This window comes from Saccopteryx bilineata, chromosome 6, assembly GCF_036850765.1.
Source record: "Saccopteryx bilineata isolate mSacBil1 chromosome 6, mSacBil1_pri_phased_curated, whole genome shotgun sequence".
Taxonomy (NCBI): Eukaryota; Metazoa; Chordata; class Mammalia; order Chiroptera; family Emballonuridae; genus Saccopteryx; species Saccopteryx bilineata.
Genome location: NC_089495.1, coordinates 210,803,191 through 211,058,897, shown reverse-complemented (window position 1 = coordinate 211,058,897; position 255,707 = coordinate 210,803,191). Strand labels below are relative to the sequence as shown.

Here is a 255,707-nt window from a genome sequence, read left to right as displayed (position 1 = left end):
AGGTCTGAAACCAATATCATGACCCCCTTTCACCAAGGCGGCTTCCCAAGGCCTCTGAGCTGAGGAGGGTGGGGCAACCACATGTCCCAGAAGAGCCTGGGGGCGGTCCAGTAGCTACATGTGTCTCAGGTCTGGAGGTGCATCCTGATTTGGTACAGACTGCAGCTCTGAGATTGCTGCTGAGGGCCTAGTTCACGCCAACCAGGTTCACTGTCCCATGGTCACTCTGAGGGTTATAGTCACAGGACACTTGGGGACTGTGAGCTGAAAAGTCTCCCTCCTGTGCTCAAGAATGTTGAGAGGGCGGTGGACCAGAAAAAAAAATCCCATTCTGCACATGAACACATAATTTCCCAAATCATTTCAGGGGTTCTGGACTCCAGAAAGCCCCCACAAACTCAGCTCTGTGAAAAGAGACTGTACCTGGGTTCCCAGCTCGGATCCCCGGCCACCCGCAGACCTGAGACCCCGGGGATCACTCTGACCATCCTCCCCCTCTCCCCGGGGCAGCACACAGGCTGGGGGGACTGGGCAACTGCCACAACTTCGGGGAGCAGCACAGTGTGGAAGGCCCTCCAGGGAGGGTACGAGGCTGTCAGCGGCTCTGAAACAACGGGAAATGTTCTGGAGGAGATGGTCCCAGTGTAAGGGCCACAACTCACTCCTTCCTGCTTCCAATCAAAAAAAGAGTAAATTAAAGAGTAAATCAAGGCCCTGGCCAGTTGGCTCAGTGGTAGAGCGTCGGCCCACTGTGTGGAAGTCCCGGCTTCGATTCCTGGACACACAGAAGTACCCATCTGCTTCTCCATCCCTCCCCCTCTCCTTCCTCTCTGTCTCTATCTTCTCCTCCCGCAGCCAGGGCTCCACTGGAGCAAAGTTGGCCTGGGCACTGAAGATGGTTCCATGGCCTCCGTCTCCGGCACTAGAATGGCTCCCGCCAAAACAGAGTGACGCCCAGGATGGGCAGAGCATCGCCCCCTGGTGGGCATGCCAGGTGAATCCCAGTTGGGCACATGCGGGAGTCTGCCTCCCGCTTCTCACTTCAGAAAAATACAAACAAACAAAAGGAGTAAATCAGGAGTCCAGAAAGGGAATCTCGGACAAGCATGGCCACCCTCAGGAAACCCCTGGGTGACTCCAGCGACAGTAAATACTCATCAAGCACTAATGGGAGGGGCCTGTGGGGGCAAGCTGTTCCCCAGCTCTCAGGGTCCTCCTGCTCACTAGGCCACTCTGACAGCTGGCCTGACCTGCCCAGTGGCTGCCACCATTCTTGCCTTACAGTGGACGTGGAAACATCTGGAAAGAGAATAACTTGGCTTGTGGCTGGTCCACCCTCTTCCCATCAATGGAAATGGAATTCTGTGTACCTGGAAGCCAAACCAAGGAGAAGCATGTCTTCTGGGCCTGGATGCCAAACACCCCCCTACCTCCAAGTGGGGCCTCCAGTTGGGGGGATCTCCCTCTTTGTCCTGGCTCCTACCACATGGCCAAGTGGGACACCAGGTGCCTTGGGCCACATGGAGGACATGCTGGTCTGCTTTCTGCTTCTTCTCATTCTGGAAAAAAGGGCCCAGTCTGTAATTAGCTCAAGGTGAAGGGAGACAAATTGTCTCCCTATAGCCACTTCTTCACCTCTTAAGTCGATGTTACTTACAAACCAGAAGCCATTGATTGCTTTTCTCTTAGGGGCTCAGCCTGGAAGGAGGGGACCAGTGAGAGGAGTGTGCTGGGTCTGGATTCACGTGGAGCTGATGTTGGGGAGGGCTAGGCTGACTGTCTCTCGTTCACGCTCCATGCACGTCTGGGCACCTCACACCTCCAGTGGCTCCTGACAGTTATGGCTGCCACTTGTGGGCTGCCCCTGGCCAAGGTGACCTATCATCAGGGTTCAAGAGCCACTTCCCAGATTCTTCCATCCCTGCCCACACCAGGGTCTCAGCCTGGTGACCTCGGCCCCACCCCACAACTGCTCTCTATGTAACTTACCACCTGTGGAACAGGGGTCACCGACTGGCACGCCTGGACTGCGGTACCTGCCTCAGAAACTGTCCGCAGCCTGCCCCAGGTGGGGCAAGCAGACCATGGACCCGGCTGCCGAGGTGAACAGACTCACGCTGAAAAGGTTCAAGACCCCCACCCCCACCCACCAGCAGCAGGGCCCCAAATGAGCAACCTGTCTCTCAGGAACCAGAACCCCAAATCAGGACAAGAGTCCCTCCTCAGGAGGCCCTGGGCACTGACACTCTGCAATCAGGTTTTTGGGGGCTGGGTGGGTAGGAGGGTACCAGGCAGCCCAGCCTAGCTGATGGAAGCAAGGAGCGGCCTTGTCAGGGACACTGTGCCAGGGAGGGCAGATGGTGGGGAGGCTAGGTCAGGAGGGGCACCGTGGCCTCTTGGTCCACTAGTGTCAGCCCTGGGGGCTCCAGCTGATAAACCTCCCCGAGGACTCCTCTTGCGGAGTGGGTGCTGTGCTGTATCACTCGCCTTGGCCCATCCACACCTGACCCACCAATGATGCCTCAACACCTGCTCCCAGGAGCCGTCTGAACACCAGCCCACCTGGGGGCTTTTGGCAGACACCCACATTCCTAGCTCCACTTGCACATCCACAGGCTCCCTCACTCGGAACCTGCCATACCCCACTCACGTCCCCTGGTGTATGGTGGACCCTAGACAATCCAAGTGGGAGCCAGACAGTGCAACACTTCGCGTGGAGGCCCAGAGAGGCACACACTGCAGGTGCGTGGACGCAGCCAATCTTCCCAACTCACACAGCCTGTTCCCTGGGCCCAGGACCCACCCCCTACTCTAGCCTGACCATGAGGGCACCCCACTCCGTTCCGTAGGCAGGAGGGGTCAGAGGAGCTCTGGGGAATCTGCCTCCAGCTCATGGAGATTTCAGGGTCTCTAAACAGAGCCACCTGCCCTGGGGCACTGTTGGAGCATCTGGGAGGCAATGACATCTACCTGGCCAACTCCTCCAAGACTGGGGCAACCCTGCACCTCCACTCCCTGCCCCCAGCTCCCCAGAAAATTCTCATGCCTGCCAGATGACCTCACCTCAGCTTGCAGAGGGGACACTTCAGAATCAGTTTCACTCACAACCAAGCATGAGTGCTGATATGAATGTGTACAGCCCAGGCCACTGGTTCCCTATCCCCAGTGGGGCTTCAGCAAAGGGGACCCACAGCAGTCCTTCTGTAAACCTCCCACATAGGTTCTGCACACCTTGCTTATGATGCCTCCATCCCTGGTCCCCACAGCCAGCAGTTGGAGCCCTCCACGCACACCAAATATCCCCAGGTATCCTGAACCCTGTCTGCCTTAGACAGGCGTTGGAAATGAGACCCAGAATCTCTAAAACTTTTCCTTTGTTCACATGTTAGATGAGAGCTGCAGGTTGGCCTGCAGGGCCAGATTCCCAGGGAGGTCAAAGTGCGCTGGCAGTGATGTTGGGTGTGACTAGAATCCCCAAACCTAAGTCATCCTGAGGAAGCTAGAGCTCCACCTGCCACAATAGTGTGAAACAGTAAGGTGCTCCTGTATGGCCAAAAACAGAATCTGTTACCTCATATAACTGGGAAGTGCAAGGGTAGATAGCCTTCAGGTATGGCTGGATCCAGGAGCTCTGAAAAGGTCATGAGAGAGCTCTCTCTTTCTCCCCCTCTCACTTCCACTTTTCTCTCCATTTCTCAGCCCTGTCTTCCTGGAGGCTCTTTCTCTCCTACTTCAGGCTTTTTCCTTGTGGCCAGGAGAGATGGCCCAGGACAACACCCATCCTATCCCCCTCCCCCTTAACAACCTCCGCAAGAAGACCTCTTCCCCTGACGCGGCAAGAAAACACTGGTTTGCACACGCCAGGTCATGTGGGCAGGGCGGAGTGCAGTGCCTTGGATCATCCAGGGCCATGCCTCTCGGGAAGATGTGGGTTCTCTGTGTGGCAGCAGGAAGAGGCCTGAGATGGAAGAGTCCACACCCCACGCCACTCCCCAGGAAGGTGAGCAGGACTGCACCCACGACAATGACGATGACTCGGAGCACCCAGGGACAGAGGTGGCGTCCTCACAACACACACGGCTCTCGCTCACAGTCAGAGTGGACTTTTATTAGGAAATCACCCTGCAAACACGCTGAGAAGTGCTGTGCTGTGGGTTCCACGCATTTCCTGAGCAAGGAGAGTCACAGTATCAGAGCTGCGGGGAGCGGGGGCCGGAGGTGCGTGGCTGCTCAGCACCGTGGCGGCCAGCACCCCCTCCCAGCGACATGACTCAGCCATCACGACCGCACAGACGCGACACGACACACAGCTGCGCTACACGTAAATCAACAATGAATACAGAGTCCACCTGCTGCTGTCCGGGCCTGAAACAAAAGGAACCGAAAGGGGTAAAGAAAACCAAGTCTGTCTTTCCACCGGACCACGGGAAGAACATCCCCAAATTATCAAAATTCCTCAGTTACAAAATACTTTTTAAAAAATTCCATTATTAAAAGAATAAATAACAAAATATATAAAAAATAACTTGGTTTCATCAAAATTATAACTAGAAGTTATAACAAGACTTTTTTTGTGTGTGTGTGGCCTATTTCATAATCAAATAGTTCATTTTGCTTTGATTTCATTTATTTCTCTCTCATGTGTCCTGGTGTGTGGGATCTAGTTGAAATAGTATAAAATTAATAAATAAAAATGTCAAATAAATAGCAAAGGTTAACATAAAAAGAGATTGCGAATATAAATACTTACATCTTGACAAAATTAAATAATTTACAGAATAATTAAACTAACTACTTTTTTATTTCTTCCAGAAAGGGCAGTTCAATTTCTCTACTTTTAAATACTACCTTGGAATTGCAGTCACAATCAATTTGGACTCTATTTACAGGTAGGAATGTCGTGTTTTTAACACATTTCATTAAAATTTACCTTTTTTTCTTGCATCTTGACTACATCTAAAAAGAAATGAAACCTCGGTGGTCTCCAATCAGGCTGTCTGCACCTTGGCCCAGGCCAGCCGAGACCCAGATAGCGTGGCAGTGACAGCAGGGCCTGCGGCCTGGGCGACGTGGGGTCGGAGGCCTCACCCTGAGCCCCACCTTGAGCCAGAGCTGGTCTGGAGGCCACCGGGCGTGAGACGTTCTCATGGGTGTCCCACACGAGGTCCCTTGAGCTGACGGTGGCCTAAACCTGACTTCCCCCCTGGAGCAGGGCCGTGTTCCATTGTTAACACAAAACTGAATGAACTGAAAACAAACACACACTTGCCACACTGGCCTGGCCACAGCCAGGCAGACGCACCCGGCTGGCACTCCAGGCCACACGCTGCCTCCCCACTCCTCAGACACAGGGACACTGTGGCTGCAGACTCCAAACTTCCCTGAGAACCACTGGAGACTTCGAGCTGCTTTTCCGATTATTTTCAGAAAGCAAAAATAAATCAATTTGTAATACTTCACGCTCTGCCCCTGCTCGGGGAGGTGGGGGCCCTGGCCTGACGAGCGCTCCGAGGGAGACCGGTGTCCAGGCACCCTTTAGACATGCCTGCCAAGGCCACCAGGCTGCCACCTAGAAGTCACTGCGACTCAGGAATCCCCACAGGAGGGCGGGGTGAGGGAGTGGACGATGGAGCCACGCTGGGCCCAGGCTGGCCGCAGGTGAGGCCTACACCTGGATGCCCCTCACGGCCTGCTTGATGCTCTCCAGGAGGCCCTTGTTCTCAGGGTTCTGGTAGCACTCCTGGTTGGAGTACATGTCGGTGAGGGTGCTCACGTAGGCATCAAAATTCTGCTCACATATTGGCTCCTAGAGGACAGAACCAGTCTAGCAAACCCTGTCCATGCAGCGGGTCCCCAGAAACTATGGACATCAATGGAGAAACCTCGAGCTTATATCCCCAAACGACTTAGACAAGGCCACACCCACCCAACACTGACTGCTCCACCTTCGGGCTCAATCAACCATGGGGGTTGTGCTGTGGGTTCACGAGCAACTCAGGGGGGCTGGAGCACCCCCAGGGCAGAGGGGTATCCTCCTCGCCTGCCCCATGTCCCGGGGCAGCTGAGTGCCCTCAGGACCGTGTACTGCTCACCATGTGTGGAAGGCGAATGTTGGCGAGACTTTGGATGAGGGCCTGGCTCAGGCCTGACAGTTCCAGGAACAGGGCCTCGTTCTGCTCTTCAATGAGCTTGTTTTCCTGCTCGATGGTCTTCAGGCTCTTCTCCATGGACGAGATCTGCACCAACAGAGACAGACAGAGACAGTGTCCCTCACGTCCGCCTGTGACACCTCTCTGTCTCTCTGGGAGACAGTGAAGAGGCAGGGACCCTGCGCCCTTGGTGGGGGTCCTGCCATAGTGAGGGCTGGAGGCACCTTGGTCCCTGTATGGAGGAGGGGACAGGGGCTGCGTGGGCGTGGCTTTCTGTCCTGTGTCTTCCTCTTGGGGCGGGAGGAGCGCAGAGCCCAGCCCTACATTCCGACTCCTCCTCTGTTCTGGGAATTCTGTGCCCAGGGGGGCGTCTGGCTGCCTTTGGGTACCCCTGCAGCACTGCCCAGTGGAGAAGCCAATGACTACTCCAGGCACTCTGACAAGGCCTGGGGTTTCCAGCACAGATACCTCCTCTCTGGACCCAGATGGTTCCCAGTCAGAAGCCCAGCAGCCTCTCCCAGGGAGGGTTCCAGGGCTCACGGTGGAGTCCCTGAGGACAAGGGTGACTGGGCCCATGGCAAACGCAGTGCTGTCAGCCACCAGGTGAGTCTCAGCATGACCCCAAGGAAGGCGGGAGCCTGCCCTGGGGCCGGCCTGGAGAGGTGCTTGGAGGGCGGCCCCAGCCTGACTGCATATTGAAGAGCGTGGGCAAGAGGCAAGTTTATGAGTCAGTGACACGCTGAGCTCCCAGAAGGCTGTGACCAGGTAGAGTGCTTTCCTCCAACCTGGTGGCTATGAGACCAGTGGCCCTGGAGCATCATGCTTTGTACCTGGTGACAAGCCCCTGGCTTTAAAGGTGTGAGTATGAGTTGGGGGTCAGCCTTCTCTTTGCCTGAGCTCTCTGCCAAACACATGGCCAAAACTCCCGTGCAGGGAAAGGAGAGTCCTTCCTAAAGGGTGCTGCTGAATACCGTCTTTAAAAAGGCAGGTGTTGGCAGCTGCCCACATGGTACTGATGCTGGAGGGCCCATGGTCTCTGAGAGGGGAAGGGAGAAACAGACACAGCACAGTGATGTGTCTTGGCACCCAGAGCCGGTCTGATGCCCCTGCTCTGCTTGCACTCCCCGTGAACCCGGGGAAGTCACTGCTTGCACAGTGAAGTCCCTTCCTGATCTCCATGGCTGATGCTGTCTCTACACAGGCCTCTGAGTGACAGCAGGTCAGCAAACACCATTGCAGAGGGGAAGGCGCAGCATTAGATGTGGCACACGGCAGCCTCAGGACAGGTGCCCCATGTTCCTATCTGTCCTCTCTGCCCTCAGGTCCTACAGGGCCTGGTAGCCTCATCCTTTTGTCCCTTCAGCCACAAGCAAATGACCATGTGTGACCCCATCTTCTGTACCCCAGCTCTGCTCCAGCCACCACTCAACAGCCAAAGGCAAGCCTTTGTCTTCTTTTCAAAATAAGACCTTCCCTGATGTTTTTCCGATTATAAGCATTTATTTGGGAGAAATCAGAGATGTGACACACACACTTAGTCTTTTGTAATTCTATTGCTCAGTAACAGCAGCCCTTTCTGGGCCACACTTGTGCTAATTGCTGTCTTGTAGAAATGCCCTTCACCTTATCACAACCACTTGGAGTCGACTGCTATTGTTACCCACTCCACCTATGAGGACAGAAGGTCACCAGGTCACTCAGCCTGTGCGTGGCCATGCCGGGGGTTGAAACCAGCTCTGTCCAGGCTCTCAGAACTCTGACTGTGCCACCAGGATGGGACCCAGCTACCAGCACCAGCCTGACGCTGGTTGAATTGCCAACACTGACCAGCAGGGTGCGTCACAGACGTCCCTGAGCACTGTGCTCATCAGCTCAGCCGACAGCAACCTCGAGTGCCCAGCTCTTCCCCCTCACAGAAGAGGAGGCCAAGGACCAAGGACAGACAGACCTTGATGGGTGGGGGGCTGGGGGCAGCTGGGCAGGGCACCCACCTGAGACTGCAGCTGCACCATGGCGGCCTCCATCTCTGAGTTGGATGCGTTCAGGTCTCGAATCTCCTGATTCAGCTGCTTAATCTCCTCGTCATTCTCCAGCACTGCCCCAGAGAGAGACCTCGATCGCGGCTTGGCCTCAAGCCCAGGCCGGCAAGTGGGGCTGCGGCGGAGGCCTGCTCCCTAGATGGAACTGGGGACCCCTTTCCAAGCAGATGTGCCCGGAGTGCTTTCTGAGCTTCCCACATGTCGTGCTGGGAAAATCAGTCTGGGAGACCACCCATCCTGTGTCTGTGGCTTGCCTCCTGGCCTGGGTCATGGCTGGGAAAGTCAAATCTCTTTGGCAGGTACCAATGCCAAGGTCAACATGGACGTGTTTTCAGATGATGCTGAATTTCCTCAGCTCCCTCTCCACTGAGCCTGAGTTCTCAGCTCCACAAACCCCAAGCACACAGCTTCCCCGCTGCCTCAGGCTTCTCTGATGCCGGCACTCACCAACACCCAGGTCAGAGCATGAGGGCTGGGAGCCCAGACATGGGCCAGCAGAGGTCAGAGCCAAGGTCAGAGACCCACTGGCTAGGGTTAAGGGGTCTGTCACTACCATAATGGGCTCTGCCTCCCTAACGCCCTCCCCACAGGTAACGCCCGCTCACCCAGGTGGCAAGGGTCCCGTGCAGACCCTGCAGGAGGGGCGTCCTTACCGTCACTTGTCTTAAACTTCATGCCGAGAACCTCATCCCCTGAGAGTTTTCCCTTCTTTCCAGCAAAGGTCGCTCGGGGACAGCCGGACAGGCTGCAAGCGGAGGTCATGCGTCACAGTGAGAGCCAGTCCCCCCTGCTGGCCACCCAGCAGGCTCATGTCCTTCTGCCCCTCACCCCAGGGTCAGCCCCCCAGATCCCTCGCTCCTTGTCCACAACCCCCGCCACTGCCCTGAGGACATTTCCCCAGTCGTCTGGAGCAGGCGGCTCACCTCCTCAGGGGCAGACCCCCTGCACTCTTCGCAGCTGCAGCCACCCTGAGCTGACTACCCCTTGCCACACTGGGCATTGCACTCGTTTGTTTGTTTGCAATGTGTCTCCCTGTCCACCTGCCCACATCAACTCCAGGAGGGCATCTGTCTCCGAGCCCATAGCTGGTCAACTCCAGGCTAATGAATGAACTAATTAACCTCACAGGTGGAGAAACAAGGGCAAAAACAATAAGGTGACCAATCATCCTCCTTTAGAGAGGGCAGTCCGCCCTTTGTAAATTCCGTCCTCCCTCAAAAAGTGTCCTCCTTTTTGATATTGGAAGACTAATCTGTAAATGTCTGTATTCGATCGATGCAGAGTTAATCCATTGTGTGTGATGTAACATATTTGTATCTAAATGAGTACTTTTTTCTTAAAATTATTATTAAAAATTAATAGGCATGTAAGCATAATTACAATATAAAATATTACAAATGGTTTTATTATGTATTTATCATATAGTGTATTATTGTTGCAATGAATAAAATGTTTCTTTTTTTTACAATATTGTTTTCTTCTATTTATTTTTGTCCTCCTTTTCATGGTAAAAAAGTTGGTCACCTTAAAGACAAGGAAGAAGACAGTTTCCAACGTGACCAGGGACATGCACCACTGGACACCAAGAGAAAGAAGGTTGGTTTGCCAGCCCAGGGGCAGGTATTGGGGGGGCAGATGGGCACTCGGGACACTGTCCAAGCAGGGAGGGTCTTGTCACCAAGATCCTTGCTAAACAGGCAGAGGCCTGGTCCCAAACCTCGAAGAATAGGCCCCGTGGGAAGGGCAGGCCATGGGGTATGGCAAACAAAACTTTTCATGAGAAGCTAGCAGCCTGTTACCAGAGAGACTCCATTCAGATGTGGCGGGGAGGCTGATGACAATAGACACAAAGGTGACACAGTCACAAGCACTGTCACCTGGTACCAACAGACTTCCTCCACCCTCCCCAGTCAGCTACCAGCTGGGCCTCTGTCTTCCTGAAATAAAGTGCAGGTCGCCCTTCCGCCCCCACCGGGCCCCCGGGGAGGCTGCACAGAGACCCACAGACAGGGCAGTGTGTGGACAGTTACCTCCGGTGTGTGAGAAAGCTCCCGTTGGCGTGACCAGAGCCATCACAGCCCGGAGTGGGGCAGGTGGGCCCCTCGTTCTTCAGCGACTTCCAGGAGAATGAGGAGCCATTGAGGGAACCTTCCTTCTGCCTGCGGGCAGCCAACGGGCAGCCTGATGCACTTCTGTGAGAGGCGTATTTGCCGCTGATATGACCAAGCCCCACGCAACCTGGAACTGGGCACCTGGGCACAAAGATGTCAGAGGTGAGCAAGGGATGCTGGCAGAAAAGCCCAGAGTCCCTTCTAAGCCAGGCCCTGCAACCCACCGAGGAATCCTGTACAAATAACCACTGTTGCAACCCCAGGGAGGCGGCGGCAGTGGGAATCATGTGCCCTCCCCATCCTCGGCTTCCTGAGCCTTGCAGGACTGGAGGGTCCCCAGCAGACCCCAGCATGATGCCCTGGGCCCTGCTGTGGCTCTTAGAGACCTCTGGGTCCACTCCAAGACCTTGCTGCCAGCATCACCTCTGTCGATTCTAAAATGAGATGTCAGCTGAGGCCACCCTGAGATGTGCTGGGAGGTTACACCAAGCACATCTTGGGCGTGGGTGGGCTAAGGAGTCACAGGAGGTCAGATGTGCACCCTGAGCCATGCCACACTGCAACATCCCAGAATGAGGCTGGTTATGGCACAAGGCCCGTGAGTGTCCCAGCTTTGCCACATCTGAAATGTGTGTTCTGGAAGGACAAATGCAAGGCCACAGAGCTCATGTGGGAAAGGTATGACTCAGACATCCCTCAGTGACTCAGCCGGAGGCCGTCCATTTGCTCAGGCTGTTGAAAAACCAGGGGTGAAGGGTCCCTATGGAAATCACAAACACCCCAGGGTCAGTTGAAACAACTTGAGAAGGGTTCAGAGTGACCATCCACATGCTACAGTCAGAATCCGTGCGGTCATACAGAACAGGACAGAGCAGAGAGCTCTGGGTGCCCCTCCTTGTGGCTTTCGGGAGGGACCTGGATCGGAGCTCAATGCTGTGCCTTCCGAACACCGACGGTTCAGGACTTTGGAACCAACATGTGATGGAGGACAAGATCCTCCACCCAGAGGTTCACAGTCTTCTCCCTCCAACAGATGAGACTCATTTCACTTGATGCTTGTCACTCACTGTCTTTGTGCTACAGACCCGCCAACACACACGACCCAAGAGGGTACACTGCCCCAGTTTATAGAGAGGTTCCCAGAGTTCAGAAAAGTCAAAGGCCAGGGCCATCCCAGGGGCTCCTGCTGCAGCAGTGGGGTTGAGGGAGGGGCCACACTACCCAGTGACAAGGCCATCCAGGTTCATGGCCACCAAACCCTGGGCTCAATCAGACACAGCCCCTGCAGACACTCTCCTAGCCTTATTTACCACCCCCCCCACACACACACACACACTGGCTCTTATTTGTTTTTTAGTCATCCCACCCACAGGGGCCTCAGATGTGTGAGGAGAACACTGAGCCAGTATAAGGTCATCTCAGCCCATAGTCTGGAGCAGACACTACCAGGGGCCCTGCAGGGAGCATGGGGAGGTTCCATTTTATACCCACCCCCCAAACCTGGAAACCTCCCAGCTGGGCAGATCTCAGGAAACACCTAGGCCAGGCGGTCTGAGATGCCCATGAGGCCCCAACATGACAAGGTCAAAAGGGCAAAAAGAGAGGCCTCTCTTTGCATGCAACACACACGGTCGCACCTGAAGTTTTCCTTCCCACTTTTATTTGTTTGTTTGTTTGTTTGTTTTAGTGAGAGGATGGGAGGCAGAGAGACAGACTGCCACATATGTCCTGACCAGGATCCACCTGGCAAGCCCACTAGAGGGAGATGCTTTGCCCATCGAGGGCATTGTCTGTTGCTCAGCAACCTAGCTCTTCTTAGCACCTGAGGCTGAGGTCATGGAGCCATCCTCAGTGCCCTGGGCCACGGCTGCTGAAGGGGAAGAGAGAGAGACAGAGAGAGAGAGAGAGAGAGAGAGAGAGAGAAGCAAAAGGGAGAAGAGTGGAGAAGCAGATGAGTGTTTCTCCTGTGGGTCCTGACCAGGAATTGAACCCAGGACTCTACACACCGGCCGATGCTCTACCACTGAGCCAACCCACCAGGGCCTTCCTTCCCACTTTCTCTGCAGCTCCCCAGTCTGGAGGGACTGCTGTGTTTCCCTGGAGCTGCATTCGCAATGAGTGTTTTCTTTCCACCACCACCCCCTCCCAGCCCAAATCTTCAGGACCCTCAGGTGACCTCATGGTAACACATGTGCAGGGTGACAACTTGGGGCTTTTCTGCGCCAGGGTAAGCCTGCGCTGGGGTACAGTAGTGATACCTCTTTCCTCAGATGCCACCGTAGCCAAGGAGAGTAGGGCATTCAGCTCCTGGCCCCCAGGCTGGAACCTGCATAGTCTTTTATGGTCAGTATTTAGTCGTAAACAAAGGGATTTACTGCAAAGTGCAGTCACGACTTAATCTCGAACACTGCAGACACAGGGTATCGTAAAGGGAATCTTTCTTCCCCAGCCCGGCCAGAAGAAGCACGGCGCATGCGTGCTGAAGAAGTCCCGTCGAGCGGTGAGACCTGGTGCGCTGTTAGTATCTGCTGCGGTGGGCACTTACCAAGGACGCTACTCAGTTATGAAGACGTTATGGTTTACAGCTGGGAGGAGGCCTGTAAAGGAGGCGCCACGTGGGTGGCCCCCTTCTTGTCATGGAGCTACTAGCGTTGATTTAAATCGTTTGCAATGACAGCACAAGGCACCCACAGCGGCCAACCAGCAGGACCCAGGCATTCCGTTTGCATGGTCACAGGCAAACTCCGGGATTCTCAGAGGATCAAGACTCCTAGCCATCCTAGCAGTTAGTAGGCAGCATTCAGAAACCAACAACGTGTTTTGCATTTCTGATTTAGCATTCATTACATTGTTACCATAAAATTTAAATAAAGAAAAAAGCCAGAGCCAAACAGCTCTCGGAAGCCCCCATCCCTTTGAGGAGCCTGACGCTGATCATTAGGCCCTTCCCCTGTGGCCAAGCAGATGTCTGGGCACAGTTGGGCCAGCTTGCTGCCCTCTGCAGGGGTGAGTACTGTCTATTCTTGGCCAGCAGGCAACACAGTCAGGGCAGACCTGCTCCCACCTCGGTTGACTTGACCAACTGACCAGCTAACAGGTGCCGCCCAGACCAAGCCAGTCCTGGGCCATGAGGGAGCCACCTGCCAGGTGAACCCATTCCTGCTTTGCCATGTCAGCTCTCAGAGTCCTGGACAATGCCGTGGTTCGTTACCCAGTTTGTACCTGTGGCCTTTCTCCCACCTGCTACTGGGCATTCAAGGGGGCAAGTTCTGTTCTGGAAGGAGTATCTGGCAAGGGTACAGGCCCCCACTGTGTGAGGCACACACAGGCTCCCCGTGACACAACAGGTACCCCCAGGGAGAAGGCTGGTAGAGGGTTTCAGGGACATGGATCACGTGAGGCACAGGAGGCCCTCTCTCTCTCCCCACAGCCGTGTTGAGGCCCCAGTTCAGAGTGAACCTCCAGGGCTCCCACACCAGCTCCCCGTGCAGGTGTGAGAGCATTCGGGTTCCCACACTCACAGCTGAAGGATTCGTCATCTTTCTACCCACAGCCTTCTCCTCGACTCCTGCACCTGACCTTTCCCACCAGACAGAAGTTGTGCAGAGAGCAGTGCCCACAAGCATTCTGTGGGGCTGCTCTACACCCTGGCTCAGCACCCCAGTGCCCAGGTACATGGGTAGCAGGGCACTTTAACTCTCAGCCCATGAAACACGCCGGACCTGAGAGGCACAGACGGGTCGGGGCCTGAGTGCCTTTGATACCACGCCGTGCCTTCACAGCACCCACGTGCACGGGGCCAGAACATCTGCAAAAACAGACGTTGTCATTGACTGGCCTTGCTAATGGGAAGGGAATTGAAAAGGACCTTCTTAATTCTAAGACAGAAAAGTCCCAGTTTGGCGCAAGGACCTGACTTACTTCATCAGCTCGGGGTCTTCCTTGTCATCCTTCGTGGGCGTCACCTTGGCTCCACTCTTCTTGGCACGAGGGCAGCCGGACAGGCTGGTTTTAAAAGGGGAGAAGTACAGCTGTGGCCCCAGAGCAGTAGCTTCCCACCCCGTTGGCCTCACCCTCCCTCCTCAGGCCTGAGGTCCGCAGCCCTGGAAGATCCCACCACAGGACGTGTCATGCATGCTCTGGGGGCAGAGGGCAGCCCAACCTGACTGCTGGCAATATTAATGTCCTATCTGAAGCTTTACCCTTCATCTGAGGAAGAGACTCTGCCCCACTGGCACCCCGGGGCAGGCAGGCTCACCTCCGGTGCGAAGCATAGTTCCCCGTTATGTGGCCAGAGCCGTCGCAGCCAGGTGTGGGGCACCTGCAAGGACAGGGGAGTTGGGACCAGAGCCAGTGAAGATGTGTGGCCACAGAAGGACACCCAGTGGCGTAGTGAACATAACTGGTGCCCAGGGCACGGCACTTTATTGGCACTCCTCCCCCCTAACTGCGCTTCTACTATGCTTTTTTTTTTTTTTTTTTTTTCTGAAGCTGGAAACGGGGAGAGACAGTCAGACAGACTCCCGCATGCGCCAGACCGGGATCCACCCGGCACGCCCACCAGGGGCAAAGCTCTGCCCACCAGGGGGCGATGCTCTGCCCCTCCGGGGCGTCGCTCTGCCTCGACCAGAGCCACTCTAGCGCCTGGGGCAGAGACCAGAGCCACTCTAGCGCCTGGGGCAGAGGCCAAGGAGCCATCCCCAGCACCCAGGCCATCTTTGCTCCAATGGAGCCTTGGCTGCGGGAGGGGAAGAGAGAGACAGAGAGGAAGGAGGGGGGGGTGGAGAAGCAAATGGGTGCTTCTCCTGTGTGCCCTGGCTGGGAATCAAACCCGGGTCCCCCGCACGCCAGGCCGACACTCTACCAGTGAGGCCAGGGCCTCTACTATGCTGTTCTTGTTTGTCCTGAAGACCATTTGGTGCCCCTCCTCGAGTGGCGCCCGGGGCGTGATAGACCCCCTTGCCCCCCTCGCTATGCCACTGAGGACACCCTGCGCACTCAGTCTTGGTGTGGACCCAACTGGCCACCAAGGTCTCACAGCTGTGGTGCCTGTCCTGACCGGCCTCCTGCCATGACCTCCAGCCTTCAGGACTTTGTCACTTAGTCCCCCAAGAGGGCACAAGAAGGCCATAAGGAGAGTACTTCCCTGCTGCAAGGACTCTGGGCCCCTCGCCTGACCTTCTGCAGAGTTTGGGCTGCCACAGAAGGTTCTAGAACATATGAGCCCTCACTTTACACCAGTGGTCAGGAAGACAAACCTAACACCTAAGACTGTTTTTCTTTGAGGGCTTTACTCAGGAAGGGTTGCACCGTGTGCGCCCGTGAACACGCATTCCCAAGCACCCTGATGCACCATCCACAGCACCAGTCACCTGGGGGTGCGTTCTCACTTAGCGAGGGTGGCAGGTGCCAGCACGGGGTGAAGAGGAGAAACAACACACAAAGCCCAGCTTTGCACACACAAAACGTTTGATGAACGTGCCACACAGAAGGTAGGAATTTCACTTTAATATATGAGCACGGGCTTAAACTATTTTTCCTTGAATGTGCCCTGGGGGAAAAGAGTGTGTTGTCCTTGCTGCTTTCCGAGTGGGGGCTCCGCCTGGCTCTGCAGGTGTGTCCCCGGGAAGCCCCTCCAGAGCCAGCCAGCCACCTCGTGCCTTATTCCTCAAGAGAGTACGGGCCCAACCATGGGGACCTGGCAGGACCGTGGTGCTTGCACCTGGAGAGCCCATCACTTGCCGCTGTTCCTGGTCTCACCCTCACACTCAGGGAACCCAAGAGGGTCATGGAGCTTTGCGTCTGCTGAGACAGGACACAGGCCTTTGCCTCCCAATCAGCAGAGGTGCCCAGGTCACTGCACTGTGTCCAAAGCCTTTTCTCTGTGTCCTCCTCCCCCAGCACACACAGCATCTGGTGTTGGGGCACAGGACAGGAAGCCGGTGCAGCCAGAGGGTTTCCTGCAGCCTCTGGGCCACCCTTCTGAACCCAGCAGGCCAGCACTGCCAGTCTCCATCAGAGAGACCTCAAGCTAGTACACAACATGGGGGCTCACAGCCCAGGGGCCTCCTCTGGCCTCTCCCTGCCCAGCTCCTTCTCCAGCCCCTGAGACCTTCTGTGGTCCCTCTTCACCACGGACCCGGGCAACACATCCAGTGCCTCTCTGCTGTGGCAGCTGACCGCCCCTCTGTCAAAATACCCTCTGGCTGGTGTTGGGGGTAAATCAAACTCCCCTGAGTTTCTGATGGGTCCTGCCCTAGTCCCATGTGGTCACAGTTCAAGCCACACACACGTCTGGGACAAGAAGGCTTTTGCATTTTAACAGAAGCCACGCAGGCCGGCCTCATGCTTCCCATCAAACCCCCAGCTGCTGCAACACCCCTGCTCTGACACTGTCTCCACATTGCCCAAGGTCCCAGGTGCCTCTGCTTGGAGGTACATTGGGGTGCCTCTCACATGGCTCTTTGAGCTGAGGCCACGGCCCCATGATTCCCTGCTGCCCCTTCCTCAGCTGAGGGAGGCCTGCCAAGTGCTGCCCTAAGGTAAGGGCAGAGTGGAGTGAGTAGGACGCTTCTCCTCCCAGGCTGCAGCTGCTCAGGTGGCTGCCTGGGGCTCTGCTTCTCCTGAGCCCCAGGGAACCGAGTAACAGGACCCAGAGGCTCAGCATGGTGGCTGGTGTCTTAGGCCTTGGTGGCCGTAGAACAGCTCTGAATGGTGGGTGACGGCCTGTGAGGTGCGGACCCCGATGGGGCCTCAGTCTGGGGCGAGGGCAGCGACTCCCTGGGAACACACTGGCTGGTCCCTGCCAGGCCCCACAGGAGGAACCAGCATCACCAGGGGTCCCTGAGGCACACCTGCTCCAGGCGGTGGGACTGTCCCGCAGGCCTTGCTGAGACCCAGTTTAACAACTATGCCAGAGCCATGTCCAAGAGAGGATGGCATCCATGTGGCTAGAGAAGCAGGTATCTGCGTTAAGTGCCTGCAGGATCCACCACGCTTAGGGCCCTGAAGGTCCACAGGGTCAGCTGCAGAAGCCCCCCCACCATTTGCTTCTGAGGGGGTTGACTGGGCAGGAGGAAGAGTCCTGTGTCTAAGGGACACCCTACAGCTTGGCAATGCACGGGGTCTTCCCTCGGAGCCCCATCCCTGTCCCCACCCTGTGCGGAGCTCCTGTCACATCCTTGCACCCCAGCTTCCCACACAGAGAGGGATGAGTAGCTGTGCTCAGCCCCTGACCACACAGAGAGGGATGAGTAGCTGTGCTCAGTCCCTGACCACACAGAGTGGATGAATAGCTGTGCTCAGCCCCTGACCACACAGAGTGGATGAGTAGCTGTGCTCAGTCCCTGACCACACAGAGTGGATGAGTAGCTGTGCTCAGCCCCTGACCACACAGAGAGGGATGAGTAGCTGTGCTCAGTCCCTGACCACACAGAGAGGGATGAGTAGCTGTGCTCAGCCCCTGACCACACAGAGAGGGATGAGTAGCTGTGCTCAGCCCCTGACCACACAGAGTGGATGAGTAGCTGTGTTCAGTCCCTGACCACACAGAGTGGGGTGAGTAGCTGTGCTCAGCCCCTGACCACACAGAGTGGGATGAGTAGGTGTTTTCAGTCCCCTGACCACACAGAGAGGATGAGTAGCTGTGCTCAGTCCCTGACCACACAGAGAGGATGAATAGCTGTGCTCAGCCCCTGACCACACAGAGAGAATGAGTAGCTGTGCTCAGTCCCTGACCACACAGAGAGGATGAGTAGCTGTGTTCAGTCCCTGACCACACAGAGAGGGATGAGTAGCTGTGCTCAGTCCCTGACCACACAGAGAGGATGAATAGCTGTGCTCAGTCCCTGACCACACAGAGAGGATGAATAGCTGTGCTCAGTCCCTGACCACACAGAGTGGATGAGTAGCTGTGCTCAGTCCCTGACCACACAGAGTGGATGAGTAGCTGTGCTCAGTCCCTGACCACACAGAGAGGGATGAGTAGCTGTGCTCAGTCCCTGACCACACAGAGAGGATGAGTAGCTGTGCTCAGTCCCTGACCACACAGAGTGGATGAGTAGCTGTGCTCAGCCCCTGACCACACAGAGAGAGATGAGTAGCTGTGCTCAGCCCCTGACCACACAGAGAGGGATGAGTAGCTGTGCTCAGTCCCTGACCACACAGAGTGGATGAGTAGCTGTGCTCAGTCCCTGACCACACAGAGAGGGATGAGTAGCTGTGCTCAGTCCCTGACCACACAGAGTGGATGAGTAGCTGTGCTCAGTCCCTGACCACACAGAGTGGATGAGTAGCTGTGCTCAGCCCCTGACCACACAGAGAGGGATGAGTAGCTGTGCTCAGCCCCTGACCACACAGAGAGGGATGAGTAGCTGTGCTCAGCCCCTGACCACACAGAGAGGGATGAGTAGCTGTGCTCAGCCCCTGACCACACAGAGTGGATGAGTAGCTGTGCTCAGCCCCTGACCACACAGAGTGGATGAGTAGCTGTGTTCAGTCCCTGACCACACAGAGTGGGGTGAGTAGCTGTGCTCAGCCCCTGACCACACAGAGTGGGATGAGTAGGTGTTTTCAGTCCCCTGACCACACAGAGAGGATGAGTAGCTGTGCTCAGTCCCTGACCACACAGAGAGGATGAATAGCTGTGCTCAGCCCCTGACCACACAGAGAGGATGAATAGCTGTGCTCAGTCCCTGACCACACAGAGAGGGATGAGTAGCTGTGCTCAGTCCCTGACCACACAGAGAGGATGAATAGCTGTGCTCAGTCCCTGACCACACAGAGAGGATGAATAGCTGTGCTCAGTCCCTGACCACACAGAGTGGATGAGTAGCTGTGCTCAGTCCCTGACCACACAGAGTGGATGAGTAGCTGTGCTCAGTCCCTGACCACACAGAGAGGGATGAGTAGCTGTGCTCAGTCCCTGACCACACAGAGTGGATGAGTAGCTGTGCTCAGCCCCTGACCACACAGAGAGAGATGAGTAGCTGTGCTCAGCCCCTGACCACACAGAGAGGATGAGTAGCTGTGCTCAGTCCCTGACCACACAGAGAGGATGAATAGCTGTGCTCAGTCCCTGACCACACAGAGTGGATGAGTAGCTGTGCTCAGTCCCTGACCACACAGAGAGGATGAATAGCTGTGCTCAGCCCCTGACCACACAGAGAGGATGAGTAGCTGTGCTCAGTCCCTGACCACACAGAGAGGATGAATAGCTGTGCTCAGTCCCTGACCACACAGAGTGGATGAGTAGCTGTGCTCAGCCCCTGACCACACAGAGAGAGATGAGTAGCTGTGCTCAGCCCCTGACCACACAGAGAGGATGAGTAGCTGTGCTCAGTCCCTGACCACACAGAGAGGATGAATAGCTGTGCTCAGTCCCTGACCACACAGAGAGGATGAGTAGCTGTGCTCAGTCCCTGACCACACAGAGAGGATGAATAGCTGTGCTCAGTCCCTGACCACACAGAGAGGATGAATAGCTGTGCTCAGTCCCTGACCACACAGAGTGGATGAGTAGCTGTGCTCAGTCCCTGACCACACAGAGTGGATGAGTAGCTGTGCTCAGTCCCTGACCACACAGAGAGGGATGAGTAGCTGTGCTCAGTCCCTGACCACACAGAGAGGATGAGTAGCTGTGCTCAGCCCCTGACCACACAGAGTGGGATGAGTAGGTGTTTTCAGTCCCCTGACCACACAGAGAGGATGAGGAGCTGTGCTCAGTCCCTGACCACACAGAGAGGATGAGTAGCTGTGCTCAGCCCCTGACCACACAGAGAGGGATGAGTAGCTGTGCTCAGTCCCTGACCACACAGAGAGGATGAGTAGCTGTGCTCAGTCCCTGACCACACAGAGAGGGATGAGTAGCTGTGCTCAGTCCCTGACCACACAGAGAGGATGAGTAGCTGTGCTCAGTCCCTGACCACACAGAGTGGATGAGTAGCTGTGCTCAGTCCCTGACCACACAGAGAGGATGAGTAGCTGTGCTCAGCCCCTGACCACACAGAGAGGGATGAGTAGCTGTGCTCAGTCCCTGACCACACAGAGAGGGATGAGTAGCTGTGCTCAGTCCCTGACCACACAGAGAGGATGAATAGCTGTGCTCAGTCCTTGACCACACAGAGAGAATGAGTAGCTGTGCTCAGTCCCTGACCACACAGAGTGGGATGAGTAGCTGTGCTCAGTCCCTGACCACACAGAGAGGATGAATAGCTGTGCTCAGTCCTTGACCACACAGAGAGGGATGAGTAGCTGTGCTCAGTCCCTGACCACACAGAGTGGGATGAGTAGCTGTGCTCAGTCCCTGACCACACAGAGAGGATGAGTAGCTGTGCTCAGTCCCTGACCACACAGAGTGGGATGAGTAGCTGTGCTCAGCCCCTGACCACACAGAGAGGATGAGTAGCTGTGCTCAGCCCCTGACCACACAGAGAGGGATGAGTAGCTGTGCTCAGTCCCTGACCACACAGAGTGGATGAGTAGCTGTGCTCAGCCCCTGACCACACTGGGCACATGAGAGGGAAGAGCAAATGCCTTCGGGATTTAATTAAAACACAGAATTAAAATATATCGTATGAGATTGTCACTGCACCCAAGTGTTGATAGGGAAGCCACAAAAAAAGCCTTGTTTGCAAGGTGGTGGCCTAGGTGTGTGTCCCCTGGGGACGGCCACCATCACCCACCCCTGCCACAAGGCTGGTCAGGAACAGCCCGTGTCAGACGCCCACTGGACGGGAGGGGGGGGGGAGGAGGAGACAGGAGAACTTCGAGCACCAGGAAAGTGCGTCCCGGCCCACCTCACCCAAAGCCCAGGCTGTGGCCCGAGTGATGTAAGTCGTGGGCTCCCTGGGAAGACCCTGAGGAGGCGGGAGAGCTTCGGAAGGAGTTGGGGTCCCTCAGCCACCTCCCCAGGTCTGCCTGAGGCTGGTGAGTAACTTGCTTTCACATAAGGAAGAATTTCTGCTGCCCTTTCTAAATATGCTTTGGGTTAGAGTTCCTCATAGGCTTTTAGTCTCAGAAGGACGGTAACCCTCCAGGACAGCCATGTTTCTGACACTTTCCATCCTGTAGCCCTGAGCACACACCATCAGTCTACAGCTCCAAAGTCAGTCAGGCCCTCAGACTGGAAATCCAAGAACACTAGCCACCAGTAGAAAGGACAGTGGTGTTAGAAAATAAAAAAGGAGAAAGGAGCATGGGAGCGATGGAATGAGAAGAGGGGTGGGGAAGGGGGGGATGTTGAGGAAGAGGGTCCCAGCTGGACTGAGGTGTCCGCTGGACTTCTGGGGCTGGACAGCACGAATGACTCAGGATGAGCTGAGCCTCAGGAGACTCTTGTCACAGCTGTAACTCCCAGAAGGACGATCGGGATCGGGTGGGGGACTCGCTCGGCCCTAGTTGTAACAAGGGGGTGCTGGGACAGATGTGCCCTCCCCAGAGCACTCCGGGTGACCTGGAGCTTTCTGCCCTGTTTCTAACTCAGCGTGGGTCCATGGGACCCTGCAGCAGCAACAGCCCCTCATCTCAGAGGTGCCAGGGCCCTGCTCCTGTCTGGCCTCAGAATGGAATGAGCCAGGGGAACGTCTCTGGGTTCAGGGATGGAGAAGCACCTCTGAAGGGGCCAGAGTGGGACTTCCTTCCCCAGCCTTGCACAGCCTGAAAGCCCAGGACCAGTATGTCACAACTCAGCTGGAGGCATGAAAACCAAGGGCAAGGTAACCCCCAACTCCAGCCCCAAAAGCCCACTGATACCTGGAAACCTCTGGCTGCATGCACCCCCTTGAGCAGGGCTGTCAAGCAGCTGCTGGCGCCCACAGGGCCTGCCCTGCTGTGCATGGGGGGCAGGGAGGAGCAGACACAGAAGGGAGAGGGGCGAGGCAGAGAGAAGGGACAAGCAAGGAGGAGAGACACATTTGGGGCACCAGGCGCCAAGACACAGCAGCGGGAGGATAGCAGAGAATGGAGGGCAAAGCGTTTTCTCTTTGAGAGAAAGCAGCATCTACTTGATTTACATCGAGCTGCCCAGCCTGGTGCTCCTGAGCCACAGTGAGACCGGCAAGGCCAGGCCAGTTCTGGGCTGCTCCCAACCCCACTGAGGGAGACAGCGGACCCCCACGGGGTCCCCAGAAGAGGGAGAGAATGGGCCAGGCCACCAGGATCTCGAGGCGGGTCCTGCTGCCCTCTGCCCATGGAGGGGCTGGCAGAGGCAAGGGCAGACAGAAGCCTACAGCAGCCCTGGCCGGTGGGGACAGACAGACAGATAGACGGACAGAAAGCAACACTCAGAGCAGGGAGGCACAAGCAGAATCGGCCCCTCCATGGTCCTGCCTCGCGGCCCCACTCTGTAGGTGGGGCCGGCCCGGGATTGGAGCCCTGGAGAAGGCCAATTCAGGCTGGAGCCTCATGGAAGGGGACAGCAAAGCCAGGAAGCCACCCAAGACATGGGTGCCAGGAGGCAGACATACTTGAGGTCAGCAGAATGGGCAGCCATGAGGTTTCTGAGGCTCTTGTCAGCAAGAGGGCAACCAGAGAGGCTGAAAGAGAAGAGAGGGGAGTAAGCCAAAGAGGGGAGCAGAGCAGGAGAGGAGGAAGACCCACCACGCAGCACCCCGGCCAGGCCGGCCCAAGCGGGGGACAAACCTGCGGTGGGAGGCATAGTTCCCGGTGATGTGGCCACTGCCGTCACAGCCGGGGGTGGGACAGCTGGACAAAGGAAAAAGAGCGTCAGAACAGAGAAAAAGGCCCACCTGCCAAGCCTGCCCCAGCTGACTGGCACAGGGACAGTGGTGGCACCTGCTCCTTTGTCACCCATGGGCCAAGGGGCAACTCCTCCCCCTTGGTCCTCAGAGCACAGCCTCAGCCTCAGACGGCAACTCTCCCACACAGTGTAACTCAAGACGGAAAAAGGAACCACAGCAAAGCTCAGCTTGAAGTTAGGATGCCTCTGAAGCGCAGGGGTTGCACATGCCCATGACACAAGGGAGCTTCTCCCCTAAATGCATGGCCTTCCCTGAGGACAAGGTCCCCAACCAGAGCCCAGATCTGGCCGTCCTGGGGAGCCAGTGACAGAGAAGAAGATCAGAACAAGAATAGGAACCTGGAACTCACACTGAGCACAGGTGAGGCTGGGTCACCCGTGGTGCAGGTGCCAGGTACGGCCTCGCACGGCCCTCTAAGTGAGGTGGCTCTCAGTAGGGGTTGACCAGAGGCCTGTGGAATGGCAGCTGACTATGCATGGCTCCCACCCACCAGCAGCACCCTGCTCGCCAATGACGTCTGGTTAGCCCTCTGAGGACCGGAGCTGGAAGGGCTCGCCAGGCTTCCAGAGCTGAGGGCACAGACCCTGAGACAGACGCACATCGGGCCTGGTGCTATGACCAGGGTGTGGCTGCAGCCAGCTCCCCTCAGACCTCAGCTCGCTGTGTGGGTGGAAACAGGGCTCTTCCTCGTTCTCAGTCAACATCAGAGGACCGTGTGGGAGCCCTGCACAGGGCAGAGGTGACAGGGAACCTGTGTCCTGCTGCCTGGTCGAGTGGGTTCTAGTGAGGGATATCTGGCCTCTGCCCACTGAGGGCAGCGGACGGCCCAGACGGGGTGGACCCAGTGCCCCAGGCCCAGCCCAGGCCCAGCCCAGGCCACGTGCCTTCCCAGGCGGTGGCAGCTGTCCCAGGAGTCTTGGTGGCCAAGGTGGGGACTTACGTGAGCAGCTCCTTCTTTATGTCCTTGGAGAGAAACTTCAGCTTAAAGTTGGTCAGGGTGACTTCCCCAGGGTACTTCCGCTCCTCAAAATTCTCTTCCGACACTTCCTGGTCATCTGCTTCAGAAGAAGCAAAAGAATGGGCAGCTGGCTCTGGCTGCAAAAGACCAGCAGGGAGAGGTTTTAACGGCTGTGGGGCCGGCGCCCGGCCCAGGGCGAGGGAGGGACCCTTCAGAGCAGTGTCCACCGAGGTGTTTTCTGGAGTCTCCTGTCTTCTGGATAAGTCAGGAAGGTGTCCCCCAAGACAAAGAGGAGAGCACCCCGAGGGCTGGAGCACTCCCCGACCTCAGCCAGAGCTGCCCAAGATCAGGGACCTCCTGACCCTCCACCTTCTCGGCATGTGGTCCGCCTCCACCTAATGTCCACCTAATGGCCGCATCCACCGGGCCTGCCTCCTAAACAGGAGAGTGGACGCAGAAGGTGGGTCCTTTGGAGGAAGGCGGTACTCCGTGCGCAGTGGGCCCTGCAAGTGTCTGTCACAGCCCTGTGAGGCGGAGACGGCATGGACGAATAACACACCAGAATCCTACAACTGACCGCCATGACCCTGAGACCATCTGCCCTGTGTGCCCCACCCAGCACCATGCCTGGCCACAGCTGAACTTGAATGCTGGGCTGGAGGTGTTCAATCGCCACCCAAGGGCAGGTTGCTGTGGACACAGGGTGAACAAGGACAGTCCTGCCATCCAGGTGGGGGAGGCTGTCTACAAGAGCCAGGAAGGGCAATGCCCTGCAGGTTGGTCCGTCCCAGGCGGTCACAGTGGCTCACAGCTGGGACCCAGCGCTGGCACTTGCTCTGTGTCCCAGGCTTGTGCTCAGCCTCTTGGAGCTGAGGTGCCACTTTGCAACTGAAGCTAAGGGCAGCCCCTACCAGGACTTCTGGGGATCGAAGGAGGAAGCACACAACCCAGCGTCAGGCCAGCTGGAGATCCGGCCACTATGATTGACTTGTTCACCTGAGCAAGCTGCTAGATGCTGCTCTTAGGGTGGACGGGCTCCCGAAGCACAGACCAGGTGTGCACCCCAGAGCCCTGGGACGTGGGACAATCAGCAGGGGCCCCTGCCACAGGCTGGGAGGGGGGAGGCGAGGCTGCAGCAGGGGCAGTAGCCTCTCCCGGGACGGGGCAGAGGTGGAAGAGGGGTCTGGGCCAGAAGTCCAGGGCCATGGTATGAGGACCGAGAAGACCTGCAGGGTTCAGGAGGAGTTGCGAGGGATGACCCTGCTCAAGAAAGTGCTGCAGGAGAGTGAGGGTCTGGGTGAGATTTAAGGCCCCGCCTGGGGGCTGGATGGTTGCCTGTGGGGCACAGCGTGGGGACAGGCTCTCATGGGTGGGAACCTCAGGAAGGCTGAGACCTGGGTCACCCCACAGATGATGGTGACAGTCCTGAGAGGGCACAAGGGTGCTCAGGAAGAAGGGGGGCAAAGCAGCCCAGGGAGGCGGGCCAGCCTGAGCTGCAGGCTGAGGAAAGGGGCAGTGAAGGGGGCCCCAGGGAGTGAGCTCTCTGTGGGAGGGGTGCAGCTCAGTCCTGGGGGCAAGACAGAAACAAGGGTGACAGCAGACAGAGGCTCTGACTACACTGGCAGCAGACACACAGGAGGGCCCCACCAGCAGCAGATGGAGAGGTCAGCACAGCCCCCCCGGGGGGGGGGGTCGTGCCTCAGGGCAGCCACCCTCTCTCAGGGCTCCGACTCCGAGCTGCCCCCCTTCTGAGGCTAACACCAAGTCACCGCATGTGACTGAGCCACGTGACTTCAGCCTGGGGCCCCGTCTACTCCTCTGTAAAGTTGGGGTGCGTGTGACGCGTGTAGAGAGAGCCTGGCTCAGCAGTGGAACAGACCGCAGAGGTGATAGGTTATCAGAGGGGAGTCCTCCCTGCCGCCTCCTCCTCTCCAGGGACCCACCCTGTCCTCCTGGTGTGCGTGGGGGGGGGGGGCGGCAGGAAGGGAGGGCGGAGGGCGGAGGACCTGCAGACCTGCCCATGCTGCAGAGCCCGCAGGAGCCTGTGACACCCTCACAGTCAGGACGCACAGCTTTTTTGGAAAAGCCCTCAACCAGCCCTCGTCTCAAGTGGGTGGAGTGACTGCACAGACTGTCCAGACCACAGCCCCAGCACAGACGCTCGGCCTCTGCTCTCTACAGGGTGGTGCTGGTCTTAGGACTCGGCTCCTGTCCACCATGGGGGCTGCCACGGCCAGCAGTTTTTTCTACCTCTTTCCAAGGACTCAGGAGGCCTCGAGCATCCTGGGGACATAGAAGGGGCTGCAGCCAGGGCTTGGGGTGTCCCATAAAACCAAGGAAATCAGAGCTTTTCCCAAGTCACCCCCAGTGGGGTCTGAAAGAAGCCCTCTCCCCCCCAGACTCTCAGAGGTCCCACTCCTGCTGACTGCTGTGTGTCACGAGGTGAGGTGACCACCTCTCTCAGATGGGAGAAGGACACAGCACCTCCCCGTGGCGAAACCCCTCCAGGTAGGCTGCTGAGCCCCCGCTGCCCGGAGGCTGTAGGACCCTGTAAGATCCCGTGTACAAAGGGAGAGGACCCTGAGACCCTGCCCGGAGAAGCAGCCCCCCAGCCACACACCCACCTCCTCGGGCTCCTCCTCTCGCTGGCGGCTGGGCTTGGTGTAGTCCAGAGGCCGGTCCCACTCGTCCTGGCGGGCGGCCTGGCTGGACTGGGGTGAGGTCATGGAGCCACTGGGGGCACTAGTGCTGCCCGGACGCTGAGAGGCATCGGGAGACTTCACCCCGGGGCTGCCGCCACCGCCGCCGGAAACAGCGCCCTCCCGCTTGCGGTGCTTGTGCATGCTCAGGTCCAGGGTCCCGTTTTCATCCACCTCAATGTCCACCGCCTGCAACGCAAGGGCGCCATCTGCATCCACAACGCACCGTTCCATGTGGGCCCAAGGCCATAATGGCCCTGAGCGTGTCCCTCGGAAGGGAGCCGAGAGAAACAAAACAGGGGGACCTCCAAGAAGCGGGTCCCGAAACCCCCATGGGGGAGACGCTGCCTCCTCCTCCCAGTGTCCCCGACCACAGGCTGGAACCTGAGGGCATGAGCACAGTCAGACAGAACACACACACAACCCTGAGACCCGGGAAGACTCGAGGGAACACGCATGTGCATGACCCTCAGACTCAGGGAGGCGTACTCCCTCTCGGCACAGCACGTGGAGCTCTCAGCAGGCTCCTGTCTGAGCTCTCTGGTCATCAGCAGCTGTGGCTATGGAGAGAAAAGCTGAGAGTGGTCATCCCCAGATGGACACTGGGCTGTGCTGAGAGCATCTCACTCGGAGGCCTGTGGCCCTGACTATGCATTCTGGTCTCAGGACGGCTCCCACAGGGGACACACCAACCTTGCCGGGCATGTCCTGCGGCTTCGTGCTGAGGTTCTCGGGCATCTCCCAGCAGCGCGTGGAGAGGTTCAGGATGGCGGTGGCAGCCATGTGTGCAGCCTCAGCGTCGTGCGCGTAGTCGAAGCCTGCAGAGAGGGACGAAGGGCAGGCGCTGTGCCTGGTGGAAGGGCCTTGGGGACGGGTTTGGCTGCAAAAGGGAGCGACACAGGCTGACACACACGCAGACAGCAGGTGGCACACTCGACAGGTGACAGGGGGACTTGGGCAGGGGACGTGGGCTCGAGGGGTCATCAGGCTGCTAACTCCACTCGCCCTCCTGCTTGGAATTGAAGAGGCTATTTCTGGCCTGACCAAAATATGTGCAGAAAGAGCAAAACCCTCCAGAGATATCCCAGCATCCATGACATTTCAAACAAAAACAAGTTGTCCATCGGTAAACAGTTATTAAAGACTAAAGAATTCTGTCAATAGGATGACTGTTTGAAATATCACCCAAGTAGGACAATTGTGTCAAAAATCTCAAAAGGCTGATTTTGGTGTCCTCACAACAGTCCTTGCTTTAAGTAACATTATTGTTCAAATAAATACAAGGCATAGAATGTTGACTCTCAAGTATGAGAGTCCTAAGGAATTCCAACATTCCCAACACACTTCCAGTATACGGAGAGCTTCCCTGTGGAGGTTCTGGTGTTGTTGGGTGCCCAGGTGTGAGGGCAGGAAGCCCTCAGCCTGACACAGGGGAGAGGTGTGGTGTTCAGACTTTAGCCGGCAATTGTATCAATTGGTATTTTTACTGTTAACATGTAGAACTCATCACTGCTGCATTTGGAGGCCCAATTCCACTAGAGGTTGCCAGTTTCCATCTCAGGTGCAGTGTGTGTGTGGGGGGGTGCTTCTCAATTTCATATGCATGTTCAGGGTTAATGGGCTGGCAACCCACAAATTAGTGTAATGAGTGACAAAAAACGACAGGAAAGATTGTTCCCAAAGGTTCATTCTCATTAGTACAAGTACCTAGAAAAATCTGTGCTAGTACCACACGTAACACATTGCACTCAGCAAGATGGTCCCCACGCAGGAAGGGAACTGGCTCCTGGCAGGGTACCAGGCTCAACACAGGGGTGGTCTGACCCCCCCCCCGACACACAACTCACACAGACACACAGACACACACAACACACACACAGACACTGGCCCGCTGTGTCGGAATAAACAAGCTGGGAGCAGATGGCCAGGAGGGGGATTTTCGCAGGGTGAACCACATCAGCGAAGTGATTGCTAAGCCTGTGGACACGCAGACCACAAAGGATCTGGTTCTGTTTACAGGTAGCGAGGGGACACATCCAGTTTGATAATGAACGAGGAGGGGGACACTGGGCAGCTCGGCCCTGGTCCCGTCCCCTTGGCCCCTGGGGCAGGCGCCCCTCATGCCCCTGGCCAGTGTCCCTCTCCCCTGCCCCTCACTCCACACCTCCCAAGAGCAGTTCTCCCCAACTTACATTTAAAGGCTTTAGGTGAGGTTTCGCTGGTCTGAATCTTTGGGGCAAGCATGCGTTTGCCAAAAACCTGAGCATCAAAACTTGCGTAGTCGAAGGTGACCTTGGAGAACTTCTCCAGCTCCTTGGCCAGGTTGGCCCTGGGTGTCGCAGGGGCCACACTGGGCCGGTAGCTTCCGTACGGAGGGACCTCAAGCTGCTTCACGAAGCACATGGGTCTGGGGGGCAGGACAGATGCGGAACCACGAGGACGGTTCCCAAGGACCCCGTGTTGTCGCCCCATTGCCTCACCCACAGCTCAGGGACCCTCAGAGCCCAGTGTGGACCGCGGGGGCCTCTCCCCCACATCCCACCACTACGGGTGCCTGGGGCCTGGTCTGTATGAGGAAGAACAGCATGTCCCCTCGCAGACAGCATTAGGCAGAGCAGGGAGGGCCTGAGACTCCCCCAGAACCTAGGAGAGCAGGTTTCCAACAGCTCAGCGACAGTTTGTGCACCGTGGTTGGAAGCCCGGTAGCAGCCACGCCAAGGCCGAACTCTAGTGGGGAGATGGCGTGCAGCTCCCTGGGAGGAGGGATCTGGGTCATGTTTCCAAGAACCAGACTCAAGGCTGGCCTGACTCAGCTCTTCAGTGTGCAGTTGAGATGCCCCTGAGGAGGGGCTTTGGCAGGGTTAGGGACAGGCATGAGAAGGCCACCGCAGGGACTTTGTTCATTGTCACTGAAGCTCTTGAAGGAGTTCAGGTATTTCAATGCACGAGAGATGGCATGACCCCCGCCAAAACAGCACAGGAGCCTGGGAAGGAAGACTACCAGGGAGGTGGTCCGTGCTGGGTGTGGAAGACTACCAGGGAGGTGGTCTGTGCTGGGTGTGCAGGGGCCTCTGCTCCCATCAGCTCAGAGAGAGGGAAGAGGAGGGAGACCTGGGAGAACCCCTCCCCGCCTCTGCGGCAGACTGCGGCCTGTCCTGTGAGCCTCGAAGCTGCTCCAGTTCCGCCCGGGAGGCCCTGTGGCTGCTCCGGTTATCGGCACGCGCGCCCACCCACACGCAGGGGCACGGGCCGCCCGGAGACAGCCCCTCCAGTGCTGCGGTCCCTGCACCCACCTGAGGGTCCGATCCGAACTGGAGCCAGTCTTGGAAGGATCTGCCGTCTGCGGCTGCTGCTTCTCGTGAGATTTGGCTAATTTTTCTGCAGCAGCGATGGGGCACCCAGACAAACTAGAGAAGGGCAGGGGGGACAGCTGAGCCCTCTCTCCTGGGCCCTGCCGGTCAAGCCGGGGACACAGGCAGGCGCCCGCAGAGCCCAGGGAAGCCGCCCCACCTCCAGAGCTGGGTTTTCGCTCCTGCTTTGTGCGCAGCCCACAAAGCCCTGAGCCCCGAGGGGTGATGCAGGCCCAGCTCACTCCACCACCACCCGCACCGTGCCCAGCTCAGTGAGTACCTTCTGTGTGTGTTACGGTTGCTGTTCACGTGGCCCTGGCCTGTGCAGCCAGGGGTGGGGCACTTGAGCACGTTCTCGTGCATGGCCAGGACTGTAAGAGACGGGGTGGGACCGTGAGCCCAGTCAGGAGGGTGCAGGAGCCCCCCACCTGAAGGCTCCAGCTTTGTAGGACGGGCACATAGCAGCTGGGAGCAGTGCTGTAGGGCAAGTCCAGCCCCCAAAACAGCCTGGTCATAGCCCATTTCCCCCTCCCCCACGGTGGGCCCTGCCTCCCTGGGGCAGAAACGAGCTCAGCTTTGCAACCTCTGGCTGTTCTGTGACTCACTCTTGTCAGCCTCCTGCTCACAGTCACTGCCTCCAGCCTGGACTCAGGACTGGCTTCCTCCTGAACCCTCAGAGAACAGATGCAGCCCCTCCAGAGCGGGCTGCCCAGTCTCCCCTCGGCTGTGCCTGTACCTGCGGCCATCTTCCAGGGGCCCTGACCCGAGCTACTGTCTCAAGGTGGATAACTGGGCATGTCCTTGTAGGGCTCAAGTCTGGGCATCTGGATGGTGCCAATTCAAGAGATAGGGCCCCAAGTGACTATCCCTCCATGTGAACACTATGAAGGTATATAGAGATACTTACTCTCTGGAGGGATCCTATCTTTGTGGGGGCACCCGGACAGGCTGCGGTGGTGAGGGTACAGCCCTGTCACGTGGCCAGTGCCGTCACAGCCTGGTGTCGGACACTTGATTTCACGTTTCTCTGCTCTTGAGGAATCTGAACAGACACAGGACACCAGTCAGAAGGTGACCAGGGAGCAGCTGTGTGGTGGGTGGCAACCAGCAAGGGGGCAAAACAGCTGGTCCTTCTGTCTCGTTGTCCAGAGAGGAGAGTGACCAAACTACCGAAGAGCCCAAGAGGGACCAGGGCTGGACAGTGGGGCAACACCAGAGAACCGGGCCAGCCCCAAAGACGCCCCACTGCCCCAACGGCAGGATATGCAGTGACTGGACCAGCAACCCCAGTGGCAGCCGGAGCCGTCTCCTCTCCCCACGGGCTTCAGAGGGGAACACACTCACAGAGCCCCTCACACCCTGAGGTCCGGTCTCTACACAGAGAGGTGAAGGCAATGTGACAAGGTCCCTGTCAGGATATATCCTTTGGATATGACAAAACGAGTGAGTGCAGGGGCCCAAAAGGGACACGTGTCAGGACACTAATGGTCTCCACAGCGATTCCTTGACAGAGGCGTCCCCTGTGGGAGAAGTCAGCAGCACAGAGCCTCACGCACAGGAAGGGCTCACAAATCCCTGCCAACACCTGCTTCCTGAGCTGGCCTCTCTCCAGGGTGGCCCCGTGCCTGCACCTCAGCATCAGCCACATGGCCTCTGTGGCACTGCCTGGGGCTCCCAGCTCAGCCACCTGCCTCTGTCCCCTGGGTCCATGCCCTCAACTTCATCCCAGAAAGCAGGACACTGCATCTCGGTCTCCTAATGTCCATCCCACAGGTATGAATCCCTGACCATCTGGGCCCAGGGCTGTCCCTTATGAGTGTCCCCAGAAAATATGGCCGCATCTCCGCAAACTAGGAGGTCCCTGAGCTAGAGTGCACTCATGTCCCTCCACAACCCAGAGGGATCCCCAGGCCATGGGTGAGCCGCTGATGCTGGGTCACTGTCCCTCCCACCGCCTCCTCCCGGCTGGAGCCTCAGCTGGTGTCTCTGTGAACAGTGCAAGCAGCTCCTCAGATTCGGTGACCACACTCTGTGGCCATACGTGTATCTGTCTCTCGTCTGCGCCTGCTCCCCACCCCCAGCCTGGAAGGGCCTCAGGTCGTGTCACTGCTGGGCCGGCACCTGCACACCCGGGCACCTCTGAGTGAAGGATGGGTGGGCGGGCTGGGTGCCAGCCCTACCTTTGCTGCAGTAGGTCTTCCGCGTGGCATCCAGCAGCCTGGCTGCCTTCACCGGCTCGCCCGGGCCCTGCTCTGTGGGCTCGCCCACCGCTCGCACCTGCTCGGCCTTCAGGGCGATGGCCTGCTCCAGGAGGCCCAGGTTGCCCCGGGTCATCATGTCGTACATCTCCGACTCGTCCGTGACCGCGGACTTCTGGGAGTGTGAGTCCTCGTCCTTGCTGTCATCAGAGCGCACCTCCACGATGACGGAGTACTCAGGCTTGGGGCTGGGGAGCTCGGGGGCCTTCGGGGGGGGGAACGAGGGGAGCGCCTTCCTGGCAGGTCACGTCGGGAGTGGACCCCTCCTCCTCCTCGTCCTCCTCCTCCTCGTCTTCCTCTTCCTCGTCCTCAACGTCCTCCTCCTCCTCCTCCTCCTCCTCCTCCTCCTCCTCCTCCTCTTCCTCCTCCTCCTCTTCCTCCTCCTGACCCAGGGAGACTTTCTGCTGCCTGGACTCCTCGCTGGTCATACTCTCCAGGGCCTGGGGACACAGCTCCTGAGAGCGCTCGCTGGTCACCTCGATGACTTCCTCTGCGTCCTCTGGCTGGATGAAGACGTCCTTCTCTCCTTCGTCGCTGGTGGCCCCTTCTTCAGCTTCGTCCTGAGCCAGGGGCACGACTCCAGGGCCGGCCTGGGCTTCTTGGCCTGAGCCCTCCCTGACCAGCGTCTCTTCGGCAACCTGGCCCAAGTTTAGGAGAGAGGTGGCAATGATTTCCTGGTAGCTGCTGTAGCCGCCCTTGCAGGAGCCCGTGGGGCTGCTGATGGGCTTGGGTCCAAAATGAGGCTTGATGGGGCTCCGTCCTGCGAGAGCAGAAAAGCCCCATGGGAGTCACATGGGTCAGGGTGGGTGTTCAGGCCTCTGGTCCCCACCACCGGCTGCACCTGGGGGACACGCAGCCCCGGCATGGGCACTCGGAGAGGTCATCTGCAATGCCTCTGCCTGGATCTGGAGATCACGGTGAACGTGTTTGGGGGGTGGAGGGGGTAACTGCTGCTGTATTTTTAAAGCCATTGTGGCATTGCTCAAATCATTTTACAAAATGGAGCTCAAAGAGTACAACAGATTTTTAAAAACTGCTCAAAATCAAAAAGCAGTAAAGAAATGTATACTTTTTAAAGGACCAAATGTAAACATTTTAACCACCATGACCAAGATGCAGGGTGTTCACCATGCACCGGCCTGTGGGGTCGTCCACAAGGGCTCGGGAGCCCAGGAGCTAGCCCTGCGGTCACCGCTCCAGGAGGTCAAGCTGGGACTGAGGCCCGACCAAACCCCCTCCTTCGTGAGGAAGCAGGTGAGGTGATGCTCTCTACCTAGAGCCCAGGAGGCCACACACACTTCAGGTGCAAACAGCCCAGAGGGAGGCAAGTGTGGGACACACCAGAATAAATAAAAATCCACCTCGGACCCTGCAAGGTCAGAAGACACCAGAAGCTCGAGTGTGTTGGGGGGTTTGGACCGCGGGGCATTTATACCAGCATTTGCCAAGCGCGGGGTGCCCCACAGGGAAGACGGTTCAAGCAGGGGCCCCCCAACCCCCACAGTCTTGCCAGACTTGAAGCAGACAGACCCCCGCCTCAGCTTAAGCAGTTCTTCCCAAGGGCCAGACTCCAGCTATGTTCCTGTGTCCATCCGTTTCTCACGCGCAGACACACACCCGTCACACACACAGTGCCTGCACAGACGCACCCACAGCCCCTCTCTAGGAAGCCCCCGCCAACGTCAGGACAGGACGTCACTTGTTCTCAGGAAGGGCTTTCTTGGCAGGGGCCCTGCACTGCACGCGGCTGCGGCTCTCTGGGGACACACTGAGTGCCCTGTGTTCGGGGCAGAAGGAACAACAAAGCACCTTCAGCTGGCTCAGGGCAATGAGTCTCCTCCTGTCCTGACATCTCGGCCTCGTCCTCCTCCAGAGTTCCTTCCGATTCATCCGAAACAGAGGCATCCTTCACCTCGGGATCCTCGCTGCCGTCACTGTCCACGCCGTAGCCCTCGTCCAGAGCCAGCTTCAGGGGGTGTGACTTCCGCTTGGACACCAGGTGCTGGGCCTCGGCACCCTCCAGCTTCCTCTTCTTGGCCAGAGGGCAGCTCTGCAGACTGGAGGGAGGGGACCCGGCCATGGCCACCAGTCAGTACCTCCTGGCCCTCCCACCCTCCCACCGTCTCACCCTCCTACCCATCACCCTGTCTCTCTTGTTTCAAAATCAAAAAGCAGTAAAGAAATTTATACTTTTTAAAGGACTAAATGTAAATGTTTTAACCACCATGACCAAGATGCCAGGTGTTCACCATGCGCCAACCTGTGGGGTCATCCACGAGGGCTCGGGAGTCCAGCAGCCAGCCCTGCGGTCTGCCACTCCAGGGGGTCAAGCTGGGGCTGAGGCCCGACCAAACCCCTTCCCTAGAGCCCAGGAGGCCCGTCTCTCATGGACCTCTCATCACCATCTCTCCACTAGAAGCCACAGCTAGGTTGGTTCAGATTTTACATGAATTGTCCTGACTGTGCTTCAAGGTCCAGCTTCTCTCAAAAGACCCCCAAGTGTGAGGCCTGGCGCCCAGCTGCTCTAATCCATGCCCACCAGGCAGATCCTTGGGAACACTCAGGCCCACACCTGTCCACCTGCTGACCCTTCACACACATACCCACCCTCTGAACCTGGGACGGCGGTGGGGACCTGTGAGGTCAAGCAGACCCTCAGGGCCCACTCTGAGCTCTCCTGCACACTCATGCAGCTCACAGCAGGCAACGGGGAGACCCAGCACGCACACCATGGCCACACTCAGCCTCGGCTGCGAAGGCCCTTCAGTAACAAGCGGAGGGGAGGACACTGCCGCTCAGCAGCCGTGGGCAGATACGGAAGGCTCTAGATGCACAACAGCCCAGAGCAGGAGATGCATTTCAACAACCCAGGTGCCGTGGGGAGGGCCCACAGGTCTCCTTACCTTCGGTGCCTGGAGTACTTGCCGCGGATGTGGCCTGAGCCCGTGCATCCCGGGGTGGGGCAGCTGGGAAGACAAGCAGAGCAGTCACTGGGGAGGGGGGCCCCACCCAGACCCTCAGCCTGGGGAGCAGAAGGCTGTTTCCAAACCATTCATCTCAGAGCGGCTGCTTGCAGTTGGCTAAATATTAATGAAATAACTCCCCCCACTTAAATAAATGAACGCTTCATTACAATTTTATGAGTGTGCTTAATTAGGGATCTGTATGTATGAGATAAGACCCAGTGTGGGCATCTCTGGGAAGGCTTCTTTTTTCCACAGATGAGTCTTTCCCATGGCAGACAACGGCCCCAGCAGTGGGGATCAGGGCCCTCTGAGGGCCAGTGCCTGAGGCTGACCAAAGAGCAAAGCACAGATACGGGATTCTCCATGGCCACACCACTGATGTCCTGCAGCAGCCCCAGGCCATGGTCCCTGCAGCCTCGCCAGGTGTGTCCCTGCCGGACACAGTGAGCCAGCGCCAGGCAGGAAGGACCATGCAAACAGCGGATGTGGCCCAAGACACAGGCCCTGAGCTGGAGGTGCAGGATCTGGCATGGTGAAGCCAGCAGGACCAATGGCCCAGGAGCTGCTGTGAGACCTTGCTGGGGTGATGTTGGACTTCTCGCAGCCTCCCTCAGGCTGGTGAGTGATCGTGGATACAGGTGAGATCTCCCCCCAGAATCAAACCCTGGGAAGCTCTGGAAACTTCTGATCATGGACACAGACCACACCACCCAACCCACCTCACCAGAAGCAGAGTCCTTAGGGGGAATGTGGGGTGTGGGGCAGTGTCCTGCAGGCTGTTGAACATGTCCACGGACCAAGAACTGCAAAGGGCTGTTATCAGCCCATTTTATGGAGCAGCAAACTGACACCCAGCAAGATGGATATCCTGTGGGGGTCATCTAAAGGAGACCTTGAGCTCCTCCTGGGAGGGGTCACCCCAAAGTGGGAAGGCTTTGCTTTTAACAGGAGCAACATTTCAGGGTCCCTTAGATGAGACTTTCCCAAAGCCTGTGAAGGAATGTGTGGGCCCAGTGATACCACACACCACAGGCTCCTGGGACCCAGAAAGGGGCACCACCCTTGACCTTTGTCTGAAACCCCCAATGATTTCTAACCCAATTGGTCACAGGCCTGAGTACAGAAAGTCGTGGGCCCACCTACTGACCTGTGAGGGAGAAACAGAACAGTGTGTGGGGGCGAAGCCCCAGCCCTGAGCTCATCCATGGCTTTCGGGGCACAGTGTCTGATGGGGATACTGCCTGCAGCCCTCCACACTGGGGCCCCATGGCTGATACCAGCGCTGATTCTCATTGTTTTAAAAAGAAGACAGGCCTGACCTGATTGGTGGTGGCACAGTGGATAAAGCATTGACCCAGAGTGCTGGGATCGCCAGTTTGAAGCCCCAAGGTCGCTGGCTTGAGCAAGGGGACCCTGGCTTGGCCCTGGTCCAGGTACATGTGAGCAGCAATCAATGCACAAGAACAGTGAGAGCAACTACGAGTTGATGCTTCTCACCCTCTCTCCCTCCCTTTCCTGCCTCTCTCTTTCTCTCTCTCAAAAAAAAAAAAAAAAAAAAAGACAGGAGAGAGGCAGAAGGTGGCGGGCAGGGAAGACATACTGCTTTTTATGTGGATTTCCTTTGCTGACACAGAGCAGTGGCCGCTGTCCCCTGGCCTGTCTGTTCCAGTCTATGGCCCACACTTGTCTCATTCTCTTAAAAACCAGCTTTGAGACTCCACAAAAGCTCCTTGTTTGAGGGGATTTAAAGCTGAGGTTCCAATTAGTCGACTAACCACTGAGCTATTCAGGCCATCAGGTGACAGCTGCTGGCGAAGCCTGAGGGGCACTGACCGCCCCCAACACCACCAGCTCCAGGACACACTCTGCCCACCGACCCACAAGAGGCCCACCCTCCAGCCTGGCCTGGGTGCTGTGAGGTGATGGCCACTCGGGGAGAGGGACAAGAACCGGGCCCCTGCTCCCTGCAACCGCCATGGGAACCCTCAGGGAGGTGGTTGAGGTGGGCAGGCTCGCGGAGAGCCCGGCACGGCCAGCACCGAGCAGGTCCTGGTGACCGCTCCTGGGGGTATGGACATCAACCGTGTGCTGTGCAGCAGATGGGCCCAGACTAAAACCCAGGAGAGTGTCTGTCACCTTGTCACCATGGGACTTGCATGTTCAGCTCCGGAGGCAGGAGGAGCCGAGAGGCCCACATGTCCCAGCCTCTCTGCGCTCACCTCGTCCAAACCCCGTGCCGCTGCCCAGACAAGGGGCTCTGCTTGAGCTGGAGAAGGGACAGCTGGGGTGGGGGTGGCACAGAGCCCAAGTCCCTCACCCACAGAGTGAGCCCCGCACCCGATCCACGTGAGCTGTTTGCCCGCACTCGCTCCCCTTGCAGACGGTGGCAGTGGGTTTCCCTGTGGTCACACCCTGTGCCGGCCCCACGGGCGGGGGGGGGGGCACCAGGATGGGTCTCGTCGGCTGGCACGGGGAAGATGTCCTGGCATGTTCATCTGCCCTTCCTGTGGCATAAATGTCCCCACCGTGGACGACGAGCACAGAGCTGAGCCACGTCTGGCATGCAGCGCACGTGGCAGGCGGGAATGCTCCGGTCAAGGTCACGTGGGACATGTGGCTCCCTGGCAGAGTCTGTCTGTTTTGCTACAAGTTCGAGTCTCAGACACGTGAGCAGCTGCCAGATGTCACTGACGGTTCCCCGTTTCTCCCCAGAAACAAGGGGGAGGGTCTCACTGGTACCACGTCCACAGGCTAACCCGTAGACTAAAGGTGAACAGAATCCAATGCTCACATGCCCTCTCACTTATACTGACCAGGTCCTCTCAGAATATTTTAAAGCAAAGATATTTTGAGTCATTTTTGCTATGTTTCAAAGTTACAAGAGAATATCCAGCCCGTAACTCATCTATTGCCAAAATTAATTGCCATTATCAAAGCTGGAGCTTCCTGGAGTATTGTCCCCAGCATGTCCCCAGGTGAATGTCACATGGCCCAAGCAAGGAAGTGGCACCTCCTCCGGGAAGCCTCTTCACCTGGGATCAGGCCCTTGGAGAGTCACGTGGCATCTTCCATGGAGCCCGATCTCTCTGCCGCCCACTCTCACCCTCCCACCCTGAGACCCAGAACTGGGCTTTGAGCTGTAAAGCATGTGACTCAGCTCTTCCGGATGGATCCACTTGAACCCTGTCATCCTCAATTTCTCATCTTCGCAAATGGGACAACACCAGCAGGCAGAGCTTCTGGGAGGACCCCTGACATCTAGACCATACAGTGCGGCCACCGCAGAGCCTGCCATGCCTGGGCTCTGAACCTGTGGCCTCCCTTCCATACCCTTTCCCTTCCAGCTCTAATTTTTATAGCCCCAGAGCAAGAGGGACTCTGGACACTTTGGGATCCTCCCATTCTCACAATTGGCAAAAGCCAATCATTCAACAACCATGTGGAGGGAATAAAACAGTCCTTGCCCCTGGCTTGCTCTCAGATTAGTGAGAAGCTTTACCCCTAAGAATTAAGAAGCAGCTGAGACCCTGGGACCCTGGGATTCTGGGCAGAGCTGCTCTGGAGAGTAACATCAACCCTGGAATCGGTATGTGCTCCATCTCCATCCGGAGTCAGGAAGCTCACACAGACTTCCATTGAGATGTGGTGTCACTCTGGTCCCTCGGCATGGACATCTCATGTATGGCACACTTGTCACCTGTCTCAGGGCTGGGTATCATGGTAACCCATGGGCGGAGCCCCTCCACACATCCAAGGATGGGCCTCTAGCAGTTTGTCATAGGGAATTTGTGAAAATTAAATGGGGCTTTCAATGCCCACATGGCACACTGAGGACCCCAGCAAGTGTCACCATCCCTCCTCTCGCGTTCTGAGCCAGAATACATTGGCACTGCCCCTCCTCAGAACAAAGGGGCCTGGGGGCCAGTTTTCTTTGCTGGTTACTAGACACCATTCATTTAAGTTTTGTCTGAGAAGATGGCCTAGGGGCTGGCACCAGAGACCCTGGGAAGAGCCCCGGCCCCCTGAGTCCTCAGTCTACAGGTAATGTGGGGTGGTGCTGGGCAGCCCGGTGCATAGGCATTGGGGTGGTTTTACCACCGGCCATCCCCCACCCCAAAGGCTTTGGCCACACTCAGGACAAAAGCTAGCAGGCGAGGGGGGCAGAGGTAGGCCTGGCCCCTCCTACTCTGACAACACATCCCCGCTGTGGGCTGTCCTCCTGCCTCCTCAGGACAGTCATCTCCTGTGAGACGTGGCCTGGTACCTGCAAAGTCACAGAGCTCAGCCACGCAGGATCGCCATCACACAGAATCAACCTCTGCACTTCTGAGTCCGTGGAAGATGCAGGAACGGGAACAGCCTGTCCTATCTCCGGCCAAATGGGGTCCCAGACCACCTAACACAAAGGCCTTTGTGACAGTCCGCTAAGTACTTTGTTGCTGGCTCAGGACTGTGGAGACAGCGGGTGCTGGAGATGACCAGGTGTGCCCCTGTCTGTGCCCCTGCCATGGGGCTGGCGGCATGGGGGGGCCAGGGAAGAGGCAGGGTGACAACAGCTGCCACGTGGCAAGGAGACACGTGGCTAGGGAAGGGTGCCCGGGTGCAGGTGGTCAAGGCCGCGTGCGCAGCGTGGGACATTTAGGAAGTACAGGGTCACAGGCAGGACAATGATCAGTGGCATGGGAAGGCTTACCTGAGATCAGCAGCTGCAGGCTCTGGGGTAGCTGGGGAGAGAGAGAGAAACAAGTAAACACATGGCGTCAGCGTCAAAGAGGCACCTGGAGGAGAGAGTGAGGCCGTCCCACGCACCCCGAACCCTCTGCTCCCAACCGTCCTGCGTGCCGTGGACATGGAGCAAGCTGCCTCTTCCCACCCTGTGATGGGCTGGTGGCTTCTCAGATGGACAGGTGCCCCCCCACACACACACAGGCTCTTGGGCCGTCAGGGCCAGGATGGTATCTCTTTCTCTAATTGCATAGAGAAGTTGGTTTCTGGCAGGAAACCTGACCCAGCAGATAAAGCCGATGAGAAGGGGGCAGACTGGCTGAGTGCTGGGGCTCAACGATGGGACAAACTACATGGGGGCCCCCTGGGGGGCGGGTACACCTGAGAAGTCCAGTGCTCCTCTCACCTGGGTGCCCTGTGGTGTCAGGGCAGTGAGGCTGGCCGAGGGGACAGGGCTGGGTCCTTGCAGAGCCTCTCCCTCCTCACCCCACGGCCAGATGGACGCAGCAGCCTCCCTCCCTATCCACACTAGCGCCCAGACTGACTCCTTCGTGGGCGGAGGCTGATGACGGAAGGCTGGCAGCCTGTCACTTTCAAGCAGAATGGTCCCTGACACTTTGGCCTTCCCTGCCCAGTGGAGCTGTGTCTGCCTCCTCGTCTCGCCCAGCAAAGTCTGTGTGGGCCTCGGGCTCCACTGCGGCCCCTCGGGCCCCCTGAAGCTGCCAGGTGCCTCAAAGGCAAGCACAGCACAGGAGCACAGGGAGGAACAGCATTGCTGTGGGGTGCTGTTCTCCCAGGAACACCGTTGGGGAAAGTGATGCCTCCAGCTTTGGCACCTGGGTCGTGGGCAGAGCCTAGCATGGACACCAGGACGGGGGGGGGGGGGACGGCACTCACCTCTCAGGGCCTTGGACCTCGTGCGAGCTCGCTTATCCTCATTCTCTAAGCTCATCTGCAAATAGAAACAACCGTCATGTTAACGGAAGGTGGGGCTGCTGGGGCCTCCTGTTGCTTCCCAGCTCCAGCTTTGCAGGTGAAGGTTCCTCTGTGACACAGGATGACAAGGAATGCTCGCAGGGCAGGGAAGGCCTGGGACCAGCAGCAGCAGCAGCACCTTCTCCTGCCCCTGTCCCCCCCCACAGTCCCAGGTTCACACTTGGTGGGGGTGAGGCCTGCCCCACCCACGGCTCACCTGGCCCAGGTGCTCAGGCACCAGGCTAGGTTGCCCCCCACCGTGCCCCAGAGCCCAGCTAACGGCAAGGTTGTCCTGTTAGAAACAGGTAGCTGGGATTCAAGAGGACCCCCAGGAAGCACCCAGACATGGGGCAGCTTTGATCTCCATCGTGCACAGCTCCAGGAACAGTCCAAAGAGAGATGGCCTCAGCTCAGGGACCTCCCCCACAGGAAGCAAGATGCCCCTGCATGTGTTCCTAGAGGCACGGGGCCACCAAGACACCACCACCCAGGGACCAGAGTGCAGGTCACACCCGGCACTGTAAATGTCCAAACAGAGAGATGACGTCAGAGTAATGGTGTGGTAGGAAGCGATACTGTAAATGTCCAAACAGCCGCATGAACAATGTAGAAAGAAACAGCTAAAATTAATTTTAATTCTAAACTTACTTAGCCCAATCTATCCAAATCATTACCATTTCAACAATAATCCATATAAAAATTATGGAAGGGATTTTGTTCTGTGAAAACTGAGAAAGCTTGTGTATCTCCTGGGCTCGTGGCACATCTGAGTCTCACCAGCCACATGCCGAGGGCCCATGGCCACTGTGCTGGATGGGATGGTTCTAGAGGCAGGAGGCCGTATCAGTGGGAGTCAGGCGATGGCAGGAACGCAGGCCAACGGTCATCTCAACCAGACCTGCCAGCCACCCTTCCAGGTGTCACTGCTCCTAGGGAAGGATGAGAGACCTCCAAAGGGGATGAGGCACAGTCTAGACCCCACCAGAGCCCATTAGTGACCCCACCCACCTGCAGTCCCTGCCCCTGACCCACTTCTGTGGGAGACACTACCCATACTGTCCTTCAACGGGGTCGAGGAAGATCCCCCAGGAGCTATGGGTCATCACACAGGACCCTTGACCTATGGCACCCATAACACATCTGGGCAATCAGGTGACAATGAGGTAGGGGGTAGGTGGAAGCCCCCAATGTGCTCCATGTCTCCAAGGGAGCGAGGCTTCTGCCTGGTGCCCCACACCCCAGGGCTCACCACCTTCCCCTGCGGTCAGGAAGACAAGGAAGCAGTCCCACCTGTCTCAGGCCACTGCTGAGGCCACCGGAGGGGCAACCAAACAGTGGGGAAGAAATGGCAGGAGAGAGGGACCCAGGAGGAAGCCAGGGCACCAGGAGCTTGGTGTCTAGGGTAGCACCCAGGAAGAAAGAAGAAGGAATCCCCCCAATTACTCAGAGGAAGTTTGCAGAGCGAACCTCCCAGGGTAGCACTAATAAACAATGGCTTATGTGATTTGTTACAGAGGAAAAACCAAAACCAGGGGTGATTTATGCAGCTGGCGGGTCCAGGCCGAGGAGACATGACGTTCTGAGCTGTGCCCATTATAGCCGTCCAGCAGCAAGAGACGATTGCTACAATTTCTATTTTGGAAGCAAGGTTCCCTGTGGACCGATGGCTCTCATTGAAAGTGAAGAGAGGAGCAGGTGTCAAAGGGGCTTCATTACAGCTAAGAGCCTTCAAACGCGGTGCGGGGGCCCCAGCGCCCGCCTGCCTCCCGTGCGGGGCACACAATGATGCTGATGCCGCCGATTGTCGGGTGCCTGCTTGTAGCTAAAATGAAATCTACGGCTCTTTTTTTTTTTTTTGTCAGGTTTCCCAAGGAAATTGGCAAGCATTCTGCGAAGTTAAAGCATGCCTTGGCAATCTGGATTTCCTGCAGATAAATTAATCAAAGAGCAGAGAACAGAGAGGGGGGCAGGGGTGGGCTGTGGGTGCTGCCTGCACACTGCGAGCCCTTTGCTGAGTTAACAGCCATGCCATTTGCCGCGCGCCTTCTATTTGCAATTTATCTGCTTCCGATGGTCAGGGAGGCAGAAGTTCTCTTTGGGGCATGTGGCTTTGACTTTAAAAGGAAAAAAAAAGTGAATTATGGGAGGAAAGACGAGTTCCCTCTTTAATGTTAGATTGAATGTATAAGAGCTGAAACTTCGGGACATCAACAACTGGGCTGAGTTCTGAGCTGTTTGAAACCAGTGGTCCTGGCTGCCTCGGAAGCCCCTGGGCAGAGCTGTTATACAACCAGCTCTCTGTGGTTTTTCCTCCCAGAGAATGCCACGCACTTCAGAGGTGGGTTCTCTGTGTCTTTGTGCTCCCTGTTCCGTATGGAGCCCGCAGCACCCGCCCCCACAGAGACAAGGAGACACAACCTCATTTTTCAATCACTTATTGTTGAAAGCCCTTCACTGCTCCAAGCACAACCCCATCAAGTTCCTGCTTCTGTGTAGCGGACAAACCACTGGCTGGTCCTTGCCTGGAGGGTGATAGGCCCATCACAGCCGAGCCACCTCAGCCCCATGCTCCCACGGGCAAGAGGCCCTCGGACGCCACGTGTTTCGTGGCACCAGTGCTTTCCGACGCGCTCTGCGCGCTGAGGAATATTTCACTAGTTCTGTCTTCAGCAGGAAGCCAGGGAGCAGGATAATGACAAACACAGTCGCACCGTGTTGCCACGTCTACAGATCAGAGAGGGTGGCCTCCCGGTCCTCGTTCATCTTGTTTGACTGACGTCACCAATGTCGCTCTCGCTGGGGGCTGCTCCTGCTTCACGCCACTCAGCACTCGTCAGTAACATCAAGAGGAATCATGTCCGCTCTTTTTAAAACAGACGGTTCCCACAATGACAAGCTATGAAGACCAGCCCCTTTTCAGACATGGCTACATGTCACTGTTGCTCTAAGTTGGACGTTCACAAACTCAGGAATCAAACAAGCCCACATGGCCAGCAGCCTCCAAACCTGAGGATTTGTCTGGACTCTGGGGACACAGTGGTGAGAAATGCACTCAGACCCAGCTGTACAGGCCCTGGACCCTGAGACCACGAGGCACCTTCACCCCCTGGGCTGCAGGAGGACAGGTTAGTGTTTCACTGTATTCAGACTTCATTCCAACAGCTGGCAAAGTTGGAGAATTAGAATGGATTTAGGACAACTTTTTAAATCCATGAGATTATATGGATTATGGTATCCCTGGGGCAGACCTAGAGGAAAAGGGGGGGCACTTATTGACTCCCAGGAGACCCCAGGCAGCTCGGCCTAAAGGAAGGGATGATAGGTTAAGAAGGGCAAATGGGCATAACAGGTGTGACCGGTAACTGACCAACACCTGCCCTATTGGCTCCAAAGCTCCTGTCCAGTGTCCCCTTTCTCGAGGAGAAGGCAGTGGTCTGGCTCAGTCTGTTCCCTCACTGTGCTTGTCTGAGGGCCGCACCTACACGCACTGGCTGCTAGGAAGCCCCTGCAGCAGAGGGTGCGGTGGCTAGCCTGGCCCCACCCTGTGCAGGAGCTCTGCTTCAGGGAGAAAGGGCAGCATTGGAGTGTCTTCCTTGCTCCTTTCCCATGGAACCCTTTGGATCCTCCCCCCAGCTGCACAGCCTCCCTGCCTCCATTCTTCTGAGCATACACCTGTGTGGGGCCAGCCCCAGACAGCCTCTGCTTCAAAGACCTGTGATTCCTACGACCTCCAGACCCTCCGGGCACATGGTTTTTTATCCTCTGATTTCTGAGGCTAACTCCCTTGCCCACAGCCCCTGACGGCCATCACAGCATCCCTGGTTCTCTGCAGTGACAGCTCTGTCCCCCTTTGGGGCATCCCACTGCATGTCTGACATTCTCCTGACATTCCACCCATTGTTCAACCTCCTGGCAGCTAAAGAGGCCAGCCTCCATTCTGAGTTGCAGAAAGGACACCATGGAGCATTACTTAGCACGTGTCTTGGGGGTTACTGACACCTCTAAGTGTGGATTATGGCAGTTTCCAACCCCAAATTAAAAATTATAGCTACCTAATGACACCCTAATACAGCTGCCACGTCTGAATCCCCGTGTTTAAAACTCCACCATAAGTGTAACAAGCACCAGCCCAGAGACAGAAATTGGGCCTCATGAAGTGAGATGGAATCTCCTTCCCTCATCAGGAGCCCAGTCAGGGTGGCTGAACATCACAGTCAGCTTTCTTGACTGCACAGTTCTAGTCGTCCACTGAGAAGTGTGTGACTTGGGGCTCCAGTGTTTCTTGTTCAAGGTCAAGAAGAAATGAAGGACCTACAGTCAACACCCATCCTTTTCTCCTAAAGTTAAAGCACACACACCACCAACCACCACACAGCACTTGCCCCACAAACAACCTTCTGATCTTTTCTAAGAGCAACTTCCAAACCCATCTGTGAGCTGTCCACATGCCTGGTGCTGAACTCAGAGGCAGGCTGTGAACACCTCCCACACAGGACTGCTCTGCCCTGCTGCCCCCAGGCCCTGAGCTCCTCACCTCATCACCTCCTGTCTGAGGCCAGTCCTGACATTGCTCTGTGACTCTCTGCTGTCCCAAGGCCAGTGCATCTGGGCTCCAGGCCCCTTAGCCAGAAACTACTCCCGGCACCGGCTCCCAGAGCTGAAAATCGACTCTTTCCCATGCACATCCTTTGATCAGAACAGTGATTCCAGCCCTACTTGCCCAAACTAGAGGGGAGAGTCTCTTATGAGGTGGCCGATGGTGCCGGAGGACCTGAACGTGACCCACAGACTCGACACCAGAGCCACAGAGACAGCCCCCTTCCGACCCATCCCACACACGGCTTCAACAACACAGGTGTACACCACCCAGAACCCATGGCCTCAGATCAAGCAGGCAGACCTCCACTCAGGGTGCTCTGCAGATGCTGTGTCTTGTACAAGTTGAAGGTTTGTGGCAACCCTGCATCGAGCAAGTCTATTGGTGCCATTTTTCTTACCACATTGGCTCAGTTTGTGTCTATGAGGCACATTCTGGTAATTCTCACATATTTCAAACTTTTTTCATTATTATCATATTTGTTATGGTGACCTGTGATCAGTGATCTTTGAGGCAACTATTGTATTTGTTTTGGGGCGCCAAAAACCACACCCACACAAGATGGTGAACTTAATAAATTTTGTGTGCATTCTGACTAAAAAGACATGTGTGTGACTCACTTTATTGCAATATTTGCTTTACTTTGGAGGCCTGGACCTGCAATATCTTTGTAATTCTTTGCTCACGTGAGCTCTGTGTAGATGCTCAGGGCTGGGATGGGGTGAGGCAAGAGAGACATTCACCCAGTGGCAAATTTAGGGGAGGGGAGCAAAAACTCAAGTGATAAGATTAAAAATAGTTTAATGCAATATTATATAACACCAAAATTAATGCAGAAAATACACTGTGACCAAATTTCCAAAAATTTAAATAAAGGCAGGACTGGTGTTGTTGACTTTCCCTCGTGCCTCAGGCTCCAGCTGGCTCAGCAGAGCACCAATAATCCCACCAGAACCCCAGCACGGATGAGATGTTATAACAGACCCATCACAATGCACATTCCAGTCACCAGATTCAAAAGGAAAATGCTGGGCTTTGGGAGTAAAATGCAAGCACCTTTGCATGAGGTTATCACCTAAAACTGTGTAGCTCTGCCTGTCCACACCCTGGGCCATCCCGTCATGGTGGCTGTGCTTTGGGTCACAGCTTGGATGCTTGACAGAGAGCATCTCCATGTCAAGAAAAAGAGGTCAGGCCTGTCCTGCGGTGGTGCAATGAATAAGGCATCAACCTGGAAATGCTGCGGTCGCCGGTTCGAAACCCTGGGCTTGCCTGGTCAAGGCACATATGGGAGTTGATGCTTCCAGCCCCTCCCCCCTTCTCTCTCTCTGTCTCTCTCTCCTCTCTCTCTCTCTCTCTCTTTCTGTCTTTCTCTCTCCCTCTCTCTCTCTCCTCTCTAAAAACGAATAAATAAATTTTAAAAAGAAAAAGAAGAAGAGGTCAGAATCTGAGCTCTAGGAAGGGAGGCCACCAAGACTGTTGTCACCTGCACTTCCATCTCTGAGGGTCACCCCACCCTGGGGACTCGACTTCACCCAGAGCATATCACAGGAAGTTCCAGAATTAGAGGCCAGGCTCAGCTGTCAGCACATGTGACATCCTGGGTTTTGGAGCAGTCCTGGGGAAGGGAGGCCTGAGCCACTCCCCTCCATGAGGTTTAAACCAGCAGGGTCCATCTGCCTCTAGGTAGGAAGACCGAAATAAGCAAGCTGAACACAGCTCACAAGTTCCTAGGGATTCTCAGGCTGCCCAGGTCACAGTAGAATGACAACAGTGACTGACTGAATCTTGCTAAAAAGCACAGTGCGATGGATGACCATCACATTGTGGGTCTGCTCCGGTCAGTCACTTCTCTTCCTTTAATTTAATGTGACCAGATCACCAATGACCCTAGCCCCCACTTGTCTTCTGCCAAATCAGGACTGATGATGACTAGACCAAAAGTCGCCTGTGTGCTCTGTGCCACGAGTGAGAAGGACCTTCGCCCAGACACAGGGCCAGGAAGGGTGGCCCTCCAAGCACCTCACCTTGCCAGGTCCGTCCAGGAGGCTCGAAGTTCTGCAATTGCTGGCCTTGTCTCCGTGTGTCCACCTCTGACTCAGTAGCTCCCCCCGGAACTCATTTTCTGAGGGTGAGAAGAAGGGAGCAATGAATGCCAACTGCGTCCAAGGACAGAAGCCAAGAACCATGGTCATGTTTGCACAACCATCTACAGTCCCCCGTCTCTGGAATCCACCGAAAGACACACAAGGGACAAGAGAAGGAGCTCTTTTAGGGACATCACTCTCTGATTGGGACACCCCTGCACCTCATCAGGGTTATGGGACATGCTGTGAGTTTCTAGCCGGGGCTGGTGGGAGTCACTGAGGGGGACACCCTGCTTCCCTCTGCCCTGGTTCCCAGCATCTCTGCTTTGCAGACAAGGCCTCCAGTTAACAGTTAATTCTTCACAGAAATTCAGGCGTCTCAGCAGAGGCTGAGGCATCAGCTGGACATGACAAAGAAATGCATTGTGTACCTATTCCCTGCACGGCACTCCCTGTTTCCATGGCAACCAGCTTTCCATAACGGCAGCATTTCAAAGGAAGGTCATTAGTAACCAACAATAAAAACAGGAAATGAAAATTCCTGCGTTCTGCTCTCTGCTTCTCCTTTAAGGGAGTTTGGATTCTGCAGAAGGCAGGTCAGGCCCACTCTGTCAAGCCCATCATCCTTTCCTTGCTTGATGAGCACCCCAAATGTGGTCTTTCCAGAATTCCACCGCTCCTGCCCCAGGCACCCCTGTGGCCCCTGGCCACAGCATCCTCTGGTCTGGAAATGCCTCTAAAGACCTCCTGTGACCTCCAGGAGCACAGAGAAAAGCAGACTGATTGTCAAGGAGATGCCTATTGCAAGGTATACAAAGGAATGGTCTGGTACCTACTGTGTGCCCCCCTCACTGAGCCATGTGTCACCTGCAGGGGACCAAAGAGGTGTGAGCTGCGTGACTCTCTGGCTCCCGGGTCCTCACCTGTCACCAGCATGTTCAAAATGGGGCCGGGCCCACCCACGGTATTCAGATTTCCAAACCCATCACAGGCATGTGGGGGGCAGCATCTGGGAGCCACATGGGCCTTGAATTCACAGGTGGAGGCTGCCAAGGGGAAGCAGACAGACTCACACACAGGAGGGATAAAGGACACTCAGGGTGCATCCACCAGCCACGGGGTGTGTCTCACCCGGAGGACAGAGGGGAGGGCTCACTGTCCACACACACCTGTGGGAGAGGAGATGCACAGACACCCGCACAGGCTGATTTGTGAGGCTCTGATAGAGTTCTTGTCACGGTGACATGCATGAGTCTGTAAGGTGACAGTCAGAGGGGACAACAGAAGAGCTGAAGATCTGTGGTCTCAGCAGGGGGTCCTAGACCTGCCCCACCACTATGAGACCTGCTTAGTTTCCTCCTGCTTCCCAGAGCAGCCCAGCAGGAGTGACCCAAGCAAGTCTCCATGGAGGGACTTCTGGTTTTCTGTTTGACAGGAGATGACCAGCTCCCGTGTTTCCTCTCTCACCTGCCTGGTCGTGAAGCCCCGAGGAGTTCTCCCTGGCCCCTGGCCCTGTGTCCCCACACCTGCTCAGGCAAAGCACGGGGCCTGAGAGCACCCACTCCAACACCGTCACCCATAAACACCACCGGTCTCCCTGGGCGTGGGAGCAGGCAGCACCTCAGTGACCTGCGGCTCACGCCCCCAGGAGGCAGCGTCACACAGGGCACACACCCTGAGGCCAGATCCTCCTTCACAAACAGCTCTATCCTAATGTGAGTCCTTCCTCTTCCTGGGAACTTGGGTGACAGACTATGGTCGCTGCTGGAAGAGAGAGCTTCTTCTGCACTCTGCACTCTGCCTGTGGCCGTCCACACCACAGACCTGTCTGATGCACAGAGGCACTCCACGAAGCCCCCACACAGCCATCTCAGAGTCCCCAGGCTGGAGAACGGCTCTGCTGGGGTCCCATCGGGATGCCTCGTGCAGAGGCACCTGCTCTGGACACACTGGGTGGAGGGCCAGAGCTGCTCCCACAGCTGACCGCCTGTCCTCTTGTTCATCCACAGAGGGGGAGAAAAGGGACATTTGTGGGGAATGGGCCCTCTTGGGTCTGGCGCACACGAGTGCATGAGAACGTCACCATCTCATTGTCACGAGGGATCTGAAGTGAGGGGCAGGCTCCCCTCAAGACAAGCCCTTCCTGTGGGTTCTTAGGTGTCTGATGAGCTCAGGGGGATCCTTGTGCACAGAATCCAGTGGCAAACAGGCTACTTGGGGAGCAGGTGGCAAGGAGGAAGTGCTGGCCATGACCACTCTCTGGGACCTGGCCCCACGTGCCCTGTCTGTCCACACTGCCCAGTGTCTGTCCCCACAGAGGTCTCAAAACTCACTCCTACGAGACTCTGGCAGACAGACAAGCTCAGAGAAGCAACCAGGGCCTGTTAGCAGACGTGCGCATGTCCGTGGGAGGGGGAGACTTCCTGTCACATCCCAGTCAGTCCCTCTCTTGACTCCCACCTTCCCCAGCTCAGCAGACCCGCAACTCACCCCACCAGGCCTGAGACTCAAAAGTTCCCAAGAAACAGCAGCACTAATCCCTGGACCCCGAGCATGCAGGAACCTCACGGGAGGCCCCTCCGCCCAGCCCTCCGCTGTCACCCCTCTGTTCCCAACATCAGGGCTCAGCCAACCTCTCCACGTGGGCTGGATACCCACTCCTTCCCGTACCCCCTAATTAAAGGGTCCCAAGGTCAGCCACCATACCTCACATTCCTCTCACTTCCTGGGCTTTTCAACTCTTCAACAAGCTCAAAACATCACGTTTCAAATCTCCGTCCATGTGGACTCCACACTCAGCGACCTCCATCTCATCCTCATCACAACCACATCTCTTAAGTGACCAAAACTGGCTGACTCTACTCCTCATTCCACACCACATTGGCCTCCACCTACAGCTCTTTCCCAAAGCAGGGGAGGGTCACCAGTAACATCCACCTCATATCCCCTCATGGACCCCCTGAACCCTCTGCTGTGTGTGGGCTCCTCCTGCCTGCTAGCCATCCCATTAACTCCTCTTCTGACCTGGTCTTTGCTCAGAACACCTGCTCTTTGCAGGACTGAGCTGTCCTATCTCCCTCGTCCTCGAGCAGAGACAACGGGATTGTCTAGGGCCCAACTCCTGACACGGTTATCTTCTGAATCTCACCAGAATCTGGCCACTCTGTCTCTCCAGCTGCTTTCACAAACATTGACAAACTGATTCTAAAAGTTGAATGGCAATTAAATCAACATAGAATATCCGAACAATGAGGCTGGACCCTCTCACATCATACACAAAAATTGATTTACCCTGGATCACAGATCTTAATGTAAGAGCTGAAAATTTTAGAAAACATCAGAGCAAATCTCCCTGACTCTAATTCAGGCAATGGTTTCTTAGATATGAGGCTAAAAGCTCAGGTAATAAAAAAAGAATGGATAGATTGGACTGCATCAAAGTTTAAAACCTTTGTACATCAAACGCCATCAATAAGGTGAAAGAACAACCCATGCACTGGGGAAAATATTTACAAGTCGTATATCTGATAAGGGATTGGCACTCAGAATACATACAGAATGCTGATCACCCCATAATTAGATAACCAAATTTTAATATGGGCAAAGGATTTGAATAGACACTTATCCAGAGGCAACATATAAATGCCAATATACACAAGAAAAGAGGGTTAAGGTCTAGCCTTAGGGAAATGAAAATTAAAACCACACACTAAAGGGCTATAGTTTAAAGAACAACAACAAACAGACAATAACAAGTGTTGGAGAGAACATGGAGAAACTGGAACACCGGTACACTGCTGAGGGGGCTGGAAAATGGCACAGCTACTTTGGAAAACAGTCTGGCAGCTCCTCAAACTATCCAACACAGCGTCACCACCCCTACGTATGAGACCCCAGAAAAACAAAAACATATGTCCTCACAAAGCCTTGGACACAACTGTTTTTCGCATCTTTATTCATACCAATCAAGAAGTGGAAATGAGCCCTGGCCGGTTGGCTCAGTGGTAGAGCGTCGGCCTGGCGTGTAGAAGTCCCGGGTTCGATTCCCGGCCAGGGCACACAGGAGAAGCGCCCATTTGCTTCTCCACCCCTCCCCCTCTCCTTCCTCTCTGTCTCTCTCTTCCCCTCCCACAGCCGAGGCTCCATTGGAACAAAGATGGCCCGGGCGCTGGAGATGGCTCCTTGGCCTCTGCCCCAGGCGCTAGAGTGGCTCTGGTCACGGCAGGGCGATGCCCCGGAGGGGCAGGGCATCGCCCCCTGGTGGGCAGAGCATTGCCCCCTGGTGGGCATGCCAGGTGGATCCCGGTCGGGCGCATGCGGGAGTCTGTCTGACTGTCTCTCCCGGTTTCTAGCTTCAGAAAAGTGCAAAAAAAAAAAGAAGTGAAAATGACCCAACAGCAGCTGAACAGATAGGACAAAATACCTCTGAATCATATTTGGCAATAAACAGGAATGCAGAGCTCCTACGTGGAACAGTGTGTGGATGTGATGGTGGATGGCACTGGGTTTCTCTCTGGAGTCACAGAGAGGCTACAAAGCCACTGTGGTGACTGGTGTACCACCCTGCAAGTGTGCTGAGACCCTGGTGTGAATGCTTCCAGTGGGGACGCATCAGAAGGACACAGAAGCCAGCCAGCTCTGGTCAGCTTCCACTGGTCAGCAGGGACATCGACATAATGATTATAACTCACTAGATAAAATAAATCATGTCTACACAGATATCAACAAACAAATGAATACACTGGTAGTTTAATAAGGACTGAGGTGTTTGCTTCTCCCCAAATACTTACTAACTGCAGTTCGGACGGTCCCTGCACCAGGGGCCGTGGGACAGCCTTGTCTAACTAACCCAGTGACCAAAGCAGGGGTGTCAGGACCAGAGAAGAGCCTCACCCCTGACTGTCCCCAAATAACCCATGTGCAGTCATGGGGGACAGCTGACAAATCCAAACTGAAGTTCTACAGAAAACTGGCCGGCACTCTTTAGAAGTGGGAATGGCCTGACTGGCAAGGACCAGCAAGATGCAGTGACAAGATGCACTGCAGCCCTGAGCCCGCCCCTGAGACAGACCATGCAGGTGAGGGTGGTTCTGGAGGTCACACCTGAGCAGGTAGGTATTCTGGGTGACAGGCAGGGACTCAAACCAACATTCTCTCAAGTGGTTCAGGAAAAGCAATTCTGTCCTGTATTTTAAATGTTTCTGTAAATTTGAGGTTGTTTCAAAAAGTATGTCTTTTTTTTTTTTTTCCCTGTATTTTTCTGAAGCCGGAAACGGGGAGAGACAGTCAGACAGACTCCCGCATGCTCCCGACCGGGATCCACCCGGCACGCCCACCAGGGGGCGACGTTCTGCCCCTCCGGGGTGTCACTCTGCTGCGACCAGAGCCACTCTAGCGCCTGGGGCAGAGGCCAAGGAGCCATCCCCAGCGCCTGGGCCATCTTTGCTCCAGTGGAGCTTCGGCTGCAGAAGGGGAAGAGAGAGACAGAGAGGAAGGAGAGGGGGAGGGTTGGAGAAGCAAATGGGCGCTTCTCCTGTGTGCCCTGGCCAGGAATCGAACCCGGGACTTCTGCACACCAGGCCGACACTCTACCACTGAGCCAACCGACCAGGGCAAGTATGTCTTTTTTAACAAGAGAGAAACAGAGGCAGACAGGAAGAGAGAGAGATGAGAAGCATCAACTCATAGTTGCAGCATCTTAGTTGTTCATTGATTGCTTCTCGAACATGCCTTGATGGGGGGATGGGCAGGGGGGTGTCTCCAGCCGAGCCAGTGACCAACCCCTTGCTCAAGCCAGCGACCCCGCGCTCAAGCTGGATGAGCCCATGCTTAAGCTGCCAACCTCAGGGTTTCAAATGATGCTCTATCCACTGTGTCACCCCCAGTCAGGCTCAAAAAGTATTTTTTAAAATAGTGGGGCATTGGAGTGTGATTTCGGTGATGGGTGGTCGGTGGAGGTCTCTAAGGAGAGGCTGAAGTAGGGACTTCAGGTTAAGGTCTCTACCTTCCCAGGCCCAGGATGGCTAAAAAGTGGGCAAGGCTGGTTCCAACCAGCCTCTCCTGGCGGATTCCCCAGGGACAGCCGGATCTGCCCCAGGCTCCTGGGTGGTGCTGGCCTTGAGGGAGTCTAATGGCCCAGGAGATGAACGAGCAAGTGGCAGGGAAGTGAGGGCCCTGCAGACCCCACACTGGCCCCCTCGTTGGCCCCTTAAGCTTTTCCTGCAGCCCAGCTGCAGCCACCCAGACCAGGCGCCCACGTGACCTCCGGGTCCCCCTCCGCAGCACACCTGGAAACCCCAGCTGCAGCGGGGGTTCTGATCCTGGTTGGGGGTCTCTGTCAGGGCTGTGTGGGCATCCCACCCAGGGGCCAGCTTTTGGCAGGAACCACAAACAGGGCTGAGGGGCAAATGAGGTAAGTTTTGCTCTTTTTCTTTGCTTTTTTTTCTTAAGCTGGGATTCAGTGAGAATGGAATGAAGACTTGCTGAGTGGAGCAAAGACAGACCTGCTTTTGCTGAGTTTAGGTGAAAATGAGAGAGGGGGTGGGGAGAGCTGGTGGTTCTACCACTTTGCACATTTCTCTCATTATTTTGCTTCTAAATCGGCCTCGCTGGTACTTTCCCTATTCAATAAAAGCCAAATGCAAGACATGTCCCTTAATCTCTGCAACAGCAGCTCTCTGCTGAGAAAATAATACAGATGTAACTTCCAGCCTCATACACTCTCTTTCCCATTTATATGCAAATAATGACCTTTCACCCAGGCTGTCTCAAAGAAGTGTTTCCTTAAAAATGTAAATAGCATGTTGCAGGCAGTTACCGCGGCTGAGTCTTTCTTATATTATTATTATTATTTCTTTTAACCTTACCAAGGCTGTAAAAACAACAGTGAAAGTGTCGGCAGTAATAAGGACTTTCCAAACCAAATCACAGGCCGGCTCTCCAGGCGGGCCGTCTCCCAGCCTGCCAGCAGGAGAGGGCGGGTCCCAGCATGCTGGGGGGGGGGGGGGTGCAGTCAGCCCTAGACTGGTGAGCCTCCGGGAGGGGCACCGTGGTGTGGAGCTGCCCCTGTCTCAGAGCCACGCGGGCCAGGCCCCAGACTCAGCCCCGAAAGCGGCTGCAGCAGCTCCGTGCAGGTGCCCTGGAACACACATCCCAAGTGCAGTTTCACACCAGTGACCAGTCTGACCCAAATCCCCACCTCCACTGGGGCAGAGGGCACCCAGGGCGCTCTCAGACACCAGCACACATGCTGGCCCCACAAGAGGAGCCAGGGCAGGCGACCCTCCCAGCCTATAGCACAGGCTGGAAGAACAGGAGGCTAGGAGAACCGGGGAGCCCAAAGAAGAGGCACAGGGCTGTAGCCTGCGCAGAAGGCATCGTGGTAGGGGGTTCCCTCCAGGTCCCCGACCCACCCCGCTCACCATGGTAGGCGACAGGCCAGGCAGCAGCTAAGAAGACATCTACTCTTCCCCTGCACATGCCACAGCTCCCAGGGTCCCTGCAGCCGCCACCACCCCCCATCCTCCGTGTCTGTGGCTGTGTCTCTCAAGGCCCAGAGCCTGGGCCACCCCATGTGGTCAGGAAACAAGGATGGTGGCTCAGCCTGGCTGTTCAGAGCAGGTACATCAGAGCTCTCTGTCTGTCCTGGGGCACAGGTGGGGGTGCACAGAGGAGAAAAGGCAATGGGAGGGACTAGTATGGCACAGGTCTCGCCCAAAAGTGGGGAGCCAAGAGGAACCTCCTCACAGGTCTCTGGTCCCAGAGGACACCTTGGCCTCTGGGACCTGGCGTCCAGCTCAGGGACGCCACGCCTTCTCCCTGGAAACCATGCTTGGTTTAGGCTCCTGGAGGTAGCCGACTAGAATGGGCTCTCTCCCACATAAACAGGGTAAGACAAAGCTGCTAAAAGCTCAGGGCCCATGGTCACGTCCAATTCAGAAAGGACTCTCCAGGCCGATACCACCTTCCCGGTCCATGGGGCCGTGTAGCACTCCGGGGCCACAGTTCTCCACCCCATGTCCTGTTTTGGGGGAGAAAGGCCAGCTCTAGGGCCTGACGTCAGGCAGCTGCTTCCTGCTGACTTGAATCGTAGCCAAGCTCCAGGGCTCAGAGTGGCCCTGTGTGGTGAGGGTACCAGTCAGCCTCTTAGCAATGCCCAGCAATACTCTGCTGCCTTTTAGGGTGGCCTCTGGGCAGTAAGGGGGACTCACCAGGAGGGGGTGTGGCAGCAGGGCCCCACCAGGGCCCAATATCACACCCCCTGCCTGGGAGCACTCCCCATCTGGGGTCCTTCCGAGGCTAGAGGTGCAGCAGCAGGTTCTTCATGAACTAGAAGCCAGAGCTGCAGCTGGACAGCAAAGCCAGGGCCACCAGCCTGCGAGGGGCCTCCCTGAACCCGCCCTCCTCTCCATTCCCGAAGCTCGGAGGAAGCACGGCCCTGACCTCCGGTCTCTCTCGCTTCCCTGGTGGCTCAGTGGCATGTCCAGGAGAAGCAGCAGAGCTCGCATGAGAGAAGGTGGGAGAGCACAGCCTCACAACTCTTGCACATTGTGCAGATTGCTGGTGTGTGTGTGTGTTGGGGGAGGGGAGCCCTCAGAGCTAAACTGCTCTAGGGACCTCAGGAAGCCACCACACTACAGTAGAAATAAAATGAGGTCAGACAAAAATCTAAGTACTTTAAAGCCAGATGATAAGAAGGAGGAGCCAGAGGCAGCCACGCAGTCTGGGTGGCACAGTTACGTGGGCACAGTCTCAGCTCAACCACCATAGAGCCAACCTCAAGGGGGAGCAGAGAGCGGACCGGAAATTCAGAACTGAAACTTCTCAACAGGGCGTGTAAGTAGTTTTCCTTCTCACCTCAATTTCCTTCTGATCTCCAAACCAAACTTGAGATACGCCCAGCCCAGCATGGAACCTCAGGGGTGTTCACAGGGAGGGACAGTACCTGCATCCGGGCCCCTGCCAGGTGGGCCAGGCCTGGAGCTGCAGGTGACTCCCAGAGGGAGCGGGGACACAGGCAAAGTGGATGCAGTGTGAACGAAGCTGCCAAGACCGGTGGTTCAGGAGGAGACACCTGAGTGGTCCCGAGGGACCCAGGGTGGCACCCTGAGTGGTCCCGAGGGACCCAGGGTGGCACCCTGAGTGGCCCCCGAGGGACCCAGGGTGGCACGGGGGGGGGGGCTTGAAGAGAAGAGTTCAGCAGGAGGTGAGGCTCCGATGGGAGGCAATTCAAGGATATTCACTTTGGGGTCAGAGAATAAGGTGGGAGGTGGGCTGGAGACAGACTTAGGGCATCTCCTGGGAGGGCCATGGGGGGCCGACTGCAGCCTGAGACAACATCCTGGGCCAGCCAGGGACTGGGCAGTCAGGCTGGGTGGGCCCTGAAGGAAACCACTTCCAATCCAGGTTGCACCTCTCACCTGGAAAGCTAATTGGCCTCCCAGCCTCAATCCTGAAGTAGAAAACACAGCCCTGTGGCGTCAACCTGCAGCCCGTGCACAGGGCCTGAGTGGGTGAGCAGAGCCCCAGGCACAGTGGTGACAGGACAGTGTGACGCAGCGTGTCTGCTCTGTGGGTGGTGGCCCAGCCTCAGTGAAAACAACACCGTAAGTCCTTCCAGTTTCCCGGCCCTGCTTTCGCCCACACCCATGGTGGCCAGGGTAGAGTTTGGAGAAATTGTACATTTCATGTATAAACTGGTGACCAACAAACGAGCTAATTGTTCTGTTAAGTCTGGTAACTGAATAGGCAGCTTTGAGCCACCGAGCCCAGCGTCCCCAGGACAGTGATTGCCCAGGACACCCAGGACTGGGAGGGCCCTCATTCCAAGTATGTGACTCATGTCACAGGCAAAGCCCCATGGAGAACAGGCAGCACCTTCCATCAGAACCACCTGGGCTGCCCTCAGAGGACAACAGCTGACGCTGGCTACTCTCAGAATTCAGCAAACACTGTAGGTGTAAAGACTGACGGACCATGACAAGTCAACTCAGCAAGACACCCAGGGAGCCTGGAAAGGACCTCGGGGACCCTCAGAGCCATGGGTCTGGCTCTTGGCGACCCAGGACCTTACAACCAAGGCATTGGCTGCTGTGGGTTTGAGGTCAGGGAGTCCAAGGGTTTTTCTTGGACCCTATAAAGCAGGCACCTGGGCATAACCGTGTCCAAGCTCCTGCCCCAGGAGAGAGCACTTGGGAGGTTGGCTCTGGGTCCAGTGAGAGGCCTGCAGCGGGGAGCAGCCCCTAGCTCTGAGCTCTGGGGACACATCCCTCAGGCTCCTCCTCTAATATGTAGTTTTTAGGCAACAAAAATGAGGGGGAGAAAAGGAGGACCCAGATGGCTTCTGCCAGAGCCCTCAGACTGATGTCCAACACGATCAAGGTGTGAAGCCAGGCGTGAGAGTGGGTGGGAGCCCGGCGGGTTGATCTGTCAGCAGCTCCGGCCATATGGCACGCCTGCGTTCCCAACACCCTGATCATTGCGTGTGCACATTCTCACCTTGCCCGCCCCCCTGAGCGACACAGAATGCCGGTCCTTCAAGGGTCTGTTGCACACACAGCCTCCAATCTGGCCCACAGCACCACACACAGCAGACCTTCCCTGAGCTACCCTGGGGGACTGAACCCTGCACTTGCTGGACACGCCTGAAGGTGGGGCTGCAGACACAGAGCCTGGGAGCCAGGGCGGGTGGAGGGAGCAGGACGCCGTGTCCGGAGGCCCAGTCACCTGCCTCTGCGCTGGGCCACCCGTCCACTGTCCTGGGCTATCACTCCCCTCCGACTACTGCACCAATCCTGACAGAGGCAGACATAGTCTCAGCCGTCCTCTGAGTTACTTTCATTCCTCTGACTGAAATCACATTGCCTTTTTTAGAACAGATTTAAAAATGGAAAAGGAATGATGTGACAGGTGAAGCCCCTCTTGGCACCAAAAAAGCACGTGTGCTCCTGAGAGCAGGAACACACGAGGGTGGGACGGGCTTGAAGGCGCGCCCGGGCGGCCCCAGCGATGATGCTGAGGGTGAAGAGGGGGCCGACTGTGAGCTGTGCTGCCCCCATTGAGCGTGAATCTGCTCTCTGACGCACGCTCCATGGAGTCGGAGAGCCAAAGCAGCTGAGTCACGTGAGACACATCTCTCTCCCGTTCTGTTTTGAGTTGTTTAAAGCAACATTTGGAGAAACTCAGCGTCCATGAAAGACAGAAAGTACTCTCAGAGGTCCTCCGGACATCCCCCCAGAGACCCCAGGGCACTCTGGGCTGGGCTGCTCAGGAGGGTCCCAGGAGAACAGGCTGTGGGCCCTCGGAAGCAGGGAGCCTGGGGCAGCTGCTCTCATCCCATCTGGGAAACAGCGTTTTTCGGGCTGATTAACCCCTAATGATGCCAGCTCCCAAAGACCATTTTTCTGTAAACTCTCGCTACAGAATTCCCGTTAAAATTACATCTGTAGACACTCAACTCCTGGTTTATTCATGAGTGAGTTCACAAGGAAAGCGCACAGGCGGGGATCGGGGGAGCTGGAATGGGGGGAGGTCTCCCAGGCTCTGGGCTCTCAGCTCCGTTCACCTGCCCAGCTCCCTGGGAGATGAAAGCCGAGGACAGCAGGACCTGGGCTGGGCCCTCCAGGGCCCGGCAGGCACAGCATCCGTCTTCCCAGCAAACCTTAGTGACTGACGTGCGTCTGACCAGCTGCCCAGGGCCCTGCCTGTCTGTAGATCAGGTGACCAGCAGCACCCCACCCTCAGCAGTCCCTGCCTCCCTGTCACTCATTACTCTGAGCTGGCCTGTGCTGACTGAGGCGTGCCCCTGGCGGGGTTGAGGCACAGGACACACGCAGCCCATCAGGACAGTGGCGGGAGGCCAGGGCGGGGGGCAGGGGGTGTGCTCTAGCCCTCCAGCACATGGTCACTCTTCAAACACTTTGTCCTGCTATTCCCCATGGTGCAGCCATCGTCCAGGTGTGGGCATCATCTGGGGGGAGGGCAGCTTGGTTCTGTGCTGCCTGCACATGCGAGGGTCCCAACCAGTCCCACCCCCTCCCACCCCATGCCCGCAGGGTCACCATGGCCTCATAGGCACACTGGGTGACTCCAGGCCAGGAGAGGGCAGTAGGAGAGAGGAGGGGCCCAGGCTCCGGGCAGCAGCAGGGAGAGCGCCCAAAACAGCCCAGCCAGCTCCAGACAGAACCAACCAGAACCAGCCCGCTTTGGGTCAGGGCGGAGGGTGCCAGCGAGTACACTCTTGCCGGCCTTTTCCTGACGTCTCTGAGCACCAACAGGGTTTTCCAGTGAAAGCTGCTGTGACACCCAGGACAGAGTAGCTTTCAGCCCCAAAGACTCTGCCCAGCACGTGGGGTCACCTGTGACCAGGTTCTCCACCCTCTGGCACCAGGAGCAACCGGGAAATGGGTGACTCTGCCTTTGCCAGAATCTTCCAAGAAGGCATATTGGCTCCAAGTACTTGGAGCTTCCTTTAGACCTGAGCAATCCTGAGGGTCCCATGGGCCCTCTGAGTCAGAAGCTGCCCCCCTGACCTGCATGAGCTCCAAGGCCTATATCTGGGCCTCAAGGTCCAAGGGGGTTGGAGCCCAGAAGTTTCCAGAATGGAAAGGCCTCCATCTCCCACTCTCTTTGGCCCCTGGGAGGTCTGGCACTGCCCAGGGGTCAGGGAAATGCAGGAGAGGCTCTGTCTCCAGCTCCAGGGCGCTGAGGGTTCATGCAGGTGCCTCCTTCTCTTTGCAAACAAGCAGCTCCCAAGCCCTGACAGGCCTCCTCTGCACAGTGAACTCTGGGAAGCTGGGCAAGGACCTGCCTGGAGTGACACCCTCTGCTGCTGGCACCACCGACTCCAATCCCTGCTCTACCACTCTTTGTTTACATTAACTGAAGGGAGCATATGGAAGAAGGTGATAATCACTACTGAGCACCAATGGGATGGGAGCCCTGGTGGCAAGGACATCCCTCCCCTCCTAGGGCCAGAGCAGGCACACCCTGTCACACCTCATAGAGGGCTCACCTCCCTGGGTTTGCCCAACACCCGCCTGCCTTTTGTTCACTCAGACACTGGCCTCAGAGACCTTCACAGGTTTCTATGACATTTTTAAAACCACCAAGGCAAAATTTCCCGTCTCCCTCTCCCAAAAGGATAATGATAATAATTGATGTCATTATTGCCATTATAGGGACAATCTGATGGCCAGAGACTGAGCCCACATTTTGCTACTAGAAGCCCCCTTGCAGATGCATTCTCTCAGGAATGAAACAAACTTGACTGGCCAGTGATGTGCACTGATGACATGGACACTGAGACAAGAACAGCCCATCGTGACAGGGAGAGGAGGCGGGCTCCCATGTGAGGACCCCCACAGGAGTTACGGACTCGTCTATTTTCCTGGTTCACAGAAGAAAGTGAATCCAGTGGGCAGAACAAAGTCCACAGCCCAGACACATCATCCCTACAGGCAAGGGCATGACATTGCTCAAAGCTCATAGCAGCTGCTTGGCCAGCCTGATTTTTCATTTTAAATACACAAATCCAGTTGTGCTGATAGATAAACAATGGCTCTCGAGACCTCATCCCATCACAAGAAGGGAACCAAGAGGAACAGCTATTCAGTCCTGCACGTCTACCCCACAGACACACGAACCTAACATCATTCCCTAACTTTAGAAATACGGGACACGCAAACGACAAAATGCTCACATGACCATCTCCACTCCGCGTCTTGGGTGGGGGGCCACACACAAGGTACTGACTCTGAGTTCCCGCTCCAGAGAGGTCTCCTGCTTAAGGAACCTGTGTTTTCCCCAGTTACAGCCTCCGGGTCCCACAGCTGCAGGTATATCTCTGTTCCTCTTCCAGAAAGGCACATAAAGTTTCTCGTCTTGATACAAGGTCCCCCAAATGTCTTCTCTGGCAGACGCACAAACGTGTTCACTAGACTCAGAGAGGCCAAGTGCGTGAGCAAGCCAGGGAGGGACCAAGAGAGAGGAGGAAAACAGCCAGAGGCAGACCCAGGAGAAGAAAGCCTCAGTCCAACAGAGCAGCTCTAAAGAGCCATCCCCAGACCAGCTTTTCCTGCAAAGAAAGCATCTTAGCAATTAACTGCTCACACGCCCGCTCCCTGTCCCCGTCCGAGGAGAGAAGGCAACCTCTCGGTATCTGCCTTTGTCAGCGAAAGAACGTAACATTGACTTACCTTTCCCCACAGCTATTGTCTGTCCGCTTTCAAAATGACATCACGGAAAGCAATCATGAAATTTACATGGGGGGGTGCAGGTTGGACGGGGAGGAGGGGCCGGCAGCTGCCTCCTCCACGTCACATGTGGGGAAGCCTGTGTGCGGGTTTCAATTAAATATCTTCTCCCCTCAGTGTGCGAACTCCTAAGCCAGCTCAAGGCGACGTCTCATTTACTTAATGACGGCTCTCATTAGCCGTGGTGGCACGGGCTGGCAGAGAGGCTCCTTTGTAAATACGCTACCCATGAACCCTTGGGGCTCCAATATATCTGTTTACTCTCCGAGGTGAAATAAATTTACAGTATAGCATCAGCAAGATGGATCTGCTGACCTGGGGACTGAGAGGTGCCCGGCCGGCTGAGCCACTGGCTCCTACTCTGAGCACCCACAAACACAAGTTGTCTGCACTTGCCCACACTGATTTATAATTAATATACAGCATGACTGGGGTTTTTTTTTTAAATGCAAAACACACAAAAGGGCAGAGAGTAGCACAACCAGCATGCTCACTCCCCTCTGCTTTCTCCACCAGTGGTTCAGTCCAATAATTCCTAATAGCAGCAACCGGAATGACAGATGCCCTGGGTTAGCACGGCTGCAGAGAAAGTACTTTACAATATTTATTGGTGGTTAGGAATATGACCTACCATCATAAAGAACGGATGGCAGAATTTATCACTCAGATGAACCAGGAGGACTACATAGGGGCTTATCTGCATATTCAAGTATCAGTGACTTAAGTGGATATGTGCATATATTTTTAAAGTGCACAAATAGCACCCATGACCACAGATCAAAAAGTAAACTTGTACACACAGAAAATTGCTCACAAAAGGGTACTTTTCTTTTGTCACACATTTTTTTTCTGTTCTAAGTTTTAAAATAATAAAACTCCCTCGAAGAGAGTGTGGGTACCTCCTGAAGCCCCGAACTAGTAAGTTTATCCCAGCCAGAGGGACGCACACCACTCAAGTTCTCTGCTCTAGCTTTCTGAGTCTTTTTTAAAGTGCCTGCAAGGAGCTGTCCAATGAAAATCCAGAGGAGGAAAAGCCGTAGCACACACAATAGAGGTGCCCACCCACTCTTCAGACAACCCAACTGTCTGCTTCATCTGTCACTTTGTGATGTTTTTTCCACATTCTGGCACTGATGTAGGAATTTCCTCAGAGAACCCAGGAGCCAAAGTATTCTTTCTTACTTCTCAAATTCCCTTTTCTTATTCAGAAATTAGGCAAACAGTTGTCCATGGTCATAACCAGGCTGTTAGCAACTGTCCTGTGAATTTCAGACCCCTTCAGAGGACGAACGGTCCAGACCAACATGAGAGCCAAGTGAGCCCACAGCTCCAGAGCTCTGTGCAGAGATTTCAAGGCAGCAAACAGCATTTCTTGGTAAGGCATTCAGGAACACATCGACCCCAACTTAATTAGTGCTGAAGGGCTCAGGCCACCAAAAGCATGAATGAGACAGAACTAAGACATTTAGCAGTCTCTAAGAAACCATGTATTGAAAATCATTTAAAATTCTTCCATAAGCAAGTATGTTTAACACACCATGTTCTGGTTATAGGTAAGCCAATGAGTTTCATCCTAAACACAGATATGCTCAGCTCTTAGACAAACACATTATTATCAGCAAATACATAGTGTACTGAGGGCAATCTTTCAGATTGAGCAAAAGGAAATAAATGCAAGCTTTCGCTGGTCAAACTGAGGATAAAATATTAATTACCCAAATGAGAGCAGTTGGAGGCTCCTACAGTGACTGCCCACCATTGTTTTCCTTCTTTCGGGAGCTCATGCCATTAGCATAGAAGGACACAGTCCGTTGAGAGCCCTCCTGAAAAGCCATTTTCTGTTTCCTCTGGACATGCTGTGAGTGCTAGGATATTTTACATCTAAACCTTTGGCATTCAGAAATTCTATTAAACTCTTATCGGCAGGCTGCAGGCTCGGGCAGCCCTGCGCGCCATTGTTCACCGTGGAGATAGACTCAAAGGGAGGGCCGGTGCTGAATCAGCCATTCCCCAACAATGCCCACTGTCTCATGAAAGCACTTAATTCAGATAAGTAACAGTCAAACTTGGGAAACAACAACACACAGAGGTCACAGCAGGGAGGGAGCAATCCGTGCAAGAGTCCTGGTGCCGCGTCCTTATTTTTCCAGGTAACAGGAATTACGTCTGCACACACTTAAGTCTCAGCATGTGACACGTCCCCACTGGACCCCTCCTGAGCCGTGCAACCCTGTGTCAGCGACCCCGAGTGTGCTCGTGGCCTGTTCCAAGGCCCAGGAAAGAGGCCCTGGGAGCTGCTTCAGAAGATGGGTTCTGATGAGGACAGGTCAGAAATCTTGAGCTGACGCGTCAAGGGAATAAGGGAAGAATTACGGGAAAGAAATGGGCAAGGGACTTTGTGGGCAAGTTTCTAAGGTTTGGCGTCTCCCCTCTGCCCGAGCGGCCCCGTGGCCACCGCGCCCGCGGTCTGATCAGCACTTCGGACAGCGCCGCCGCCGGCCTTTGTTCGCCGCCGCCACCGCGGTTCAGCCCAAAGGCTGCCGGCCCGGCGTGGACAGGACAACAGCCGAGGACAACAGCCAGGTGCAACCGGGGACTTTCTAGCTCAGGTGAAAACCGGTCAGGATATTTTAAATCATAAGATATTTTCTTTTTCCTAACTAAGTATGGAGTAGATTGTTTCTTTAGGCTTTACAGGGAAGTCACATGTGACTGTTAACTTTGGGAACCCCAACCCATTATCGACAGGGAAACGTCTCTCTGGCTGGAGTGTCCCCGAATTCCACACGGGGAGCTTTCTTCTGGGTGAAGCCCTTGCTGGGGAAACAGACTTGGTCATTTAGCTGGACAGATCGTTTCAAAGACAGTGTAACTCCTTGTGCAAGTGCACACAGACATCCCAAGTGTCTGTTCATTTGCTTCATAAAAACTCTTTCAAGTAATTTTGGTCTAAACTTTCTGCATCTGTAATTGGCACCACCTTCTCCGGTGACCAGCTGGGGGTGAGGGTTTTCTTGTTTTTGTTTTTTTTTTCCCCCTGAAAGCTTCCCTGCAGATGGGCGCCCGCCTTAAAGCTGCAGACGACAATTAGGGCCGTTGTGTGCAGAGCCGAGGTGGTCAGCATTAATATTGTATATGAACAGCTGAGGGTGAGGGGGGGTGCGGCCCCAGGCAGGCGCTGGCAGATGGAGCAAACAAAACCCACAGCCACTCTTACCAACACCCGGGGCCGACTTTGTGTGCCTCTCTCACACGCAGACTCTCGCTCTCGGCCACATTGTGAGACTGTTTCACGCTGAGACATCAAACACATCAACCCTCTGACACGGTGTGAACACACATACACACACAAACACACGTTGGGGGGGACTCGTGGGGCCTGCATACTAACTCTTGCTCCAAAACTGTGTTCCTGGGACACACAGAGGAAGTCTGCAAGCAACAGGAACACAGGCAGCAGGCCTTAGCCGCAGCCCCTTGTCCAGGTGAATATCATGTCACACACACAGAGACACAGGGGCACACACACACCATCTCTCAGAGCCTGGCAGCCCTGTGGGCACCCATGCCCCCCCTGGCTGCCCTCCCCACCTCCAACCTTCTACAGGGAGCCCGAGGAGGATGGCCTTGACAGTCCTGTGAACTCCTGATCAGCTGGAGGGGTGGTGACAGGCTGGCTTCCAAGGACCTGGCCTCTTTCAGGAAGGAGCCTGTGTCTGTCACATCCTCTGCTGCCCAGTAAAGAGCACTGAACACTGACAGGGACACACAGCTAATTAGCCCCTTTGGCGTCTTGGCAGAAACAAGTAAACAGGCCCAGAAAGGGGTGTGCGGGGCTGGGGAGAGGTACGCACCCAGGAAGGTTCCGCAGAGCATCATCCTGGATAGGCGGGTACACCTCCACTCCGAAGACTGGACACAGGATCACTTCATGCTGGAAAAAGTTACTGCACAAACTTCTGTATCCCAGGGCCCCCGGGGAGCCCCCTTCTCATCCAGCCAATCAGAACAGGGAGCAGACAATCACAAATTAATGCCTTGCCAATGAGGCTCCCTTCCCCACACAATGGGCCCTGGCCAGACAATGAGCCCCGCCTGCAGGTGGAGAAGAGAAGACAGCCCCTAACACGAAGGGACTCACTAGGGAGCTGCGAGGGGCCTTCTGAGGATGCTTTCCCCTCCCCCTCCTGCCCCTCCTTCCCAGGCTCCTCCTCCCCCTCTCTCTCCCTCTACCCTGTCCCCTTCCCTCTCTCCCTACTTCACCCCAGACAAAGTCAGGCCAGAAACTTGGTGGCAGACCAGTGGGAGGGGGTGGGGTAGTATCAGTTTGGGGAGTCCTGGCTGGCCCCCAACACAATCAGTGGCTACCTAGGAGGCAAGACCCTGGGGCCCCTGAACTCCAGGCTGAACTGTGGTGGTGCTGTGGATAAAGTGTCGACCTGGAATGCTGAGGTCACAGGCTCAAGACCTCGAGCTTGCCCTGTCAAGGTACATATAAGAATCAATTATGACGACTTGATGCTTCCCGCTCCCTCCCCCCCTTTCTCTCTCCTCTAAAGTCAATAGATAAATTTGTGTGTGTGTGTGTGTGTGTGAGAGAGAGAGAGACAGACAGACAGACAGACAGACAGACACAGAGAGAGACAGAGAGAGACAGACAGAGGGGAAATAGATGAGAAGCATCAATTCTTCATTGTGGCACCTTAGTTGTTCACCGATTGCTTTTTCATATGTGCCTTGACCGGAGAGGGGGGTACAGCAGACGGAGTGACCCCCTTGCTCAAGCCAGCAACCTTGGACTCAAGTTGGTGAGCCTTGCTCAAACCAGATGAGCCTGTGCTCAAGCTGGCAACCTCAGGGTTTTGAACCTGGATCCTCTGCATCCCAGTCCGACGCTCTATCCACTGCACCACCACCTGGTCAGGCCAATAGATAAATTCTTTTAAAAAGGAGGGAGCCTTGGTGGGAGGGGTGGGGAAAGGTAACTGGAGGACCAGGAACTCACCTCTCAGGGAGGGAGGAACACGGGTTTGGACTCCAGCAACTCAGTCCAGACCAGGTGGGGGCAGTAGGGGTGGGTATGACCTTTCTGGAACAAGTCCTCCTGCCTCAGCCCCTGTTCTTAACCCTTCCCTGCCCACAGAGGCTTTTGTTGTTTTGTTGTTTTGTTGTTGTTTTGTTTTTTGTATTTTTCTGAAGCTGGAAACAGGGAGAGACAGTCAGACAGACTCCCGCATGCGCCCGACCGGGATCCACCCGGCATGCCCACCAGGGGCGGTGCTCTGCCCACCAGGGGGCGATGCTCTGCGCGACCAGAGCCACTCTAGCGCCTGGGGCAGAGGCCAAGGAGCCATCCCCAGCGCCCGGGCCATCTTTGCTCCAATGGAGCCTTGGCTGCGGGAGGGGAAGAGAGAGACAGAGAGGAAGGGGGGGTGGAGAAGCAAATGGGCGCTTCTCCTGTGTGCCCTGGCCGGGAATCAAACCCGGGTCCCCCGCACGCCAGGCTGATGCTCTACCGCTGAGCCAACCGGCCAGGGCCCACAGAGGCTTTTTGACTCAAAGCTTGGCTATCCCCAGACCTGGCTTCAAGCCTGGTTCTTGCTCACCCTGAGACAACTCAGGTTTCACATCCTGGGGAGGTCTTCATCCCGTGCTCAATTTTGGGTACACCACTGCTTATGTGTAGGTGTCAGCCCTGACAGGTGGGGGATACAGGCTGCTGAGGGTCTAGATGTGGGGTGGGGGCAAAACAGGGGCTATGGAAGCCACATGGGACTCCAGGGTTGGACCTGAGCCATTGGTTGGGTGGGGTCAGTGCCAGTCACTGAGGGGATAGGGAGCAGGTGTGTGGGATTCAACAGTTCTGTTGTCCCCAGCATGAGGGTTCTAGGCTGAGGCTCAGAGCCAGCTCAGGCTGGAAAGAAAAGGCGAGTCCTCTGATTAGGGGACAATGTCAGGCAAATAAGTTTGTAAAATCTGTATTTTCTGGGTTTGCTCACTTTTATTGTTAAAAATGGCGCTGCCCATGTCAGTGGCCATCGCCCAGGTGATATGGCTAATTACCTTCATGCTTGAGAAGGGACTTGGTTATACTAATGTGTGCTGGTGGAGGGGTTATCCCACTGAAAAGTTTTATAAAGAGGAGCTAGGAGGCCATTTTGGGAGGAGACCGCATTGTTGCAGGAGAAGCAGGCAAGATGGAGGTGTGCAGATGGGGAAAAGGAGGTGGCTGAGACTAGTGGGGCCTTTGATTCTAGGAAAAACCAGAGAGACTCTCCTGGTTGTGGAACCAGAGAATGTGTAAATGGGTTTTGGTGCCTGTGTGTTTGTTTTCTACTTGTTGGCCGGTACGAGTCTAGAATAAAGGTAATGACCCACCAGTTTTTGTCTCCATTGTATCATTACGATCTATCCAAATCAAATGTGAACCTGCACGGGCCAGGCGGCTGTGATGGTGGCCGCAACTACTGGACTTATAGACAGCATGGGCAGAAAGGAGCAGGGCAGGGGCAGAAGCAGGGAGGGGCACAGTGGGAGGTCCCCTCTGGTCTGTCACTGTCCCTTGTCTGCAGTGACATGTGTCCTTACAGAGAACTGGCCTTGGGAAAGCTATGCCATCTTGTGACTCAGCTTTTCACCTTCACAGTGAGGCAACAGGGCAAGCTTCCCTGCGGGTCCAGACCAGGCCAGGGGTGGCTTCTGCTGAGTCATTACTGATGGTCCCTATCACACACATCCTAGGCCACCCAACCTCAGAGCCCCCAAGAGCACCCCCCACCTTCACAGAGCCCAGCTGCCTACAGTCAGTAGTTCAGTTCCCTCCACCTCATCCGACTCCTTAATCTTGAGGAATGTGTTCTTTGGATGGAGTTTAATTAACATTATTTAAAGTAACAATGGGGGAATCTATGAATGTGAGTGCTGTTTCCTTTAATAAAACCAAATGGCTTCCTAATCCATCACATGACAGAACCGCTTGGACAAGTTCACGGTCAGGTGAGACAAAGTCAACTATCCTCTGAGGGGCTGCAGAGGGGGGTCCTCAGGCTTCCTTAGCCCCCCCTCAGTGTGCTCAGGGACCAGCAAGACAAGCTCAAGTCTCAGCGCAACACTGAGTCAGAATCTAGGTATTCAAAAGACACTCCAGGTGGCCTACAGCCCAGGTGGCCTAAGCGTGTGTGCACACATGTTTGGTATGTGCAAGTGAACATGTGTGTGTGTTGTAGGTGCGCTGTGCATATGTGTGGTGTGTATGCACATATGTGGGAGGACAGAGGGCTCAGCACCCTCCCAGCTCCAGGGTCTGTTTAAATGGCTTTGGAATTCTGCTCCCAGAACAGATGGCCTCGGAGATAAAACCACCTGGAGCCTGGACAGAGTGAGGCCAAGGGCGGTTGCCATGGCAGGCCACGCTGGTGGCGCCTGTTTATTAGTGGCCATGAGAATGTCACCCACAAATGTCAAGGTGGCTTGTGAGGAGGGGAGCCCTCCACCTGAGCCCCAGGAGGGAAGCAACCTTGCCTGAACACCGGCCCCCAGCAGCAACAACAGAGGTTGGCGGAGCCAGTGGGCACCAGCGACTGCAGGCTGGGGTCTGAGGACAACAGCCTGGGCATGTCAGGAGAAACACTCTCTCCCAAGACTCAGTCTTGAGTTGCCAGAGCTGGAGCTCAGGACAGCTGACCCTGAGTGTTCCAGCTGCACCCAGTATTGGAGACCAAGAGTCAGCCCAGGGCCAACCCCAGACTGAGTGATGGAGGGAGAGAAGGACAGACCCAACAGCCCCAGTTTCAGACACAGGGCCCTGGGGTGAGGGTGGCAGTGTCAGGGTCTTCTGACCCCAGCTGGCACCACATGTCCCAAAAGGGGAACAGGGTGGGCCGAGCCCTAGTGGAGTTAGTAGTTGGGGGGGCAGATCTGGGTGTAGCTCACCCAACAAGCACACAAAGCCCCTGAGGTAGCCAGGCAGGACGGCCCAACTGGTCACTTGACCCAGGGGTCTAGCCCCTAAGGAGGAAAAAGGGGAGGCCCACAGGGTCAACAGTATTGTTCCTGACTTGCAAATGTGGCTCAGAGCGCCAAAGGCCCACAGATGCCAGGACAGAACTGGGACTGGAGTCTAGGACCATGTGGTACCAAAGCCCAGATCTGAGACTCTGGCACATCCAAGAGGCCTTGACAGTGCTTCCTCAAAGGGGGCCTGTTGGAAAAAGGCCCTTGGCACAGGGAGTCAAGTCCTCTAGGTAAGGAAGGGTCCCACTCTAGGTCTGGTCAGCCTAGATCACCCACTTGTCAGCTGGCCAGTGGGCCTGAACCAGGCCAGCCCTAGCAGCTCTGCCCAGTACCCCAAGGTCACACCTTCCCCTGGATACCAGGCCAGCCCTCATAGGTTAGAGCAGCTTGGAACCTTCCAAACCCTGTGCAATCCTTCCATCCCCAACACATACACACACATACACATACACATACACATACACATGCACACACATATACATACACACTCACACACACTCATACTCATACATACACATACACACACACTCTCATACACACATGCACATACATATACATATATACACATGCATACACATGCACATACACACATACACATACACACACATATACATACACACTCACACACTCATACTCATGCATACACACATACACATACACACATACACATTCACACACATGCACACATGCACACACATGCAATACACATACATACACACATACATACACACTCGCACACAGTCATACTCATACATACACATACATACACTCACACACATACACATACACACATGCACATACATATACACACACATACACCTACACACACATACACCTATACACACATACACATACACACATATACATACACACTCACACACACTCATACTCATACATACACATACACACACTCACACACATACACATACACACATGCACATACATATACATACACATATATATACACACTCACACAAGAGCCCTAACCTCTCCATGCCCCAACTCTGCCATCCATGAGTGCATGGAAGGATAGATGGATAGATGGATGGATGGATGGATGATGGATGGATGGATGGATGGATGGATGATGGATGGATGGATGGATGGATGGATAGATGGATGATGGATGGATGGATGGATGATGGATGGATGGATGGATGATGGATGGATGGATGGATGGATAGATGGATGGATGATGATGGATGGATGATAGATGGGTGGATGGATGATGGATGGATGGATGGATGGATGATGGATGGATGGATGATGGATGGATGGATGGATGGATGGATGATGGATGGATGGATAGATGGATGATGGATGGATGGATGGATGATGGATGGGTGGATGGATGATGGATGGATGGATGGATGGATGGATGATGATGGATGGATGATGGATGGGTGGATGGATGATGGATGGATGGATGGATGGATAGATGGATGATGGATGGATGGATGGATGGATGGATAATGGATGGATGGATGATGGATGGATGGATGGATGGATGATGGATGGATGGATGGATGGATAGATGGATGATGGATGGATGGATGGATGGATGATGGATGGATGGATGATGGATGGATGGATGGATGGATGGATAGATGGATGGATGATGGATGGATGGATGGATGATGGATGGATGGATGGATAATGGATGGATGGATGGATAATGGATGGATAGATGGATGGATGGATGGATGGATAGATGGATGATGGATGGATGGATGGATGGATGGATGGATAGATGGATGATGGATGGATGGATGGATGGATGATGGATGGATGGATAATGGATGGATGGATGGATGGATGGATGGATAGATGGATAGATGGATGATGGATGGATGGATGGATGGATGGATAGATGGATGATGGATGGATGGATGGATGGATGATGAATGGATAGATGGATGGATGGATGGGTACATGAGTGGGTAGATGAGTGAATGGATGGGGATGGATGCATTAGTTTGTTGGCTCAGATCAGTACATAGACAAGGATCTGGCATGGACACTGGATGCAGGTCACTGGTGAGCACCAGTGTAACAATTCACAACATGCCTACAGCTCAGAACCCTGTGTGCCCCTGCCTACCTGATCCAACCACACACACACACACACACACACACGCACACACACACACACAGTGAGCCCTGGACATATCCAGGCAAGATAACCCTGTGCCCAACCAGAGTTCTGAAACACGACATGACCCCAGCCCCACACAGTGAGCACTTAGGGTCTGGAAGGAAAGAGCAACAGGCAGACCAACGGCCTCCTCAGTGGCCCCACGGCCAGAGCCCACCATCCTCCCCTGGCATGGGCCTGAGGCCGCAGCTCTGAGGAGGCAGCAAGAGAATGAGATCCATTTCCCAGTGGCCATTGTCCCACCACCTGTGCTCCTGCACCCCACCCCCAACCCTTCAGCTGCACCAGGCAGGGGCACCTGTATGCAAATCCTACAGAGAGCACAGGGGAGGGAGAGCGAGCAGACTAGACACAGGCAGGGTGCTGGAGAGGAGAGCAGGGGCACAGTGTGGCCACAGGCCCCACCCTAGAAGGGACAGTCAGGATTGTAGGAGGAGGGGCTGCAAGCCCCACTCTGAGCTGGGAGCCTCAGGGCTGAGGGACGGGACATTTGGGATGTGCGCTTGCTGTGGACCTGAGCCCGGCGTGAACTTGAAGCTGCTGGCCCACCCATTCACTCAGCTGCAAAGTCTCCTTGGAAACACAACAATGGCCCATCTGAGTTCACGTGAAACAATAATGAAGACCACAATAGTGGCAGGAGGAAGAGCGGTGACGGTCACGGAGCCCCTGGCAGGCGCCATCTTAGAGTCACCACAGCGAGTCGTCCCCTTCAGGTAAGACTGATTTCACCTGTTTCATGGACCGGGACCATGGTGGGGCCAAGGCACGGGCCCTGCATCCTTCATAAGCCAAGATGGACTTCCTGGAAGCTCAAAAACCACAGAAGTGACCCTCAGTGTCACACAAAGCACAGGCAGAGCATGGGACAGACATCATGTGCACATTGCAGACTGCAGGCGTGGGTGGTGGGCGGCCAGACAGACACATAGAGTCTTGAGACCACACAAAGCCCTGGGGTCAGGTTGGAGGTAGCAGAGACTCAGCTGGATGTCCAGGGTACACAGGAGGACCCCACACACCCTGTCCTGAACCTATACTGCTTATCTTTGGTCTGACTCTGAGGGGGACCCAGACACAGGGGGCAGTCCTGACACTTGTATCTAAATCCAAAAAGACTCCAGACAGTGTTAGGCTGCAGTGGACAAGGCGGCCTGCACACTCCCAAAATTTCCCTTTGTGCAACTGAGCACTCATCACTGGTGTTTGCAAAGTGGATTCTCCGGTGCCATATGGAAGGCGAACGTAATGGAAGAGAGCAGCTGACCCAGCTTCACCTCGTTAGGACCTGGGCGGGAAGCTCCTGGCAGCCAACAGCACCCCGTGGCAGACGGCCTGGGCTAGGGCCCGGCAGCCAAGCTCAGCCCACACCTCAGGCAGGGGAGGAGCTGCCATGTACTCTTCTTGGCTGTACTCCAAAGTCAGCTCTGGACTTATCCTCAGCCCAGTCCCTGTCACCTGGGGTACCACATGGCTTGTCAGGGGTTCCTGCACATTACTGTCTCCAAGTGACAGCAGGCCACAGAGCTGCACAGAATAGCTGTTTGTGTGAGTGCTGCATGTGCGTGTGTACACATCTATGGTTACATGTCTGTGGGTGCCCCTTGTACAGTGCAGATGCAATTATGTGTGCACCTACGTGCATGCCTGTATGTGTGTGGGTTTGTGTCCACATCTACGTGTGCATGCCTATGTGTGCACACCTTGTACACATGTCCATGCACATCTGTGTACGCACGTCTATGTGTACTTAGCTGCGTATGCGTGCATTGCACATCCGTGTTTGCATATGTGTGCATCTATGTGTACATCGACATTGGTATATGTACATAAGTGTCCGTGAATATACATGCACATCTGTGTACACACACCATCCCTGTCTCCATGAAGGGGGCTAGGCTGTGGTAAGCACCAGAGCCCACAAGAGAGCACGTGGACCAGCCCACCAGCCGCCGTCTGGTGGCCAGGCACCTGGACTGAGCCAATGTCTGACCTCCCCACACCCCATTTGTGTCTGCATCCCTCTCAACCCAGGGCCATCACATCCCCTTGCTCAGATTATGAGGCCTTCCTCCAGGTGGGCTGTGTGCAGCCCCCCAGCCCACAGCCTCTGGGGTGTCCCTCTCAACCCAGGGCCATCACATCCCCTTACTCAGACTATGAGGCCTTCCTCCAGGTGGGCTGGGTGCAGCCCCCCAGCCCACAGCCTCTGGGGTGTCCCTCTCAACCCAGGGCCATCGCATCCCCTTGCTCAGACTACGAGGCCTTCCTCCAGGTGGGCTGTGTGCAGCCCCCCAGCCCACAGCCTCTGGGGTGTCCCTCTCAACCCAGGGCCATCGCATCCCCTTGCTCAGACTACGAGGCCTTCCTCCAGGTGGGCTGTGTGCAGCCCCCCAGTCCACAGCCTCTGGGGTGTCCCTCTCAACCCAGGGCCATCACATCCCCTTACTCAGACTATGAGGCCTTCCTCCAGGTGGGCTGGGTGCAGCCCCCCAGCCCACAGCCTCTGGGTGTCCCTCTCCCACAGGCCCTTGGACGTGCTGGCCACAGCAGGGACACTCTCCATTGCCCCTCGCTGAGAGAATAGGCTGCATCTGAAGGTCTCAGCTCACAAGTCCCTCCGGAGCCCTGGCTGGACCCCTCAGCTGCCATCGAGACCCCTGCTCTGCATCTCCCCTGGGGTGTGGTCCCTCTCCCCCTGGACAGTGAGGCAGACTCCTGGGGGCCCAGCATGGCCTGGTATGAGTACCTGCCAGCGCCTGCTGGGTCTCCCCTCAAACCTGAACTGGGTCCACAGGCCACAACCACAGCTCGCTGCAGCCGTTTGCTTCCTGAGCACAATGAGCTGAAGTATCTTCATCTCTCTGCTCTTTGGTGGTTTTCACATTTATCCCGCAATGTAGGGCCGTTATGTTGGCAACAGCCTCATCAGGAAGTGAGAACCTGTAATGGGAACAGCGAGCAGCAGGAGAGAACATTCTGGCCATTAGGTAAGGTCCTGCCTGCTCTCTCTGGTCTCTTCCTGGGCTTGCACAGACGTCCCCGTGGAGCTGGGCTGGGGGACAGGAAGCAGCCCTTCTCTGCCCAGGGACGCCTACCCTGGGACCAGCACACAGGGTCAGAAAGGGGCTCTAGGTAAAGCGAACTGTGTCCTGCATGAAGTCACCATGGATTTGAGATGATGCCCTTTGGGTGGGGGCATTGAACATGCCTCCCATTTTGCACTCACAGTGACAGACGTCCATCATCCCCAGCAGCTCTGGGGTGGCCCCACCATTCCTAATGCAATCTTTTTTCTTTTTTTTTTTTGTATTTTTCTGAAGCTGGAAACGGGGAGAGACAATCAGACAGACTCCCACATGCACCCGACCGGGATCCACCCGGCACGCCCACCAGGGGGCAATGCTCTGCCCCTCCAGGGCATCGCTCTGTTGTGACCAGAGCCACTCTAGCACCTGGGGCAGAGGCCAAGGAGCCATCCCCAGCGCCTGGGCCATCTTTGCTCCAGTGGAGCCTTGGCTGTGGGAGGGGAAGAGAGAGACAGAGAGGAAGGAGGGGGGGAGTGGGGGAGAAGTAGATGAGCGCTTCTCCTGTGTGCCCTGGCCGGGAATCGAACCTGGGACTTCAGCACGCCAGGCCGATGCTCTACCACTGAGCCAACTGGCCAGGGCCCCTAATGCAATCTTACTGGGTTGTGAGGTCCCCAAGTCTAGAGCCCACTGCCTTACACCCCACAGAGTCCCTTCCTTAGAGGACCCTTCTGGGTGTACCAACTTGCTCAGTGGCAGCTGTGGGGACACAGGGCATAGACACTTGCATGTGTTTGGGCCAGTAGTGATAGGGCCCAGCAGGGACTGCAGCCAGGTTGGGTGTGGACAGTCACAGCACAAGGGGCTGGACACAGGTGCCAGTTTCCCAAGTGGAGGCAGGCTGGTTCCCTCATGTCCTGCCCTTGAGGCACAAACACCCCAACGCCATCCCAGAGCATTTCAGCTGTCCACCTGGCTTCGCTCCTGTTAGGGTGTGGGAGAGGTCTTCACCGAGTCAGGAGAGCCCCTTCCTTGGCTGGAGAACAGGCGAGCCCCCGTCCTCCTACCCATAACCAGCACCTCTCTTCACACACCTGGCAGCAGCTACCACCCCATCCTCTGCTCCCCATTGGGCCCCCTCCTCTAGGATAAAGGCCCAGGTCTTCAACTGCCCCTGCCCCACTTGAGCTCAGCTCCAGTGGGGTTTGCACCTGCCCAGTTCCTGGGCTTTGCCCACCAGCTCCATCTGGGATTCCTCCCACTAAACCCTTTCTGGGAAGCTTCCAGAGAAGGTCAGGGCATCCTTGGAGTTCCCTCAGCCCTGGCCCCCTCCTCCTGGCAGCCCTTCTTACGGCTGTAATTTCACTAGTCATGTGCCACCACCCCACCAATTCTCCAGCATCCAGCCACTCGGAGACAGGACGATGGCAGGAGCAGCAGCAGCATGGGCCTGTCTCACCCGCACTCGCTCAGGGCTGGCTCAGAGTTTCAGAGCAGAGTGGGTGAGAAGAGAGGACATGGGTAGGACTGCTGATGTCCAACACATCTGAGGGAGGCTGTGCGGGTGAGGTCTCCAGAGGGGGCTGGGAGAACAGGCCTTCTTTGAGAGCTGGGGGTGGGGGGCAGGGCCGGAAGGCTTGGTGGGGATGCGGGTCCCACACAAAGAGCTCTGTCTGCAAAGTTAGGCCCTGCACCTGCCCTACCCCTCCATCCTCTCACCCAGAGGAGGGGCCTGAGCCTCCCCCCCAGGGAGGGCACAGCACACAGGGTCACCTCCTCTATGTGGCCCTGGAGCTGGCTCAGACAGCCTTTGCCATGTGCAGGGCCACAGGGCCTGACACCCACTCACCCTGGTGTGCCGAGGCCAGAGCCCCAAACAGAGGCTGGGGGGGGGCGGGTAGAGGCAGGCACAGTCCCTCCCCAGAAAACCACTTCAGAGGGCCTCACTCCCTCAGACCACAGAAGTAGGAGCAGCTGTCACAAGCAGGAATGGCACACACACAGCTCACCCAGGGCCCTCAAGTCCCTGAGGGCAGGGACTTGATTCTCCTCCTCCTTCCAGGAAGGAAGGTCATTGGGGAAGCCCACCAGGGACTGGGAAGGGGGAGAGGAAACAAGGGAAAGAAAGGGGAAGGGAGGGAGAGCAAGGGAGGTGGTCGGAGAAAACTTGCAACCAGCACTTGGCTCAGGGGCTGAGCTTCTCACCAGCGTCTTGCCCTCACCTCCTCCACAAGCAAACCTAGGCCCAGGTGCCTCCCCTCCCCTCCCGGGCCCTGGAGAGAAGGTGAGAGGCCTGAGCTGGATCTCCAGGCGTCTGCAGCAGCTGCCAGCCGGGCTGGGGGACAAGGGGGGGTGGGCAGGTGGGGGGCACGCGAGCATTCAGCCTGCAGCAGCCTGGCAGCTAATTCTCCCTAATTGCTTTAAAGTTGTACTAATTGAACTGATTGAAAACAGAGTCTGGGGAGGGGTGAGATGAAGGAAGGGGAGCACGCTGTCCTGGAAGTCACAGCCCATCCCCCAGCCCAAGCTGAAGTCCTTAAGTGGCCCAGGGTCTCAGCCAGAGTGGCTGTCTCCTGACCCCAGGCCTAGCAGCAGCTCCCTGCCAGATGTGTAGTTGGGGCTGGTTGGGGCCAGACTCAAACTCAGCGTGCGTCCAACCAAGGGGAGAACACAAGCAGGGTCTGATGATCCACCTTGCCAGGCCCGGGGCTCAGCACAAGGGGTCGTGGGGCCACCAGCTTCCCGCAGCCCTCTGTGCAGTTATGACAGGTCTGTTCCCCACTTTGACCAGGAGACCCAAAGAGCCGCCCTGGACCAGACCCTCTGCAGGACCCCAAGAGAAGGCCAGCCAACATTCGGGAAGGGGAGTGAGTGGGTATAAAAGAGCCTTCACCATCTCAAGATACAAATGTGAGCATGAGTTTTTGTTTCTCCAGAAGCAAGCCTGCAAACCCTCACCAGGTCTGCGATTTCCTTCCGAAGCAGCTTCCTCCCCCAGGTAGAGAGAAGTCCCACCAGGTGCTGCTCCAGCGGTGGCCAGACGTGTCACTGAGGGACACAGGTCCTGCACAACCCCGTTGACTGGCCTGGATCTGCAGTCTCTCTGCTGTCCCCATCCCCACAGGCCGCAGTGGGGACAGGGACCACAACTCTGATCAGCTTAAGCGTGGCACAGATCCAAAGCCCGGAACTGTCCTCATTACCACCACCCCCCCGTGCCCCTGTGACCCCCACACATCTCCAGGTCCTGTGTTGAACCTGTCCTTTCCTTTGAGGGAGCAGCCCAGGTGGCTTTTCTTATCAGCAGCTTCCATCTGGACACTTCCTGCCCTAACCATGTGTGACCTAAAATTGAAGGGGGTGGTGGAACGGAAAAGGTCTTTCCTTTTCCTCCCTAGAGGCTGCCGTGCAAACATCTCCTCCTGGCTTGGCCTTGCAGCCTGGCTGGACTCCTAGCATGGAAGGGGTGCCCTCAGAAGGATGCTTGGGGAGGCTCTGCCCACAGAAAGTGCTCGGCCAATTTCTCTATCCTGAGGGGTCCTGGAGATGACCACAGAAATGCCACCCTAAAGATGACTGGCACCCTCAGAGGGTTCAGAGACCCAGCTCAGGGCTGCTGGCGGGAAGTTGATTCCACTGAGAGTGCTTTCCACCTCAAGCTCCCCTTTGCTCCAGCTACACATGGGCCCCCTCTGGGGCCAGCCTGCTGAGGGCACCTGGGGAAGAGGGGTGGGGTTACAGCAGGGCTTGGGTGGCAGGAACAGAGGGCTGACCTGCCAGGAGGCGGGTGGACCCGGAGGGCAGCTGCAGGAGGAGTTGGGAAATGGGAAGAGAGGTAGCAAGATAATGAGCTGATTGGCAAATGAGTAAACAGTAATCTCTTGATGGGAAAATGTTTATGGTGCAATTAGCAGCTGTGCCATAAATGAAGTTTCCCTGTGTCTGACACACTTGTTGAGCCAGAGGAAACAGCCCTCCCGACTGGGCCGGGCTCCCGCACCGTTATCTCCACGCCCGGCCCTGTCCTGAACCAGCCCCAGACGGAGAGGAGCCAACCCCTCCCTGGGCCACCGCATGTCTGCTGCCCCGATTCTGCACAAGTATGTGTCTCTGCCGGAGCTTCAGAGCTTGGGGTTCCCGGTGTGACCTGCTGAGCACAAACCTAGCTGGAGGTCAGCAGCCGAGCACCTGGCCCTCCTCCCCTCCCAGGTGCCTTTGCCCTGGGCTCTTTCCCTCCCTTTCCACTCTTCCTCCTATGAATGCTACCTGGGACCCTCACAGTCGTCCTCTGCCCGACCCCATGACTGCCGGCTCACCCCCTCCACCACAGGGAGGGCTGGGGGGGCCTCCGGAAGAGGGGCCTCCTTGTCCCAGCCTTTCGATTCTTTCCTTCAGGTATGAGAATGTGCAGACACAGAGGCAATGGCAAACACTGTGCTTCACCATCGTCCCCAACAGGAGCACCTCTGAAACTGCTGTGTGTCACCTCTGGGCGTGTTTTTAGTGTCGCCAGCTACATACACGTCCAAGGACACACATTCTCTGCAAGTTACGTGAATGTAAACTATGTGATCACACAGAATGAAACCCTTTGCAACATGCCTTCATCACTCAGCACTATTTCTTTTTTAACGAGAGACAGAGACAGTGAGAGAGACAGACAGGAAGGGAGAGATGAGAAGCATCACTTCTTTGTCTTGGCACCTTCGTTGTTCATTGATTGCTTTCTCATATGTGCCTTGCTTGGGGGGCTTCAGCTGAGCCAGTGAACACTTGCTCAAGCCAGCGACCATGAGGTCATGTCTATGATCACACAGTCAAGGCAGTGACCCTGCACTCAAGCTGGTAAGCCCGCGCTCAAGCCGGCAACCTTGGGGTTTCAAACCTGGGTCCTCTGTGTCTCAGGCCAACGCTCTATCCACTGTGCCACCACCTGGTCAGGCACTCAGCACTGACCTTTGCTCCTCGCCCTGACCCTGCCACACTTGCTGCCAACAGCATGGGCCCCCTGGCTGCCTCATAGCACTTTGCTGTTGCCCTCTTTAAACATGTCTTGAGTGCTTTTTAGAATTTCTTTTTATCATAGAAGAGCTGGGGTGACATTGCCTCCTGAAAAAAATGGAAAGAAAAGTATAGTTTGGTGTCCCGAGTGTCTTCCCACGGCCGTGTTCATGGGAACCCTGTGCCACACCAGGTTTTTGAGCATGCATGAGTGCGTGTGTGTGTGTGTGTGTGTGTGTGTCTGTCCTACCAGGTGGGTGGGGCGTGGAGAGTGAGGAGGAGCTGGTGAGAAACCTGGGAGCAGCAGAGGGAGGCTGGCAGAGGCCTTGGGTGTCCCTCTTGGTGACAAACCGCTGATGTGTTTGAAGTCACCGGGCAGCCCCTGCTCAGCCCAGCCACCCCTACTCCTGGGTCCTCACAGCCTCCATGGTGTCCCCTGTGTTCCATGGGCCTAACCTAGCTGCCATTTCACACCAGCCCCTCCACACACCCCAACAGCCTAGAGCTGCTCTTGCTCACCTTTCTGGGCCCCGGACACCTATCCTGGGCATGTCTGCCCATCACTCTGGGCTCTGTGAGTCAGGACTGCTCCTGCTTATAAGTGAAGGCTGTGGTTGCCAGTCCCTAGGGCTGCCTGCCTCCCCTCGGCATGGTGCAGATGGGGCCAAGGGGCACAGTCCTGCGTGTGGGGACAGCTGCTGCCTCCACACCAGCTTGTCTCGCCCAGCACAGGGTTGTAGGAAGGACCACCAAGCCCCGCAACCACCAGGATGATGGCAAAAAGATAAGCTGGCCCTTTAATTTCTTCCCAGGCAAAGCCTCCAGACTATGAAAACATTTTAATTTAAATTCCGATTCCACATTCATTCACAGAGCAGCTCTGAGCAGGGGGTTCATTAAATGCTTTAATAGATTTTATGGGACTTGTCACATCCGGAAAGGAGATGGAGAAAATGCATTTTCTCTGCTTCCAGAATTTCAACAACAGCTCAGAAATAAATTTGCTGTGAAAATGCAGAGGAATCCAGTTTTGGACAGACAGGGGGACATGAAACTCACTCCAGGTGAACAGCACTGGTGACTGCCACACACACACCAGGGCCACTGCCACAGAGGAAGCCAAAGGACCAGCAAGAACAGGGGACATTGCTGAAACCTGGGTCTCAGGTGGTCAGGTGCCAGCAGGACAGCCAGACGCTGTGCCTGGGGCTTGTGGGCATGGTGGGCAGGGCTGCCTTCTGCGTCCACAGCCCCCTTGTTTGGGGCCGGGGAAGCAACTTGGACTTTGACCTGGCTTCTTGCCCTTTCCTTGCAGGACCCTGGCCCCTTGGACACAGCAGCAGCTGGGGCAGCTCAGCCACATTAGGAACTAAGACTGGCATCTGCCAGCTCAGGAAGATTCACCCAGACGTCCTGGTGTCAAAGCTGACAGTTCCGGAGACTCTCATCCAGGCAAGCCAGGGTGGTGGGCCACAGTCAGACAGGCAACGGGTTAGCCCACCCCACACAGGGGCTTACTGTGTCGCCCTCCACCCCCCTGTACACCTGCCCAGGCCCCCAGGAATTCCCCAAATTCAACTGTCCCCAGCAGAACCATTCTCTGACCTTGGACGCCCCTCCCCAGCCAGGGGCTCTGGGGCCTGTGGGGCAGGGTCTCCTGTGGTCCTGACCCACTCACCAGGTGAACACCCCACAGCGTTCCTCTCCTTCTACCTTCTTGGACTATGCCACAGCCCGAGGAGGTCACCTGCTCAGCACCCACTGCTTCCCAAGGCCATCCTCAGCGGGCCTAGAGTCCATGTCCCCCCACCTCCTAGTGTGGTCATCAGCAGCTCCTGCAGGACAACAGCCAAGTCCCTCTTGCTGGGTGGTCTCCCTGGGGCCCAGACACGGGCTCCCCAGACACTGGTACTGTCCAGGCGCACCCCTAGGGACCCCACCCACTGAGCCTTGAATTTCTGACAGAGTAAGTGTTAGGGAACCATCAAAGGCGGGCAGCAAAAACAATTGTTTTAAGAATTGGCTTTTTTTTTCAAAAGGGACTAAATAGTCATCTTAGGAGAAATCATTATTTGGGACTTTGTTACACCGATTTATGACAATGTTTTTTTGTTGAATTTTATGTTAGGGAGGGTCATAACCTTTGGCAAGGGCTCAACACGTGTGCTGAGTGAATGAAGGTGGTGCAGCATGGTACCCTCGCTCGTGGGCCCCCTGTTGGGAGGAGGCTGGGGACCCATGCACACCAGTGGCCACCTCCCTGCTACCTTCCAATCCTACAATCCGGCTCCGTGCAGCTCCACATTGTCCAGACCAGCTCACGGTCACTAACCTCATACCTCATGTCCCACACAGTTCTTCTCCCCCCCCACCAGTTCCTAACTCACTGTGCTTTGCCATCCTGTGCTGATGTATCCAGCACCCAGCCTGTCCTTCTGTCCCCTTCTCCATCCTGCCCAGAGCCAGAGGTGACCTGCAGGTACACCTGTGGGCTGCCTGCCCCCCTGGCTGCTGGTTGGGATTGGCCTTGGGGGGGAGCCCCACAGGAGGTGGAAGTATTTATCCCCCAGCCCCTGTTGGGCAGTGTCCTCCGGGTTCTCTCAGGTTGAGATTGGACCCCTCAGACATCCCAGTTTGAGGGTGACATCCATCTCCCACCTGGATCCTAACGGACACATATCCCTGACTTGGATCTTATACCAAAATAAATCCTAAGTGGTCAAAGAGACCATTAAAAAATAACCACAAAGTACTAGAGGACAGAATGAGGACAATATTATGAGCTCACAAAACCCAAATCATAAAAATTAATTACATCACATAATAAAAATTCTACGTGGGAAAATTGCTTTAAACAAAGACAAACAAGGATAAATATTTGCAAATATTTAGGGATAAAGCCTTCCTATGTAAAGAGTCTGTACAAACAACTATGACAAAGTCCAGCAACCCAATAATAAAAAGAAAATGGGTCAAGAATATAAACAGTTTATAGAACAAAGGGAAAATACGACTTTTAAACAAAAAGTTGTTCCACCTGACTCATGGTGGGAGACGTTTAGTTTTAAGATGCAGTGTCTCTTTTAAACCTTAGATTATCAGTCTGACCAGGTGGTAGCGCAGTGGATAGAGCATCGGACTGGGATGCAGAGAACCCAGGTTCAAAATCCCGAGGTTGCCGGCTTGAGCACAGGCTCATCTGGTTTGAGCAAGGCTCAACAGCTTGAACCCAAGGTCACTGGCTTGAGCAAGGGGTAACCCCCCGGTCAGGGCACATACGAGAAAGCAATCAATGAACAACTAAGGTACCTCACCGAAAAATTGATGCTTCTCATCTCTCTCTCTTCCTGTCGGTCTGTCCCTCTCTCTGTCTGTCACACACACACACACACACACACACACACACACACACTAACAAACAAACCTTAGATTGTCAAAATGCAAGGTTTTCTAACACAGACATTTTGGGAGGGTGTAGGGACATGACTCTCCACCCACGTGGGGGTGAGTATGGGGTGAGCTCTAAGGGGCAACTGTAACAGCACACTCAGGGACATCACTAACACTTCTGTCCATGCAAAAAGGTTGGAGACAACCTGTCTGTCCATCTACAGGAGCGTGAGCTCAATGGGGAGATGGCCAACCCTGTGCACAACCCGCGGGAAGGCCCCCAGGAGGCAAATGGTGGACAATAGCAGAAGAGCAGGGACAGACCTTTCCTTTGCAGTGGGTCCCTTCCTTTTATTTTGACTCTGCTCTGCTCTCCTATTCCTCAAGCCCTCACAAAAGAAAAACAAAGTATGTTAAAATATTTAAGTGTGCATGTTTGAATTCCAGCTTCCGTGGTCAGTCCCAGGGGCTCCAACCTTGGGCATGGGGAGGGAACCCCCAGGAATTTCTGCATTGCTGGGGGTCACAGGTTGGAGTGACAGGTTGCCACTTCCTTCCATGTCAGCCCCTCCCACAGGGGGCATCTGCCAGCACCCCACAGAGAGACCCCCAAGAAGCCCTACAGCTGTCCCAGTGCAAACGTGAGGAGACGCTGCCACCCTCTGGTGGACGAGGGAAGAGACAGAGTCTGGGGGACCCTGATAAAACCCGGTGGTCGCTCCATGGCCGTGTTTCACATGATCTGAGGCTCCCTGCGAGTGTCCGCAGGACATACACTCGTACTGAATGTGTCACATGCCTACCGTGCTTCACTCAGGAGCAGAGAGACCAACCCCGGAGTCGCTCCCCCTCAACCCTGCTTGCACAGCCAGAGGTCTGAGGGTGAACGGGACCCCCAGACGGCATAGGAGCAAGTGCTCAGGCCCCTTCCAATGTGGCTGCGGACCAAGACCCCAGGGAAAACGTGTCCTGACACCCCCTCTGGCCCCCGGGATCCCACCAGGACAGAGACACATGAGGAGGGTCCCCACAGGATGAGAGAGGAGCCAGAGCAGGCCCTGCTGGAGAGGATGAGCCCCCAGCAGGGCACCCCCTCCTGGCACACAGGTCCTCACTGCCCAGAGCTCTGGCCTGGCCAGACACCAGATGGCCTAGCCGTCCACTCTGAGAGCTACCCCTGCCCATAGGGTCTACATTGCAGAGGGCCCTCCCTGCACCCTCACTGTGAGTCTACACTGCGGGCATCCATCCTGGGTACATCCACCCTGTCATCGTCTACAAACACAAGTGTGTACAGGTGCACACCTGGACCAGGAGCCCCAAAGCTACGCCCCCTGCTGCGTGTGGACTGAATGATGGTATCAACCGTCCAGGACAAACATGCTAATCCTTCCACACCTGGCACGTCTCCACCCTCAAAAGACCCCTGGATCCGCTCCTCTGCTCTTCCAGGATGTGGGCTTTGAGCACCACACTGCCCCTGCCCAGCTGTGCAGGAAGACGACCTGAGGCCTCCCCAGGGGCCCAGGTCAGTTTGAGGCCCTTGAGACCCTGAAGCCCCTCCCCACAGATCCCTCCCTCACGTTAACCGGCGACTGAGATCCAGCCCAGGTCTCGCGACCCCAGTCTCACCACCTTTCCACCCTAAGGGTGCTGGCATCCATAATTACCATCCAGCCACCCGCACGATCAGGCTGTCCCCATGTCCCCGGCCAGTGCCCTCTCACACCAGGCTGTCCCCATGTCCCCGGCCAGTGCCCTCTCACACCAGGCTGTCCCCATGTCCCCAGCCAGTGCCCTCTCACACCAGGCTGTCCCCATGTCCCCGGCCAGTGCCCTCTCACACCAGGCTGTCCCCGGCCAGTGCCCTCTCACACCAGGCTGTCCCCATGTCCCCTGCCAGTGCCCTCTCACACCAGGCTGGGGTTCCTCTGGCTCCAGTCCTCACTGGCCACCTGCTGCAGCCTCAATGTCTGTCCACCTCCCATCCAGCAGCTGCACAAACGTGTCCATCATTCCTCTGCGCCACCAGCACCCCACGCTCTGCACACAGACAGAGTCCCAGTGTCCCCGGGTTCCCTCCCAGTGTGGTCCTCACGCCTCCCTGAAACAATCACAGTTGCCTCCCATGTGTCTCCCCATCTCCAAACCCAGCTCGCCCCAGAAGAACAGTTCAGGGGCCACCTCTGTGGGAAGCCCACCCCGACCCCCGTCCGAGTCAGCCTGTCGCATACAAACCTCCAGCGTGTTGAACATCAAACCCGAACAGACCTCCTAGGGGGCAGGTAAACCACTAAGCCTAGGATTCCACTACTGGGGTCCCCTGGGGGTGTGTCTAGGTTTTCAGGAAAGGTGCTTGAGGAACCTGGGCTGGGGTCACAGACCAGGCCCCCACCAGTCACCCACTGTGACAACTGTCCTGGCCCCTCTGCAGCAGTGCTCAGAACTGGCTGCTGGGGGTTAGGATTGGGCTGCATTGTGCAGACTGGCCCAGATAGGAGGGTGGAGGGGACCCTGCTATCTACCCCAGCCCTGGGGAAATGGCTGCCCTTCCTGTGCTTGGACAGAGGTAATCCAAGAGGGCCTCCTGGAAGAGTGGAGTGGGGCTTCGAGGTGCTGACCCTCTGCAGCAATCCCACTCCTCAGGTCTGTGGCTGGCCTCCTGGTATCCCACAGCTCCTGCTGATCTTGATATCTCTTAGGGGCCTCCCAAACTGACTGGACTATGTCAGCCCTTCCCAAGATGGCCTCGCCCTGCTTGGCACCTGACCTCTTCACACATGGTATCAACTTTGCATTAGCACAAAGGAGCTCACGGTGCAGGTGATGTCCCAAGCTGCCAGCTCACCTCTCTGTCCCCAATTGATGTCACAGCTTGATAGCAGATAGAGGCCAAAATGGGGGGAGGGAGGAGATAGTACCCAATCTAAATCCAAAACTCAGTCCTTCCCCTGGCACCAGAAAAATGGTGGCGATGGGGCCCCAGGACTGTTCCCAAGGCTCTGCAGGACCTGCCAGTAAGCCAGGACAACAAGGTCAGCATGAGGCTTACCTGCCCTGCACCACAAAGATGCACATTTTGGACCTTGATGGGGACTGATGTCCCAGGCAAGGCAGTGTGAGCCCTGACCAGGACACACACCTCACCTCCATGAGCACCAGCCCCAAGTTGCCCTGTGGCTTCCACATACACCCAGCTCAGGAAAAGACACCACACCCTCATCTGCATTGGAGGCCTGTGTTGCTATGGCAACCCAAAGACTTTGAAACCTGCTGAAAGCTCCTTCCACCTGCGTCCACAGCCCCTCCCTCCATTCCTAGGTCCTCTGCTGAGCGTAGGGCAGAGGGATAGGATGGTCCCAGAACCCAGCCCGGGGCTCCACGGAAGCTCAGGAAGAGAAGGAGAGATGGTTTCTCACAGGACACATGACAAAAGGGGTCAGGACAAGTGGTTTCCGCACCCAAGTCATCACACTTCTCCTCTCACTCAGTCCCTCAGACGGGGCACCCAAGCACCAGAAGCAGAGCCCACCCCACCCCAGCCTCCGCCCCCTCTCCTGACATCTGCCAGCTGGTAGCAAAAGCACCCATCCCGTGAGCCCTGGACAGACACCCCAGCCCACCAGGTCCCAGTCTGGCCCCCAGCTCTGAGCCTGGGCCTGGAGCAGTGAATAGCACCACTGTGTGTCACACGGGCCAGCGGGGGTGCACTGAGCCACGGGGTGAAGCCAGCTCCAGTGCTGCTCCCCAGTAGGAGGCCCAGGGTACAGCAGGGTTCAAGGCTGGGTGCCACTTCCTTTGGCACAGTCACTGGCTCACACAGATGCACACCCGTCCTATGCAGAGGATGAGGCCTGCGCAGGCTCTGAGGTCAGGAGGCCACCTCCCTGGGCCCCTCCATCGAGATCTGCCTCCGCCTTGGGCACATGCACCCGGGACCTCTTCTGGCTTCAGGTCCTACAGACTCCAGGCTGCCAGGGTTCTGCCACAGAGACCACAGTGGAGGTGTGGGCAGTGCCCCTGGTGAAGGCAGACACAAGGGGGGTGAAGGGGGACCCCAGGCTCATGGTTTGCTTCATAGGAAGGGGGGCTGGATTGGGAAACCCTCCAGGAAGCTCTGGTATTTCTGGCACCGGCTACCCCCTAACTCCAGACAAAGTTTGGGGTGGTACTCAGTGTCCTGCCAGGCTGGGACAAAGAACAGGCAGGACACAACAGTCCCACTGTGGGCAGAGCCTGCTGTGAAGGACCCTCACCACAGGCCTGGTGCTCAGAGCAGGATGGGGCACCAGTTGAACATGCTGGCCAGTGGGCAAACAGCGTTCTGGGTCCTTCCGAAGATTCACAGGGGATGGGGACCCCTCCCCCCCTTCCCCCTTCCCCAGGAGGCCCAGAACCAGAGTGGTCGCTCCTGCCTCAGCCCCGGGACAGCAGCTGAGTGACAGGAGTTCTGGCACCCAGTGTGTGGTCACCCGTTCACTCCGCAGCCCAGCATCTGGGAAACAAGCCCCTGTGGGAGTGATACAACAGGGAGTGAGTGAAGACGCTTTGGGGGCACAGGGTCCTTGGGGCTTCAGGGGACGGGGCAGCTAGAGCCCCTGGCCGATGCCTGCAGCCCTCAGGCCTCCTTGGGCCAGCAGGGCCCTCGCCTTCCATGCCAGCTGCTGGGCCTGCAGGAGGGGAGGTTGGTGCCCTGGACATAGCCTCACACCAGATGACTTCAGCATGCTCAGGTAACTGGCAGGCTTCTGTCCTGACCCAGGACACAGGGACACAGAGTCTGCAACTCTAGTGAGGAAAAGTGGGGTGACAGCCCCGAAACCTTGCGGGTGGTGAGCAGCCACGTCCCCCTGGACTGGAGACACAGACTCACGAGTTCATGCTGAGGGATGGCCCAGAAATGGTGCCGGCACATCAGGAGCTGCAGCGTGCCCGGGAAAGGCACAGGCAGGAGCAGCCCAGCTGCCCGAAAAGGGACTAAGGAACTCAGGGTGCCTCCCATCCACAAAAGTGTGGAAACAGGAAGGATGGAGGGGTGGTGTCCAGCACAGAGCGGCATGCGGCCTCGCCACCTGCACAGAGTCCTCTGAGAGTGGCTGGTGACCGGGCAGCTCAGGACAGGACCAGGAGCTGGGGGACAGCATGCGGCCTCCCTGCCTGCAGCCTCGCACTGCTGCGTGATTTTTACACACGTATGTGTTCCTCTTTTAGAAGTCGAGTCGTCTGTGAGCAACAAGTTCTGCTTCCACATAAAAACATACAGACCCCCCCAAACTCCCTCATCCAGCCAGGGACCAACACGGACCCCTCAGACACAGGGGCGGAGTCCACCACAGAAGACCCCATGCAGACAGACGCTGGTGCGTGCCCACTCACACGCACAAGGTCAGCACAGGATCCACAGAGCCACCCACGTGCACAGAGACCCACAGAAACACAGACAGCTCTGTGCAGCCGCAGAGCTGGGCACTCACAGAGGACCCTCCTGTGTGCCCTCCTCACATGCAGAGGCCCCAGCACCGCCCACTGGAGAGTCTGGTCAGGTGACAGCACCAGGCAACCCTGGGAATGACTGCAGGCGCCGCCTTAGCTCCACCCCCTTCCTCCCAGAGCAGGGCCTGGCTCCTCCCTCCTCCAGCCCTTGGTGGCACCACGGCTGAAGACCTTGCCGGAAAGCAGCTCAGGCTGTTGGCCTGGCCGTCCAGAAGCTCCCCAGGTGCTCAAGAGTACAGTAGAACCTTGACAGGTGCCTCCTGGCGGGCTCTGCCCCTCCCTCCTATGCCCCTGCCACTCACTGCCTGATGTAGCCACCAGCACGTCTCCACCAAGGCCAACCAGCTGCTGGCCACATGTCATGGGACAGGTCAGTGGCCGCGCCAGGGTGTGCAGGGACTTGCAGGGCACCGTCCAGGGCGCCTGGACTCAAAGGAGGCAGGGTTTTGCCCAGGAGGTGTGTTTGTGAAGAGACTGGCTTGATTCTGCCTAGATTATGCATCCTAGTGGCTGGGGCAGGTGCCGGGGTGGGCAGAGCCAAGTCCTCCCTTCCCGGAAGGGTGGTCGGCAGCTGCCCTGTGCAGGAGGGCACCCAGGAGGAAGCCACAGGGCAACCCACCGGGCTCCTTCTGGCCACTGGACAGGGGTGGATGGAGAGGAACCATGAGCCCTTAACTCTGGCAAAGTGGCCACAACCTCTGCCAGAGAGCTTGAGGAAGCTGCTGTTCTAAGCCAGCAGCCAGATCCCAACATTCCTGGTTGTTTCTTCCTCAGAATCCAGCCCATGGAGGCCCCTGCCCAGACCCCCAACTCCGAGGCTCCTCCCACTGGCTCAGAGCACAAGTCGGTCCTACCTCATGATGCAGGCCACCCAGCAGCGGGCCCTGCATAGCAGAGGACCCTCCTTCCCAGCCCCAAAGGGCTCCGGCCTCTCTTGGGACCAGGGCACTGCACAGAATGTCACCCTCCATGTGCTCCTGCCTGGCTTGTGCTCCACGGTTGGCACCGTGGGGATCATCTCTGAGACCCTGACGAGAGCCAGGGTGAAGATGTTGCCCGACCGACGTGTTTGTCCTGAACCTGGCAATTGCCGATGACCTCTTTGGCGTCACCCGGCACCTGCTACAGGACTGGCCCCTCGGGGAGCTGCTGGCCACCAACGACCACAGTGCCTATTGCTGTGAACAGCCTTCCCCGGGGTCGCAGGCAGGTCAGCTTCCTTGCACCTCAGACCCCACGTTTCCGGCCACATCCAGCCGAGGCCCTCCAGCACCAGGAAGATGGCGACTCACGGAAGGCTCAGACGATGGTCAGCATTTCCAACACCGAAGTATTTGGTAATTAAGGGATGTACTGTTCCCAGACGATCTAGTGCACACTGAATGGGCTCCAGTGTGGACAACTTTCATCCTGGGGACACCAGAACCTGGTGCCTTGCTCTGTTGTGAGACTCACTTCACTGTGGCCAGGGGCCCGGCGCCTGCACGGCCTTCGAGGGGTGCCTGTGGGCCAGGAATCAGAGCAGCGTTGGGGCGTCCTGGCTCAGAACCGAGGCTCCAGGCTGGACTCCCTCACGGAGCTGTGGGCGGCAGACGCAGCTCCTCCGCATGTGGACCCTCCGCAGGGCAGGGCTGCGGGTCTCCGTCAGGTGCAGGTCCCGGGGGCCAGCCAGGGCGGGCCCAGCGCAGCCACCTTCTCTCAGCCCCGCCCACACACAGGCTGTGGACGCTTTAACCCACCGCCGACACCCACATCGCTGCCTGCTCCCTCACGTGCCGCAATCACAGCTCTGAGGTCATTGCCACATCCTGTGTCCTCCCAGCTCCTCAAGGAGAGTTTCTGAGACATCACACCCCACCTGGGCGATAGCAGGCATGAGGTGTGAAGGACAGAGCAGGTGGGAGGCCGCAACGAGCCAGGGAGGAGCAGGGACGCAGGGGCGGGCTCCACGCGAAGCCCCACTCTGCACTCTGGCCCTAGCAGAAACGTCCCCAGCAGGGCAGACGCCACCACGCCTCCTCAGATGACCCCAGACCTTTCATCCCTTGGTGACTCCTGACCCCATCCACCGCTTCACAAGCGGAGTGACAAGTCTTCCCCTGGAAACACCGTGACGGGGACCAAGCCAGATCAGCCACAGCCGAGCGTCCACAGACCCCCACCCCAGCCCCACTGCCAAGAGGAGGGAGGGTTCCCGTGCAGGGTGCATGAGAGCCCAAGGACCAGGGAGCCATGGGCCAGCCGAGGTGCAGGGGAGAGGGAAACCCCTCCAGGATCCTGCCCAAGGGAGGCGCTGGTCTGGGACTGTTCCCCCAGGGACTGTGTTGTCTCCCACCCTCCACGTGACCTCTCACGATGGGTAGAGGCACGAACAGGAAATGTCCCCATGCTCTGGGCTCCTGGTCCCAGGGAGAAGTGGACCCTCCCCTTCTGGTCCCCAAATACCACTGCTATTGCGCAGACCCTGGACCCCTGGTGGGGCGTCCTGAAGGTCACAGAAGCCCTGGGGGACCCACAGCTTCGCTGAGGTCTGACCGGACACTTACCCTTTCCCACGTCTGGACATTCCCCACAGCCTGGGTCTTCCTCCACAATCCTATAAGGAAAGTTCAGCCATCTTTTTGCTCAGGTGAGAAATCAAGGCTCCGAAAAGCAGCAACACCTGGCCAAGCCCAGCAGCCGGTGCTCACAGCACAGGAAGGGAGGGGTCCTGGGGCAGGGCAAATGTGGGAGGGAAAGGGGGCAACAGGGGTGGGGTGGGGTCGGGGTGGGACCTGGGGAAGCAGAGACGGAGAGGGAGTGGAGGCCGAGACAGAGACAGGGCTCAGCCTTGAAGAGCTGGGGGGCAATGGCCTGCTTCCAAGGTCCCCCTGGCCACTGCCTGCCCCTCACCCTTGCCTGGCCCCAGTGCAACCTGCCCACTCCTGGCTGGTCAGTGCAGAAGGCAGCTGGGGGGTCACCTGTGCGGTTGGAAGGTCAGCCTCCAGAAGCCACCAACGCCAGGACCACACCACATCCTGAGTGCCCTCCGTGGTAATGGCTGCTGTGTGGCCCATTCCTCCCAAACTTGCCCTGGATGCTAAATTTTTGTTTTGACAGCAAAGTGCCCGACACTAAAACCTGTATAAAGCCTTGTCTTAGCCGGTCTGCCTTTGACCAAGCACCTCAGTCCAAGGTCGCCCAGGCCATCCCCTTGGAAACCCCTCTTGCTTGGGTCACCTGCCCTGAGGGTTAACCGGGGCAGAACACAGCCCACACAGAACCAAGAGGCAACCGCACCTCAGGTCCACCACAGGAGGCCCTCTGTTCATCTTTCACCCAAACTCCCTGTGGACCTGCTCAAGGAAGGAGGGTGGGTAAGGTGTCGGGGTCGCTGACACTAAGGTGAAGGTGAAGAAAGCCACACCCATGTGGGAGGAGCACAGGGAGCCTCTGCCGCTGCCTGAGAGAGAGAGGTGTTCGCGGAATACAAGAACCGGGTGGTGAGTGAACACAGCATGGTGTACAGAGGTGCGCTGGAGAACTGAGCACCGGGAAACTTGTATAATTTTAACAGTGTCACCCAAAAAAATTCAACAAAAGAGAGAAACGGTAACAGCCCCCCAACAAATGAGTGAGTCGCACCCCTTTACCAAAGCTGGAGCCCGGAAGGAGAGGGGACTCTCCACTAAGGACAGAGCCCTGGCCAGGGCGGAGCACAGAGCAGGTGGGAAGCCCACCCGTGCTAATTCCAGAGAAGTCACCCCTGACTGCCCCACCCAGCAGAAGTCAGAAACACCTGCTGTGAGGAGAGTGGCCTGGTCCACAGGCAGGAGTTTATTTCGAGTCTCTTTCCTGAGCCCTAGAGGCAGGTTCAGGCTGGTTGCATGCAGGGGAAATTGCACGTGTCACGTGCATAACTACATGGAGATACATATGGCACAAGCACAGATTCACAAATCTCAGTCTTGGCAAGAAAGCGCACAGCCACAGGGAGGTTTGAGTCCTCAGAGCTCCCCGGGATCAACTCCACAGGGCTGGCTCCCAAAGCTGAAGCCAGCCAGAGTTGGCATTTTCTGTTCTTCCCGGGAGCCTTAGGTCACCCGGCTGAGGGCTGCAGCTCAGCTCACAGGTGGAGGCCGAATGGAGTCTTCTCCACGTGGCAGGAAGATTATTTGCAGTCACCACGTGACAGCTTCCATCTGCAGACTTGGGGGTGGGGAGGCACAGTTCTACGGTGACCACAGCAGGGAGACACCCCCACCAGTACCCCACAACTCAGACAGTCCTGACAGCTTCATTCGCACGGGCCCTGCCAAGCCCCTCACGCCAGCTCCAAAGGTGAAATGTCCTCTGTTCTGTCACTGCATGTTCAGGCCTCTCCCCACAGACACCTGGAGGCTTGGGAATGAAGCCTCAGTCAATCACTGCAGGTGTCGAGCAACACCTGTCCCAACTGTCCCGTCTCAAGGCCACCAAGGCCCAGACAGGACACAGGGTTCTGCCAGCAGCACAGTTGCTGACCTCGAATGTCAAGGAAAGGAGAGACTGAAGGAGACAGCCCCACAAGAGCACAGGGACCCCCAAGATCCAGGGTAGCTTCACGAAGGACATGACAGAGCAGCCTGTGGGGGTCCTGCCGCCCCCGCCCCAAGCCAGCTCTGCACATGCGCACGGATGCCTGCGCTGCTGGAGGGAAAGGCTCCCCAAGGGGCATCTGAAGGGAAGCAGGGTGGGAACAACGAGGGGCACCTGTGTGAGGCTCAGGCAAGTCCCTGTCAGCAGCTCCCAGCTCAGGGTGAGCCCACTGTCCCAAGGAGACACAAGGGGTTCCATGCACACAGCACAGAGGACACAGGGCTGTACACACTGCTGTTCCACCTCCCGTGTGTGCCCGCCCAGAGCACGCCGGGTGCAGCAGAGGAGAGGCCACAGAGCCCCATGAGTCGTGGGTACTTGGGCATAAGCCCTGGCCAGGCGCACTCACTGGTGAGTTCCTGCCCACCCTGCCCCTTCACCCTGCACCTGAAGGACAGGGTTAGTATAACCAGGGCCACAGCAGCCCTAATGCTCTGACCTGCCCATGGCATCACCAGGCCACGGGGAAGCCCCAGGGGCTGGTGAAGTACAGGACCCCGGGCGGCCGTCAGCCTAGAGAGCGGTGACCTGGGTGAGCTCCGTGTTCGGGGTCGATGGGCTCTGTGGGCTGACGGGCACCATGGGCAGGTCCACGCCTAGTCATGCAGGCCGCGGAACCGTCTCAGAGGTCTTGCAGGCGAGGGCCACATCCTTGGCGATGCTGCGCACGCGGTCGGACACGGGCCCCTCCCGGCGCAGGGCGGACGCACAGCAGAACTTGCGGAAGCAGGCCTTGAAGTTCTCGTCCAGGAAGGCATAGAGGACGGGGTTGAGGCAGCTGTTGACGTAGCCGAGGGCTGTGCAGAAACGCAGGATGGCCACGGCCGTCTCGCTGCCCGGCTGCACCCCCAGCCCTTGGACCAGTACGAAGACCTGGACAGGTGTCCAGCAGCCCACGAACACAGCCACCACCACCAGCACCAGCCGCGTGATTCGCCGCAGGTTCCGGTCCTTCTCCCGGGAGCCCGAAAGCAGGCGGACGCCGCGCAGCCGCCGGATCATGAGGCTGTAGCAGACGGAGATGATGAGCACGGGGATGATGAAGGAGAAGAGGAAGATGCAGACGGCAAACAGTGGGCCCCAGTAGTCCTGCGGGGTGGGGATCTCCACCAGACACTCGATCTCTGCGGGGAGAGAAACAGGGTCAGGGAGGACTGGGGAGCATGGCCCCGGGGAGGAAGAGCCGCCCAACTGACCTCCATCCTCGACCTGCGCTGAGCCCATGATGGCCACAGGGATGCCAACGACAGATGCCAGGGCCCAAATGGCCACATTGACCGCCTGGGCCTTGCTGGACGTCCGGACATCGAGGGCGCGGATGGGGTGGCAGATGGCCACGTAGCGGTCCACGCTCATGGCGGTCAGTGTGAAGGTGCTGGTAAACATGTTGTAGTAGTCGATGGCAATGACTATCTTGCACAGGGCATTCCCGAACGGCCAGAAGCCCAGGAGGACATCTGTGCCCTGGAAGGGCAGTGTCAGCAGCACCAGGGTGTCTGCCAGGGCCAGGTTAAAGATGTAAATGTTGGTCGCTGTCTTCATCTTGGTGTGTCTGCAGGGAGCACAAGGAGGGGACAAGGACAGCTTCATTTGGCCACTGGCTGAACCTGGGAGCAAAGCCATCACAAGGGGCACTCACCCTGAGACCCTTCTTAAGACGCGGGCCCCTGCCCTGGCTGCGTAGCTCAGCTGGCTGGTGCGTTATCCCGATATGCGCCATGGCGGTCAGTGTGGCGGTGGGGGGTTCAGTCCCCACCCAGGGCACACATGAGTCAACCAAGGAATGCATAAGTAAGTAGAACAACAAATCCATGTTTCTCTCTCTCTTTCTAAAAATCAAGAAATATTTTTTAAAATAAAATTTAAATTTAAAAAACAACATGCAGGCTCCTGGGCACTGAGCCCAGGGGCAAACATTTTAACAAGCTTCAAGCATGTCCAGCCCACATAAAAGGGTTCCACACCTAACAACAGGTTTGCTTTGGAAAAGCTGGTGTGAGGAGTAAGAGCACACAGCTGACTCCACATGGAGTGAAGGGGTGGGAACCGTGAGAAAAAGTGCTTGGCCTCCTCCCTTCAAGTCTCCCCCAGCACCCTTCATGGACAAAAATGCTGTCCCTGGGTTCAGGTTGCAGGTCCCTAACTGTACATCAGAGGCCTCCCAGGCCACACTGTTGTCTCGCCATCGAAACAGGACATGGTGGCAGTGATGAGAATGGTGCTACTGAGGTCTGACTGTATCCAAACACCTGGCACAGGGCTGGAGAACTGTGAGTGCTCCAGAAATATTTGTTGAATGAAGTAATAGTTGTGCCTAACCAGACAGTGGCACAGTGGATAGAGTGTTGGCCTGGGACACAGAGGACCCAGGTTCGAAACCCTGAGGTCACCAGCTTGACCGCAGGGTTGCTGGCTTGAGTGTGGGATCATAAATGTGACCCCATGGTCACTGGCTTGAGCCCAAAGGTCACTGGCTTGAAACCTAAGGTTTCTGGCTTGAGCAAGGGGTCATTCACTCTTCTGTAGCCCCCTGGTCAAGGCACATATGAGAAAGCAATCAATGAACAACTAAGGTGCTGCATGGAAAAACTGATGCTTCTCATCTCTCTCCCTTCTGTCTGTCCCTCTCTCTATCTCTCTCTCCATCTCTGTGTCTCTCACTAAAAAAAAAAAAAGTAATAGTTGTGACAGTGGGGCTGGAGGTAGAGCCGTGACAGTGATGGTGGCAGACACCTGTGCCCAGCTCTTCACATGGATTTCATCATATTTGTTTCCAAAAAATGCTATTTTGATCCCCACTCTCTGTAGGATGGTTCACAGAACCAGTAAACAAAGAGGGTCAAGGGAACCAGAAGACTAGCCACAAACAGGAGAGAAAATGTGCCAAAGGCGCACATGACACAGGACTGTCATCTATAACACAAAGAACTAATACTCAGAAATAAGAAAGCAAACAAATGGTTCGAGAATGGGCTAAATAGTGTCAGCCCGGCGTGTGAAAGTCCCGGGTTCACTTCCCAGCCAGGACACACAGGAAAAGCGCCCATCTGCTTCTCCACCCTTCCCCCTCTCTTTTCTCTCTATCTCTCTCTTCCCTTCCTGCAGCCAAGGCTCCATGGGAGCAAAGTTGGCCCAGGCACTGAGGACGGCTGCATGGCCTCAGCCTCAGGGGCTACAACAGACATGGCCAACATACGGCCCGTGGGCCGGATCTGGCCTGTGTAATGAGTTTATGCGACCCGCGATTAAATTTTTCATATTCTCCACTACTTTAAAATCTCAGCTACTCAGAAGTGGAAGCGTCTTTGATTATTGGAAATTGAGATATTTAAGAGATAGTGATACATGGAAAAGAATTCCACGAGGTGTGAAGGACAGAGCAGGTGGGAGGCCGCAAAGAGCCAGGGAGGAGCAGGGACGCAGGGGCGGGCTCCACGCGAAGCCCCACTCTGCACTCTGGCCCTAGCAGAAATGTCCCCAGAAGGGCAGGCGCCACCACGCCTCCTCAGATGACCCCAGACCTTTCATCCCTTGGTGACTCCTGACCCCATCCACCGCTTCACAAGCGGAGTGACAAGTCTTCCCCTGGAAACACCGTGACGGGGACCAAGCCAGATCAGCCACAGCCGAGCGTCCACAGACCCCCACCCCAGCCCCAGTTATGTAGGGTTAATTTCCAATAACTGGTAGAATGGATTTGCAATACTTCTTTATTTTTTTAAAAAAATTCCATTAATAAAGATTTACAACTTTTGTACTCATCTGTACTCAATATGAACTGTTTGACGTTTAGTGGCGATGTGAAACCCACATTCTTTTAGGTGGAGTTTGCCAGTGCACACCCAAGGTCAAACAAGTCATTATTTTTGTGGTCAAGTGTGCTGAATCAAGTGGCACTGTAGCACAGACAAGAGCTGCAGTTGATAACTGAAAACGTGTCCAGGCTGTTTGTAAAATGAAATAATTGTTTTATTTGCGATATAACCCCTTCAAGCTCATTCTACTAATTAAATATTGTTTCAATTGATTGCAATACAGTTTGGGTATTTATACGGTATGTAATTATATCTTTATTTAAATAATATTGTATATTAAAAATTTTTTCACTCACTTAAATTTATTCATAAAGAAATTACATAATAAAATTTTGTTTACTTAAACGAATCATTTTTGTATTTAACATTTTTTAATTTTAATATTGCATCTGGCCTGACCAGGCGGTGGCGCAGTGGATAGAGCGTCGGACTGGGATGCGGAAGGACCCAGGTTCGAGACCCCGAGGTCGCCAGCTTGAGCGTGGGCTCATCTGGTTTGAGCAAAAAGCCCACCAGCTTGAACCCAAGGTCGCTGGCTCCAGCAAAGGGTTACTCGGTCTGCTGAAGGCCCACGGTCAAGGCACATATGAGAGGGCAGTCAATGAACAACTAAGGTGTTGCAACGCGCAATGAAAAACTAATGATTGATGCTTCTCATCTCTCTTCGTCCCTGTCTATCCCTCTCTCTGACTCACTCTCTGTCTCTGTAATAAATAAATAAATTTAAAAAAAAAATTTTATAAAAAAAAAATATATATATTGCATCTGGCCCGTGAAAAAAGTTTTCTAATCTGGCCCGGGGGCAAAAACTATTGGCCACGCCTGGGCTAGAATAGCTCCCATTATAACGGAGTAACGCCCCAGATGGGCAGAGCATCGTCCCCTGGTGGGCATGCCAGGTAGATCCCGGTCAGTCGCATGCGGGAGTCTGTCTCTCTGCCTCCCCACTTCTCACTTCAGAAAAAAAAGGGGGGGGCTAAATACCTTAATAGAACCTCACCAAAGACCATATACACAGATGGCAAACAAGCAAAGGAAAAAAGATTCTACATCCTATGTCAGCAGGGAAGTGCAAATTAAAACAAAAAAATGAGACACCACTGCACACCAATCAGAACAGCCAAAATCCAGGGCACTGACAACACCAAGTGCTGACAAGGATGTGGAGCAGCAGGGACTCTTGGTCAATGCTGGTGGAAATGCAGACGGGGCGGCCACTTTGGAAGACAGTCGGTGCTTTCTTTTTTTTTTTTTTTTTCCCGAAGCTGGAAACGGGGAGAGACAGACAGACTCCCACATGCGCCCGACCGGGATCCACCCGGCATGCCCACCAGGGGCGACGCTCTGCCCCTCCGGGGCGTCGCTCTGTTGCGACCAGAGCCACTCCAGCGCCTGGGGCAGAGGCCAAGGAGCCATCCCCAGCGCCTGGGCCATCTTTGCTCCAATGGAGCCTTGGCTGCGGGAGGGGAAGAGAGAGACAGAGAAGAAGGATAGGGGGAGGGGTGGAGAAGCAGATGGGCGCTTCTCCTGTGTGCCCTGGCTGGGAATCGAACCTGGGACCTTTGCACACCAGGCCGAAGCTCTACCACTGAGCCAACCGGCCACGGCCCAGTCGGTGCTTTCTTACAAAATTAAACAGGCTCCTACGGTCCAGCAATGGTGCTCCCTGGTACTTACCCAAAGGATTTGAAAACTATGTCTGCATGGAGACCTGTACATGGATATTTATAGTAGTTTTTTTCAGAATTGACAAAGTTTGAAGCAATTAAGACATCCTTCAGTGAGTGGATGGCTAAATCAGCTGTGGTCCATCCAGACAGTGGAATGTTATTCAGCACTAAAACAAAATGAGCTGTCAAGCCACGAAAGGACATGGAGGAACTCAGATGCACTGTGCTTAGTGAAAGTCCATGCAGGAAGTCTACACACGGTATAATTCCAACCCTGATGTTCTGGAAAGGGCAATGCTGCAGAGACAATGACCAGAGCTGCGGGGTCGGGGCCGAAGAGGAGGGATGAGCAGGCAGAGCACAGAGGACTTTTAAGGCCGTGAGACCACTCTGTGTGACCACTCTGTGTGACACTGTGATGGTGGACACCTGACACTATATATTTGTACAGACCCACAGAGCTACAGCACCAAGTGTCCCTAGTGTAAAAGTGCAGACTCCAGGTGGTGATGATGTGTCAAAATGAATTCATTAATTGTAAAAATTGTGCTATTCTGGTGGAGATGTTGGTAATGGGGAAGACTGTATGTATGCAGGTGTGGGGTGGGGGTGCAGGAAATCTTCCTCTCAATTTTGCTATAAACCTGAAACTGCTCTAGAAAAGTAAATTTTGGCCCTGGCTGGTTGGCTCAGTGGTAGAGCGTCGGCCTGGCGTGCAGAAGTCCCGGGTTCGATTCCCAGCCAGGGCACACAGGAGAAGCGCCTATCTGCTTCTCCACCCCTCGCCCTCTCCTTCCTCTCTGTCTCTCTCTTCTCCTCCCGCAGCCAAGGCTCCATTGGAGCAAAGTTGGCCCGGGCGCTGGGGATGGCTCTGTGGCCTCTGCCTCAGGCGCTAGAGTGGCTCTGGTCACGACAGAGCGACGCCCCCCCAATGGGCAGAGCATCACCCCCTGGTGGGCGTGCCGGGTGGATCCCGGTCGGGCACATGCGGGAGTCTGTCTGAATGCCTCCCCATTTCCAGCTTCAGAAAGATACAAAAAAAAAAATAGAAAAGTAAATTTTAAAAAGAGAGGTTTGGCCTGACCAGGCGGTGGCACAGTGGATAGAGCGTTGGACTGGGATGAGGAGGACCCAGGTTCGAGACCCCGAGGTCGCCAGCTTGAGTGTGGGTTCCTCTGGCTTGAGCAAAAAGCTCACCAGCTTGGACCCAAGGTCGCTGGCTCAAGCAAGGGGTGACTCGGTCTGCTGTAGCCCCACGGTCAAGGCACATATGAGAAAGCAATCAATGAACAACTAAGGTGTCGCAACGAAAAACTGATGATTGATGCTTCTCATCTCTCTCTGTTCCTGTCTGTCTGGCCCTATCCCTCTCTCTGACTCTCTCTCTCTGTCCCTGTAAAAAAAAGAGAGAGAGAGGTTTGGAACTGGGTCAGCACTGGGGAGAGGGCAGCTGCGCGTCGCACTCCCATCTGAGCATGCACAACAGGCACACCAACATAGCACCACACACACATACATGTGTGTATACTCGCACACATACACACCCAGTTACATGTGCACACAAGTATGCACATCTGGGCACATGCACAGTCACACACTTCTGTGTACTAGTGCATTTGTGTGCTCACTCACATACATGTGCGCATTTGCATGTATATGTACATGCTCTGACATGCGTGTGCATGCTGGTGTGCACAACTGTGCATTACATTTATGTACACATTTGTGTACACCTGTTATGTGTACATATAGATGTATGCCATGCACTTCACATTCATATATACATGCATTCACACACATATGCCTATGTTCACATGTACACACACTCACACATACATGTGTGCACATGCATGCATGTTCTTGTGCATGCTCCTGCCCTGTCCCCTCACATTGTTCCTATGCTGTCCCCACACTATCCCTCACACTATCCCTATAACATATAGGGACCCTGCAGCCTGGCCACCCCTCCAGACCTCACAAGCTTTCTCATTCTGAGCACCCACTGATGCTGGAACCAGCCCAATGCCAGCCGTGAACAGGAGCCCTGGAATAGACTGACAAGAGCTGCCTTTCAGGGTCACTATAGGACCCATGAGACCCTCATGCAGTGGCTTGGCTGGGATCCTGGCTTGCAGCTCAGAGCGGGAGTGTCATCTGTCAAGAGTCAGGGTGACGCTCCATCTGGTTCAGAGCAGAGCTGGTCGGTCCCTCCCTTCCTTCTCCCCCTGGTCCGGTGCCCCTACCCTGAGGAACTGAGTATCCAGGGCATCAGGACTGACCCCTTTCTATGGCAGGACAACCAGCCATCTGCCAGGCCCACCCAGAACAGCCCTTGCCTCAGTTTCCCCTCTGCAGCTGTGTGGGACTCACCAGTCAGAACTTCAGCAGAGCCCAGCTTACCTGAGGATGACATACATGACGAGACAGTTCCCCAGCAGCCCACCAATGCACACAGCCAGGTAGAGCCCCACGATGGTGACCTTGAGCCCGAGTGGCAGGAAGGCACCGTGGCTGACGTTGAGTAGCAGGTCAGGAGGCAGCAAGCTGTGGTTGGGGCTCACAAGGTTGTCCTGCAGGTCACCGCTGTAGATCACCCAGGGCGGGGTGGGAAACAGGCACTCCATACTGCTGCCCTGTGTGCAGAGCCACTCAGCACCTGGGAGGACATGGGGACACGTGACCACAGCACCTGACACCCACCCAGCCACGGCCTCCAGCACAGTGTGCATGGCCCAGCAGGCATGTGGACCCCCCACGGGCAGCCACAGTCCCAGGGGCACATGCACATACACTGGAACACAGACATACAAGTGTGCACACACAGGGACACATGAAGATATGCAGACATGAAGCACACTAGGGGACTGTCTCATCTGGCTTACAGACTCCCACATGGGATATATGGATATAGTGACAAACCAGACATGTGTCCACCCACCGGGACTCATGCACATGCCACTGTCCGTGTGCTCACAGGCACAGGGACACATGTGTGTGCATGTGCACACACACACACAGACGCCCAAACCTGCCTTCATGCACACACAGGCACAAAAGGGACTGAGACATGCCTAAAAATACCTGGGGTACAGGACACAGGACAGCCAAGCACGGCTTCCTCCTGCCCCTCCCCGAGAGCTGCAGGCTGTAGCAGGTCACCCCCACACCCTTATACCCAACACCCAGGGGCTCAGGTCTTACCTCGGCAACTCCCTGGGAGCTGGAGCCGTGGAGACCCTAACCCTCAGGCAGAGAGCAAAGCAGGAAGGAAGCCACGCCCTGCGTCAGCACTGGGTCTGGATGGGGCTGCAGCAGCCACGCAGTGGCAGCTGCTCCTTCTCAGTAGAAGCCAGACCAGACGCAGCAGCCTGGCGCACGGAGCTGGGGGAGGGGAGGAGGCTGCAGCTCCGGAGGGGGCGGGGCCCTGCAGGCTGCAGGAGGGGCGGCAGGGAAGGGGGGTCACCAGGCCCCACACTGAGTGGGACAGATACAAGGACCAGGGCTTGCATTTAGAGACGAATGAGAGAGACAGCCTTAGATACACAAAGCTCAAACAGGGACAGGCTTGGACAAAGACACAGGAACACAGACGTACACAGGAACTCAGACATATGGACAGACACACACAAGAACACATGGGGACTCAGGGACAAACACATGGGAACAGACACAAAGACTCAGGGACAGACATACAATGACACATGGGGACTCAGGGAGAGGCACACATACAAGGACAGAGACTCATACAAAGGTCTGGGACACAGACATGGGCTACGTCTCACATGCAGAGATGGCCTTGGACAGACTCAGACCAGCCTTGTTTGGCACTCCATGCCCAGAACAGCGCCTCTCAGCCAGGCTCCCAAGGGAGCTGAACCACAGCAGGCTGGCAGGTGGATGGACACATGTCAGTGACCCTGCCTGGTTAGCCTTGAGTGGATCAGGGTCTTGGTTTCAATTCCTGGATTCTATTGTGTGCCCTGTGTACCTACTGTGTGCCCCACATTCCTACTGGGCTCCAAGCCAGTCACAAACATGTCCTCATCCGTCCACATTACACCTGGCCATTGCTATCAGCAGCTCCATTCTGCAGACGAGAGCAGTAAGCCTCAGAGCCGTGAAGCTACCTGTCAAAGTAGCAGAGCCATGGTTTGAACTCAGGCCCATATCAGGAGGTCTGTGCCAGGTGGGAGGTGGGTCCAGAGTAATATCTGAGCATCATTCCCTCACGGCCTGGGCCCTCAGCAACCACACAACTGAACAACACCCAGGAAGAGGTTCCCTTCTAGCATGGGGTCACATGCCTACGCAGCGGACCCCCCAGCTGAGTCATCCGCCCCACCCACTCATGGGGTCCTTCTTCCTGCATAGGTTCTGCCCACACATCCCAGGCCCCGCTCTAAGCATCTGTCTCCAAGGATGGGGACTTGGTTGCTAGGTGACTGGCTTAGTGTCGCTAGGATACCTGGCGAACCAGGAGAGGACAGAGCAGGCAGATGCCCCAGGACTCAGCATCCCAAGCTGTCCCCGAGGACTTATCTCTGCATCTTCATGGCAGCCGACTCAGGGACACGTGTGTGGATATGGGGCAGGTCCACAGAGACACTCAGGACACACAGGGATACATAGGCTCACATGCCTGCAAACACCAAGATGCCCAAACAGGCACATGGGAAAACACAGACATGGGCACATGCTCAAGAATGTGCAGACACTAGCAAGGATGCACAAACACATGGACCAAACATGTGCGAAGCCACACCAAAGTGCACGTGAGGCACACGGGCAGACACAAAAAAACAGAGCAAGGCCCTTAGACACCTGGAGTACACACACTGAACCACCCTCTCCAGGCGAAGCTTAAAGCGTGATCCCACTGACCACAGGAGCCCAGGAGGCTTACCTCCTGCAGCCGCCACTGGCTAGATTCTCCAAGGTCTGACGGCCCACTCCAGTCCCTCCTGCATCCAGGGAATCTTTGTACAGAGGCCTGAGGGGGTGAAGGGTAGAAGATGGACAGGTCCTTCTGTGGTGCCTGGGGGTGGGCTGCAGGCTCAGGAATCCAGGGGCAGAAACTCATAGTTTATCCTCTCACCAGGTGGCCAGGGTAAGCTTCCAAAATCAATGAGAACAGTCAATAGACGCTTGCAGAGAGGCCTGAACCTCAGCTGAGACCCCACCCCAAAGCCAGAACAGTCCCCCACTCAGGGGCTCCAGTCCTGAACTCCCAAAAAGACACATCGTGGGCTCCAGCGCCCACACAGCCTGCAGGACATAGCCATGAGTGATGAGGAGAGTGACTAGGCTCTGTGGGAGCCACCAAAATGTGAACAACTATGAACTAACACACTAGTTTGGGCCCAACAAAAACTGTGGCATGAATATACAACTTAATACATTCCAGAATAGACTGAGGAGCACACAAACAAATTATAGAATAAACCGAGACATAAATTGGTTATAAAAATAGTATGAAATTGCCCTGGCCAGATAGCTCGGTTGGTAGAGCATTGTCCCGAAGAATGGAGGTTGCCGGTTCGATCCCTGGTCAGGGCACATACAGGAACAGATGTTTCTGTCTCTTTCCTGCTCTCCCCCTTCTCTTCACTAAAATCAATAAAAAGACATTAAAAAAAAAGAATAAAATTAAAAAAAATAGTATGAAATTAACAAATACACAAATAGATTACAGAAATCCAGGACCCCAGAGGCTCAGGGTCCAGCAAAGCCGGGGTCTGATCTTGCCAGACGCCTGAAGCTCCATTTCTGGCCTGGAAGAAATGAGGTCTTGCCCCTGTCTGGGAAGACCAGCGGCTGTAGGGGGTGGGCCACGCAGAGGGAAAGGGCTTCACCACAAAGGTCTCATTGCTGCGCCCCTGCCCTTAAAACTAGCCTCCAAAGACCCACCCAGCGAGGAAGCTGGGCACCCAGGCTCCGGAACAGTGTGTTAGGGATTCCCAGAAAGGAGAGAAAGCGCACCGGGGCTGCAAAAGCAGGCAGTCGCCGCCCCCACGGTCTTCGACCCGCTGGGGCAACTGCGACTATCTCACCCCAGGATGGCGACGCTTTCCGCGCACCTGGGTCCGGGTTCTACCCGCGGCCCACGCTGAGTGGGGGAGGGGCGGGGCTCCAAGTTGCGGGGCAACTGCGTCTCTAGGCGCCGGAGAGAACAAGCTTTGTTGGAGGCTCAGACCCGAGGAGACAAAAAGTACGGGGTGGGGGGCGGGGGGTGGAGGGGTGGGGGGCGGGACCTGGCTCAGGGTCTGGACCTGGGGTTCTGTGGGCTGGACCCCGGCAAGAGCGGGGCCCTGCAAGGCTGAGTCCGGACCCTCCCCCCACCGTGGGCACCCCCCCTTCTATCTCCTTTCCGGGCCCTGCTCTCCCTTGCTCCCTCGGACGCAGCAGGGGACAGACTAGGATGATGGGGTCGAACCTGAAGCAAGACAGCTATCCATGTGTCTCTGACCCTCCTCTGGGGTTCCAGTGGGATGGGGGTTTCCTGACTAACCGGGGACCACGGACATGAGGAACTGGAGCACAGTGAGGGTCCCAGCGTTGTAGGAAAGGGTCCACCAAGGCCTCTGAGAGCGGTCTCGCCTGGACTCCACCCCTAGGGAGGGCCTAAGGTCCACTCAGGAGTCTCAGCATATTTTCAGTGGGCAGGAAGGGAATTCCTGAAACTCGAGAGGATCAGAAATTCTAGCTGATCGCAGGACTGAGTAGGGAGGCTGCAGGGAGACTAGAGGGGCCAAGCCAGACCAGAGGGGTGGGCGGGGGCCGACGGACACCATTCGGGCGCCCACCACGGGATGCCCTCTTCCCTTGGCAAGGCCGAGGATGCAACCGCCGGCGGCAAAGGAAGCCGGGCGCAGAGACCCGCGGGAGCGAGTCGGGAAGGGCGCGCAGGGCTCGGGGTCCCGTGAGAGGAGCGACAAGGAGACGCCCGCGAGAGAGCCCCCCAAGCCAGGCTGGGCCCTAACGCTAGAGAGGCTCAAGTCCATGCGCCCCGAGCAGCGTCACCACCACCTGCTCTTCGGTGACTTGCTTGAGGACGTGGGCGCAGGCGCTTCCATCTTCCCGCGCGAGTCAGTCGAGCTGGGGTACAGTATCCCCGACCCGCGGACATGGACGCAGTCACTCCAGCCGCCCGCGGCGCGCCAGGACGGGCTGTTGGGCGCCCTGAAGGCAGCCGAGGCCCGCGGACGAATCCGCGCCTTGCGGATGCGCTACACCCACATGCGGGTGAGACGAGGGTGCCAGAGGCACCGGGCGGGCAGGCGGGAAAGTGGGGCGCAGGCCGGCAGGGCAGACCGGCCCGGACTGCTGAGGAAGGGCGGGGGGGGGGGTGAGGACTGGCTTGGGGTTCCCTGCGGAGCCGCGACGGCGGACAGGGGCGGGGGTGGGGCTGGGGCTGGGGGAACGACACGCCCGGTGCTCTGCGGGAGAGGGCGAGGCGGAGCGGACTTCGAGTAATCTCAGAAACACCGCACGCCCCACCCTGACCCGCAGGCGGAGGAGATCTTGCTTCTCATCCGGCGGCAGAAGTCCGCGCGTGCCGCCGTCCGGCTGGAGCTGTTCCTGCCGTCGCAGCTGAAGCCCACGCGGATCCCGGACCCGCTGGACCGCCAAGAGGTCCCTGAAAGCCCGGGTAGGGGCATGTGGGGAGGAGCGCTCTCCTCCCGGCAACCTGGCCTCAGCTCCTCTCCCCCTCACCCCCACAGCGGAGGCGCGTGGAGACCATCCTGGAGGAGAAAGTCAATGGCAGCAATTTCCTGCATTGATGGCGACCCCATAGTGCACGACCACGCCCCACTCTCCCACATAAAATTCTCATTCTGCAAGCACCTGCTGGTCTTGACGCTCTCCTCTCTAAGTCTCCCTAAGAGGGAAGGGGGGTATGGATGCAGCCTCTTGCATATCGGACATCACAGACATGGGGCTCCTGCAACCAAGCAGGAAGATGCAAATAGGCAGGTGTCAGAGTAACTGGACAGGGATACCCTTAATACCCAGATCCGAGGCTGCCACCAACAAGCAGCTCCTGCCCTGTGAGTCCATGAGGACCAGGAGAAGGGGCAAGAAGAGCCTCACATTCCCAGAAGTAAGGAAGAAAGTGCAGCCCAAGTGGGACCCCAGATTTCAGGTCCTCCCATCAGAGAGGATCAGAGAAGAAAGGGACACCCTGGGCAGGGGAAGTGACTGCACAAGCCAAAGCTGGCCTTCGGAGAGTCAGCCATGCTACGAGGTCCTCCAGAAAACTCAATGGTTGGGGAAGGGGAGACACTGGCCGGGAGGCCCCTGCTGCCCTGGTTCTCTTTTCCATCCTGAACAGCCTCCTCTTGCCCCCTCTTCATCTCCCTTACCCCTCCCCCCACACACACACACACATACACATGAGGACACAAGGAAGGAAACTGCCCCTGTCCCATTTGGACAAACCCATGTCCTGAAAACCTCTGGATTTTGAAGAGCATCCAAGTTTCTGGACAGACCTTCAAGAATACTCTTGCTCTTTGCAGAGCCTGGGACTTCCTTCAGTCACCCCTCCCAGCCCCAACCAGCAGGCAGCAGGCAGCAGGGGCTGCAGAAACTCAGACAGGTCCCACCCCTGCCAGTGGCTTCTGCTACGTAGGCTGAGGCAGAGAACAATCCTGGAAGGGTGCATTCTTGACCTGCTGACATCAGAGCTGGGGTCTGGCAAGGAATTCTGCTCTGTGACAGTCCATGTGCCTCACTGACCCAGCTCAGGATGGGGACAGCCGCAGGGCTACCTGGACCTTATTCTGCCCTCAGCAAGCCCTTCTCTAGCTGCAATGACCTTTCGCCCTCTCTGGGCTATGGCTGCCTTTGGCCCTGAGCATACCCAGAACTGTGTGTGGAGCTATCTGGCAGCTCCAGGAAGGTGGGATGAGCCCTGTTTGTGCTGGTGGGAGGGAGGCATTCAGGCAGGGAGGGAGGGAGAGAGAGAGAGAGAGAGAGAGAGAGAGAGAGAAGGTGCCTTGGATCAGGGACAGAGACAGAGATGCAGAGGCAGTCTCTGTCGAATGGTGGCCACTCGCATCCTGACACGCACGAGATGACAGCCAGCCCTGGCCCGGCTGGCCAAGCTCCCTGCAGTCTGCACACCAGCCTTCTGTCTCTTGGGGATGTACTGAGTGCCTAGGATGATTTCATCTGTTTAGTAAAAGCATATTTCATCACTTCTCTGAGGTCTCAGAGGTCTCCCTCAGCACCAAGCCCCCTACACAGGGATTACTCCATAAGGAGGGGTCACTCTGCATTAGGCAGACACCTGAGGACAGAGGAACAGGACAGATGCAGACAGCCCGGAAAAGGCCAGCAAAAAGGTTGCCTAACAGATGTACACCAGGTGTTATGTTGGCACTCATGGTGCGCTTTGATCCCCTGGCAGGGAGGAGACCCTAGGTCTGCAGAGGAGGCCAAGGAAAATGCCTGAGGTAACGTGGCAGGGCCTGGAGGTGGCTGTTGCTATGAGCTAGAGAAGCATGTGAGTCAAGACTCAATGTATTAGTGGCTGTGCAAGATCAGGTTGGTTCCCAGAGTTGCAAGCTCATGCTCTGGACAGGTCTGGGGTTCAAATCCCACCTCCACAATGACCTGCAGCATTGCCTTGAGTCGGTTTCCACCCAGCCCACATGGGTTCCTCCAGTGGAATATGGAGACACTCCACAGAAACTAGCCCTAGAGAAGGTGTAGGAAACTTAGAAGGGCCAAGGCAAAGGGAATGGAGAACAGGTCCAAGAGGACAATGGATGTGGGGGAGTGGCCAGGGTGGGGCAGAAGTGTGCAGACCCCCACCCACAGCCACCTGCCCCACACATTCCTTAGGAGGTGGGTGGAGATACCACACCAAGGAATTGGCCTAGCTATGCAACCTTGACCAGGTACTGGCTTTGTCTTTGTAGGGCTTATCTTTGAAGACTTATCTCAGCTAAAGAAAAAGCAGCTGCCTCCTGTCTGGACAGGCTTCCAGCCTCTGCTCTGTCCTGGCCAGCCTGTCAACATGGCAGCCAGGTCCCCCAGGCCCATAGCATCAAGGGGTACCCCAGGCTCCAGGGACCAGTCACCTCTCTTCCTTGCCCTGCACCTTCCTCCAGCAAGGCCTCTGCCCTCCCAGGCCCTGTCCCCGCGGCCCCCTAGGCTCCCTCCTAGGCTCTCCCTGCTCTCTTCACCTCTCACCAGTTTGTAGTCTGTTTCTTGTCTGCTCCAGGGCTGGTCTGTCTTGCACACTGCTATGTCCCACTGCCTGGCACACAGGAGACATCCAGATATTTGCTGAATGAAGAGAGCCTGTAAAATCTCCACTTCCCTTCATATCTTGCAGAGTTCTGGAAACATGCACTCACTTAGGCCGGCTTGTGCAATTGGAAGTCGTTTTGTGAGCAGGACCTGGCACGAGGAGCTAGCGGACCAGGCTGAGTGCCTGCACGGGGTTGGTGGGGTGGAGGGGACCAGCAGCTATACCTGGTCTGAGATTAGGAGAATACAGACACCCTGTAGGCCCTTTCCAGAGCACCATCAGGGGACCTCTGGTGATTCCAGATGCAAGAACACATACATAGCCCCAGCATCTACCGCACCGCAGTCCAGGACCCCTGTCTCCTCCTTGGTAAGCCCCTTACAGCACAGAGACAGCTCAGGGCTAACTCCACTTTACAGGTGAGGGCACACCCAATCTGGGAGAGGCGGGACAGCGCAATCAAGGGGGAGTCTTTTCCAGCGGCCTCTTCTCATTCAAGCGGGGCAAGGAGCCTGTGGGGACGCCGGAGTCTCTAGGGCTCTTGTGCCCCACATTGGACCAGCGTCACATGGCCACCCCCATGAATGGCAAAGCCGGAATGGCCCGGCTGAGCTGAGTCGGGGGTACGGCCACACCCCCAGCTACTACAGAGCTAGCTCAGGTCGCCCTGGGGCTAGAGGCTCCAGTAGCACCTCACCTCCACAGACTAGTCTACGCGACGGTGGGGACCGAGGCGCCGGGCTGCACCGGGCGGGGCGGTGGGGAAGGGGCGGGTGGGGCGCAGAGACTGCCAAGCGCGGGGCGGGGCGGGGCGGGGCGCGCCGGGCGCCTCCCAGAGCAAGGAAGTCCCTGCCCCGCGCTTTGGGGAAGTGCAGCCCAGGCGCCTGCGCACACCACCCTGCGCCCCGTCCGCGTCGCTCCGGCCGGACCTCGGCGCGCGGGCCCCGAGGCGCTGCGGCGCGGGCAGCTCGAGAACGCGGCCGGTGAGTGCGTGCGCGGCGCTGAGGACCGTGGCCCTGCCCCTCCCGGCCCGGGTGCCGCACGGAGCGGTATCCTGGAAGCAGGCTCCGGGATCCACACCCCAAGGACTGCCGCCGCGGGGTCCACGTGGACCCTGGGCCGCTGCGGGACTGGAGCCCGCCCCCACTTCGCGTGGGGGAGGGGGCGCTGCAATCGGTTCCCGTTTTCTGCAACTCAGCCTAGGGAAGTGATTGCTTAAAGGGGGGGGCCGGAAGAACCCAGGTTTCCGCGTCTCCCGCCCCCCTCAGCCTGGTGGGGAGGGGCCGAAGCAGGACACCCTGTCCGCCCCCGCTCCGTTGAATCTGGCAGCCTCTCAGCTCTGCAAGTCGCAGGGGAGGCGCCGCGCCCCCCGCCCCAGCCGATCGGGCCCTGGCGCCGGCCTCTCTCCTGAACGCCACGGCAGAACCTCCGGCAGTCTGACTTGAGTCCCTGCTGCTGCAGTGCACGCCCCTTCGGCAGCCAGGGTGGGGCCCAGACCCAACCTGGCCCCTTCTGCCCCCACCTCGCCTTTGGGTCGCTGGTGAGTGGGGCGCCATGGCAAGTTCAATGAGGTAGGGATGGGAGCGTCAGAGACTGGAGGCAGGGGTCCCTGCAGAAGGAGGCAGGCTCCAGGGCAGATGCTAACAAAAGAAAGAAGGAGAGAGAAGTGAGTCTCTCCGCCTCGAAGGTGGGCTGGGGGTAAGGGTCACCAGGATTAGGAAAATTGGCTTGCCTTGGAGGAGCTAGTCTGGGGCTACCCCACCAGCCTAGTGTGAGGGAGCAAAGAGGAAAGGTACTGAGTAGAATCAGGAGGGAATGGAGCCCCTCTGTCAACCGCCCCCTCCCAAAGGTTATGGCATTTTTGTCTGGGATTGTCACATTTTCTCATTCTTTTTTTGGACTGGGCGGGCTTGGGGACGTTCTTTTTCCTTCTGTGGAGCAGAGCAGCAGCTGCTCCCAAGGGAGCCTCTGTCCCCAGAGGCTAGACTTGCTGCCTGTCCAGCTTCTTTAGTCCCAGCCTGGGGTGGGGGGGCGGGAGGCAGGGGTGCAAAGCTTGGAGGGGATCAGGAAGGGGGAGGCGTCCTCCGAATGCTGGGGTGAGAGGCAGGAACCCCAGTTCAAACCCTATACCCATCCAGGAGAGAGAGCAGGTCTCCTGGGGCACAGGTGTTGCCAGCCAGCCTGAAAAGCCAGGGAGTCAGGTTCAGGGGTAGGTGACCAGGTCCAGGGACTGCAACCTGAACAGCAGTGAGTGGTCCTCCTTCTGCCACAAACTTGGACCCTAGCAGCCATACCCTCAGACGGGTCCCTTTCAATTCAGAGCTGAGTTGGAGATGGCAGTCCAGGGGTCAGGGGGTGGGGGGTAATAGTCTTCAGGGGGTAGGGGAACAGGACTGGGTCCCTGCCCCCACTCACAGTGGGTGGGGGTGCAGAGGAGGAAGAGCGGTTCTGCCTGGGGAAGTCACAGCAGTCTGGGGTACAGCTGCTAGACCTCAGAGGTTGCCACACCCCTTCCTTTCCCTAGAAACTTGACCCCTGAAGGAAAGGCTGTGAGGCTGCTGCTTCCCCATCGGCTTGCTAGGAGACTGTGGGACCAAGTTTGAGGGGCTACCCCACTGATCTCAAGTGGGTAAGGGGCTAATGCCCCAGGGGACCCTGCACCGTGCCTTCAGATTTGGGTCAGGGTGGGGGCTTCTGTGTGCCCAATCCCTGGAGGCACGGTGCCCTTAGTGTGCACAGAGCACAGCTCACCCAGGGTCCTGGCCCAGGACCTGGCTAGAGCCTGGGAACTATAAGGGGGCTGTCCCGGGGACATCCACCCTCCCCTCCTGACTACAGAGATATGAACCAAAAAGAATTACAAGGCCCCAGCTAAGCGATGAGAAAGTAATGTGCAACCAAGTTGTGAGCTTCCTTCCTGCTAAGACAGATGGGGGGGGGGGGTTCAGGAAGGTCTGCATGGCAGATGTGCAGGGGGTCCCCAGACCCTGTGAGGCCGTCACCTGGGCTGAAGTGGGCACAGCCAGTGGCAGTGGTGGGGAGGAGTTCAAAAGTGCCTCCAGGGAGCTGATTGGCTGTCCGTTGTAGCCCCTTGGATTCTGGGATCTGTGGTTGGCCTTGGGGGGAGGGAACACGCACAGAGATGCCCAGCCAGCACCCAGTCAGCGTCCCCATGCGTCCCCATGCGCCTCCAGCAGAGACGCTGAGAAGTTCCCACCCTTTGCCTCCCCTGGGCACCCTGCAGCTCCCACCCTGGAGCACGACTCCCCCACCCACTGCCGCCCGCTTCCCCCAACTGGTGTGGTATGTCCGCCCTGTGGTGAGGCAGCGGTTTCCGCAGCCTCGTGGGGGCAGGGGGAAGGCAGGCCAGGAGACCTGGGCGGTAAGTGGTCAGCTGGGAGTAGGGGCAACCGTGGACCGAAGGCCGAGGGGTAGTGGGTCCCCGGGAGGCTCGTGGCCCTCCTTGTCTGCAGCACCAGTTCCCACACGCTCAGGAAGTCCTGATTCCTTTCCCACTCAAACCCTCCATGCTTCAGGCGTAATTTGCTGCCCCTGACTGAAGTCCCAGTGAACAGATCCAAATGTTCGGGGCCCACAGGCAGATCTGGATTCCTGGTAGGAAGCAACCCTCCCCACTTCCCCCGCAGAAAACCCAGGATGGAGGGAGCTGGGGTGGGGGTTCTGAATGTCTGACCACCACCCCTATGCTCCAACCTGATAGCCCCAGACTCTTGGGGCCCCAGCCCCCTTGGGAGGGGCCAGGAGCCGGAAACCAAGAAAGAGGAACCTAGGCTTCCGGCTTCCCAGGGACTAAGCAGATGGGGTTGTCTCGGAGCCTCCTGTGGATTTCCTATCGGGGACCCTCCTCACGACCATGCCCCTTTGCTGCTGTAGGCTGGGGTTGGGGTGCAGGCCTGGGAGCAAGCCCTGCAGGGGCTCCGGGAAGGAGGGAGGCACTCTCAACTCCTCCTTCTTGGGGGGGATATACAGGGGCTGGGGTCTCAGGTCTTCTGAGAACCTCGACCTCTCTTCTCAGACCCCCAGGTTGTGGTGAGGGTCCCTAGCTGACACCACGGAACGCGGGCGACCACCTCCACCCACCCATGCCCACCGCGCATGAGGCAGAGACGCAGGTGTGCCACCTCCACCCCTGCCTCTGGACTAGGGGCAACAAAGAATTGAGGGGCCCTCCAGCACCTGGGAGGCCAGAAGGGTACCACCCTTGGGACCAGGGCCACCAGCAGGCAGCCCGTGGGGAGAAGTGGGTGGGCCCAGGTTCAGGCTGGTGGCTGAGGCAGCCCCCCATCTTCCCCCAGCACACAGGGCCCGAGGAGGCAGACCAGCCCCCCTCCATGTCCAGTCATGCGGCCCCCCCGGCTGCCCCCAGCCGCAACCCCTGCTGCTTGTGCTGGTGTTGCTGTTGCAGCTGTTCCTGGTATGTGGGGAGGGGAGGGGTGGGCTGATCAGACCTGGGCCCGGGCTCCTGCTCCCTGACCCTTGGGTGGCTTCTGAGGTGTCACCCACAGGCAGGATGCCCCTGCCACCCACAGCACTTGTCCTGGACGTCAACAGTGTTCGGGCTCTGGTGGCTGGTGGCCAACACCTAGGCCCGTATGTGCGTGATGTGTGTGCCTCTCCATCCCTTTACTCAGCACGTGCTTACTGACACGGTTGACAGCCAGCCCCTGCTGGCCCTGTGGACCCTATAACCAGCAAGATGGAGGGGTGCTGAGCCAAGACCTGGCCCCAGGACAATGGGAGCAAGCCTCCACAGCAGCGTGCTGGAGCGGGCATGGGTCCTCCAGGTCCCAGTGTTTTCTAGGCACCTGGGGAAGCTGAGTTTTTGTGCCTTTCAGGGGCCTGGTCCTACTCAGGCTTCCAGCCTTTAACTATTGAGGGGACAGCGCTGTGGGGAACCAAAAGTGACCAGATGACCTGTGAGCAGCCAAGGCCTGAGCCCAAACCTGAGATAGGAGGTGGCCTGGGGGAGAACGTTAAGAGTTTGGCTTTGGAGGGCTAGAGAGGGGGTGGGGTCAGGCAGGAGGCACTAGGTGCTGAGTTGTTTGTGGACACTTTGGTGTGAGGGGTATTAGCCATCTCAGTTGCCCTGAAGAGATGTTTACTTGCAGGTATGGGGTGGTAGCTAGCCCTGACATGGTGCCACGAGCCAGAGGAGGGAAGACGGGCCCCTCAAAAGAGTCAGCCTCCTCAGCCAGGGGCTTCCCCATGCCATCAGTGGGGCCTCTAGGAGAAATGGGGGCGAGGTCAGGCAGGGGGTGCACCAGGAGCCCCTGAAGGCACCCAAGGTGAGAAGACAGTCGAGATCCTGGATCAGACGCGGCTGGTGGCTTGGGCCCTGGGGCTGGGACGAGAGAAGGAGCAGATCTCGGGGTGCTACCCAAAGTAGGTTCACACGTTCAGACACGGGCCTGTGTCTGCCATCAGGAGTGAAGGGCGGCGGCAAGCATGGCGGGCCTCAGGGGAGAGCAAGCTCCAGCCGCTGCCCAGCTGCGAAGCCTGGTGAGTCGGGGGCTGTGTGTCTGGGCTGGGGTCTGGGGAGAGCAGCGCGTGTCTGACCTGGTGGCTGGTGTCCCAGCAGCACACCGAGCCCCGAGGAGGTGCAGAGCTGGGCGCAGTCCTTCGACAAGCTGATGCACAGCCCCGCAGGCCGCAGTGCGTTCCGGGCGTTCCTGCGCACGGAGTACAGCGAGGAGAACATGCTCTTCTGGCTGGCTTGTGAGGAGCTCAAGGCAGAGGCCAACCAGCACGTGGTGGACGAGAAGGCGCGGCTCATCTACGAGGACTATGTGTCCATCCTGTCCCCCAAGGAGGTGAGCCTGGACTCCCGCGTGCGGGAAGGCATCAACAAGAGGATGCAGGAGCCGTCGGCGCACACGTTCGACGACGCCCAGCTGCAGATCTACACGCTCATGCACCGGGACTCCTACCCCCGCTTCCTCGGCTCCCCCGCCTACCGCGCTCTGCTGCTCCAGGGCGGCTCCCAGGCCTCCCACGAGGCCTAGGCAGCCCTGCCGTGGGCAGAGACTCCAGTCATCCATCCTGTGTGTGGAAGCTGGTGTAGGGCTCACCAGACCCAGGCCATGGGGACCAGCCCAGGCAGGAGCTCCAGTTGCAGGGCAGACTAGGAGCCTTCCCCACCCCGGGGACCCAGTGCCCCGAGGTCCTGCTGACAGGCCGGTGAGCTGCTGGCGAAGGGCTCCTGCCTGCTGAGAGGACCCTCCGGGGGCATCTTAGACACACAGCCTCTCCAGACCCCTTCCCAGGCAGCTGGGGGACTCAGGAAATGCCTTCAGAGAATAGGACCTCTGTACTGTCTCATTTGGTGACTTGGTGAGACCCTCCAGCTCGAGCTGTCTGCACCCCAGAATCAGACCCAGAACCTTCACCAAGCTCAAAGCGACAGGACCCAGTTTCTCCCTTATTCATTAACTTTCAGCCTGGAAACATGTCCTCGCTGTGTTTTATCAGAAAAAGAGAGGTTTTCGTATTTATCTCCATTTCTCCTTTCCCCAAAATAGGATGCCTATTACTGAAGATATTTTTAAAGCAAGTCTCTCTTTCCACATCTCAGACCAAGGCAGAGGAGCAGCCAGGCTCTGAGGGGACCTGTCCCATGAGCTCTGCCCTACCCTCTCCCCTCAACGGGGGGCCTTGCACAGGTGAGGGTGCCATGAGGTGTGGCCACCACAGCACCTCACCAAGCTGGTGATGCAGCCAGAAGTGCTACTCAGGCCTTGGGTGGGCACGTTACTAGAGTGCATCTAAGGTCACCCTTGGAGGCTGGCCTACTGGGGCAGGACACATGGGGGTGACCCCCCCCAAGGGTACCTGGGAGCCAGGCACTGTTACCTCCACTGTCTCAGGCAGGTGCTGGCCACCCCGATCCCTGAGTTTCCAGGATGCAAAGCAATTCGACCTGGGAACTGGTCTAGAGTCCAGCCCCACCCTTATGCCTCTAAGAGCAAACCCTTGGAAGCCAGGCTTAGCCCTGAGCCTGAGCAGTGGTGCCTAGGGAGGGAGACCCCTCCCACCCAACTCCTCCAGTGCTACTCCACCAGGGTCACACCCAAGTATCACCTGACCCCAGGAAGGAGGGTTGTCCCCAGGAGTAGTGGGAGGACCAGTTCACAGCCCAAGCCTGTGTGCTGTGGCCCACCAGGACCAAAAGCCCAGGACAGCATGGTGGCAAAAAAGAAACATTTAATTTGGGGAGGGGGAGAAAGGTGCGTTGCAGATAGGGAGGCAGGGCGTGCGGCCTTCTGGGGGTGGCCAGGGCACAGGGCAGGTCTCCAGAGAAGCTGTGTCTGTCGACGTGCGAGAGGGGTGATGGCCAGTACTGGCCACACTGCAGGCCTGTCTGCACAAGGGCTCAGCAGAACTGCAAGGGAGGGGAGGACAAGCATCCAGCCACTCGGCATTGCTGACCCCGCCGGGCAGGAGGCGGGGGGGGGGGGGGGGGGGGTCTCCACTACCCAATCCAGAGCTCTCAGAAGGCTGGCTGGGCGGGACTGCCAATTAATACCATGGAGACCCCCACTCCCAGAGAAGGGGGCAGGGGCCCTAGGCTCACCACCTACCTTCCAGCGGTTCCCACACTCGTTGCAGACAACAAATGTGGTCATGGGCTCATCTGAGCTGCGGGTCTGCACCTGTGGGAGGGCCATGGTGAGGGGACCCCCAGCCCCGGGGACTCAACTGGAGCAGGGGTCCCAGGCAGCAGATCTTCCCCGGAGTCTCAACCGGAGAAGCCACCCATGCTGGCTCCAGCTCTGGGGCCCCTGTGGGTGACCTGTGCTGAGGATGCCCCAGAGATCCCAACCATCCAGAGACCCAGACCTTCTCCTCTTACCAAGGCCCTGACATTTCCTGGGGTCCACAAAAGCGCCACCTCCATGGGTCTGGATGTAGCCCTGTAGCCACTGCCAGACAGCCCAGCACAACCCCTCCCACCAGTAGCAACAGTCCTCAGGGCCCCTCCATGCTGGGTTGGGCCAGGTCCAACTTCAGTGCCCACAGCAAGTGCCCCCCTCAGGCCCCAAGACACTGCTTTCTAGGGACCAGGGGTCCTGGGCAAAGAGGGAGGTCCCACGGGTGACTGTCACTCCCTGCCTCAGGCCCCACCCCTCGCACTCACACCACGTTTCCAGGCTTGAGTGTGGACCCCCCCCCCCCCCGTCAGTTCTGAGGACGCTGGGGCCCAGAGAGGGTGGCAGCCGCACACCTGCGTGTAGGTGCAGTTCTTCTTCCTGCACTTGCCGCAGGTGAACAGGTCTGTCTGCGTGCCGCCCGTGCGGGCCATCTGGTGCTCGCGGATGGCCTCCTTGGTCATGGCCTTGCGGATCTCCTTCAGCTCGTCACTGGCCATCTCCTGGAGGAAGGGGCGCTTAGCCTCCTTGCCGCAGCTCCGCAGGGCAGCCCCGCCCCTCCCGAAGCGAGGGGATGGGGGGTCACCTCCGACGTCATCACCGCGATCTGCTGCGGCGTGATGGTGCCGCACAGCACGTTCCGCCGCAGGTCGGGGTTCTTGGCGTCCTTGAGGTTGGAGATGCGGCTCCTCACGCGGTTCTTGTACTTCATGTCCGTGTTCCCCACGTCCCGGAAGATGCGTGCAGGCATTTAAGGACCCATCGGAGGCCGAGGTCGCAGCCCTCCACCCACACTACCGAGCCAGGGAGGGCCTCCCCTTGGGGTCTGCTGGGTGGCGGTGGGGCTGGGAGAAGGAACCCAGCACCTCGGGGTCAGTCTGTCCACCCAGGCCTGGCAGTGAGCTGGGGGCTGCGGGGCAGTCCACCCTGGCCCCAGGCCTAGCTGAGTCCCAGCTGCAGGCTTGAGGTCCTGGGAACCCAGGCCCACCCTACCACCCAACAGCCTGGCAGTCACCAGGGCAGCGGCCACCAGGGGGAGCTGGTCCTGGTGGGCGTGTCTCCCTCTGCAACCCTAACCCTCAGGCCCTGCACAAAGGATATATTCCTCAATCTGGGCCGACAGGCGCTCGCAGTCTGCACTGATGGCCATGGGGTCGTCTGTAAGAGAGTGGTGGGTGGAGCCGCCCTCCTGGCTCCACCCACCACTCTCAGCCCGCCCAGCACGGGGGGGGGGGCGGGGGGGACGCACAGTGGGCTAGGGACTGGGCCATCCCCTGAGCACTCACCGTCCATCTGCAGGGCAGCAGTCAGCATCTCACGGCATTTGTTCCGCACAGCGTCACAGGTGACTGGCACCGGAGGAAACGTGGTCATCCTTGGGGTCGACAGCATCCTGGGCAGCTCCGGCCTCTTGCAGCTGGAGAGACAGACCCACTCAAGTCCTGTGCACTCAGGAGACACCAGTCCCCAAAAAGCCAACATCACAACCAATCTCCCCTAAGTCCCATCTGCTCCACCCTGAGAACAGCCTGCAACCCGCCTATCTGCGGTCCAAGCCAGCATGCCCCTAGGGTCAGCCCACCTAGCCAAAGGCAGTAAGGCCAGCTGGGTGCGGCACCCCACCTTCCGTTGGGGGCACAGTAGGGATAGCATCACCGTCAGGGAGACCCAGATAATGGGGTCACACCAACCAACACCAGCTGTCAGGTCAGGGAGAGGTGGGTGGTGCTGGGAGTCGTTCAAGACCAGGTCTGCCCACCAGTATCGGTGCCCCGCCCTGGGCTGCCTGCCATCCTGGCTACATCCACCAGCCCTGTCCTCATGTCCCTGTGTCTCATGCCCCATGATGGAGGGAAGAGACCAGCAGTGAGAAACGCCAGTTCAAGGGTGTGCAACTCAAGCTGGTCACTGAGAACCAGACCAAGGACAGGCCTGGAGCAAGGGCAGGAACAGGGGCTCCCACGGCCCCCAGGGCTGCAGCAGCTCTCTGCAGCCCAGACAGCCCTGCTCCTCAGACGGTGAAGGCCCGAAGACCGTGTCCAGAGAGCTCTGGAAGGGAGGTCTACCCAAGAGGACAACCAGGACCGTGTTCATGTGGCCTCAGCCTGCACAGGGTGCAGAAACCAGCACCTTCATGCTGAGCAGCCAGGTCCCAGGTGGCGGATGTGTGCACCTGCCTTCCAGGTGTGCTACCTGGGATCCTTGGCCTCGGAGCCCTCCTTTGAGGATGTGGGCAGAGGCGCGCTCCTCCTCCGCTCCCTGGCTTTGGCGTCTGAAGCATCTGCAGGTGTCCAGAAAGGGAAACAGCACCAGGCCAGAGAGGGGAGCAGATCACCACCAAGGCACAGCCTCAACCAGCTCCCCACCCCTAACTGGCCCCCCAGCCAGGTCCCAGTGCTGAGCCTTCCTGCCTCAACCGGCGGAGGCCCTCTCCTGCCCAGCAGACTCAGGAGGACAAGCCCCCACACCCCCTTCCTACAGATGCCGCCTACTCAAGCAGGCTACCTGTGGGCCTTTATGGGGTCCTCCCTGCTGGCCATCCTGCCAAAGGGTACTGCCTTCCACCCAGAGTGACCCCTGAACACACACACACACACACACACACACTACCCCTCAGAGTGACCCCTGCACACACACACACACACACACACTACCCCTCAGAGTGACCGCTGAACACACACACACACACACTACCCCTCAGAGTGACCCCTGCACACACACACACACACACACTACCCTCAGAGTGACCGCTGCACACACACACACACACTACCCCTCAGAGTGACCCCTGAACACACACACACACACACACTGCCCCTCAGTGACGGTTTCTACATGTGAAGCATTTGAACTTGAACAAAGGCCAGTCATTGCAGGCAGGCAGGACATGACCATTCCCCAACTGGACCACAGATATTACAATGAGCCGCCGTCCACTGAGCATGCCCCCCACAAGGCTCCTGTGACCCCAGCCTGCACTGGGGACCTTCCCACCAGATGAGAAGCATCCAACCCACCACAATAGACACCCTTTGTCCAACACATGGCCCTGTGGGCAGGCAGGACTTGAGGGAGCCCCCAGGTATAAGCTTCTGCAACCCCCAACCGCCCTGCCGTCCCCTGAAAAAGGCTTCCCCTTTCCCTCCAAGTGGGAATGCCCCCCTCTCCCTCCTCCTCCCTGCCCCTTCTCCCTGATCCCTTTCTCCTGTGTGGTTTCCTGGGCCCTGCACCCACCCACGCTCAACTCTTCCCTCTCCCAGCTCTACAGAACCCCTGCCCCTCTCAGCCCTGAGCCCAGCTTCCAGGACTAGTCTGTCATCCCCCCATTCCCAGGTGGCCATGACTCAGGGACAGCACGGCCAGCACCAGCGAGGTGCCCTTTGCCCCAGAGCTCAGCCTGTGCTGCCTGACGCGCACCCAGCAGCTTCTTCCAGGACTTGATGAGCGACTTGGCCAGCGCAATGACCTCCTCGTCGGAGCTCTGCTTCCGTAGGGCGTTGACAGACATGCCAACCCGGGTGGACTGCAAGGCAAGTGTCTGGGCTGGGGCCACCAGTCAGACCCTCCTCAGACCCTTGGACGCTCCCATGGGGCAAGGGCTAGGGGTCAGCAAGAGAAGGGAGGACCTCTTCCTGAGGGCGACTGCCCCATTTGGGACCTGGGGGCTTCTGTGCCCAGGTCCAGGTGGAACACCCCTGCATGCCCCTCCCCATCTCAAAACCACAGAAAAAGGCAAACAGTCTCCTCAGGGAAGTTAGTTGTGCTAACCAAGGGCAGGGCACGGGCCCAGGAGCTGTCCCGGGCAGGGAACGCACGGGGCCCTACCTGGAGCAGGTGCAGAGTGACCGGCATGGCCTTCAGCTCCCGCAGCAGGTCCATGGCTCCCTCCTAGGAGAAGGGGGGACCTCCATGAACAACCTTGAGATCTCATGGACAAGCCCACCTCCAACCCTCGAGCATGGGGACTACAAGGCAGTGACAGTTTGGAGATCCACCTGGAGTCAGATGCCCAGGGAGAACACTCAACCTCAGCACTGTGGGTCACGTGATTTCTCACGGGCACTGGCCACTGACCAAACCAGGATGGATGACGGGAAACACCCTGGAGGGCCGCAGCCAGGTGAAGGGTTAGCCTCAGGGGTGCACACTCCCCTGTGTGGTACCATGTCCATTGCCCAGGGAGATTGGGCAGCCTCCTCCCAAAGTGGCCCACCCACCATCTGAGAGGGGCTGACCCAGGACCAGGGGGTGTCCCTTGCTGAAGCCAAACCCTCGGGGTGCCTTCACCAAACTCACACCCAGCATTAGCAAATCCCACAGCCCACCCCCACACTCCCTAGCAGTATCTCCAGGACTCACTTATTACCCCGTGCCTGGACTACTGCACAGACTCCTGGTCCCCTTTCTCTGCCTCACTCCCCCGCCACCTCACATCTGTTTCCTCAAAGCCCGCACACAGTGAGGCACAGTTCCTCAGTGTCCCCGAAGTGTGCCAAGCTGCTGGCCCAGAACCTTCACACCTGCTGCTCCGCAGCCAGGGGCATGTCCCTCCCAGGATGTCCACAGATTTGTGGCCTCCCTCCCTCCCTCTCTCCAGAGTCTCGTTCGAAGGACACCTTCTCAGCAACCACACCTCATGCAGCACCCCCTTCTCCTTGCTTTTCTTCCCTCTACAGATGCCGCACTTTTTAATGCACTAATGTTTTCATCTGTGTGTCTCTCCCACGACACAAAGAGGCAGAAATGACCCCACTCAGCCACCCCAAGCTGTAAGATCCTCAGATGTCCTGCAACCCAGGTTGTGGGAGGGCTTGTCCTGCCCTCCTCCACCAATCTGCGTGGCATCTTTGCTCGGGCTACAGTCCTAGGGTGGCCTCCTCAGAGGGGACAGATGGTCACCAGAGCCAAGGGCACAATGCCATTCACTGATGAGCCTCCTGGAGACAGAATCTCAGGCTTCGCAGTGCCAGCTTTCTGGAGCTCCAGATCAGAGAGTAAACAGAATTCCTGGCTTCCCGGCATGGCCCCCAACTTCCCTAAGGGGCCTCACAGGCAGCAGAATCACCCGCAGCCTCTGCTAGCTCTCCCTCCCCACTACACATCGCCCCTACCACAGCCACCTCCCCCATTCAAAAGTTTGCCAGCAACAGCTGCTCTCCTCCTCACTCTCCCCGGGGGCTCCAGCAGGGCTTCCACCTGCATACCCCTCCCCCCCATTCTGCCTGGCCCCACCTGTCCCTCCATTGGATTCCAGGACCCATCTCTATTCCCATCTGGGGGATGTTTATTATTTATCTCCTTCACAGGGGAGGGAAAAGAAGCTTCTTTCTCTGATCGTCTCTGGAAGAGGCTCCAGGCTGTTCCCACACCCCTGCTCAGTGCTGCTCACTGCCTCCCAGGAGACTGAACACAATGGGGGGGGGGGGTGCTCCTTGCTGGTGAACAAATAAGTGGTAGCCAGCACCTCTGCCAAACCTGGGTCAAAAGGGACCCAGACTCAACCCTGCCCAACCAAACCAACCAACCCAAACCACGGGGATAGGCACATAGCTCTCGGGGGGGACTGCAGGGATGGCAAGCCTGGGGCCCCCACTCTGCCTGACCCCGACACCTCAGTTCCGAGAGGAGGGAGTGGGTGGGTGTTTACGAGACTCTCGGGAAGCCGGCCTGGGCCCCTCTCCTCCCACCGAGGATGCTTCTGCGTGAGGGCGCGCAGGCTGCCAAGGCCCGCAAGCTTAAAGGCCGAGGGGGGCAACCGGAACCCCATCTCCAGGCCCCTCTCCGAGACCGTGGCGCAGTCTCCCGCAGAGGCTCAGAGCCGCGGGAGGACAACAGGCCCAGGCACCCGCAGCCCAAGCGGCCGGACCTCCCGGGGCCCTTTCCCGAGGGGTCTCTATTGTTCGCCCACTCCCCAGGTGCTGCTGGCCGAGTCCTGGCTAAAGAAGGGAAAGCGTTTATTAGGGACACCTCGTTCTTGCGGGGCAGAGAAGGAAAGGCCCGTGGCCGGCGCAGGGGCGGGGACGGTGAGGGCCGCAGGCCCAGGCCCTGCAGGGATTCCAGGGGGAAGCGGCCGGGCACACACTCCAACCTCGTGCAGGCCGAGCATGGGGCCGGGGCCGGGGCGCTGCGAGGATGTCCGGGCCGGGGCGTCGCGGGCCCGGAGGGCGGGGGGCGGGCGCCCGCGCCGGCCGGCTGGGCCCCCGGGTCCGGTGTTAGGGACAGGGGAGGGGCGGGGCCAGGCCTGCGGTCGGGGGTCTGAGTCCAGAGCGGTGGCTGCGGGGTGATGGGCTGGCCCGGGACAGGGGTCTCGGCCACCGGCGGGGTTTCGTCCTGCCCCTCGGTGGTCTCCCCAGCCCTGACGGGGTTCAGCGGGCTCGGCGGGGCGGGGGTCCCGGGGACCTGGCGGCCCGCGCCCCTCACCGCGCTCTTCTTGGTCACCATCTTGTCCAGCCTCCGGGCGATGCGCGCAATCTCCTCCTCCTTGCCCATCATTGCCTCAGGGGCAGCGCCCCCAGCGCCCGCCGCGCCAGCCTCAGCCTCCCGGCTCGGACGCCTGCCCGGCGGTCGCCGCCTCCCGCACCCACCGCAGCCGACGCAGCCCTACCGCGGGAGGGAGACCCCTCGTTCAAACCCTCGGCCCCCGCGCCCCCCGCGCTGCACCCTGGTACAAGTAGTTCCCTTGTCCGCCCTCCTCGCGCAAACTCTACCTATTCTGGACCACAACTCCCAGGAGGCACGCGGTTGCGCACAGTTTCTTGGGAATTGTAGTCCTGACGCGAGCCGTCCCCAGAGGTCTACAGAGCCGACGGACTATCAGTCCCACAAGCCCCCGCGCGGCCCGGTTAGCCGGCGGAGGGCGCTGCGGAGTCGCGTGGGACTAGCGTCCCTGCTGCGGCATGGACCCCGAGGCGTCCCTCCCGATCCTCCGCCCTGGAGCGGCCGTGAGGCTCACTACGCGAGGCCGGCAAAGGGGCCTTAGAGTCTATGCCGTCTCTTCACCCCTGTGAGCCCTCCCCGTCCTCCACGCCCTCCCTACCCCCCCCCCCCCCCCCCACACACACACGTTGTCTCTGGGCAGCAGGACCGCGACTCCCTTGCCCTAGAGCTCTGCCCCGGATTCTGGCCTGTTCCAGCAGACTGGAGGTGGGAGGGAGCAGCAGCCAGATGCGGAGTCTGGAAGAACCCCAGGGCTGGGGTTAGCGAGCGGCCCAGGGACTTGGCCTCCGCAGTCAGCTACCGGGAGCGAATCCCGGACTGTCACCTCAAATAAGTCATTGACCACTTGTGCCTCAGTCTCCCCGTCTGTGAAATGAGATGTTGATAGTGTCTACCTCAGAGGGTTGCTGTCAGGATGATGTGAGCTGATTCACATCGTGCACTGAGAACGGGGCACGGGGCAGGGCATGAGCAATTAGGTTGTCATCACACTTGCTGCTGGAGGTCCCTGGGATGGGCCGGACCACAGAGTTGAAGAGATGGCCTGGCCCAGCAAGGGTTGAGAAAGAGGAGAGCGGTAGGGTCAGCATCTCCACTAGATGTCCACCGCCTCCTCAGTGATGAGATGCAGGGTGGTTTGCTGGAGGAGACCACAATTCTGGGGTAGGGTAGGAGCCATGGGACTGAGGTCTAGAATGTTGTGGGATCCACAGCCCCTGGAATTCAAGCCAAGTAACTGTGAGGCCAGGTGGCCGATGGGATGTCCAGGTGACCTGAGCTGGCCATGCCTTTCAGTGGCATTACTTAGATATAAATGACTGAGCTTCCCAGAAACCAAAGTGAAACATGGGTTATGACATTCCTTAGTAATTTTAAGGAAACAGCATGAAATTCCTTACAGGAAGCAAAGGTTTTCCAGGACAGAGGGCCTATAACAGATGAACACAGCACCCCCAGTTTACAAACCAGCTCTGATTCTGCCCCTCACTGTGAGCCTGTGCATAGCTCTGAGCCCAGCCCAACCAAGCAAGTCCTCAAGGCTAAAATCTCCTGGCCAGAAAGTGTGTGCAGCCTCTGAGGGTCCAGCCACACCAGGGACACCAGGGATGCTGGGGCCACACACCCTTCAACCCCTCTCAACAGATGACAGCTGTCCAGGACAAGGAGCTGGTCAGGATCCTGTAAAACTAGCAGGAACCCCACAAAATTCATCCCCAGAGATCAGGCTGCAAGGACTTCAAAACTGGCTCCTCGTGGTCCCCAGGGATGTGTCCATGAGGCTGCCCAGCCAGGCAGGGTTAAGTGTGTGCAGCCTCTGAGGGTCCAGCCACACCAGGGACACTAGGAATGCTGGGGCCACACACCCTTCAACCCCTCTCAACAGATGACAACTGTCCAGGACAAGGAGCTGGTCAGGATCCTGTAAAACTAGCAGGAACCCCACAAAATTCAATCCCAGAGACCAAGCTGCAAGGACTTCAAAACTGGCTCCTCGTGGTCCCCAGGGATGTGTCCATGAGGCTGCCCAGCCAGGCAGGGTTAAGTGGGTTCAAGGATTGCTGGGAGGGAACACACCCTTGTGCTGGCACCACTTCAAGCACCACAACTGGGGATCCAACAAAGGTCGGAGCACAGGGGAGGGAGGGAAACCCACATGGTCAGGGTGGAGTGGTCCTCAGTCTTTACCCTCTGCAGCAAGAAGATGTGTGTCCAAGAGACCCCCAAATGGCTTCAGGTAAGAGTAGAGTCAAAAAAAAAAGAGAGGATCAGAAAAAAAATAAGTAAATAAATAAAAGAGGATCAGGCCTGACCAGGCGGTGGCGCAGTGGATAGAGCGTCGGACTGGGATGCGAAGGACCCAGGTTCAAGACCCCGAGGTTGCCAGCTTGAGCGCGGCTCATCTGGTTTGAGCAAAGTTCACCAGCTTGAACCCAAGGTCACTGGCTCGAGCAAGGGGTCACTCGGTCTGCTGTAGCCCCCCCTCCCCCGTCAAGGCACATATGTGAAAGCAATCAATGAACAACTAAGGAGCCAGAACAAAGAATTGATGTTTCTCATCTCTCTCCCTTCCTGACTGTCCCTATCTGTCCCTCTCTTTCACTCTCTCTGTCTCTGCCACAAAGAAATAAAAAGAAAAAAGAGAGGATCAGGACAGGCTTCTCCCAAGCCTCACCTGGGCTGTCAAGAAGGATTTGTGCCAGCCTGACCAGGGGATAGAGCGTCGGACTGGGATGCGGAAGTACCCAGGTTCGAGACCCCAGAGGTCGCGCGCGGGCTCATCTGGCTTGAGCAAAGAGCTCGCCAGCTTGGACCCAAGGTCGCTGGCTCCAGCTGGGGGTTACTCGGTCTGCTGAAGGCCCGTGGTCAAGGCACATATGAGAAAGCAATCAATGAACTAAGAAGTCGCAAGGCGCAACGAGAAACTGATGATTGATGCTTCTCATCTCTCTCTGTTCCTGTCTGTCTGTCCCTGTCTATCTCTGCCTCTAAAAAAAAAAAAAAAAAAAAAGAAAACCTTTTAAAAAAAAAAAAAAAAAGAAGGATTTGTGCCAGATGCCCAACTTTGGCCCAGGCCTTAATGAGGCAGAGTCTGGGCCCCGTCAGCACAGTGTCCTGGAGCAGGCTATGGCCGAGAAGCCACCCTCAAAGCCCATCCCCATCTGATCTTCTATGGGACAGATCATCACACGGGCCTGCAGATACCCTGGAGAACCAGCCCGAGGACTCTCCCTGACCCTGCCTGGGTTACGGAGGGAGTAGTGAACCGCATCTCACAGCAGGGTGTGCCTTGACCACGCATAAATGAGAAAATTCAGCTGGCTGGCCTGCCGGGAACTGCAGTGATGACAAAGCACTTAGGTTTCTATGCCACACGTTTTAGAAAGGACTTTGACAACTGTTTCAGTGTAACTGGTTTCCTTTGAACCCTGTGAAGTTCAGTTTGTACACTAAAGGACGCCGAGGAGAGGAGCTGTGCCCCTGCCCCGCCGGAGAGAAATCCCAATCTGCCTACCCACCTTGGCTCTCCTCCTTCTCCAGGTGGTCTCTACCTCCGGGGGGCCCAGGGGTTTTGGGGGAGGCACAGAGACAGCTCGTAGAAGTCTGACGTCTCAGTGCATCTCAACTGAGGCCCAGTGATGCTCCAAACCAAGGAGACCGAGACACGATGGCTCCTTGAGGACAGTGGCCAGGAGGTGGGGGACCCCTGCAGAAGGAGTACCCAGCCTTTGGGGCTGAAGTAGGGCGTCTATGGAGCCTGGTCCAGGGCAGGGCAAGTGATGGGGAGGAGGAAGTAGGCAGGACGGTAGGAGGCAGATAGCTTCCCAGCTGGGGACTTGGAGGCCACAGCCCTTCCTCTGTGATGGGAGCTCTATACCGTGACTCAGGGCAGTCCTACATGGAAGCCACCACCACAGGGGGCAGGGTGTGGTCCCATGCAAGGTGCGTGGGAGCCCAGAATCTATCTAGGTGGGGTGACCCTGCTCTGAGGCCTGTGTGACACAGCATTGTGAGCACTGGCCTCTAGGTGGCGGAAGTGAGCTAAAAACCGGCTTGCTGGTCAGGCATCCACCCTCCCCTTAGGGAGGTCCAGTCGGTTTGGTCACCACCCTGAAGCAGCCAGAGTTGTGACTGGTTAGTCCTGGAGAGAGGCCCTCACCCTTGGAGGCTGTAGGTGAGTCTCAACCTTCAGCTCGAGCTGAAATAGCACTGGCCAACCCCAAAACACCCTACTTCCTACCTAAGAAGTCTCTGTCCTTGGGCCCCTTATGAGTTTATGACCCCCAGAACCTTGTTCGCCCTTGACACCTTGTGAACCTTACCTGACCTTGGGAACACCTTCCTCCAAGGAGCCTCCCCAGCAAGCTGCCCTCAGAGAGCTGCTCCTAAGGGTGATATGAGAGCATGGGACTCTGCTTCCAGGCCACAGCCTCAGCAGGGTGCCCACCAGACCTGGGTCCTTCCAGACCCCCCCCCGCCTTATTCCAGGCTGGGAGCCATGAAAATGGGGAACAGGGGGTTCCTATTAGAGGTCAGAGGTGAAGAGGAGTCAGGGTAGTGACCAGCACCTTTACCTCCCAGCTCCTCTACCCCCCCCCCCTTATTCCAGAAAGCCCTTCTATACACTGCCAGCCCACCGCCACGGGGCCTCCCTCAGTTCCCAGTGTCTCAAGGAGCACCTGCCCCACCCCCACCCCCTCAGCTCATCCTGCAGGGCACTAGCTCTTCCTGGTCTTGCACACTCCACCCCTTTACAAAGAGAGACACACGGGTGTGCCTTCAGGAGCCCCACCCTGTCCGGGGGGCTCTGAGGGGACAGACACGGCCCTAACAGGGGTCTGGGGACATCCCCAGGGTTCACCCCACACAGGCCCGGACACACCTTTGGCCCAGAAGCCAGCCCCTCCCCTGTCCTCAGTCCACGGAAACATCGGAAGCGTAGGCCATTTATTTTTCTATTTGTGTCCCCCACCCCCCCGCCCGGTCCCATGCGGGCCATGACCCCAGCGGGTTGCATCCGTGCCTCCCTCCTGGCTGGGGCAGGGGCCTTGGTGGGAAGGCCTGTGCTTCTAAACTCACACGGCCCTCCTGCTTCCCACGGCCGCAGCCAGGGGGGTCTCGCAGCCTCAGAAGCACCCCAGCCCCTACCATCCTGTAGGCAGCTCTCTCCTGGTTGGGCACCCAGCCATTTCTTCACCTAATTCGTCAGATACCCCCTGGCCCACCATGGGGGGCCACAGGTCCTCAGCACAGGGACTCTGTGGGACCAAGACCCCGCCTACTGCATCTAGGCCTCCCTTGGAGCTTGGCCTCTGAGGTCAGGCAGGGCAGTGACCAGGGACTCAGATCCAGCAAGAGCCCCCTGTGCCGAGCACCAGTGCATATCTCGCTCCTGCTACGGTAGCCCTCTTTCTGGGCCTCAATCTCTCAGTCTGCAGAATGGGAAGAGCCGTCTGCCCCATGCCGGGTCTCTCGGAAAGTCCCCGGCCGGCCCATCGAGTTGGCCCAGATCCATCCAGCTCCCTGCCTCCCCCCCCCCCCCAGAGGCAGCACTTGGGGGGGAGGCAGCCGGCATCCCCCAGAGGCCAGTGGCCTGCTCTAGGCTGCTCGAACAATGTGCTTCCCCCACACAATTCCCAGAAACACCGCCCTCCCTGCCCTGCCAGGCCGCCAGCCTGGCGGCCACTCCACCTCCCCTCCCCAGGGGCCCCAGACAGCAGCAGGTCAGGGGCTACGAGTGAAAGCAGAAGGTCAGCGAACCCCGGGGTCCAGGCACACGGGTCCTGCCCTCCTGGAGAGGGACAGAGGAAACCCGTGAGGGAGGCAGCCTGGAGGCTGAGGAGCCAGGCCTTGCTACTGCTGGGCACTGCTCTAGGCACAGACCCTCGGCCCTTCTCAACTAGCCCTGCCCCGACCCATCTCCACACAGCGCTGTGCAGAGGTCACGGAAGTGTCAGAGGACACCCCTCCTCCACTCAAAACCCTTCCAAGGCACTAAATCTCCTTCAGAGAAGAAAACCCAGGCTCTCCCAGGCCCCACGCAGTCTCACCCCGTTCTTCCCACATGTCCATACACTTCCCTGCCCCAGGGCATTTGCATATGCTGGTGCCTCTGTGTAAAATACTCTCTACAGCCTGACCTGTGGTGGCACAGTGGCTAAAGCATCGACCTGGAATGCTAAGGTCACTGGTTCAAAACCCTGGGCTTGCCCGGTCAAGGCACACATGGGAGTTGATGCTTCCTGCCCCCCCCCCCGCCCCGTCTGTCTGTCTGTCTCTCTCTCTCTCTCTCCTTTCTAAAATGAATAAATAAAATCTTTTAAAAAAATAAATATAAAATAAAATACTCTCTCCAGATATCCCCTCATGTCTTTCACATGTTTCCTTCAAAGTGCAGCTCAAGAGTCACCTCACGAAAGTCGATGGCCCCCCGACATAGCCCCTCTCCCCTGTACGTAGCACCATTCCTCGGAGCAGGATCACAATCTGATGCTCCGTGTTCTGATGTGCTTGTAGGTTCGCTGATTGTCTATCCCTCAGGACTGGAGTTCCCCACTGGCAGGGACTTTGGTTTGTTTGGTCCTCACCTCCTAGAACAGGACCTGGTACACAACAGGTGCTTGATAAAAACAAATGAATGGACAGATGAATGATTCCTGTCCTGAGCGAGAAGGGATGGATGGTCCCAAGAACACATACCTCCCCACCCACCCATCAAAGCCTGTGGCCTGGTGGGCCGGTGACCACCTAGGGGCTCTGTTCCTTCTTTCCATGATTCCCAGGGCAGTTGAGGACTGTTACCAGAGCCTGGCAAGAAAGTGTGGGACCAGGCCAGCCCAGGGCAGGGCAGTCAGGGGGCACTGCACTCTTGGGGTCCAGGATACCCAAGTGTGCCAACACACAGCTCCCATGCAGAGCACACGGAGAGCCCCACCTCTGTCCCACCAAGAACCACTAAGGGGGAACAGGGCACAAGTTCTACAAAGCAGAGCCCCGCAGACCAGGAACACTGAGATCAGAATGAAGGCAACCATACCAGCAGTCGCCCGGTGGTGCCCAGACTGGATGGCATGGGGGTGGAGCCAGGGGCAAGAATGCCGGACGGCTGGACAGACAGAGTGTCTGGCGCCTGCTCAGCCAGGCTGGCCCTCGGCTCCCTCCTGGCAGCTGCAGCCTTCCTTCCTGAGCTGGTGTTTCCTGGCTCCTCCCTGCTGTTGCCATGGAAACCTAGAGCAGACCGTCCCCCCAGCCTGGTTCCCATGGAGCCCCTGCTGAGCAGGGAGGGGGGCCACACAGCATGCAGTAACACCCCAGGACACACACAGCCACATAAGGTCCCCCAGGGCTTACACAGCTCAACACCCCAACTCTCTCTCATCCTGTGAAACACCCCGACACTGGGACTCCCATCACATGTACCCTAACCCTAACCTCCACCTTACAGCCTGCTTTCACTCACAGGTCTCCCCCCACCCCCTGTGCCCTAACCTGAACACTCCCGCCGGCCCTGCAGCCCTCTGGCCAGATCCCACATCCGCACAACAGCACCCCCCCACGGTCGTTCTCACTAGCACTAAGCACCGAGGTGCACACAGGAGCACAGGGACAACACGCCCCTCTCTTGCTCGAAAGGCTCCAGCCCTCAGTCCCCTGCCCACGAGTGGTCTCACACTCGGTCCCACAACTGCAGCTCTGCTCAGCTGCAGGCCCACGTGACTGGGAGTCGCACACTGAACCCAAACCCAACCCCTGCCCATCCCACTGCCCTTTGCCAGGAGAGGCCCACAGCACCTGGAAGCTTAGCGAGCCAGGAATGGGCAGCAGGGACTGGGCGGGGCAAGCCCGTGTCCCCAGGCGGGCACCCGAGTCCACCTGAACCACACCCGCCACTGGGTGAGACACGCATGTACACACGTTGTGCCCACTCGATTCTAGGCTGCCCAGTGGCCTGGACAGGGGCTCTGTCCCCAAGGCCCAGGTTGAGGCTGACCCACACCTCACACTCCCCACCCCAGCCCCCAGGAGGAGCCTCAGGGACAAGCGTGAGGATCTGAGTCAGACCTGCAACCCTGGCCTCCAGGGAACGAGGCAGGATCCGACCTGGGAGGCTGGACTCCAAAACTCTCCCAGGAGACCAGAGAGACCCTCCACCGGGACCTTCGTTCAGTGGGGACCCCACCTCCACCCTCCAGGAACAGGAGGTCCAGCCCTGCAGGACTCTGTAATTGGTCCCAGGCTCTCTGCTCCTGCCAGGGCTGGGCGGGTGGAGCCTGTGAGGTCTGTGCCCTGGGCAACGCCTGGGAGGTCTGCCACCCCCAGAGCCCATCCAAGCCCCCACCCAGAGCCACTGAAGGGGATCACCCAGAATCCTTTGCAGGCTTCACCCTGAGGCTGGGGGGGTCTAGTCCAGGCCCAGGGAGGGAGTGGGCAGAGGGCAGAGAAAGCAGTGAACACGTGACACCCAGGCCAGCCGCACATTTGCAGAGAAAACGTGCCTTCCAGTCTACCTTTCGTCTGGGGAGTTGGGGGCTCCAGACAAGGCAGCCCAAGGGTGGGCAGCCACCCACCTGAGCCAGCCTGAGATGGGTTCTGGAGGCACAGAAACACCCCCAACTCATGAGTCAACGACACTGGATGAAGCTGGGACCACAGCATGGTGGCCAGAGAAGTCTTGGGGACTCCTCCCTTGGTGGGTGTTGAGGGTCAGGACTGCACTGAGCAGGACCCCTATTCTAAATCCTGGGCAGTCTCCAACGCCAAAGCCCACCTCACCTCCAAACCCAGGCAGACAGACATACACAGACCACACACAGACACAGACACAATCTAAAGCCACACCCCCAGCACAGCTGGCCACACCCACACCCTCCTTGCAAAGCCCCTGGGAGTCCCCACCCCCACTGTTCTCCCATCTGGATAGTGGGCCTGAGCAGGTCTGAGCAGCCGGCTGACCACACCCCTGCCAGGCAGCACACAGGGAAAGGTAGGCTGACCCCTAAAGAGATAGGAGGGCAGCGGGGGGGGGGGGGGGGGGGGCAGGGAGGGCGGGGGGGCTCTCCCCTTGCCCTGCTCAGCCCCGGCCCACAGGACGTGACAGCCGGACACCTGAATTGAACAGTTGGACCAAGAGGGAGGGTCATTGGCTGGCGCCAGGCGAGGCTGCAATGGGGAGGGGCACGGGGCGGGGGTGAGGTAATACCGGACACGGCGCACACTGCCTGTGGAGCAGCTTGGACAAACCCTGACTGCTGGGAGGTGCAGAGGGCCAGGAAAGGGGCAGGGCCCCTTCAGAAGCTAAGAGTCCACACCAGTCCCAGGGGCTGGGGGTCACTGCAGTGGAGGACCTTGGAGGCCTCCTGCTTCCTGGACCCAGTGACCATCATCCCAGATCTGTTGCTGCCCAGGCTGAGCCAGGCTCTGGTCATCCAGACCACACCCAGAAGGCTGAGAGGGGAGGTAGCTTCCCTCAGGGGCTGGACCCTTGTGCCCATCCTTCAACCTGGAGTCTTTCCGGACATCTCCCCCCACCTCCCCGCAGAGGCTGCTGGGTTCACCCCTGCACTGGTCAAAGGGGAGCTGGCCCTGTTGGGAGAGGCCTCTGTACTCATCCACCACAGTGCCCTCCGTTCTTGCCTGCCTTCCAGGAAAGTCCAGTCTTCTCTGGACCCAGAGAACTCACCTCCTTGTGCCTTGAGTGTCCGCATATGTCAGCACTGGCTCAGGGTCCATGAACTAGACATTGGGGTCTGAGAGAGCTAGAAACCAGCCTGGGACACCCACCCCTTGACTCCTCCAGTCAATGGACAACCCCTACTCCTCCTACAGGACAACCCCTGATGTGAGGCAGGCTGCACACCTGACCCCTGTGGGCTTGCTGGGCTTTCCTGGGGCAGGAGGGCCCCTGGGTTGGGGGCAGCTCAGGAGCAGCCACTGGGGCAAATTATAGCATCCACGTGGGATCCACCCTATTCACAGTGCTGACTGTATATGGCCTGAGAGACTACCAGGGACAGGGCACGAAGGACCTCTGGCCACATAGGCCCAGGGTCACAGGCACCTGTGCTCACACTATGAAGCTGCCAACAGGTGTGTGATGGGGAAGTTGCTCCTGGCTTGGTAAGGGAGGCGACAGAGTTCCTGGCTACAGGTGAGCATACAGGTGAAATCCCAGGGCTGCCAAGAGCACTTGCTCCACCCTTGCTCCACCCTCAGCTCCTGGAGCCCAGAACCCCTCTTGCTGGGGTGAGGTGGGGACTGGGAGGAGGATGGAGGTTCCTCTGGAAACCCTCCCAGGTCTATGGCCCGGGGAAGGGGCTCCCCCTTCTCTCCCCACCTGCACCAACCCTGGATCCAGCTTCACCCTCTCTTGCTGCCCCGGGTGGCCTCCTACCCTTCTCCACCCCAACAGGCCCTGGGGAGGGGGAATGAGGCCTGGGGCTCTGCAAGTTCTGTGGAGGCTCCTCCTCCACCCTCTGACCCTCCTTTGCCTAGGTTTGTCCTGCTCTGAGTGGTTTGGGAGTGGGGGAGGGACATCAGGACCATCTCCTCCTTTAATCTCAGGGATAGGCTTAGGTAGGCTCCAAGCCCCCAGTCCTGAAAGTTCAGGTGTGTGGAGGGCTGGGCAGGGGGAGGGTATTATGTCCCTGAGGGTTCCCCAGAACACACTCGCCCCAGACACAGGGTACTTTTCCAGAGTGCCCCTTACTTCTAAGCTAACCTCACAGGATTTAGGGCTATTGGGAAGGCGTCTTCCCCAGAATAGGATGTTAAAAGATGGCCCCCTCTTGCCACTGTGATTTCAGGGGGGAGGCAGCCACCCTTCCCCCATTTACCACCCGCGGGTCTGACTACGTGGGTGGGGGCTGCAGCTCATCTCTGAACAGCTGACAGCCCCATGAGGACGACCCCTTCCAAGCTCCAGCCCACATCAGTGGCCCTTTCGCATTCGGGGGGTCTCTCCTTCAGAGAGGGTGCGGGGGGGAGCTGCGCGGAGGAGGCCGCGGCGGAATGCGCCGGGAGAAGAAGAAAGGGAGCCCCCGGGAGGGGGCGGCCCCGGCTCCGGCCCGCCCCGCCCCGGCCCGCCTGCTCCGCAGCCGATTGGCCCTGAGCCGCTATATCTGGGCGCCCACCCTGCGCGACGCCACCGCCGTCCACACCGTCGTCCACCCGCTTGTCCCGGCCCCGAAGTGACCGCCGCCTACCCTCCGCGCTCCCGCGCTTCGTTCCGCCCAGGCCGCGCCCAGCTGGAATGCAGAGATCGCCGCCCGGCTACGGCGCACAGGACGACCCGCCAGCCCGCCGCGACTGTGCATGGGCCCCGGGACCCGGGGCCGCCGCTGAGCCGCGCGGCCTCCCCGCCGCCCCCGCCGCCCTCGCTGCGCCCGCCGCGCCCGCCTCGCCACCCAGCCCGCCGCGCAGCCCGCCGCGCAGCCCCGACCCGGGGCGCTATGGCCTCAGCCCGGCCGGCCGCGGGGAACGCCAGGCGGCCGACGAGTCGCGCATCCGGCGGCCCATGAACGCCTTCATGGTGTGGGCGAAGGACGAGCGCAAGCGGCTGGCGCAGCAGAACCCGGACCTCCACAACGCGGTGCTCAGCAAGATGCTGGGTGAGAGGCGCGGAAAGGCGGGGACGGGCGGGGACGGACGGGGAGGGGAGCTGGGAGGGGGAGGGGGACCACGCGCACGGTGGGCCGGGGCGCCCCGGGCAGGGACTGTCCCCACTCGCGCCGCGCGCTCAGGGCACGCGCAGGGCGCTGTAGGAGGCCCGGTTCGACGGCAGCCCCCTGACCCCGCGCCCCGGGCCCGCAGGCAAGGCGTGGAAGGAGCTGAGCACGGCGGAGAAGCGGCCCTTCGTGGAGGAGGCGGAGAGGCTGCGCGTGCAGCACCTGCGCGACCACCCCAACTACAAGTACCGGCCGCGCCGCAAGAAGCAGGCACGCAAGGCCCGGCGGGTGGAGCCCGGCCTCCTGCTCCAAGGCCTGGCGCCCCCGGCCCCGCCACCCGAGCCCTTCCCCGCGGCGCCTGGCCCGACCCGGCTCTTCCGCGAGCTGCCGCCGCTGGGCGCCGAGTTCGACGGCCTGGGGCTGCCCACGCCCGAGCGCTCACCGCTGGACGGCCTGGAGCCCGGCGAGGCCGCCTTCTTCCCGCCGCCTGCGATGCCCGAGGACTGCCCGCTGCGGGCCTTCCGCGCGCCCTATGCCCCTGCCGAGTTGCCCCGGGACCCCGGCAGCTGCTACGGGGCGCCCCTGGCCGAGGCGCTACGGACCGCGCCCGCTCCTGCCGCGCCGCTCTCCGGCCTCTACTACGGCGCCCTGGGCGCGCCCGGCCCCGGCCCGTACCCCGGCCCGCTGTCTCCGCCGCCCGAGGCCCCGCCGCTGGAGGGCGCCGAGCCGCTAGGTCCCGCCGCTGACCTGTGGGCCGACGTGGACCTCACCGAGTTCGACCAGTACCTCAACTGCAGCCGGACTCGGCCGGACGCCGCCGGGCTGCCGTACCACGTGGCGCTGGCCAAGCTGGGCCCGCGCGCCATGTCCTGCCCCGAGGAGAGCAGCCTGATCGCGGCGCTGTCCGACGCCAGCAGCGCCGTGTACTACAGCGCCTGCATCTCCGGGTAGCCCGTCTGCGCCGCGCGCCCTCCTGCGGCCACCGCCACTGCCCCGCTGCGTGTCCCTGCTCTGTCGCTACCGCAGGTGTATGCTGCGGCCGCTTGCAACAGCCGCTAGGAACCACGACGCTTGAGTCTGGCCCCGCGGCCCGCAGCCCCTGCAAGGGTGGGTCCCACAGATCTGGGCTTCTCCGAGGCGCCCAGGCCTAGGACCTGTGGGATGGCCCTGCCAGGGTTAAGTTTTTGAAGCGTCTAATCTTTTTTCCTGCAGTGTTTTCTAAAACCAGGCTGTTTTTTACTTTGTCTTTTTTATATACATAATACACTATATTTAATTTTTAATTAAACTGTTAAACTTTTTTTTTTTCCAAGGGGTTTCAGTGATCAAAGCATCAATGTAGCAAAGGGCTTCTCAAATAGGAGGAATTACAAGGTGGGGTGTTTTTTGTTTTTGTTTTGTTTTTGTTTTTGCTGTAAAGGAGCCTGGAGCTGGGTACCCCTGGGCCAGGTGAGGCCACATTAAAGTGCCTCATCCTTGCCTCTGAGCACCCGCCTGGTCTGTGGTGGTTGGGGGAGGACATAGCAGTTCCCCCTGGGGGACCTGGACATGCCCTTCCCTCCAAATCTCTCCCAGGAGAGCCTGGACCCCAGCTTGGACCCCATAGGGCCACTTCTACCCTCTTCCCAGGAAGACACTCCCCGGAGTGGGTGAGGGGCAGGAGTTATGGGCACTCCCCACCCTTCCAGCCCTCCATTCCCTCCTGACCCCCCATTTACTCTCCACACTAAAAATGGCCACACTGAGCAATCCCCAACCCAGATTTTGTCACATTCATCTTCTCCTTAGAACTTACTGTAAACCCAGGGATGGCCCAGGACAGTGCCCCTCTTGGAAGGAAGCTGGCAGGGGCTGACACCTGCATGTAGACATGCTATCCTGGAAGACCCTGTTCTCAAACCAGTGTCTCCAGAGAGGACAGCACCATGACACACCCATGATGTTCCCCAGGGTCACCTGTCCAGGCTCTGCCCACGGACAGAGCCCACTGACCAGAGCAGGGGGGCTCAGGCCTCATATCTCAAACCTCCAACCCTGGAATTGCACCTGACCAGCCCTGTGTTCCCTCCTGAGTCTGGACACCCTTTCCATGCTGCCTCCTTGGTCCCAGCTCCTTTTCGGCGTCCACAGGTTCAGGAAAAGTTGGGCAACAATCACCTTCTTGAGTGATTCTTCTTTTGTCTGACAGGGCCCATGAGCACCCCAGACGTGAATTCCCTACACACACACACTCCTCAGGACCTGGCAGGTCTTTCAAGCCAAGAGAAGGGGTCATGTGTCCCCTGGTCAGTCCTGCCCCAGCCCCCCCCCAATAGCATATGGGGCTCCCACTGATCCCTAGTGACCTTGATGTGGGAAAGTCACGGTCTCCCACGAGTATGCACCTGGGGAAGTACAGATGTCTGAAATGTATGGGCTTTGTGCTGACCGTGAGACAGAATCTGACTACACGTGTGTGAGCATGCTTGTGCGTACATGCATGTGTGCCCACGAGGCTCTGAGAGTAGCTGTGCATGTGCGTACATGTGTGCACACGCGTGTGTGCGCACAGGCTCTGAGTGTATCTAGCTGTGATGCTGACATAGACTATCTGTGAAGGGACTGTGTGGCACCCAGTGTGCAGCAAGCCTCAGGTGGGATGGCTGTGTGCCTGTGTGTAAGGCTTGGTGTGCAAGCACATGGGTCTGCTGAGTGTGTGGGGAGAGGGGAACAGGGTGTGCAGCTGTTACAGGTGTCCTGACTCTTGGAGGCAGGTTGATATCACCTGTGGGTCAACTGGCATGAGCCCCACTCAACTGGCAGGGTGGGGAAGCTGCACCTGGGCCCCCTATCCCTACCACGTGGGCAGCAGGTCCAGAAAACTCAAAGACAAAGGGATAGAGAGAGACAAACTGAGGAAGGCCAGAGATAGCCTCGGAGGTGGAGAGAGATGCCCCAGTGGGCGGAAGGACAGAAATAGCCCACAGGACACCAAGGGCATCTGCCCCCTCAAAGCATACATGAGGTTGGCACACAGTAAGAGACAAGCTGAGACAAAGCGACAGGGGTGGTCCAGTCCAGGCACATTTGTCACAGTGGGGCGTGGGGGGGACGACTCTGAGGCACCAGTGCTGAGTCTTGGGCACATTCATGGGGAGAAGTGTCCACCATCCGTGAGTGTGCAAGCCATCCCAGGTCTCACGGCCCACCAGCTTCTGTTCTGGGCCTGCCCCTGCTTGGGGAACCAGCCACCAATGCTTAGAGCCCTGGTGCATCCCACTGTGGCCCCTCCCAGGTCTGGGCACCAGAGCAGCTGGAGTCTAAGAGCCTCTGTCCCATGCATGGGCCCTCCCACCCCCTGGCCAGGGCAGATGGGAGAGGACCAGCCCTGCCTGTCCTCTGCCTAGAACCATGTGAACAGCCCCACTGAGGGCCTCCCTGCCTGGGCCCAGGCAATGTCCCACCAATGCCCCTGCCCAGAGACACCCATGAACACACACAGAGAAAGGTGCTTGGACAGCAGACAGGGCCATCTGTGTCTGCTGTTTTCTGACACAGGATGGAGCAATAATCTCACACCCTCCATTCTGGGCTCCGTACACACAACCATCCCACCCAGAGGACCGACCTCTCCACACACACATACACACACACATACACACACACCCCTGCCCTGGTCAGTGGGATGGGGAGTCACACAGGTGGCTTGGGGAGGCATCACCCCTCCCCCCATTGTCCGAGGAGGGAGGAGGCAGAGCAGCTTGTTCCCAGAAACTACTCCCTCAGTACCAGGTTGGGAGACCAGTGGGGGTCCCAATGTGGAACCCCTGTGCCAGGGACTGAGAGCATCCAGGAACAGGATCATGACAAGGACAAAAAACAAGGACACAAAAGGGCCCTCACTGAGGGCAGCTGTTTTTAATAGCAGCTCCTCGGCAGTGTGCTGGGTGAGGGGGTGAGAGTCTCCTCAGAGGACCCTTTTGTGCAGAGCCCTGCCTGGGAAGCTCCCAAGGGACCTGGCTCTACCCCAGCTGGGCAAAGCCACCGACTAGGCAGGACCACAACACCAGGGCTTGGGTGGCTCCAGCTCCAGGTCAGTTCCCTCTCCCCCTCCTGACTCCACCTACCTGCTTCCCCAAGGGTCAGAGAAGGGAAGTCTCCACCCCCAGCTCACTCTGAGGCAGGCCAGCCAGGAGCAGACCCAGGAAGCCTAGCGCTTGGCGGGAAGTTCTAGCAATTGTGCCTGGCACAAGTCTCGCCTCCCACGCTTGGGACCCAGTCTCCGGCCCAGGAGTGACCTGGGCAGTGGTGTTGAACCCTTCCCAGCCAGCAGCACAGGGGAGGAGGTTAGGGAGGTAAGGTGGAGAACGGGTGAGTTGCCCCCTCTCTTCAGTAGGCCCAGTCATCTTCTTGGACACCCTTGAGAACACCGCATCAAGGCCATACGCCGAACCCCAACGAGGCCATGCTAGGCGGGCAAGGAGGAGCCTAAATCACCCTCCACTCCAATGGACAAACACTAGACAATCCAACCACTTAGCTCACATGCTACAAAATCGACAGGCTTTTTTTTTTTTTTTTTACAGAGACAGAGAGAGAGAGAGATGGATAGGGACAGACAGGAATGGAGAGAGATGAGAGGCATCAATCATCAGTTTTCCGTTGCAACACCTTAGTTGTTTATTGATTGCTTTCTCATATGTGCCTTGACCATGGGGCTACAGCAGACCGAGTAACTCCCTGCTCAAGCCAGCGACCTTGGGTCCAAGCTGGTGAGCTTTGCTCAAACCAGATGAGCCCGCGCTCAAGCTGGCAACCTCGGGGTCTCGAACCCGGGTCCTCCGCATCCCAGTCTGACACTATCCACTGCACCACTGCCTGGTCAGGCTCGACAGGCATTTTTAAGTGGACAAGTCAGTGTGTTAGTATATTGATAGGTTGTACAAGCATCACCACTATCTAATTTCAGTGTTTTTCTATAAGCCCCCCAAAAAAACGCATGCCCATCAGCAGTCACACCCCCTTCTTCACCCAGCCCCTAAGAAACATCAGTCTACCTCCTGTCTCTACATTTGCCTGTTCTGGACATTTCATATACATGGAACCACAGAATAAACGGCCTCTTGAGTCTTACTTTGTTCACTGAACATCATGTTTCCAAGGTGTACCCCTGTTACAGCATTTATCAGGACTGTTTCTCATTCTTTTCTAATGCTGAATATTCCATTGTATGAACAGACCACATTTGATTTACTGATTTGTCAAAAATGGACATGTAGGTTGTTTTTGTGTCTTGGCTATGCTGAATAAATGCTCCTAAGAACGAAAATTTTGTGAGGATGTGTTTGCATTAATTACATAAATCTGCACCTCTGAAGACCAGACCAAGTCTGAGCAAGAAGGTTAAGCACCTTAAATCCATGAGCTTATAGCAGCTGCCCCAAAAGGGGGTTCCAGAGCCTCTGACTTGCCCACCCCAACGCTTCTGCCAACCCACTCCTCACTCCTGCCTCGGGCTGGGAAGGAGCCAATCCAGTCCGCGGAGGGTTTTGGCCAAGTGTGTGGGAGTTCCTGGCCAGGACTGGGGAGGAGGGGTGTGGGAGCGCCAGGTTCCTTCTCTTTTGTTTCGGCTTACAGCCTCTCAGCTTCCGTCCCTCTACCTTCCCCCCTCGTCCAGCCTCCCAGGGAAGCACCTAGGGGCCAGCCCAGTACTGCGGGGCGCCCGCACCTCCGCCTGGTTGCCCACGACCTCGCCGCGTGCCCGACTCCACCCCGTTTCTGTGACCCCCGCCCCCACGGCCCGACACCGTCTCCCACGATCCCTCCACGTCCCCACGATCCCATCCTCCCAGCCCGGTCCCCCCGCCCGCCGCTCAAGGAAACAGGAAGGGGCGCGCGGCGGCGGCGGCGCTAGGAGGAAGCGCAGGAAGCAGCGGCGGGTGCGGAGCTTATCTGGGGCCGCAGACGGACCCCTGGCCTCACGCCTGGGCAGGCCGGGCAGGGGGCGCGGGGGGCGGCAGGAGGACAGGGCCGGATCACCTGGCGGAGTGCCCTGTCCGTCCGAGCCCCAAGCACAACTGCCACGACGGGGCGATGGAGGGAAGCGCTAAGGCCGGCGTCAGGACTTCATTGAGCCGGAGGGCCCAGAAAGACCCAGTCCAGAGGTGACCTGGGGCAGCATCCAACCCCAGGACGCCCCACCTCCCCCACAGCACACTTCCCCACCACCCACCCCTCCTGACCTCCCCATTTCCCTCCAAACAAGGACTGCTTCCTCCAGCAGGTGCCAGCTCCCCGCTGGTTCTTGAGGGGGGAGGGGGAGTTGGGGGAGGTACGTGGCTGTTTGTTTCAGTGTTTACAAAGCTGAGTATTTCCCGAGGGAGGGGCCAGGATGGGGACTGTCCCTGGGCGCTCCCCAGGGTCTCACAGACCACTGGCAGGGACAATGGGCTTCAGCACCTGTCACCCCCTCCACAAGTATTTACTTTGCTTCCTAGAGTGGGTGGGTGGGGGGGCTTGTTTGTTTTCCCCGGGAAGCCACAGCTGGAGCAGGCAGTCTCCTTGAACACCTGCAGGGACGGAGACCCCACATTAGCGCTCACACGTCAGGGCCCATGCTGGTAAGGCCAGCGCCCCCTTCAGGTCTGGGTGCAGGTGTTTCCTCCCGGGGCTCCCAGCCAACCACTGCCCCAGGCCTTCTCGGCACCCAGCGCCAGATGTGGGGGCTGCCTAACTCACGTCCTGTCCTGTCTGGTGGCTCCATAAACCAGGAGCTGCGTCTCTAAGGGCCTAGGCGGGCAGCATGCACCTTTCCCTCCACCTCCCCTTGCTCAGTCCCTTGCTCAGTCGAGCTGGGTTGGTGGCTGGTGGTCCGTGGGGGAGGGGCTGCCCAGCCTGGGAAGAGGACTCCAGGCCCAGGCACAAGGCGCACCCCTGCAGCCTGTTGGCAGCCTGGTAAGGGGCAGAGGTGGGTGGTGGGTGGGGGTGGCAAAGTCAGGATTAACTTTTTTGGTTTTTGTATCCAGAGACTAGTTGCGTATGGCCCGTGTTCCAGATGTTCTTTCAAAGGCTCCCAGCCTGAAGAAGCCATGGGACTGGCCACCCTTCAAAGTTGGCCTGGCCCCCCCTTTGCACGCTGCACATGGTGGGGGGTCTGCCTCCCTGCTCTGGGAAGTTGCACAACCCTAGCCAGTGCCCTGCAGCCCCATCTGCCCCCTTCTGCGTCCCACCCCCCACCCCCCTGGAAGCAGCTGAGGACAGGACACCACTGGGCACAGTCTCGCCCAGCCTCGTGGGAGCCCCAGAAAACGTTTCACACTGAAGAACCAGGCTCCTGCCCAGGCCTCACAGGGAGGGGGGGGGCTAGAGGGGCAGTGCATACTGGCCTGGCAGATGCTTCCAGTCCAGACACGCTGGCCCATCCACCAAATCATGCTGCAGGCACTCCATCCTCGATGGCTCCAGGGCCCATGGCCCTGTCCCCATAGTTGAGAGTCTTTCCACCTCTGTTAGTCCTCGTCAGTTCTAACCAGTGCACATTCACTGGGCACTCGTGTGCCAACGTGAACAAGCCACCAAGAGGGTCCCAGTGCCAAACCTGAAGAACAGTGAACATCTCGGGGTCTGGGCAGGGCCCCCCTGGCTCCACCTCTGCTCTGTCACAGCAGCAGGTGTGGCTCTGTAACTGCCCCTAGACTTTATCTGGTTGGGACATCCACACAGTGCACAAGTGAACTTTGACCCAGAAGCTCACCCTACCCCCCAAAAAAGATACAGGTCTACTCCCAGAACCTGAGAATGGGATCTTATTTGGAAAGAGGGTCTTAGCAGCTGTAATTCAGGATCTTGAGGTGAGAAAATCATTCGGAATTATTCAGGTAGCCAGTGACAAAGATCTGAATAAGACGGCAGGCAGCCCTGGCTGGACATGCAGAAGGCTGCTGGCTCAGCTTTCAGTCAGGGCACATCCAGAGACAGATCTATACCTTTCTCTCCTTTCTTTTCTCTATAAACTCAATACATAAACTGAAAAATATTTTTTTTAAAAGAAAGGGAGAGAGAGGAGGCAGAGATTGGAGCAGGAGCTGTGAGAAGGAAGGGTCCTGTAGGCCCGGGGTGGGGGGTGTCTCAGTGGCCAGTGATGCTGATTTTGGACTCTGGCCTCTAGAACTGGGAGGAAAAGAAACATGTCATGTCGGGCCACCTGTTTGTGGTGATTTTTTACAGCAGCCTAGGAAATGAACACAGATGGCTTCTGACATGTGGGGACGGGGCCCAGGTCCCCACACCTACGATGACAGCCCATCATCCTGGGGCTGGCTTGTCTGAGGCCCAGAGAGAAAGGGCACAGAGGGTGGAAAGGGTGGGGGTGGGGGTGTTGTGCTGAGAACAATTCAAGAGCAAGATTGTGCAGGCACTGGGTTCTGCTGGCTCAGACCAAAAGCTTCCAGCCACTGCCCCCTTCCCACATTCAATTTGCCAGGACAGACCAGGAGGGCCTGACAGAGGGGAGCTCACCCAGGAAGCGGGAGGGGGAGGCAGGAGGATGGACAGTGCTCAACACACACCCCTGCTGCACACACACCTGTGTGCACACTTATGGGCAATCCCTCACACGCACCTGTGTGCACACACACACACTACCAGGTGGTGCCAGGGCACAGGACCATCTCACCCACTCATGCAGTTGTGGTTCAGGACTCGGGTGGGGAATATGTCCCTAAACCTCTTGAGACCTCTGCTCCCCTGCCACCCACCCCCAGACTGTGGTTTGTTTCAACCTTCCTCTGGCATGAGTGCATGAAGGGACTGCCTGTTGCCCATCCACCTACCCCAGTGCGTCCTGACAGCTCTCAGCAGCAGGGAGGGGGTACTGTGGGTGGACAGCAGGCATGACCACCCAGAGGCCATGCCCAGGCATGCTTCCTCCTGTCCTGTCCCTGTACGGACCCCCTAGACTTTCTTACCTCTCAAGTCCCCAACTCAGCTGCCCCATGCCTTGGGTTCCAACCACATCAAACCAGTTCCCCTACCTGAACCCTGGGCCTCATTCCAAGGCCTGCACAGCAGGAGCCCAGGGATGTGACTGCTCCATCCAACATATATGCTCCCCTCAGAGGCTCCTCCACCAGTGTTGGGACACCCATGTGCTCAGAGTGGGACCCTGGGGTTCCCTGGACCTTCCTCAACCCCATTCTGTCCAAGCCTACTCCTTCAGCCTCAACCACACAGCATCCCCCCAACACACACTACCCTGCAGGGCTTTCTCAATCCATTCTAACATCTCTTCTAAGCTCAGATTCTCTGGCCACACTGCGCCAGTTTCTAAGTCCACGCTCTTGCCCATCCTCCCAGCTGGAGACCCCACACTGCACACGTGGAACAGTCCATTGGGCATGCCAGCAACACGGGCATCACCCTCACACTCAGAGTGTGGCCCCCAGGTCTGCACCTCGTGGCCGGGAGCCTGTTAGAAGCAAGCTGGAGGCTGAATGCACACGGAGGTCCAGGAGCCGGGTTCCCATGCTGCACACGGGCACATCGGGAATAACCACGCTTTACACTTCCTAGTGTGTGGCCTAAGCCAAGTCCTGTGACCTCCTCTGGGTGCCTCGGTTTCTTCACCTAGAAAGCAGGAACAGGTCCGGCTGCCCAGACTAAATGTTAGCGCATGGGTGGCTGGAGCAGGGTCAGCTCCAGTGCCCTGACTTTGTCACACGACTGCTGACTGCCACACCATGAAGCCAAGCCCACCGGGCAGGCAGGGAGTGGTGCCTCTGCCCGGCACCCAGCGCAAGGACTGCTCTGCTACCTCCTGGGCGCATCCCCTATCTGGAAGAAGTGTGGTGATAGGTGTTGAGTCCCCCAGGTGTCCGCCTTAGGTGCTGTACCTGACCTGTCACCCCTCGTCCACACAGGAGGGGCCATAGACCTCGAGTCTACGCAGCTGTGTGTCGGGGAGTTCAGGGACTAGCACCTCACTCTGCCAAGCAGATGCAGGATTCCAGGGCACAAGGAAGTAGGTCCCTAGCCAGCCTGTCCTGCCCCACAGAGGGGGCCATGGCCACCCCTCCCAGGGCCACAGGAAATGGCGTGTCCCGCTTGCAGCCAGGGCCAGCGACTCTGGCTTCCCTTCAGGCCCGTTTCCTTTATCCGGCTGTTTTGCTCTGAATTCACAAAGCTCAGCCCTCCCCTCCCCTCCATTTCCACCCCTTCCCCCACTCCAGAGTAGAGCAGGACGGATATGCAACGCTCTAGGGCCCACAGGCGTCCCTCCCCACACCTCCCCGCCCACCCCAAAGCCTCGGACTGAACAGGAGTCAAGCTCTGGAGACGCCCCCTGCTGCCCGAGGCAGGGAGTGCTGTTTTCATCCAGGTGTAGCGGGAAGTATACCCCACCTCCGGCGCCCCCAGCACCCACTCCCAACCAAGGACCAGAGCCAGGGGAAGCCCCCAGAAGCAGCAGGTGAAGGGATCAAGAACTGGACCTGCAGCACCATCTGTTTATTGAGGCCTCACTCGGGTGGGGGGCAGCTTGGTACTGGGCAGGGTTCACATCTCCTAGACCGGGTCCCGCGGGCCAGGATGAGACCTCGGCGGGAACCAGTGGTCAGCTGAGGTCAACACAGAGAGCCCTCGGTCGTCCACAGACGAGGCTCCTTCCCAGGCCCCGTGCAGGGTGAGCGGGTAGCCTCCTTGGCTAAGGCGCGCAGCGCAAAGAGCTTCTCCCAGCAGGTGGCGACGGCGTCCAGCGCTCGCAGGAGAAGCCGCCTCCGGCTGCCGCGACGCCCGCCGGGACGCGTTTGGGGCCACGGACTCCGCTGTCCAGAACGGGGCGGGGTGGTCAGCGAGTACACCTGGCTCTTGCGCCCGCCCCCCACAGCTCACGTCCAGCCCCCCAGGGAAGGGCGTGGCGGTGTGGTCAGTAGGCCCACGTGAGCCCCAAGCCGTGGGAAGAGAGGGCTCAGGTTTTAGACCCGCACACAGTCGCGCGCACACCTGGCGCAGCATCTGGCAGTGGTGCCGCATCACCGCCTCGGTGCGCAGGGCCACGGTCCATACCGCTTTCTCCAGTGCCCCGCGGCGGCCCCCAGCCACCACCTCACGCAGGGTACGACTCAGTGATGCGATGGACACTAGAATACTGTGCTCCTAAGGAGGAAAGGGAGGAAATCGGGCTGGGGGAAGAGCCCTACGGGGAGACGCAAGGAAAGAGGCTCGAGGACGTGCGTGGGGGGCGTCTCCTCCATACCTTCTGGGCACTGCAGGAGACTCCCACCCGACCCTGCCGCCGGGGGGCCGCAGCTCCAGTCTGGTTTTTCTGCGTTATATATAGATGTCTGGAGCCTGGCCCGCCCCCTGCAGCTCCTGGCCCAACCCGCCTCATGGCAGCCTGTAGGTCCTTGAAGATGACAGCTTGGTAGTGGCGGAGCACGTCCGGGACGCTGCAGGTGCGCAGCCTGCTGGGCACTGGTGCGATTCCCAGAAGCGCCACCAGGAGCGCCCAGAGCACCGGCTTAGGAGGCACCTGAAAGGCCACCAGGGTCAGGGTGGGGCACCAGGCCTGTGGAGGGGGGTGTCCCCTCCAGCAGCCTCGCAGGCGCCCGCCCCCCAGCCTGGGGGAAATCTCCAAGCTGGTGTAAAATGCAGGTGTCACCATGCCATCCAACAACGGGTCTAGACAGGCCCAGACACACTCCCGCTGTTTCAGCGCCAGACCCGACCGACAGCTTGCTGGTTCGAGTACTGTCCAGAAGTGCAGAAGTTGCTGGATCCCCGGTCAGGGCACACAAAGGAACAGGTCAATATTCCTGTCTCTCTCCCTCCTTTCCTCTCTCTACAAAATCAATCAACTAAAAACATATTAAAAACAAAAAAACAGGCCTACAAACCAATAGCTCAGTGCAGAGATGTGCGGGGTGAGGAGGGGCAGGAAAGGAGACAGAGGGTTCCAGAGGCAGGAGGGCCAGAGCCCACAGATTGTGGAGGGCAGGGCTGGCTGAGGCCTGGGGTGCAACGGGGAGCCCCTCCCCACTGCACCTCACCTCTGGCCATGCCTGACCCATCCCCACCCCTCCCAGAGCTGGGCCCCTCTTGCTGGTGCCCCCAGGCAGCACACTGCTCACTTCTGGGCATCCACCCTCCCGCCAGGAGCCGTGGGCAAAACCACCCCCATCAGTGGCTTGCTATAACCAGCTGAGTCAGGAAATGGGTCCCCTGCACCCCTGACCCAACCAGGACAGAGGTGAGGGCTCAGAGCTCAAGGCCACACCCCTTTGGAAGGGGAAGGCTTGGGGAAACCCCCAGAGGTGGAGGGAGGGGACCACAGTGTGATCCACCAGATATTCCGTGTAAAGCCTCCCCCCTCCCTCAGAATGGAGAGGACCAGCTCTCATGGGTAGAAGCCCCTATCCCCAAACTGACACATCAAAAAGTTCTGCCTCCTGTCTCCCAGCCCCCAAACCCACCCTCACACCCCAAGATGGAGTCTGACAGCCAACTGGAAAATTAATCATATAAACCGAGCGAGACCAGGACTCGACTCCGCTTCCCAGCCTTGGCAGAGACCCTGCAAAGCAGTAGTACCTCAACCGGCAGCTAGACCTGGTGTCTGCAGGGATTCAGGGATCCTGCACCAGGCACTGGCAGCCAGAGGAGCAGATGCAACGAGCTGTGCCCCTTCTCAACCCCAGGACACACTAGGTGTGATGGCCAACGAGGAGTCACCTCTGCTGGCCGTGGGTCAGAGGGCACAGTGACAAAAGAATGAGTTGGTACTGCAGGGACATCCAAGTGGGCAAGCTGGTTGCCCAGGGTCCTCAGAGGGCCTGTTCTTCCCATCCCCACAACACACACCAAGGGCCCCAAGGCACAGGCCAGCTCAGCCCGTGAGGACAAAGCAACCAGCAGACTCCCTGCCTCTGACACACCGGGAAAGGCCAGGCCCAGCACCCAGGCGACAGAACCAGGGGATTTCCCGGTTGGTCGGTTGGTGGGGCACAGCGGACAGACAGCCTTTCCTGGGCTGTACAAGCTCTCAGCCCACGGAGTCCCCTTCCCAGTGGCCCAAAGCTGCTCACCATGGGCCTCTCAGGGTCAGCCCTCCCTCACTCCCGCCAGTGAGCCTCCACCATGATCCAGGGTCCTCAGGTGGGGTTGCAGCAGCCTCGTCAGGTCCAGCTCCAAGCCCAGCCAACCCCAGCCAGGGCTTCCCTTGCACCAGGGCGGCTGTGGCTGCGGCAGGCGGACAGGCTTTTGAAGTTGGCTCCTCCAGCAAAGGAGGGAGGGAGGAGGAGGCCCCAGGATCCCAGCCGGCCCCCTCCCTCTCCCCACCCTCTATCCAATTGCTTCTTCAATTAACCTGACCCCGGACCCAGCAGTGCTGGGCTCTCTTCCCATCCAGCGGGTCCTGGATTGAGCCACCAGTCCCAGGGAGATGTGCTGTCAAGGAGGGGGCAGAGTTCCCAGTGGACAGAGGGCAGTACAGCCAGGTAGGGGAGGGGAGCCAAGGAAGTAGGGGCTGCCCCCACCCTTCCATCAGGGTCCTCCTCCGTGGTCAGCGGTGCGGTGCAGTCTTTCCCAGGAACCCCACCACAGCAGATCCAGGTGAGTGACGCTCAGCTAGCCCCGGGGCGGCCAGCCCTGCACCCTCACACCCAGGGGTTCTGCTCCAGCAGGTCCCTGGCGTGGGACTTCCCAGCACTTAGCAGCTGCCCCTTCTGGCGGGGCCACAGCGCCCAGCATGGCCCACAGAACAGAGGCAGCTGCTGGAACCCAAGCTGAAATGTGTTTCCGCAGGGAGAAAAGCACTTTAACTACCTCAAAGCCTTTGAGAAAACGGGTCCCAAGATATTCACATGTGGGTAATTCCAATGCTCTGGAACTTTCCAAGGGCCCTGCAGGAGACCTGACCCGACAGCAAAGCCAGAGAAGGTGCCTAGGAGAAGCCACGCCCCACTCAGGGCACAGAAGGCCATCCACAGCCCATGGCCACAGCAAGTCACTGCCCCTTCCTGGACCCTGGTTCCTGCAGCACAGCGTGGGCTGGCTCTAGGCCTCGCTCTGCAGTGTGTGGAGCAGACCCCTCTGCCTCCTCCAGAGAGGAAAGGAACCCTGAGCCACAGCCACTTGCCTCTCCTGCAAGGGGCCTCAAGAGGTCCTTTGTCCTCACATCTGCCAAGGGGTCCCAGGTAATTCACTTTTTAACGTACAGATGAGGACAGCTACAAGTGCTTAAGGAAAACTGCTGATGATAAGAGGAGCAAAAACAGACTCACCTACAAACATGAGAAAACGTCTTACTCGTGACGTCTTCCCCCAACCCAAGCCCAGGGGGCCTCCCAGCACCCCCTCAGCAGCTGGCTCTGGGAGCCCTCGAGGACGCAGGCTGTGTTTGCACTCAGACTCAGGAGTCACCCACTCCGGGACCTGTGGCGTGTGCCCTCCCCCAGAGCAGCATGCACATCCGAGGGACAGATAGGTCACCAAGGAATGTGCATTCCACCACCTTCTCCACAAAACCCCGCTGAGTCATGCTTCCTCTGAGACTCCACACACACGAGAGCCATCGTGACCCCTACAGACTGGACAGGAGCAGCAAATGCACACGCCAGGAGCCCAGAGAAAACCAGTGGTCACCAACCCTACACGCTACCTAGAAAAACTTTAATTCCAGAGCAGGACAGATAGCTCGGAACCCCTCCCAGCCCACGGCAGGCCCGCCTGCCCGCCCCCGTGCTGCCCCGGGACCCGCACCCCCAGGAGCTGCACAGTCAGAAGGTGTTCTTGATGTGTGCGGCCACCAGCACGAGGATCTCCCCGATCTTCCTCTGCCAGTTGGTGATGTCCTTGGACACGGCGCACCACAGCTCCCCGTGCCGGGGCTCGGCGTTCTCGCAGCGCCGCCTCACCTCCTCCCGCTGCTCCTGGGGGGACCGGCGGGCTCTTGAGACAGGGCTCCTCCCTGGTTCTACCTCACGCCAGCCCACCGTGCACTCCCAGCCCCTGCCCAGGCCCTGGCTGGAAGAGGGTCCATGACCCTCCTCCTGGGGAGCAGTCCCCACTGCACCCCACTGGGATGATGACCTTGGGGCAGGCCTTGACACAGATGCAGAGCAGAGTCAAGCCCAAGTCCACTTCCCATGGGCACCCCACTCTGTGAACCCACCTCTGACAACACCCAGTCGCCCTGGAAGCCATGCCGGGCTCAGGCCCAGGAAAACAGACCCACGGAGGCACAGGGACCACTGTCAGGGCCCAAACTCCATTCTGGTTTCTACCGTGACCCCATGCCATCGCCACCTCACTCACTGAGATGCTAATAGACCCCCAACAGCCCGAACACCTCCCCTTCAGGCTGAGAGGCTACAGAACGGTAGCCACGAAACAGCTGGGGAGGTGGACATTGTCAGAGCACGCTGTCCGTCTCTGCCTCCCTCCTTCCCACACCTCGGAGCCCCCTCCCCACGGGGTGCAGACCTCTGTGCCGTGCTGCAGCTCGAACTTGTAGAAGAGCGCCCAGGCGTCCCCGAGGTCCGAGTCGATCTTCACGGTGCGGTGGAACCACTCCCTGGCCTTGGTGATCTTCCGCTCGCTCCAGAACAGCCTGCGGGAAGCAGCAGGGCGAAACCCCGGGTGAGCCGCGCGGAGGCCGGCTGTCCTCCCAGCGTGGGACAGCACCAGCCTGGGGACCTGAGGTGGCACCGTCAGCTCTGTCCTCCCAGCGGGGGACAGCACCAGCCTGGGGACCTGAGGTGGCACCGTCAGCTCTGTCCTCCCACAGGACACTGAGGACGGGCCAGGCCACCTGGAAGTCAGCGCAGGTCATGAACCTGGAGCTGTCCTTCAAGTGTCTAACCAAACTTTCTTAGTCCCCCCCCCCCCCCCACATCCGACTTTTCCTCTGGGTAAAATGAGGTGAAACTGACAAAAACTGAGCGAAGGTTCTGTCAGGGAAGGAAGAGCAGCTCCGGCCACTCCCGCCCACCAAGCAGCACAGGGCCCTGTGCCTGCAGCAGAGGCAGACACCTGACACGGGCACGCAGCCCCCCCCCCTCCCAGAGGCACTGAGGCACAGAAGGCCAGGACAGCACTCCAGGCAGCTGTTGGGCTGGTGTGTTACCAAACAGAATAATTTTATGCTCTGATAGCTTGATTGTTTTTTAAGCCTTGTGGCATTCTTAATTACTTGGTGTTAAATAAACTGTGATTTAAAGAGCACAAACCCAGATAGCAGACACATAGAACACTGGCCTGGGAACAGAAAGGAGTGACTTATTTACTTTAGCAAAGCCTTTTACGAGGTTTTATGGCTGCCATATCTGAGTGTCACACATAAAAGTCACTCTGGGAGGCGGAAGCACAGGGCAGGAGGGAGGGTGCACCCGACTGGACCAGGCTGGGCCCTGGGACCCGTGGAAAGCCCTTGTCTCCAGAGCAGTGGAGAGGAGGCACTGGCAGGACCCGAGGAAGAGGGGTCACAGCTGCCTGCGGGCACCTCCTGGGGCACCATGCCCCCGCTCAGGCTGCCACGGCCACAGGAGCTGCTGGCCACATGTACCGTCTCTGCCAGGTAAGAGCCCTGAGCAGCAGCCCCAGGACCTGGCCTCCTCCGAGCACACCCAACCTATGCCCTTGCACGGGTCCCATCCCTCTCAGGAAGTCACCTCCCAGAAGGCTCTCAAGACCCTCTGCTCACCAGCCACCAGCCACAACCTCACCCATTTCCCCAAGGCCCTGAGCTTTCTGCCACGCCCAACACACCATACACCTTCCCAGGGAGTCCCTGATCCAGAATCTGAAATACAAGCTCATGGTGTGAGGTTACTTGCTGACCTCCTCTTGCCCTCGAGACTATGTGCCCTGAAGGAGGTGCCCTCCAGCGCGTGATCTCCGTTCCCAGGCACACTGACAACTGGATCACAAAATGGCACAATGGCACGGGGTCCAGGGGCAAGAATCTGGTTTCTCATCAAAACGGTGCAATCTCCTTGCTTACAGCCCTTTTTAGCCAAAGGAACTTTTTTTGTGAATGAAGTTTTGCGGGGACTGCCAGCAAGTTTGTCTCCTGAAACCCAGGGCATGAATTTGTGTCAACTACAAAGTGGCAGACACAGAGGAGTGGTCCCCTCAGGACACCGGATGAGGGGGAAGGCAATCCTGGGGCATATGTCACACAGTCTCTGCCCAGAGATGCACTAGCCTCAAATCGAAGCCTAAGTCTTTGTCACAGAGCTCTGGTGGCCAGGAACCAAGGAAGCCTGCCCGGTTCGAGCGACCAGCCAGACACCAGCGAGAGGCCTTTGGGCCAGCAGCCCCGGAAGGACTCCCACTCACTTGGCCACGGCCAGAAGGACGTGGGGGTCATGCTCACACTTCTTCAGGGCATCGACGCTCTTGGTCTTCCTCTGGGGCCTGGCCTCGAGGAAGATGGCTTCAGACCACAGGACCCCTGCAATTCAGACACAAGATGCTGCACCTCAGACTCCCACCTCGGCTGAGAAACATGTCTGCCCACACCCAGCTGCCCAGGAGAGGCCTGTGAAGATCTGAGCAGTGTCCTGCTGAGGGGAGAAGCACAGAGGCTATGTGTGCCCAGCCATCCCGCTGCCCCCTGAGACCTCGTGGCCCTGGAGGCTCACACTGGACAACCTTCTGGGGTGACTGGGTCAAACGTAACAAGGTTACTCCCACGGACTCATAATTCCACATCTAAAAACTTACTGTAACAAAACCATCAGAAAGCTGGTAAAGATTCATGCGAAATAGTAATATTTAACAGATTAAAATTGAGCAGCAGGTGAGTGGTGACTTCTGTCATACGTAACTGCATAAAGCCACTAAAAATTACACCCCTGAAGATTCGATGACGAGAAATTCTCATAAAGTCTTCATCTTAAAAACGGCACAGAACTGAACACCTTGCGTGACTTTACAGAGAAACTCACAGACTTGGAGCAAGACAGCACAAGTTAAGAAGAAATGACAGACCTTCAGAGCAGAAAGTCGAGCTCCCCGACTGAGATGGGGTTTAGTTCCCAGGTCTCGAACCCAGTGCAGTGAGCCGTCTGGCTGGAGTAACTCGCGCAGACAAGACCACGGGGCGGCGCCCTCGGTGGTGCCCGCTGCCCTGTCGGGGGCCCCGGATCCTTACCAGAGCTGGGGCACTCCTGCAGCGCCTTGGCCATGAGCGTGTTGGCAATGTTCTTCAGCCCTGCGCGGTACTCCAGCCTCACAGACTCCAACCTGAGGACAGAGGTCCGAGGGGAAGGTCCAGCACCTGTCCACAGATAGATGGCCCAACCACAGAGCCGTAGGGCCGGAGCTGCCCACCCTGCCGTGCAGTGAGATGCTGGTGACACTCACTGCTGGGCCCACTGTGCCAGCCCTGTTGGATGCCTGGACCCTGACACCATCAGAGCAGAGGAGGCAGGCTGGGTGAGGACACAGGCACGTGGGCTGCTCGGACGGTGCGTGCACAACAGCAGTGGTGTCTCCTTTGGCTCTCGGCCCCACGCCCCAGCCTGGCACTCGGAGCCTGCACTGCACCTCTGTGCCCCACGCCCCAGCCTGGCACTCGGAGCCTGCACTGCACCTCTGTGCCCCACGCCCCAGCCTGGCACTCGGAGCCTGCACTGCACCTCTGTGCCCCACGCTCCAGCCTGGCACTCGGAGCCTGCACTGCACCTCTGTGCCCCCCACGCTCCAGCCTGGCACTCGGAGCCTGCACTGCACCTCTGTGCCCCACGCTCCAGCCTGGCACTCGGAGCCTGCACTGCACCTCTGTGCCCCACGCTCCAGCCTGGCACTCGGAGCCTGCACTGCACCTCTGTGCCCCACGCCCCAGCCTGGCACTCGGAGCCTGCACTGCACCTCTGTGCCCCACGCCCCAGCCTGGCACTCGGAGCCTGCACTGCACCTCTGTGCCCCACGCTCCAGCCTGGCACTCGGAGCCTGCACTGCACCTCTGTGCCCCACGCTCCAGCCTGGCACTCGGAGCCCTGCACTGCACCTCTGTGCCCCATGCTCCAGCCTGGCACTCGGAGCCTGCACTGCACCTCTGTGCCCCACGCTCCAGCCTGGCACTCGGAGCCTGCACTGCACCTCTGTGCCCCACGCTCCAGCCTGGCACTCGGAGCCTGCACTGCACCTCTGTGCCCCACGCCCCAGCCTGGCACTCGGAGCCCTGCACTGCACCTCTGTGCACAGCTTCCTGGGCAGAATGCCATCCTCACTCAACAAACTCTTCTTCATCCCTCAAGGTCTTGCCCAGATGTCACCTCTTCCATGAAGTTGCTCTCTCTGGCTTCATCTACCCTTGATCCCCCATTAGAACCTAGCTTCCTGGACATACCCTCTCAGAGCACAAATAAAACTGCATCAAACTACCTACAGGCCCCTCTGAGCACCTGGGCTAAACTCCCAAGGAAGAGACATGTCTCCACATGGCCGGCACCTGCCCCTCCCCACGGAGCCCGAGTCTAAACGCTGTGCAGACAGCTGCACAAGAGCTGCTGGTGAGGCTGCCCCGAGCATGCGCTGGCACGACTCACCACAAGCCAGGGTTCTTTGCGTTCTTCAGGCGAGATTTCTCCAAAATGGCCCGAGCTCGGGTCAGCTGCCCAATCTTCTCCTCTAGCCGGGAAAGCAAAAGCCACAGGGGCGTGGAGTGGGGACATTTCTTCAACTGTGGCCAAAAAAGAAAGAAAAATAAGAGAGAGGGTTTTGGCTGGTGTCTGGGAGGGACTTTGACAGCGATGGACAGCTTAAGCCAGGGGTCAGGCTGCCTGTGTCCATGGAGACCCACCACTTCATATCTCGGTTGAGGTTTTCTGTGCATGAGTTTGCTGGACACAGGTACGTACAGGGCGCGTGTGTTATGTACAGAGCTATGCTGGGCACAGGTACGTACAGGGTGCGTGTGTTACGTGCAGAGCTATGCTGGGCACAGGTACGTACAGGGTGCGTGTGTTACGTGCAGAGCTATGCTGGGCACAGGTACGTACAGGGTGCGTGAGTTCGTGCAGAGCTATGCTGGGCACAGGTACGTACAGGGCGCGTGTGTTACGTACAGAGCTATGCTGGGCACAGGTACGTACAGGGCGCGTGTGTTACGTACAGAGCTATGCTGGGCACAGGTACGTACAGGGCGCGTGTGTTACGTACAGAGCTATGCTGGGCACAGGTACGTACAGGGCGCGTGTGTTACGTGCAGAGCTATGCTGGGCACAGGTACGTACAGGGCGCGTGTGTTACGTGCAGAGCTATGCTGGGCACAGGTACGTGCAGGGCGCGTGTGTTACGTGCAGAGCTATGCTGGGCACAGGTACGTGCAGGGCGCGTGTGTTACGTGCAGAGCTATGCTGGGCACAGGTACGTACAGGGCGCGTGTGTTACGTGCAGAGCTATGCTGGGCACAGGTACGTGCAGGGCGCGTGTGTTACGTGCAGAGCTATGCTGGGCACAGGTACGTACAGGGCGCGTGTGTTACGTGCAGAGCTATGCTGGGCACAGGTAAGTACAGGGCGCGTGTGTTACGTTCAGAGCTATGCTGGGCACAGGTACGTACAGGGCGCGTGTGTTACGTGCAGAGCTATGCTGGGCACAGGTACGTACAGGGCGCGTGTGTTACGTGCAGAGCTATGCTGGGCACAGGTACGTACAGGGTGCGTGTGTTACGTGCAGAGCTATGCTGGGCACAGGTACGTACAGGGCGCGTGTGTTACGTACAGAGCTATGCTGGGCACAGGTACGTACAGGGCGCGTGTTACGTGCAGAGCTATGCTGGGCACAGGTACGTACAGGGCGCGTGTGTTACGTGCAGAGCTATGCTGGGCACAGGTACGTACAGGGCGCGTGTGTTACGTGCAGAGCTATGCTGGGCACAGGTACGTACAGGGTGCGTGTGTTACGTGCACAGCTATGCTGGGCACAGGTACGTACAGGGTGCGTGTGTTACGTGCACAGCTATGCTGGGCACAGGTACGTACAGGGCGCGTGTGTTACGTGCACAGCTATGCTGGGCACAGGTACGTACAGGGTGCGTGTGTTACGTGCAGAGCTATGCTGGGCACAGGTACGTACAGGGTGCGTGTGTTACGTGCACAGCTATGCTGGGCACACGTACGTACAGGGTGCGTGTGTTACGTGCACAGCTATGCTGGGCACACAGAGGAGCTGTAGCCTGCACGGCACTGAGCACAGCACGCAGCTCTCAAGAAGCCCAGGAGTCCAGGGGTGTTGGAGACAATCCAGCATGCCCAGAAGGAAAGGCAGTGCAGGGTGTGAGGGCGAAGGCCCAGCGGGGCCCCCAGGTGTGCAGCACACAGAGCTCACCCCCTGGCTGTAGGCCTCGCGAGCCTTGTCCGTCAGCCCCTCCTGCTCCTCGATCTGCCCCTTCATCATCCACAACTTGGGGAAATCCTCGTAGTGCTTCAGGGCCTCCTCGCACAGCTCCTGCGCCGCCTCGATGTTCCCCAGCACCCACTCCAGCTTCACGGACTTCATGAACACCTGGAGACAGGTGCACATCAGGCAGCTGCCCCTGCCTTGCTCCATCTGGACGGGACAGCTGGTCAACCTGGCTCTATTCCAGCCTCTACCACTGGGTTGGGCTGGGCTGGCACCTTTGTGGTACCTGCTTAAGGTCAAGAACAGGTCGTCTGACCTGCCACTCTTGACATCCCATGTAAACTGTCTGGTGGCTGTGGAACCAGGAGGACACACACACGGGGACGTTTTACAGTGAGGTCTGAACAAAGGGACCTAGAGCGTCAGGGCCTCAGGGCCTCAGGGCCTCGTGCCCCCCCCCAACACCGCAGATGGGGGCTCCACGTGGCAGGGCCTCAGGGCCTCGTGTCCCCCCAACACCGCAGATGGGGGCTCCACGTGGCAGGGCCTCAGGGCCTCGTGCTCCCCCCCCAACACCACAGACAGGTGGGCCCCACGTGGCAGGGCCTCAGGGCCTCGTGCTCCCCCCTAACACCGCAGACGGGGGGCTCCACGTGGCAGGGCCCCTCTGCTCACTCCGGGTCTTGTGCACCCCCCCAATACCGCAGACAGGGGCTCCACGTGGCAGGGCCTCAGGGCCTCGTGCTCCCCCCCAACACCACAGACAGGAGGGCCCACGTGGCAGGGCCTCAGGGCCTCGTGCTCCCCCCTCCCCACCGCAGACCGAGTCTCCACGTGGCAGGGTCCCTCTGCTCACTCAGGGCCTCGTGCACTCCCCCACCCCACCGCAGACAGGGGCTCCACGTGGCAGGGCCCCTCTGCTCACTCGGGCGGTGGGGGCGCTGCTCCGCGCCTTGGCCAGCAGCCGCCGGGCCCGCTCATACTCGTTATTCTCTGACTCCAGCTTCACGGCCGCCAGCCAGATCTCCTCACTGTTGGGGTTGGCCTGCAGGACACACACAGCAGAGTCAAGGTGGCTCCAGACAGAAGCAAGCAGGGTGGGGCCCTCCTTCCCCTGCTGCAGGACAGACCCATCCAAGCACAGTCCAGCCCAGGAGCTCTGACTTCCAGGCGTCACTGGCGTGGCCTCGATGGCACTCAGGAATAAGACTGGTAGCCACAGAGCCGCCTGCTCCAGGACCCCGAGTCTGTGTGGCCTCTCAGAGTTGGAGGAGTCATTCACTTCCTACCCACGGGGATGCATCACACCCAGCCCTACTCCTTCCCACGCCTGGCGATGGGGGACTGGCCACCCCATGTGTCCATGTGGGCAGCACAGAAGGGTGCTCAGGGCGGCACTGACGGTGTGAAGAAGACTCCCAACAGCCCAGCAGACGTGTGGGCCGCGCCCTCGCAGCCTCCTAAGAGCATATTGGCCACACTCATCTGACCCTTGTCATACCTCTGACAAGCAGCCCCGTGGTGACAGGCAGCAGGACCTGGACAGATGGCAGGGAGATCTGAGTGCTCAGATGGACAGCAGAGAGCACAGCCAGCTCCAGGCCAGGCCTCTCACGAATTTAGTCAATAACGACAAACTTTGTCATCCTAGCCTGGGTCACAGCAGATCAACCCTAACACAGCACTTTGCAGTCTATAAAAGAGTCTGCAGACGACTGACAAACACCATATTGTCCTCAAGTATTAGGGTGTTACATGTGACAGCAACATAAGGTGCATCAGTTGTGACTGTCCTGGCTAGGTGCAGCTGTCTGAGTCAACTCCACCCAGGTGACCCCACTGCAGCTGTGCTCAGCACGCGGGGCCGGGGCTCCTTCCTCCAAGGACTGCACAGCCTGGTTTCTACGCTGGAGACCGGGTGTCACCTGCCCCTGTGTTCCATCCCTCTCAGAGGACACTGCCTGTTCACGCCATGTTCTGTTTCTGACACATTTAGCCTGCAGTCACACTGAGTGGCAGTGACCAAGAGGTAGATGTCCAACCGGGCCACTGTCCCTATTCTCAGGCTCTGTACAGCACCCGAGTCCTGGGCATTCTGATCACGAATGCCCTCCCTCGTCAGCTCCCATCAGTGAGTGGGAGGAGGCCCTGAGGAGGTGTGTGCACACCAATGCCCTTGCAGCAGTCAACCGCACCCACCTGGAAGGCCAGAGCCAGGATGCTCCTCGCCGCGGGGACATCGCCCGCCAGCCACTTGGACTTGGCGCCCATGAGCCACAGTACCTCCGCTTTGGGGCAGTGGGCCACGGCCCTCTGCAGGAGAGCTTCCAGGGACTCCCTGTAAGACATGGGCCCGTGATCACCACCAGAGCACACAGGCACCCACAGCCCTGGCGTGGGCTCTGGAAAGACAGTTACTGCTCCAAAGTTCGACACTGTAAATGATTGACCAGGTTTTACAACGGGGAGAGTGTGGGGAAATCTTTTCTTTCCATAAAGGTTCTAAAATCAACTACTGAATGGGTGTTACAAAGCAGCGCATTGTTTAAAGAGCAGAGCCTGGCAGAGGAACTTCTCAAGAGAGCCTTTTACAGCCGTGTGTCCTGGAGGGAGCGATAACTTCACGGTCTGGGTGACAGGAGAGGCCTTTTCATCTTTAACCACAGATCCGCCGACAGAGATTATGGCCTCGGTCTATTCTCTGACAGCCAGAGACACCGTCTTACTGGAAGGAAGTTATCTTAGGTCACTACTGAGCAAGAAGACTGCCAGCCTGGGTACCAGGTGTGGAGCCCACCACCCTCTTTCACACCACCTGGCACAGGTGGCCTCCTAAGACCTCAGCAGTGAGGCGAAGGGAAGACCGACCGCACACAGCTCCAGAACCGAGACCCCAGGCCTTGGCACTCGCCTCCCTCATCACCCCGAGAGCGGGCCGGTGGGACAGGCCGAGGGGAGGAAGCGGCTGCTCCAAGCCTAGGGCCAACAGCAGCAGAGCCACCAAGGCCACACTGGGAGGACGGGCTCTGCTCCAAGCGGACCGCCCAAGGTGAACTTGTACAGGGTGAGCCAGCACGAGCGTCTCAAAACGTCCCCAAGGGAGTGAGCTCCAAAACCAGCCCGCGGGAAGGAGTGAGGAGGGGACAGGAGCACAAAGGACACCCTGAGAGGACTGCGGGCAAACAACCCAGAGGCTGCAGCCTGGCAGCACCTAATCTAATCAGCAGCTGCAGCCAATGAGTCAGACCCGAAAGGTTTTTTCAATTAAAGAGCACAATTAGAGAAAATTGTTATGGACCTCCTCAGAGCGCAAAATGCCAGCCCCAGCCCAAAGCTAGCACAGCTTAAATGAAAACCATGCCTGCCTGGGCCCAGATGCCTCACCGCCCACACTGCCGGAGCCAGGGTGAGCAGGCGTGGGGCTCTGGATTCCGGGGGGCCCTGCGGGCTTGGCCACAGGTGCTCCTCTTTGGCAGAGGCCCCCTCGGTGTCCTGGTTTGTCCAGCACAGAACAGTGATAATCCTGTGACAAAAGAAGCCACAGAGACAGCTCCTCCGGCAAAGGCCCCGGTGAGGCACTCACCTACCTGCAGGCAGCACCACACAGCCTGGAGCTGGAGGTTCACCTACCTGCAGGCAGCACCACACAGCCTGGAGCTGGAGGTTCACCTACCTGCAGGCAGCACCACACAGCCTGGAGCTGGAGGTTCACCTACCTGCAGGCAGCACCACACAGCCTAGAGCTGGAGGTTCACCTACCTGCAGGCAGCACCACACAGCCTGGAGCTGGAGGTTCACCTACCTGCAGGCAGCACCACACAGCCTGGAGCTGGAGGTGCAGCCAGCACACGGGCAGTCCCCCCACATACCTGGTACCATGGTTCTTCTCAAAGTATGCAGCCCGCAGCCACACGCTCTTCTTGCTGGGAAACACTTGCAGGGCATAGGCATAGATGGCTCGTGCGCACTCCAGGGCATTGTGGGCCACACACTAGAGCAGAGACAGGTGTGAGGACGGGTGGCCCAGCACCAGTCTTGGGGCAGGAGGTGTGCTGCCCTCCCCAATGATGCCATCTGCTAGAAATCAAACCCCAGGAGGACATGGACATGAACACCAAAGCGAGACCACGTGAGACTATGACCACAGGACCAGGGGCAGGGGAGCACCTGTCATGAGCTGTAGGTGAGCGGGGTGCACGTGGAGAGACCACATGTCATGCACACTGGTCCCTTGTTAAAAAGTACTGTAGTATGTATTTTCAGTTATAAAATACACTCAGTGTAAACCTGGAAGACACAAGTAAATGCCGAGAAAGAAAGGCACTGGCCAGGTGCCTCCGCCATAGTGTCGTCCTGGTGTTCTGTGGTCACGGGTTTGATCCCCAATCAGAGCACACGTGAGAAGTAATCAATGAGAACACAACCAAATGAAACAACTAAGTGGAATAGCAACTTGATGTTTCTCTCTCTCTTTCCAAAATCAATTTTAGAAATGCCACTAGGAAGCGAGTCAGTAAGAAAGTCTTACAATTAGGAACGAAAAAGCGATGTGACCCGGAACTGGAAGGGCAGCCTCACACCTGCGCAGTCCTCGCACAGGGAGGGCACCTGAGCCACCCATGGCCACGTCCCGTGTCAACAGAAGACCATACTAGCAGGCCTCCTGGTGTTCTTGGACCACCAACGTGGAAATGGGTGCAGGGAGAAAAGAACACAATGCCACCAACCCCTCCCCATTCAGACTGGACCCCTGGTCCTGAGGCCTCATCTGCATCAACCCCCCCGCCCCCAGAAGCCAGGAAGGGCCCGCAGTGGGCACATCCTGACCAGGAGCGTCTGGAGAGAGAAGAGCAGCTGAGACGCAGACCCATGCACATCGGTGTGCATCCTCTCCGTGACTTCTGGTCAAGGTGCTGGAGGACAGTCACAAAGGCATTCAGGCCTCCCATGGCCCCACAAGCCTAAGTGGCAGCGTGCCCAGGGCCTTGGGTGTGGCTGGGCCGGGCCTGTCAGGTGGTGAGAGCACCACCAAGCACGAACGATGTCCAGGGTCATCGCTCTGTGAAGGACAGATGACCCGTCCTCGCTCCAGGGTCACAAGCTCTGTGAAGGACAGCTGTGCTCACTCCAGTGTGTGTCAAAGACAACACAGCAAGAAAACAGGAAACGGCTTGTGGACCCCTTCCCCCGGCACGCTGCTGCACCCAGAGCCCTTCCCCCGGCACGCTGCTGCACCCAGACCCCTTCTCCCGGCACGCTGCTGCACCCAGAGCCCTTCCCCCGGCACGCTGCTGCACCCAGAGCCCTTCCCCCGGCACGCTGCTGCACCCAGAGCCCTTCCCCCGGCACGCTGCTGCACCCAGACCCCTTCCCCCGGCACGCTGCTGCACCCAGAGCCCTTCCCCCGGCACGCTGCTGCACCCAGACCCCTTCCCCCGGCACGCTGCTGCACCCAGACCCCTTCCCCCGGCACGCTGCTGCACCCAGAGCCCTTCTCCCGGCACGCTGCTGCACCCAGAGCCCTTCCCCCGGCACGCTGCTGCACCCAGACCCCTTCTCCCGGCACGCTGCTGCACCCAGACCCCCGGTCAGAGCAGGAAGAAAAAAGCCAACGGGCAGCATCTACCTGCATTCAGAGTAAACAGGCTCGGCAACCAGGGGCTTCTGTGTGTTTAGAGAGTTAAGCAGCCCGCGTCTGCTCCCCTGATGAAGCAGTGGGTGTGCGAGGCCATCTGCAGGCTGCCCGACAGCAGGACCGCCAGCACCTGGGCTCAGGCTACAGCACACGCGGGACTCAGGACGATGGCTAAAGGGCATAGCAGGGGTGCCGCAGGGGATGGCCGCGTGGACAGAACCCCACAGAATGGAGTGGGAAACCCCAGTCTCCCGATATAAAGCAGTGGACACCCATATGAGAGAGGGAAGCTCTTCATTACTGCACAATTTCTAATAAACTCTAATAAAATGCAGAAGAAATGATATTTAGAAAATCTCTATTTGGCAAATACCCTGATAATAACTGATACAGGCCAAAAACATCATTAATGGACCCATAAACCACAAAGTCAAAATTTGGAGAAATGAGATCTGCAAAGTGTCTCCCCACAAAATACTGATTAATTAAAAGGAAAAAAAATAGTAGATTTCCGATAGAGAACCTGGCAGGTGCCACCTGAGTTGGTGAGAATCAAATGGGCACAGATATCCCGCAGCACAGACTACAGGAAGACCCAGAACCTCAGCCCAACCATGAGACATGGTGGAGTCTGGCTCACAGGGGACCCATGGGTCCCTGGCCCGCATCCCTCCAACACATCAGACTCGTGGGAACAGAGACAGACCAGAGCCCTCCTGCAGACCCCAGAGACCCAAAGATGTGACCCTGGCAGCTACTCAACAGAACATAGCTGCCAACTGGTGACATTTAATAAAGGTTGCAAATTATGTAACAGTTCTGCATCAACACTACTTTCCTGGCTTTGATAGCTGTGCAGAGATTGTGTAAGAGAATGTCTTCTTTTAAAGAAACACACCACACACTAAAGTGTTTAGATGTAAGGGCCATGGCATCTACAGCTTGCTCTCCCACGGTTCAGAAGAAACAAGGGGCGTGCGTGTGCACACACGTGGAGAATGAAAACACAAGTGTAAGACGGGTAATCTGGTGGGATCTGGACGGAAGGCATAGAAAGATTCCTCATACAGTTTTTCTACTTTTCCGTAAGACTAAAATTATTTCAGCCTAAAAAAAGGGCTACATTTAAGGTCTAAAATACTTTAAATGTGTTCATCAACCTTGACTCCACAATCCCTTCTCTGGAAACCAATTCTAAGGAAATAATCTCAAAGTAGGCAAAAGCTCTGCATGCAGAATGTTTTCCGAATGCAATTTACGACAGAGTCCGGGGGTGGGGGCAGGCCAGACACCCAGAGGTCAACAGCTAGGAAGGCAGCGTGAGCCTGAAACCAGCGCCTCCTGGAGCAAGGCTAGAAGGTGCTCAGAGAGCAGCTCTGAACATAAACTTGGGTTAAAGAAAACCACATTCCTTACGACTGCAACTGTGTGTAAAAACCAGCAGATCAGAGATTTTCAGACCCCAGGCTATGGCAAAGGTTCCCCATAAAGAGACTCCAGCCCCGTGGACCAGACTCACACTGTCGGCGTCTTCCATCCAGGTGTGCTTCCGATCCTCCTCCTCGATCCCAATGCCAATCACGGCACGCATGACCGCCTGGCAGGTGGCCACACTCCCAGCCTTGTCGCACTCCTCAGCATCCTGAGAGAGGGAAACAGCGCTGCCGTTACAGTGCACACAAGGAGAACGAGAGTCCAGGTCCTGCAGGTGGCACGAGCTCTGAAGGGTCTGGCTCTGTCTTGCTGTGTAACCATCCCTGCCACCCTGCAGATCAATGCTCGACAAACACCTAATGAATGCAGGAAGCTGCACCCACCCCTTGACAGACGCTGAACAAGCACCTACTGCGTCCATACAAAGTGCTACAGGAGGCAGCGCAGTGCTCGTCAGAAGTTCCTACACTAAAGAAGCCGGAGAAAGAACAAGTTCACACACACTGGTGTCGCAAATATGGAAGAAACTCTCCAGCTGGGTCGACAGACCTGTCAGAGTGCAGGGGAGGTGCCAGGTCAGCGAGACAGAAGCCTGGGGGAGGACAGTCCAGGGCAGGAGGGAGGCTGGCCGGCAGGAGAGCACGGGGCTTTCGGGAATGGGGACAAGACAGCAGGAGGCACAGAGACAAACCATGGGTGTCTCCTGCACATCAGACAGGAAAGGACCAACAATGCGGGAGACCCACAACACACAGTTCCCCAAAACAGAAAAACGCAAATGACTTTAAATTTATTTATTTATTCATTTTTTAGAAAGGAGAGAGAGAGGGGGAGAGAGAGAGAAGAAAGAGAGAAGGGGGGGAGGAGCAGGAAGCATCAACTCCCATATGTGCCTTGACCAGGCAAGCCCAGGGTTTCGAACCAGCGACCTCAGCATTTCCAGGTCAACGCTTTATCCACTGCGCCACCACAGGTCAGGCTCGACTTTAAAAATTTATGAAGAAATTTGCCTGACCAGGTGGTAGCGCAGTGGATAGAGCGTCGCACTGGGATGCAGAGGACCCAGGTTCGAGACCCGAGGTTGCCAGCTTGACCACAGGCTCATTTGATTTGAGCAAAAACTCACCAGCTTGGACCCAAGGTCGCTGGCTCGAGCAACAGGTTACTCGGTCTGCTGAAGGCTCGTGGTCAAGGCACATATGAGAAAGCAATCAATGAACAGCAAAGGTGTCGCAATGCACAACAAAAAACTAATGATTGATGCTTCTCATCTCTCCGTTCCTATCTGTCTGTCCCTGTCTATCCTTCTCTCTGACTCTCTCTCGGTCTCTGTAAAAAAAAAAAAAAAAAAAAAAATTGTGAAGAAATTAAAAGCCACTTATTTTTAAAACGCCCACTAAGCCATGCTAAGTAACAGTTTATACACATCAGGTCAGCAACATCAAAATGCAGCTAACATACTCGTTACCAAAATGTGAGACCTAAAACAATAAAAATCTTAGAAAACATAGGAGTCAATCTTCATGACCTGGGGCTGGGGAAGGATTCTTCAATATCACACCTAAAGCACAAGCAACTAAAAAAATAATTACATTAATTGGCCATATCAAATTAAAGACTTTTATGCTACAAGCAATCCAATCAAGAAAGTTACCAGACTACACACAGATTGGGAGCACATATTTGCAAACCATGTAATCTGATAAGTGACTTGTATCCAGCAAGCACAGTGTGCACGGACACACACACACACACACACACACACACACCAGAACTCCAGTACTTCAAAACAACTGAATAATACACAGATAAATAAGCAAAAGCAAAAAGCAAATAATGCTAAAATGGACAGAGCATTTAAACATATCCACGCTATGACATGGACAAACATTGAAAACATTACATGAAGTAAAAGCCACTCCCAAAAGACTACACATTGTCTAATTCCATCTATACAAAGAGTGCAGAAATGGAAAAACTGCAAAGGAAGCAAACGCATAGAGAAAGAAAATGACCCTCTGGAATTGGGGGTGGCAAGGTGACAACTTCTGGGTACAGCCCTTTGTGGGTGATGAGAAACCTCTGGATCAGAACGCACTGATGGCCACACAACTCTGACTACACTAAAAACCACTGAGCTGTACACTCGAAATGAGCAAAGTTCAGGGGATGTCAAATGCAGCTTAATAAACTGTTACAAATGAAACAAAAAATTTAAAGAGACCAGCTCATCATGAGCAGTGGGACAACTTCAGGTGGCTTGTGCACCTGGAGGGGAGGCAGGTGCCTGAAGACACCAGATGGGAAACCTCTCAGTCCACAGATCCAAGGAGCGAGCCAACTCCACACACAGGAGCAGCTGCAAGCAGCACCGAACACGTTACAGACTGCTCAAACCCAATGATAAAGACAATCCTAAAAGCAACTAGGAACTTTTTTTAAAAAAGCAAGAAGCCTGACCGGGCGGTGGTGCAGTGGATAGAGCGTCGTACTGGGACACAGAGGAAACAGGTTTGAAATCCCAAGGTCACCTGCTTGAGTGTAGGCTCATCTGGTTTAAGCACAGCTCACCAGCTTGAGCCCAAGGTCACTGGCTTGAGCCAGGGGTCATTCGGTCTGCTGTAGTCCCCCGGTCAAGGCACACATGAGAAAGCAATCAATGAATAAGGTGCCGCAACGAAGAATTGACGCTTCTCATCTCTCTCCCTTCCTGTCTGTCTATCCCTATCTGTCCCTCTCTCTGTCACAAAAAAAAAGCAAAAAAACAAAAAACAAAAACGATCGCCAACCCAGAATTCTCTACCAGACAAAGTATCTTCCAAAAATCAAGACGAAATAAAGACATTCCAGACACCCGATGCTGGAACTGTTGACCACCAGCCGGCCTGCACTGTAGGAAACGCTTCGAAAGTTCTTCAGACAGAAGATGCGCCAGTGAGAGCCCTGGGCCCGCACACAGGGATGAGGGAAACACTAAGGAAGCAGGTCCAGTCTAGACAGTTCAATCTTAGAGACACGCAAGACCTTACAACAAGATTTTTAAAGTTGCCCAAACAGAAAGGGGCCACATGGCTTAACCACATCCTGTACAAAAAGGAGAGGTGTTGATCAAGAGCAGCCCTAGGATACAGCAGCCCAGCAGCCGCAGAAACACCCTCCCCACAGCAGCTCCAGCACAGACGGGGATGTCCCGAGAGCAGTGGTAGCAACTGCGGCAGCAGGAGCAGAGCGGGGAGAGGAGGTCTGGGCCAACCCCAGTGCCGAGGGGCTTGCCGTCCACCCTCCTGCTGCATGAGGACATGGAGGGCTCTCCCCTGGGCTAATGACCAGCTGGGCCCCCAGGAGATGGGCCACCACGGCCTAGAAGCAGACCAGGGCACAGGAACCAGGAGGGCACCCATCTGGTGGCTAGGCTGGAAGACCTTCGGAGACTTCACCAGGCAGTCTCCAGAACGAGTTAAAAGACAAGGAAGAGTGAAAGAAGCTCTAAGATGGTCACCTCCTTTCACATGTTGTTTCTACTCACCACTGGTGCTCGTGACTTGTGTCCACACACTGAAAGTTCTTCAGAGTACCCAACCCCAACGTGTACTCAGGGTTTGCTGCTATAAAAAGCTATGGGGGCCCTGGCCGGTTGGCTCAGTGGAAGAGCATCGGCCTGGCGTGCAGAAGTCCGGGTTCGATTCCTGGCCAGGGCACTCAGGAGAAGCGCCCATCTGCTTCTCCACCCCTCCCCCTCTCCTTCCTCTCTGTCTCTCTCTTCCCCTCCCGCAGCCGAGGCTCCATTGGAGCAAAGATGGCCGGGGCGCTGGGGATGGCTCCTTGGCCTCTGCCCCGGGCGCTGGAGTGGCTCTGATGGTGACAGAGTGACGCCCCGGAGGGGCAGAAAATCACCCCCTGGTGGGCAGAGCGTCGCCCCCTGGTGGGCATGCCGGGTGGATCCCGGTCAGGCGCATGCGGGAGTCAGTCTGTCTCTCCCCGTTTCCAGCTTCAGAAAAAGACAAAAAAAAAAAAAAAAAAGAAGCTATGGGGTGGCCTGTCTGGTGGTGGAACAGTGGATAGAGCACTGACCTGGGCCGCTGAGGTCCCAGGTTTGAAACCCTGAGCTTGCTGGCTTGAGCACAGGCTCGCCAGCTTGAGAAGGGGTCACTGGCTCAGCTGGAGTGCTGTGCCCTCCTCTTTGTTAAGGCACGTATGAGAAGCAATCAGTGAACAACTAAAGCGCTACAACTACGAGTTGATGCTCCTTATCTCTCTCCCTTCCTGTCTCTCGCTTTAAAAAAAAAAAAAAAAAGCTATGGGGTGATCACATAAAGAAAAGCCTGTGCCTGCCCCCCTGCCAAAGGGGACCCTGGGTACCACTGACAGCCTCAAGCCCAAGAGAGACGCCACGTGCAGGAGGACATCCATTTCCAGAGCCAGTGCCGTAACTGACCGCAGCTGGAGTCTGACCTGGATCCACTGCTCGCGGTTGATCTCCACGCCGTTGGCCCGCAGCGAGGTGATGGCGCGGTCGATGATCTTCTCCACCATCTGCGTGTTCCCGTTGGCCTCCTCCAGCTTGGCAGCGGTGACCCAGATGTGCCGGTCTGTGGGGATGTTCTCCCGGGCCTTGTTCAAAACTTTGCGGGCATTTTCATAGGTCTCCAGCCTTGCCAGAGCGAGCCAGAGCTGCGTGGAGAGAAGCCCGAGACTGAGACCCGCGGGGAGACAGCGAGCCTGCCTCAGCGGTCCACGGCGCTTCTGCAGGCCTGAGTGCCCCCGGACACCTGAGCAGGCCCTGAGCGTGCCAGCACACTGTCACCTCATCTGACAGCTGCTCAGTTATGCTTTGGACTTAGTGACTCTCTGGTTAACGGGAAAGGGGACAGTTTGGGTCACATGCTCCACACACTGGCTCCACACACATGTGCCAGGCTCGTCCTGGGGTTGGGACAGAGGGGAGCAGGCATGAGGCTGCTGCACAAGCTAAATGGTCGCAGGGTGTTCGGACTCTGGCTGTTCTCACACCCCAGCTGGTGACTCTGCAATATTTCATCACCAAAAACATGTATGGGCTCTATTTATTTTTGTATAAATAAATTAAGATTAATTTTGTTTGGAGAATTTCACAATACCCCTTAGAATAATTAAAGACATACTGGGTATCATAAGAACTAAGACTAAAAATCATTGCACAGAATGTTGTGAACCAAAATGATTAAAAGTAAAGAACTCTCCAACTAGCTCTGAGGCAGGAAGCCAAGCTCATGCTGGGCTGGCAGGAAGATACAACAGTTCCTATCTCCCTCTTCCCTCCGGTCCATCTGCAGACTCGGAAGACTGAAGGAGATCTCCATGCAGTGGTCAGGCTGAGCTAAGGTTGCTCTGTGCTGTCTTCAGGAGCACGGCTGACCACAGCCAGGCAGCCCGCTCTGCCTGCAGCGGTGACGGGCGGCTTCCCGGACTCCTCACTGCTGCCCGGGTGAGCTCCATGCCCAGCGGATGCCACTCCAGACACCAGGGCTGGGCTCAGGCCTTGGCAATGGCGACGACAGGGAGGACTCACCTCCACACTGGTGGGGCAGCACTCCACGGCGCGGCTGAGCATGATCCTAGCATCCTCAGGCTCTTCCAGCTCCACGGCCGCCTTCCACAGACGAACCGAGTTGGGCACATGCTCCAGGGCTGGGGAAGGCACACAAGAGACCAGGTCACAGAAAAGGGAGGTGGAAGCAGGACACTGGGCCCCAGAGGATGCTGTAGCCAGCAGGGCCAGGTGGTCTTGCCCGCGTGACAGGCCGAGATGGGAGGCCTGCCCTTTCTAGGGGTCCCTGCGGGCCTGGGGCACAGCAGACAACTTAGGCCAGTGTAGCCGCCTCCCACTCACCCTTGAAACCAACGTTAGGAAACAAAGCGATGCCATCACACAGGAAGGGCGGCGAGGTGGGTGTGAGAGTGCAGGGACCACGGGGAAAGAAAACAGAAACGACTCTGGGGTGTGCTGCCCAGGCTAGTGTGCATCCGAGGGCCAGCTGAGGTCCTCAGGCCCCGGACCAGTTCACACAAAGCTCTGCCATGCCCCATCAAGGCCACCCTGAGACAGCGTGGACTGTGGCGTCTATGGGACAGCCCAATGGGAAAAGAGCGGTCTAGATGAGATAATTTGTGAGCGGAAGACAGGACCACACAGAAGCCACATGACGTGCAGCCTACGGACTTGTGGGGAGGACACTCAGGTGCTGAACCTGTGCTCGGAGACCTCGTGATGACAGCTGCTGCAGGCTGCCACGCTCTGTGGGCCAGAGCCCTTGCTCTCAGGGTGACACACCTCCACTTTCTGTGAGTGCACTGCCGGCAGAGTGACAGTGCTTCACACCGGGACATCACCACTGGCCCACCCCAGGGCACATAGCTCACAGACCCACAGGTGCCGTTACGAAGGAGGACACAGTGTCAGAGGTAAAGCACCTCACCCAAGGTCACTTAGCCTCCTGCTCCAGACTAGCAGCGGAAGCTGAAGTTCTCCCAACAGTGAGTTAGGGCGGCTGCTGCACCCAACATGACCACGGCAGAGTTCACGCACTAGAGACCGAGGGCTGGCATGGTGTTCTAAGTCACAGATGGCGTCATCCTAGTTTTCAAACATCAGATCTTTCAAGCAGTGGCTGTCAAGTGCTCAACAGAGCACCTCGAGGCAGCACCAGCTCTGCCCAGCCACCTGGAGACAGGGGCTGATCTGGGAACCCCTGAGGAGGAGCAGAACCAGGACCGGGAGCAGGGGCCAGCCGGCTGGGGGGTCCCATGTTCTTTCCACCTGAGCACAGCTTCTGTGCCTGATAGAGAAAAGAGCCAGGAGGCCCGCGTCCCTTAAGGTCCAGGACGGCCTGGTCCCAACAGGCCCTTTTCCATGCCCACTCCCTCTCCACATCTGAAGCCAACGGGAAACAAGCCAGGTTATCTGGTGGCGCCCATTCATCATGCCGTGGCAGGGAAGGTCAGCAGAGCTTTCCCAAATAAATAACACTAATTGCCCTGAGTTCAATGTGTTTGTCATTAAGAGAACTATTTTCCTGGCTGAAAGACGGTAGGAAGCTGATTTCTATAAACCAGAGAGGTGCTAACTTTCTGTCCCCGGCCCTGTGGGGAAGAGACTGGCTCCGAGCACTGCGTGGGCAGCGGAGCTGCACTGAAGAGCACAGATGTGAGGGGAAGACACGGGCGTCACGACACACACACGCAACCGGGCCTCCATCAGACAGACAGCCGTCAGAAACCACGCGACAATACCTGCAGGCCCGACGTCACACACCTGTAACATGTCAGTCACACACAATTCTGAAAAGCAAGCGCTGGAAACCGCTCCCTGAAAACTGCCCCAATGTCACAAAAACACCTATGCTACCTGCGCCCAATCCAGGCTCAGTCTGGATCGGCCCGACCAGCATCTGCTCTGGAGCAGACATCACAAGCTCCGCCCATCACCCTGTGGTGAAGGGAGAATACTGCTTATCAATTCCTCAAGGATAGAAAGTAAACCAAGTAACCACAAAAGCTGCATGTTGGCGTTGACTCCTTGGAGTCAGTTTCCCTGGCATTGTAAACTGTTCAAAGGGACACACGCCCAATGGTCCCTAAGACCTGGTTTACAGCCCCAGGCAAGAAGGTGAGGCATGGCTACCCAGTGCCTTGCAGGGTCTCCCAAGACGGGAAAGAGTTCGTCTACTGCACAGCTCTGGTGTGGCTACCAGAGCGACTTCAAACCAAGCAGCACGCTTCTACCTGCCAACACTTGGCTCCTGGTCCGTGGGGGTGACAGCCAGCGCCCACAGGGCCTACGTGGTGCTGGCTCAGCACACTCCTCACATATAGCACCCCACTGAGCCCAAAGAAGCAAATTCTGCGCGACCTGTGGTGGTGCAGTGGACAAAGCATCGACCTGGATCACTGGAGGTTGCAGGTTCAAACCCTGAGCTTGCCCAGTCAAGGCACATACAAGAAGCAACTATGAGTCATTGCTTCCCACTCCTCCTTACCACCCCACCCTCCCTCTCTCTCTTCTCTCTAAAATCAATAAATAAAATCTTTTTAAAAAAGCAGATCTGAAAGAGCACTGTCCTCACCTTGCAGAGGAGAAAAACCTGGGCCCGAGTGCCTGCCCGAGGCCCTGAAGGCCACACAGCAGGACAGGCGGCAGTGGGCTCTCTACCTAAGCACTGTAGCCAGGTGGAAACTCACCCCACAGAGGGTGAAGGACGGAGGTAACCCAGCCCAGAAAAAGGCCTGGAAAATACCCCCATTCTTGAACCACTCCCACCAAGACCTGAGCAGAGCTGTGGGAAAGCGGCCCCCAGGGCACAGGCACCAGGTGTGGAGCAGGCAGCCCCGCCCCACAGGGAACCATTCCCAACAGCACCCCAGGGAACCTCACCTTTCCGAAGGACGCGCTTCTTGGCACGAATGTCCGTTTCCAGCTCTGCTGCTCTGATATAAATCCTAACAGACTGTGGGAGGTGACGGACAGCTTGGGCCACCACAGCCTTGGCAGTGTCCCCTGGCTGCAACCTGGCTGCTTCTAACCAGACATCTTCACTCTGTAGAACAAATGAAAAGAACCGCATGCGTACATGACGCTGGAAGCCTGACAGAGCCACAGCCCCAAGAATGCGCCCGCAGCCTCGGGACATGGGGGTTGGCTCCGCAGACCCCCCACTACCCTGCAACCAGCCCAGGTTTTACAAACAAACAGAAGTCATCACCTGGCTTCAAATACAGCTGTACCACAGACCCCTTGCACCACTAACACTTGAGACTCTGGCTGTCACAAAACTGTTTTGAGGGGCAACACCCCAAGAGTAAGCAGCCAATCCAGACACGGAGGAGACAGACGGCAGGTGGCCATGCATTTGCCTGGGAAGCTCCCATTTGTGCCCAAGTCCAGAGTATGTACACGGCACCTTTCACGTCAAAGGTCCCCAATCTGCACAATCTGTAGTCGCTTTGAGGGTCTCACTGTACTTTTTAGAGCCTGTCTAATCACTCCACTTCCAAAACAATGGTGAAATATTCTCAGCACTAATTTTTAGGCTTTTTGCATGAGTGGGAGCGATGGGTGACCAATGCCGCTCTTCCTAGTTGAGGTGACCCTGCCATTAAACGATGGTGGGCAGGCCTCCACTGCAGCACTTTCAGCTCTCCAGCCTGGCCTGCCGTCTGTAGTGTCGACACTGACAGGCAGACAGCTTTACTCTAACCCAGGTCTACCCCCACAGGCGTCCTGCACGATGCTGAGGGTCCCTCCGGAGCCCCACAGTGTGCCTCACCTTGGGGCACATCTCTGTCCCCTTCATGATAAGGTTTCGAGCAACTTGCAGCTTCCCAGTGACTTCTTCCAGGCGGGCCGACGCAATCCAGGCGGGCGGGTGGTGAGGGTTTGTCTCCCGAACAGACTTGAGGAGCAGCCGTGCCTTTTTGATATCACTACAAGGGTGAGGAGGTGCCGGATCAGCCGCCACCCCGTGAGGTGTGCTGCAGCCCAGAAAGAAGGCACGCAGCACACACCGCACCAGCTGTGACCGCTGCCGTCTGAGGAAGACACCCAGCGCGCAGCCCGCTCAGCGCCATCCCGAGCCTGCTCAGCCGCCATGCAAACAGCTACCGAGCACATTTATGTCCACAATGAATGGACACAAATGTATTTTATATAGGAATTCAAACTATTCCACTATGTATTTCTTAGAACATCCACATCCTCTTTTGGCTGCATATCTTTCAAAGAAAATCCAAAGCATTCTTGGCAACCTGAGTCCCAACCTGACTCCCCAGTTCCTCACAGCACTCACTTGATGTCCCCTCCGTGGGTCGGGATCATGGAATTTAAATCTGTTAGATAGCCTTTGGGGTCAACGACAGTCTGCCCACTCACAGAGTCAGACACCTGCAAGACAGGGCAAGCCATACTGGTTAGATAAGGCTACAAACGCCTGAAACAAAGTGCTCAGAGAGCCTGTAGCCTCCTGCAGTCCTCACTGCCAGTGGAGGTGCAAACTTCAGAAGTAGAAAAACACCTTAACTTAAACAGTTTGTGATGCTAATAAAAAAATTTCATCTACACGGAACAAAGGTTTATATTAAAAATAAAACCAGGGCCCTGGCTGGCTGGCTCAGCAGTAGAGCATTGGCCTGGCATGTGGAAGTCTTGGGTCGATTTTCGGTCAGGGCACACAGAAGTGACCATCAACTTCTCCGCCCCTCCCCCAATCTTTCTCTCTTCCCCTCCTGCAGCCATGGCTCGAATGGCTTGAGCAAAGTTGGCCCCAGTCGCTGAGGATGGCTCCTCAGACGATGAAATAGCTCAGATGCCAAGCAATGGAGCAGCGGCCCAGATGGGCAGAGCATCACCTGGTAGGGGGCTTACTGGGTGATTCTGGTCAGGGTGCATGTAGGAGTCTGTCTCTGCCTCCCCAGCTCTCAATTAAAAAAAAAAAAGTTCCAATGGAAAAAAACGAACTCAACAGAAGAGGGTAAAATAGTGAAACCCAGGAATCAAAAAGTAAAAAAGTCGCCCTGGCCGGTTGGCTCAGTGGTAGAGCATCGGCCTGGTGTGCAGGAGTCCCGGGTTCAATTCCCAGCCAGGGCACACAGGAGAAGCGCCCATCTGCTTCTCCACCCTTCCCCCTCTCCTTCCTCTCTGTCTCTCTCTTCCCCTCCCGCAGCCAAAGCTCCACTGGAGCAAAGTTTGCCCGGGCACTGAGGATGGCTCTGTGGCCTCTGCCTCAGATGCTGGAATGGCTCTGTTTGCAACAGAGCAACGCCCCAGATGGGCAGAGCATCACCCCCTGGTGGGCATGCCGGGTGGATCCCAGTTGGGCGCATGTGGGACCCCGTTTCCAGCTTCGGAAAAATACAAAAAAAAAAAAAAAAGGTAAAAAAAGTCAAGCCTGACCAGTGGTGGCATAATAAATAGTGTTGACCTGGAACACCGAGAGGTTCGAAACTGAGGTCACCAGCTTGAGAGTGGGATCAACATGACTCCAAGGTCACTGGCTTGAGCCCAAGTTCACTGGCTTGACCAATGGGTCACTGGCTTGGCTGGTGCCTCCCAGTCAAGGCACACATGAGAAGCAATCAATGAACAACTAAAGTGATATAACTACGAGTTGATGCTTCTCATCTCTCCCCCTTCCTGTCTCTCTCTCACCAAAAAGAAAAGTTCAAGAAATACAGTAGATTGATGTTTCTCATCTTCCTTCCTGCCTGTCCCTATCTGTCCCTCTCTCTGTATCACACACAAAAAAGAAAAACAGTAGATCAATTAAAATTTAAAGTCTCCACTGCATCAAAGTATAATGGTTGAAGAGCTCACTACATTATTTTGTGTATTTCCAAGCATATACAAAACTGTTCCTTAAAAGTATTCACCAGGCTTGACCAGGCGGTGGTGCAGTGGATAGAGCATCGGGCTGGGATGCGGAAGAACCCAGGTTCGAGACCCCGAGGTCACCGGCATGAGCGCGGGCTCATCTGGCTTGAGCAAAAAAAAAGCTCACCAGCTTGGACCCAAGGTCACTGGCTCAAGCAAGGGGTTACTCGGTCTGCTGAAGGCCCGCGGTCAAGGCACATATGAGAAAGCAATCAGTGAACAACTGAAGTGTTGCAACAAAAAAGTAATGATGCCTGACCTGTGGTGGCGCAGTGGATAAAGCGTCGACCTGGAAATGCTGAGGTTGCCGGTTCGAAACCCTGGGCTTGCCTGGTCAAGGCACATATGGGAGTTGATGCTTCCAGCTCCTCCCCCCTTCTCTCTCTCTCTGTCTCTCTCCTCTCTCTCTCTCTGTCTTTCCCTTTCCTCTCTAAAATGAATAAATAAAAAATTAAAAAAAAAAAAAAAAGTAATGATTGACGCTTCTCATCTCGCTCCATTCCTGTCTGTCTGTCCCTGTCTATCCTTCTCTCTGACTCTCTCTCGGTCTCTGTGAAAAAAAAAAAAAGTATTCACCAGGAAGCACCAGCGTACCCCCACTGGTTCCCTGGCCATCTCCCGAGAATGTGCAGACCTGTACATGCGTGTGTATGTCTCTATCACAAATGGAAATCACACACTGCTCTGCCACTGGTCTCCATGATGACTCTTCTCCCCGATTTCTTGGTTCTTTTGATTTTACAACGCTTTCTACTATGCAAGTTTTAAATTTATATGTAATCAAATTTGAAAGTATTTCTCTTCCTGGTTTCTGATGTGCATGTCATAATTAGAAAGGGTGTTCCACTTCTGCTGGACCTACCTTCCAGAGCACAGAGTGTGGTGGGTCCTAAGGGCCACCACAGTTGTCAAGGGGGCATGGGTCCCTAAGGGCCACCACAGTTGTCAAGGGGGCATGGGTCCCTAAGGGCCACCACAGTTGTCAAGGGGGCATGGGTCCCTAAGGGCCACCACAGTTGTCAAGGGGGCATGGGTCCCTAAGGGCCACCACAGTTGTCAAGGGGGCATGGGTCCCTAAGGGCCACCACAGTTGTCAAGGGGGCATGGGTCCCTAAGGGCCACCACAGTTGTCAGGGGGCATGGGTCCCTAAGGGCCACCACAGTTGTCAGGGGGCATGGGTCCCTAAGGGCCACCACAGTTGTCAAGGGGGCATGGGTCCCTAAGGGCCACCACAGTTGTCAAGGGGGCAGGAAGAAAACATGTGATTGAACTTCAGGTAAGCGGGGTGCACTGAGCTTCACTGACAGTCCCCCCTCAAGGCTGCCCTTTGCTCCTGGCACTGAGCAGGCCTGCAGGGGACACAGAGACCCACCTGAACGCCGAACCCCACCCCTCTGTGCAACAGGACAGGACAGTTCAGCACTGTAGGTCTGTTCATCTTGTGACAGAGAACTTTTGCACAAAAATGTATTAGTTTTATAATAAGAAAACAAAAATTATAAAAATCATCTACCTGACCTATAGTGGCACAGTGGACAAGGCGTCCACCCGGAATGCCAAGGTCAGTGGTTCAACCCCAGGCTTGCCTGGTCAAGGCACATACGAGAAGCAACTACTATGAGTTGATCCTTCTCCATCTTTCCCTCATCTCTCTCTCTCTAAAATCAATAAATATGGTCTTTAAAAGATAAAATAAAACATCATCTGTAGGAAACGTTACCTGACACGAACTCTCACCTGGCTTAGCCTCATATCCATCAGCGTGTTCCTTGCTTGGCCAATCTTCCTCATGTCTAGCTCACCTGTGCCAGGTGTCATCAACCCAGGTGTCATCCCACCTGGGTATGGAGTGTTCAGTCCACCAGGGTAGGGTGTGTTAAGACCTCCGAATTGCTGGGGAGAAAAGGGATAAGATGCTAGAAGCAGGCTCCCCCTGGCGTCCTCCTGGGATGCAGCTGTGCAGACAGGCGCAGGGGCCGCAAGCCTGAGCTGCGGGAGCACCGGGTCTGACACCTGCCCGGCAGGCCCACCGCCCATCTCACCAAAACCAGACGCAAGGCGGCCCACCTCCCTCTTCTCGGAGGCTTACAGTCTGTCGGGGGTCCACTGAAGTGTGGCTCTCTCCAGTCTGTAAGTGCTTGGCGAAGAAGCTGTCAGGGACCGGGGTCAGCTTCTCGTAGCGCGGGTTCCGCTGGCGCTTGTTTCTGGCGTCGCCCACCTCGGGGATGCTCAGCCACTCCTCTTCTGTCACTTCTGCCAACTTCCTCTGCAAACATCAGCCCCACAGAACACTGGTTCTCTGGCAGATTCCCACATGCACAAGAGAAACTTTTCCTCCCTGAACCCCTTCGCCTCCAAATCACCACGCTTAGAAAGGACTCTGATGCAGAAATGGTTATCACCTTCATTTAGAAAAAAAAAATGCTTATCTGCTCTACTTCACTCAAATGCAAACTGTTCTGTCAAAGCCCAGAGGACACAGTTAAAGTTACAAAGAATATATGCTCCCTTGTCCTGCCTTTTTTGGTGGGGGGAAGAGAGTTTCTGCACACACAGACACACAATTAGACTCAAGCAGGGCTCTTCTTCTACCATCTGAGTTTAACAAAGAGCAAAGTAGTGGCCCTGGCTGGTTGGCTCAGTGGTAGAGCGTTGGCCCAGTCTGTGGACATCCCTGGTTCGATTCCCAGTCAGAGAACACAGAAGAGCCCATCTGCTTCTCCACCCCTCCCTCTTTCACTGCTCTCTCTCCTCCTCTTTTTTTTTTTTTGTATTTTTCTGAAACTGGAAACGGGGAGAGACAGTCAGACAGACTCCCGCATGCGCCCGACCGGGATCCACCCAGCACGCCCACTAGGGCGATGCTCTGCCCACCAGGGGGCGATGCTCTGCCCCTCCGGGGTGACCAGAGCCACTCCAGCGCCTGGGGCAGAGGCCAAGGAGCCATCCCCAGCGCCCGGGCCATCTTTGCTCCAATGGAGCCTTGGCTGTGGGAGGGGAAGAGAGAGACAGAGAGGAAGGAGGGGGGGGGGTGGAGAAGCAAATGGGCGCTTCTCCTATGTGCCCTGGCTGGGAATCAAACCTGGGTCCCCCGCACGCCAGGCCGATGCTCTACCGCTGAGCCAACCGGCCAGGGCCTCTCCTCTCTTACAGGCATAGTTCGACTGAAGCGAGTTGGCTCCAGGTGCCAAGGACGGCTCTATGTCTCTGCCTCAGGCACTAAGAAGAGCTTGGTTGCTGAGCAAGGGAGAAACGCCCCAGATGAGCAGAGCATCGCCCCTTAGTGGGCTTGCCGGGTGGACGCTGGTTCGAGTGCATGTGGGAGTCTGTCTACCTGCCTCCCTTCCTCTCACTGAATAAAAGCAAAGCAGTGACGTCACATCACTTCTCCAGAGCACTCTGGCTCTCTGTGGGCAGGTTGGGTGCTGTCCCTCTTACTTTGAGATCTGAGAACTGCTGTTGGATTTTGGGGCGTTCCATACGGTATTTCTCAATTTCTTCTTTCTCCCTTTGCTCCCTAGGAAGTAAAATGAGTACCTGTGTTAGAAATGCTGGGTGTCCACTCCAAAACAAAATCACTTCACCATACTCCTTAACTAAACTGCCAAAAACAAGAGCTCCACACACTCAGCAGCTAAATCAAATCCGCTCTAAAGTAACAATGGACATTCACAAATATTAAAACTCAGTTATCTACCAAATGAAAACTTGCAGAGCCTGACCAGGCGGTGGCGCTGTGGATAGAGCGTGGGACTGGAATGCGAGGACCTAGGTTTGAAATCTGTAGGTCGCCAGCTTGAGCGCGGGCTCATCTGGTTTGAGCAAGGCTAACCAGCTTGGACCCAAGGTCACTGGCTTGAGCAAGGGGTTACTCGGTCTGCTGTTGCCCCATGGTCAAGGAACATATGAGAAATCAATCAATGAACAACTAAGGAACCGCAACAAAAAACTGATTGATGCTTCTCATCTCTTTCCATTCCTGTCTGTCTGCCCCTCTCTCTGACTCTCTCTCTGTCTCTGTAAAAAAAAAAAAAACCTTGCAAAAATTCACCAAAGTGAAAACAAGTTCTTACTCTGACATAATACTTGCAATTTAATACAAATATATACGCTGCTTTGAAATTCTATAAAATCGCAAAGGCAGAGCCATCCTGTGCACGGCCAGCTGCCCCTCCCCCTCTCCACTGAATATAAACAGCCCTCACCAGCTTCACTGCACCACGGCCAGGGCCAGTGGTCTCTAGCATTGCCGCGTAACTGGCCCTCAGGGACAGAGTGCCTGGGTTAAGGGTGGGACCCCGTCCAAACATTGGGAAGAAATCTGCGGTTATACCTGAACACAGAGTAAGAGGCACTGTAACAAAGTATCAACCAGGCAGCTAAACTTCCCAACACTGAGATCTACACTTTCCTCCACAAGGTAACAGAAAGGTATCTGTGGGTGGTGATCTGAATGTGCTATGATGAATGATGTGCTTACAGAGGGAGAGACACTCCCTCTGTAAGCTGGAGTGTCAGTCATGGCCCCTGACACAAAGCAACACAGAGGTGCACCTATCAGACATTCTGGCCAAAGATGCTGCACCTGGGCTTGGCCAGGCCCCAGTGTCCCCTCCACAGGAACAGACAGCAGGACAAGTTAAAAGACAGGCCTTTCTACAAAGCGATCCCTTCAAAAAACCAACGTCACACAAAGGTTACAAAAGACAGAGGTAGGAAAATGAGCAGACGAGACATAGGAGCTGACAGGACTGTGTGCTGCTTTGGGAGGAAAGCCGCTGCTCTGTGTTCTGGGCTTGAGCAGGAACACGGACGTGGCCCAGCTGTCAGGTAACATAATCAGGGCTCGTGCTGGTGGCTGGGACAGAGGTGCTGGTCCTGTAGGAGACGGACTGCTCAACGTGGAGGGTGGCCTGACCCTGAGTGACCCAGCAAAGACTACCTGCAGGTGCAGAAAAGCGAATGTGCAAACTGAGACCAGTGCTGGGAGTCCATGGGGTGTGTGCGTTTGCCTCAGTATTCTACTTGTTTGAAGTTGTCACAATGAAATTTTGAAAAGCCAATCGTTTTTCTAAATCCACTTAATACATGACTTTCTGTGGGTGTCCTTGTCACTCAGTTTTTTCTTTTCTTTTCTTTTCTTTTTTCCCCTGAAGCTGGAAACAGGGAGAGACAGTCAGACAGACTCCCGCATGCACCTGACCGAGATCCACCCGGCACGCCCACCAGGGGGCGATGCTCTGCCCCTCCAGGGCGTCGCTCTGCTGCGACCAGAGCCACTCGAGCGCCTGAGGCAGAGGCCAAGGAGCCATCCCCAGCGCCCAGGCCATCTTTGCTCCAATGGAGCCTTGGCTGCGGGAGGGGAAGAGAGAGACAGAGAGGAAGGAGGGGGAGGGGGTGGAGAAGCAAATGGGCGCTTCCCCTATGTGCCCTGGCCGGGAATCGAACCCGGGTCCCCCACACGCCAGGCCTACACTCTACCGCTGAGCCAACCGGCCAGGGCGTCACTCAGTTTTTTAATGAATGACTTCCAGAAAGTTAGAATCAAATTTTATTATGCAAACCATGTGCATTTAATTACCATATTTGTGCGTATCGACTTAATAACGAGCTTTAAAAAAATCCCTGAAGGGCCCTAGCAGCCAAGGCTCCATTGGAGCAAAGATGGCCTGGGCGCTGGGGATGGCCCAGGCGCTAGAGTGGCTCTGGTGGCGGCAGAGTGACGCCCCGGAGGGGCAGAGCATCGCCCCCTGGTGGGCAGAGCGTCGCCCCTGGTGGGCGTGCCGGGTGGATCCCGGTCCGGCGCATGCGGGAGTCTGTCTGACTGTCTCTCCCTGTTTCCAGCTTCAGAATAAAAAGAAAAAAAAAATTCAAAAAAAAAACAAACCTCCCTGAAGAACATTTCACTCTTCTAAAAGACCTTGAAAATATTTTAAATGCTACATGTATTAGGGGAAACTACAAAATTACGTGTAATGAGGAATAGAAAGAAGAAAATGAACTGAAATATCAACTGTCACTTTCTGGGCTCATGACTAAATGTCACCCTCTTAACCTCATTGTCCTAATATTCTATAAGGAGAACAAATTTTTTCTAATACAAAAATAACTTCCAAATTACTCAATATGCATTAGCAATATCACTACACCCATCCCAAAGATGGTAACCCTGATGCGTAGGCAGGACAATCCCCCAATTCCACTGGGTTCTGCAAGCCAGCATGGAGTGCTCAAGCTCTCCTCTGCAGACTCCAGGCCCTGAGGCTCCAGTCCAACAGCCCTGCATCTACCCAGAGGCCTCACAGCTGAGCAGACATACCCATTATTCTTGCGACTTTTCTCTAAGTCAGAAACAACTCAGAACAAAACACTGTCAAAAACGTGTATAAAGAGAGTGAAAGACAGTAGTCAGTTTTACCTCCTTTCCTTTCTTCTTTCGTCCATCCTCTTATCCAGAGCTGCATAAATGGCATCCGCTTCCTCATCGTCTTTCTCGTAGGGCCCGCTTGAGAAGAGGCTCCCTGCATAGCCGTTAAACTGAGAACCGAACAACAAACCTGGGGGTCAGAGTCTCCCTCACTCTCTCCCCACCAGCAGAAACAGAACACTTCCAGCTGCAAAATGCTTGCTAAACAAATTCAGGCAAACCCAAACTGAGGAATAACAAAACAGCTGTTGAGGACAGGGAAGACAGAGAAGCTGTCCCAACCAGAGGAGACTAAGGAGCCAGATACAATGCAGAAGGACACACGTGGGAAACAGTTCCTGGTTTGATAGTTGCACTAAGGTCATGTAAGACACGGAGAAGCCTGTGACGGGTACACAGGAAATTTTTCGTATTATTCTTGCAAGTTCCCTGTGAATTTATGATTATATCAAAACTAAGTATTTAAAATCTTTTCCTCTAAGGAAAATGCCACCAGTTAGAACACATGTGAAGAAAACTTCAATGGACCAAACACCAATTAATGAAGAGGGTAAACATTAAGGAAAATGAAACAAATATTATTACTAATTCCACTTAAAATTTTTACCAGCCAAAGTGCCCCCCCCCCCCAGTGCACACCTACTTGATTCTGCATTTTGAGTGTACATTCCTAAGCTCCAAGGGACCTTCTTTTGCTTCTGTCACTTGTTTCCTGGGCCCATGCAGCCCAGCTGGCTCACTTCTACTACCTGTTTCTTTTTTAAAATTTTTATGAGTTTATCCGAATCAAACTGAAGACATATGCCAGGGAGCAAGATCTCAAATGCTCCTTCTAACTTTCTAAATAAACTTCCCCTGCCTGACCAGGCGGTGGCGCAGTGGATAGAGCGTCAGACTGGGATGCCGAGGACCCAGGTTTGAGACCCCCAGGTTCGAGACCCCAAGGTTCGAGCCAGCTTGAGCACAGACTTATCTGGTTTGAGCAACAGCTCACCAGCTTGGACCCAAGGTCGCTGGCTCGAGCAAGGGCTCAGTCTGCTGTAGCCCCACAGTCAGGGCACATATGAGAGAGCAATCGATGAACAACTAAGGTGTCGCAATGTGCAATGAAAAACTAATGATTGATGCTTCTCATCTCTCCGTTCCTGTCTGTCCCTGTCTATTCCTCTCTCTGACTCTCTCTCTGTCTGTGTAAAAACAAACAAACAAACAAAAAAGAACTTTCTCTTATAATTTGAAAAACTTTTTTCACCAGCCAAGACAATACACCAATGCAGTGGTTGTAACAGCTGCAAGAACCTCTCTTTTTAAGACAGCGGTTCTCAACCTGTGGGTCACGACCCCGGCAGGGGTCGAACGACCAAAACATAGGGGTCGCCTAAAGCCATTGGAAATTTAAAAATGTATTGTATAATAAATATGTATTTTCCGATGGCTTTAGGCGACCCCTGTGTTTTGGTCGTTCGACCCCCGCCGGGGTCGCGACCCACACGTTGAGAACCGCTGTTTTAAGAGAAAACAGAGTGTAGTTTCTTTACGTTGGTCCTGCTCCCCTCTCACACTCCATTACAAAAACCCCGTGAAAAGCGGAAACAGTGACTACACCAGCCAGGCCAAGCCAAGCCACTCGTCACAGATGCTCAGCCCTCTGGAGCCCAGCAGGGAGCCCACCAGTCACCTCGTCATAGTTAGTGTCGTTCAGATCCTCATCGTCGTCGTCAGCAGCTTGGCTTTTTTTCATCTGGTCCCCGACTGTCCTCTTGCCCGGAGGCGCATGGCGGTCATCCACAGGATCATTGGCATCCCGGGCGGGCCCAATGTCTGAGCGGGTGGTGAAGCCAGTGGCACTGCAAAAGACCCCCAAGAAGCCCATTTATCTGGATAACTTGTTCCTGTGTTCTTCCCTCCACACTCGTCACCTAACAACATCTCTTCTTCTAACACCTTCACAACGCTGGTGGCAGTGAACACACGCGGCCATGCTCAGGCATTCCCATGGAAGCATTCCCGGGAAACCCTCTGGCACACCTGGAGCAGAATGATTACTCAGGCTTGCTTTTGCCACCACATTCTCCTTGGGAGGGGTTCCCCAGGGCGCCAGACCACCCTCCTTCCAAGGCCTAGCCTCCATTCCCAAGAACCTCCCATCTGACCAGACGCTCAGGCCAACCTGACCCGATCAGAGGTCCTCTTCTGTGCCCTGCGGCTACTCCGGGCCGTTATGCTGATGGCGGCGGTGCCATCCAAGAACCAAGGCAGTCATCATCGCCAGCTTTGAGTCCCTCTCCATCCCATCTGTCACTAGGTGGTACTGAGTCTACCTCCAGCCCCTTCTCTCCAGGCCAGGACTCCCTGCATCTGGGCACCGAGGCCTCCCCCTGCTCCAGCCCCACCTGGCTACAGCCTGTCAGAACTCTGCTCAAGGACTCCTGGCTGGCTAGTCCCTCCCCTGCCTCCTGTTCCTTCACTGCCCACCACGCGAGGTGTCCGTTTCTCCTATAACCCTGCTTTGCTACACTTCTGCATCCCTAAATCCAGCCTTCCTTCCAAACTTGGCTCAAATGCCAGCACTGTCCAGAGGGTGCGTGACCACTGGACCCCATGCCTAAATCAATCTGCCCCCTTGGATGAACCTATTGACGCATTCACCCCACCTCTCCTAACCCACTCTGAACACGGTGTCAAATAAGAGCGTTACGTGGACCCCCATCTATTGGAACACGACACCCCTGAGGAGAGACACCCAGTCGTTTCCCTAATCAAAAGAATAACCAAGCAAACAGGGTAACGACTGCTCCTTTATTCAACAATGTACGGAGGTCGTCCGTGCGGCCGGCGCGGGGGACCCACTCGCAGGCCTCCCTCCCCTTCCCCCAACGCGCCGCCCGCCCGGGACTCACCCTCGGCCCAGCCCCGGCACGTAGCCGAGCGGCGCGGGCATGCCCAGGAACGGCTTCTTCTTCTTGTTCATGGCGGCGGCGAGAGATGCGGAGGGAAAGACGGAGACTGAGGCCGCAGGCGGAGGCGGGGACGGAGGGCCGCGGGCGACCGAGGCTCCGCTGCAGAAAGTCGCGGGACTTGCGTCACCCGCGCCCCGGAAACAAAGCGCCCGGTCCGCGCGAGACCCCGCCCACCTCCAGGGTCCCGGGGAGGAAGTTCCGGAAACGTAACTTCCGGCTGCGGCTGGGGGCGCGGCTGCGGCGCGCTCGTAGCAGGAGCGCCCACTGGTGGCACGGCGGCCGGGCAGCCCCATCCTAAACAATCCCTGGGGACCGCGAAACCGTGCCCATCCCTGCTTCCTGCGTAGTCTCCATGCTTTCCAGGGAGATTGTGCCAGCCCAGCCGCCCTGGCCCCGGGGAAGGCCCTAACACACCTGAGCGGAGCTGCACACTTATCTAGTCGTACAGAGCTTGTGGTTACCCCTGTCTGCATGAGCTACTGGTGCCCTAGCTCTCAGCGCTCAGATAGGGACACAGGCTCCTTCCTAAACAAGCCTACCCTGAACATCCCAGTGAAGGAAGGAGCCCAGCCCCTAGAGAGCTGAGGAAAATAAACAAATGCAGCAGATATGTGCGGAACGAGTCAGTATGTAGTAGGGGCAATCACATTACGCGGGGATTCCTTGCAAACCTCTGTTGTGTGTGTTGGTGAGCATGGGTACAGGCGGACATGCATGACTGTACTCTGCATACAGGTCTGCATGGCCATGTGCGCACTGTGCTGTGGGACAGCCTCTGCCCACACATGAACCTGAGGGTCTTGGCAGAGCAGGCAGCAGGCCAAACTCAGGTCGCACGACTGGCTTTTCTGCTGGACCAGCCAGCCCCCTGCCCACCCTAGCACTTCTCATTGGTGTTCTGGAGGAAACACATCCCTCCTGCCTGCAGCAGCTTCCTTGGAGTTTCTCTCTCCTCCCCGTCCCCTTCCAAGCCTCCTTCCAATGTCAGGTAGTGAGCAGAGTCAGATTCTGGCACTACAGAGGGGAGGGGACAGATTCCTGGTTGTCCTGGAGTTCACAGTGTGGTGAGGTCAAAAGAGGGTCAAACTAACTTCTCCCAGGAAGTAAGTGCCTACTTGAGGGAGAAACCTATGGAAAAGTTTGGGAAATGTGTGAATTAAAAGAGTGCATAGAGGTAGAAGAATGTAGGGAAGTGGTTGGAAGGTGTCATCTGGCCCTTGACCTGATCCCCGGGGGCAGAAGGTCCCAGGAGCGGGTAGGATTCCCCCCTAGCCCTGGTAACACACACCGAGGGGACGGATGTGTCCTTGACTTCCCTGCCTCAGAGGCTCCTGAGGACGCCTGGAGCCCCTGCAGGTGCACGGTCTCTCGTTCTTGAAGCCCAGGTGCGCACCGTAGCCCCTTGCCCTGGCAGACGCCCTTTGCATACGCAGACCGCGCGCCGCCGACACACTTCCGAGCTCCCGGAGCGCGCCCAGCACTCACAGCTCAGCGGCAGGTGCCTCGACGCGCAGACTCGCCGGGCGCGGGGACCGGTTCGGGCGCGGGGCCGGCTGGGGCGGGGCGGTGGCGCGCGTTCCCCGCCGGCCACGCGGGCCGCCCTGCGCCCGGCGAGGGGCGTGTGCACGGGCCGGGGACTTGCGGGCCCCATGTTCACGGAGCTGAGGACCAAGCTGAGCCCCCCGCGAGGCCGCGCCGGGGCTGTGCGCGCCGGCTTCGGGGAGCGCTGGGATGCAGACGGTGAGCGGGGCTGGACCCGGGCGCGGAGATATCGCAGGCTGGGTGTTTGGGGACCGAGAAGGACGGGGACGGAACCTGCGGGCTCCGAGCGGCGGAGGCGGCGGGCGGAGTGGGGGGCGCGTCCTGGCCGAACGGGGTTCCTGGTGTCTTTGTCCTGCGCTGGGGGCGGGGGTGGCACAGCCTCAGACCTTGAGGATCAACACACCCTTGGCTTAAGAGAGGTGACCGATCGGGGCTGGTCCCTAGACTGGCACCACCGAGCGGTCACCTTTTTTCTTCGCTCGGAAAAAAAACCCGCCCCGGCCCTTGCGTTGCGGCCGAGGCCACAGCCGGGCTCCGTTGCCCCCGCCCCATTTTCTACTGGAATTCTGACGTTGGGGCTAGGAGGAGGGAAGGACGGATGTATGGACGGAGATCCCACCCCGAGCGCCGGCAGGAAATGGGCGGAACCCGGCCGGCCCAGGACAGGTGCGGCGCTGGCGGAGGCGTCCGACTGGTTTGCCCAGAGCAGCGAGCTCTCGCCCAGGCCCGGCTCGGTGAAGCCAGGCCGTGCGACCCAGGCGCCTATTCTCTGAAAGGTGCTGGCTTAGAATAAGTCTTTTCCCACGGTTACTAGAAGCCACCTCAACGCGGCGGCCACAGTCTGGCCCTAGACCTCAAATTTAGAACCACCTAAGGTCATCTGATAACGGAGTTGCGATAATGGGGAGGAGGCGCTAAGTCGGATGAATTTTATAGCGTGGGAGGGGGGGATAAGATGTGGATTTCCCCCATCACCGAGACCTGGGCACGTAGCCAAACCCTACCCTCAGTAGGGGGTGGTAGGGAGGGTCTCTAACTCTCTGGGAGGTGGGGGAGGACCTGGCCTGGGAAACTGATCCTGCCTGCTGAGTCAGGGCTTCCACGCTGCAAGCCGTGGAGACGGGGGCTAGCTAGCCTGGGCCCAGCTTCCTGTCCCTGCCCAGGGCTCTGTGACTGGCGGACATCACACAGAGTCTTTGTCCACCCATTTATTCATTCACAATATTTCTGGGCATCTTCTGTGTGCCAGGATCTGCGCAGGGTCTTGGGAGGGGCCTCTGCCTGCCCCTGACTCATGTCAGCAGTGAGTCCAGAAATGATGGTAAAACTAAAACTTGATGAGTGTAATAAAGTTGATGTGGGGGAGAGAGAGAGAGAGAGCGCTTGAGGCATCACTGTGGGTCCCTGAGCCCATGACTGCACCCTGCTCACCTGTACTGGGCAGCCCATGCTGGCTGGACAGCCACCAGGCACAGGAACCATCCTGGGCAGAGGGCTCTGTGGGAGGTAGGGAGCAGGACTCCCCAGTGTCCGCTGCCTGGAGTTCAAGCTTCTTGTCAATGAGTCACAACCAGTGAGCACGGTGGGGCAGGGCCAAGCCTCAACTCCAGGCAGGGCTGCAGAGACTGGGTTCAGTCTACCAGGTGGGCAGCAGGGCACCCAGAGGCCTCCCCAGCACACAGGGCTTCCCTGGTTTGGTGTGTCATGTGCCAGCCCAAGGCAAGGGTGAGGTCAGGACTGTCCCATGCTCTCATGACCATGTCCTCTCTCTAATCTAAGCTGAATCTGTCCTGCTTCCCCAGAACATGGACATGGGTCTCAGAGGGGAAGGTGTTCATTCTTCATCTTTGAGCTAGGTGGGGTCCTCAAGATAGCTCTTGGTGCTACCATCTACCTTTAGGGGCTTGGTCACCCCTAGTTGGGAAAGCAGCCCCTTCCTCAGTAGAGGGGAGTTGGGCTGAGCAAGGAGAGGAGCCTCCGGCTTTGCCCCTGACCATTCTGACCAGGCACCCCTGCTCGGCAGCCACTGCCCACTTCAGCTTCTGCCGGACCCTGCTGGAACACACAGTGTCAGCCGAGAGCATCCCCTGCCACCTGCCTAGGACACCAGGCACCAGCCTCACGTGGCATGATACACGCAGCCAGAGGGCAGCTGCTGGCCGGCCAGTCAAGCTCCTGCAGCAGCCTGGCACAGAGTCCTCCCAGGTACCAGCCACCACACCCACCTCAACCCTGCCCTCCCCACCACCTCACTGCATCTGCTGCCCTCTCCCCCACAGGGTCGGCTGTACTCTGACCACTTTGGCCTGTACCACACAAGTCCCTCACTGGGTGGCCTGACGAGGCCGGTGGTCCTGTGGAGTCAGCAGGATGTCTGCAAGTGGCTCAAGAAGCACTGTCCCCACAACTACCTCGTCTACGTGGAGGCCTTCTCCCAGCACGCCATCACCGGTGCTGTGGGGGTTGGGGGGTACACAAGGTCCCTCTGCTTTCCATTTCTTCCTGACTTGGCCCTTTCTTCCCATCTGTCTCTTTGCAGAATGTCTCATTGTCTCTCCCAGGCTCTGTTTTCACCTGGTTTTTCTTTGCTCAGCCTCTGTCCACCCTTGTCCCTCCCTCCTTCTGCATTGATTGGTGTCTCTTTCTCCACCCCCATCTGTCTCTCCTCTCTTTCTCTTTCTCTCTGTCTCTCCCACTCACTCCCTGTCTTTTAACCTGTGCCCCCCACCCCACTTTCTCACTCTGCTTTGGCTCCTGATGCCTGTTGGAGGTTGACCATCTCCCCCCCTCCCCAGGCCGGGCACTGCTGCGGCTGAATGCGGAGAAGCTGCAGCGGATGGGGCTGGCACAGGAGGCCCAACGGCAGGAGGTGCTGCAGCAGGTGCTGCGCCTGCAGGTGCGCGAGGAAGGGCGGAGCCTGCAGCTGCTCAGCCAAGGTCAGTGGGAGGAGCCAGAGTGTCTGAGAGCTTGGAGAGGCCTGGGGGCTGGGTTACAAGGCCCCTTGAGTGCAGGTTGCGGGGAGTGGATATTGGGAGGATGGCTGTGGGACCCCAGTAAGGGCTGTCCTACACCCATGGTGACATGCACGATGCCAGAGGCCCCCATTCCTCGTCACCCATTCACCCATAGCTTCCTTCGGACACATGTCCTAGTTGCTGCCTGAGGCTTGAACCCCAGACCTCAGCACTGTGACCGGAGCCCGTGGCAAAGATGAGGGACAGCTCCTCTTGGACTGCAGGAGTCCCCAGGGGCCGAGCCCAGCCCAATGAATGGACAGGTGGGACCAGGATTGCCACCTCCAGCCACCTCTGGTTGTGCACTCCGGGTGATGCCTGGGATTGGGTGGGTGGGGGCTTCGTGAGTGTGGGCCCACCTCCCAGGACCTGAGCCCAAGCACATCCCTGGTGCTGCTGGCAGCATTCGGGGCAGCCACCTGGAGCCAGAGTGGGGTTTGGATGCTCCTCCAGACTCCCAGGGAGTGTTTATTTATATTCCCTTCACCTGTGGTCTCTGGATATCCTGTCCTCTTCCAGGGCAGGAGGTCTGTCTGTCTGTTAGCCCACGTGTCCAGTTCCAAACCCTGCCCCAGCACCTAGAGGACTACCCACAGAGGTGGAAAAAACTGCCAGGCTCCTTTGGCTGTGTGCCCGTCCCCTGCCCCCACCCAGGCCCAGCAGTCCCAACTCATGTCTAGATGATGACCATCAGCATCCGCCTGGCCAGGCATCCTTCCCGGCCCCTTCACTCATTATATGTGAGACCCTAGCCACGCCTGCCTCTTTTCACGGGAACTGAGAAGAGGCAAGTCCAGGATTGCCCAAGCGCCCAAGACGCTCCACAATGGGGACCCATCCCCCAGCTGGGTTGGGTTGCGTCCTGGCCTTGGGTTTGGGGAAGCTTCCCTCCTCTCAGGGTCATGGAGGCCGCCCTGGAGGCCCATAATGGGCAGGCATTCCTAATGCCCCTTTCCCAGGAGAACCCAGATCCTCACAAGAGATGGTCCCGAGGCCTACACCACCCGATGCCTGCCCAGCAGACCTCGCTGGCCTATGAAAACCACTCCACGGGCCAGAGGGCCTCAGGTTGGGGCTGGTGCTGCCGAGCAGAGGGACACAGGGCTGTCCTGCAGTCTCCTCTCTCCGGCTCCCCTGCCTGCCACTCCCCTAGGGGACTCTGAAAACCTCAGAGACAGATGAGGCTGAGCCCCCAGGCCCCTCTCTGTGGCATGAGCTGGCTTTAGGATAGGAGGTTGGTTGTTTCAGGTCCCAAGTGGAATTTGGATAACTGGCCTGGTGCCCACCCCCAACCCCTGTGACCCCCTACCACGGGAAGCCCCCTTGTCCTGTCTGGCTGCCCTGAGTGTCCCCCACCTTGTGCCATCATGATGTCACCCTTTCCCGAGGGTCCCTCCCACCTCCTTTGTGTTGCCTCCTACCCCCACCCCAAGCTCCTGTTTTGTCTTCCTTGTTTTGCATTCCCTTTTTTATATTCTGATAAAAGGCCAGAAATAAACCTGGTTCTCCAATGCCCTCGTGTGGTGTCTGGCTCCAGTCAGCTGGCTTGTGGAGGTGGGCAGAGCCCTGAGGCACCCCTGAGTCTGGGAAGAGGGGGTGCCTGGCCCAGAAGCCTCCTGCAAAAAGCCACCAGGGGGCAGTGGTGCTGCATGCTGGCAGGGTGCCTATTTATCCTAGGAACAAGGGTGGGGGGTAAGAGGCACAGGCTGGGCTCAGAGGAATGGACGGCATGTGGACCCACCAACACAGGTGTGTGCTAGGCTCCTGAGGCTGCTGGGAAGTTTCACACAACAGAAATGAATTCTCTCACAGTCCTCCAGGCTGCAAGCCCAGTAGGGCTCCTCCAGGGCTCAGGGGAGAGAACCCTTGGTCACTTCTCGGAGCCTTCCATGGCTGCTGGGGGATTCCTGGGCTCAAAGACACATCTCTGTGTCCAGGACTATGTGATCACATCACCTTCTGTCTATCTCAAATCACCCTCTTACAAAGATGCTTGTCACTGGATTTAGGGCCCACCTGGATAATCCAGGATGATCTCATCTCAAGATCTTTAACTTAATCATGTCTACAGAGACCTTTTTTCCAAATAAGGTCTCATTCATAGGTTCCAAGGATTTGATGTGGCTACTTTTGGGGGACCTCCATGTAGGGTACCACAGTGCAGAGCCCTGACATAAGAAACCATAGCATACACCCTGACACATGTACACAGGCAGCCAGACACACCAGTAGTAACCCAGAGACATACACCAATCCCTGCAGTCGGAATGGGCATGTGCACCCAGACCCACCACAACACACTCCAACACAGCATCCCAGACACACAACGACCTCCTGACATACAGAAACACATGACATTGCGTGAGACCCTGACCTCTGGGCAGGCTGCAGCCTGAACACATACCTTCTGGATCCAGACATGCCCTACGCCCTGTGTCCAGCCCCCTGGAAACTAAGATACAGACAAACATCTTCTCACCTAGTACAGGACACAGACAAACCCTGACACTGTGACATCCAAAGAGGATGCTGCCTGACACACATGGTTGCTCAGACACACACCTGACACGGACACGTCACATACATGAGCGTGAGACTTCAGTGGGGAGAGCTGAAAACCTTGGATTGTACCTCAGGGCACACACTGACGCCTCCTGACACCCTGCATGTCCTGTCCCCAGGGTGAGCACTGTCAGTGAGGAAAGGACATTCCCTCTTCCTCCTGGGGTCACACGGGCCTCTCTCTGTCTCTGACTTCCCAGGGAAGGACTGACCAACTGATGCCTCTACAGAGTGCCCCCACCTTGCCTCTGCCTCTTGTGCTGGCCTTGAGGAAGCAGACCCCAAGGGTCTCTGTAAGAGGTGGACCCCAAATGTATTTTGTGCTCTGCTCTCAAGCGGTGGAGCTGAAGCTGCCCCAGGGTGGACATGGTTGGGGGTGGCTGGGGTGGGGGCATGGAGTGTGCGTGGGGTGTGCAGTGTGAGGGTGGGGTGGGAAGGGCTCCGGGAAGGAGGGGTACCTTGTAACTCCATTCCTCAACTGGCAGTCCCTCCCCTCTTCCATTCATTCCCATGTTCTGGCGGAGCTACTGCCCATCACCCCAACCTGATAGCAGCTTTCCTGCAGAGGGCCAGGCTCCGGGGCACAGAGGAGCAAGGCAGTGGCCACTGTCTAGGAACACTCCCTCCCAAAGCAGACAGGTTGGTCCAATCAATGGTCAGTAACCCCAGTGAAGCGGGCCTCAAGTGCCAGGAGCCAGTGATCCCCCGAGAGTAGCCACAGGCAGAGGTGGTACCACGAGGCTGGCTGCAAGAGAGGCGAACCCTGTTTTGCAGGCGCTGGGCCCCCATGGCCAAGAGTTCAGGGTCCCAGAGGACGGTGGCCGCAACCTTTCCAGAGCCAGGACGTAGAGGCGTCCGGTGGCTTCCATCAGAGCACGCTGGACTTGGGGCAATATCCTGCGCCCCTATGTGACTCAGTTTACCTCACTCTCTGAAAAAAAATGTCTCCTGCCCTAGGGGCGGCATAACTGGTCACTGTACTGGAAACCCGGTGGACGGACGCGACGGACGCCGGGGGTCCCGCAGGCGGGCCGGCCCGACGGGCCCCCACCCCCTGACCCGGCCCTCCCGTCGCCGAGCGGCTGCAGGAATACCGCGAGAGTTCGCCCCCTCTTCCCACCCCCCCCCACAGTAAAACTGTCAAAGGTGGGAGGGGCGGGAGCGCGCATGTGCGCAGCGCGGCGCGCAGCCTGCGCCGCCCGGACCCCGCGCCCGCACCCCTGTCCGGCCCCGGCCCGGCCCCGGCCCCGGCCCCCGCCCCGCCTCCGTCCCGCTGGGCGCCGCAGGTAAGCGCCCGGCCGCGCCCCCGGCCCAGACCCCGGCGCAGCCTCCGCGCTGGCCGCGCCCCCGGCCCTGACCCCGCGTGCAGGTCGGAGTGGGGGGGGCCGCGCCGGAGCCCCCGCCCGCCGCCCCCTCCGCGCCGCGCCCGGACCCCCCGCGCCGCGCCCCGCGCCCCGCGCCGGCGCCGCGTTCCTTCCTCCTCCTTCTCCAGAAAAAGTCGCCATTTTGGTTCACTGCCTTCGCCACCCCCCCTCCCCAGGCGCCCGCGATCGGCCCTTCCGCGGCCAAGCCGAGGCCGCACCCGGGCCGCAGGTGACAGGTGGGTGGCGAAGCCAGCCTCCAGCTGTACGTCCCTTGGCTGGCCTCGTCAGCGCGCACGGACTTGAGCCGGGGTCCAGGGCCGAGCGGCCTTGACCGGGCTGTGGTCCCGCTGCCAGCGTCTCCTGCGGTCAGCGCTTGGCGCTTCCCTTTCTCGAGGAGAGGAGGGTTCCACCTCGATGTCCCTGCTGGGCCCGCCTGGAAAGTGGAAGCCCTTTCTCTTGGTGCAAGAGTCACAGGCCCTGGAAGGAAGGAAGGAAGGTCTCTGCCTCTTAAGCCAGTCCTGACCCCAGGCCCCCAACTTTGAATTCTACACTCAAGCCTGAGAAAGACTGGAAAGGATGGGGTCCCCGGGAGCGCCTGCACCGCGGCCCGCTAGGGTCGTCATGGGGCTGGGGGAACTTATCTTGGCATGTCTCCTATGGAAATGGAAATGTGATGACTTTCAGAGAAGTTTGTTCAGACCTTTCTTGACCCATACCCCTCTCCAGGTCCAAAATATGGGCAGGGACTCTGCTGACCTCTGACCTCGGCCTGCCCAGGTAGCTTCTGCACTTTGGTAGACACAGTAACCCCTTCCCACCCTCTCTGATCTAAGTTAGCTAGGAACTACCAGGAGAAGGACCACCTGACCACACACTCTGCCCCTCCTCTTCTGTGGCCTTGGGTGTCCCTGTTGGAGGACCCAGCAGGACTGAGCTCAAAGTCCCTCCAGTTCTCATTCCCACGGGAGGCCCAGCTCAGATGGCAGGGTGTGTTCCCTGGAGCTGGTGGCCTGTGGTCTCTGGAGTGGAGCTGGTGGCCCTGTGGGTGGAGAACAGAGAGACGACGAAGGGTGGGGGTAAAGAGGAGGTCAGCCAGGTAGAGGGTGACCGAGGGGCCCAGCCAGCCTGAGGCCTCCATCTGGGTGGAGGAGCCCAACAGGAACAAACCAAGAAAAGGGTGACGCAGGGTGGTTTGGCTGACACAGGGACCAGAACCTGGTGCCTGACAGTCTTCCATTCTTGGGCTGTCACCCTGCCCTGGGAGGGGGGACACACACAGTCGAGGAGTGGGCTAGGGGTCCTCAGGTCGATGTTGGCTGTCTTCCATCTTTGTCCTAGGCAGAAAGATACAGAGCACCTGTCTGGATAGAGTGGAATTGCCACGGGTTTGGGTGGAGCTGTGAAGGAAAGTGTCCCCAGGTGCCGGGAAGTGTCCCCAGGTGCCGGGCCAGCAAGGCCTGTGTGCCAAAAGCCGTGCTGGTGTAATTGTTGGCCCCAGAAGGGATATTGTTTGCCTCCTTCTGCCTGAGCACTCCACCTCTCCTGGGGCCGCCTGGCCTAGTGCTAGGTGTGAGGTGCGTGGTTCTTGGCTTGCTCTGAGACTATATCTAGGATGGAGGTAGCCCATTGGACATGGTGAGGGTCTCAGGGCAGGGTAAGGCCCTTCCAAGCTGAGGGTGTCTTCTGGGGAGACCTCAGCCAGGCAGTCACTCCCCTAAACCAGCAGCCACCCGCCACCTGCTTCCCCATGCAGAAGAGCACAGGCAGGCTCCCTCCCCTTCCCGCAGCCAAAGAGCAGGGCGGGGGGTGCAAGGAGGGGCGTTTCAAGCCCTGACTCAGCCCTGGTGGGCCTCACAGTTTTGTCCACCTGGTCTGCAGCAATGACTGATCCCTTCTGTGTCGGAGGCAGCCGCCGGCTCCCAGGGTCCAGCAGGAGCGGACCTGGGAAGGATAGCAGCCATCACGAGGTCCGACTCTCTGTGCGGCATGACCCACCAAAGCTGGGTAAGAGGGGTTAGGCCTAGGTCAACTCAGAGCTGTCACGGGCAGCCAGTGCTGGGTGTGGGCCACGTCCTGGATGCCCAGCTCCTGGGTACCAGGTAGCTGAGAGCCTTCACAGGGTGGGGGCAGCCAAGGGCCCTGGATTCTTGTCGTAGGCGGACTACAGCCTTCCACCCTCCCATTCCTGCGTGGTGGGAGGGAGGGAGGCTCACCTGGGACCCGACCACCCTCCTGGATGATACATGAGGGCTCCAGGGAGCCTACTCTCCAAGCCTTGGTGTGCCGTGTGCTGCAGGGTTGCCAGTGGCTCGGGGTGGGCAGACAGTGCCCAGCCAGGCCCCACTCTGCTTTGACCTGGGAAGTCCAGCCAGCGACAGGACAGAAGGGAAGAAAAAGGGGCGTCCGAAAGCTGAGAACCAGGCCCTCCGAGACATTCCCGTGAGCTCCCTGCGGGCTGGGGTGGGGCTCATGCTGGGGTCTGCCTGTTGAGGCCACTGTCCTGCCTTTGCTTACCGTCTACACATTTAGTTCCAAGCCCTGAGCCTGCTTCAGCGGGCCACTCTGTGTCTCATGGATTCATGGCGTGGCCTGGGGCCCCGTGGGCCATGTCTATGGGGCCCCTAGAGCAGGTCTTGTGCACCCTCGCTGACCAGGGTAGCCTGGATCTGGCGGTAGTCCCGAGGTCGAAGGGCTCCTGCAGCCCGCCGGCTCTTCTGGCCTGGGCAGGGTGCGGAGTCTGGGGCTCAGGTTGGCAGAGGCCGGGGTGGCTGAGGGGTCAGCAGCCCGGCCTTTCCCACGCCCAGCTCTCCCTGATGAACCAGTGGAAAGATGAATTCAAGGCGCACTCACGGGTGAAGTGTCCCAACTCAGGGTGCTGGCTGGAGTTTCCCAGCATCTACGGGCTCAAGTACCATTACCAGCGGTGCCAAGGGGTAAGGGACTGTGTGTCGGGGAAGAGGAGGCCTGCGCCTGCCCTGACCCAGCGGTTGGCGCAGGATGAGTCTGCGCAGAGGCCTGGTGGCCCATCCCACGCCTGCCCTCTCCACCCAGGGTGCCATCTCAGAAAGGCTGACCTTTCCCTGCTCCTTCTGTGAGGCTGCCTTCACCTCCAAGACCCAGCTGGAGAAGCACCGGATTTGGAACCACATGGACCGACCCCTCCCGGCCCCCAAGCCTGGGCCAGTCAGCCGGCCAGTTACCATCAGCCGGCCCGTTGGGGTCAGCAAGCCCATTGGAGTGAGCAAACCTGTCACTATTGGGAAGCCTGTGGGTGTCAGCAAGCCCATTGGTATCAGCAAGCCAGTGACGGTCAGCAGGCCTGTGCCAGTCACCAAATCAGTGACAATCAGCAGGCCCGTGCCGATCACCAAGGCTGTGCCCGTCACCAGGCCCGTGCAGGTCACCAAGGCTTTGCCGGTCACCAGGCCCGTGCAGGTCACCAAGGCTGTGCCAGTCACCAGGCCTGTGCCGGTCACCAAGGCTGTGCCAGTCACAAGGCCCGTGCCGGTCACCAAGCCTGTGCCCATTACCAAGCCTGTGCCCATTACCAAGTCTGTGCCCATCACCAAGCCTGTGACAGTCAGCAAGCCAGTGCCAGTCACCAAACCTGTGCCAGTCACCAAACCTGTGACCACAAACAAACCAATGCCGATGACAAAACTTGTGACAGTTACAAAACCCGTGCCAGTCGCAAAGCCGGTGACGGTCAGCAGGCCCATTGTGGTCAGCAAGCTGGTGACGGTCAGCAGGCCCATTGCCATCAGCAGACACACACCATCCTGCAAAATGGTGCTGCTGACCAAGTCTGAGAACAAAGCCCCTCGCGCTGCGGGGAGGACCAGCGGGAAGAAAAGGTATGAGGCACCTTCTGGGCTGGGGGTGGGGCTCCCCAGCTGTGCCCCGGGGGTAACAGCCCACATTGGGCCCTCCTGCCCCTCACCTCCCTGCTTCCTGCAGGGCTGCGGACGGCCTGGACACCTGCCCCCTCCCACCCAAGCAGGCGAGGTCAGAGAACGAGGAGTATGGCCCGTCCACCACAGGCCAGGGCTCGGCCTTCCAGCCCAGCACAGGCCCCAGTGGTGGTCCCCTTTCTCTGGGCAGCAAGCCACTGGGGGGCAAGGAGGCACCAAGAGCCGCAGGCCCTGTGTCCTCGCCCGAGGAGGGAGCTGAGCGCACGAAGCACAGTAAGACGAGAGGAGGGCAGCGGCCAGGGCGGGGGCAGCGGCCAGCCTCCCAGTGAGTATTTGACCAGAGTATCGGCCTCTGTTTTCTCTTCCCCGAGTCAGGAAGGAAACAGAAAACACCCAAGAAGTTTACGGGAGAGCAGCCATCCATCTCAGGAACCTTCGGACTTAAAGGTGAGGCCCCGGCAGGGCACCTGTCGCTCGCCCGCGGGTGTGCCCATGCCCTTGGCCCATACCTGCCCCACCCCACTCCACGTGTGCACACAGGCCTGGCCAAGGCGGAAGACAAATCCCGAAGCCACCGTGCCAAGAAGCAGGAGGGGCCGAGCCCTGAGGATGTCCGGAAGAAGGTGCCAGCCCCCGCAGGCACTGTCGGCAAGGAGGCGCCGGCTCCCGCGGCCCACCCAGCCCCAGGTGGGGGCTCCTGTGTGGCAGGGACCAGGCCGGGTCTTCACTGGGGGGCAGATCCCGGGCCACACGGGTTGGGGGCTTGAGTGTGGACCCTGGGCTCTGTGCTTGGCGTTCGGGGGCCCTTGCCAGGACCCTGGGCTCTGTGCTTGGCGTTCGGGGGCCCTCGCCAGGACCCTGGGCTCTGTGCTGGGGGGCTTGAGTGTGGACCCTGGGCTCTGTGCTTGGCGTTCGGGGGCCCTCGCCAACCCAAGGCCCTGGCCCCGCCCCACAGGCGGCCCTGAGGAGCAGTGGCAGCGTGCCATCCACGACAGGGGGGAGGCCGTCTGCCCCACTTGCAACGTGGTCACGCGGAAGACCCTGGTGGGGCTCAAGAAGCACATGGAGGTGTGTCAGAAGGTAAGGCTGACCCCTGGGGTTCCAGAGAGGAGGTGCCCTAGGTCAGCTTCTCATGGCTCACATGTTGGCAGCTCCAGGATGCCCTCAAGTGCCAGCACTGTCGGAAGCAGTTCAAGTCCAAGGCTGGCCTCAACTACCACACCATGGCGGAGCACAGCGCCAAGGTACACCACGGGGCCCAGCTGCCATCCAGCCCTGACCACTGACCACTGACCACAGGCCTCCCTCTCCATCTCACCCCACCCCACCTGCCCCAGCCCTGACTGCTAACCTTTCAAGCTTTCGTTGTCTCACTGTGCCTGACTTTGGACATCAGTGGCCCCAGTGCCGGGCAGGGACAGGGGCCCTGTGGGGGTGGAGGCACTGAGGCTGGGCCTGCCCCCCAGCCCTCTGACACAGAGGCCTCCGAGGGGAGTGAGCAGGAGGAGCGGGAACGGCTACGCAAGGTTCTGAAGCAGATGGGGAGGCTGCGCTGCTCCCAGGAGGTCAGTGGGACAGCAGCAGGTTTTGGGCAGAGTGTGGGGTGGAGCAGAGCCCCTTGCTGGCCTCTTACGGACCCTTGACCTCCAGGGCTGTGGGGCCGCCTTCTCCAGCCTCATGGGCTACCAGTACCACCAGCGGCGCTGCGGGAAGCCGCCCTGCGAGGTGGACAGTCCCTCCTTCCCCTGCACCCACTGTGGCAAGACCTACCGCTCCAAGGCTGGCCACGATTACCACATGCGCTCGGAGCACACGGCCCCGGTGAGTGGCTAGGCCCTCCTGTCCTTCAGGCACCGAGCACACGTGTTCTCCCAGTGCTCGCCCACTTGTCCCTGCCCCACGGCGTGCACCTGGCTCCCTGCGCCTGCAAACTGTGCGGCTCTGGGTGCTCACCTTGGCCTCCTCGCCCTGCAGCCCCCCGAGGAGCCAGAGGACAAGCCCCCCGAAGCCGAGGACCTGTTGGGTGTTGAGCGGACCCCCAGCGGCCGCATCCGCCGCACGTCGGCCCAGGTTGCTGTGTTCCACCTGCAAGAGATTGCGGAGGACGAACTGGCCCGAGACTGGACCAAGCGGCGGATGAAAGATGACCTGGTGCCCGAGACGGCACGGGTGAGACACCTGGTCTCTCAGCAGGACATGCCTCTGCTTGGGTCCCCTGTGACAGACCTGCCCCCTATGACCCAGGCCATCTGATGGCCTCCCAAGGTTCCTGTCTCCCTACAGATGTAACAGTTGAGGGCCTCCTTGGAGCAGTGGGGTCAGCTCTGCCCCAGAGCTGGCCTCCTGAGCTCACCCTAGTGCCTACCTGTTTTTTGTTTTGTTTTGTTTTTGTATTTTTCCGAAGTGAGAAGCGGGGAGGCAGTCAGACCCCCGCATGTGCCCGACCGGGATCCACCTGGCATGCCCACCAGGGGGCGATGCTCTGCCCATCTGGGGCGTTGCTCTGTTGCAATCAGAGCCATTCTAGTGCCTGAGGCAGAGGCCACAGAGCCATCCTCAGCGCCCGGGCCAACTTTGCTCCAGTGAAGCCTTGGCTGTGGGAGGGGAAGAGAGAGACACAGAGGAAGGAGAGGGGGAGGGGTGGAGAAACAGATGGTTGTTTCTCCTATGTGCCCTGGCCGGGAGTCGAACCCAGGACTCCCACACACCGAGCCAACGCTCTACCACTGAGGCAACTGGCCAGGACGAAGTGCCTACCTGTTTTTACAGCTCAACTACACTCGGCCAGGCCTCCCCACACTCAACCCCCAGCTTCTGGAGGCATGGAAGAACGAGGTCAAGGAGAAAGGCCATGTCAACTGCCCCAATGACGTGAGCTGGGGCAGGCTGGTGGGTGGGCAAGGGACACTGGGACTTAGGTCCAAGAGCTTAGCTGTGGCCCTGGGTGGGAGCCTTCCAAGTGTCCAGTTTACCTGTGGTCCCTGGGCCCCTGCAGGGGGCTCAGACAGAGAGGCCTCAATGTCAGCCCCGGAGGCCCAGCTGTCCACACCCCCAGGCTCCCAGGGTCAGGCCGCTCACATGCCCAGGGAAGCCCAGGGCCCCTGGGCCGGGGTAGGGGCTACGCATGTGTGTGGCGGTGCTGCCAGGCGGCCCACCCCATGACTGTCTCCTGTCCCAGTGCTGCGAAGCCATTTACTCCAGTGTGTCTGGACTCAAGGCCCATCTCGCCAGCTGCAGCAAGGTGAGTCCCCAAGGCCTTCCACCACGGCAGGCATGGGCCCATCAGTCCCTCAGGGATCCCCACACACGGAGCATGCACTCTCATCCCCCGGGCAGCCTTCTCCATGAGCCCAGGGACTGGTCGGTGCTCCGTGGCCAGCCCAGCCCTGGCCACGAGTCAGGCAGTCCCAAGTGGTCCTGCCAGTGGGGGCTCTTCCTCTCTGGGGGTGCCAGTGGGCGTGCCGACCTGGCCAGATAAGCTTTGGCCACCTTACCCTGTAGCTGCAGGTGGGCAGGAGGTCCTGGTCTGACACCTAGGGCGGGGCTGTCCGCATCTTGCAGGGAGACCACCTGGTGGGAAAGTACTGCTGTCTGCTGTGTCCAAAGGAGTTCAGCTCTGAGAGCGGCGTCAAGTACCACATCCTCAAGGCCCACTCAGAGGTGGGTGGCACGGGCCTGGGCGAGGGACCGGCAGACGGACAGGCTGGCCCACAGAGGGCACTGAGCCGGGTGGAGTGGAGAGGTGGTGTGGCAGTGAGTGGCCCTCATGGAAAGACCGGCAGCATCTCTTTAAAGTGGCTTCTGGCTTCCTGGGAGAGAGCTGAGACGGCCGGCGCCCCCTGCTGCCCCCCAGTTTCCACCCTCGCTTTTCTCTCCCTAGAACTGGTTCCGGACTTCTGCAGACCCGCCCCCCAAACACAAGAGCCAGGACTCCTTGTCACCCAAGGAGGAGAAGAGCCCGACAGGTGGGAAGAAGCGGGGTCGCAAGCCCAAGGAGCGGCTCCCTGAGGAGCCTGCACCCAAGACGCCTCCCCGCCAGGATGACTGGCCCCCCGGAGGCAGAGACAAGGGGGCCCGGGGCTCCACTGGTCGGAAGGTGGGAACCGGCAAGGTGCCCGAGAAGTGAGCCAAGTGGCGGGCAGGTGGGTGGGGCCTGGTCCCCACGCTGGCCGAGCCCTCCTCTGTCCAAGGGGGGGTGGCTAGCTTGGGGACAACCTGCCCTTCAGTTCCTCACCCCGCCCCTGCCTACTCTCCTGTTCAGTGGGAGCAGCCAGCCCTGCTTCTCTCCCTGAAAGCGGCCCTTACCCTGTGCAGGCTGCAGCAGGGCACGCCTGGGTGGAGGCTCCCTAGGGAGGGTGACCGGTAGCCACTGTAGTGCAATAGCCTGGAGGGCCATTCATGGGCCCAGCAGAGCCTGGAGCCCCGGAAAAGCGGGGGGCAGGCCTAGAGCCTGGGCCTCAGTGCCATGGGGGCAGTGCAGAGCCGCCCTGGCCACCAGAGCTGCGTGCCCCATCTGCTTCCTCAGGCCCAAGGCTTGGGGGTCCCTGGTTCTGGGCCGACGAGGGTACCTGAGCAGCCTCGCCTCTCTACCCGACACTGGAACCCCAGCACCCCCAGCTACCTCCCAGGATGGACCCTCAGTCTGATCTCCGCCATGCTGACCCGACAGTCCGCCCTCCTCACCCCTCCCCACCTTTGGTCCCTCCGCTTCTGTTCTCTACCTCTGCAGGCCCACCTTTCCCTGCCTGTGTGACCCCTGCTGTGCCGGGCCCGGACCCTCGGGCTGGTGTCGTCCTGGTTGGGGGAAGGCGGCCCAGCTGACAGGCTCCCTGCCATCCCCAGGGGTGCTCCCTGCCGCCCCCAGGGGTGCTCCCTGCTCGGGCAAAGGGTTTTCCCCCTTGCAGGGCTGCAGGCGCTGGGGCCACATGGGGCATGCTCCCGGTCTGCCAACACCACTGGCTTGGTTGGGGCAGCCTGATAGGTCAGGGACGGGCCAGTCTGAGCCCTGGGGCTGACCTGGAGCCATGGGCATGTGGGCAGAGAACTGGGCCCGACTCTGAGGGGTGACCACTGCAGGAAGCAGCCTCTGTCTGCTGGTCTGGGTTGGCCTGTGGCCACGCTCCTGTGGGAGCGCCCTGCCCCCTTTCTCTACCTGCCCCTGTGTTTCTGGTTGTGTGGTCTTTTGATGTGAGAGCTGGAGGCCTGGGAGGGGGATTGGCCAAGGTCACAGTGGGTTCCTGAGAGCTCTCTGTCTTTGCTCCCCTTGAGGGCCCTGAAGACGGCTAGGTCTGCAGGTTGGGCGGGTTTCAGGCTGGAGGCCAGGGCACCTGGAGGAGTCAGCTAACAGCTCTGGCCTCCTCCCTGGTGCCCACCTTCCAGTTGAGGCATCACCTGGGGGAGGAAGACACTTAGGAGCTTCTGGGTTTGGATGGAGGCTGTTTTTCACTGGGGGGGGGCTGGGGGTTCGGCCTTGCAGATCCTGGACGATGTGAATTTTGATATTTGCCCGTGTGAGTGTGTCTCCTGGGTGTGTAGTGGATGCCAGTCTTGTTGCTGTGACAAGTAACAACCTTTTTTTATTCTGTTTTTTATACAAGAACTTACAACAATCTGACATTTTGGTGCTAAGGGTTTCCTGGTGCCGATGGTGGATCTGGGGGCTGGGCTAGGGTCCCTGGGGTCCCTCCCCTGCTCAGGGAGGCGGTGCTGACTGGGCACCCCTCTGCCCCCAGCTGCCGTCCTTACCCAGCCCCGGAGAGGAGGGGCTCCAAGCTGAGCTCAGCTCCCCTCACCCTGCAGTAGTGGGACAGGTTCCCTGGGGGCTTTGGGGCCAGGTTGCTGTCCAGCCTGTCTCGGGCTTCTTTGGCCAGAGGCTCTGATCCTGGGCAGTCCCGGCCTGGTGTGCTGGGAAAGGGGTATAGTGATTGTGTCCCCACTCACACACATGGGCACAGGGGTGTGAGCTAGTAAGGGTGGGAGCATGGGCTGGACTTTGGGGCAGGAGGGCTTTCTTTTCTATGTCTGGGTGTCACTACGGGAGAGCTGGTGGAGGTGGGGTCAGCCACTGTAGGAGCAGCCTGGGTGGGGGCAGAGCAGGTGCTGACAGGACCCCCGGTACACTTCCTTTGTCCTTGTCACCAACGGCTGGAGGTCAGACCTCAACACCTCTACTGGGGACAGCCGCCCACCCCAGCCGCTCAGGTACTTGGCCCTTGGGGAGTGGGGGGCTGGTTTTTGCTGGGGGGTGTTTCCAGGTCACCCTCCAAAGCCCACAGATGGTTCCTGGTGTGGGAATCCCACCTAGATGTGTGGGAAGAGATGGGGTCCTGGATAACTTGATGTTTAGCACTTTAACCCCCTTCTTTGTCTTTAAAGTGGGTATGGGGGCTGCTGCCAGAAGTGGCTATTGGGTCGGACCCGTCTCCCCCTTCCTCCCTCCCTGCTTCCTGAGCTCTGGCTGGTGATTGGAAGTGGCTGCTGGTCTGCAGAGCCCTCCTCTGAAAGGGGCAGAGCCCTGGACAGCTCAACAGGACCTGCCCCCCTCCCTCTCTGGCGGGAGCACAGCCAGGTAACCACCTGGCCTTGACTGACACCTTCAGTGAGAGGGACCAGAGTGGCAGACTCCCAGGGTATGGCGGGCATGGACTTTGCCCAAAACCCAAGCCCAGGGCACAAGCCGGGTCCCTTTCTGAAGATCTACCTCTGGCCCAGCCCAGCCCACCCCCCACCCCTTCCCCTGAGAACAGGAAAGGGCTGGCTCAAGCGGCTGACACTTCACACAAAAATAGGATGCACTTTATTTGCTTGTGCAAAGGCAGATGAGGGTGTCTCCTGGTGTGACTGGTGGCCCTCACATCCATAGCCCCCTCCTGTTCTTCTGGTTCAGAAGGGAAAGAACGGCTGCACCCTGACCTGCGGAGGGCAGGGCTGTCCCCGTGTGTCCTCTGTCTGCCGGCCTCAGGACGCTGGAGCTCTGGGGCTCAAGCGGGCAGGCCAGTACCTCCAGCCAGGCAGCCACACGTCCCATAATTCGGGTTTCTTGGTTTGGTTTTTTTTCAATGCCAGTTCTCCGTACATAAGTGCATTTTGAAAGAGGTTCCAGCTATCACTTGTAACCATATATATACATATATATATATTCTATCTACAAAGTGTTTATTTGCAAGATGTTTTGACGGTGAGCTCGGGCCCCGCCCGCCTTGTGACCATCTGTACCCGGTCCTCGTCCCCGCCCCCAAGCCCTGAGTGGCAGGGGGGGGCATCCACTGTATGTATTAAAAATGATTGTATCAAATAAATGTTTATTGATTTTTTTCCAGGGCTTGTGTGCGACTGAGTTTGTGGCAGCGCGGGTGGGGGGGCCCCCGGGCGGCCGCGGACACACGTGGCGGCGCCGTGGACGGGACGGCGGTGCGGGATCCCCGGCGCAAGGCCTTCTGGGGCCGTCGTGTTAGGGGCGGGCGTGCGGGTAGACCCACGTCTCCCGGCGGCTGTGCGGCCCGCCCCGCCCACTCGCAGCTCCATGGCGGAAACCCCGGCCGCCGCCGAGGCCCCGCGCTCGCCCCCGCCGCACCCCGCGGCCGGAGACAGAACGGACCGGCTGGCCGTGTGCGAGGACCGGTAGGCGCGGCGCCGAGCGGGGACCGGGGTCGCGCGCCCTCGCGGCGGTCGCAGTGGGAGCGGCGGCCACGTGAGCCGGGACCTCCGTCCCGCCCACCCCTGGGGGCGCTGCCTGCAGGCAGGGAAGGCGGCCTGGCCTCGCCATCTCCGCGGGCTCGGGTCACGGCGGGCGCGGGACTGAGCCTGGAGCTGGGCGCCCGGGCGGAGGCTGGGCGCATGCAGCGCGTTCTGCTCCCCGAGGTCGACTGTGACTTCAGTCTGGAGTGGACGGGGCCCCGCGGGCTGCAGTGTGCGCCTGCCTGACGCTCCGAGGGGGTCAGTTTGTTCTGGGATCCTACCCAACCCCGTTGAAGTCAGAGGTCGTGATTCTGGCGGTGGGGTGGGGTGGGGTGGGGCGGGGCATGGTGCCCTCTGACTCTCCAGCCTCGTGGGGGGACCCTAGGGGCTTTGCAAGAGGGGACGTTGCGGGGGTTCAGTGGGGGAGGAGCCGTCCCATCACCCTGGCCAGAGAGACGGAAGTGCCCAAGAGGTAACAAGCTCCTGCTCGGAGTCTCCGAGGCCAGGGCCACCAGGGGGCGGTGACCGAACAGTGATCAGGGCCAGCGCCCTGCACTTGAAAGCTGGCCCCTCACTTCCCGGTCTGAACTGCCCCCTGGAGACAGCCAGGCCTGGGGAGGTTCCTGCCCGGGCTCCCAGTCCCCAGATGGGATGGTCACTGGGAGGCGGAAATGTTTAGCACCTGCAGACCTCCAGGACAGCGGGTGCCGCAGGGAGAGGAATCCCTGCACTGACAGCTCCCTTGCAGCAGTTTTAGGCTTCCTTGGCTCTGAAGGAGCCTCCTCTTGTGTCATTCTGGGCTCACACTGTCCCAGTGAGCAGTGACTAGGAGCCTGGCACCTGGTGACAGAGTCTAGTAGGACCTGAGTCACAGACACCCGCTGGTTCCAGAGCATCTTTGATTTAGACCAAGGTCAGAGAGAGCAAGGCCAGACAAGTTCTTGAGAAAAGTACCCCCTGAAGACAGGTTGGTGGCAGCCACTGTCCAGGCCCTGCCCTGTGCCCAGAGGAGGGGCGCCAGGACCTACCTGAGGGCAGTGAGTGCACTGCAGGGGTCTTCTCTGGAGGCTGTGGGTTCGGCCATGGAGCTGCCTCTGCTCACCACTCTTCCCTGCTGCTGCCGCCAAGGGCTCCCCCACACTGTTCCTCAGGCGCTTGCCCCACAGCCCCGGAGGGCCCCAGAGCTGGTGGAATCCAGGTGTCTCTGAGCCTGCCCTGTCCACCTTGCCAGCTCTTTCCACATTGCAGCCACACCCCTGTGGTCTGTCCACCTTGCCGTTGTTTCTCACGCCCCAAGAGGCCTCAGACTCCCTTGGCACTGGACAGATGGTGCCTGCGGCAGGTACCTGTGCTCCTCAGGCTGTCTCCTGTTTTGGTCCAGGTGGAGTTGGGGGCTGCAGCTGTGGGTGCAGGGAGGCTGGCCCAGAGCCGTGGGGAGTAGTCCGGCCGCCGGATTCCGGGGTGGTGGGGTGGGTCTGCAGCCTCACAGACCCCCATTCTTGTACCTGCCCCGAGAAAGCCTCTTTGAAACCTCTGTCCCTGAGCCTGTCTGGGACCCCCCAGGGCCTGGCCCCAGAGGACCAGCTCCTCCTTCCCTCATCCCAGATGGGGTGTCAGGAGTGGAGGCTCTGGTGCTGCTGGCCCCAACTCTGCAGCCCTGCCCGGGAGAGGTCCAGCCTCCCTGAGTGTGTGGGCCAGCCAACCCCTGCCCCTCTGCCCAGGCCGGGGGTCAGGAGGGCAGCTCCTGTGGGTAGAGACGGACAGGCCAGTCCTGCCTCTAGGTGCCTCTGGTGGGGCTCAGACACACACCCATGTTACCTGGGCAGCCAGGAGTGGCCTGCTTCAAATGTACAAAGCCCCGGTGATATTTTCTGTCCCCGAGGCTCTGACGGCCATAGCGATGTTGAGGAGGAAAGCTGATACTCAGCAGATTGATCACAGGGAGGAGGCTGGGACCTGTGGACGCAAATCCCTGTACAGACTGGAGGACAGATACTTAAGCTGACGCACCCTTTCTGAACCTGCCCTTCCTCCGCCCGCCAGGCTGGGGTGTGGCTGCGTCATCCCTCCCCTCCTGCCCCCCAACGTTGAGTACTGGGTGGCCCTGGGGGACAGGCGAGAGCCTCGCTATGGAGGAGGCGGGGCAGGCAGTTATTCTCAGATGCTCAGGAGGGTAGAGTTTCAGATTTGTTTATGCCTCTAGGAGGCACCTTGGGGACAGGGGTGGGACACCCAGCTCAGCACTGACATTCAGCTCAGCTTGGCCAAGAGATACCTCTGACTTCCCTCTACCTCCGAGGGTGGTGGGCCCTGCGGCCCTAGGCAGGCCAGGGGTCTGGAGCTCTTTCCAGGGTGTCCCGGGGGGATGCCCAGTGTTCCTCGGCAAGTCCCGGGCCCGCAGCGTGCCAGCCTGTGCCCCGTAGGGCCAGTTCACACCCGAGGCTTGCCTGTTCTCCAGCAGGGTCAGTGCTATTAATATCAGGCGAGTGCACAGCCCCCAGCCGGGTGATCCTCTTATGCCTGTGACCTCGGTCTCTGGGGCCGGTGGTGAGTGCCGTTCCATCGGCACAGGGACTCGAGGGGCCTCCCAGCTGCTGGCTCCCTGCCGCCCATTGGGCAGCCTCACCCTCTGGGCCACGCACCCATGGAGGAGCAGGTCAGGTGGCGTCTGAGCTGTCCTGTGGTGCTGCTGTGGGTATAAGGCAGTGCGGTGGTGCCCCGGCAAACACTTCGGATCACCCTGTGTCCCAGCCATGAGCAGCCTCCCGGCTTACCCTGGGATCAGGATCTCGGGGTGCTGGACCCTTGGAGCGGAAGGCAGGTGAGTGGCTGGCCTGTTGTCCCGTAGCTGTGGTGAAGACACCCATCTGTGCTGTGTGCTGCATGTGTGATAAATATCAGGAAGCAGACGGGCCAGGCAGGTGTTGGGGGCGGGCAGGGCCCACCCCCATGGGCACTGGTTTGGCTGAGGGCTGTCCGTTGCAGGCTGGTCTGGATCTCTGTGGATCTCCTGTGGTTGAAATGACCTGTCATTGTGGCCAGAGCGCCTTGTCCACCTGTGGATAGGGAAATGAGGTCTTCAGTGCGATTCTTTCATCTCAGAGTTGGTCATCCTGTGAAGCGGAATGAGGCTCACTCTGGGGGCAGTGAGGCTTTGTCCCTCTGGAGAAGGCCATGGGGCTGGGCTTGGCCGCAGACCCAACCTGACACCGTTCCTCAAGCCAAGGTGGGCGGGTTTCTGGCCGAGTGATCCCTGGGCCGCTCTCCCCTCTTCCCCGGGAAGGTGTCTGACCCAGGCCGTAGCAGCATAAGCCTCGGACGTCGTCCCTGCTGGTGGTCATCATGACCTCAGTAGGAGGAGGGACAGGCACAGCACGGCCCGAAGTCTCCCGCTAGAGAGGCTGCCAGTCCAGGCAGGAGTCCGGTCTGCGGGGCTGGTTCTCAGCACTGGGGCCCCTGTTGGCCGGGCCCCGCCCCTTCGTACACCACGATTTCTTGGTGTTTCCTCCCTGAGTGGAAAGCACAGGGAGGGGGGCATCTAGCGCCACTGGGGGGTTCCAATCTGCTGGTTGCAGGGTGTGTGGGTCACCCGCTGAGAGGGCAGCCGTCAGTGGACAAGTGGACGAACATGTCCAGGTGAGCAGCCAGTCCTGACTGCCCCCTGCCTGCAGCGTGGGCACACCGTCTTGTCTTCCCGTGGCTGAGTGGGAATGCGGGTGGCCCCCGGGGTGGCCGGTCTGTGCCAGGCTGAGTCCCCTCACGCGCTCCTCGCTGGTGGCAGTGCCGTGGCCCATCCCCAGGCCCGCCTCACTGCCTGGTCTCTTGGCGCCCCCGCTGCGTTCGTGTACAGCGCCGCGCACTCGTCAGCACCGGGCTCCGAGTGGAGCCCGCGCACTCGTCAGCACCGGGTTCCGAGTGGAGCCCGCGCACTCGTCGGCACCGGGCTGTGAGTGGAGCCTGCGCACTCGTCGGCACCGGGCTGTGAGTGGAGCCCGCGCACTCGTCGGCACCGGGCTCCGAGTGGAGCCCGCGCACTCGTCAGCACCGGGTTCCGAGTGGAGCCCGCGCACTCGTCAGCACCGGGTTCCGAGTGGAGCCCGCGCACTCGTCAGCACCGGGCTCTGAGTGGAGCCCGCGCACTCGTCAGCACCGGGCTCCGAGTGGAGCCCGCGCACTCGTCAGCACCGGGTTCCGAGTGGAGCCCCACTGGTCACCGCCGTCTCTGCGGAGGTGCCACCGAGCACACTGGTGACCGCCGTCTCTGCGGAGGTGCCACCGAGCACACAACCCAGGTTGGCTGACTGGTGCCAGTGCCCACTCCCCATGCCGCCCTGGCCACTTCCGCCCCCAAGGACAGGGCCGCGTCTCCTGTCAGACACGGCGGCTGCCCTTCTTGCTGCTCACACGTGTGTTGGCGTCATTCTCTGTGCCCTGGAGAGCGCTGCTGTGACTTGTCACGTGTCAGGCCTCAGCTCACTCCTTCCTCTGTCTCCTCCCCACACACACGAACTCGTGCACAGACACCGTCCTGGCACTGCGGGTCGTAGTGGTAACAGCAGGCCTGGGCACTCCCAGGACAGACCACGGCTTGGTCTGGTTTCTGATAACAAAGGGGCACGTGCTTGTAAGACATTCCAGTGTGACAGAAACCCCTGTTCCAAATCTCAGTGCCCAGGGCAATCCCGGCACGGCTGCTTTTAGCTTGTTCTGCGCACACGTCCCACTCGTGCTGACCTGAGGGCGTGCAGGCCGGCTGTGCTCCGTCGGCTGCTTTTTACATAAACACTTCATAGAGTTTTCTTCCTCACCCACTGGGATGTCTTCTGTGTCCACATCTACCTCGGGCCACTCTGAGGAGCAGAGAGCCAGGCTGCTCAGCCACAGGGGCCTCCCCAGAAGCCATTCCTTTTTGGGACTTGGGCCTCAGGCCAGTAACCACACCAGAGCCCCCGTGGGGGCATCACTGACAGAGGTCAGCGTGTCTGTGCCCAGGAGCGATGCAGCGTGGCGGGAGCCGGGCACAGGTGCTGTCTGCCTTTCCCAGACTGAGTGTCCACCTTGCAGGCTATGGGGGACCTCTGCCCTCCTCCCTGGATGGGCAGGATGCTGGAGGGTGAGGAGCAGCGCCCTCCCCATGGGTCTCCCAGCCCAGGGTCCCCCTCCTGTGTCTGTCTATGTCCCTGTCCTGCGTGTGGATGGCACATTCCCTGCATTCCCGTCGTGGTCTGCTGTCCCTCTGAACTTGTGTGAACAGTGTTCAAGGCCACAGGCCCTGTGGATGGGCAGCTGGCACGCTGTGTGTGCCACCTCGGCTGTGCCCGTGTGCCCGTGGGGAGGGTGCACCCCAGGGATGGCTGTGCCAGGCCTGATAAGGGTGGCAGGGTTGGTGGCCCTGGCTGAGGGGAGCATGTCTCCCCCCACCCCGCAGCAGCAATGCCGAGGCCTTGGACAGGCTCCTCCCGCCCATGGGCGCCGGGCGCTCCCCACGGAAGCGTACCACCAGCCAGTGCAAGTCGGAGCCGCCCCTGCTGCGCACCAGCAAACGCACCATCTACACGGCAGGGCGGCCGCCCTGGTACAACGAGCACGGCACGCAGTCCAAGGAGGCCTTCGCCATCGGTGAGCCGCCCTCCCCTGCCCCATCCCCCCCAGTAGTCAGTAGGCAGGACACGCCGTCGGGGACCAGGGCTGGCGTTCCCCCTAACCGACATTCTTGAGCTCCTCGATCATAGGTAAGGCCCAGCGCACAGTGGCAGTGACTTACCTGGAAAGGGCTGTCCCAGCCCTGTCCAGTGTAGGGCCCAGGGGCGAGGCTCACCTGTCCCAGCCCCGTCCGGTGTGGGGCCCAGGGGAGAGGCTCACCTGTCCCAGCCCCGTCCAGTGTGGGGCCCGGGGGCGAGGCTCACCAGCTCCCTTCCCCCGCAGGCCTGGGCGGGGGCAGTGCCTCTGGGAAGACCACCGTGGCCAGGATGATCATCGAGGCCCTGGACGTGCCCTGGGTGGTCCTGCTGTCCATGGACTCCTTCTACAAGGTGAGGGGTGCCGTGTGCATGTGACCACTGTCCCGAGGGCTGACCGCCCCGGCCCCGCCCTGAGCGGCAGCCCGCCCGCCCCTCCTGCAGGTGCTCACCCAGCAGCAGCAGGAGCAGGCCGCCCTCAACAACTACAACTTTGACCACCCGGACGCCTTCGACTTCGACCTCATCGTGTCCACACTGCAGAAGCTGAAGCAGGGCAAGAGCGCCAAGGTGCCCGTCTACGACTTCACCACCCACAGCCGCAAGAAGGACTGGGTAGGCCCAGTGGGCTGGGTGGTGGGGGGCCCAGGCACGCCTCGGGCGGTACCGGCACCGGCACCTTTCCTTTGCAGAAGACGCTCTACGGCGCCAACGTCATCATCTTCGAGGGCATCATGGCCTTTGCCGACAAGACGCTGTTGGAGGTGAGGGTGGGGCTCCAGGCCACCCTCCCCCCTGAACGTCCACCCCTCCACAGGACTCCCCGTAGACTCGCCTCCTACAGGCAGGCCCCGGCACTCACCCAGACTCCCCGTAGACTCGCCTCCTACAGGCAGGCCCCGGCACTCACCCAGACTCCCCTTAGACTCGCCTCCTACAGGCAGGCCCCGGCACTCACCCAGACTCCCCTTAGACTCGCCTCCTACAGGCAGGCCCCGGCACTCACCCAGACTCCCCGTAGACTCGCCTCCTACAGGCAGGCCCCGGCACTCACCCAGACTCCCCTTAGACTCGCCTCCTACAGGCGGGCCCCGGTCACCTCCTACAGGCGGGCCCCGGTCACTCACCCAGGCCCCATGGCTCAGTCACCAGTCCCTTCTGTAATGTGGCCCCTCTCCCAGGAGGAGGTCGCGGACGTAGGGTGGGGCAGCCCAAGGGGCCCTACTTTCCGGGGTCTGGGTGTGAGCTCTGGGCTGGCACCTTGACTTCCTTAATGTCCCTACCCCCTCCCATCAGTGTTCTCTGCCGTCCTTGGGGGTCCACGTGGTTGCTGAGGTCACTGTGACATTGGGGGTAGTGATGGGGGTTCATGTGGGTGCTGGTGCCTGGGAGGGGGTGGCCTCCCATGTCTCTGTCTGCACAGAACACTCCTGACCCCTGGGAGGCAAGGCCCAGCCTCCTCCTCCCCTCCAGGCTGCAGGCTGGCCCCACGGTGATGGCTCCCTGTCCTGCCACTGCTGGGGCCCGTGTGGGAGGCCTGTGCTCACGCCTGCTGTGAGCTTCCTGTTCCTATGGTAGTTCTGAGGCTCAGGCCCCGAGAACTGGCTGCCTCCAGCACCACCCCCCAGGGCCCCTTCAGGGGTCACCTGCAGTGAGCCGAGTGGGGGCCCAGACCCCAGATTCACCGAGGCCCAGGCTGGTGTGAGAGTGTCCACGAGGGCAGCTACCCAGAGAGCAGGCTGGCAGCCCCCCCAGACCGTCAGCATGCCGCGTGGCCTGGCTGCCTTGCTGTCCGTCCAGAGCCGGGTCCTGGGAACAGGGCCTTGGAGCCCCCGCACGCGGGCCTCGCTCAGCAGCTTGCTCCCGTCCAGCTTCTGGACATGAAGATCTTCGTGGACACCGACTCCGACATCCGCCTGGTGCGGCGGCTCCGCCGGGACATCAGCGAGCGTGGCCGCGACATCGCGGGCGTCATCAAGCAGTACAACAAGTTCGTCAAGCCGGCCTTCGACCAGTACATCCAGCCCACCATGCGCCTGGCGGACATCGTGGTGCCCCGAGGTGAGCTGCTGAGCGGGGCCCGGCGGGGTTGGGGTGTCTGTCCCCCCCCACCGGCGTCACCCTCCCACCCTGCCCACCCCAGGGAGCGGGAACACAGTGGCCATCGACCTGATCGTCCAGCACGTGCACAGCCAGCTGGAAGAGGTAGGCCGGCAGCGCCAGGGTCCCACGTCCTAGCCCGGCCCCTGCCTCCACCTGCTTCCTGTGTCCTGCTCGGTCAGCCCTGTGTGCTGGACACAGCCACGGCTCCCTGAGTTAGTGGGGCTCAGGTGCCCTGCAGGGCTCCTGGCCTGGGCTGGGCCTTGCACAGAAGGGGCCACTCCTGTCCCTCCCACCCTTTGGGGGTGGCTGTTGGGTTTTAGTGTGAATCCCACGTCCCGAGCACCCTTGGCGGAACCCCGACCTGAGGTCACACGTCCTGGGCTGGAGGCCTGAGGCTGCGCCTGCCCAGGTCAGAGGCCATAGGGAGCGCCCTCTCGTGACTCTGACTGGCAGTCACCTGGGGCCAGCCCTCCCCTGGGCTGTGGCGTGTCCATTCCCGGGCGGGGTGGGTGGGTGGGGCACACGGCAGCAACGGGCTGTGCTGTTCGGTGGCTGCGAGGTGAGTGCACGGTCATTGACACACCACCCTGTTCCCTTGTCTCCCGTGTTGCCGCCGCAGCGTGAGCTCAGTGTCAGGTAAGACGTCCCACACTCGTCCGCACAGATGGAGGCACTGCCAGCCAGCATCCACGGGGCTAGAAGCCTGGGTTGTCCTCACCTGCAGTGCCCGTCCTGTGACAGCCCTGCGGCAGGCACAGGGCGTGGTGGCCCCACGCTGCTTCCGCCTCTCTTTTGAGCAGCCAAGGCATAGAGAGGTTAAGGAACTTGCCTGAGGTCAAACTGAGCCCTGACCCTTGGCTGGCCAGATCTCTCTGGAGGCCCCTTCCCAACTGCACAGGTGCAGCTGTCCTGAGCCAGCACTGTGGGACCCCCAGGGACCCTCATTGGCCAGAGGGCCAGTCTGGACTGCCCAGGTGGTAGTGACGCCCCAGCCCTCTGACCCCCTGCCCACCCTGGGGCCAGTGCGCAGACAGAGCCAGGAGGAGCTGTGGATGGGCCAGGGGCAGCCTGGGAGTCCTCGGCTGCATCTCTTTCCTGTCCCCACACAGTGGGCAGCACAAGGGGCCCACCTGTAGCCTAGGCTGTCTGTGGAGTCGGGATGTGCAGGGCTGAGCCACCTGGCAGGAGAGCCCCCACCCAGTTCACACTCAGGCCCCTGGCAGCAGCTGTGCTGGAGCCCCCAGCCGCCTCCCGCCCGTGGCCCGCTGGGCTCACCCAGGCCCTCCCTGCAGGTCTCGTCCTGTGGGGCCCACTGAGAGTCTCCGCCCAGAGAAAAGTTGACAGGGTTTCAGACGGTAGAAAACAGCAAAGCAGCCAGCTATATTTTCCTCTCTCTGGTCAGCCAAGGAAGTGGTGGCCAGCGCTGGCACCCACCTCCGCAGCCCCAGGAAGTGTTGCTGGTGGGTGGGTGGGTGAGTGGGTGGGAGCACGGCCTGGCGCTCACACCCTCCTGCCAGCCACACCCAGGAGCGAAGGCTCCGGGTCTTCCTGCCACACGCCTCTGCTTCCCCCCTTCCCCCGTGCCTGCTGGCGCTGCAGGACCCTGTGCCCCTGAGTGTCTTCTCTGTTCTTTTCCTTCTCTCTGTAAACCCTGGGGTTTCCTGCCCTGTTCCCTCCCGACACTCTTCACCTGGCGAGCAGAGGAAGCTGCGCTGGGATATGTGAGGACCGTGTGTGGTTGTGGTGCCCTGGTGGGCTGCGTCCGCCCGCCCCCCCTGCCGCACGCACACCTTCCCCCTCCCCCTCCTCTCCCCGCTCCAGCAGGGGCAGCTTCAGCCAGCTTTGTACCCCCTCCTGAGGGGGCCTGCACATCACTTGGAGGGATGGTTGGGGCTTGGCCCCAAAGCTCAGCTGTCCCCTCAGGGAGAGGTGTCCTGGGTGGGGACTCATCTGCAGGCCTGCAGCCCCACCTACCACTGCCTGGTCCCCTGCTTCCTGTGAGAGAGGCTTACACTCCAGCCTTGCTTCCTACCTAATGGTCAGCTGCTCTGCCTTCCACTGTGCCCTTTAACCCTTGCCTTGCCCTTGAGGGAGAGGGGTTACCTTGGGCAAGGGACCCTCCTTCCAGACGAGCCACAGGGAGGCAGCGGTGGCTCCCACCCTGCATCCCGGGTCCCCACCACATCAGCTCTCACTGTGTCCGCAGTGGGAGGATGGGGCTGTGGGAGGGCACCCTTCTCGAGCCCCCAATCGGTCTGTGTCCCCAGTGTCCGCAGCGGGAGGATGGGGCTGTGGGAGGGCACCCTTCTCGAGCCCCCAATCGGTCTGTGTCCCCAGGGCTGCACTGGCCTCTGCACACCAGTGCCACCCCCTGCCGCAGACGCTGAGTGTGCTCAAGAGCACACCACAGGTGCGGGGCATGCACACCATCATCAGGTGAGGGCCCTCGGGTGGGAGGCGGGGGAGAGCGGAGGGGGCTGCCGGCCCCTGTGCTGAACCTCTGGCCCCCAGGGACAAGGAGACCAGCCGGGACGAGTTCATCTTCTACTCCAAGAGGCTGATGCGCCTGCTCATCGAGCATGCACTGTCCTTCCTGCCCTTCCAGGTGTGGGGCTGGCGGGCTGGCAGGCTGGCGGGCGGGGTACCTGGGGAGGCTGGTTGGCCCCTCATGCTCACCGGCGCCCCCAACCGCTCGGCCGCAGGACTGCGTCGTGCAGACTCCACAGGGGCAGGACTATGCTGGCAAGTGCTACGCAGGGAAGCAGGTATGGGGGGCGCAGCGTTTGGGGCGGGGGCTGGGGGGGCACAGCGTTTGGGGCGCGTTTGGGGCGGGGGCTGGGGTGCCCTGCTGGGGGGCACAGCGTTTGGGGCGGGGACTGGGGTGCCCTGCTGGGGGGCACAGCGTTTGGGGCGGGGACTGGGGTGCCCTGCTGGGGGGCACAGCGTTTGGGGCGGGGGCTGGGGTGCCCTGCTGGGGGGCACAGCGTTTGGGGCGGGGACTGGGGTGCCCTGCTGGGGGGCACAGCGTTTGGGGCGGGGACTGGGGTGCCCTGCTGGGGGGTTCCAGCTCAGACCTCCTTCCCTCACCGCACAGATCACCGGAGTGTCCATCCTCCGCGCGGGCGAGACCATGGAGCCGGCGCTGCGGGCCGTGTGCAAGGACGTGCGCATCGGCACCATCCTCATCCAGACCAACCAGCTCACGGGGGAGCCAGAGGTGGGGGAGGCCCAGGGCGCGGGGGCTGGAGGCTGCGGTGCGACCCTGGGTTGGGGTCGGCCCTGACGCTCTGTCTGCCCCCAGCTCCACTACCTGCGGCTGCCCAAGGACATCAGCGACGACCATGTGATCCTCATGGACTGCACTGTGTCCACGGGCGCCGCAGCCATGATGGCCGTGCGCGTGCTCCTGGTGAGTGGTCAGCGGTCGGGGACAGCCCGGGGGGGCTGGGTCGGGCGGGTGGTCGGGGACAGCTCGGGGTGGCTGGGCCGGGCGGGCCGTCTCCATCCCTCCCCTCTGGCCCAGGACCACGATGTGCCCGAGGACAAGATCTTCCTCCTGTCGCTGCTCATGGCGGAGATGGGCGTCCACTCAGTGGCTTATGCGTTCCCACGCGTGAGAATCATCACCACGGCCGTGGACAAGCGTGTCAACGACTTGTTTCGCATCATCCCTGGCATCGGTAAGGCTGCTGAGGCCGGGTCAGCTGGGCCTGTGGGCCTGGGGGCCTGAGTCCCCACCACAAGGGCCTGCTTCTTTCTCTAGGGAACTTCGGTGACCGCTACTTTGGGACCGATGCTGTCCCCGACGGCAGCGACGAGGAGGAAGTGGCCTCCACAAGTTAGCCAGCCACCCGGTCTCTTTCCATCTGCCCTCCCCACCCAGCATCCTGCCTCCTGGTCCGTTCTTACTGAGCACAAATGTTAACTTATTCTAATTAAAAAATAATACCTGTATAAATTATTCTATACGTTTTATAAAATAAACTTTTAGAAAAAACGGAGCTCTGACTGATAAGCTGGGGGATTTGGGAGGGCGGTTCTGCCTGGGACCTGGGCTTGCAGAGTGGTCAGTCCCCAAGGTGCCAGAGAGGAGTCCCCACCACGGAGAGAGGAGTGTGGGACCCGGCCGTGTCACGTGCTGGTCAGGGCCCTGCCTTCTCCCCAGTGAGACAGGCTTTCCTTGCCATCAAGCTTTAGAGCCAGATTTAGAGAGCAGGGCTGGCGCCCCTGTCTGCTAGACCCAGCCCTTGGTGGCCACCTGGCCTGGACCCAGGACCCGGGGTCTAAGAGGCAGCCTCTGCAGACAGTCCCACCACCATCACCACGTTTGTACCATCAGGAGACCCAGCGGAAACTGGAGTGTGGGCGGCTACAGGAGGGAGTGATGAGCTGGTCTGGCCACTGATAGGGGCCCCAGGTGCAGGAGAGGCCACTAGGACCTCAGTGGGCCAGCCATGCCCTTCAGCTCCAGAAACCTGTGTCCAGCCTGCCTTCACTGCTCCCGGCTCCAGGGTCAGGGCAGGCGTCTTTGGTCTGCAGCAGGCCTGCCTGGGTGAGGGTCTGCGCCTGAGACGGCAGCCGCCTGGGCTGCTGCAGGGTCTGTAGGGCTCCCCAGTCCCCCTCCCCCCTCCCCTCCCCTCCCCTCCGGCCTTGGCTCTGGCCTCTTTCCTGTCCTCCTGGGGCACCCTACCCCCTCAAAGGCCATGTCATGGAAAAGCTTGTCGTGGGGCGGAGACAGGAAGTCACTGGGTGGGGGCCAGGCCAAGGCGGGCAGATAAAGGCGGGAGGCTTGTCCAAGGGGTGGTCAGACACCAGGGACAGAGGACCGCCAGCCAGGAGCCCAAAGGTCAGCAGGAGGGGCTTCTCCCCAGCCTGGTGAGTGCTTCCTTCTCCGTGTCTGCAGGGCCCCCACTCATTCATTCAGTCTGTGCCTGGAGGCTGCAGAGGCCTGGCCCTGCTCAGAGGCGCATCGGGGCCACGAGGCGGGGAATATGTCCTTCTGTCTGGCCAGATCCTCCCAGATGAGGGCCGGGGCGAACATTTAATGAGTAGCTGGGCAGGTCATTCCTGAGAGGGCTCCCCAGAGTCCAGAAAGCAGACCCACACACGCCTGTGCTCATACCATGACATGTGCATGCCACAGCAGAGTATGTCCATAGACACATGCATACACATGTCAGGAGGAGGGCCCAGCTTCCCCCTCTCCACTCAGCCACCAGCCCTCTGTCTTGAGGGTCAGTGGGGGCCTGCCTCCTCCAGCTGGGGTCCCCTCATCAGAAGCAGCTCAAGGAGGCTAGGTACAGGTTAGGGGGTTTCTTGAGCCGATTTCCTGCCAGGGCCCTGTGGGGTGAGTGGAAGTGGGTCACCTTCTAAACAGCCACAGGGTACGGTGTCTGGGGTCAACGGGAGAAAGAACAATTCCTCTGCCCCTGGGAGCCTCCCAGTCTCAGGATCTAAGGTCCAGGACTGTCCTGGGAACTGCTGGACAGACACATCAGGAGGGTCGTTTGCGGAGAAGATTCAGTCTGGACCTCATCCTCAGGCATAGATGGTCCCACCCCCAGGAGACCCTCTGATGGACTGTTAGGGGTTGGGAGCCAGGTGGCCCGTAAGCTGCCTCTCTGGGCATCCGTGCTCCTCTGACCTGCAGGAGGAGAGCTGAGGAGCAGCCACAGCCTGGATGTAGCTGCAGAGCCTGGCAGGGGCAGCTGGGTGGGAAGCAGGCCTGGAACCTGTCCCTGAACCTGTCCAGAAACCCCTGGGACGCACAGGGTGAAGGTCCTTGAGGAGAAACCGTCATGAGGGCTCCACCAGCTGCTCTGGGCAGTGCCTCCAGGACTGCCCAGCCTGAGAAGGGTGTCTGCAGGGTCCATCTCAGGTTCGTCAGCCTGTGAGGTGCTGCCCCTTCCCCGGCAGCAGCGGCCACAGGGCAAGGAGGCCTGGGGCACCCCTGCTGGGCCAGTGGATGGTGACCAGACCAGCATTAGGCACACATGGCTGCTGTGCTGGCACGGGAGGTCATGTGTGCTCACCTGTTGCCACCAATTGGGTCTAGAGGGCTGGTAGGGCCTCATGGTGCCTCAGCTGGAAAACCTGGCATCAGAAGGCCTCCCACAAGACACCTGGGTTCCTGGGCCCTGGGGCATCGGGGGGAGTCTGGCCGAGGACCTTCTGCACTGGTCCCTGGGCCAGGCCTTAAGCTGGAGGCTGGGGCTTTCAGCCTCTCCAAGGTCAAGCTGAGAGTTTGGGGGGAAAGCACAGGATTCAGAGGTCTGAGGTGGGGGCAGGGGGTGCTTGGGTTGGAAGGGTGAGAATGGGGCAATTTGCATATGGGATTTGCAGGGACCCCATTTGTGACCGCCACAGGATGGGGCCCAAGGAGGGACGGGGCTAGAACAATGGCCACTTCAGGGTTGACACATTGCTGGGGCAACTTCTAGAAAGGCAGGCCTACTCCAGACCAAACTGGCTTCCAGCTAGGAGCCAAGAACCTCCCTGGTGCCTGCAGCTGAGTGGGGCTGCTCTGGCTCTGGCTCTCTGCAGATCCATGCGCCCAAGACGGATGGGGGACAATGCTCTGGATGGGGGCAGTGTTTCAGACACTCCCAAAGTCTGCGGAATCCGTGGCTAAACTGGGGTGCCCAGCAGGGGCTCTGCTCCTCAGGGACTTGGGAGTCGGAAAGGGGGGAGGGTGGTGGGTTAGAAGGCAACCCTCTGGCTGAGGACACAGCAGCCCACCAGCACACCCCCAGGACGTGTCAGAGAGGTGTGTGTGTGGGGGGGTGCTGCTGACACGGACAATGACCTGGGGCCATGGCGCTGAAGCTGCCCTGGCTGCACCTGGCTGCTGGGGGTGGAGGGACTACTTCTTGAGCATACCTCTTGTGGAGCCAGGAGGCCCTGGTTCCTGTGTCCTGCCCGATTACTGAGCCTTCCTTGGCCAGAGGAAGTCCTCAGGCCTTTGCACCTCTGGTCCCCAGGCCCGTGCCTGTCCCCGCTGCAGAAACCCATGTGAGACCAACACTCTAGCAGCCCCTCCAGCTTCTGGAATAAACAACTTCAAATGGCAACACTGACTGGTGCCACCCACTGGGTCAGACGGCCGTCAGACAGGTTGGGAGTGGTTTCTGAGCTCATCCTGGGGTCCCAGCACAGGCGAGTCCACGTGACACAGCTAGGCGCTCAGCGCACTTTGTGGGTCCACCTGGACAGAGATCCCTCAGTCGGGTCAGTGGGTTGGGGGGGGGCTTTCTGCAGGCCCCACTCCTTGGACACCAAAGGCCCCGCCCTCACCCTACACCTGCCTGCAGGGCTCCAGGTGACCTGGTTCCCTGGTTGTGCTCCTGGCAGGAAGGGGGGGGAGGGAGAGAGGAACCAAGGACCAATGCCCACAGTGGTGACCACGAACTCCATAGGGAGCCCAGGGTCTCAGTACTGGGCACTCCCAGGGCGGGGGCGGAGGCCTGTGTCACTTTACGGTTATCCATGATTCTCATAGAGAAATTATTGAAAATAAGCGTGGTTAGACCTAATTAAGATAATTAAGAAAAGTAAGGAGGCCCTGGCTGGGTGGTCCAGTAGATAGCAGTGAGGTCACAGGTTCAACTCAGGTCAGGGAACAGACCAGAAGCAATCAATGAGTGCAGAACTAAACGGAACAACTGAGTGGAACAACCAGTTGATATTTCTAATATCAATGGAAAAAAACCCAAAATGCACCCGGCCTGCGTGGCGCAGTAGGTAAAGCGTCAACCTGGAGCACGGAGGCCACTGGTTCAAAATCCTGGGCTTGCTGGTCAAGACACATACGACAAGCAATCAATGAACAACTGAAGTGAATGAACTACGGTTTTTGTTTCACTCTCCCCCCAAATCAATAAATAAAATTTAAAAAATTGAAAAACAAAAACACCTGTCTGAGGATTCTAAGGCTGGCAGGGTGGTGGGAGGGGCAGCTGAGGCTCCCCAGCAGGGCAGGACCACTCCAGTTCACTGAAAAACTGGAACCGGCCACCAGGTGCTCGTAAGTAGTTCAGCTGGTGGACGCTGCCCAGCAGTGGGAACACACAAACTAGACCTGCATGTAGTCATTCGAATCGATTCAAGAAAAACCCAACAATGAATGAAAACAAACACATTTAGTACCATGTGCACAAATACGGAACACGAACTCAGCGCAATGGAGCAGTTACGGGTGCTGACCCTCACAGGCAGGGGGCTAAAGCCATGGACAGGAACCACTGAAATGCTAGTGGCCCCAGCGGGGAGGGAGAGAGATACAAACGGGAAAGCAAAGGACTTCAGACTTCTTGCTTGGGAACCTTGTTTCAAGGTGTTTGTTACATTACTTAGTACTTTTATGTTGCTTTAATTTTTTCAGAATGTTTTTGCCTTGCCCTCAGCTAAGACAAAGGGCACAGAGGAAGACCCCCAGCAAGAGGCAGCTGCCACAGCCCACGGCTCCTGGGTCAGGGGGCCTCCCTCACTGGCCCCTATGCAGAGAGACACAGGGCTGCACGAAGCCCGGGGCAGTGAGGAGGCAGAGCCTGTACCGCATGCTGGAGCCGATGGTGCTTCTCTCCGGTGAGGAGACGGCACCAAGGTGGTTCGAGTCTGGGCCGGACGCCCCAGTCAAGGATACCTCTCCTCCTGCCATCAGTGTGGTGGGAGGATGGGCCCTTCCACGGAGATACCCTCGGGCGCACTGGGTCACCAACGGCTTAGAGATGACCAGGAGGAAGAGACAGCAGTGACCAGGCACTGAAGACCCAAGTTTGCACCACACTGATGCCTCAGTGGAGGAGGGCTCTGAGTGGCCAGGACTGAAGGTGGACACAAATGGAGCTGCTCAAGGGTCAGCCCAGAACACAGGTCCACCTGTGAGGGTCCCCAGCTTGTCGCCAGCCTGCACCAGCTCACACCCTCCCCACCGTTCCAGGTAGCAGCAGCTGGCTCACTAACAGGCCCTCTCAGCAGGGGAAAGGGGATGGGACCGTGCTGGCAGCCACTGGCTTGCCTGGTCATGTCCCCAGAGAGCTGCAGAACCCAGTCCAAGCTGCCCTCAGCTTATGGATCACACAGCCCTTTCCCTTCTCCAGTCCGGTCTCAGTATTCAGAAGACGGAGTGGAGGGACGTCTGCCCTCACTCGGACCAAGCAGGTGGGAGTGAATTCCCAGTCCCCACAGGCCTGAGGAGGAACCCCTAAGGTCGGCTGACCCCTCAGCCCCTGCAAACAGGAGTCCACAGGCACTGTTAAGTAAGACACACAGCTGGTCTGCAGTGAAAACATTTATTTTACAACAGTTATCTGTAGTCAACATCCAGACACACAGGATGGAATTCCCCACGGGAAGCCAGCAGAACCCTCCAGTCTGGCCCTCAGTTGTGCACGGGGAGGCAGGGCCCGAGGTGCCCAGCTCGGCCGAGTCCACCGACAGGACAGAACCAGCGCGGACAATGCTTCCCACGCATTGCACTTCGTCTAAGACATCGTCAATACGTTTCAGTGCAAACTGCCTCCCCTCACTTGGCATGAAGCATGGATCCATCATCCAGGGAAACAACATCTACCAAAGGTGCGCCCACAGGACCCGGGCCCGTCCCCTCCTGGAGGACAGCAGCACGGCCCTGCCGCTCCCCGCAACCCCTCACGGGGCGACCTGTGGTCCCGACATAGACCCGTTTAGAACGTAGTTTGGTCACTGATTGTATCTGATACTTAGAAAATTGATTTTAAAGTTTCCAAAGAGGAAAAGGGTTTCTAGTTCTTCTACCACCTCCTAGAAGTCACACAGGGACACTCACCTGTGGGTCAAGTGATCATGATGAGAGGGTTCCCAGGGATGGGCACCCTCCCCTGGAGAAGCTGACAATGGCCACTGCAGTGGGCTCAGGAGCCACGCCCAGCTGTCCACACAAACACTGCCCAGATGGCAGTGCCATGGCCGCCCTGTGCACCCAGCAGAGGACCTCAGGGACCCTCTCCTGCCCCGACTCGCCAAGAAACAGAGGCCGTTTTGGAGCCAACTTTATTGTACCTGCTGCTTTGCCACCGGGCAGCAGCAGACGTGACTGTTGCGTGATATATACATATACACATATGTACACACACGGAGACACACCCACTGCCCACACCTGCAGCACAGACGACACCAACCGTGCTGGTAAGGACTGTGAAAACGTAGCCTTTGCCAATTAATTCCACAGGATAAGATTCACAACCAAAATAACAAAACAAACAGGTCAGTCCTGGGTCACATGGGTTCACGGCTCAGAATATGAGAAAGGAATGAGATCAGTCACCTGTTTCAGACCCATCACCACCTGCCCCTCCACTATCTGCCTGGGCCCCTCCCGAGAGCCTGCTGTGGGGAGGATGAGCGTTCCCCCAGACTGCGATGGCACTGGGGGGCCCTCCTCGGGCCCCAGCTCATCTGACACAGACCGCCTACGTTAGGACATCGAGAATGGCCCCGGCAGGGCCGTCCCCACGCAGGAGCCTGGCAGTGATGCCCAGCAGCCGACAGTGCCACAACCCTGGCCGCTCTCCAGCTGCTTCTGACAGGTCGCAGTGGGCGTGGCTGCACGGGCGGTCAGACAGCTGGAAAGGCTCACACACTGAGCGGTAGGTAATATCTAAAGCAGTCTGCAACGAGAACAGAGCTGAAAAGACAAGATGAGACCACATCGCTGGACGAACAGAAGCCTGCACACCAGAAGCTGCCGCTGGGCACCGCCTCCTACAGGCCGGTCAGTGCTGCTGGACACCCTGGGGCGGCCAGCCTGCCCTTGGGGAAACAGACGGGCTTCCTCATGCACAGACCCCAGCCCCAGGGCCACACGCACTAGCTGCCATCTGACACCAGCACTGGCTCAAGGGGCCCCAGCTCTGCACAGGGTCGCCCCTCACTGAGCACACAAACTACCACCTGTCCAGACTCAGCAACTCTGCTCACCAGAGAAAGACCACGCAGAAAGAGAAGCGCAGGTGGGGTCTGTCCTGAATCCAGTGGATTGACAGGTCCTGCCCTCAGGCCGGCAGGCAGCCGGCACCACCCTCCCGACTGACCTTAGCCTCACAAACTCCACAGACACCTGCCTGTCTCTCCCAGGCCACCCTGGCCCCGGGGAGCTGCCGGTCTGCAGGAAGGACCAGCAGGATTCCGTGCCTGGCAAGACAGCTAGCGGGCACCCCGACACGTGACGGGCTCGACTGGGCAGAGGCTGGGTGGCAGCGACAGCACAGCTATGGCACAGGGTGGCTTCCTAACATCGAAGATTTAAACTAGGTTCTCGGTTGTTCCGGGAAAAACAGCTCCGTTTCCAAGTCACTTCCAGAAGCATCCTAAGGGTAGCCCGTGGCCTGCAGCTCAGGCCGCGTCCTGCGGCAGCCGGCCTGGTCTCACTGCCTCCCTTATTCCAGGGCGGGTCAAACAAATGAGCTTCATATTCTTTTAGGAGAGGCCTGATTTTAGCAAGTTAGTTCTAATTTAACATCAGAGTGCAGAGTTCCCCTCTCACTGAATGTCATGATCACTTCAATGAGCAAAAAACCCCCAAAATGGGACCAAACAACGGCCCAGGTGCTGGTACTGCCCTGCAAGAGCGGCCAGGCCCCAACACACCAGCTCTGTTCCGACACTGTCGCCCTTCCAGCCACTTCCCAGCCAGCAGCTGGCACGGCCCTGGTGGGCAGGCACGGGCAGCAGGTGAGATCAGGATCCAGGAACACGTTCTAGTTCGTCCAGACTAGGGAGCCACACCACCCAGCCTCCTGTAGCTAGTCCTTCGCTCTCTGCCACGCATGGACACACAGCAGCAGCTTTTAGGTTCATTCTGCAAAAACCAGGCCCATGTGGGCACCCAGCCCTTCACAGGCGGGGCACACACCCAGCAGGGGCTCTGCTGCTTGGTACGTCGTGGCCCCCATCTCAGCTCCCACAGCAGGGGCACCACCCACAGTCTGGGGGACAGACAAGAACCGACTTCCAACAGTTCACAAAAAGTGCTCTGTCCTCAGCACAGTGAGGGGCCCGATGTGGCTGCTGGTTAACAAGCAAAGGGCCCAGCCCCCCCCTGGCCCCCCCAGGCCCGAGTGTGCTTTTGGTCCAGTGGGACCTTCCCCAGGGCCCTGATGTGTCTCGCTCTGTCTGGGGGGGCGGCTGAAGGAAGAGGGTGGGCAGGGGCTCTGGAGGCAGAGAGAAGATTGGACAGCAAGGCGCTACCAGCAGCTTGGACTCTCAGACCGACGAGGACTAACTGGGCCGCTGCTGCTCAGATGTCCTGATGTTTCAAAGAGGCTCTAGGGCCTGGAGGAATGTGGAGGGCGATGCAGGGAAGGGAAGGGGAGATTGCCAGGGTGTGGCTGTCAATCCAGCTCGTGGCCTGGGGTACACTTGAAGCACAGGGGACTCAGGCCAGACATAGGCAGAGAAGATGGTCTCAGGATCAGGAGCCTCCAACAGCCCCCACCACACACTCACCCTCGGGAACAGCCCAACACATGGCCACACACACGGTGAGCAAAGCCTGTGCCAGCTGCCCGCACCACCAACACCTCCGGCATGTGACGAGCAGGGAGGACACACCCAGCTCCCCGCTGGTGGGCGAGTCCAGAGGCCCTGCCTGTGGCCACCCCGCTGAACCGGCCCAGAAGCACCAGGAAGGGAGCAGGCCCTCCTGCCGCTGGGGACACCTCACCGCACGGCCGACTCACTGCAGCCCCAGACGGCGGCACCGCCACCTGGTCCACGCGGCTACACCGCAGCACGTCCACAACACAGACAGACATGGAACAGAACCCCACACATGCTATTAGAAAAGGAAAGAACAGAAGACGGCGACCGTAGCTAAACTGCTTTAAATACTGCATGCTACGCACTTCACGTGTCGGGGGTCGGCGGGCAGACGGGCACAGAGGCGGGAGGGGCCCCTTCCCTGGGGCCAGAGCGGCACCCTCCCCACCTCCGTGACTATAGTTCATGATTCTAAGTTTGAAGTGGCCGGGTGCTGATTGATCCACAAATCACAGCTTCTCCTGAACTTAATTGAACCCGTCGGTGTGGTAGCTGGGGTGGGAGTCAGCTGTGAGCTGGGTGGTCTCTGTGGCGGACGCTGGCTGTATGACAATCGGCGTGTCTGTGGCCTCTGAAAAGCAATCACACGCGTGTTCATCACACAAGGACGGTGGCCTCACAAATGCATTATGTGCCCCCATCAACACGTCCTCCTACGACAACACTCCGTCACCAGGTTGCTGTGCTGGGGTCAGAGGTGGCAGGACAAGCACTCGGAGGGGAGGCTACTTGCTGACCTCCCCCCAACACGACCTTCCTCATCACTCAGGCCACTGCTGGCCCGCGGCCCCGCCCCACTCTTGGTCCCGGGCGGGCACTACGGCTACCGCAGGTGGCGGGTGGGGGCAGCCCTCTGTGTCTGCTTTTACCTCCGTGTCCACGTGCACACCTCAACGGGCCCAGCTGCCACACACACATCCCGGCACCGTGTCAGTGCCCTCCTGTTTGACAAGACAGGTGGACACCGTTGAGGGCCCGTGCTGGCGCTGCCCCACACGCGGGCCAGGCCTCGGGCGCGCACTCACCCCGCTCGTCCGACTGCAGCTGTGCCTCCAGGTCCTCGGGGGACACGTAAAACTCGGTCTCCTCGCCCTCGGGGGCCTTGGGCTTGCACTTCCCGCAGCAGCAGTTGAAGCAGCAGCAGAGGCAGCAGCAGCAGTAGCAGCAGGTGAGGAGCCCGCAGAAGACAAACAGGGCCTGGGGGCAAGGGCAGCGCTGGACGGACTGCTCCAGACCAGGACCCCACCCCCGGGCACCCCCACCGCACGCCCACTGCCCTGTGGTCGCCCACGAGAGCGACAGACAGACAGGCCGGGCACTGGTCCCGTCCTGGTCAGGAGAGCAAGACAGGGAGGCAGGAGACGGGGGCGCCAGGTGCGTGAAGAACGGTTTACAAAGGTGGCCCTGACCGGCTGCCAACACACAGCTCAGCACCGTCTCAGCCAGACCCTTTGTCCCCACCAGTGACAGGGGCTCTGAATAAATATAGGCAAATGTTGAAAAATAAAACCAGTAAATATGCCCAAACTTTCTCAAGATTTTACACAAGTCTCCCTAGTAACAAAAAAAATCTGTCCCTATGACGGTGACTTCCCATCTCTCTCTGAGGACTGGGGGCAACGCAGGGAAATGTCACGCTGACAAGCAACAGGCAGGTGACCGCCCGCCAGCAGCACCGTCAGGAGAGCTGAGCACGCACACCACGTGGACGGCGAGCCCCGCCCGTCCTCACCTTAGCCCACCAACTGGACAGCACGAAGTAGGTGTTCACGTTCTCCTCCCCAAACTGCTCGGCCACATAGAGTCCCAGCGAGCCGTATTTGTCGTAGATGTTTCTCTTCGTGGCGTCCGTCAGGATGGCGTGTGCGTTGTTGATCTCCTTGAACTTGTCTGCAGCCTCTGGGTTGTCAGGGTTCTTGTCAGGGTGATATTTCAAAGCCAGTTTCCTGCAAACCAAACCCAATTCTTGGCCTCGTGTTTCAGGATCACCCACTATGTGGAGATGCCAGCGGAAGAAACACTGACCCATGGCTGTCTACTGCCCTTCTCTCCACCGCAGTGGAGATGGTCAGGGTCAAAAGAAATCTCTGCAATCATTTCAAACTTGCAACAGTGTCAAGGCAAGCCCTACTCTGACCTCTAGTGTCCCAGCGGTTAACTGCACACTTGCAACATGAAGTGACAGGCAGGAGGTCTGATAAAGGCACCTGTTTAGTAATCACAGGGCTAGTGATGGTGCCATGTCTTAAGAGCTTCGTCAGTGAAACCGCATTAAAGGTTAAGTTCAAGTTCAGCTGGGAGGCTATAACAGATTGTCACCAGTGTGTGGAACCAAATCAGTCACTGTCCAGCACCCCCTGTTCGGCGGGTCAGACCTGCTTCCCCGCAAGTCTGTCCACCCCAGAGCAGACAGTCTGTAAAAATGTTACTGTAACAATGTTAAGCTATAAGGGAACTTGCTACACATACAAAGATGTTAAATACTGATTTGGCTAGGAAAAAATAAACATACGGTGGTTCCCGGTCAATGCAAATCACACCCACGAGGCCCAAGGTCCCCAAGAGCACGGCCCCTTACCGATAGGACTTTTTAATGTCGTCTGACGTTGCGTTCTTGTCCAGCCCGAGTACATGGTACAGCGATTCTCCAGAGGTCGAGAGTGAGCGCTGTCTCTGGTCGGCCATGGTAGGCTAGTCTACAAAGAAGTACAAAAAAAACACAAAAAACAAAAAACCCAAAGAAAGCATAAATAAAGTGTGCAGACGTGGCATTTAACCACAGCAGACTGTGGGCAGTGGTCCCACTGGGCAAGAAGCAGTTTCCAACTGTGCACGCTGAGGGCTACAATGCCACTACCCAAACTCAACTGTAAAAATTAAGGTTTGCCTGACCTGTGGTGGTGCAATGGCTAAAGCGCTGACCTGGAACACTGAGGTCGCCGGTTCAAAACCCTGGGGTTGCCTGGTCAAGGCACATGTGGGAGTTGATGCTTTTTTTTTTTTAAATTTTTTATTTATTTATTCATTTTAGAGAGAGAGAGAGAGAGAGGAGAGAGGAGAGACAGAGAGAAGGGGGGAGGAGCTGGAAGCATCAACTCCCATATGTGCCTCGACCAGGCAAGCCCCGGGTTTTGAACTGGCGACCTCATCATTTCCAGGTCAACGCTTTATCCACTGCGCCACCACAGGTCAGGCATGGAGTTGATGCTTCTTGCCGCCCCCCCTCTCCCCCCCAACATGAATAAATAAAGTCTTAAAAAATTAAGTGGATTTATTGTAACCCCTAAAGCAGCCTCTAAGTAGAAAATGCAAAGAGGTATGGCTAAAAAGCTCAAAGAAAAATAAAGAAATTGTCAGAATGAATAAAAATGCAAGACCCAGCTATATGCTGTCTGCAAAAAACCAAACTTTAAAAACAGAGAGTCTCTAGCTTGAGCAGGTGGTGGCGCAGTGGACTGAGCGTCAACCTGGGTTGCTGAGGATCCAGGCTTGAAACCCTGAAGCCAGACCAGGCGACGGTGCAGTGGATAGAGCATCGGACTGGGATGCAGAGAACCCAGGTTTGAAACTCCAAGGTTGCTGGCTTGAGCGCGGGCTCACCATATTGATTGAGCAAGGGGTCACTGGCTCAGCTAGAGCCCCTCACACGCCTCCTCAAGGCAGGTATGAAAAAGCAATCAATGAACTCAAGTGCTGCAACTATGAGCTGATGCTTCTCATCTCTCTCATTTCCTGTCTGTCTCTCTTGGAAAAAACAAAACAAACAAAAAAACGACTCTCAGAATATACATAAATACAGAATTAAAGGGAGAGATAGACAACTCCACAGCTACAAAAACCTTAATACTGCCCTGGCCAGGTAACTCAGTTGGTTAGAACACCATCCTGAGCGCAGAGGTAGCTGGTTCGACCCCCACCGGGGCCCATACAGGAAAATCAGTGTCACTGTCTTTCTCCTCCTTCCTCTCGCACTAAAATCAATAAACATGTTTATGCATGTATGTATGTATGTATGTATTTATTTATTTTGGGGGTTTTGGGGGTATTTTTCTGAGGTTAGAAGCGGGAGGCAGAGAGCCAGACTCCCGCCTGCGCCTGACCCGGCACGCCCACCAGGGGTTGACGCTCTGCCCATCTGGGCTGTTGCTCCGTTGTGGTGGGAGCCATTCTAGTGCCTGAGGCGAAGGCCAGGGAGCCATCCTCAGCGCCCAGGCCAACTTTGCTCCAATGGAGCCTCGGCTGTGGGAAGTGAAGAGAGAGAGAGAGAGAGAGAGAGACAGAGGAAGAGAGAGAGAGGAAGGAGAGGGGAAGGGTGGAGAAGCAGATGGGCGCTTCTCCTATGTACCCTGGCCGGGAATCGAACCCCAGGACTTCCACATGCCGGGCCAATGCTCTACCACTGAGCCAAATGGCCAGGGCTTCAATAAACATTTTTAAAAATATTAAAATTGACAGAACAAAAAATTTTTAAAACCCTTAGGCACTGACAATCTGAAGAACCATGACCTCACTGATACTTAGATGACACCTACAGTATACTTTTTAAAAATCAATGAGACACACAAGTTGAACCTTAAAAGAAGTTTCAATAAATTCAAGTGGACTAAAATACACAGTAGGTTCCCTGATCTTCATATAATCAAATTAGGAACCAGACAGTAAGGTATCTAGGAAAACCTCAAGTCTTTCCTTACTTAACAACACACTTCTTAGTGACCTGTAGCTCAAATGAGAAATCACAGGGAAATTAGGAAATACTTTGAATGAATAATAACAGATGACAGGCAGAGAACACAAGATTGACAAATAACTGGTGAGACTGATAAAAATATAACCTAGAAAAAGGGGTCATCAGTACAGATCCCACGGGCATGAAGACTAACGGAAGATCGTGGACCAACTCTACTAGAAATTAGAAATGGACAAATACCTTGAATAATACAATTTACCAAACTAACACAGAATAAAATAAAAAATCTAAATAGCCTTCAGCCATTAAAAACCGTTGGATCTGAAACAGAAAACGTTCCCAGGCCGGAAAAATTTTCAACTAAATATTCAAGGAAGAAGTGACGTCAATTTTAGATAAACTTTTTCAAAAACAGAAAGGGAGAAAACTTGTTTCTGGAGGCCAGCATACTCAAGACCCAAACCTGACAGACATCACAGTACCAAAAAGAACACCTTCACAAACACAGATGCAAAGCAACACCTAAGTTATACAGATCATAATCTAATAGAAATTATTGCAGGGATATGTTTCATTCACTTTTCAAAGTAAATGAATACCAGTCACTATATTAACCGAACAAATGAGATAATCACAAATTTTTCTTTTTTTGAGAGAGAGAGAGAGAGAGAGAGAGAGGGGAAGGGAGAGGGAGGAACATTGAGCTGCTCCTGGATGTGCCAGGACAGGGGACTCGAACCAGCAACCTCCACTCTGGGACAATGCCCCGAAGTCATCCAGCCAGGGCTTAACTTTTACTGATATTTTAGAGGCAGAGAGAGGTGCGGGGAAGGGAAGCATTTGCTGTTCCATTCAGTCATGCTTTTTTTTTCTTTTTCTAATTAATTTTAATGGGGTGACATTGATAAATCAGGGTACATATGTTCAGAGAAAACATCTCTAGTTTATTTTGACATTTGATTATGCTGCATTCCCATCACCCAAAGTCCGACTGTCTTCCATCACCTTCTAACTGGTTTTCTTTGTGCCCCTCCCTTCCTCCAACCCCCTCCCTCTCCTTCCCCCCCCCCCCCCGTAACCCCCACACTCTTGTCCATGTCTCTGAGTCTCATTTTTATGTCCCACCTATGTATGGAATCATATAGTTCTTAGTTTTTTCTGATTTACTTATTTTGCTCAGTATAATGTTATCAAGGTCCATCCATATTGTTGTAAATGATCTGATGTCATCATTTCTTATGGCTGAGTAGTATTCCACAGTATATATGTACCAAAGCTTTTTAATCCACTCGTCCACTGAGGGACACTGGGGCTGTTTCCAGATCTGCGCTGTTGTAAACTTCAGTCATGCGTTTTTTTGTTTGCTTCCCCTGTGTGCCCGCCCTGACGGGATGGAACCACACCTTGTTTCAGGACAATGCTCTTAACCTACTGAGTTAACGAGCTAACCCTCTAAGGCAGGGGGTCCCTCTGAGGCCATTTATCTGACCCCCCACCGCATTTCCAGAAGGGGCACCTCTTTCATTGGTGGTCAGTGAAAGGAGCACTGTATGTGGCGGCACTCCAAAGGTCTGAGAGACAGTGAACTGGCCCCCTGTGTAAAAAGTTTGGGGACCCCTGCTCTAAGGCCTGCTTGATTTTTAAAATTATGTTCTTTTCTATGCTTTTCTGTATTGTCTGAGCTTGTAATAAGTCTGGTTCATTTGTATACAATGACAAGACAATGAGCAGCCACAAGACCTCCCCTCAGAGTGCTGCCTAGGGCTACAGTGAAAACGGGTCCCTAACCAGGATGGCCTAAGTAATAAGCACCTGTGAGGTAACCTGAGTGTGCTGGGCTGTCAAAAAACTAGAACTCTGGTCTGCTCAGCCCACTGACAATGTCCGAACCCCAAGGGTCTGAGCTCGTCCTCATGTGCTGACTGCCCTCTTGCAACAAACAGTCCCCACAGAGCCCCTTGTCATCAGAACATGAGAGAAAGCTGTTCCTTTGCGGCCTGTCCGTTTTGGCCACTGGCCACTCTAAGAGACCTAGCTGGAGGATCCGGTCAACCAGGCTCTAGCCAACCCTGAATTTTCCTAAGAACTGGCAAACAGACAGAGAGACAGAGAGAGGGACAGCTAGGGACAGACAGGAAGGGAGAGAGAGAGAGGAGAAGCATCAATTCTTCCTTGCGGCATCTTAGTTGTTCACTGATTGCTTTCTCTTAGGTGCCTTGACCAGGGGGCCAGAGCAGAGTGAGTGATCCCTGCTCAAGCCAGTGACTTTGGGCTCAAGCCGGATGAGCCCGCGCTCAAACCTGCGACTTCGGGGTTACGAACCCACATGTCCCCCAGTCCCAGCCCAACGCACTATCTACTGTGCCACCGCCTGGTCAGGCTAGAACTGGCAAACATCTTAACACGACTCTCTCCCAACCCCACTCCACAACACTCTGACATCACCAACAGCAAAGAGAGACGCTAGCCTCCTTGTGCTCCGTGAGACAAGCAACAGCAGTGATGGGTCTGGACAGCTCAAGCCTCAATTACCGAAGCCCAGCGGTCAGTCACTGGATTTACCACCTAGGTTTACTTTGGTGTTACTCTTTTCCCCCACTGACTTGGGGAGGGGGAGGGCGAGAGAGAAGCATCATCTCATTGTCTCACTTAGTTGTTCACTCACTGATTGCTTCTCGCACTTGCTCTGACTGGGAGTCAAATTCGTGGCCTCTGGCATGCCAGTCGACACTTTATCCACTGAGCAACCTGGCCAAGACCTGGTGTTCTTCTTCAAGGGCGGGTGCTGGCAAGCCTTCTGCAAAGGGCAAGACAGTCCTGTGGGCCACAGGGTCCCCATCGCTGAGTCCCGTTCCCAACCGGGCTTCTGGAGCATGAACGTGAGCAGGCAGCGGACAGGTCTGCTGTGCCCCAGCAAACCTGGTTTGAGTCCAGAAGCAGCCGTGACCCTGCCCTGAGGGTCGACTAACGGTTCTCATGTGAAATGTTTAAGGTCACGTGTTTATGCACTATGGACCGGGGAGGTTGCATTAACGTGACACAGATAATAAAGATGCAGGCACACATTATACGACTTCAACAAGGAATGTTCTCAGAGTACATCTTCAGTCAAAGGGGCAAAATTCATAGAAATCTGTTGCAACACAAAGCAACTAGGCCAGATGGTAGCAAGTGCCCCCATGCTCACATATAAAAACCTCTGGAAATTCCGTGTGACAGCGACGGAACCCCAGCCACCCTCAGCAGTTCCTTCTCCTCCAGACATGGTTCACTCAGTTTTCTTTGGCACATCCTTGAAAAGGAACCACACAACAGCAAGACAGATTCAACAGCCGCAAAACATGCTAACGCAAAGGAACCCGGTGACTGTCACCCCACCGTCTGAGGTCCTCCAGGCTCCCCGACACCCTGCTCGACAAGCAGTGCTGACCACAGTCCAGGCTCAAACAGCACACCAGACACACTGGCCCCCGTCACGTGCGCTGAAGTCCTCCAGCTGGAACTCCAGAAAAATTATCACGTCGTGTGGGACAACCAAAGTACGCAGACGCAGGAGCCGGACTCCGCAGTGTCCAGCGCTGATAGGAAGTGTGCTGACTGCACCAGATGAAGCGTGTTCCTGAGGAAGAGCCCATCTGCCCCATGCCACCAGAGAAACACGCAGCATGCTGCCGCTGCCGTGTGCACCGAGGAAGAAAGGCCACTTCCACCACGTCTTGCTGGGGCTTCGATGACTCGTTCTTTGTCCACAAGATACAAGTCTGCCTCGTGACATACATCCTTCTCCATGATCACTTATTCAAAAAATACCACCGAGCCTGACCAGGCGGTGGCACAGTGGATAGAGCGTCGGACTGGGATGCAGAGGACCTGGGTTAAGACCCCGAGGTCGCCAGCTTGATTGAGCGCGGGCTCATCTGGTTTGAGGAAAAGCCCACCAGCTTGAACCCAAGGTCGCTGGCTCCAGCAAGGGGTTACTCGGTCTGCTGAAGGCCCACGGTCAAGGCACATATGAGAAAGCAATCAATGAACAACTAAGGTGTTGCAACGCGCAATGAAAAACTAATGATTGATGCTTCTCATCTCTCTCTGTTCCTGTCTGTCTATCCCTCTCTGACTCACTCTCTGTCTCTGTAAAAAAATAAAATAAAATAAAAATACCACCAAGTCTTTCCACCCACCAGGCACTGAGCAGGACACAACAGGACACCAGGGCCTGACCTCAGGGGAGGACACCTGAAACCAGGGCAGCACAGGCACCTTGTTTATTTTCAGATCACCCTGGCTGCAGGGTAAAGAATTCATACAAAGAAAACCCTTCACATCATAGCAAACTGCTGAAAACCAGAGAGCTACGGAAAATCTTGAAAGTGGTCAGAAAAACAAACATGTCAGAGAGAGAACAATCGTGTGAGTCACACTTCTCTGCACCGGAAATCATGGAAGGCAGGGGCTCATCCTTAAAGTGCTGAAACCAAACCTGTCAAACCAGAATTCTACTTCCAGCAAAACCATTTCTCACCCATTTTTTTTCTATGCCTTTAAAAAAAAGAAAAAAGAAAAAAAAATCATCTCTCAGAAACAAAGGTAAAACAGAACATCTTAGATAAACAGAGACTAAGAGAACTTATCACAAAGACCTAAAAATAAGGGACGAGCACAGCTGAAGAGAGCCATGGGGCTGAGGGGAGACAGAGCAGAGAGACCGGGTCAGCAGGCGGGAAGGCCATGCAAACGGTAAGCACGTCACCAAAGGCCATGGTTTTGCTTCTCGTTTTAAAAACACACACAACTGCTGATTGCAAACACACTCAACACTGCCGTGTCTGCACAGCTGTCAGGCCTCCCCTGACGAGAAGCTCTCGGCAGAACACCAGAACGGCCACCAAGAGCAGGCCTGGACACCTGGTCTGTCCCGTGCAGGACCCTACTCACCAGCAAGGGTAACACAGCAGCACACGCATGAAGGAGAGCAATCCCCAACACATCGTGTTAACCGTAACAAGCTAAGACATAAACGATCCCACTCATTCAAAGACTAAGAACAGGAGGAACCCTTGAAGAGAACCTTCTAGGGTGGCAGAAATATCCTGCAACTTAATTTCACAAGTGTGCACATACACCCAAACTCAATGAAATGTCCAGTTAGGCTCTGCATTTCACCGTAGGACAATTTTACCTGCACGAGAAAAAGAACGCAGCCGTTGTACTAAGGTTATTCTCAAAGCCAATCAGAAACAAGATCCAACAAAGCACATTTTCCTCTCCTGAGACAGGCTGCCCGCTTCCACCCACTTCCACTGGGCAGGCCACATCCGTCTGCTGGCTCCTGTGAGGTCCGGAACCCTAGACTGTAAAATATAAAATACTGTCTAACTCTTTAAAAAAAAAAAAATGGCTGCTACAAACACTATTCAACTGGTATTTTATATTTTGAGTCAAAAGAGGAAATAAATGCTGTCCAAATACAGAAATGACTACATTTAAATTCTACACACATTTCAAAAGTGAGCGTTCGAGTTGGAATCTAACCACTGCCAGGCAACGTGCACTTTTAAGTTCCACGCTCAGCTGGAACAGTCCTGTTACCAAAAGACAGATTTAACCCACAAACGGGAGGATCTTATTTCATCTGAGTAAAGGTGACGCTGGCACAGGGGCGACGACAGTGGATAAAGGTTTTGAGAGCGTTTTCATTGCTGAAATTTACCCGTCCCAATACTTTATTTCCTATTTTTATATAATGAATAGATGTACCTTAATGATTAGAAAAAATAAACACTTTCCCAAGACACACAAAAAATATCATCTTAAAAACATTACCCCACAAGGCCCTGGCCGGTTGGCTCAGTGGTAGAGCGTCGGCCTGGTGTGCGGGGGACCCGGGTTTGATTCCCGGCCAGGGCACACAGGAGAAGTGCCCATTTGCTTCTCCACCCCCACCCCCTCCTTCCTCTCTGTCTCTCTCTTCCCCTCCCGCAGCCAAGGCTCCATTGGAGCAAAGATGGCCCGGGCGCTGGGGATGGCTCCTTGGCCTCTGCCCCAGGCGCTAGAGTGGCTCTGGTTGCGGCAGAGCGACGCCCCTGGTGGGCGTGCCGGGTGGATCCCGGTCGGGCGCATGCGGGAGTCCGTCTGACTGTCTCTCCCCGTTTCCAGCTTCAGAAAAATACAAAAAAAAAAAAGAAAAAGAAAAAAACATTACCCCACAAATTGAAACTGGAGGAAGAACATTCATTTGCAACTAGTTACTGCTGACTCACCCCCCTCCCCACAGGTCTCTCTCTCTTTCTTGTCACCTGTCTCGCCCCCACCATTGCCTTCTGCCTCCCCAGCACGGGCACACAGGCACACAGCTCTAACTAAGCTCAGCGCCAGGGAACCTCCTGGCGGAAACGCAGGTGTCCTCTGCCACCAGCCTCCAGGCCCGGTGACATCTCCGCTTTGCTGAGCTGATGACTGGTCTTCAACTGAATCCAATGCTTTCCGATGTCTTTGTATTTTACTTCCTGGGGTGGTAAGTCTGGGAGTTTACACCTCACCATTTTGTTTTACCTAAACACTTTGGGTTTTTTTTCTTTTTTAAATTTTATTTATTTATTTTTTTACAGAGAGAGAGAGTGAGTCAGAGAGAGGGATAGACAGGGACAGACAGACAGGAACGAAGAGAGATGAGAAGCATCAATCATTAGTTTTTCGTTGCGCATTGCAACACCTTAGTTGTTCATTGATTGCTTTCTCATATGTGCCTTGACCACGGGCCTTCAGCAGACCGAGTGACCCCTTGCTGGAGCCAGCGACCTTGGGTTCAAGCTGGTGAGCTTTTGCTCAAACCAGATGATCCCGCGCTCAAGTTGGTGACCTTGGGGTCTCGAACCTGGGTCCTCTACATCCCAGTCCGACGCTCTATCCACTGCGCCACCGCCTGGTCAGGCTGTTTGGGTTTTCTTAAATTATTTTTTTAAGACTTTATTCATTTTAGTGCGGGGAGAGAGAGAGAAAAGGGAGGGAGTGAGCAGGAAGCATTAACTCCCACATGTGCCCTGACCGGACAAGCCCAGGGTTTCAAACTGGTGACCTCAGTGTTCTCAGTAGATGCTTTATCCACTGCGCCACCACAGGCCAGGCATATCTAAAACTGTTTTAATTAAATTCCAAAGGCATTTCTGAGACCCAGGTCAAGATCTGGTGAGCAGCCAGGTCCATCAGAACTGCACATCACAGGCTCATTTCCAGTCTTCCATCCGAGAGGTTCTGCTTTAGCGACACTGTGTCTTTAAGAACAAGTGCACGGGCACACTGGCGGTGTCTGCACTGCACACTGGAGAAGCTGCTACAGAGAGCAGGAGATTTGCCACACTGTTGGGCAGACACCAGCTGGCATCTGGTGGGCAGAGGTTTCTTGGAAGACACCAGCTTGCCCTGTCTGCCCCTCCCCACGCCGCAGCCAGGGGATCTAAGGTTCAGTTTTGCTCCCACCACCACCCCACCTGGGTGCTTCCCCGACACCCCCAGCTGCAGCATCACATCACACCCCTTTGCCAGCCGCTCCCAGTACATCCTGCCGGGTCTGGAAGATGACTGCTGGGCAGAGGCTTCCCTGACCCCTCTGCTCCCTCCTACCCAGATCTTGGGGCACCACAGAGCACCCTGCCCTAGGCAACCCTTCCTGGCTGCTGGCTCCACACACACCAGCAGAGCCCGCTGCCTTCTGCGCAGTGTCCTGGGCCTCGAGCATATGTCTGGTCTGTGCCATCCATTTATTCAACAAACGTTTATGAAGCATCTGCCATGCGCCACGCTGTCCTCAAAGCTGCACATCTGGCAGTGAATAAAAAACTAGTAAATCCACCTGACCAGGTGGTGGCGTAGTGGATAGAGCGTCGGACTGGGATGCTGAGGACCCAGGTTCGAGACCCCGAGGTCGCCACCTTGAGCACGGGCTCATCTGGTTTGAGCAAAAAAAAAGCTCACCAGCTTGGACCCAAGGTCTCTGGCTCAAGCAAGGGGTCACTCGGTCTGCTGAAGGCCCGTGGTCAAGGCACATATGAGAAAGCAATCAATGAACAACTAAGATGTAGCAATGCTCAATGAAAAACTAATGATTGATGCTTCTCATCTCTCCATTCCTGTCTGTCCCTGTCTATTCCTCTCACTGACTCCCTGTCTCTGTAAAAAAATAAAATAAAATAATTATTATTATTTTTTTTTTGTATTTTTCTGAAGCTGGAAATGGGGAGAGACAGTCAGACAGACTCCCGCATGCGCCCGACCAGGATCCACCCAGCACGCCCACCAGGGGCAAAGCTCTACCCACCAGGGGGCGATGCTCTGCCCCTCCGGGGCGTCGCTTTTCTGTGACCAGAGCCACTCTAGCGCCTGGGGCAGAGGCCAAGGAGCCATCCCCAGCGCCCGGGCCATCTTTGCTCCAATGGAGCCCTGGCTGTGAGAGGGGAAGAGAGAGACAGAGAGGAAGGAGGGGGTGGGGGGTGGAGAAGCTAATGGGCGCTTCTCCTGTGTGCCCTGGCCGGGAATCGAACCCGGGTCCCCCGAACGCCAGGCTGACGCTCTACCACTGAGCCAACCAGCCAGGGCCAAAATAAAATAATTATTAAAAAAAATTATAAAAAACAAACAAAAACTAGTAAACCCACCACACCCGTCCTGCAGGCCACGTCTAAGCCCCTCAGAAGATGTCAAGACCGCCAGGGAAGAGCCGCACATTCTGACTCCTGCATTTGCAGGTGATCACAGCCCACAGCAGATGTTTTATAAAATGAGGTGAGTGTAACTTTCTGTTGGGGAGAAAATCATATGCCAACTTTGGAAGAACACATTTGAAAATACCTTAGAAGGAAGGCTATTTTTGTCCTGTGTTAAGTGTATATTTTATTGTGTAATATTTATACACAGGAAAGAATACATGGAGCACGGCATGTATGTGGAGGTATGATGTATAGTGGTAAAATAAACACCATGAAAAAATAAAAATAAAAATAAAAGTAAACACCATGATCTCACCCTTCAATTTAAAACTAGAAAATTGCCTGACCAGGCGGTGGCACAGTGGATGGAGCGTCGGACTGGGATGCAGAGGACCCAGGTTCGAGACCCTGAGGTCGCCAGCTTGAGCGTGGGCTCATCTGGTTTAAGTAAAAGCCCACCAGCTTGAACCCAAGGTCGCTGGCTCCAGCAAGGGGTTACTCGGTCTGCTGAAGGCCCGTGGTCAAGGCACATATGAGAAAGCAATCAATGAACAACTAAGGTGTTGCAATGAGCAACGAAAAACTAATGATTGATGCTTCTCATCTCTCTACGTTCCTGTCTGCCTGTCCCTGTCTATCCCTCTCTCTGACTCACTCTCTGTCTCCGTAAAAAATAAATAAATAAATAAATTTAAAACTAGAAAATTAGTGGGCCCTGGCCGGTTGGCTCAGTGGTAGAGCGTCGGCCTGGCGTGCAGAAGTCCTGGGTTCGATTCCCTGCCAGGGCACACAGGAGAAGCGCCCATCTGCTTCTCCACCCTCCCCCTTTCCTTCCTCTTTGTCTCTCTCTTCCCCTCTCACAGCCAAGGCTCCATTGGAGCAAAGATGGCCTGGGTGCTGGGGATGGCTCCTTGGCCTCTGCCCCAGGCGCTAGAGTGGCTATGGTCGCAACAGAGCGACGCCCCGGAGGGGCAGAGCATCGCCCCCTGGTGGGCAGAGCGTGGCCCCTGGTGGGCGTGCCAGGTGGATCCCGGTCCGGCGCATGCGGGAGTCTGTCTGACTGTCTCTCCCCATTTCCGGCTTCAGAAAACAAAACAAAAAAAAAAAAACTAGAAAATTAGTAAAGCCTTAAAGCTCTCTGCATTTTCCCCATTTACAACAGCCGGCTGACTCCCTCACTTTAAAAGATTACCTCATGTTTCTCCCTAACCACTATTTAGTTTTAATTTTTTGAACTTAAGAAATGGTCTAACACTATGTGTAGCCTTCTGTGAGTTGCTTTTGAAACTCAGTAGGTCTCTACCATCATGCACATTGATGGATGGAGCTGTAATTCACTCATTTCCTGTGTTGGACAAATTCCATGTTGTGAAGTGACCACAACCTAACAGCCATTCTTCTACTGAAGGGTGTCTGGATCGGTCCCAGGTCCTGCTATTATGATGCTGCTCTGAGCATCCCGGAGCAGTTCCTGGGGTGGGAGCTTCCCGAGGGCAATGCCAGCACGGATGCCGCCTGGGTGAGGCTGGCTCAGATGGCTGGAGGCACGGGAGTGGTCAGCGAGAGGGAACCAACCGCTACACAACAGCAAACATACACAGGAGAAGGTATTCACATCTCTTCTCCTTTAAGAAATTAAAACTACAATGAGATGGCACCACACACCTATTAGAACAGCTTTAAAAAAATGGCTGGCCACACCAAGGGCTGGTAAGGGTGAACCGAGCCTAGAACCCACGCCACTGGGGGACGCAGAATGGGCTGGCCACCCTGGAAGAGTCTAGAAGTTCCTTACAAAGTAAAAACAGGCATGTCACATGGCCCACCAATCACATTCCTAAGCATTTATCTATGAGAAATGAAAATGGTGTCCACGTGGAAAACCTGACGATGAATACGTGTAACGGTCAAACCCAGAAACAACATACATCCTTGTGAGCGGTGGAGACTCGCAGAGGAAAAGGGACACAGCTGTCCCCACTCGGCCTGGAGACTCTCACACCAGGCCAGGTCTGAGGCCAGTCTCAAGGTACACAGCATCTTTTTTCTTTCTTTCTTTCTTTCTTTCTTTCTTTCTTTCTTTCTTTCTTTCTTTCTTTTTAAATATTTATTTGACTGATTTAGAGAGAGGAAGGGAGAGAGAAGGAAAGAGACAGGAACATCTGTTCTTGCATGTGCCCTGACCTGGGACTGAGCTGGCAGCCTCTGTGCACACCTGGCCAAGGTGTACAAAGCTCCTTGCAGAGGCAAACTCAACGAGAGGACAGTGCACACCAGGGTAGGGGACGGTGCGTGTCCCGAGCAGGGTGAGCGCTACTGCTCAAATCTCAGAGACGGTGCATGTCCCGAGCAGGGTGAGCGCTACTGCTCAAATCTCAGAGACGGTGCACGTCCCGAGCAGGGTGAGCGCTACTGCTCAAATCTCAGAGACGGTGCGTGTCCCGAGCAGGGTGAGCGCTACTGCTCAAATCTCAGAGACGGTGCGTGTCCCGAGCAGGGTGAGCGCTACTGCTCAAATCTCAGAGACGGTGCATGTCCCGAGCAGGGTGAGCGCTACTGCTCAAATCTCAGAGACGGTGCATGTCCCGAGCAGGGTGAGCGCTACTGCTCAAATCTCAGAGACGGTGCATGTCCCGAGCAGGGTGAGCGCTACTGCTCAAATCTCAGAGATGGTGCATGTCCCAAGCAGGGTGAGCACTACTGCTCAAATCTCAGAGAACTGTACATCACAAAGTAAATTTCCCTGAGTGTTTGCTGAAAAGTAAAACAGAAGAAAGAATTTGGGCTCTGTTTGTGATTTACTTTTCCAGTTCGTTGTTTTCACTCCAGTTCACAAAAGCATCATCAGTCTGGGACACTGAAAATTAAAACAATAAAATCTAGTCTTTCAGCACAAACAGGTTAGGAGAAAGAGCTGTCGGGTGCAGAACCACCCAGGGAACTGCAGGGTCCCGGGCAGGCTCGATGTGCTGAGGATGCCAACTGCTGCCCGCTCCTGCTCTCCACTGTGACGACCAGACTCCCGTGTGCGCCCTCTACTGGCCACAGTGGCACCTCATCACCCGAATTCGCACCCAGCAAGCACCAACAGCTGCGTGGGTGGTGTGTGCACGTGTGTGTGCGTGTGCGTGTGTGTGCCCGCGCTCTGCGGGGTACCTGCCCACCACTGCCGGTCGGCCCATGTACCCTACGATACCTCACACTTCACATAAATACTTCTTTCCACTCTGTGTGTGCGGTGTCTCTGGATGAACGCAGGCTCTTACACGTTCGGTTACGGTCAGAACACACAATCTGCCACGGCAGCCACGTAGGAGCGCGGTTCAGCCATGTTAGCGGCACACACACAGTAGCCCTCTCAGCGGTGCTCAGCGTTCATGCAACTGGACAGGCCAAATCTTTGTGAACTTATCCACTGTTTTCCTTCTTCGCTTTTGTTCAATAAATCCTTCTTAATCCCAAGGTCAAAAGCAAACTATCCTTTACCTCCTCCTAAAGCTCTGTCACCCACAGGTGGTCCGCTTCCCCTGGAGTTACTGTGGCTGGGAGACAGCCCAGAGCCTGAGTCCCGGGGCCCCGCGCCTCGGCACACTGCAGACGCCCAGCCACTGACCATGAACAACACGGTTCTAACCGCGCAGGGTCCACAACGTGCAGGGTTTCCTCCAGACCCGCGTTGCTCCAGGTCAGCGCTGCGGCCGGAGTCCTCGGGGTCTCCACAGCGGAGGCCAGCACTCCTCATGGCCCGTGCTGTCCCAGGCCAGCCACATTCTGTGCCCCTCAGCACACTGTATGCAAAATCTCTGATCTGACCTGACATAGTCTCTGAAGTTTTACAAAATCTACAAGTTTTTTGGTACAAGTTTTTATACACATCGACAGGTAACACTACTTATAACAACTATTAAGACACTGGGCGGGTGACTCCGTTGATAAAGCATCAACCCAATGCACCATAGGTCCCAGGTTCGATCAATGAGTGCACAAATGGAACAACTAAGTGAAACAACCAGTTGATCCTGTTCTCCCTCACTCTCCCCAGCTCCAGATCAATGGAAAATAGAACTATGAAGCCTGGCCTGAGGTGGCGCAGTGGATCAAGCCTCCACCTGGACTGCTGACTACTGGCCACCGGTTCAGAACCGCAGGCTCGCCCAGTAAAGGCACAGACGAGAAGCTACTGCTGCGAATCGACACTTTCCACTCCCCCACCACAAAATCAACTATAATAAAATCTTTAAAACACAAAACAAAAACTTTAATACAAGCGTCCATTAAGAGGACAAGGATGGCTTGAAAAGCCGTAAGTTAACCCCATGAGCCACGCCTCCTCAGTGCAAAGGCTTCCTCCTGTGTTCCCATCCCATCTGGTGAAGTTATAACCAAGAGTCAACAAATGTGGACGACATGGAAGAGAGGAGGCCGAGAGTCCAGTCGGCCTGTACCTTCACCCTATCTTAAAGTGAATGAATGTACATGATTCCGGAAGTCACTGGAAATACAGGAACCCCCAAATAGTTCACCTTTCCCTTTAACTCTGGGAATAAAAACAGCGGTGATGCTCAGCCCGAAACAAAGAGACTAAGAAAAAAATGATCCCTTAGGGGCAACCTCACCACCAATCCTCCAAGTCAGAGGGAGGCGGTGAACTAAACCCAGGCCAAGGAACAAACCCACCACAGAGCAGCAACTACAGCACTTCCCCACCAGGAGCACCGGCTCTCCCAGACTGACAGAAAGCTGGCATTCTGCCCCCACGCCTCACAGGAAGCCACATGCCTGCCCACGGTGGGCGAAGCACACACCTGAGCAAGAGAGGTGCCTCGACCCAGGGCCGCACCCCACCCAGAACCCGGGGCCCCAAACTGTAAAATCATTCCTGACAACACTGTGAACAGAGCGACTGCCCAAGTCCCAACAGAGCATTTGTAAATGTTTGTCGAATTAATTCTCCTGGTACTGGTAACTTATGTCCCGAAAGCCATGAAGATTTTCTTTAGAAACGGATGCTTAGGGCACTGTCAGTCAAAAGAAAAGGCTGGAAGCCGAGCAAAGGAACTGCAGGTACGAGCTCACACACGAGGGGAAGCGGTGGCCTCTGACCCGCCGCAGGGCCACTACTCTGACCCCACCCTCCCTGTCGGCCTGACTGTCATCGGAGGTGTCAACAGCAGGGAGGTGAATGGGTGACATAAACGAGATCTGACCCCTGTATAAAAGGGACCCAAATGAGCCAGAACACTCACCCCACAGCAGAGCCAACAGACACGTGACACGTCCACCATCACAGCACTGAAATCAGCAAGGATGACTTGTGCACAACAGGAGAGAGAGAGGTACTAGGACACAACCATTTCTACGACCAAAATTTCCAGAAAACCTTACCTTACTTCTAAATCTAAACATGAAACCAGACAGTGGGAGACAAAAAGTACTTCTCAAACAGTGATGAGCATTAGGGCTTTCTGGTTGTTGGTGTCCTAACCTCACAATATCTAAAACCTCAGGATATTAAAGTCCCTGGTGCCTTTCAACGCCAACTAGCTACCTGCTGCTTCCTGGCTCTCTGTGAAATGCAGCCGAGATCAGCAGGCAGACCCAGAAAACTCTGAGACACTTTGGGGATGACCAAGCACAGAGCCCGCTCTCGTGAACGCCACCAGGAGATCGTCCTCATCTAAAAACCATCATGTCTCGCCTGACCTGTGGTGGCGCAGTGGATAAAGCATCGACCTGGAAATGCTGAGGTCGCCGGTTCAAAACCCTGGGCTTGCCTGGTCAAGGCACATATGGGAGTTGATTCTTCCAGCTCCTCCCCCCTTCTCTCTCTCTGTCTCTCTCTCCTCTCTCTCCCTCTCTCTCTCCTCTCTAAAAAATGAATTAAATAAATAAATAAAAATAAAAACTATCATGTCTGACCAGGTGGTGGCACAGTGGACGGTGTGTCAGATTGGGACGCGGAGGATCCAGGTTTGAAAGCCCGAGGTCATTGGCTTGAGCAAGGCGTCACTCACTCTGCTGTAACCCTCCCATCCCCCATCAAGGCACATATGAGAAAGCAATCAACGAACAACAACTAAGGACCCACAACGAAGAATTGATGCTGCTCATCTCTCTCCCTTCCTGTCTGTCCGTCCGCATCTGTCCCTCTCTCTGACTCCTTCCAGTCTCTGTCAAAAAAATAAAATAAAAATAATAAAAAGAGCCTGACCTGTGGTGGCGCAGTGAATAAAGTGTCGACCTGGAAATGCTGAGGTCGCTGGTATGAAACCCTGGGCTTGCCTGGTCAAGGCACATATGGGAGTTGATGCTTCCAGCTCCTCCCCCCTTCTGTCTGTCTCTCTCTCTCCCTCTCTAAAAATGAATAAAGAAAAAAAAAAGGGGGGGGCAGCCTAAAAATAATAATAAAAAGTAAAAACGATCACAACTTCACACAACGCATGAAAGGACCATGACCACAATCAGACTGGCCGTCTCACAGCACTCAGAGGGACAGCACAGGCTGAAACACCTACTTCAACATTCTAGGGGTTCCCAGGCCCAGAGCAGTTCGTCGGGTGACACTGACCGTCAATGATACCCCCCAGCTACAGCACTGCCCCCACCGAGGGGACCACAGGTGCCAACAGGGCTCGCTCCAGAGTTCATAAAATGCCACAGATGAGGCTTCAAAGTCTTCTGCATCTCCAACAGGGACACACTGTGTAATGCACCTGCTGGCCTCAGCAGGCATCCCCGCACTGTGATTCCCTGGCCAGGGCCACACTGTTTCCCACATGGTGACTGCCTCCCCACAGCCCTGACAAGAGTCAAGCTGTTCCACAGAAGCTGGTCTCAGAGCAAGAGTCAAGTGTATACAGCATGGCAGGTCACCTGTGGGAGAGCCAGTGTCGAGAGCAGTGAGTGTCTCACACACACACACACACACACACACACACACACACACACACACACCTCAAAATGGAAGACAGCCAAGTTGGACTCCATGAATGCTCCCAAGAAGTCTGCTGGACAGGCACTTGGTCTGATGGGTGCTGGGGGTGGGGTGGGGTCTGGAACCTGGCCGTGCTACTCATGGGCTCAGTGAGCTACTAAGCACCTCATGCCGCCTCCTCTCTGTCCAGTGGGGATGTGGTGTATCAGTGCCACGTCCACAGTGAGCACCAGCTGTTATCACTGAGCTCCCCAATTTACAGATGAGAAGACCAGGCTCAGACACACGGAGGGGTCTACTCGCGGTCACTGTGCTGCACCATAGGGCTGTGACTCAAATCCAAGTCTGACTCACCAGCACTGCACAGTCTGACTCTCAGTAACCGCTGTCCAAACGGGGGAATTCTTCCTGCCCCTAAGAATAGATCTTACATTCTTGTACGTTAAGCTTTATCTGAATATGTACTTTATTAACCTTTTACTTATTTAAGTAAAACTAAATATACGAGCTTGTAAAGCTGGTTATAATTTATTTAACTCTCAGCCTGAACAGGAGTGTTACTGCTACATACATTTCAGATGTACAAGAGGCGACCTTTCTCCAAGCCGTGAGGGGACTACCACCTGGTCAGGTGAGGCTGGCTGAGCTCTGCTGAGACATGCTCTGTGCCTGTGGCCACCACAGACAGGAGGCAGGCTGTCCTTCAGCTGGATGGCTACTCTGGATTGAAGCCAGGACAAGGACCACCGGCCACTCGGGGAGCAGCATGTGGCTCTGACCCAGTGACAGGCTGATCCAGGTCTGCTCCACCACTGACTGTGGCCAGTTTAAGTATGCCACAAGCAAAAGGTGCGAATCACAGATGCTTCTGAAAGTTTCGTATTTCTCCCACACTAGAGCAGAGGAGGTCAAATGTGCCCCACCACCCACACCTCTCTGCACCACAGCCCACAGCCGCCAAGACAGAGCCCTCAGACAGTGTGCTGCAGCGACCCATGGGTACAGTTTTCCCCTTCTTGTTTTCCAAGTGAGAGGGGGAGATGAAGAGACAGACCCCCACATGCACCCACACTGGGAGCCACCGGCAACCTCGTCTGGGGCCAATGTTCTCCCACCTGGGGCCATGATCACAACTGAGCTATTTTTAGCGCCTAAGGTGGAGGCTCCACAGAGCCATCCTCAGCACCTGTGCTGACGACGAGCTCGAACCAACTGAGCCACAGCTGCCGGAAGGGAAGAGGAGAGAGAGAGAGGGGGAGAGGGGGAGAGAGAGAGAGAGAGAGAGGGAGGGAGAGGGAGAGAAGGAAAGAGAGAAGGAGGAGGGGTGGAGAAGCAGATGGTTGATTCTCCTGTGTGCCCTGACCGGAAATTGAACATGGTCCGTCCACACGCCCGGCCAACACTCGACTTCGAAGCCAATAGGCCAGGGCCACCAGCACGTTTTTATCAAGGCAGAGCTGAATGCGGGAGAAGGTTGCTGCTGGTACCAGTTAGTTAGGATCACCCACCAGGCACCCAAGGCCAGGGAAACCACATCCACGTTTTAAGAGGTATAAATCCTGTGTGTTGTTATTTTAATGTGTGATGCTGTTATTTGTGTGTATTCTTCAATACCACACCCTTGTATTAAGAAATATGTAACTCTTTCTATAAAATTGGATAACAGCTACTTTGCAAGGCTGCCCTGGGGATTATGGCTGATTCAGAGTGAGGAACGCCTGTCACAACCAGTACTTAGGGTTGAGAGGGTTTCCCACTAGGGGGTGGGGAATGGGAGGCATACTGAATTTCATGAGAAACACACTGTTTCAAACAGGAAGCAACTTTACTTGGGACTACTTAAAGACTTCATAGGTAACAGTCATCCTTAAACTACAGACTTCCTAGTTTCATCTCAAAATGAAATTGAATCATTACTTACCTTAAAAAACGTAAACTTTGTGTGATGAGTCTTGTGATTCAAATTTTAAGATGAATACAGTCCAGTAAAAATCTTTATCCAGGCCCTGGCCGGTTGGCTCAGTGGTAGAGCGTCGGCCTGGCATGCAGAAGTCCCAGGTTCGATTCCTGGCCAGGGCACACAGGAGAACTGCCCATCTGCTTCTCCACCCCTCCCCCTCTCTGTCTCTCTCTTCCCCTCCCACATCCAAGGCTCCACTGGAGCAAAGTTGGCCCAGGCACTGAGGATGGCTCCATGGCCTCTGCCTCAGGCACTAGAATGGCTCTGGTCGCAACAAAGCAATGCCCCAAGATGGGCAGAGCATCGCCCCCTGGTGGGCATGCCGGGTGGATCCCGGTCGGGCGCATACGGGAGTCTGTCTGACTGCCTCCCCGTTTCCAGCTTTTAAAAAATAAGTAAGTAAATAAATAAATAAATAATTAATTAAAAAAAAAGAAAGAAAAAATCTTTATCCAAAACACAACTTTTCCAGTTAATTTAAAATGATGTTGGCCCTGGCAAGTTGGCTCAGTGGTAGAGCATCAGGCCAGCGTGTGGAAGTCCTGGGTTCGAATCCCAACCAGGGCACACAGAAGAAGTGCCTATCTGCTTCTCTACCCCTCCCCCTCTCCTTTCTCTGTTTCTCTCTTCCCCTCCTGCAGCCAAGGCTCCACTGGAGCAAAGTTGGCCCGGGCACTGAGGATGGCTCCATGGCCTCTGCCTCAGGAGTCAGAATGGTCCCAGTTGCAATGGAGCAACACCCCAGATGGGCAGAGCATCGCTCCCTAGTGGGCATGCGGGTGGATCCTGGTCAGGCTCATGCGGGAGTCTGTCTCTCTGCTTCTCACTTCAGAAAAAATTTTAAAATAAATAAGTAAGAGACACTGACTGGCTTCATGAATTTAAGAAAGTCCATTTAAACTAAATCTTTTATTTTATTTATAACTAAACAGTTACTTTATTTCATTTCAGGCTTCACTACTCTTTATCTTAGCAAGATATAACTAAATTCTTATTTTAAGGGGAACAGTAACATTTACTGCAACCGTAAAATAAAAACTCAGATTTTAATATCATGCTCTAGCAGTAACTTAACAAGCACCAAAACATAATGAGGTGTTAAAACCTGACCTGTGGTGGCACAGTGGATAAAGCATCGACCCAGAACACTGAGGTCGCCTGTTTGGAACCCCGAGCTCGCCCGGTCAAGGCACATACGGAAAGCAAATGCTGTGTGTTGATTCTTACCGCTGCTCCCCACCCCTTTTCTCCTCTCTCTAAAATCAGTAAATAAAATCTTAAAAACAAACAAACAGCCCTGGCCGGTTGGCTCAGCGGTAGAGCGTCGGCCTAGCGTGCAGAGGACCCGGGTTCGATTCCCGGCCAGGGCACACAGGAGAAGCGCCCATTTGCTTCTCCACCCCTCCGCCGCGCTTTCCTCTCTGTCTCTCTCTTCCCCTCCCGCAGCCAAGGCTCCATTGGAGCAAAGATGGCCCGGGCGCTGGGGATGGCTCTGTGGCCTCTTCCTCAGGCGCTAGAGTGGCTCTGGTCCCAACATGGCGACGCCCAGGATGGGCAGAGCGTCGCCCCTGGTGGGCGTGCCGGGTGGATCCCGGTCGGGCGCATGCGGGAGTCTGTCTGACTGTCTCTCCCTGTTTCCAGCTTCAGAAAAGTGAAAAACAAACAAACAAACAAACAAAAAACCGAAGTGTTCAAGTCCCACATGTGTGAAGAGGAAAAAACATGCTGAAAGAACACACACTTGATAACAGATGACAAAAAATTTAACCCAGAATTTTTCATTAGTTATCAGAGAGAAACTCTCACAGTAAAAGACACTCCTACCTAAGAAAAAAAAAAATTAAGTGGGGCTGCCTATCTAGAAATCAAACATTTGCTATCCTGCTAATCCGTTCCAATAATAGACGTAAAAGACTAAAAGCCCAGCAGCCGCATGTGCCCTCTGCAGAGCAGGGAGCCGGTCTCTCCCGCCCCATGCCTGCAGCACGTGGGACCCGGTACCTACAACCCAATGGTGGCCCCTAGCACCTGAATTCAGCCCCTGGTCCTGGAAGGGCGCTGGAATAAAACAGGAGACTTTGTTTCTGCTGGTGTCACAATAACACACTTCCATTCCACACAGTCTAAAAAACAGCACAGCCTGACCTGTGGTGGTGGAGTGAATAAAGCATCGACCTGGAAATGCTGAGGTCGCCGGTTCCAAACCCCTGACTTGCCTGGTCAAGGCACATATGGGAGTTGATGCTTCCTGCTCTTCCTACCCTTCCTTTTCTCTCTCTCTCTCCTTCCCCTCCCTCTAAAATAACTAAATAAAAATTAAAAAGAATAAGGAAAGAAATATAGCACACAGGGCAGGGAGAGCTCTCCAAGAAAGGGGTTGGCCCTCATGGACACAGCCAGGGGTGGCCAGTCAGCATTCCAATCCTCTGACTCCCATAACTGCAACTTTATAACCAACTGGCACAGAATTTCTCCAACAGAGCAATGAGACACCAAATGACTGTACATTTCATCTTGTACACCACCATGTTGGCTGATGACATATATTCAACATAGCAAAATTAAAAGGACAGTAAAATCACCAATCATTCATGATGATGTATAAGGTTCACCCACACTCATACGTTCAAGGAATAGTCACCATCACTCACAATGTATCATATTAGAAAATATCTGGTTTAATACACAAAGGTTTCTGCCACAGAGCTAAGTTTGAAAAACCATGTATGTAGATACACACAGAATGACTTTGAAATTAAGTGAACCTTTAATGTTTACCAGCCAGTTCCTGAAAAGGAAACTGCTTAGGATGCTGTTTCTGGTGACACCAAACCTGGGCTTACTCCACACTTCCCACTTCAGAGAACGAGATGCTATACTTCACTTCTGCAATGTCACGTTAACTACCAATATGTTTGCAAAACTCGTAGCATTTAAAACAATCTTATTTGCCCAAGACTTCAATCTCTTCATCTGCCAGCATCAAGCGCTGAGAACGCCCATTTCACTGGCACAATTTACACAAACAAAAACAGTCCAAAGAACAAGGAAGGACAAAAGCTACAGTACAGGTGGTTTGGCAATCTAATCCCTAAATCTTCTGAATGACCAGTAACAGACTAGCTTCTAATCCTCATCAGGGGATGTCATTACCTAAGAGCTGGCCCTGGGGTTCTCTTTCATAATGTACAACTGTCACCAGTTTTCAGCATGTTGTTACTTAAATTCAGAAAGCGGTTGATGAGATATCTTTCTGCTTATCACCTCCTGTGCTCCCCCAACGACAGGCAGGGCAAGTACCCTGACCTTCATCTCCGTGCGGCCCATCACATGAGCCTTATCCTTGTCCACTTTCAGGAAGGAAGGCCTAGCACAGACTCCAATGACACACAGAGGGAGAGAACTATGACCCAGCAGAGGTGTCTGCAGCCCCAAACGCTCTGATCTGACCACTCAGATCAGATATTAACGAGCCTCATTCTAGGACAGGGGTTGGGAACCTTTCTAGCTGAGAGAGCCAGGAACGCCACATATTTTAAAATGTAATTCCGTGAAAGCCATACAACGACCCGTGTACATTAAGCATTATTCAATAAAAATTTGGTGTTGTCCCGGAGGACAGCTGTGATTGGCTCCAGTCACCCGCAACCATGAACATGAACGGTAGGAAATGAATAAACTGTAATACATGAGGATGTATTTTTTATATATATATATATTTATATATATATATATATATATTTTTTTTTTTTTTTTTTGGTATTTTTCTGAAGCTAGAAATGGGGAGAGACAGACAGACTCCCACATGCGCCCGACCGGGATCCACCCGGCACGCCCACCAGGGGGCGATGCTATGCCCCTCCGGGGCATCGCTCTGAAGGGACCAGAGCCACTCTAGCGCCTGGGACAGAGGCCAAGGAGCCATCCCCAGCGCCCGGGCCACCTTTGCTCCAATGGAGCCTTGGCTGCGGGAGGGGAAGAGAGAGACAGAGAGGAAGGAGAGGGGGAGGGGTGGAGAAGCAGATGGGCGCTTCTCCTGTGTGCCCTGGCCGGGAATCGAAACCGGGACTTCTGCAAGTCAGGCCGACGCTCTACCACTGAGCCAACCGGCCAGGGCAAGGATGTTTTATATTTTTAACGTTATTTTTTTGAAGATTTGTTTGCGAGCCAGATGCAGTCATCAAAAGAGCCACATCTGGCTTGCGAGCCATAGGTTCCCGACCCCTGTTCTAGGAAAACTGTCAAGTTTCGCCCGTGATACAGAGAGCAATTGAGACTCATGACGGCACCACGAGGAGCTAAGTCTCCTCTCTTCTTGGGCAAGGACTGGTCATCAGGCTTGACACCCATCCTTTGAAGACAGGGGTCTATTTGGAAATCTAGCTGAGATACAGTCTTCCTGTGGCATTCCACACTCCACACCCTGCACAGACTACTTTCCGGAGACTCCAGGAGTTTTCAAAGAGCCACTGTATCTGTGTGTATCATGCTCATCTTACTTTAGAAGCACACTCCCACCTTAGGTAAAAAGCTACCTTACTGTGACCCCCCAGCCTCACTGCATTTTGGTCATGCATTCAACAGACACCTGTACCCCAGGACCAACCATGAGCCTCTGTGAGTCTGGGTTCTAGAGCTGCACCATCAACAGCTGGTTATGGGATTCTGCAGGGTGGGTCAGAACAGGAACCCATATGGAAGGCCTGAGAGTAAGAGCAAGGCCTGGTCTGCAGGGTACCCCACGCCCAAGCACAGTGGCACCCTCCACCTGCAAGTAAGAGGGATTCGAGAGCAAAACTGGCTGAGAAACACACAGCATCCACTCAACTCCTGCACATTAATAGTCACCTTAGAAGCACAAGAAAACCCATGGCTGTGAGTTAACGTGGGCATGAGGTAAAAGTCCACATATGACTCCAGAGTCCTTCAGTCTGAAGCTGCCCCAGCGCCACTGCAGTGAGCCTGAGGACCAGCTCACTTCCTTGTGGCTCTTCTAACTACTTCACTGACTCTCCTTGATCAACAAATGTCACTGAGTAGTGAGACTAGCATGTGGGCTTTTGTATTTTGGAGAAAACCTATGACAAAATTTCTAAAACATTGCCAGCGGCAGGCATTGTTTTTTAAACCCTTACATTTTGAAATAATTTCTGAGGTTGCACGAAAGAGTCACAGGGTGGTCCCAAGCATTCCTCTGATCTGCCTGGTAACTGGCTGTGCTTTCCCAAAGCGCAGGCGACTTGCTATACACCTCCCTCAGGAGCCAGTGCCCCTACGTGCTCAGTCCTCCCCCACAATGACAGCAAAGTGACAAGGTCACCATATCTATCACACAGCTGTAACCAACTCATCACTTTCAATCACTCAACAAGTTATTTACTGAGCACATACTATTGCCAGCAATTGCTCCCTGCACCAAACAGCCTCACTATGGACCTTACCTCACAGTAAAATATTAAGTTTAACAAACATACTAAATAGGTCACCAGCAGAATTCAGTGATGTGGGGAAGTCAGGGAAGGGAGCCAGGAAGGGGTGGCGAACTGAAAGTCTAGGCAGGGAAGTCAGGAAGCCCTGGCCTCAGGGAGCATGCGGAGGAAGCTGAGGATCCTGGGCAGACCAGAGGACATAACACGTGACTCTGTACTGAGACCAGCCTGGAGGCCCCTGTGGTGTAGGAGTGAGTCTGGGACCCGTGGTAGGGCACAGGTCACAGAGGGGTCCCCAGGGATTCCCATCCAGAGGTCACACTGGCTCCACAGAGGGGATCCCTCCGCAAGGCTCTCCTCCCGGTACCCGAGTGTCTGCTTCCCACACACCCCCTCAGAGCTGCGAACAAGGGGTCCTGGAACACACACCTCCCTCAAGAGTCCAGCGTTGGTCACGATGCCATCTACAGTGACTGCCAGGAGACAAAAGCCACCTGCATCGCCCAAGTAGATCCGCCTCAGCCAGCCAGAGCTGGCTCTACAGCCCCTTGGCCTGGCCACGTGCCACCAGAACCACGCCGAGTCCCAGAACCCTGACCCCGGTGAAAGGAGAGCGACACACGCACTCAATGATACAGTTTCCCGAAGCTCAAACATTCACACTGCATCTCCCACACGACACACGACTCCATCCCAAAACTCATCGCAACCTTTACCAAGACACAGAAGCAAGCGAATAAACACGAAACCTTCAATGCAACCGTGGCAACAGAGACGGCAATTCTTTACCTGATGTGCCTGTCAAGATACCTCGTTTTAAACGCACAACAAAGTGCGGGCCGAGGGGTCCTAACAATTCAGACGCCCCACGTACGAGGCCACGACCCCGCTGGTGAGAACGCCCGCTCTCCAGCCCAACCCTGCTGGAGACAAATCAAACCGGGACTTTTGCTCCTTTCTCTGCTTTGACACAACTGCACGACTTCTGAGAAATCCGCTTTTAGGAAATGAAACCGGGAGTCCTTCCTTAATCCAGACTTAACGAACTAATGCCACCCGGCAAGTAAGACCCTCCAGCGCAGGCGGTCACGGGGACAGTGGGGGCGGGGCGGGCTGCGCGCGCCGCGACCCGGGCCCGGCAGAACTGGGACGGACGAGGAAGCTGCGCGCCGGCGGCCCCGAGACCCCGAGCGCGGCCCCACCCACGTGTGGGCGCCCGTCTGCCCCGGAGGGACGCGCCGCCGCGAGTGCATGCGACCCCACGGGGCCCACCCAGATTAAGGCACGCGGGGGGCCGGGGCCGCGCACCTCCCCGTGCCCGCCCAAGGGTCGTCCCGCCGCCCGGCCTCTCCCAGCCGCGGCGTCCACCGCCCCGCCGCCCCGCCGCCGCCGGCCTCCCGGAAAGCTCCGCCCCCGCCCACCCCGCACTCCGCAGCCCGGCCCCGAGGGAGGGTCGCCATTTCCGGCTGCGGCGCGCCGCCCCCTCCCCGAAGAGCCCCGCACGGCCCGCGGACTCCACCGCCCCTCGTCCCGCGCCGCCCCCCCGCATACCCCGCGGACCCCTCGCCCCCGGGCGTCCAGCACACCCCGCGGACTCCGCACCGAGGCCCCGCCGCCCGCCGCGGCCTGACGGGAGGCCCGCTGGGCCCGCCGCGAGCTCACCTGTCCGCGCGCCCGTGCGCCCGCCCGCCAGCCCGCCGGCTCCGCTCCTCCGCTCCGCAACGCTGCTGGGCAGCCGGCCGACGCGCGCCTCAGCCGGGGCTGCGCCTCGGGGACCCCGGGCAGAGGCGGTGGCGCGGCGGCAGCGGCGGCGGCGGCGGGGGCAGCGGCAGAGGGCGCGGGAGCAGCACCGGCAGAGGAGGCGGGGGCGCGCACGTTCACGCACGTTCACGCACGCACCCGCAACGGCGCGCGCGCCCCCGGAAGGACGTGGGCCCCGGCTGGTCGTAGCCGCGGGCGGGGCCGACCGCGCGTGCGCCCAGGGCGCCAGGAGGAGGCCCCGCCCATCCGGGGTGGGTCCCGAGTGACAGCCCGTGGGCGGAGTCCCCGGAGCTGTGGGCGGAGCTCGCTCCGTGGAAACGAAAGCGCCCGCCACCAGGCGGTGCCTCCAGGTGTTTTCAGGTGGGCCGGCTGGTGCTGCGACTTCCCAGCGCTTTACATTGGAGGGAGGAAACGTCATTGTCTTCGTCGAAGAACGGGAGACAGAAGTGGAGGCAGACGAGGCGGAGGCCGACGCCCTGTGGAACTGGGGTCTGCTCATCGCTGGATCGCAGAGATGGTTCTTTTCTTCCTTCCTGCCCAACCACCGAAGTGCTCCTGCCATCGTCCAGCCACCCTCCCAGAACCACCCACAAACAACGGCGTGGAAGGGCAGCACCAAATTCCACACTTTCCTCCATGCCCAGGTGCAGCCCCTGCGCATCCCATTGATCCCGATGGACGGGAGACCTGCTCGTTACCCTTCCCTACCTAGTCTCTCCGCGAGTGCAACAGTTCTACCATTTTTCTTTGCGTGCCTGCCTGTGGCCAGTACATGTATTGCCACTTTTCACCCTAGACGCCACCCGAACAGACCTTTCTGTCAGTGCACCTGCCTCCTCGCTTCTACTTTTGCCCACTGGCCATTTTGGTTTTTGTGTTTTTTTAAATTTATTGATTTTAGAGAGAGAAAGGGAGAGTGAAACATTGACTTGCTGTTCCACTTATTTATGCCTTCATTGGTTGATTCCTGTATGTGCCCTGCCCTGGGATCAAACCTGCAACCTTGGTGTATCAGGAAGACCTGGCCAGTGTCCTCAATTACCATTTTCCACTCAGAAACCTGATGACTTCCTAGGCTTCCTAATATAATACACTGAGTAAAATCCAAACTCTTTGCCAACAACTCTTCCCTGTCTACCTCCGCCCTCTTCTTCCACCTTTGTGCCACCATGCTGACCTTGAACTGTCCAGTTTCCCAGGCTTGGGTCCTGTAAGTGGCAGAGATCTCAGGACGTCTCCTGGCGGTCATTACACATTCTGCAACATT

The 255,707-nt window shown here is 57.2% G+C and overlaps 13 protein-coding genes across 40 annotated transcripts; 6 read left to right on the top strand and 7 right to left on the bottom strand.

Moving 5' to 3' along the window:
- Positions 1 to 4,116: 4,116 nt before the first annotated feature.
- MYT1 (myelin transcription factor 1) lies at positions 4,117 to 62,159 on the bottom strand. Its single transcript, XM_066236239.1, is given in 24 exon segments — positions 4,117 to 5,806; positions 6,093 to 6,236; positions 8,141 to 8,244; positions 8,842 to 8,933; positions 10,219 to 10,440; positions 14,221 to 14,304; positions 14,558 to 14,620; positions 22,764 to 22,832; positions 22,939 to 23,001; positions 23,998 to 24,152; positions 26,640 to 26,903; positions 27,408 to 27,532; positions 28,907 to 29,121; positions 30,008 to 30,121; positions 30,345 to 30,435; positions 30,972 to 31,106; positions 32,245 to 32,555; positions 32,557 to 33,082; positions 34,132 to 34,379; positions 35,226 to 35,288; positions 39,982 to 40,012; positions 40,911 to 40,965; positions 47,613 to 47,710; positions 61,868 to 62,159. Coding segments are annotated over 22 exon segments (3,315 nt in total). The 5' UTR covers positions 47,613 to 47,710; positions 61,868 to 62,159; the 3' UTR covers positions 4,117 to 5,665.
- A 30,628-nt stretch (positions 62,160 to 92,787) lies between these two features.
- On the bottom strand, positions 92,788 to 104,100 carry OPRL1 (opioid related nociceptin receptor 1). 3 transcript variants are annotated; one of them, XR_010726217.1, is made up of 5 exons: positions 102,309 to 102,380; positions 101,508 to 101,763; positions 94,819 to 95,174; positions 93,737 to 94,746; positions 92,788 to 93,701 (listed from the first exon to the last, which is right to left on the bottom strand). XR_010726217.1 is itself a non-coding variant. In XM_066237073.1 (4 exons), exons 2-4 carry the CDS (start codon positions 101,729 to 101,731, stop codon positions 94,223 to 94,225), a joined length of 1,104 nt encoding a protein of 367 aa, XP_066093170.1. In that variant the 5' UTR covers positions 101,732 to 101,763; positions 104,011 to 104,100; the 3' UTR covers positions 92,788 to 94,222. The 3 variants fall into 3 exon arrangements, 2 of the variants coding, with proteins under 2 accessions (XP_066093170.1, XP_066093169.1); XM_066237073.1 differs by lacking the exon at positions 102,309 to 102,380 and adding an exon at positions 104,011 to 104,100 and having other exon boundaries at positions 92,788 to 94,746; XM_066237072.1 differs by having other exon boundaries at positions 92,788 to 94,746.
- A 1,127-nt stretch (positions 104,101 to 105,227) lies between these two features.
- Positions 105,228 to 106,907, top strand: LKAAEAR1 (LKAAEAR motif containing 1). Its single transcript, XM_066236947.1, has 4 exons — positions 105,228 to 105,315; positions 105,938 to 106,349; positions 106,617 to 106,739; positions 106,829 to 106,907. Exons 2-4 carry the CDS (start codon positions 105,945 to 105,947, stop codon positions 106,886 to 106,888), a joined length of 588 nt encoding a protein of 195 aa, XP_066093044.1. The 5' UTR covers positions 105,228 to 105,315; positions 105,938 to 105,944; the 3' UTR covers positions 106,889 to 106,907.
- A 3,324-nt stretch (positions 106,908 to 110,231) lies between these two features.
- RGS19 (regulator of G protein signaling 19) lies at positions 110,232 to 115,923 on the top strand. Of its 11 annotated transcripts, XM_066236712.1 has the most exons (7): positions 110,258 to 110,908; positions 111,893 to 111,993; positions 112,905 to 112,983; positions 113,405 to 113,501; positions 113,685 to 113,803; positions 114,814 to 114,888; positions 114,965 to 115,923. In XM_066236712.1, exons 4-7 carry the CDS (start codon positions 113,472 to 113,474, stop codon positions 115,389 to 115,391), a joined length of 651 nt encoding a protein of 216 aa, XP_066092809.1. In that variant the 5' UTR covers positions 110,258 to 110,908; positions 111,893 to 111,993; positions 112,905 to 112,983; positions 113,405 to 113,471; the 3' UTR covers positions 115,392 to 115,923. The 11 variants fall into 11 exon arrangements, with proteins under 11 accessions (XP_066092814.1, XP_066092809.1, XP_066092806.1 ...); XM_066236709.1 differs by lacking the exon at positions 111,893 to 111,993; XM_066236719.1 differs by lacking the exon at positions 111,893 to 111,993 and having other exon boundaries at positions 113,405 to 113,581.
- Positions 115,924 to 116,572: 649 nt separating this feature from the next.
- On the bottom strand, positions 116,573 to 123,902 carry TCEA2 (transcription elongation factor A2). Its single transcript, XM_066234731.1, has 10 exons — positions 123,675 to 123,902; positions 121,080 to 121,142; positions 120,672 to 120,777; positions 119,448 to 119,535; positions 118,541 to 118,671; positions 118,356 to 118,412; positions 117,841 to 117,995; positions 117,611 to 117,757; positions 116,967 to 117,038; positions 116,573 to 116,767 (listed from the first exon to the last, which is right to left on the bottom strand). The coding sequence occupies exons 1-10, from the start codon at positions 123,744 to 123,746 to the stop codon at positions 116,759 to 116,761; spliced, it is 900 nt and encodes a 299-aa protein (XP_066090828.1). The 5' UTR covers positions 123,747 to 123,902; the 3' UTR covers positions 116,573 to 116,758.
- Positions 123,903 to 134,843: 10,941 nt separating this feature from the next.
- SOX18 (SRY-box transcription factor 18) lies at positions 134,844 to 136,653 on the top strand. Its single transcript, XM_066234954.1, has 2 exons — positions 134,844 to 135,295; positions 135,498 to 136,653. The coding sequence occupies exons 1-2, from the start codon at positions 134,938 to 134,940 to the stop codon at positions 136,301 to 136,303; spliced, it is 1,164 nt and encodes a 387-aa protein (XP_066091051.1). The 5' UTR covers positions 134,844 to 134,937; the 3' UTR covers positions 136,304 to 136,653.
- A 9,160-nt stretch (positions 136,654 to 145,813) lies between these two features.
- Positions 145,814 to 147,762, bottom strand: C6H20orf204 (chromosome 6 C20orf204 homolog). Its single transcript, XM_066235714.1, has 3 exons — positions 146,583 to 147,762; positions 146,330 to 146,482; positions 145,814 to 146,151 (listed from the first exon to the last, which is right to left on the bottom strand). The coding sequence occupies exons 1-3, from the start codon at positions 146,988 to 146,990 to the stop codon at positions 145,951 to 145,953; spliced, it is 762 nt and encodes a 253-aa protein (XP_066091811.1). The 5' UTR covers positions 146,991 to 147,762; the 3' UTR covers positions 145,814 to 145,950.
- Positions 147,763 to 149,976: 2,214 nt separating this feature from the next.
- PRPF6 (pre-mRNA processing factor 6) lies at positions 149,977 to 184,647 on the bottom strand. Its single transcript, XM_066235650.1, has 21 exons — positions 184,478 to 184,647; positions 183,256 to 183,424; positions 181,569 to 181,687; positions 178,589 to 178,667; positions 177,240 to 177,416; positions 176,888 to 177,043; positions 173,570 to 173,664; positions 173,051 to 173,207; positions 172,159 to 172,321; positions 169,297 to 169,415; positions 168,201 to 168,419; positions 163,834 to 163,956; positions 160,549 to 160,670; positions 158,879 to 159,017; positions 157,605 to 157,724; positions 156,665 to 156,841; positions 154,882 to 155,015; positions 153,483 to 153,574; positions 152,666 to 152,780; positions 150,809 to 150,935; positions 149,977 to 150,255 (listed from the first exon to the last, which is right to left on the bottom strand). The coding sequence occupies exons 1-21, from the start codon at positions 184,546 to 184,548 to the stop codon at positions 150,103 to 150,105; spliced, it is 2,826 nt and encodes a 941-aa protein (XP_066091747.1). The 5' UTR covers positions 184,549 to 184,647; the 3' UTR covers positions 149,977 to 150,102.
- Positions 184,648 to 186,034: 1,387 nt separating this feature from the next.
- On the top strand, positions 186,035 to 190,596 carry SAMD10 (sterile alpha motif domain containing 10). Of its 3 annotated transcripts, XR_010726206.1 has the most exons (6): positions 186,038 to 186,277; positions 188,103 to 188,284; positions 188,359 to 188,530; positions 188,875 to 189,015; positions 189,209 to 189,356; positions 190,053 to 190,596. XR_010726206.1 is itself a non-coding variant. In XM_066236979.1 (5 exons), exons 1-5 carry the CDS (start codon positions 186,187 to 186,189, stop codon positions 189,240 to 189,242), a joined length of 597 nt encoding a protein of 198 aa, XP_066093076.1. In that variant the 5' UTR covers positions 186,035 to 186,186; the 3' UTR covers positions 189,243 to 190,596. The 3 variants fall into 3 exon arrangements, 2 of the variants coding, with proteins under 2 accessions (XP_066093076.1, XP_066093075.1); XM_066236979.1 differs by having other exon boundaries at positions 186,035 to 186,277; positions 189,232 to 190,596; XM_066236978.1 differs by having other exon boundaries at positions 189,209 to 190,596.
- Positions 190,597 to 192,809: 2,213 nt separating this feature from the next.
- Positions 192,810 to 201,204, top strand: ZNF512B (zinc finger protein 512B). 3 transcript variants are annotated; one of them, XM_066236756.1, is made up of 18 exons: positions 192,814 to 192,941; positions 193,746 to 193,796; positions 194,898 to 195,023; positions 195,316 to 195,458; positions 195,824 to 195,952; positions 196,071 to 196,873; positions 196,977 to 197,203; positions 197,306 to 197,377; positions 197,471 to 197,617; positions 197,886 to 198,010; positions 198,082 to 198,174; positions 198,397 to 198,495; positions 198,581 to 198,751; positions 198,905 to 199,099; positions 199,700 to 199,801; positions 200,109 to 200,171; positions 200,492 to 200,590; positions 200,811 to 201,204. In XM_066236756.1, exons 3-18 carry the CDS (start codon positions 194,900 to 194,902, stop codon positions 201,054 to 201,056), a joined length of 2,838 nt encoding a protein of 945 aa, XP_066092853.1. In that variant the 5' UTR covers positions 192,814 to 192,941; positions 193,746 to 193,796; positions 194,898 to 194,899; the 3' UTR covers positions 201,057 to 201,204. The 3 variants fall into 3 exon arrangements, with proteins under 3 accessions (XP_066092854.1, XP_066092853.1, XP_066092855.1); XM_066236757.1 differs by lacking the exon at positions 193,746 to 193,796 and having other exon boundaries at positions 192,810 to 192,941; XM_066236758.1 differs by lacking the exons at positions 192,814 to 192,941; positions 193,746 to 193,796 and adding an exon at positions 194,573 to 194,593.
- A 14-nt stretch (positions 201,205 to 201,218) lies between these two features.
- On the top strand, positions 201,219 to 216,389 carry UCKL1 (uridine-cytidine kinase 1 like 1). 8 transcript variants are annotated; one of them, XM_066236760.1, is made up of 16 exons: positions 201,219 to 203,131; positions 203,306 to 204,550; positions 210,036 to 210,226; positions 210,533 to 210,639; positions 210,730 to 210,900; positions 210,978 to 211,049; positions 212,157 to 212,346; positions 212,429 to 212,490; positions 214,090 to 214,109; positions 214,726 to 214,824; positions 214,900 to 214,993; positions 215,091 to 215,153; positions 215,483 to 215,605; positions 215,690 to 215,797; positions 215,912 to 216,068; positions 216,152 to 216,389. In XM_066236760.1, the coding sequence occupies exons 2-16, from the start codon at positions 204,453 to 204,455 to the stop codon at positions 216,229 to 216,231; spliced, it is 1,635 nt and encodes a 544-aa protein (XP_066092857.1). In that variant the 5' UTR covers positions 201,219 to 203,131; positions 203,306 to 204,452; the 3' UTR covers positions 216,232 to 216,389. The 8 variants fall into 8 exon arrangements, with proteins under 8 accessions (XP_066092857.1, XP_066092856.1, XP_066092858.1 ...); XM_066236759.1 differs by having other exon boundaries at positions 201,219 to 204,550; XM_066236761.1 differs by lacking the exon at positions 214,090 to 214,109 and adding an exon at positions 213,008 to 213,024 and having other exon boundaries at positions 201,219 to 204,550.
- LOC136308894 (uncharacterized) lies at positions 204,558 to 209,262 on the bottom strand. 2 transcript variants are annotated; one of them, XM_066236769.1, is made up of 5 exons: positions 209,012 to 209,262; positions 207,382 to 207,663; positions 206,900 to 207,296; positions 206,426 to 206,563; positions 204,558 to 206,112 (listed from the first exon to the last, which is right to left on the bottom strand). In XM_066236769.1, exons 2-5 carry the CDS (start codon positions 207,490 to 207,492, stop codon positions 205,910 to 205,912), a joined length of 849 nt encoding a protein of 282 aa, XP_066092866.1. In that variant the 5' UTR covers positions 207,493 to 207,663; positions 209,012 to 209,262; the 3' UTR covers positions 204,558 to 205,909. The 2 variants fall into 2 exon arrangements, with proteins under 2 accessions (XP_066092866.1, XP_066092865.1); XM_066236768.1 differs by lacking the exon at positions 209,012 to 209,262 and having other exon boundaries at positions 207,382 to 207,970.
- A 5,275-nt stretch (positions 216,390 to 221,664) lies between the features above and the next one.
- Positions 221,665 to 254,570, bottom strand: DNAJC5 (DnaJ heat shock protein family (Hsp40) member C5). 4 transcript variants are annotated; one of them, XR_010726311.1, is made up of 6 exons: positions 254,342 to 254,570; positions 227,543 to 227,660; positions 226,697 to 226,910; positions 225,990 to 226,161; positions 225,834 to 225,905; positions 221,665 to 225,535 (listed from the first exon to the last, which is right to left on the bottom strand). XR_010726311.1 is itself a non-coding variant. In XM_066237995.1 (5 exons), exons 2-5 carry the CDS (start codon positions 227,647 to 227,649, stop codon positions 225,432 to 225,434), a joined length of 597 nt encoding a protein of 198 aa, XP_066094092.1. In that variant the 5' UTR covers positions 227,650 to 227,660; positions 254,342 to 254,570; the 3' UTR covers positions 221,665 to 225,431. The 4 variants fall into 4 exon arrangements, 3 of the variants coding, with proteins under 3 accessions (XP_066094092.1, XP_066094093.1, XP_066094094.1); XM_066237995.1 differs by lacking the exon at positions 225,834 to 225,905; XM_066237996.1 differs by lacking the exons at positions 225,834 to 225,905; positions 254,342 to 254,570 and adding an exon at positions 253,469 to 253,609.
- Positions 254,571 to 255,707: the final 1,137 nt, after the last annotated feature.

Coding starts and splice junctions, on each gene's coding strand:
- SAMD10 (XM_066236978.1), top strand. CDS start 186,187: ATGTTCACGGAGCTGAGGACCAAGCTGAGCCCCCCGCGAGGCCGCGCC. Junction 186,278..188,102: donor GGAGCGCTGGGATGCAGACG/GTGAGCGGGGCT, acceptor CCTGCTCGGCAG/CCACTGCCCACTTCAGCTTC. Junction 188,285..188,358: donor CTGGCACAGAGTCCTCCCAG/GTACCAGCCACC, acceptor TCTCCCCCACAG/GGTCGGCTGTACTCTGACCA.
- LOC136308894 (XM_066236769.1), bottom strand. CDS start 207,492: ATGCAGCACACAGCACAGATGGGTGTCTTCACCACAGCTACGGGACAA. Junction 206,564..206,899: donor AGGGCCCACCACCCTCGGAG/GTAGAGGGAAGT, acceptor TTGCGTCCACAG/GTCCCAGCCTCCTCCCTGTG. Junction 206,113..206,425: donor GGCCACTCCTGGCTGCCCAG/GTAACATGGGTG, acceptor TTCTCGGGGCAG/GTACAAGAATGGGGGTCTGT.
- OPRL1 (XM_066237073.1), bottom strand. CDS start 101,731: ATGGAGTGCCTGTTTCCCACCCCGCCCTGGGTGATCTACAGCGGTGAC. Junction 95,175..101,507: donor GTCATGTATGTCATCCTCAG/GTAAGCTGGGCT, acceptor TGCTCCCTGCAG/ACACACCAAGATGAAGACAG. Junction 94,747..94,818: donor AGCGCAGGTCGAGGATGGAG/GTCAGTTGGGCG, acceptor CTCTCCCCGCAG/AGATCGAGTGTCTGGTGGAG.
- UCKL1 (XM_066236760.1), top strand. CDS start 204,453: ATGGCGGAAACCCCGGCCGCCGCCGAGGCCCCGCGCTCGCCCCCGCCG. Junction 212,347..212,428: donor GGACATCGTGGTGCCCCGAG/GTGAGCTGCTGA, acceptor TGCCCACCCCAG/GGAGCGGGAACACAGTGGCC. Junction 214,825..214,899: donor GGCATGCACACCATCATCAG/GTGAGGGCCCTC, acceptor TCTGGCCCCCAG/GGACAAGGAGACCAGCCGGG.
- DNAJC5 (XM_066237995.1), bottom strand. CDS start 227,649: ATGGCCGACCAGAGACAGCGCTCACTCTCGACCTCTGGAGAATCGCTG. Junction 226,911..227,542: donor GACATTAAAAAGTCCTATCG/GTAAGGGGCCGT, acceptor TTTGGTTTGCAG/GAAACTGGCTTTGAAATATC. Junction 225,536..225,989: donor GCTGCAGTCGGACGAGCGGG/GTGAGTGCGCGC, acceptor ATTGCTTTTCAG/AGGCCACAGACACGCCGATT.
- SOX18 (XM_066234954.1), top strand. CDS start 134,938: ATGCAGAGATCGCCGCCCGGCTACGGCGCACAGGACGACCCGCCAGCC. Junction 135,296..135,497: donor GGTGCTCAGCAAGATGCTGG/GTGAGAGGCGCG, acceptor CCGGGCCCGCAG/GCAAGGCGTGGAAGGAGCTG.
- ZNF512B (XM_066236757.1), top strand. CDS start 194,900: ATGACTGATCCCTTCTGTGTCGGAGGCAGCCGCCGGCTCCCAGGGTCC. Junction 198,175..198,396: donor TGGCGGAGCACAGCGCCAAG/GTACACCACGGG, acceptor CCTGCCCCCCAG/CCCTCTGACACAGAGGCCTC. Junction 200,172..200,491: donor ATCTCGCCAGCTGCAGCAAG/GTGAGTCCCCAA, acceptor CGCATCTTGCAG/GGAGACCACCTGGTGGGAAA.
- TCEA2 (XM_066234731.1), bottom strand. CDS start 123,746: ATGATGGGCAAGGAGGAGGAGATTGCGCGCATCGCCCGGAGGCTGGAC. Junction 118,672..119,447: donor TCCGAGGCCAAGGATCCCAG/GTAGCACACCTG, acceptor CTGTCTCTCCAG/CTGCAAGAGGCCGGAGCTGC. Junction 118,413..118,540: donor TGCTGCCCTGCAGATGGACG/GTGAGTGCTCAG, acceptor ACTCTCTTACAG/ACGACCCCATGGCCATCAGT.
- PRPF6 (XM_066235650.1), bottom strand. CDS start 184,548: ATGAACAAGAAGAAGAAGCCGTTCCTGGGCATGCCCGCGCCGCTCGGC. Junction 177,044..177,239: donor CAGTGGACCCCCGACAGACT/GTAAGCCTCCGA, acceptor TTTTCTCCCCAG/CAATTCGGAGGTCTTAACAC. Junction 160,671..163,833: donor GGATGGAAGACGCCGACAGT/GTGAGTCTGGTC, acceptor TCTCTGCTCTAG/TGTGTGGCCCACAATGCCCT.
- RGS19 (XM_066236717.1), top strand. CDS start 113,472: ATGCCCACCGCGCATGAGGCAGAGACGCAG. Junction 113,502..113,684: donor CGCATGAGGCAGAGACGCAG/GTGTGCCACCTC, acceptor ATCTTCCCCCAG/CACACAGGGCCCGAGGAGGC. Junction 113,804..114,813: donor TGCTGTTGCAGCTGTTCCTG/GTATGTGGGGAG, acceptor GTCTGCCATCAG/GAGTGAAGGGCGGCGGCAAG.
- C6H20orf204 (XM_066235714.1), bottom strand. CDS start 146,990: ATGGTGACACCTGCATTTTACACCAGCTTGGAGATTTCCCCCAGGCTG. Junction 146,483..146,582: donor TCTCCTGCAGTGCCCAGAAG/GTATGGAGGAGA, acceptor TTTCCTCCTTAG/GAGCACAGTATTCTAGTGTC. Junction 146,152..146,329: donor ACTGCCAGATGCTGCGCCAG/GTGTGCGCGCGA, acceptor CGTTCTGGACAG/CGGAGTCCGTGGCCCCAAAC.
- LKAAEAR1 (XM_066236947.1), top strand. CDS start 105,945: ATGCAACCGCCGGCGGCAAAGGAAGCCGGGCGCAGAGACCCGCGGGAG. Junction 106,350..106,616: donor TGCGCTACACCCACATGCGG/GTGAGACGAGGG, acceptor CCTGACCCGCAG/GCGGAGGAGATCTTGCTTCT. Junction 106,740..106,828: donor ACCCGCTGGACCGCCAAGAG/GTCCCTGAAAGC, acceptor TCACCCCCACAG/CGGAGGCGCGTGGAGACCAT.